The 231,029-nt window shown below is 43.5% G+C and overlaps 4 protein-coding genes across 12 annotated transcripts; 1 reads left to right on the forward strand and 3 right to left on the reverse strand.

Moving 5' to 3' along the window:
• Positions 1-10,998: 10,998 nt before the first annotated feature.
• Positions 10,999-25,399, reverse strand: URM1 (ubiquitin related modifier 1). The gene is made up of 5 exons (XM_033961325.1): positions 25,345-25,399; positions 20,644-20,714; positions 13,037-13,118; positions 12,736-12,784; positions 10,999-12,461 (listed from the first exon to the last, which is right to left on the reverse strand). The coding sequence occupies exons 1-5, from the start codon at positions 25,377-25,379 to the stop codon at positions 12,393-12,395; spliced, it is 306 nt and encodes a 101-aa protein (XP_033817216.1). The 5' UTR covers positions 25,380-25,399; the 3' UTR covers positions 10,999-12,392.
• Positions 25,400-38,095: 12,696 nt separating this feature from the next.
• SLC27A4 (solute carrier family 27 member 4) lies at positions 38,096-74,470 on the reverse strand. 4 transcript variants are annotated; one of them, XM_033961541.1, is made up of 13 exons: positions 74,345-74,470; positions 59,170-59,335; positions 58,150-58,544; positions 54,196-54,354; positions 53,228-53,297; positions 53,013-53,104; positions 52,787-52,896; positions 46,538-46,747; positions 46,310-46,436; positions 45,624-45,761; positions 44,358-44,522; positions 42,578-42,724; positions 38,096-40,785 (listed from the first exon to the last, which is right to left on the reverse strand). In XM_033961541.1, the coding sequence occupies exons 2-13, from the start codon at positions 59,325-59,327 to the stop codon at positions 40,628-40,630; spliced, it is 1,929 nt and encodes a 642-aa protein (XP_033817432.1). In that variant the 5' UTR covers positions 59,328-59,335; positions 74,345-74,470; the 3' UTR covers positions 38,096-40,627. The 4 variants fall into 4 exon arrangements, with proteins under 4 accessions (XP_033817432.1, XP_033817431.1, XP_033817433.1 ...); XM_033961540.1 differs by lacking the exon at positions 74,345-74,470 and adding an exon at positions 74,021-74,142; XM_033961542.1 differs by lacking the exon at positions 74,345-74,470 and adding an exon at positions 73,983-73,996.
• A 16,624-nt stretch (positions 74,471-91,094) lies between these two features.
• Positions 91,095-97,074, reverse strand: SWI5 (SWI5 homologous recombination repair protein). Its single transcript, XM_033960582.1, has 4 exons — positions 96,936-97,074; positions 95,041-95,162; positions 94,334-94,428; positions 91,095-91,467 (listed from the first exon to the last, which is right to left on the reverse strand). The coding sequence occupies exons 1-4, from the start codon at positions 96,969-96,971 to the stop codon at positions 91,403-91,405; spliced, it is 318 nt and encodes a 105-aa protein (XP_033816473.1). The 5' UTR covers positions 96,972-97,074; the 3' UTR covers positions 91,095-91,402.
• A 145-nt stretch (positions 97,075-97,219) lies between these two features.
• GOLGA2 (golgin A2) lies at positions 97,220-224,078 on the forward strand. 6 transcript variants are annotated; one of them, XM_033960576.1, is made up of 28 exons: positions 97,220-97,410; positions 107,589-107,699; positions 108,030-108,110; positions 122,198-122,284; positions 124,414-124,457; positions 128,347-128,410; positions 139,738-139,797; positions 144,654-144,734; positions 152,092-152,130; positions 158,523-158,585; positions 158,778-158,871; positions 161,211-161,317; positions 161,514-161,572; positions 165,366-165,507; positions 165,931-166,020; positions 176,365-176,472; positions 176,864-176,951; positions 177,164-177,510; positions 181,751-181,864; positions 182,394-182,618; positions 195,389-195,488; positions 204,699-204,790; positions 204,890-205,046; positions 207,241-207,308; positions 207,939-208,041; positions 220,278-220,384; positions 221,988-222,144; positions 222,308-224,078. In XM_033960576.1, the coding sequence occupies exons 1-28, from the start codon at positions 97,363-97,365 to the stop codon at positions 222,553-222,555; spliced, it is 3,084 nt and encodes a 1,027-aa protein (XP_033816467.1). In that variant the 5' UTR covers positions 97,220-97,362; the 3' UTR covers positions 222,556-224,078. The 6 variants fall into 6 exon arrangements, with proteins under 6 accessions (XP_033816467.1, XP_033816469.1, XP_033816468.1 ...); XM_033960578.1 differs by having other exon boundaries at positions 177,167-177,510; XM_033960577.1 differs by having other exon boundaries at positions 124,417-124,457; positions 222,308-222,555.
• Positions 224,079-231,029: the final 6,951 nt, after the last annotated feature.

Consider the following 231,029-nt stretch of genomic DNA (forward strand, 5'->3'; position numbering starts at 1 on the left):
CGTGGTTGGTTGTTTCGCCACAAAAAAGAAGAGAGAAGCGTATCTAGTTTTTTGTAGAAGGAGGTTGGAAAAAGAAGTGGGATCATAAGGAGAATATAATTCACTTTGGGCATAAGCATCATTTTAATGGTTTCAAGACGACCCCACCAAGAAATATGCAAAGGATGCCAAGATTGTATTAGGTTTTGAACAAGCTGGAGAATGTGATGCATATTTATATCAATGGTATCTGAGAGAGAAGGAGTAAGTTCGACACCCAAATATCTTAATTTTTCTGGGGTCCATTGGAGATTGTGTGGTTTGACCAGGGAAGAGTGAGCATACTGATTTAAAGGGAGAGATTCTGTCTTGTCTTGATTTAGTTTATAGCCAGAAAGAGATGAATAGTCAGTAATAATTTGAAGAAGTTCTTGGAGAGAAATTTCAGGTTCAGAGATATAGAGAAAGACATCATCTGCATATGCAGAGAGTTTGATATCTAAATTTTTATATGTGATGCCGTGTATTTTTGGAGATTGACGAATACGAATAAGTAGAGGTTCAAGCGCCAAGTTAAATAGATAGGGTGACAAAGGGCAGCCCTGTCTTGTTCCTCTATGTAAGATAAAGGAATCTGAAAGTGTGTTATTTGCAATAATTCTAGCTGAAGGATCTGTATATAATACTTTGATCATTTGTATAAAAGAGGAGTTTGCACCAAACCATTCTAATATACTAAAGAGGTAATTCCATTCAATCCTATCAAAGGCCTTTTCTGCATCTAAAGACAAAGCAATAACAGGATGTTGAAAGGATTTTGCCAAGTGAGATAAGTGAAAAAATAATCTGGTGTTATCTGATATAAGTCGACCAGGCATGAAGCCTATTTGATTAGGATGTATTACTTTGTGGATACAGAGTTTGAGTCTATTGGCCAAGATTTTAGCATATATTTTATAATCCACATTCAGAAGTGAAATAGGTCTATAATTTTGTACAAATAGAGAGTCCTTGTTAGGTTTTGGAATAACTGTAATTATTGCTTCAGAAAAACGACTAGAGCGTATAGTAGTTGGTGTCAAATATTGAAACAGCTGATGAAGATGGAGCAGTAAGTCACTTTGAAACATTTTGTAGAATTGTGGAATTCCATCTGCTCCCGGAGATTTGCGAGATTGTAATTGTTTCAGCGCCATTCGTATTTCGTCAATATCGATTGGTTTGTCTAAGTTGGTAGAATCTGATGGGGCCCAAGTCGGGTGATCTATGTTATGGAGGAATGCAGATAATGAGGATGCTGAAGGAGTTGAATCTGACTTATATAGATTATGATAAAAGGCCTTAAATTCCTGCAGAATTCCTGTATAAGAAGTGACATTAATATGATTACTATTTTGGATAGCCGGAATCTGCAATTTGTTCTTTTTCCGTTTTAGGTAAGAGGCTAACATTTTACCGCTTTTATTACCTTCAACATAATATTTAGCTTCAGTCAGAAAAATTTGCATTCCAGCCTGTTTCGAAAGGATAGAATTATATTGGTATTTAAGTTGACATAGTGTATTGTATTGAATAGGGTCTTTGGATAAAGTAAATTTAGACTCCAGATCTGATATTTGAGTCTCTAGGTTGATTAAATCCGCATGTTCAGTTTTATGTTTATATGAAGCAATAGACACAAATTCTCCTCTTAGGGAAGCTTTAAAAGCCTCCCATGTTGTTAAAGGATTAGTATCTATAACAGGATTTTGTTGAAAATAATTCTCAATAAAAATTTTGACACGTTGTACAACCTGTTCGTCTTCTAAAAGAGAGAGTTGCATCCTCCATAAGGGCGACTTGGGATTAGGATTGACATTCCAAAAAAGGACATTGGACACCAGAGCATGATCAGATATAAGTATTGGGGATATTGAAGAACTAGCCAGAGAGTTCAAGAGTTGTTGAGAGACAAAAATGTAATCAAGACGAGAAAAGCTGTTATGAGGAATAGAATGATAAGTATATTCTCTAGCTGTAGGATGTTGCAGGTGCCAAGAATCCGTAAGATGTAATTGCGTGATAAGGGAGCGGAAAGAGATATGTGATTTTTGTTGAACCAATTTAGAGGAAGATTGTTTATCGATATGGAGGTCAAAAGGAAGGTTAAAATCTCCAGCCATTATAATCGGTAAAGGATCAAAAGATTGGACCTCGGTTAGCAAATTTAGAAAAAATTCTGGATTGTCACTATTAGGTGCGTAGACATTAACCAATAAAAGCTGAATACCACGTATCTCCGTTTGAGCTATTATCCATCTGCCATTAGAATCTATTTTTTGATTAATGATCTTGGGTTGAAGTGATGAGGAGAATAATATAGATACACCTCCTCTTCTTCCAGCGGAAGGAGAGTCAATAGCCATAGTTATCCATGGGCAGGGTTTAATTAAAATGGAGGTAGAAGAAAGGTGAGTTTCCTGCAACATAATTATATCTGGTTGTTTTCGCTTCAAATGCAATAAAACTTTTTTCCTTTTTATAGGATTATTTAAACCATTTATATTCCAGGAAACCACAGTAAGTGGTGAGTGATTACTCAGAGACATGCATTGTGTGCGTGGGCACTAGGCGGTCATCAGGAAAGAGAACACAGTTTCTTAAATACTGTAGGAGAGAGGATAAGAAGCAGTGTGCCTTGTAAGGAGAAAAATGAAAAATCTCTGTAACACAGAGCAAACCAGTGAACTTAGAACAGTAGGCAACGAGGACTATAAAAGTCCAGCCAAAGAGAACAAGAAAGAAGAACGGAGCCATCAATCAGGAGAAGCAGTGGTACACATAACCCCTCCTCTCACCATTAAAAAGACTGGTGTATTCATTAGGAGCTATACTTCATCTTTTTTTTTTTTTGTTAATTTTCTATAAACAATTTTTCTGTTATTATTATGTTTTTTTTTGTTTTTGTTTTTTTAATTTGCTATTTTTTGTTTTTTGTATTACATTTGATGTATTGTTGTTCCCCTCTAGTGATTCCAAATACAAATGTTCTTATAGATTGATTGAGCGATTCTTAAGTATGGTAAATTACATAATATATACAATTTTTTAGATAAAGAAGAAGAATCCAAAAGATAATAGAATCGTAGTTTCCAGGAATAATGTAAAGCAGCAGTATACAATAATCATTTCATGCTTCAAAATAAACAGTATGTGGACATTAGTCAAGAAAAATAAAAGCCTTAAAATAAATCAGTCAATTTGATCCCCCCCTTTTTTTTTTTTGTTAATTTTCTATAAACAATTTTTCTGTTATTATTATGTTTTTATTTTGTTTTTTTTTTAGTTTTTGTATTAAATTTGATGTATTGTTGTTCCCCTCTAGTGATTCCAAGTACAAATGTTTCTATAGATTGATCGAGCGATTCTTAAGTATGGTAAATTACATATTATATACAATTTGTAAGATAAAGAAGAAGAATCCAAAAGATAATAGAATCATAGTTTCCAGGAATAATGTAGACAGCAGTATATAATAATCATTTCATGCTTCAAACTAAACAATAGGTGGACATTAGTCAAGAAAAAAATAAAAAGCCATAAAATAAATCAGTCAATTGATCCCTTTTTTTCCCCCCTCAAATTAAATTATATTCCCATGTTCTCTCTCTTAATTATCTCTATTTCCTTTCCTATTAATTCTTAACACAAATAATGTCATAAATTGATTTTGCAACTTCTAGTGATTCCAAACACAAATGCTTCTATAAACTGGTTGAGCGATTCTTAAGAATGATAAATTACATGTTATATACAATTTTTATGATAAAGAAAAAGAAAAGAAAACCCCAAAAAATAATCATTTCATGCTGCAAAATAAACAGTAGATGGACAATAGTCAAGAAAAATAAAAAGCCATAAGATAAATCAAAATCAATCAATTTAAGCTCTCTTTTCCCCCCCCCCCTGCTAGATTAAATTATATTCCCTTTTTCTTTCTCTTAGTCATTTCTATTTTCCTTCCTATTAATTCTCAATACAAATAATGCTAAAAATTGATTTTTCAACTCAAAAAATATGGTAAAAAAAAAAAACATATCAGAAAAAATTATAAAGATAAGAAAAGAGAACCTGTAAGATAATAGAATCAAGCATTCCAGAACTAATATAGACAGCAGTATACAGTAATTAGAATATATTCCAAGATGAATAGTAGGTAGATATTAGTAATAAGCATTCCATACCAGTAAAGTAAAATAGAAAAACAATAAGCAATAAGCAGTTCAAAAGAATAGTAGATTAACAGAAATAAGGAAGAGAGAAATCATATAAGAATAAAAGAGAAAAAACATCATCTAGAAAGAGCAAGATTACTGTGCTGAGAGAAACAAGACCGGACAGAAAAAAAGAGAGTTGAGCAAAGTGATATAGAAGCAGTAATCGAGTGATAGAATGAAAGGATAAATAATAAACAGGGAGAAAATTATTGAAAACAATTATAAAGAAAAGTAAAAAAAAAGAGCAGTCAGCAGTGCGTAAGTAAAATCGTGGATTGTGAGTATGTCCAAAGAGATTCACGGAGAGTCAATCAGCCTGAGCAAGTTTGAAGGCAGTATTTATTATATGATGAATAGGACAGCATGAAGTCTTGAGTCGAAATAGGAATTAATGGGGTCCGATGATGAAAAGATTCAAAAGCACAGAGAACAGTCCATACTGAAAAGAGTAGTGAAGTTCTGTAGAGGCGAGGGCAGAGTCGGTGAATAAAGTATCGGAGGTCAAGAAGAAAGTTTTTGTTGATTCGTTAGCCGATAGAATAGCAGAGATATCAGGTACTAAAGTACTGATGCAGACAGGACTCTCAGGTGGATGACATTCCTTGCGATTGTAAATTATCCAAAAATGTTTGAAGGAGTTCAGGCGATTCAAAATGCCTTGTTGAATTATTGATAGTCACAATCATTCGGGCAGGATACTGCAGGCCATAGCGTGCCCCCATAGATTTCAGCCGTGCACGTAAGTCCAAGAAAGATTTTCGTTTTCGCGCCGTGGTTTTTGCAAGATCAGGGACAATTAAAAGTTTCTTGCCAGCATAGGTTAGATCCTTTTGTGTCTTTGCAGCGGTTAAGATTTGAAGAGCTTGAGGGTAACGTAGCAGCTTTGCTACAATCGGCCTTGGTCTTGTAAAGCCTGGTTTCATAGAAGATGGCGTTCTGTGAGCCCGCTCGAATTGAAGCGGGAGGTCCGTGGTGAGGTTTAAAAGCTTCGGCAAAGTTTCAGTGAGAAATTGAATAAGATCAGATCCCTCAGAATTCTCCTGTAGGCCAATAATTCTAACATTATTACGGCGGTTGCGGTTACAAAGATCTTCCATATCTTGATCAATTTTTTTAAAACGCTGCTGCACTTGTGTTTCAAATTGTGCAAAGGAGAGCGCCGCCATGTCAGCTCTGGTCTCTAAGGAATTAACACGTGCCACGCATGCAGCAAAGGAAGCAGTAAGCGAGTTTATTTCTGTTTTCATTTCGCAAGTAATATCATACTGCTTAGTGATAAGATCTTTCAGAGCCCGAAGCTCATCTAAAACAGCATCAGACGGAGCAGCCATGGATTTACTGGTAGACGGTTTCTCCGGTGAGGGAGGATCGTGTTTAGAACGTTTAGATCCTGTGGATTGAGTCGGAGAGTTCTCAGCTTTAGTAGATTTAGAAGCAGACATCTTATATGTCGTTAAAAGTAGTTTTATCAAAAAAATTATTTGAATAAACTTGCTCCAATTCGATGATTTAGCAAACTGTGGAGGAGAGAGGAAATCATGCGACCATCTTGCTTCCTGGCTCAACAGCGCCCCTGTTTTCAGTTTTAAAATTAGCTAGAAAAATGGATTACATGAATTACATCTTCCAGTTCTTATTTAGAAATATTAGTTTGTCAGCTTTGGCTGGTTTCAGACAATTACGCCAAGCAGCAATTTGATCTGCTGCAGAGAATATTCTTTCCAAAGGAACAGAAGTTGCTGGCGAACATAGAAACTTCTGTGCAAGCTGGTTTAGTAAAGGTAATGTCTCACATGCTAGTATATAAATACATCACCACCAGTTTTTCCAAGGGTTCTTCATGTTTATAGCATGCAAGCTCTGCACAGCATCTGAGGCTGATTTCACAATCATAGTTTGACATCAATGAAAGTCTGGCTCGTCGGAGTGTGTGGCATGGTGGTTAGAGCTATTATAGCCTCAGCTCCCTGAGGTTGTGGGTTCAAACCCCATGCTGCTCCTTGTGACTCTGGGTAAGTCACTTACTCCTCCACTGCCTCAGATACATTAGATAGATTGCGAGTCCACCGGGATAGACAGGGAAAATGCTTGAAGTACCTATATGTAAACCACTTTGAGTGGTTGTAAAACTACAAAAAGGCAATCCCTTTAATGGCAGCCACATTGGTATCTTCAACTGTTTCCCAAGAGCTGTGCTTGTGGCGCGGTGAGGTAAATCTGTACCCTGCATGCAAAATTAATTAGATGCCACAGGAGTGCTTTCTGGTGCAGTGTTGCCAGTTGGAGGCTTGATGTTTGCATCTTCATGATCTATTGTGTAGCAAATGTGGTTAATCTGATACCTCGCCATAGGTAGACTTGAATCTTGGGTCTCAGGTTTTCATTCTGGACAAAAAGTATTTTTATTCTGAAAAGTTTTTCTGTTGCAATGCACCCATCTCTTCCACTTCCTCCCTACCCCCGTCATTCACAGGTGCATTTCATTCCAAGGTGGAACAATCTGTACAGGAGGGAGCTGTAGTAATTGCAGAAAGTGGGGCTGCTGTAACTGTGAATCTTAAACTTATGTGTTTAAAAATTAGGAAAAGGAACAGGCAATAAATGAATCAAACATCTGTAGGAGTTTTAAACAAAATCTTCTCTGCCTCTGGAGGAAGACACCTGAAGAAAGCTCACAACTTATGCTTTGAAAGCCAGTTCCACTCTGCAGTACCTCAGTACTCAAAAATATTCTATATTATGTTTGGATTAATAAAGCTACAAAAGTTCTTTCAACAAAAAGCTTATTAGTTAAGTGGGTGACGAAGGCAACAGGAGACAAAGAAGAGGTCGATGGGAGAGATGGAATTGACCCAGCTGATTTCTCTAACGACTAATCATAAACCAAGAAGTAAATTTTTTACAACTCTAACAGAATTAAGCCTAGAAATGAAAACTGATGTCACCATTCACATTCTCCAGCTCTTAATACTGTTGGGAGAACGAAGAGTATTTAAGCAGAACACATTCCAAGCTTTCTCTTCAACTGCCACTTTGCAGTAACAGTGATAGGGAAAACTGGGTTTCTTAAACTGTGAATAGAGGCAGGCAGAGGAGTTGAAGCATCTCAAGTGTGAGGTAAAAGATAGAGTTGAAAGAGGGCATGTCCATAACTTTTACATTCACTCATGGAAGCCCCTCTTCCTCCATGCTACCTTTTGATATCACTCATAAACTGTTCCAGCAGATAAGTGACATGATGTAAGAGATTCTTACCCCCCCTCCCTCCAGTCTCTGCACAGGCAAAATACCGACCTGCAATCTGCTGACAAGACTCACCGTCCACCCAGTCTATACACAGGGAAAATGCCAACCCAGAACAACAGGTACAGGCTTGACTCTGCACAGAACCTGTGAATGCTTTTTCAAAAAGCCACAAGCAGCAGTTCCTACATGGTGCCCGTGGCTGACATGGAAGCCTTCCCTCTGACGCTGACATCAGAGGGAAGACTTCTGGGTTAACTGCAGACAGAATGTAGGAACAGCTGCCTGAGCTTTTTGAAGAAACAAGTGCAGCTGCCTGAATTATGAAGAAGAATCCAGTGGACCTCGTTCCCATACAGCTCTCTAGCCTGGAATTCAGTGAATTTTTTTAAAATAAAAATTTATTTAAATCGATTCAGCTGATCTGAATCAGTGAATCGGGCAGCTCTAATCTGTACTCTGTTATTAAAATCTGTAGTACCTGAATATTGGAGGGTGGCCAATGTAACACCTATTTTTAAAAAGGGTTCCAAGTGTGATCTGGGGAAACTACAGACCCATAAGCCTAACTTCAGTGCCAGGCAAAATAGTGGAAACAATTATAAAGAATAAAATTACTGAACACATAGACATAGTTTAATGGGTCAGAGCTAGCATGGATTCATCCGAGGGAGTCTTGCCTTACCAATTTGCTTCATTTCTTAGAAGGCATGAATAAAATGTTGATAAGGGTGAGCCAGTTGATGTAGATTAGAGTATCTAGATTTTCAGAAAGCTTTTGACAAAGTTCCTCATGAGAGACTCCTGAGAAAATTAGTCATGGGATAGGAGGCAATATTCTGTTGTGGATTAGGAATTGGTTACTGGACAGAAAACAAGGGGTAGTATTAAATGACCAATTTTCTTAATGGAGGAGGGTGGAGTGTTGCAGGGATCTGTACTATTAAATGATCAATTTTCTTAATGGAGGAGGGTGGAGTGTTGCAGGGATCTGTACCAGGAGTGATGCCATTTAACATGTTTATAAACGATCTGGAAATCAGAGCAAGTGAGGCAATTAAATTTGCAGAGGACACAAAACTATTCAAAGTTGTTAAAACATGCACGAACTGTGAAAAATTGCAGGAAGACTACAGGATTGGACTACTAGGCATCCAAATGACAGATGACATTTTAAGTGAACAAATGCAAAGCGATGCACATTGGGAAGAATAGTCCAAATCACAGTTTCTTGATGTGAGCAGGGCTATGGAGTCAGAGTTGAGGAATCAGGATAATTTTGGGTACCTGGAATCGGAGTCGTGGGTACCAGAAACTGAGGAGTCGGAGTTGAAGGATTTATCTACCGGCTCCACAGCCCTGGATCCGCCTTGAGAATCAGCACCCAAGAAAAAGCTGTAGGTGTCATTGTAGACAATATGCTGAAATCTTCTGCCCAGTGTGCACCGGCAGCCAAAAAAGCAAACAAGATTCTAGGAATTATTAATAAAAGGATGGTAAATAAGACCAAGAATACTATAATGTCTCTGTATCACTCCATGGTATGACCTCACCTTGAGATTGCATTTCAATTCTGGATGCTATATATCAAAAAAAGATATAACAGAATTAGAAAATGTTAAAGAAGAACAACCAAAATGATAAAAGGAATGGAACTCCTCTCATATGAGGAAAGGCTAAACAGGTTAGGGCTTTTCAGCTTGGCTGAGAAGAGATATGATTAAGGTATACAAAATCCTGAGTAGTGTACAACAGGTAAAAGTGAATTGATTTTTACTCTTTCAAAAAGTATAAAGACTAGGAGATACTCAATGAAGTTATATAGAAAAACTTTTAAACAAGTGGGAATGTGTTTTCATTCAGCAAATAGTTAAGCTCTGGAACTCGTTGTACTAGACTTGCATAGTACAAGTGGAGGCTGCTAGAAAGTACGGAAAAGACCACGGTAAGCCAAATCTGGAAACATTAATAGTTTATAGCCAAGAAATTCTGTTTATTTTTAAAGAAGAGCCTAAGCAACCAGTTTTTATCTGGTGCAAGGGCTACAGTAAGAGGTAATGTTGCCGCCGATGCGGTCTCCCTATCAGAAAGTTCCAACATTGCTGATATATTGAGTGGTTGCCTGTTATCCTCTTGGGATTGTAGTTGTTGTTCATTTCTTTTAATGGGCAAATAATAGACTTGAGTAAATGGTGGTAACATATCCTCAGAAATTTCCAGAGTCTCCATCATGTAACGTTTCAACATATCCCTAGGAGTTACAGCTGCAATCCTAGGAAAGTTGATCAACCTAAGATTATAATTATGGGGTATGGATTTAAGAACATAAGAATTGCCACTGCTGGGTCAGACCAGTGGTCCATCGTGCCCAGCAGTCCACTCACGAGGTGGCCCTTAGGTCAAAGACCAGTGCCCTAACTGAGACTAGCCTTACCTGCGTATGTTCTGGTTCAGCATGAACTTGTCCAACTTTGTCTTGAATTCCTGGAGGGTGTTTTCCCCTATAACAGCCTCCGGAAGTGCGTTCCAGTTTTTCATCACTGTTTGGGTGAAGAAGAACTTCCTTATGTTTGTACGGAATCTATCCCCTTTTAACTTTAGAGTGCCCTCTCGTTGTCTCTATCTTGAAGAGGGTGAACAACCAGTCTTTATCTACTAAGTCTATTCCCTTCATTATCTTGAATGTTTCGATCATGTCCCCTCTCAGTCTCCTCTTTTCAAGGGAGAAGAGGCCCAGTTTCTCTAATCTCTCACTGTATGCCAACTCCTCCAGCTCCTTAACCATTTTAGTCGCTCTTCTCTGGATCCTTTCGAGTAGTACGGTGTCCTTCTTCATGTACGGCGACCAGTGCTGGACGCAGTACTCCAGGTGAGGGCTTACCATGGCCCAGTACAGCGGCATGATAACCTTCTCCGATCTGTTCGTGACCCCCTTCTTATTCATTCCTCCAGGAATTTTTCCAAACCTTTCTTAAAACCAGCTACGCTATCCGCCATTACCACAATCTGGGTCAGACCAATGGTCCATCAAGCCCAGTATCCCGTCTTCACAGTGACCAATCCAGGCTACAAGTACCTGGTAAAAACCCCCAAATATTAGCAACATTCCATGCTACTGATCCAGGGCAAGCAGTGGCTTCCCCCATGTCTGTCTCAATAACAGACTATGAACTTTTCCTCCAGGAAATTGTCCAAACCTTTCTTAAAACCTAAATTTTTCCATCTAAAATGCCATAAGGTTTCTGTTTATTGGGGATTTATTAACTTCCTTTTCATGAAGAGATTCACCCAAAGTGGTTTACAATATATTGAATAGTAATCAGGTACTCGTAAGTATTTTTTTAATCTGTTCTGGCAGGCTCACAATCTAACTGTGGTACCTGGGGCAATGGAGGGTTAGGTGCCTTGCCCAGGGTCACAGAGAGCAGGCTGGGATTGAACTCACAACCTCAGGGAGTTCAGGCAACAGAAAGTAAGTAGATCCAGACGGTAACAAAGCCTTGATTGCTTTGCTGCTCAAGTTAGGATAACTACTGAATAAAAAATAAAACTAAAATTGCTTGCTGTTAGTTTTCAAGGACCAGTCACGTCAAAAAATGATGCTTTTCTGGGCAGTTGTATCCTTATACATTGTTTATTGGAAGTTTTTATACTATTACTAATGACTGGAGAATCAATTCTGAATGGTTTGCATGAGCTCCAGTAATGGTGACACAGAAACTAAATTGAAAAAGAGAGAATGATTGTAGGTGGATGATGAAATGAGTGTTTGCTTGACGACTATCAAGCCGCATTTTGAGTTAATTTGTACTTAAAAACAAGCACATCCATCGCGTTGATTAGCAATTCTATTCTATCTACTTTAGTTTCACTATTTTTACAATTACCCATACATAGCTTAAAGAACTTTAAATAAATAACTCTCAGGTTTAATTTTTTGTTGGTTTTCTTATTTTAATTATAATGTGCTGTGAAAAACATTTGCTCTCTTTAGTGAGCTGGAGATAAAAAAAAGTTTGAGATACTACAATAGGGTGTATACTTATTTTAAAAAGTAAATAGTGCTCCATCTGACTACAGCACAGATTTCAAATGCACTTTAAAAAGCTTTTATTAAAAATTTAGTTTCTGCCTTTTTGATGGCTTGCTTCCTAAAGGTTTTTCTTAATTGGAAGAATAAATCTCACTTGTTGCCCCAATCTAGCAATTTGCATCTATTTAAGGCAGACTGGTGGTGTCTTATGCCTACTTGCTTTTAGAAGGACAGTGGATTCACCCCAGGCTCTGATCTTCTATAGCTTCTTTTGGGAACAATTTGATCTCTTACAGCATTATCTCATTAGATAAGTCATTACTCCTTCTCCTAGGTTAAACCCCATCCATCCTATTTACAATTCCCTCCATCTTCTGACTGCAGTTCCCTTCCTCTTGTATGCCTAGCTTGAAGGTGCTTCTCAGGAATCCAACATAAAATAGCAAGAGATTCTGAAGTAGGGTTTAGGATTCTTTAAAAATTAGCATTTTAGTTAGATAAGTAGCCCATATATTTGAACCTCTTTGTTCACTTGCTTCCAACAACTTTCTTTTAAAATTTCAGAAAACTGTGTTAAGCTAGCTTTGAATGCTATCTAATCTAGATGTCCATGTAAGTACAAGTTATCTTACCTACCCATCCCACTGGATTTTCTTATATGAACAAATTTCATTCACCATAGCCTTACTCAATAAGTCACCCCTTCTGCAATTCTTCTCACCTATGTTGCAGCCAATTTAGCTTTTCCCATTCATGATCTTCGATGTTTTGTCCATTTGTCATTTATAAGTCTATGTACTGTATTGTGTACAGTTTGTATGTAAAATACAAATGGCTAATAATAATATATCAAGAGACAAATTGTCCTATATGGTTCCAGTTCATCCTCCATGTAATGTTGAGATGAAAGTGATGCTGTCTTCATCCTGGAGTTTATAGGTCAGCTCCCCCTGCAGCCAGACAGAAAAGACAAGGTTTACTTTTCTTTCTCTAGAAGCAGAAAATGCTGGACAAGCTTTCCAAAGGTGGGGGGAATGAGTATTGCTGAGTGAGGCATGTTATCTTTTTAGGGGAGGAACATGCTATACTAAGGAAGAGAGGAAGGCAATAGGCATGTGGTTAACACTGAGAAGGCAGAGAGCATTGGTACTAGCTAGGATAGAGAGGTCTTTGGAGGTGGATTCTAGGAGAAAAGGCAGTAAAAACCCAATGAAACATACAGACCATTAATTCCCAGTCAGCATCATTGATGAGCACCAAGATACCAGGCCTCCTATGAAAGAGAAAAAGTATAGCTTATAAGCTATCTGTGGTACAGAGAGAAGGGACCAAATCTTGTCTGCTCAAGCTGTTGACAGTGTTTCTATCAACTGGTGTGAAAAATAACCATGTCTGCAATTACAAAAACAATTTCCTGACATGAGGCATCCCTCTACCTCTAGATAGCAGGATTATGAGTGCAGGAGGAGCAGTCTGCAGTGGGGGAGACAGAGACACAGAAGAGTATCTTGGAGTGAACACTTACACTGAGTCCCCTTGAATAAAGAGCTCTGGTCTCTCTTGCAATAGGTTCTGTTTAATCCATACCAGCAAGTGTCTGATGTCACCTGAGGAGTAGGAAAAACACAGTTACCTACAGAAGCAGTACTTATATCAAATTCTCTGTCAATCATGAAGGAAATTCACATAACACACAGGATCTCGGACATACATACATTACATACACATATTGCATACATAACACATGGGGTGTGTAGAACACCCTCTAGTACCAGGCAAGCTTCTCTACACTAGGAGAATATGGAGCCTCATCCCCCGAGATCTGACATCGCAGAGATCCTCTGCTATTTGATTATGAGGTCACCAAAACTGAAAGATGCTGGCTGGGAGGATTCATTCTAACTCAGGGAAATCACACACCCAAAGAAAGCAACATAATTAGATCATGAAGGACACATAAGCCTGAGGCATTCTATGATCACCACCCCAGTACAAAATCAAGGATTTTTAAAAATACTTCCCATACCCTATGGATGGATTCTCAGAATACATTTCTTACAGCTGTAAAGCACCCAAGTGAAGTGGGAGGTAGGGGTGGTGACAGCAAAGGCAGACATGACCAAAAAGAAGGTCAGGGGGCAGAGGAATGAAGGAGAAAGAGGATAATGGCTGGGAAGAGCTGGAGGTGGTGTATCCTCTTTACAATGTCACATGAAGATAAATAAATGGAGCAGCAGGTGTGAACAAGGAAATCTGGGGACTGCGAAGGGGAGGAATGACACAGAGTAAATGAGGAAGAGGGCATACAGGTGGAAGCCACAGGGCTGTTGCTGTCTCTCCTATCACAAGCACATGCATATAAGACAGTGTATTTGGCATTTTTATGCTAAGGTTAGCTTACTCTCCCTGAAAATGATGGCTCATTTAAGTCTCTCTGGTCTGATCTGGATGAAATCTCAGCTCATCTGCAGTCAGAGTAAAGATTTCTGTGCTGATTTTGGAGGTACATAATATTCACCTTCTCCCTTCCCACTCTCCACCCACAGACATGATGATATACTACTGACTTCATCCAGCAGCTGAGTGGAGATCCTTTTCCTTCCTATACTGTCCAGGGGACACAGGGATGTGCTATATGCAGTTTAGATTACATATATTCAATTGATTCCTGTAGTCCCAAGCTAGGACTATGCACATAATCAGAGCAATTCACCTTCAGAATATGAAGCTAGAAGAATCTGGGAAATAAAAAATAAACATCCACAGTCTTTACCAGACGAAAGAGCTCTTCTACATTTGTGATTGTGAGAGCTGACTATGTAAAGTATGTGTAAATGTCTTTCTCCAATCCCCCTGCAAACAGATCTCACCCTGTCAGTGCATCACCTTTCTAGCTTCTTGTAGCACACGCATAACGCAGCCTTGCAAGCAATCAGCACAAACCGTGTTAGTGCATGAGACTTGCAGTTCAATCTCATGTCCTCCAGATGCGATCTGGGTGGAGCTGTAAGTTCCAACAATGCTAGGTTCCTGCATCTATGCCCAAAGAATGTGAGTGCCAACAGTCAAGTGTAGGGTAGGTGCTCCAGGCCGGCCTTTCCCACTGCTGTGACCCAGAATATAATTGTTTATCAGAGTGACCGTGCTGAGGTCATCAGCTATGGCCAAGCTCCACCCATTCACATTCTCGGTTAGTAGTAGCCATTGTAACAGAGTAACCATGGCGAGCCCCAGGCTCACTTTGCCTCCTCTATTGTTCCACAGCTGGGAAGGGTGACAGCTTTCATCTCTTCCCTATTTAATTATGAAACCAGCAAAGAATCACTGAGGAGGTAGGGTGGGGGTTAAGGCAGGGCAATCAACCATTTTACTTTTTCAGGATGTCTGAGAGCAGATACCAGCTCCCTCTGTCTTCACTGCCAAATCCATTTTTATGTCCTCAGTCAGATAAAGCAACTTAGATGTTCCACTACTTCAGAAACAATAAGTTAACTCAAGTAAGTCACTTAACCTCCACTGCCACAGATTGTAAGCCTTCTAGGTTCAGGAAAATACTTAGCTTAAGTAAATGCAACTCACGTTGTGCTAATTCCAGATAAATAAACTAAAAATTAAAGAACTGAAGAAGTGTTTATCATCTTGGGTCCATGTCAGGCCCTGCTCCCTGTATCATACCAACACATCTCCTCCAGTATCTGGGCCCTGACCTCCATACTTTTGTGTTACAGCTTCCTCCCTATCCTACATTTACTATCAACCATCACATTAAAGATCTTCAGTGAGATACAAGGACGAGGCAGTCAGAACAGTAATGTAATAAGATGACAGTGAATAAGATCATAATAGCTCATCTCTTCTACTTCGGGTGGATAAGCATATCAAAATTCACTGTATGTCTTACCTAACCTCTCAACGCTGTTCCCACCACTTCCCCTTCTTTCAAAAGCAAATCCAAATTATTTTCCAACTGCTGGCCTACTCAAGGACTTCTCATCCTCCTCTTTGTATCCCACTCCCTCCCCATGCATGTATATGTATTCATCTCCTGAGCTTCACATCATGCATCAGATGCAGTGGACTTTGATCCTCAAAAGCTCATGTGTCAATAAATTTAGTCTATAACAGGAGTAGGGAACTCCGGTCCTCGAGAGCCGTTTTCCAGTCGTGTTTTCAGGATTTCCCCAATGAATATGCATGAGATCTATTTGCATGCACTGCTTCAATGCATATTCATTGGGGAAATCCTGAAAACCCGACTGGAATACGGCTCTCGAGGACCGGAGTTCCCTACCCCTGGTCTATAATGTGTCACTTGCCTCTTTCAATTTTGTTACACCAGACCAGGGGTAGGCAATTCCGGTCCTCGAGAGCCACAGGCAGGTCAGGTTTTAGGATATCCATAATGAATATGTATGAGATGGATTTGCATGCACTGCCTCCTTGAGATGCAAATCTAGCTCTTGCATATTTATTGTGGATATCCTGAAAACCTGACCTGCCTGTGGTTCTCGAGGACCGGAATTGCCTACCCCTGCTCCAGACTAATTTGACTATCTCCTCATGAGGCTTCCATCTTCCTCACAGGTTCTTACAAGATCTATATTTAATATAAAACCCTGGTCCCCTGCTATGTCTTAGCCCTAAACTTTGCAACTATCCAAACAGCCACCAAAAGTAAGGCTGTTTCTGCCAGTGAAACAAACATTTTTATTGGAACTGCCATTGTACAGCATGTATATACTGTAAGAACTGTTTTCAGCCACAGAAAATCCACATAAAGATTTGCGGGTAAGTGATCCACATATATTTTAGCAGATTTTTTAAAGAGATATCCATATATCTTGTCAATGCTAAAAATACATATATAATTAAGTTATCTGTACTATATATCTTTACACATGCTATGTTAAGCACAGATAAATTTGTCCGCATGGGGGAGGGGGATATAATTTCATCAAAGGACATCTCTATGTGAAATAGCCAAAAAGGCATCATTTTATAAAATCAACGTAAGTAACCTATTTGTCCCTAGTAGCATAGAGATTTCCAAACAATTCTGCATGTGCTCAGAAGGTGCTAAAAATGTTTTGCAAGCAAGTAAGCACATTACTATTTAATAGGTCTTTAGAATTTACATGTATAAAATGTATAGAGAAATTATGTCCTTACCTTGATAATATCTTTTCCAGTAGATAGATGTGTCATTCTGGACAAGTGGGTTATCTCCCCATGGTCGCGAGCCATATGCAGAAGGAATCCACTCTGGATTTTTTCTGCAACCCTCCTACTTTACCGGGAGCTCTGCTGCCACCTGCAGTTAGTACGCAAGCCTCCAAAAGCTCCATCAAAATTATATGAAGTAAGGGAAAAATGGGACACTTCCCAAACAAATTAACTGTTCTGCTTAAACATAATAACACTTGAACACTCAATGAACAAGGAACAGCCAACAGAAGCCTCAAAGGAGCTCAGGTAGTACTCCTGAAGACTATAAACAGATTATATAGAATTCTTCAGGGCCCACTGGCATCCATGATACAAACTTGGAGAAGAATAAATAGAATGACCGAGTAGGCAGGAACAGGAAGGTGTATCATTCTGGACACTCACCCTGTCCTATCTACTGGAAAAAATATTATCAAGGTAAGGACATAATCTCTTTTTCTAGTGCAATAGGTGTGTCATTCTGGACAAGCAATACGTACAAAAGTAGTCCCAGACATCCAAGATAGGCCGACTGCACCGGCCTGAAACACTGAGGCCCAAAAGCAGAGTCCTCTCTTGCCACAACGTCCACCCTGTAAAATTTTACAAATGTGTATAGAGTGGAACAAGTCGCAGCTCTACAAATCTCCGCTGGAGAGACTGCCCTAGCCTCTGCCCATGATGAAGCTACACTTCTAGTCTAATGCGCCTTAACAGAAACAGGGGACTGTTTCCCCACAGATAATGTAGGCTGACAAAATGGTCTTACAGATCCTGGAAATTCTGGCCTTGGATACAGGCATGCCTCGCTTAATCTCATGAGTCAACACAAGTCAGAAATTGGTGAATTTAGGATTTTTTTTTTTAGGAGGGAGGAAGCATTCAGGAACCCTCAAAAACCTGATTTTTCAGACCCCCCTCCCCTGATTCACTTCAGAGGCTTTAACAGCCTTACTCACTGTGCCCTGTGCTGGCAATGTGCTGCAGCCTGCCTCAGCTCTTTACAGTAGCAGGAAAGGAGAAGAATCACTGCCTCATGCTGAATACTCCTCTTCAACACTGATCATTGGGATGCCTACCAGACACGGCATCTGACCACATCCCCACTCCCACAGACCGAAAGATGCGCAACCAGAAGGGTGGAGGCAAAAAATGCAGACGGCATCCTGCAAGATACTGCTGAGCCTCCTATGGACACCAAACAACCTGCTCTCGAACCCCTGCTAAGCAGCAGGTGAGAAGATAAGTGGGGATGGCCCCGAGCTACAAAATACTTGTGCAGGCTAGCTAACAGGTGCCATCAGGGATCAGCCTGTCAGTTGCAGACCTCAGTCTGCTTGTTCACTACGCAGGCAGAGCTGACCCTAATGGCGAGATGCTCTGAGCACTTAAAAATACCAAATAAAAATCAAAAACACTGAATAAAATAAGAAAAAGGAGAGAGCAGAACAGGAACACTCCTTCCAGCTTGTGTGCAGAAGGGAAAAACTGCAGGTGGTGGCAGCAGCACTCCCAGTGAAATAGGAGGGTTACAGAAAAAATCCAGAATGGATTCCTTCTGTATATGGCTAATGGCCATAGGGAGATAACCTGCTTGTACAGAATATGCTTCCAGAGGGCGTAATAGGGCAGAGTACGGTACTGGGGTTCAAGAAAGGATTGGACAATTTCCTGTTGAAAAAGGGGATAGAGGGGTATAGATAGAGGATTACTGTACAGGTCCTGGACCTGTTGGGCTGCCGCGTGAGCAGACTGCTGGGCACGATGGACCTCAGGTCTGACCCAGTGGAGGCAATGCTTATGTTATGTTATATTCTTAATGACACTTCTATTGCACTGAAAATCATATTGTATGGCAGTGTTCTTCAATGGAAGGCCTGGAGGCCAATGGCAGCCCCTGGAGACCTCTGGGGTAGCCTCATTTTCATTTTTTTTCCTGCTTCTCAAGCTCAGGACAAAGAGGGAGACGAGAATGATAAGAGAAGCTATGGTACAAGCTTGAAAGACAAGGTTTTTCAACAGAAAGAGAATGCATTTGGAAATGCAAAGCCTTGAGGATACCACTAGTAAAGAATTTGAAGACAGCCTAGAAACTAAGGATGGATTTCACAGTGTCATAGAGCCACAATGTCATGGCTCAATATATGAAGATATTTGGATGGATCCAAAGTGGCGATGACTTAAAAATTAAAGATGATCACTGTTGTATAGTTTTAACAATTATTTGTATGCCACAGAGCATAAAACTGAATGGTGGTTTATAAGTACGTTAAACTCCATCCCACCTCCACCTAAACTATTCTATACTCCTACAGGCAGATTACATAAAAGCAGGATTTCAAGTTTCAAGTTTATTAGGTTTTTATATACCGCCTATCAAGGGTATCTAAGCGGTTTTTACATTCAGGTACTCAGGGTCTACTTTCTACATGTATTTACTCATATGCAATTTTATAATGGCCATTTTCTGCATATAAAATTTCTTTACACATGGAAAATGTTTTATGGGTAGAGCTAGATTTGAAGGGGCTTATAAATTGTAAATTTGGGTGTTTAATATTCAAACTAATTAGGTGCTTTGGTAGAGCACTAAAAATCTGTGGTTTAAACCATAGGCACATATTCAGTTGCTTTCTATTTTTTACTTGCATTATTACAAATTTTAAATTTGTTTACATTTTCTCTTTATTCCTTTATTATCCCAAGAAGACAAACACTTCTGATGCTTATTTTGATTGACTCTCAAGATAAGCATTTATACATGTAGCAAACAATACAGTCTAACAAATATAACAATGCATGAAGCATGGCAATTTCAAAAGTATGAACAGGCAGTTAAAAAGCATTTTCTAAAGATATGGTAACTCTATAGAATCACTGGCATCTTGAGTGCAGACAGCAAAACCAAATAATGTTGAGGTGTAAATTGGGTTGGAATATTTGAGGGCGGAATGACATGAGGTGGGACCACAGAGGGAGTTGGGAGGGATGGATGTTAGGGACCTCGATAAACAGTTGTGCAGGTATGTGCTCAACACTTTTTGATGTCAATGAGATTCATACATTTGACGTTCAGAGTTTTCTACAATATTTGCTAAAAATTTAATTAAATGATTTAATCTAATCACAAGGGCAAAAATGTCGAGAGAAACACTGCTTTGTCCAAATGGGATCTCATTAATGAATATATCTTAATTCAAAAGCAAGATGAGGATTGAATATTCTACTAATTGTAGTGGTAGTCCACGTAAAACCATATCACAAGCAGGAACTGCAGGATAACCTCCACATCACTTGAGATTTTTATAGGGTTTGTCTTCAAGTGATTATACTCTAACCAATCAGCTACAACTGTTAATTGAGTTTTGTAATTTGCAACCTTTGGTACTGCTAGAAGAATTTGTTAACATATCATGATAATCTTTAGGTTTACAATTATTGCCTTTCTTATATTTCCCATCATTCACTTTCATAACTTCAGTATCAAATATTGCACTAATACTAGCATAAGAATATAAGCAGGGAAATAGTGGTTTAGATCAATGGTCCATCAAGCCCAGCACCTTGCTTCTACCACTGGTAGCCAAGTGAGGTTACTTGGACGTGCCTTGCACACCCTAATGAGGAATGATCTTTCCTGTTGTTCACACCCAGAAGCAGCATTGATCCCCTTTCATTTGCTCCAGTGTTCATATATATTTGCTCCAATTCTAAGAATGGTGATATCACCTGCACTGTGCTCTGATAAATCAAGATGGCTACCTTATCACCATTTAATCATGCTTCCATAATTCAATCTTTGTCAAAACAAACATTTGAAAATCATCAAAACACATCAAATATTTAAATCAGACTGAATGTACTGTGACTTATCTGCCATTTTATCCTATATCACACAGTAGCAGAAAAGGTGAGGTATATACTTACAAGCATCAGATTGGAAAGGCAAGGTCACATGATGTTTCTTAACACCACCAAAGAGGAGCTCTGCTCCACCACTGAAACAAAGTAAATCAGTTATTAAAGAACCACACATCAAATACTCAGCAGTACTGAATTTCTACCAGATTGCTTACCTGGCACTTTTTAAAGAATATTTTTGTTAACTGCAGTATATTTCTTATTTTCTCCCATTGCAGCCAGTGAAAGGTAATGGCTGCCACTGGCCTCAATGTGAAACCTTTTGATAATTATTTAAGAAAATACCCACTGGCAGTCATTATCTGATTAGGAAGACTATGTAGAAAATGACTGTAAAGGTTATCTTTATGCAAAGAAACACAAGAACAGGAGTAATACAATGTCAGGTCAGACCAAAGGTCCATCAAGCCCACCATCCCGTCTCTAACAGTAGCCAAGCTGGGTCACCAAGATTTATTTGCTTGGTGTTTTTTATATCATAAGTGGCCAGAACATAAAAGTAACTTGCAATTACTAAAATAATCTAAGTAATACAACCAATGACATCAGTAATTAGCAAAGGAGCAAAGAGAATAGAAACAAGAGACAGTAGGAAGAAGATAAATATCACAGCAAAATATTTCAGTAAACAGTTAAGGTAGTAGGACACAATATGGTAGATATCGTGTTGCCCCAAAAATAAGCCTTACCCCAAAATTAAGCCCTAGTTGAAGTGCTAGATTCACAGGCTTCTCTCCACCGTGCACCCTCCCCCTCTGCTGACCTTTCCATCTCTCCCTCCCCCCGCCGACTGCGAGACCGACATACCATTATCTTCTTCCAAACAGTAGCGTCACGGCAGCAATCTAAACATGTTGCTTCGTGTCTTCTCCCGCCTGGGCATTTTTCTGCCGCATCACTGATGATGTCATTAGCAACGCAGCACAGCAACTACCCGGTGGTAGAAGGCCCAAAGTAGCTTGTTTAGATTGCTGCTGCGATGCTGCCGTTTGGAAGAAGGTAATGGTATGTCAGGCTTGCAGTTGATGTGGGGAGGGAGAGTTGGAAGGGTCGGCAGGGGTTTGGCTGTGCGGCGGCGGGGGGGGAGGGGGGATAGAAAAATGCTATGGGTTTGTGATTGGGAATTGTTTCCCCGAAAATAAGACACTGTCTTATATTAATTTTGGGCTCAAAAAAACCCACTAGGTCTTATTTTTGGGGAAACATGGTAGGATATAAGTAGTAAAAAATAATAAAAGGAGTATATAATTACTAAATTGCCGATAGCTCTATACAACCAATACAAAAATTACCAGCCTCTTCATAAATACTGAAAATGGAAATTTAAATAAATATTAAATAAATTATATATAAAAGTGTATGTTAAATATATAATTTATATAAACAATGAAAAGTGCTCAGTGTCATATTTCTTACATGCGAGCAACATAGAGATCATCAAGGGACCATCATTCCACCTTTCAGTCCCTATTCACTAGTTTTGTTATACAAATACAACATGAAAAAGATGAAAAAAAATATATATATATTGCACTTATCTTGTGAAGTAATCTACTTCTGTGGCTCTGCAGATAATCTTGTCAGATGATATATTATGATAATCAATTTCTAAATTGGTGCAAAACAGTGCAGCAGTGCAAAATCGGGAGTATATCCCACTCCTATATTGGATAGCTTTCCAATATAGGAGTGGGATATACTCCCGATTTTGCACTGTTGCACTGTTATTTAATAATAATAAATAATAATAATAAATAATAATAATAAAGGACCCCCCATTATGCATCACTTTGCACTTAAATCAAAAGGAATATCTCCAGTTTTTAAATCTGCACTGGTGGCTAAACTGCTCAATGCCTTAACCCTTTGTCAACACTAGACTTTATTTTCAAATAAATATAGCTGAATAGGGGAAAATGCCTTATGGATTAAATGCATCTATTGACTGGGTCTACTTTTATTAAATTATCTCATTAACTTATCTGTTTTTAAGAAAAAAAAATTTTCAACACATTTAGAGGGGCATAATCGAAAGGAACTTCTAAGTCCGTTTTCATCTAAGTCGCAAGTCATTCAAAGTAAAAAACAGCTTAGGACACATTTTCGAAAAATACATCCAACTTTCTTTTTGTTTCAAAAATCGTCTAAGTAAACGTCATGCTGATCTGATCGTCCAAGTTGATAAATCATCCATCTTTATACCACATTTTCGTCCAAGTCAAAAACTCCTAGAACAAGCCCTGTTGGACGTGGGAGGGGTCTGCAAAGTGATGGACTGAACACCCAGACATGGCACCTAAATAGTGGGGTACCTTACAGGGCACTGCTGTGAACTTCACAAAAAGGGTGCCATGTCTTCTTCTCACTACAGCTCCCTTATAGGTCATGGTGAGCCCCCCAAACTACCTCCAGAATCCCCTAGACCCACTTATCTACCACCCCAATAGCCCTTATGGCTGCAGGAGCCATTTATATGCCAGTATAAAAGGGTTTTGGGGGTGTATAGGGGAGTGCATGTTTCAATATCAATGCAGTGATTACAAGGACTTATGGGCATGGGTCCTCCTCTCCATGTGTCCCTAACCCACCCCCAAGATGGCTTAAGACGCCTCTGTGCAGCACGACTAGGCTTTCCTATGCCAGGCTGCCAAGTGATGATGTTCTGGAGGCACAATTTTCAAGCTGTGATTAATATTTTTATTGGGGGGGGGGGGCGGTGATCACTGGGGTAGTGTGTAGGGGTCTGTATTATGTGTTTTCAGTGCTTATCTGGTCACTTTAAGTGAGTTTTTGTGACTCAGGCCATGCTTTAAATAGTCTAAGTCACAACTTCCAAGTTCCGTCAAACCTGGGCTGTATAACTTTCGATTATACATGCAGTACAACTAAGTCTAAGCCTGCCCACATCTCGCCCAAATCCCGCCCTCGACACTTCTCCTGAAATGCCCCATTTAACTATGGTCATTCAGCAGCACTATGAAGGCCTAGGTCATTTAGAAATACGTCCCAACCCATTTTTATTATTCGCACTTGGATGTATTTTGACAATGTTCATCCAAGTGCTGGACTTAGGCCGGTTTTTGGACGTTTTTCTCTTTCGATTATGAGACCCATACTGTTCTGAACTGTGACAATTTGTTTGTTCAGTTTTTTCAGTATTGCTTTGAGCACAGCGTTACCAGTTTTCTTACGCTGGTCCTTTAATGAAATTTGATCCGAGTGAGCAGGTCATGAGTTTGTGATGACGTGGCTGGTTCTCACTACATTATTTTAAAAGATGCTGGGACACCATTTGTTTCCTCACCCTGCAGATTCTAAGTGTTGCTAACACTTAAGGCAAGTTTATTAACTCTTACATATGATGACTAACAAGTTAAGACTTTTTGTTTCTCAAGATTATGTGCTTTCCTCAACAGAGCCCTGAAGAAATGATCGGAAGATCATGAAATATTGGCCTTCGTCGGCTTTTATTGATTCAGTGAGGAAGCAGCCGCCACGTTAAGGCAAAGATAAGTGTTGCCTGTTTTTGTATTATCATACATAGCATAATACAGGGGTTGTTTCGCCAATGACAGAATGCTGGAGGGGAGTTAAAAAGCAATTTAAGCTCCCCCCTTCATAGCTCCAGAGCAACATTTGCCCTGAACTTCTGAGGTGTTTTCCCCTATTCAGCTATATTTGTTTGAAAATAAAGTCTAGTGTTGACAAAAGGATAAGGCATTGAGCAGTTTAGCCACCAGTGCAGATTTAAACTGGAGATATTCCTTTTGATTTATTTAACTATTTTTCTCCAGTTCCTCCATTTTTGTCACTTTACACTTACCCACATCAAATTCATCTACCATTTTGACAATAACTTCTCCAATCTGGCAAAATCCTTTCAGTTTCTCAGTCTACTTGGTTTTGTTTTGATCAAATTTGCAAATGACACAATACTATACAATTCACTCCTTGTTCCCTTTCACAGATTTCTAATTAATACATGGAACACATATTTTCCAGCATATATCCCTGAAACAAGCCTCTGTTTACACCTTTTCTAGTGGAAAAATTGACCATTTAGTTCTACTCTTTTGTCAATTCAAACTACCTCCTATTCCAAAATATTGTAATGTCCTAAGGAATCTGTCACGAGGGAATATCGAATGCTTTTTGATAATCCAAATATATTATCAACCAGTTACCCGCTATGCCTTTTACAATTTCAAAGAATGGTAATGGATTAAGTAAATCCATGTTGTTTCTCCCTTGCTTATTTATACAACCAGTAATTTTGTTAACAATAGTTTCCCCCCCCCCCCCCCCCCCCCCGTTTTATCAGACACTGGTGTAAGACTCATCGGTCAGTAGTTAACACGAATCACATAAAGAGTCCTTCTTAAATATTAGCGTTAAACTAGTTACTAATTGGATACCGAGCTTGACATGCTTTCAATTCAGTGTCATAGTTTAAGTATAAGACGCTATACATCAATTCACAACCTTTTAAACACTGTATGAATATTCAGTAGGTCCAGAACTAGTGCGATACAGAGCAAACTCCTCAGGAGCAATGAGAAATCCCAGGAACTATCTATCAGGGATGTCAGGAACCTCCAGCACTCATACTTCCTGCGTACTTTCTACCATTAACCCTAGCACCAAATGGACCGCAACTTCCTAATAAAAAAAAACACCTCAGGGTCATCCTTAGCCTACAATATACACCTGAATTCCAGTTGCAGTGAGACAGAAGCCGCCATCCTGCAGCCGCCGTATAGGAAATGACTTGTGTTTATGCCGGAAGTGACGCTACTATTTCTAGAGGGCGGGGTGTCGTTTCCTAGGAACGGGTGCAGGCTGCTTCAGAGCTGAGTAATTTTGCGTTTTACTATGTGCGATATTTTAGAAACGGGGCGCAGTTTCGAGTGTTTGCTGATCAAATGTTGAGGTTACTACTTAAATCTCAACATCTACCCTCCTCACTTCCTGCTGACAAGGAAGTCGCTAGACACTTCCCAGTCCTACCCTGATTTGGGGTTACAGTCCATTAATAGAACTAGCATATCCATATCACCTAAGGTGACCATTTATTTTTTTCATCAAAAGGGGACATCTATTAATTCTCAGTCCCGCCCCCAATCCCACCCTAGCCCCGCCCCTATCCCGCCCCCAATTTCTTCCATTCATTTTTCATGTACACATAACATCTTGATATTAATTCATAATGGTAACCTTAAAATTAAAAAAAACTACAAAGCACACTATACACAGAGAAAATGTTAATTATCATTTATATTTGGGGGTTTCAAAGATGTCAAGGCAAATCAAGTTTCAAGTTCAAGTTTCAAGTTTATTAATTTTGATTTTACGCAATATCCAATATTTCAATGCGTATTACATAATTGTAATGTACAATAAAAGCCAGGGATGACAAATACAAATACAAATGAGACAAAATTATACAGACTAATCATTATACAAACTGGAACAAGTAGGTAAAAGGAAGAAATACAATTTATAAAATTAATTTTAAAAAAAAAAGGAACATTTAAGGTTTGTACATAAAGATAGGGTTAATTAAAAAAAATATGAAGAAAAATTAATTGATAGAAAAAGCTTCTATTATTTTAAAATGATTCAAGGAAAGAGGTAATGTTAGGAATAATTAATCAGTTTAAAAGTAGATGATTTTTAATATGAAGAATGTATAAAGATCCAGATTAATATTAATGATCTTTTGAAAGAAGAGAAAAATAAGAGGATTAAGATTATAAAAGCACTTATGGTTTCCATGTTGATGTCCTACTCATTTGATTCTTTAGGGAATAAGTACTGTGTTTATTACAATTATCTATCTATGTATTGAATGCATCTTTATAAAGAATGCTTTTCAGACCGCGTTTGAATTTGACTAATGACTTTAAAATATGCAATGTCACCTCAGTAACTATAGAAAAATAGATAAATATAGTGCAAAATATAGACAGCAGATATAAATTCTCAAAACTGACACATTTTGATCACTAAATTAAAAATAAAATCATTTTTCCTACCTTTGCTGTCTGGTGATTTCATGAGTCTCTGGTTGTGTTTCCTTCTGACTGTGTATCCTTTCTTTCTTTCTTTCTGCACTCAGGCCCAACAATTGTCCCTTTCTATTCCCTCCCTCCTTCATTCCTATGTCCATAGTGCCCCCCAGTGCCTGTCTAGTGTCCTTAGTGCCCCCAGTGCCTCCTTCCCATGTCCATAGTGCCCCAGTGCCTCCATCCCATGTCCTTAGTGCCCCCAGTGCCTCTGTCCTGTGTCCCTAGTGCCCCCAATGCCTCCTTCACATGTCCATAGTGCCCCCAGTGCCTGTCCAGTGTCCTTAGTGCCCCCAGTGCCTCCTTCTCATGTCCATAGTGCCCCAGTGCCTCCTTCCCATGTCCATAGTGCCCCCAGTGCCTGTCCTGTGTCCCTAGTGCTCCTAGTGCCTCCTTCCCATGTCCATAGTGCCCCCAGTGCCTGTCCTGTGTCCCTAGTGCCCCCAGTGCCTCCTTCCCATGTCCATAATGCTCCCAGTGCCTCCTTCCTATGTCTTCCCTTGCCTTTGTCCCTCCCCCGAAGCCAGCCTGCCTGCCTACCTCCTTCCCTCCCTCCAGTGCCTGATTCAACCCCCCCCCCCCCCGCGATTCAACCTCCCCACGGATTCAACCCCCCCCCCCCCCCGAGATTCAACACCCCCCCTCGGATTCAAACCGCTCGTCCGTCCGCCCATGTACCACCGCTGCCTGCCTGTCTGCCTCCCTGCCGTGCCGATTCAAACCCTGGGCTGCCGCCGCTGCTTCTTCCCTTCTTCCCGACGTCAATTTTGACGTCGGAGAGGAAGTTTGGGCCAGCCAGGCAGTGATTGGCTGGCTCGCAACATCCTCTACGACGTCAAAATTGATGTCGGGAAGAAAGGAAGAAGCAGCAGTGGCGGCCCAGGGTTAGAATGGGCGCGGCAGGGAGGGAAAGTGATCGCCCGTCCTGGTGTCCTCGCGCACAGCTTCAGGACGCTGTCCCTGAAAACGACATTTTGGTGTCCCGAAAACGGTGTTGAAAATGGGACGTATGGTCACCTTAATCTCACCCCAAGTCCACTTAACTGACATTCTAGACTAGTGCAGTATCTCAAACTTTTTTTTTTTTTTAGCTCTGGCTCACTATGGAGCAAATGTTTTTCGTGGCACTTTTATTATAAAATTGTAAAAACAACAAAAATTAAATTTGAGAGATATTTATTTAAATTCTTTAAGCTATGTATGGGTAATTGTAACAACAGTGAAACTAAAGTACAGTACATAGAATATAATTGCTAATCAATGCAATGGATACGCTTGTTTTGAGTGCAAATGAACTCAAAATAGGGCTCAATAGTTGACAAGCAAAAGCACACACTTCATCATCCACCATCTGCAGTCATTCTCTTTTTTTTTTTTTAATTTAATTTCTGTCAGCTGAAATCCAAGTTTGCAAAGATAAGATCCAAATGGTAACAAAGCTCTGATTGCATTGTTGCTCAATAGGATAACTACTGCATAAAAAATAAAACTAAAATGACTTGCCATTAGTTTTCAAGAACCAATCACATCAAAAAATGATGCTTGTCTGGACAGTTGTATCCTTAACTCACATAGATGCTCATAACATTGACAAACTCTTGAGTAAGTGACGTACATAAGAACATAAGAACATAAGAAGTTGCCTCCACCGGGATCAGACCAGAGGTCCATCGCACCCAGCGGTCTGCACCTGCGGCGGCCCATCAGGCCCATGACCTGTCAAGTGTTCCCTGCCCTAAAAAACCTATCCTTACTTCTATCTGTATCCCTCAATCCCCTTTTCCTTCAGGAATTTATCCAAACCTTCTTTGAATCCCTGTAGTGTCTTCTGCCCCACCACAACCTCCGGGAGTGCGTTCCATGTGTCCACCACTCTCTGGGTGAAGAAGAACTTCCTGGCATTGGTTCTAAACCTATCCCCATTCAGTTTCTCCGAGTGCCCCCTTGTACTTGTTGTTCCCCACAGTCTGAAGAATCTGTCCCTGTCTACCTTATCTATGCCTTTCAGGATCTTGAAAGTTTGTATCATGTCTCCTCTAAGTCTCCTCTTTTCCAGGGAGAACAGCCCCAGCTGTTCTAGCCTGTCGGCATACAAAAGGTTTTCCATACCTCTTACCATTTTCGTCGCTCTTCTCTGGACCCCCTCAAGCAATGCTATGTCCTTCTTGAGGTACGGCGACCAATACTGGACACAGTACTCCAGATGCGGGCGCACCATTGCACGGTACAGTGGCATGATGACTTCCTTTGTCCTGGTCGTGATACCCTTCTTGATGATACCCAGCATTCTGTTTGCTTTCTTTGAGGCTGTCGCGCATTGTGCTGATGCTTTCATTGTTGTATCCACCAGCACACCCAGGTCTCTTTCAAGGGTACTTACATCTAGCAATGTTCCCCCCATTGTATAGCTGAACATCGGGTTCTTTTTCCCAACATGCATGACCTTGCATTTCTCTATATTAAAACGCATCTGCCACTTTTTGGCCCACTCTTCCAGCTTCGTTAGGTCCCTTTGCAGGTTTTCACAGTCTTCCGTGATTCTTTTTTTTTTTTTTTTATGTTTAAATATATTTATTGATTTTTAAATCATATAATCAAGAATACTTGTACAGAAAGCAAATTAGCAATTCCACATAAAGCAAGAAACATTCCAATAACATTTAAATCATGTATAAACTAAAATGCTCAAGTCCTCAAATTTGGATCCAAGATTTCTTATCAAAAACAAAGATAGAAGAATTAAACAAATGTATACTCTTTCATAAAGTTAGCTGGAGGGCTGATTGCTGGGATTAATCAATAATCTTAGAGCTTATGATTTTTCTACCTCCAATCGGGAGAGCGCTAAAAAGGAAGTCAACTGATTAGGCTCAAAGAAAACATATTTAACTGATCGGTGATGCACTATACATTTACAAGGGTGTCGCAAATAAAAAGTAGCACCCAAAGATATAACACCTGGCTTCAACATAAGAAATTCACGACGACGCTTTTGAGTCTCTTGTGATAAATCAGGAAATACCTGCACTTTACAACCCATAAATTCTTTCTGTCTATTTTTAAAGAATAGTTTTAACAACCATACTTTATCAATAGAGAGAGCTACTGTTATAATCAAAGTACTCGGTTCTACTGCCTCTTTATCAGATTTTTCCAATAACTCCGATACATCCAATAGTCCTTGATCCGATGACTTTTTTGGTAATTTAATCTTATTAGGTAAGTAATAGACTCGTGATAAAGGAGGTAATGACAACTAAGCAGCTTACAATTATATACATACACAGTACTGTAAAACAGACATTCTTAATAATAAATAAATTATATACATACACATAATTATATACATAATAAATAATAATTTATTTATTATTAAGAATGTCTGTTTTACAGTACTGTGTATGTATATAATTGTAAGCTGCTTAGTTGTCATTACCTCCTTTATCACGAGTCTATTACTTACCTAATAAGATTAAATTACCAAAAAAGTCATCGGATCAAGGACTATTGGATGTATCGGAGTTTTACAGTACTGTGTATGTATATAATTGTAAGCTGCTTAGTTGTAGGTGGGGTTTAAATGAATAAAATAAATAAATATATGGATAGATGTTGAGCATTCCTAAAATTTGCATGCAGTATTATAGAATATCAGAAATGTGCACTCAAATTGTGGTCTAGAAATTACACCTGGTTTTAGGTGCAAACCAACCAGTGCATTCCAGTTAGCGCACACTAACTGGTTAACTCTGATCTAACACAGCAGCACTTAGGGGCTGATTCTATAAATGGCGCCTAAATTGGCTGGCATCTAAAAAAATGGCACCGCCGGCATGTCAGTCACACATTGGCACCATTTACAGAAACGTGGCTACTGGTGCTTATGTAAAAATGTAGGCGCCTGAATGGGGTAGAGAATGAGGTCTGGAGGAGAGGAAGCATACAGAAGGCTGAAAGAAGGGAAGAAATATTGGATGCACAGTCAGAAGAATAAAGTGCAACCAGAGACTGATGAAATTACCAAACAAAGGTAGGAAAAATGATTTTATTTTCAATTTAGTGATCAAAATGTGTCCATTTTGAGAATTTATATATGCTGTCTATATATAATTCTTTCTTTCTCTCTCCCCATGCCCCCTTTCTTTGTTTGTCTTTCTCTCTCTCTCCATGCCCCCTTTCTTTCTTTCACCCTGCCCCTTCTTTCTTTCTCTCTCCATGCCCCCTTTCTTTCTCTATGTCTGTCTTTCTCTTTCTCTCCACATGCCCCATTTTTTTTTCTTTATTTCTTTGTTTCATCCTGCCCCCTTTCTTTCTTTCTGGCTCCCTGTCCCCCCCCTTTCTTTCTTTCTGGCTCCCTGTCTCCCCCCCCCATTTCTTTCTTTCTTTCTCCCTGCCCTCCCCATGCCACCACCATTGGGAAACATGCTGCTGCCACCGCCGCGGAGGAAAGGCTGCCACTGGCCATCGGGAACAGGCCGGCACCAAGATCGCCTTGCTTCTCTTCCCTGCGGGGCCGCCCAACTCTTGCCACCCGACGTCAATTCTAACATCGGAGAGGATTGGCTGGCCCAGAATGTCCTCTCCGACGTCAGAATTGATGTCGGGTGGCGAGAGTTGGTTGGTCCCGCGGGGAAGAGAAGCAGGGAGGGAGAACTCGGCGCCGGCCTGTTCCCGATGGCGGCAGTGGCAGCCTTTCCCCGGTGGCATCCAGCTGTGCACCCCCTTGGGGCGTGCACCCAGGGCGGACTGCCCCCCCCCCACCCCCTTGGTACGTCACTGAAGGTAGGGAATGTTCATGAAACCCAATATTTTTTTTCTCAAGATTGAGGCTGGAAATTGAGTAAAGCTTATGCAAGGGAAAGCACAGCCTGCTTCTTTTCTGACCATTTCATTTTATGGTTATTACTAAAATTATATTTTTATATTAGGGGGGGGGGTTAAAAAAATGATCGGTCCCAGGTGTCACATACCCTAGGTATGCCACTGTTCACAGCCTTCTGCCTTCAGTAATCAGAGGTGACATATTGGTGATAACCCTGCTGCATACATTCTCTGTTTCTACAGTGCTCCCAAGAGGCAACCAACCAATGCAATTATGCTGACAGCCAGAGGGAAGCCATGCAGAAGTTCAAATGAATTATATATAGTTGATAATTGAAGGACATTGCACAAAAACCTGTCACAAAAATTTAAAAAACTGTTCTTGCATTTAGATTTTTTCATGTGAAAGCCATCATTCATTCACAGGTTTACTTTATTACACAATAACATAGTAAGTAGATGATGGCAGATAAAAATCTGTATAGTCAGTCCACCTAAACTTCTCAACCACATAACCTCATAAGGTATGATGCAAAACTATATATAGATACAGTACTTGATTTGTCCTTGCCATTTTCAGGGTACAAATCAAGATGTCTTCCTGGCATTGGCCCTGTTCTCCAGCTATTGAAGCTGTTATCGAAGCCCTACTCCAGCCCTCCAAATCCCACCACGATTAGGGCACAAACTGTAGAAGTCTGCCCGGCCCTGGCTTTGTTTCCCAATTACTGGAGTTGCCATCTAAGCACCACTAAGTTGAGCAGAAGCAGAAGTGAAAGCCTGCCATTAAGACATGCTTGAATAGATGTGCTAAGCCTGATTTGAGGAATCAGCAGAACAGACCACATTCAGAAGCACAGGTTGGTTCTATATATTCAAAAATTATTCACAACCGTTTGACTACTTGGACCCCTGAGGAAGGCGGTCTAGCTGAACCACGGACTGTGTTGGGTCCATATCATCTTATACATATGTGGATTCTGCTTTGCAAATATTTTATTGCTACAATTGATTGACTCAATAAAAGATTGCATCAGGAACATCTCATCCACAGTTCTTTGTTCTTCAGTTTCAGAAAGATCCATCTGGAACCAACTCAGTTTCTGGAGTATCTGGGAATCCTGTTCAATATGGCAGAGGGCCAAGTGTTTCTTCCAGAGCCATGAAAACTACAGCTCAGATACCAGATCCTAGGCATCCTGGCGAAAGCCAGTTTCTACAGCTTGACATTATCTGCTGGTTTTTGGCTCCTTGATGGTGACCATAGAGGTGATACCATGGGTAAGAGCGCACCTTCACCTCCTACAGAGCTCACTGCTGGGACGTTGGTTGCCTCAGTCGGACTCACTCCAGAAGGAGTTAGCCTGGACCCAAACGGAGGTGCGACAGAGCTTAAAATGGTGTCTTTGGACAGAGCTATTTTCCAGAGGCCTTCCTCCTCACATAGAGTTGTGGGTCATATTAATGATGGCTGGGTTGGTCATTGTGAGGGTTACCCAGTAAGGATGATGGCTGCCATCGCAGAGAACCCTCATGAGTTGGGGTACACAACCCATCTGTAAGGAATTGTTCTACAGTTCTACAGGAAAGAGGATTATCAAAAAAAGTATCTAATCTTTCCATATCTCTTATTAGTCCTCCTTACTCCCATACATCTCAAGCTGCCCTCTATTTTTTCTGGAGCCATATGGTTCCTCTTTTTTAAGTCTGAAAGAAAATCTTGCAAGCTCAGTTCACTTTTTTTATGCAGTAATTATTTATTTACTTACTGACCACTTATATCCTATGTGGTTTACATTCAGGTACTTTATCATATTTCCCTATCTGTCCCGGTGGGCTCAAATTCTTATCAAGTGTACCTGGGGCAATGAGGGGATTAAGTGACTTGCCCAGGGTCACAAGGAGCAGCGAGGGATTTGAACCCACAGTCTCAGGGTGCTGAGGCTGTAGCTCTAACCCCTGCACCACACACTCCTCTAAGTAATGAATGAGTAGTAGTAGTACATTTATGATCAACTCCTCAAGCGGTTCTGTTTCCTAGAGGAGATGGGTTACTAGTTCTAGTTCTCCGTGAAAAGTTTATTTTACACTTATGGGTTTTCTTTTGCTGACAATAGCTTGAAAACTGCTAGTAGCCACTCTTTTATCATCTCAAAACCAGAAGAGCTGGAGCTTTACAAAATGTACCACTCAAAAGCTTAGTGACTGTATTACACAATGCATCTCTTAAGATGAGCAGATTTGAAGAAAAAGAAAAGCTGCAGGGTTCTTCCTCTTACACGACCTTCCTTCAAATCTGGTAAAAGCAGACCCCTTTCCTTAAGTTAGGATTTCGTAGGAGTTGTTCAGCTTCATAATGAATGATTGTATATTAAAAGTGCACCCTATGGTGGGGGCTTCCTTATTATTTAATATGTCTGCATGCTTGTTGGCTTACTAATATACAGCATATATGATACTTTGTAATGGATAGAACAGAATGTAAGTAGTGTATATTTAATGAAGTTTTTTGAAGTTGTATAGAGCCTGTTAGGAATTGCTATTGTGCTGTGAATTCAACTAAGTCTATATTAACCAAGAGGCAAACTGAGCACAGCTGTTTGTAGCCTCAGCATATGAAATGCCGGGATGACAATGGATGGTAAATGTAGGTCTTCTGTGCTGAACCAACAATGGACTTCTGCCACAGCAGGCTTTGTCTGATCTCTTAGCCTCTCTTCTGAACTCTGTGCATCAGAGAAAGGGGTGGCCAGGGTCAGGGGGAGTTAAAGCTTTTTGCAGCCTCCTTTCCTATTCATGTGGTAATAAGGTGTCAAACAGAGATCAGTAAGGCTGAGGCCCAGCGCTGCCTGGGTTAAACTGCAGAAAAAGAAGAGTGCTGAAGCCATGGGGTGCTTGAATGTCATTCCAGCAGGCAGGAAGCTGCTGCTAGCTCCCCAATGCGATTCTTATGTTCTGGTTGGGGGCAGCACTGCTTTCTTATTCAAGAGATCATTGAAGACGGCTCAACAAAACCAATGGGAAGCTACAAACAACCATTTAACCTTCTGAATGGTTTAAAGTGAGACTGAAAGCTGTGGCTACCTTCCTGCCCTAATCTCAATTTACAGAGTTGGTGGCCACTTGGATGACAAGAGCAATCTTTGCTTCTCCACCCCCCTCAAAGGCTGCTTCAAGCCCCTGCCTAGTGACCTTGTAGTGCTAAATATTTCAAACTCTTTGCTGATCATGCAGTCTCCACCTAGTAACATGGTGTATCATCTAGGTCTGGATGAAAATTAAAAGCATGACAGCTGATATGGTATGGCTCCATCATCGTTTCCTTATGCAAAACTGTACTCGTCTTGACTTTTATAAATGCAAGAGCAATTACATCAGTCACTATGGAAATAAGGATCAACAAACAAATTGTAGATGATACATTGTTAATCCAAGAAAAAGCATTTGTGTTATCCTCTCCATCATGTCAGTGAAGAAATTAATGCAGTTATGCTAGGTTTAAATAGTAGAAACTCATGCTCAATGAAAGGAGGTGGAAGATGTAAAAAAAATGTGAAAAGAAATATTATATCAGAAAATCAAGGTAAGCAAAAAAAGAGCAGAGAAGACAGACCATCAAGCTGGAAAATATGCTTTAATAAAAACCATATATATTGTGTAACCAGCAACCAGACCCTACATGGACCGTATTTTGGCTGCAAAGCTTACATCAGATATCCAAGCCAATCAAAGCCTTAGGCCCTTCCCTGGTGCACCCCAGGATGCACCTGAAAGGGGAAGGCCCACCATTTAGAAGAGGCAGGTCTGCTGGCAAGAGGGAGTGGGCATCCTTCTTGTTGGCTTCTACAATGAGGTACAGGGGAGGAGGGGCTGGGGGGGGATTGCTTGTGCTGGGGGATTTTGAGCTGACCACCAGGGATGTCTTTTGGGGACTTGTTTGTGGAGTGGTATTAGGAGGAGATCTTCATGTAGGGTGGGGGCTGCGTTGCGGTTGAGGGGCAGATGGGTTAATCACTTCGTGGGCAAATTCTTTAGTGATCATTCTGCTTGATGCGTTCGGTAAATGACTCGATTATTATAATTTATAAGATAGAACAATCAACATATACTGTATTGATCAAAGCATTAAGATTCCTGAGGCAGGCCGTCAGGCCGAAACATGTACGTGTCGAGTCTTCATATAATAAAGATATTGAGTATCACCTGGTCGCCTTCTCTGTTTTCTTTAAGTAGAAGCCTGTTGCTTTGTATTACTTACGACACTCACAAACCCAAATTTCTAATCCTGGAGTTTATATTTGAGTAGACCTTTTTTTGGGGGGGAAAAAAAAGGTTGGCTCGGTCTATATTCACGTATATATGGTACATTTTAGAGCATAAGATAACATCAGTTTAGAGCACAGATACATAGATATGTAGCAATTGAGGAAAGCCTTTGTTTAGTATTTAATTTCACCCCCAGCTTAATTTTTGATTTATAAGCTTTTTAGCCAATTAGTAGGGATTTTTCTGTTGTCTTTTCTTTCATCAGATGCAAATATTTCTGCAACCACAGTATGGCCATGAAACATCGTGTCACCAGAGCTGTTGCCTCAGTTACAGCTTCTGCCTCAGTTACAGCTTCTGCCTTTGTGCAAATCACTTAACCTTCCACTGCCCCAGGTACAAAATAAGTAGCTGTACAATATATAAAATGTAAACCAATGAATGTAACCACAGATAGGTGGTATATCAAGTCCTATTCCCTTTCCCTTGAGATCTTTAATCTGTCCCCATAATGCTCTATGCCTTCAAAGAAAACTGTCATGGATGTTTTGAGATGAAGTGCTCAAAGCTTGATTTCCATCCTCTTGTCATGAGATACTCTCATTCTTTTGAATTGCATCACTGTTCCATCTCCAGGAGTGCATATATCAGGCATCAAACACTGTTGAAATGTAAACACATTTTTTTGCCCTGCATTGCCGAGTCTGCTTCCTTCCAGTTTCATATTGTATCCTGTAGCTCTACAACTTCCTGGTGGATTAATACCATTTATAAAATGTCTGGCTCTATTTACTTGTATTCATACTTTAGGACCACCAGTCGAATCATAGGTCTTTCAGTGCAGACTCCACTCAATTTTGATTACCATCCTCTGGCCAACCTTTAGCCTCTTTATACCCTTTAGTGAGACAGCCTCCAAAACAGAGAACAGTATTCCAGGCAAGGCTTTACCAACAACTAGTAAAGGGATTAACCAGTAGAAAAAAAGGTAGTGATAATGTCCACTGTTCCTTTAAAGCTGAGTGGGAGTCCTCCAGCTATGGTCTTGCCAGTGTGTGTGCTGTTTTGCTTTCACATTTTCAATAGAAGAGACATGCAAGTTCTGTAGGACTCTAGGGAACCTGCCTGTCCCTTGCACTTGAACACACCAAATTAAAGCATCACCTCCCTCTGGCAGCAATGCAGTTGAGAGTAAGGATACCAGATTTTCTGTTTGGAAAATCCGGACCCTCTAAACCTGCCCCCCCAGCCACGCCCAGTTCCACCCGAGCCACGCCCCCTGCTCTCATCAGGCAGGGCATCCGCACATCTGCAGATGCTACGTGACATCATTGCATGGCATCCATGCATGCGCGGATGCCCTCCTGCCTGATACAATGTGGGAGGAAAGCTTTTCAAAACCTGGACAAAGTGCCAGGTTTTGAAAAGTTGTCCAGACCCCCCGGCATGTCCTCAAAGGGACATCTGGTAACCCTAGGTCCTCTTTATATGTAGTCAGACATCCCTCTGACTTTCCCCATCACCTAGTCACATTGTTTTGCTATGGGAGATGCTCAGAAGCAGTAAAACAAGCACCTCTCAGTTCTCTAGAGATCATGCTTTGGGCAGTGCAATAATGCCGTGATGCAGGATCTTTGTGTGCTGCGCCCTCTTTTATTGCACATGAAAATTCCACGTTTCAAGCAACGATTACAAGTCATTTGGTTTGAGTACTTTGATTGCAGATATTTTACAGCAATAAAAAGAACAGATGAAAAGGATCAAGAATACTGCCACATGCACATATCGTTGAAGAGATCTGCCACATGCACATATCGTTGAAGAGCTCGGGTGGTACATATTAAAATAATAAATGATTAAAAATGAGTTCCAGACAGAAACATCAAATTATCCCATTTATACAACCCCCCAATTCAGGGAAGATTATGCAGCCTCTGTTCTCCCTACTGTATCCTGAACATCTATTGTTGTGTTACCTCTTCCTTGCAGAAATAAGATGTACATTATAAACTGCATGAGAAATCAATTTAAAGTATAGCTTTGGCATAGCATGACTAGGTGCTTGGTTTGGATAGTAATGGGATGTGTACACGATCAAGCCCCTGTGCATGCCTCACTGGGTACAGGTAGAGCTACCTCCCACATACTTTAAGGGAGCAACAAGCGACTAGAAACCTACTGTTTCACCTCATGTTCGGCCAAAATGTCAAATAGCTAGCGTGTGCCACACCTCATTTATTCCCTTACTCACAAACTTAGGGCTTCAGAGAGCCAGCAACTGATCATAAAAAAAAACCTCTCGTGGCCATAGAACAAATAATGTAATAGCTCTCAGCACAAACTTATAACACATTGTCTGCATGTTTTACACATAGAAAATAGCTCTTATAAAACTGAATGAGGGTCTACGCACATACAGAAAGATTATATGCTTCTGATAAAAGTGGGCATTGGAGGCATTCCCAGGGTTGGAGTTGCACATGCATATTTTATCAATTAGAAATGGAATGGGGCAATATATACTGCCTTTCTGTGTTTACAATCATAAACAGTTTACATATTATAGATGGATACTTATTTTGTACCTGGGGCAATGGAGTTAAATGACTTGCTCAGAGTCACAAGGAGCTGCTGTGGGATTCAAACCAAGTTTGCCAGGTTGCTGGACTTACCACTAAGCTACTCCTCCACTAGAAGTGAAGATGCACAGAATACACACAAAAGGCTTCTTTGGAGCAAGTGTAAATGTATGTGCAACAGCGCTGACTCTAGGTCCCTATTTTATAAAGGCATACAGGCTTAAAACAGACACCCCGTTTTGTTTTGTTTTTAACAAAAGGCCACCTAACCTGTGTAGCAAGGATGTGCAGTTAACAGGCAAAGTCAGTAAATACTTTGCATGAGCTGCTTTCAAAAGGGAAAAGTACAGGTACACTTATGCTTGCTTTTTAGTAAACACAAATTTCTTAATTTAAACATTCCAGAGGACGTAATAGGGCAGAGTACGGTATTGGGGTTCAAGAAAGGATTGGACATTTTCCTACTAGAAAAGGGGATAGAAGGGTATAGATAGAAGAGTACTGTGCAGGTCCTGGACCTGTTGGGCCGCCGCGTGAGCGGTCTGCTGGGTGCGATGGACCTCGGGTCTGACCCAGCGGAGGCAATGCTTATGTTCTTATGTTCTATCTAAAGCATGTATGTAACCGTATGCACAAACAGGCTGTATGTACGTATAGTCTCAGTAATTTTAACAGAAACCATTTCTCTGCAAAACCCTGTTTTTTGCATGTTATTAGATTTTAAAATAAGCACCTGTCATAGCTTCATAAGTGTGCTCAATCTTCTTCTGGATATTACATTTCCCTGAGGACTCCATGATGTACGAGGCCCCACGTGATGGACTGATACCACTCCAATTTTACCAAAAAATGTATCTCTAGAAAGACCAGGAAATTGCATTGTGTTCAGAGACTCCAGGTTTTAAAGAAAACTGCCAGCTATTCCAGATCTTCACCTTATCAGTGACAAAAAAAAAGGTGATATAGCCCAGGTAGACTGCTGTACTTTCTTCCACCTCCAGGGCACAGTCAGGAAGCAACATGGGGAATTTTCTTTTAAAATGCACCTGAACTGGACTCAGTAGCAACAGTGTGCAGCCCAAGACGAGAGAGGAGTGATAAATGAGTCAGTCAGCCAAGAGAAAAGGTGATACTAGAAGTGTGACGATGGGGGTCCTAGATCAAGGTCTTTGGAAGGAGCAAGGATAACAGCATATGGTACTAAGGGTAGGTAAGCTGGATCAAACTTTTTGGGAGTGGAGGGCATTGATAGCTGGGGGGCTTTAAAAAAAAAAAAAAAAAAAAAGGGAATGACTGAGAAGGTTTTGAGCAGGAGAAGACAAAGGACTGGACAAAGAGGGTTGTGGTGAGAGGGATAAGAGAAATTCTATGACGCAGTCATTTTCCCTTTACTTCCTTCCACCATTATCATACACTAATATTAATGTAAAGTAATGGTAAAATACCAATCTCTGTCTATAGCTTTATATTGCTAACAACTCTATAGGGACTACACCAAAACTGAATCAATTGCTCTGGGCCGACTTGGCTCGGGGACAAACCTAGATCCAGAACATAGAGGAAAAAAATAATAATAATCAATGAGCAAGGAAGGGCTGATGAAGATTTTTGGATAGGTGTTTACATAATAGCACCTGCATCCTTCACATCATTATATACAAACATGCATTAAGTCAACATCCTAATTTTTCCCTGAAAAATAATTTTCTCTTGTCACAGTCCTCTGAATGGTTCACAAGTCAGTAGTGTTCTTAGTCCTGAGAGAGAAGTCACCACAGGGAGGGGCAGACCAAAGTTACTATACCACAGGAGAAAGCAGCAGCAGATTTATTCACTTCCCTTAAAGTGAAATTATAAAAATATAATAAATTAATTACAAAATAATTCATCTTTGAAGAGTAACAAAAAAATTAACCTACCACCCCTTCCAAAAAAGATATAGAGCAAGATTTAAATCTGAGCAAGTATTTTTTTTAGCAGAAAACCATGCCAGCTTTTTCTGCATTTTCACTTGCACATTTTTTTCTTTTTGATTTTTCCTCTTTTCTGTGGCTCCACAAAATTCAAGTCTTGGGTGAAGAATGTGCTGTTTCAAACTGTGCAAGCAAACTGAGCAGGCTCTGTATATTTTTGTCCATTCAAAATTGGCCCACAGTATGGTACAAGTGATGCAGAATGGCAGAAGGGGTGCTGCATTCCACCTACAGTCCGGGCAATTTCCAGTTGCTGTGTCTGTACTTCCTAGGAGCTTGACAAGATTCACAGCCTCTGCTCCCCTGACTGGATCCTCTGGAAGATTTCTTTGTCTAGAAGGATGTATTTCCCACATCGGGAATCCAGCAGGTACAAGCTGTCTGTTATTATGCAAGGGTTAAAACCCTCTTTCCTCATCTCCATCTTCTGGAATTTGTAGGTACCTGCAAGAAGGTAGAAAGCAGTGAAGAATTATCCCTGAAGCCAAAGTGGGGGTGGTTCAGTGAGATCTTCAGAATTTGGGGGACTAACGAAAGGGATCACTAGAATAAAGGGCTAGGCTGCATTGGTGGATGGGGACTTAAAAAAAAAAAAAAAAAAAGGGAAGAGAAAGAGGGTTTTGAGCAGGAGAAAACAGAAGACTGGGGATCAAAATGAATAAAAGACCAAGATAAGTCTCCCTCACTATAAGCATTCTTCACAGTCTTAGGATTAGTGATATGTTAAAAGGAAGGTTAACTTTAAACACTTGTACTGCTATTATAAAAAAAAAAAAGAGATACCAATGATGCTAACTTTTTCTTTCTTTTAAAATAACCACTATAGAGAAATATTCCCTAATAGTCTGTAATGGAACACTACAACCACAGAAAATAGGAGTTGCTATTAATCATTCCTATAGCGCTACCAGACATACTGAATGCAGTGCTGTACAGAGTCACAAAGAAGAAGACAGATTCTGCTCGAAAGAGCTTACAATCTAAAATTGACAAGACATACAAACAGGACACCATGGATACAGTTAATCTGCTGGCTGGATTGGTGGGCAGTAGGGTTATGGATTGAAGGCTATATCAAAGAGGCGGGTTTTCAGTCTGCTTTTAAACAAGGTAAGGTAAGGGGCTTGGCAGACAAACTCAGGTAATTTATTCCAGGCATAGGGGGCAGCTAGATGAAAAGAATGAAGTCTGGAATTGGCAGTGGAGGAGAAGGGTACAGCTAAGAGCAGCTTATCTGAGGAATGGAGTTCTCTGGGAGGTGTATAATGAGAGAGGAGAGATGTTGAGAGGCAGCTGAATGAACACACTTGTAGGTCAGTAATAAGAGCTTGAACTGTATGTGAAGCAGATAGGGAGCCAGTGATTTAAGGAGAGGGGTGACATGAGTAGCGAGGTTGGTAGAAGATGAGTTATGCAGCAGAGTTTTGCCCAGATTGCAGGGGGGAGAGGCGGCACTGCGGGAGACCAGTTAGAAGTAGATTGCAGTAATCTAAGCATGAGGTTATAAGAGTGTGGACAAAGGTCCGGGTAGTGTGCTCAGAGAGAAAGGGGTGAATTATGCTGATGCTGTAGAGATAGAAGCGACAGGCCTTAGCAGTTTGTTGGATGTGCATAGAATCGACTCCAAGGTTGCGAGCAGAGGAGAATAGAACGATGACAGTAATATTTACCAAAAGGGAGAGCAAAGGAGGAGGAAAGAGGAGCAGCTCAGTCTGGAACATGTTTAGTTTCAGATGATGATAGGTCATTCAGGCAGCAATGTCAGCCAAAGAGGCAGAGACTTTCTTGGACTTTAGGTAAAATTTCAGGTGCAGAGACGTAGATCTGGGAGTCATCCGCATATAGGTGATACTAGAAGCCATGGGAGGCGATCAAGGCACCGAGAGAAGAGGTGTAGAGAGAGAAGAGAATACTACAACTATTGATCTGGCTAAACATGTATAAATATGAAGAGAACATGGGGCAAATGCAGTAAAGAGTCTAAAAACAATCGGGCTCAGTGATGGCTATTATCAGTGATGGATATAAGAGGCAGAGATAGGTCAGTAATAGGTATTAATTTGGGGGAGAGGGAGGGAGACGAGAGCTAGCAAATGAGGCAGCAGTGATGTTTTACTTTAACCATTAGACATATTACTTTTGCAATACATGTAAAATTGTCATGTCGATAAAGTCATCTGAATTGGACTATAAGAGGAGGTGGATTAGACTATCTTATTGGAGTATCATTGCTCACTTGTTTTGTTCACTTTAGGCAGAAGGCGTAGAAAGACTGGATGAGCATATGCAGGCAATTCTTTTCTCAGTTCCTTGATAAATTTGACCAAATCACAGGATTTGTCAGGGTCAGCAATGGCAGCCATTCCAGCCTTTCCCTCCATGCCTGGAGAACATAAAGGGGACAAAGTCAATGTGGTATGTCCTAAGCAACTCTGTCAAAGAGCTTATACTACCCTCTAGAGGAAGTTTCGATTAAGACACATATGTTGAAAATTTTGTTCTTGCTATTTTTCCTTCTAGAGTAGTCCAGAGAAGAGGGTTATATTCCCCTATCAACAGATAGAGGCAGAGAATAATATTAACTCAAGTGAAGTCATCACCAGTGTAAAGAACAACAAAGAAAGGCAAGGGGGATGTCTTAACAACAACAACAACAACAAAAATCTTTATTAGAAACAGTAAGTCCCAACAAGGATCCCAGTTTTGGCGTATACAACGACTTCTTCAGAGAACACTTCGATGAAACAATGCAGCTTGTTTTTTTTTGCTCAAGCAGTTATATTGTGAACCTGCACCGTTTCATCGAAGTGTCCCCTGAAGAAGGCATTGTATACGCCGAAACTGGGATCCTTGTTGGGACCTACTGTTTCTAATAAAGATTTGTTTTTTGTTGTTAAGACATTCCCCTTGTCTTTCCTTGCTGCTCTCTACTTGTATCCCAAGGCAAGGTACTTCTTTTTTATCACCAGTGTAAGGTATAGTACAGTCCTGGAACTTGCCAATCTAGTACTGACAAAGCAGATCTGCAAAACTTTAACACATTACAAACTAAGCATACAGCACAATAAGAGAGATCATAAGAACATAAGAATTGCCATACTGAGACAGACCAAAGGTCCATCAAGTCCAGTATCCTGTTTCCAGGGTTTAAAAAAGGTTTAGATAATTTCCTAAGAGAGAAGTCTATAGGCCATTATTGAAATGACTTGGGGAAATCCACTGCTTATTCCCAGGATAAGCAGCATAAAATCTGTTTTACTACTTGGAATCTGGCCAACCCAGGTCCCAAGTACCTAGCTAGATACCAAGTAGTAAAACAGATTTTATGCTGCTTATCCTGGGAATAAGCAGTGGATTTCCCCAAGTCATTTCAATAATGGCCTATAGACTTCTCTCTTAGGAAATTATCTAAACCTTTTTTAAACCCTGGTAAGCTAACCAGTTTCACCACATTCTCCGATAATGAATTCCAGGGTTTATTTACATGTTGTGTGAAGAAATATTTTCTTCGCTTTGCTCAACATTCTCTCACCTACATGAGGAGCCACTTTTCCTTCTTCTGGCCTCCTCCGTGTAGCCATACAATATCGCTGTTCCTTCATTGAACAACTTATGTTTGGGATGTGCAGAGCATGGTAGAATAACCAGAAAATTATTTGCCAGTTCCTTTAGAAGTAAGCCTTGTTTTCCCACTTCCAATCAGGTTTATGCTCATAATTGTTTGTCACTGTCCTTTCAATTTAACTACTACCAGACTGATAGGAAAGGGGAAACAGGATAGGTAGAGGCCACTGTGGGGGTGCAAATTCTTATGGAGATAGGGAAAGAAACTGCTGTGGAGGAGGGCTGGTATTAATGGGGCACAAACAGAGCAACTTACCTCAACCCACATGCCACAGGGGACCACAAACCTGCTTACAGCTGAAGGTAACTGAAGAAGGATGTAGGGGTGCAGGGAGGCATTCAAGTAGGGGATGGTATAGGCTGTTTTGAGATTTTTTTTCTCCTCCGATTACCTGGCACTTCAACCCCATATACGACGACATCAGCCATGTTTAAGATACGGCTCAGCGTTCCTTCCACCTCTGTAGTGGAAACATTCTCTCCTTTCCATCGAAATGTGTCCCCTGTCCTGTCCTGGAAATATATGTAACCACATTCATCCATGACCATCATGTCTCCTGTGGGGACAGAAAGTTTAGGTCAGAAACAAGTCCAGTACACAGGAAGCAAAGAATAAGGAGAGTGTCCATAGAGGGAGTGATATCATGAAAGAGGAGAGAGAAATTGATCCATGGCAAAGTTCTGTAATAACAAAGGAAGAAAGTATATAGAAGCAGCTTATAAATGACAAGGTCATGGATGAGAAAAGTAGAGAGATAACCAATGAAAGGAAATATCTACTACCCATGGAGGCCAGGATCAGATTTACAGTATGTATGTTGGTATTCAAAATCTATCAAATACTGAGAAGCCAATCCATAATAAATCTGCTTCAAACATATAAAAACATACTTCTTCACCTAACCCCTGCCCTTGACTGATGGACTACAAAGAAATGTACATTGGTACCAGAACCTGTTATGTGTCACCTAAGGAAAGCTTATAAGGTAAAATCTGGTATTATAACTATGGCAAATCCAACCTATAAACTGTCTGTCAAATAGGATAAAATGTATACTATAGAATAACTAGGGTAAATTATAACCAGTAAACTGTATATTAATATTAGACCCTAAATATGTGTCTAGTTAGAAAAAACTTGTATCAGAAACATGTACTGAAATTATGGCTAATCTAGTGTAAATTGTAATCTGTTAACTATATACTATGTATGTGAAACCTGGGCTCTTTGGGGACAATGGGATAGAAATTGAAATAAATAAAATAATTATGACTTTAGAAATTATTTAACATTACATTTTACACCCGTTAAGGAGATTAACTTTACTAAGATGTTTTCATCATCCTTTTTTTTCTTTTTTTTTTACTGAGCAGCTGTAGATGGAAATACCTCCTCATCTCTGTGAGACAAATATCAGATTATCTTTTTACAGATTTCATGTTATGAACACCAAGTTTATATGAAGATTGACTGTTTTATTACACATGCTCTTTTCCTGGATATTATCAGATTCTTGCATACTACCTTAAAAGCGTTGAGCTGTTATGGTAGTATGTGGGAAGCACTAATTAAATTGTATTGTACAAAAAGCACATACATAAGGGCAAAAAGATGTAGAGTGCACTCATGAAGAGATAAGACTCTCACTCTTATACACCTGTAAGATAGGCCATGTCCCCCTGCTCGAAGACATTCTGAGCAATCTTCTTAGTAGTGGCTGAATTATTCAGGTATCCATCAAAGCGCCGTAAGGGATCCTGCTGGATGATACGTCCTACCAACTGCCCTGGCTCTCCTATCAAGGAAAGGCAAACAGTGTTTCTCAGCTCAGCAACTGGAAAAGCTTGCATGGAACAGAAAAGTTTTAGGCATGTTCTGTGAGCACATCTTACTCGTAGGCATCTCTACATGCAACACAATCATGCAGACACTGCAATTTTCTAAAAGCTTTTACTGTGGGCAAAGCCCGATTCACATGCAGAAAAGGGCTTTTAGATGTGTCTGCAGTTGGTATTTTATAAAAGGTAGATGCATGATAAGTGTGCATAAACATTTTACGTGATCTATGTGTAGGCATTTCTGGGGCATAGTTTGGGCAGGGCTGAGAAGATACAGAGTTGCAACATATGCATATAGATAAGTGCTCCCATTTACACCTTCTTTGGACTGTCAGCATTTGTGCACGGTTTGGCTTGTTCTGGGAGCTTATTTTATAAAGGCACAGAGAAATCTTTTTGACGTCTCGCACAGAGGTCTTGCTATCAAATCAAGCCTAAATATTAATGCGTACATGTAATACACCTGTACAAACATACCACTCTGTTGCGCAGACAGTTGTATTACCTGGTCTGCAGGGAACACAGAGGCCATCGGGTCCACGAATCAGCTCCATTGTATCCCTATCTACCTTCACCAAGCGAATGGGGTATACAGAGGGTAAGATTCGGCTGTTAAACCCACAGGAACCTACCTAAAAAAGGAAGGGGCCAAGAGCAATTACATGCACTGCACTTCCCTGCCTGCCTCAGTAATGGCAATTTGTCAGCAGACTAATGGTAAACAAACTCTTACATTATTATCAAAGTTGCCAAGGCTGCAGTTACACTCTGTGGCACCATAAAACTCAGCCACCTGGGGAATACCAAAGCGAGATGTGAACTGTTTCCAGATGACTGGACGTAGGCCGTTTCCCAGTGCCATTCGTACTTGATGCTGCTGTTCTGCAACCTGCTCTGGCTGATTCAGGAGATATCGACAAATCTCGCCAATGTATTGTACAATCTGTGAACAGGAAGAGATGGACGTCAGCTGGAATTGATACGATATAAATCAAGTTTCAAGTTTAATAAGATTTGATATCTAAGCAGTATCATATATTTCAATGCGTATAACAATTTTCCAATGCATAAAAAATAAAAAAAGGGTGGACAAAATATGACATTACATACAAATCATACAAGTTCTAATACAAACTGATACAAACTAATACAAAAAGGGTAAATAGGATGGAGTACAGTCTATATTCATGTAGAATTTCAGTGTATGCCAGAAAATCTTCTTACTGAGAAAGACATGTGGGAAGCCACTGCTTGCCCTGGATCGGTAGCATGGAATATTGCTACTCCTTGGGTTTTGGACAGGTACTAGTGACCTGGATTGGCCACAGTGAGAATGGGCTACTGGACTTGATGGACCATTGGTCTGACCCAGTAAGGTTATTCTTATGTACAACCAAATAAGGGAAGAAAAGCTAGAACCCCCCCCCCCCCCCCAAACATTCTCTGATTGATCAAACAGGGACGGGAACAAGGACGAAAGAAGATGTTTGAGGATAGAGAATGACACGGGGACAAATTTTTTCCCATCCCGCAAGTTATTTTCCTGTCCCTGCCCCATTCCTGCAAGCTCCGTCCTCATCTGTACAAGCCTCAAACACTTTAAAATCACAAGTGCTTAAGGCTTGTGTGGTTAAGTCAGAGCTTATAGGAATGGGGCAGGGATATATGGGGATGGGACGGGGAAATAGAGTTCCTAGGAGGAAAAATTTGTCCCCGTGTCATTCTCTAGTTTGGAGATTACCTTTGAATACCAAGGACCCCTTTTCTGGAACAAACTGCCAACATACCTAAGACAACCCATCACTTACCTTGACTTCCAGAAGAAGCTAAAGACTCATCTCTTTCTCTCTCTCTCTCTATATATATATCTCCTATTCTATCCTCTCACCTCTTCCCTTTAACCACAAGACCTGACTTTCAAAAATGTAACTTAAAGAACTCAATCTAATTCTTATTGTAAACTGTAGAGAATCGAGGAACATAAGACACTATATTGTATTGTAGTATTACAAGACCTGCTTCTATCTTCTTAAATAAAACTAAGGGCCTGTTTAGGCTGCTGGACGGTAACGGCCCCGAAGCCCATAGAGATTTAAAGGGCTTTGGGGCTGTTGCCGCACAGCAGCCGCTAGCGCGGCTTTGTAAAACAGGCCCTAAATTAAAAAGGATGTGAGCTGAGGACATCCTGTAGTAACGTAATTTCTCAGGGCCAAAAAAAGATGGGGAGGGGCAGGAGAAGCAAGAAGTTTTGTCACACTCTATAAACTATGCTCTAATAAATTCAATCTTCCTTCTAAAAATTGGGCTAAAGAAGCTGAAGTCAGTGGTTCTGTTAAAATTATTTCACAGAATTGCCATCTTAGTGAATTAATCACATTAGAGGTTTTTAAATCTTTTCTTTTAACCTTGGCCATCTTACTGGGGAAGGGAGATAGAACCTGGAACTTTTGCTTATTTGGCTGTTTAAGGATTATTCTGACAACACCACTTCAGACTGGAGTTTTTCCTCAGACAATTGAGCAGTTCCAATCTCATCCAGACTGAAAAATAAAATGAGATTTTGGATCCTTACCTAATAGTTCCATGTCTTCCCCAAGCTCCTTTTGGGGGGAAATTGATTGAAAGGGCATGTTCAGTTGAATTGTCTATGAATGAATTAATTTCTTTAGACTTCCAGTCAGGTTACTATTAAGGGCAATATAGTTCTGAGATTGCTGTATTGGATGATCTTTTTTCAGAAAACTAGAATGGACACAGACTCTCCAGTGATTCAGCTGGATTTTATTTATTTATTCATTCAATTTTCTATACTGTTCTCCCCATAGAGCTCACAATGGTTTACATGAATTTATTTAGGTACTGAAGCATTTTTCCCTGTCTGTCCTGGTGGGCTCACAATCTATCTAATGTACCTGGGGCAATGGGGGGATTGAGTGACTTGCACAAGGTCGTAAGGAGCAGTGAGGGTTTGAACCCACTACCTCAGGGTGCTGAGGCTGTAGCTTTAACCACTGCACCACATTCTCCCCTTATCTTAATGACTGATGATAATCAAAGGCTACACAAGACTATTTTCAGATCTTGAGAGTCCTTTTTCAGAAGCTCCATATTGTATTGGTTCAGATATTATTGGTGGGGTGGGGGAATAAGATTCAGTGGGTGCAAATTATGGAAGTCGTATCTGTGCAATGGGTGGTTCTGATGTAGAGTGCCTCAGGACTCTGGGTTATTGATTCTTATAATTTAACATTTATACCCAACCTGGGCACCAACCTAGATGGAGATGGGTCGCGATCCATTTCAAGCTGGTGTTTGGCAGGATGTGCTCACCAAATCTGAATGATTACACAAAAGGATTGAGGCCAGGATTCTCAAAAACCCACGTTAAAAAGCAAAGGTTTGCTAACGCAGTCATTTTGATAGCGAATCGAAAAAAGTGAGACATAATTATAAAATCGCACATGGAAATGAGGTTGGCGGACAGCAGCAAAGATTCGCTAAATTTCCATGTGTTCATTGCTGGTGAGAGGGATGGGCACATGCACAGAAAAAAACACTGTCCGAGCCAATCAGAGCCTTAGGCCCCTTCCTGGTGCATCCCAAGATGCACCGGGGGAGGGGAAGGCCCATTTTCAATGACGCAGGACTTCTGTGAGGAGGGAGTCTGCATCCCTCCGTGCATCAAGTTGGAGGTAAGGGAGAGGGGGGCATCGGAGGTGTAGGGGGAGGTGTTTTATGGAGGGAGAAGTCATTTGCCAGCAGGGAAGAGTGGGCATCTCTCCCAATGGGGGGAGGGGTGGATGTGTGTAGCACATCCGCTGGGATTTCTTGGCGGTGGGAGAGTGTGGGCATCAGAGGGATTTTGCACAGCCAGGATTTCTTGGTAGCGGGAGTGGGCATCTCTCCCGCTGCAGGGAGGGGTGTCGCCGCCATTCTGGGAGGGGGGTGTTTGCCGCATCTGCAGGGGAGGAGTGTTGTGATGCACCGGGAGAGAATGGGCATCTCTCCCACTGCATCACAACACAGGCCTTCTAGCAGTCTCTGACCCCTGGACCAGTCACTTTTGTCGCCAAAAGCAGACGCCGCTTTTAAATAATGGCTCGGCATTTTTTTTAAGAATCCACTGGAGGACTCATTTCAATGTTAGACAGGCCATTTGCATGTCATTGTCGGAGACTGCTAGAAAGCTCGCTATTGACAGAGATAATCCGTTTTATAATCCGCCGCTAAAATGCTTACAGGCTAAACCATCGTTGTACAGTTTAGCAACAACATTAAAGTTTCGAGAATCTGGCCCTGAATGAGGACAAAAATTAATTTTCTAAATGAAATTTTATGGATCACAAAGTAATGCCTTAAAGACCGTACTACCTTTGACATTTGATAATCTTTCACACCATCTAACAGATCAAGTGAAGATACTGGATGTGATTTTAGATTCTGGTTTCACTGGGAGATGGTAAATTATCTCTGCTTTTAAGATGTATTCTTTTTTTATCTTAGGGACACAAATAACCTACCACTGCCTCTAGAGCAGGGGTAGGGAACTCAGGTCCTCGAGAGCCGTATTCCAGTCGGGTTTCCCCAATGAATATGCATGAGATCTATTTGCATGCACTGATTTCAATGCATTGTCATTAGGGAAATCCTGAAAACCCGACTGGAATACGGCTCTCAAGGACCGGAGTTCCCTACCCCTGCTCTAGAGAGCTGACTTGGCCTTGGCGATTCACAAACTGGCAAATTCTATATAGTCTGCCTAAAGTTAGGAGCCTATATTTAATTGTTTAATAGTGTCCCACAAACATTTTTACTGGGTGGCACAGTAAACTCCTGGATGAGGCTGGAAGGCACCCGGGCATCGATGCGATGACATCATCACGTTGACACCTGCACATATGCGAAGACCCTCCAGATAGGGCCCTGAGCTGCCAGCGAGGGCTGCTGGAACGAGAGAGGCACCTAGAAAAGGAGAGGCGCCAGCACGAGTGCTGGCTAACTGCTCACAGGATGTGCCTCTTGGCATGAAAGACACGTCCCGTAGGCAGTAAGCCGCGCCAGAATCTCGCCATAGCACACAATTTGCGATACACTGGTTGACAATTAGCACCCCGCTGACACAAATTGCGCTTAATTGGATGTTAGGTGCCTACCACTGAGGTAGGTGCTTAGTAGGCATGGTTAGGGAGGCAGTTCGTGGGCGCGTTTTGAATTTAGGTGCCTGTTTTGGACAAGTGCAAAAAAAACCCCTGGCATAAATAGGGTGCACCTAAAGTTTGGATGCCAGGCAACACCAACACCACTTAGGTGGAACTAACTGTAATTCTATACAGTGTGCTAAGTGTTACAGAATTGCCCTTAGTGCCGCACTAGTTGGCGCCAGAGGCACAGCGAGGGAGGTTTCAAGTTTATTATATATTTGATATCCCGCCTATTACATCTAGGCGGTTTACAATAAAAATACAAGGTTAAAACCCCCACTCTTCCCTGCCGCGTGAGCACCCCCCCCCTCTCTTGAATTTTCGCCAGCACAGGCTGCATCTTCCTCCTGCAGCTTGCGCCGGCCTGGGCTCCCTTCTGATGTCTGCCTTCAATGGCTACGATCAGGCTTGCTAAGACACGAAAGAGACCGTGCTGACGTGCAAACTCCCTACCAGGGCACGTTAGATCACTGGACGGTTATTTATCGTTTTTGCAAAGTTCGGCTTTTACCATCGATTGCTCTGAAATTTTACGAGGGATGTTCTGCTGGATTCGTTTTTATGATGACTGCAATCAATCTAAGACAATAGAAAATGTAAAATAATTTTCTTTTACCATTCTTGTAGTGCATTTTAGAAACTCTGTACTTTAATCTGAATGTCATCATGAACATCAATTTGAGCTTTTATTAGACAAGCAATTAACAAATCTAATATAAAAAAAAAAAAAGAACTACATACTGCAGCCCAGGGCAAGGAGCCTGGGGGCATCATTGTCTGCCTTGCACTCACCTGTTTCCTTTAGGTAACAGTGTATATATGTGTGTGGATTTATTTTATTTTTTTTTTTGGGGGGGGAAGAAGAATTCCTGTATATACACAATCACAGCCTAAAGATGTCTTTGGGGCAAAGGATGTGCCCCCTCACACGAACATGTACTTTCTTCTATTGTGATACACCTAACATTCATGTGACATACTAAACACTAAAATTTACAGCTGGACAAAAAACTAAATCATTAATTGTTGACTAAGTTTAGTGTGAATTTGCCTACCATTTAAACCTATATTAAAAAAAAACAAAACAAAAAACAACAAAACCTGTATGCACCAACCTAGATTTCTCAATTGTCATACAAATCAAATATATATTCAAATTCCGGTGTCACTTCAACAGTAACAAAATCCCTCCACCCTCTGATATTGTGAAGCAACAGAAAACCCTGCAACTACTCTACTCCTACTCCTCAAACTATATAAGAAACAAAACCTTTGGAAAGCAGACCTGCAAGGCTTCCAGTTGTAGCTGGTGTAAACAGTTATTGCTAGGGGGAGTCAGGAAGCTGTAATAAATTATCTGGCTCCATTTGCCTGCTCTACACTATGGGCTCTGCCCCATCTTCCAGTACAGGCATGAGTTTAAGCCTTCTCTGTCTATAAATTATGTGGCGTTTGTCCATCCCATCAGAGCATACACAGTGACAATTAGCAGCTACAGTAAGTCTATCTCAGGGATCTCAAAGTCCCTCCTTGAGGGCCGCAATCCAGTCGGGTTTTCAGGATTTCCCCAATGAATATGCATGAGATCTATGTGCATGCACTGCTTTCAATGCATATTCATTGGGGAAATCCTGAAAACCCGACTGGATCGCGGCCCTCAAGGAGGGACTTTGAGATCCCTGGTCTATCTGGTAGGCTGCCTGCACTCATTATAGCTCACACCCAGAACATAGCTCTGTTGTCCCATCTCACCCCCAACACATACAAAGGTCTCAACTCACAGTACAGTTAAACTTGACGCAGTCCTCCCAAAATCCCGAAGCTGAGAATTTCTTCCTGATCACTACAGTCAAGCCATGGAGAAGACATTGACCCACCCCAACAATGTTACCTGTAAAAGTTAGAGAAGTATAGAAAGTCACCATGATATGAGGGGGGTAAAGAATAGAGAGTAGGCAGCAGCTTGCCAACTCCATTCCACAAAACAAGCTGCTGCTTCTCACTCACCTGCAGAATGATATAGGGGAAGACAGTTATACACCACATCATCAGGTCTCATCCTAAAGCCATAATAAACCAGAGCAGCCATCCGATAGTACCTGGCAGAGCAAGATCAGAGCATCAGCAAGTATGCGGGATGGAAAAGACTGAGACTGTTCTAGTACTCTTAACTTCCTCCTCCTGCCTCAGCTTTACCAACAATCCCTGCCTCCATTCCTTACCTGCTGTGCACCACAATAGCAGCCTTGGGCATTCCTGTGGTACCTGAGGTGTATATGTAAAACAGTTTATCTAGAAGAAAAGAAAAAAAATAATATAAATATAGATATATCTATATCATCTCAGAGACAGGGCATCTCGATACTTCACACTGCAATGTTTGCTCTTAGCCTTCCAGCCACACCTTCAACCCCTCATCCCCATCTCCATGATACCAACCATTATACTCATTTGCTGAACTTAGCACTAGGACATCAGTCTCACTTATACATTCAGACATTTATATATAGTAATATATGAGTAATAAAATGATGGCATGGTCCATCTAGTCTGCCTAGCAAGGTGTCAAGAGAAGCACCTGCTACTCCATGCAGGTTGCATGCCATAATTAAAAATACTACAGATCCTGATCTGTCTGCCATTTTGGGGACAGACCATAGACATCTGCTTGGCACCAGCCTTTCTTCCCAACTACTAAGTTGCTATTTAAGCCCAAGCCAGGCCATCCTCGTCTGCCTTTACTATTTATGGGGCAAAGGATCTCTCCTCAACGCATCTTCAAATTCTTCTTTTTCCATCTGATTTTTCTATTCCCTCCCTCCTTTCCCCTTTCCCACACAGACTTATTCCTCAGTTTTGTTTGGCTCCCACAGTAGGGTTACCAGATGTCCGGATTTCTCTGGACATGTCCTCCTTTTCGAAGACATGTCCGGGGGACTGGATGGCTTTACAAAACCTGGCACTTTGTCCGGGTTTTGAAAAGCTTCCTTGAAATTGCGTCAGATAGGGTGGCATCCGCACATGCGAGGATGCCCTCCTGCCTGACAAAAGCGGGGATTGGGGGCGGGACTGGGGTATAACAGGGCGGGCCTGGGGAGCAGGTCTATGGGTCCGGATTTTACTAAAGTAAAATCTGGTAACCTTATCTCACAGCCCTAGAGCTGCCACCAACTTCAGCTGCTGCTCTTACCCGTGAAGTGTCTCTGTGGTGGGCTTGGAGGCCGCTGTGAGCTATTCTCCAGTAAAGGGTCAAGGAACTCTGTACCCAAGGGCACCTTTTCTGGATTCCAATCCCCAGAGCAGAAGTAGCGGACAGATTTCTCCAGCATGGTATGGACTTCATTCATGGCTGCAAAGCATGGAAAGCGACATGTCAGCAGAGTCATAACTGAACAGTACCCCTTTCCATCTGAAGCATAGGACTTTGTCCTCCAATGTACTACAGAGGTATACCAACAGACTAACCACTACCCTCCTGATCTCCTCCCCTCTCACTTTCCACTGAAAATGTTGCAAAGATTTCCACAACTCTGAGCCTTCTCCAAGTTTGCAGTTATGTCTCAAGAGTAAACAGCAATATCAAGATGCATATCTCCTACTAGGTCTGGGCCTGCTTGCTTAGTATATCTGCAGTGTCCTCAGACTTGCAACCCTCATCTGACTAAAAAGAGATACTGAAGAGAGCATCAATTGATGTATTTCAACTGAATGCACAAGAAATTACTTTTATAAATCAAATTTCCCACTAATAGTAAAAATAATGATGGGAAGATAATGATGGGCCGCATTACTTATCTTATTTAACATTCTTATATAGACTGCCTTGTCGATACACACATTACTGAGGTACACAAACTCACTGCAGCATAAGTCATATTCTAGTGAAATAGGTGCATTATTCTGGACAGTAGGGTATTCTTCCCATGCTTGCAAGCTGTGTAGAAGGAATCCATTCCAGATTTTCAACTCCTCCTCCAGAGGGCTCTGCTGCCCCCTTCAGTTTTTCAGTCTGCATGCGAGACAGAAGGTGTCCATCTTTATGATCTGCTCAGTATATTTCTTTATTATCCTTGATATTTTTCTTGTTTATTGTGACCATCGGTGCACCAGAGCTCCCCAGTGCAGGGGAAAGCTCTGCCTATGTGGAGAAGAGGCAGACTTGGGTCTATAGCCAGCAGGTTAATCTCTTGGAGACCTGTTTGACCAGCCTGCAGAAAACATTGTGGAGCTCGGGGTCCAAATCCCTAGTACCTTAGCTCACCTACTGAATCGCAGGGGCTTGAGCACAGGCCGTTAGGCATCTACAAGGAGCCCAGCAGGGATCTTCAAGGTGCAGGCTGAGATTTCGCCTCCCCCCTCCACTTCACGTGCACGGTTCTGCAGGGGTTGAGGATTAGTCTGACTTTGGTCTGACCGGCAGCTTGAAGATTTTGGTGTTTGGAGGACTAGTTGATTGAGGCAGGGATTCTTCTCTCAGATCCAGATACTTCTTAGAGCCGAGGCAGGCTGCAGCACCTTCAGAGCACATGTCACAGGAAGCAAGGCTATTACAACCTATAGGCAAAATCAGTGTGTGGGTGGGGCGCGGAATCTGAAAAAAATAGTTTTGAAGGTTTCTGCCACATCCTCTAGGGTCCCTAACCTCTAAAATCCTGTTTTCTGAGGGTTTGTTTTTTTTAAAAACAAAAAACAAAAAAACACCCCAACTTTTGGTTAAGGCGTTTCTGAGCCTTTTATGGCACCAAAATGTTGCCGCGATGGCCATCTTTGATTTTTTTCCCCCCAAAGTTCTCCAGCTCCTTCAAATCACCTTGCTTTGCCTCACAACTGGCAGGGATGGAGAATTTGGGCTCTTTTACCCCTAATTCATGCCAGTTTTTCACTGGATGGACACCAGAAGAGCACTCTTGTGCCAAGTTACTGCGTTACACGTGAAAGGGAGGTGGAGCGTTGGGCTGAGAAAGCTCTGGGAGGCCTATCTACTGAGAGAAAATCCCTCCCAGAGCCCTGGAACAGCAGCGTATTTAAACTTAAGAGCATGGAAGCCGCAGAACCCAAGAGAACTAAGGTGCAGTTACCTAAAGAGGATTTGGTGATCCCCAATAAAGTCTTTTCTCTGGAATTTGTTAACGTGATGTGGAGAGCTTATTTGGATATATAGCCAACAAAACACAAGTGGAATTAAACAAAATACAATAACACTCTCTCACCTTAAAATGTGCCGAATGTGCTCTTAACAGCAATATAAATACAAGTACAAAACAGGCACAGGCATGTTCATAAGTTTAAGAGCAGGAAAAAGCCTCAGAACCAGAATCTTTGCCAACCATAGGAAAGGCTAAAGGTAAGAAAGGTAGCAAACCTCATTGGCATTAAAAAACCTCCTTTACTTATTGAAAAAAGCTCTGTAAGATGCCGTGTAGAATCAACAAGATGAAAATATAAACTATTTATCTTATGCAGGGGATCAGCATACCAACGATGGCCAGTGTTTCACAATTCATGCTGCCTCAGGGTGTAGAAAATGTTATGAAGAGTGCACCCAGCACATTTTATGGTGGAAGAGTGTTATTGTAGAGTTTATTTGGATAGCCAGGATCCTCATATGAAGTTTGGCAGTGAGCCAGGGGTCGTGCAAGAGGGCCAGGGCACATCAAGGTCACTAGCAGCAGCTGACCAGAATCCTGTGGACCTTTCTAATAGGGACTCAGAGGGCAAGAACACAGTCTGTATGCATGGCCTCAGTTAGGCTTCTTATAATCCTATTCAAGAGGCATCCTTGTTGGATCTTACCTTCAAGACTGTTTTCCTCGTAGCCATTATGTTAGCAAGATGAGTCTCAGAGCTGCAGGCCCTGTTGTGCAGAGAACCCTTCCCCAAGTTCAAGGAGGTGCGAGTTTCATTGCGAGCACTCCAATCCTTTTTGCCAAATGTCATTTTGGTTTTTTATATCAACCAAGAGATAAGTTTGTCAGCACTCCAGACCACAGGGTCAAAGAAAAAGGACCGGATTCTGAGGAAGCTGGATATGTGGAGAGTTCTATGTTATCTAGAGGTCACCAATGAGGTCCAACTGTCGGACCATACATTTGTGTTCACCAGTTGAGCTAGACACAGTAGACTGGTGTCTAATGCTACCATCTCAAGATGGATACAGATGGCCATCTTGTCAGCATATTTTGCCTGAGGCAAGTAATTGCCAGTCTCCTTGAAAGCATATTCCTCAAGGAGCGTGGCTTCATGGGCACAAGCACAGGCAATTTGTAGGACAGCGACTAAGTTCTACAGAGTGGACGTGGCAGCACGAGAGGACACAGTCTTTGGGTCCACAGTGTTACGAGCACACACAGAAGTCCCATCCTAGATTTGGGGGCCTGCTTGTGAATGTTCCTGCTGTCCAGAATGACACACCTTCTGCAAGAGATTAGGTTCTTATCTTGTTAATATCTTTTCTAGTAATAGGTGTGTCATTCTGGAATCCCACCCTGTCAGTATCTCTCCACCTGCTTATTGTCTCAGTCAGGACATTTGAGTCAAAACTGAGATTTTGATGTCAGTCAAATCTATTGCTATAAAACATTGGGGGAATTTTTGAGCTCCATAAATGTTTCTGATTGGTATCATTTTTATGTTTCAATTGTTCAATTAAAATGTTTAACACGTTATACTTTCGGAGCAGAATAGGTTTGTAGTTCAGAGAGTCTCCCAGTACCCCTCCTTTTTATGTGTTCCTATATAGGGCTATCACCTGCTTTTGTACAAACTGAAGGGGCATCAGAGCCCTCTTGAGAAGGAGGAAGAGTTGAACACCTAGAATGGATACCTTCTGCATGGCAAGAATACCCTACTATCCAGAATGACACATCTATCTAGCAGAAAAGATCTTAGCAAGGTAAGAACCTAAACCTCTCTTTTTGCTATGGTAATTATCAGGCTATGGTACACATGCTCCATACAACTGTGCAGTCGTCCTCATTGTGCAGAAAGATGGTATCAGATTATAAAGAAAACAAATCTAAGTCAGACACAAGAAAAATTGAGGTCAGGTGACCATGTCTGGAAAGAAACCTCCATGCATGCACACCAATGCCCACAGGAAGCACAGCATGCACACCAATTCCCACAGGAAGAGAGAGTTTCTCACCTTGTACCACCTCACCCCCAAAGACTACAGCCTTGGCATTTGAAACAGTAATGCAATGTTGCAGCGCCTCCAGGCGCAGGTTAGAGTTAATCAGAGCAGCTTCCACACCAATCTTGGCCATTCCCAGCCAGAATCCTACAAACTCATTTCGGTTTTCCATGAAGAGAGCCACCACATCACCAGCACAGAAGCCCTGTTCCTGAAGGTAGTTTGCCACAGCATTGGAGAAGAGATCCAGTTGACGAAAGGTCCAGATGGTGCCAGTGGCTTGGAAGATAAGAGCAGGTTTGTCTGGGTGCCATCGCACACACTGACTGAAGAGCATTGGGATGGTGTTCCCTTCCCGCAGGTGCCGCCTCACATTCAGCTTCACCGTCAGTAACACTTTAGCAGCACTGTCAAGCAACCAATAATCACACGTTGCACACGATACAAGGTATGAAGCAGTTTTCTTAGCTCCCACTGAGCTCTGGCAGCAAGCATGCAAAAGCTGAATGCATTCACTGCACAGCCCACAATGTGCAGGGCTCAATTCCACCCTCCCAGAATTGTATACCTACAGTTTTGCCTTATAGCTGAGCCTTCTCTTGGACTTATAGTTAAGAGTCATGGGCCCAAATGTTAACTCAGGCAGAAAAGGGGATAGATACCTTGCATTACTATACCTGGATATAGTATGTGCGGGGACTGGGGCTATTTATACCTGATGCAAATGACATGTCTCTCCCCATTTGTAACCATGAACACAAGAGGGGCTTAGAGAGAGACAAAGGGCAGTAATAGGAAACAAAGCATGGGCTTCTCTCACTAAGTCTTTGGAGCCAAGGAACAAGTCCAAGGACAGAAATCTTCTTAAGATAAATATAGAATTACTGCTTGGAAATAATTTTTAAATAGTTCAAAAGTCAGAGTCAAACATTAATAATTTGCCAGACAGGGAAACGTGTCCTGCACTGTAAATCAGCAGAGTGAGCTCCAAGCACTCACAGTGAATGCAACCAGGACAGGGAAAATACTTACTTCAGGTCTCTGCCTACAGTTTTGAAAAAGATTCTGAGAAATCTCCACCCTCCAGATCCCAAATAGAAAATGAGGAGGGCTGGAATAAGCTGGATCCAGGGCAGATGTAGGACACCCCTGAAGAGTAGGAGAAGCATGGTACATGCAGCCAACCGCATCTTTCTTCCTACAGAGAAAAAAAACCCCACAGTTGTCATGTTTGTGATGGTACATTTATTCTAGGTAGTTCTAGTTTATTGAAAATATACAATAAACCAATACAATATTCTAAAAAGTGAAAAATATATGTGATATGTGAAGTACAACTGCAGCACCTGTCAGTGACCAGAAAATTCTGGAATTGCAGGCACATAGGGACAGTGCTTAAATGCAGAATTCAGATCTGGTTATGTGGAATGGGTTGAAATTTCAGGACTCCCTCTTTGGTCAAAGGAGAAATCACTTGTATGTTTGACCCTGCCTATATCTGTCAGCTGCAGGGGAATCTGGGCAACAGAAATGTAATCAACAGCCTTGTAAGAGATGTGTGACTGGCGGAATAGATTGAAGATGGAGCTTAAAGAGAAAGGCTCAGACTTTAATAAGGAATAATGCACGTTTTTCTTGTATAAAATTCAGACCAATATGATCAACAAGTTGCTCCAATAAAAAAAAAAAAAAAAATCAGATCAACTAGAATACAATAGTTTGGCTAGTTTTCCAGAGGTCAGGACCAATGCTATCCTTTAGCAATTGTTTTTCTGCACATGGCCCTGCTTTATGCAAATGAATAATAATAATAATCAGTTTATATACCGCAAGGCCATAAAGTTCTATGCGGCTTACAATAGTTAAAAAAATCCAAAATAAAAAGTTGAATAGAACTAAAAAAGTTAAAAGCCAATAATTAGAGACACTAAAATGATCAAAATAATGCATAATAAAATTTTTACGAATTAGCTGCCTAAATACTTCGTAAACAGATATGTTTTTAGATGTCTCTTAAATTCCCCATAACTGTCAGTAAGCAAAAGCAATTGTTCTATATCCTTACCCCATAACGCTGCTTGATATGAAAAAAGATTTTGATGATGTTTTTTAAGTTTACATCCTCTAACAGGCGGAAAAACAAAATTCAGATGAGAGTTTCTCTTATGCCTGTTGGTTGCAAAAGAGAAAAGCTCAATTATATAAGAACATAAGAATTGCTGCTGCTGGGTCAGACCAGTGGTCAATCGTGCCCAGCAGTCCATTCCCACGGTGGCCCCTAGGTTAGAGACCAGTGCCCTAACTGAGACCAGCCCTACCTGCGTACATTCCTGTTCAGCAGGAACTTGTCTAACTTTGTCTTGAATCCCTGGAAGGTGATTTCCTCTATAACAGCCTCCGGAAGAGCGTTCCAGTTTTCCACCACTCTCTGGGTGAAGAAGAACTTCCTTACGTTTGTACAGAATCTATCCCCTTTTAACTTCAGAGAGTGCCCTCTCATTCTCCCTACCTTGGAGAGGGTGAACAATCTGTCTTTATCTGCTAAGTCTATTCCCTTCAGTATTTTGAATGTTTCGATCATGTCAAGTTTCAAGTTTATTTAAAATTTATTATACCGCCCACTCGAACCTTCTAGGTGGTGTACAAAAACGCCATAACAATATGCCAATTAAAATGCAATATAACCAAAAACAAACCGAGAGAAGAGACAATTTTTAAGGACAAAGATAAACGGGAACAAAAGGGAAGAAGGGATTGGAACTACAATTGATAGAAAGAAAGAGAACACTTAAGGGGAAGAACAAAAGGATGGGGAACTGTAAGTAGAAATCTTTCTTAAATCTTAAGTCGTCCTTAAAAGGACAGTTTAAGTTACAAAGGCATCAAGGAAAACGAATGTCTTTAGCTTCACCTTAAAACTGATGTGTCTCCTCTCAGTCTCCTCTTTTCAAGGGAGAAGAGGCCCAGTTTCTCCAATCTCTCACTGTACGGTAACTCCTCCAGTCCCTTAACCATTTTAGTCACTCTTCTCTGGACCTTTTCAAGCATTACTGTCTCCTTCTTCATGTATGGCGACCAGTGCTGGACGCAGTACTCCAGGTGAAGGCGCACCATGGCCCGGTACAGCAGCATGATAACCTTCTCTGATTTGTTCGTGATTCCCTTCTTTATCATTCCTAGCATTCTGATCGCCTTTCTTGCCGCCGCCGCACATTGCGCAGATGGCTTCATCGACTTGTTGATCAGAACTCCCAAGTCTCTTTCCTGAGAGGTCTCTCCAAATACCGCCCCGGACATCCTGTATTCGTGCATGAGATTTTTGTTACCAACATGCATCACCTTACACTTATCCATGTTAAACCTCATTTCTCGAGCTTGATTATGTCACGTTGCAGATCTTCGCAATCCCCCCGTGTCTTCACTACTCTAAATAACTTTGTATCATCCGCAAATTTAATCACCTCACTCGTCGTACTAATGTCCAGATCGTTTATAAAGATGTTGAAGAGCACGGGTCCAAGCACCGAGCCCTGCGGCACCCCACTGATGACACTCTTCCAGTCCGAGTATTGTCCATTTACCCCCACTCTCTGTTTCCTATGCTCCAGACAGTTTTTGATCCATGGGCATATTTCAACCTTGATTCCATGGCTCGCAATTTTCAGAAGTAGTCGTTCATGTGGAACCTTGTTGAACGCCTTCTGAAAATCCAGATATACAATGTCGACCGGGTCGCCCTTGTTTATCTGCCTGTTTACTCCCTCGAAGAAGTGCAGCAAGTTCGTCAAACAAGATCTGCCTTTGCTGAAACCGTGCTGGCTGGTCCTCATCAGACCGTGTCCGTCAAGATGATCAATGATGCGGTCCTTTATCAGCGCCTCTACCATCTTTCCTGGTACCGAGGTCAGACTCACCGGTCTCTAGTTTCCCAGATCTCCCCTCTAACCTTTTTTGAAGATCGGCATAACATTCGCAATCTTCCAGTCTTCCGGAATCTTTCCCGATTTTATATATTTGGGAGCTAAACCAAACAAAGCCTTAAAACAGAAGCAACCAAACTTAAACTTCACCCGCGCCTCCATTGGCAGCCAATGAAGTAATGTAATGTAATGTAATTTATTTCTTATATACCGCTACATCCGTTAGGTTCTAAGCGGTTTACAGAAAATATACATTAAGATTAGAAATAAGAAAGGTACTTGAAAAATTCCCTTACTGTCCCGAAGGCTCACAATCTAACTAAAGTACCTGGAGGGTAATAGAGAAGTGAAAAGTAGAGATAGAGGAAAAATAAAAATAAACATTTTAACAAGACAGCATTGATCTAAATACTTTGGAAGGTAGAAGAAAGGAGAGAAAGGAATAGATGCAGAAGGGGGAACCGTTGAACAGTAGAATTCTGGAGAAAAAAGTACTCTATAAGAGGGTGTTACGTGATCATATTTCTTCAACCTAAAAATCAGCCTGCCTGCCGCATTTTGTACTATTCGCAATCGTTGCATATTCTTCTGGGAAATTGTCAAATAGGCCTGTAATGAATCTCTGTACATGTTCCCACATCCCTCCAGAGGCCAACCCGGCTGGAGATTATAACCCCCTACCTCAGGGACTCTTAGAATCAGAGTTCCACTAAAGCCCCTCCCCTGCTTCCTTATCTTTATGGCTGGACTAAAGGTAAAATGCAAGGCCAGATGGGATTGTGAAGTAAACACACTGTCATTTTCTGAGGCAGTGTTAATCAAAAGTACTGGCCCAATCAAAAAACAATATTATGGTACACCACAGGTACCAAAACTTAGATTGTGAGCCCATTAGGGATATAAAAAGTAGCTGCATATAATATGCAAACCACTTTGGTTGTACCATAGAAAAGTATAGCAAATCCATGACCCCTGCTTGCAGTTGATAGGAAAATTTACAATAAAATAGACATTAAATCAAGGGATCTTAATCAGTGGTCCCTGCACCACCAAGGGGTGGGGGGGACAAGTCACAGGATGCAGATCAAAGGCTTGACATCTGAGGCAACTTACTAAAACTTTCAAGACAGAATGAAGGCAGTTAAGAACAGGGAGATTTCTGATCAATTTCTTCTGGGTAGGTTAGGGTACAAGGCAGAGATATCCCTCGTCTCCTATGCACTTCACATTAGCTCTGGAGTCATTACCTTCTAAAATTGCCACTAATGACAGAGAGAGACACAATCTTTACTAAAGGAGTATGACAAGAGCAGAATTCATCTGCATTCATGGGCGGATTAAATAGACTCAGGGAAGAACACACACAAGCAGAGCTGCCAAGTCACCAAGGGCCTGATTCACTAACATGCCCGATTCCAATCCGGGGACGATTCGCGGCAGGCCAAATGATCTACAACAGGTCAGCATGCTAATGGGGGCGATCAGAGGGACACCCCCACTGACTACACGATCGCTAGTGAGCGATCCTGATGCATGCACAGACCATCTTCTGTGCCTGTAGATGGTCTGCGCATTCGGTTTTTTTTTTTTTTAAATCCATGAACTGATTTTTTATTTTTTGAATTTTTTTTTTTTTTTACTCGCAAGCCCGTGGTTATAACCCGCTGGTTAAAACCACGGGCTTGTGCTGTGGGGCAGCCAGCATTATGTTTCGGAGCAGAGAAGAGAGCGGAGCAGGGCGGCAAGCAGGAGAATCGAGCAGGCCAGCCAGCATTATTTTTCGGGGCAGAGAAGAGAGAAGGGCAGTAAGCAGGAGAAAAAATAAAAAATCTGATGGGTGGGGGAAGGTAGAAGAAACTCCTCATTACTTTGAAACTCATAACTTTTTGAATAGTAGCACATGATAGAGTCAAACCACCAATTTTAAGCAATCTATCCTCTGGTTTCCAATATTAATCGGGGCAGAGAGCAGGGCTTTTGCTCAAGCGACTGGTCCTCATCAGTCGCTTGTTTTTGGATCAGCCAGCCCAGTCAGTGTGCCTTCTTTAGTTTAGTGAATCACATACTTCCTACATTTGCATGCCATTTCCCTCATTTGCATACACGGATCAGGTGCGGACAGGATCAGCACAGAGGTCTAGTGAATCAGGTCGGAGTAAAATTGGGTCACAAAAGTGGTCGAGACACGATCGGTGGCCTTAGTGAATCTAGCCCCAAGTTCCAGTAGTGACACACTTTGGCCACTCCTAGTTTTCAGCTTACATCCAAAAGCAACCTGACACTTGTCCTGGATTTCCCCCACTGAAATAAGTGCTGCAGGTAGCAAGACTTGTTTATAATCTCCTAGAACAGAGTAGCTTCCCAGCTCTGCAATAGCAGAACATTTGGGCATGATCAGAAAGTCTTCTAGACATTTTTGGCTCTGGGAGAGCAAGTCTGGACTTAGTGCTGGAACTTAGGTTACCTATGTGTGCACACTTACCAAGTTTCTCCACAAAACAAAAGCTTGCTCCATTTGCAAATGCAAATGACATTCTGCTACATTATTTTTTCCAGACCACATTACAGGCAGTCAGAGCTTAGTGCAGAGCTTCCCAAGGGGCGGGAAATTTCATGGGGATACCAGAAAGTACTTCTTCACAGAAAGAGTGGTAGACCATTGGAATGAGCTTCCGGAGCAGGTGATCGTGGCCAGCAGCATACATGATTTTAAGACAAAATGGGATGCCCACGTCGGATCTCTACGGGGGTAGTATAGAGGTGATGCCACCTACGGTTGACCCTTGGAGGGCAGTTTGGGGAGGGTTTATATAGTGGGCAGACTTGATGGGCTATGGCCCTTTTCTGCCGTCATTTTTCTATGTTTCTATCTTAGTGATTGGGTGTTGGGTACCACTTTTTATACGGATCTTTCTCTGGAGCGGGATCATTTCTATCCTCTTCATCTCTTGTATCTCCTCCATGCCCCGTTGTCTAAACTGCCGCGACCCTGTAGGCGTAGTATTTTGTTTCGGTCCTTGTGGACAGTGTGGCATCAAATCCTTCGGTTGTGGAATCAGGACTCTCATTCTAGTGTATTTCTACCGTTGGCGGGGAATTTAGCTTTCCCTTCCGTGTTCGGTCGCTGGAGGGCGCGGGGGGTGGAACAGTTGCGGCATGTTCTGCGGGATGATGGGTCTCTCTTACCTTATGCTGAGTTGGCGGGGAGGGGGGTCCCTGAGATTGGCCTTCCATTTGCTTATTGTCAACTCAGTCACTATGTGGCTTCCCTCCAGGGGACTTCCTTGCAGGGGGATTTTGGGACCCAGCTCTGCACTCTTTTGGCTGCAGATCCTGATACCAGGGTCTCTATATCTGCTTTGCATGGCCGGATTCTGGCTCTTTGCCCGCCTAGGGTTTTCCCCAGTATTTTGGAGGCATGGCAGCGGGACTTGGGTAGGGACTTGGGGGACAATTTCTTGTTAAAAACCCTGAATCGAACTGCGGGCTTGGTACATAGTGCTGAGTTACGTGAATGTCACTTTCGAACTGTCCTGCGGGCCTATGCTTCCCAGAGTCAGGCTTACCATATGGGTTGTATTGATACTCAGTTATGCATCCGCTGTTCGGTGGAGGTAAATTCTTACTTTCATGGTATTTGGAGTTGTGAGGGGATTCAGACCTTCTGGACGGACATGGCCTCCTTTTTACAGAGCTTGTTGCGGACCCCTGTGCCAGTCTCCGTGCAGTCTATGCTGTTTGCCCATTTCTCATTCTTATACATGTACACTTCTTATGAAAAATTATTTCTTAGTAAATGTTTTATTTTGGGGAAGAAATGTATCTTGTGTTGCTGGCTGTCTTCTGAACCACCTTCATTCTGGTACTGGAGGAATCGCCTTCATGAACTTATGGGTTGGGAGGCCCGTTTGGCTCGTTCTTCTCGACGCCGGAGCAGAGACTTTGTTCACACTTGGACTCCATATTTGAACATTTTGACTCCTGAGAGTCGTAGCCGGGTCTTGAATAGACTCCACCTCTGAAACTGTGCTTCTAGGTGTTTCTGCTGTTCCCTGCTTACGAGTTTTTCTGTATCAGTGGGGGGATGGGGAGGGGTGGGTGGGGGGTAGGGGCTTCTTTGTCGTGGGGGGGGGGGGTATGGTGGGTCCGGAGGGGACATAAGAGTCCAGTCTTCTACGGGTGTTTGATGAAAGTGCATCCTATGGTTGTTATTGCTGTTGTGTTTACTGTTGCTTAATAAAATAGATTTGAACGTAAAATAGCTGGGGGGGGGGAGCAGGGGTTAGGGGCAGAACCGGCCTGAATATTATTTGCGTTTTTTTAATATTCGCGGGCCGGTGTGCCCCTAACCACCGTGGATACGGCGGGAGAAGTGTATTGTAATTCTTGTGCACTCAACAAATAATCAACGGTCTATAACATAAGAGCTTCCTTTGATGCAGAAAGAAACGTTGTTTGGTGGCTGGCCACTAGCCGAAGAACAAATTGCTTCTGTTCTTCATCTTTTGTCAAAGTATTGTTGTATTTTTCAATGTGGCTTATCCCTTGTTTTGTTACATCATTAACAATCAGTTTGGATACCCAATTCCAAAGTTCCTTGAAAACTGGATTGTCAGTCCACTCTGTAGAAGTTTCTTCAGGAATATTTTCACTTTTATTGATCCTCCTTCATTCAAGAGATCAAAAAATGACCATGTTCTCTGTGTTACAAGACTTTTAAAGTATTCTGTTTCATTTGTACGCATGAGACATTATGGAATGTCTGGCAATAATGGACATTGTAAGTTTTACACCATTCGTAGCTTTGTTTCTGGTACAATTCTGTCATCAAAAAAAGGCAAGTCCTACACGGATGACATATTCCTCCTCATCCCGCTACATACCAACACAAGAGACTCTACCAATAAAGCCTCCAAAAGCAATGAAAAAAATATACTCCTGGGCAATCTCCAACAAACTAAAATTAAACACTACCAAAACAAAGGTTCTCTAGTTCCACACAGCCACACAATCTGCACCCCCTGATCCCACCATGCCAGCTAAGATCTGGGGGATGGCATGTATCTCCATGTATCCTTTCCCAGGGTCGCCCAACCCAATGTCATCCGCTCGCAGAGCTTCCTACCAGCCTGCCGCTCATTGCTGGATGAGCCCAGCAACTGGTAGCTCGGGATCACCACCTCATGGCATCCTTAGCTCCCACTGGATCAACCATAACCCTCCCAGAAGGGATGGGTGGGAGGGAAAAGACTGCTGAGGGGCAGAAAAAGCTCCTGCTCCTCAGCAGTCCCGGCTCTTATTCCCCCTCCCCTCCCCCCTCACCAGCATCCCTCACACCTGTCCTCCAGCCAATCAATTCAAATTCCCTGCTGTGGGAAACTTTTCACCAATCTGTGTCCCCCCACCCCCTCACACGGCAATTGACCTATACCCAGGAAGGCCTCGATAGGTGACAACACGGGACTTCCGGACCCGTATTATTTTTGTCCATCAAGACCAGCTCTCGGGCTCTTATTTCCCCTATAATAGCATTACCGTCTTCATCTTTATATTGTAAATTTCCCCATGGATTTCTTATCCTGTAAATCGCCTTGAACCTAGACTGGAAGAGAGCGATTAAGAAATCCTGATTAGATTAGATTTACAGCTAGCTGTAAGTTAGTATACACAAATTGTTTTGAAAGTGTCCGTCTTCTCAGATTTATGCAGATTGAGTATGCAATTCAAGTTTAAACCTCAGAGCAACTCTGACCCTGAAAATAGCAGTACTTGCCACAGGTTTACACAACAGGGCATAGTGTGTGCACTTTGACCAGCCTAGGGTAACATAGTAAATGATAGCAGATAAAGATCAAAAGTGGTTCCCTCAGTCTACTGAGTAAGGTGGTTAGTATTGTAACTGCCAATCTGCTGTTTTCAGCTGGAGCATTCAATGCTTGGATTGAATTCTCTTGTGCTTATCCCACAGCTTTTAAAAATTCATTCACAGTTTTTTGTCTATGCTACCTCAGTCTGGGCAATTTTAACAAGCTGCACATAAATCACAGTTTCATGTGTGCAAAAGACTTTTAAAACGACTCCCTATATAGAGAAATGAGTTATGTAGAGTACCTCCTCTCTTCCTTCATGTTCTCCCCTGTTCTGTAACTTTGTCTTACCAACATACTTTACAGCAGTGGTCTCAAACTCAAACCCTTTGCAGGGCCACAGTTTGGATTTGTAGGTACTTGGAGGGCCTCAGAAAAAATAGTTAATGTCTTATTAAAGAAATGACAATTTTGCATGAGGTAAAACTCTTTATAGTTTATAAATCTTTCCTTTTGGCTAAGTCTTAATAATAATATTGTCATTTATAGCTAAAGAGACATATAATCAAGAGACTGCTTTATTTTACTTTTGTGATTATGATAAACATACTGAGGGCCTCATAATAGTAACTGGCGGGCCGCATGTGGCCCCTGGGCCGCAAGTTTGAGACCACTGCTTTACAGGCACAAAATTATTATTTTTTTTTTTTAAATGAGTGAAGCCAAATCTGTGTTACACTTGATAAATTAGCCGACATAAGTCTCTTTCCTCATGAGAGATCTTGGGATCACAGTGGATAAAATTTTTTTTTTCATAGCTGGTGGACTTCTATATTCTTATTTATTATAACATTTGTATTCTACATAATCTATACATTATAAGCATACACAAAAACTACAGTGCCACAACGTCTGACATAGCAGTACTACATTAATCTCTACACATCTTCAAGAACATGTCAAACTCCGCTGTTTAAAATGCCTCATTTTACTCCAAGTCCATATGTCTATTGAAACAAAGGTTTTCACAGTTCTTAAATTGTCCCACAGCATGAATATCTCTATTGTTCTAGGACCAATCACATTAAAAAAAGTTGATGATCTCTATGCCTCCAACCTGACGATTTGAAAGGAAAATACATCAAACAGGTGTTTATAAGCTGACCTTATCAATGATCTTGATAGTTTTTTTTAAAGGTTTGAGAAAACTCTCACTGAAATATAGTTAAAATTTAAAAAACAGCAATAACTAGTAAGCTAGTACTCAGCCAAATACTACATGTATTTGTGATACTGTTTGAGGCTAAATTGAATCACATACAAATATTTAGTACAGCCCTGAAACCCAAGGGCAGAATGTACATGGTACTTTGTGCCCAGCTTTCTTGATGCTGGTTGTCTGAAGAAAGATGTCTGCCAACCTGTGTCATAGCTGTCCAACAGAACATAGATGCGACTACTGACTTTGGGAATTCCCAGGTCTTTGTTTCAAGGATCTGGTGTGTCCACCAGCAATATATCCAGTAGGAATATCAGCACAAATCTGGGGTAGGTTAGGTCCTCTGGAGGAGAAGCTAGTTGTGATGGGGGCAATGAAGGTTAACAGGATGCCTGGTGAATTTTGATATCCCATTTCAATGGAATAGGAATTCTCAGAAACCCAAGGTGGGCTGAACCAGCTTTCTATCATTGTCAAATGATGGTGGTTTGGTGAAAAGATTGGTTGATATAAATGGGGGGGGGAGTGGGGTTTTGGTGACTTTCCCTCCAATGAAGACATTCAGATGGTGGTGGTGTTGTGGGGGGAGGGAGAGAAAGTGTGTGTTGGGGAGGGAGAGAAAGTGTGTCTTGGTGTGGAAGTGCAGAGGTCCCAGGGTTGGGTGGTTTATGTCTCCTGTGTTGGTTGTGGAAGGCACTGTTCTATGAATTACAAGAGCAAGTCCAGAAGCATAGTGCGTGTCATACTGCCAGATGATGTATAGGGCACCAGGATGGGTGAGTGATGGGTCCCAATCTCTGCCCCATTCTGAGACTGCTGCTCAGTTTTGAGTTGTCACCTAGTTCTTGGCATGGTAAATGCTCTCCCTCCATATTATTTACAGTAAACCATCATTTGCATTTGAGGTACCTTAGTTGTGTTTGTGGGGATACTAACTTTAGCCTAAGATAACATCTCTCTTTTTAACATTTACAATAAGGTCTTCTTGCAAAGGAACATCATTGATCCTAAACCCCATCAGTCCAGGACCAGGTCAATATTTTTCTGATTCAGAACCACAGACATACATACCCCTTAGAACAGGGGTGCCCAACGCGTCGATCGCGATCGACCAGTAGCTCAGGAAGGCAACTCGAGTCGATCGCACTCGTGTTGCCGTCCTGATCTACGGGCCGATCAGCCTTCCTCTCCAGTATTCTCCCTAGGGCCTTTTAGCTGGGTGGTCCACCCAGCTGTCATCTGCCGCTGCTGAACATTTTAAAAAAATACCCAAAAAACCGGCTTGGAGATTTCAGCCCGTAGCGAACTTATGCTCCGTGGCTCTAACGTGTGCGTTCCGGCTTACCTTCTCTTCCCTCCGAAACCGGAAGTTATGTCCGGGGGGAGGGGGGAGAGAAGGGAAGCCGGCACGCACATGTTGAGAGCCCTGAAGCAAGCGTTCGCTACGGGCTAAGGCGGGAGACAAGTAAATGAAGCATTTCCTCTTCTTGCTGCCGGGTCCTGCCTACTTTCTGTTTCCGCGAAGGCAGGACCCGGCAGCATTTCCCCCAACAGTTCCTCGCGATGCTGGTCGGCCGAAGCAGGGAGAGGTTGGGGCGGCGTCGGCTTTTGGGCGTGTTATTGGCGTCGGCTTTCGGGCCTGTTATTGGTGGCGGTTTGGGTCCTGGTCCCCGATGACAGTTTGGGTCCCCGATGGCAGTGGCAGTGTCTTGGGGGAGGGCAGGGAGAAAGAAAGAAAGAAAAAGGGCAGGCAGGGAGACAGAAGGAAAGAAGAGAAACAGAAAAAAAGGAAAGGGAGGCAGAGAGAAAGAAAGGGCAGGGAGAGAGGAAGGAAAAGTTGGGGGAGGGAATGAGGTGTGGAGGAGAGGAAGCATACAGACTAAAAGAAGGGAAGAAAGATTGTATGCACAGTCAGAAGAAGAAAGTGCAACCAGAGACTCATGAAATCACCAGACAAGGTGGGAAAAATGATTTTATTTTAAATTTAGTGATCGAAATGTGTCTCAATTTATATCTGCTGTCTATATTTTACACTAAGGTCCCCTTTTACTAAACCGCAATAGAGTTTTTTAGCGCAGGGAGCCTATGAGCGTCGAGAGCAGCGCTGGGCATTCAGCGCAGCTCCCTGCGCTCTAAAAACTGCTATCGTGGTTTAGTAAAAAGGGAGGGGGGTATATTTGTCTATTTTTGTATGGTTGTTACTGAGGTGATAGTGCATAGAGTCATCTGCTTTGACCTCTTTGAAAAACCCTGGAATAGGAATGATAATTAACATTTTCTATGCGTACAGTGTGCGTTGTGTTTTTTTTAAAATTTTATTGTTGGTAGATCATTTTGACTTGGTCATTTTAAAAGTAGCTCGCAAGCCCAAAAAGTGTGGGCACCCCTGCCTTAGAACATTTACCAAATGATAAGAGATTTAATTAATAACATTTTATTGAAGGAATCCAATAAATATAAAATAATATAATACAATAAAACAGTCATTATATTTATATTCACAATATTAATTTTCAAACAAATGTCTATCATTCCTTCAAAATAAATTTCCATATTACCCATTACATACCTCTATACACTCCCCCTGTTTCCTACCCCCTTCCCTTGCCCCTATTCACCCCTCTCTCCCTTCCCCCCATTGTTTTAATTTTAATTATAACATTGTAATGAATGAATAAAATATAAATACAATTAAAGCAATTCCACACACATTACTATCAACCCTCCTATTCCCACCCCTACCCCAGAATGAAAGGTGACCCCCAACACCAGGTATTAAAATGCAAAGAATGTTTCTAAAGCTTCAATGTAAAGCATTAAGATAAGAGACTTAAATGCAGTTCTGCACCAAACATAAAAGGAAACAATAATTGCTTGCCTTTCTAAATGTTACAAATCAGATAGTGAGGGAATCTACAGTTGTCATTTACTAACAATATTGCAAGTGATGTATATAAACAAGCCCCATAATTAGGGTTACCATTTAACTCCAGAAAAAGGAGGACGGATTGAGATATCCAGGTTTTACTTCCATTGCTTTCAATGGAAGCAAAACCCGGATGAGTCAATCCGTCCTCCTTTTTCTGGAGCCATATGGTAACCCTACCCATAATGGCACTTACATTAAATAACATGCTAAATCATATTAACTCACAATAATAAATCGGTGGCCCATCAAATGTGCGCCGGACAAATGGAATGTCGACATTTGTGCACAGGCCAAATGCGCACTGCGTTGTACCCTCTTCCAGGCCTGCCCATTTGCGCTCTGAGGGAGGGTTTGGGGGCACTCCCCCCAACACCACTCCTGTTGAGGGGGGTGGGGGGACTCCCCCCCACTGCAGTAAAACTCCCGCTCTCCTTGCAAAGCTTCTCTTTTCTGCTCTAAGGGTGTGTGTGTGTGGGAACCTCCCCACACTACAATCGCGCTCTCCTTCAGGCCCATGCCAATGCACTCAATTCCGCTAAACTCCCCCCCCATCACAGTTATAATGTCACCCCAAAAATCCCATTACCTTCATCTGCGCACTTGTCAGTGTGTGCTTTTGACAAAGCGGAATACACTTTTGACAGTGTACCAATAAATCTAGCCCCAAGTTTGCAGCTGAAGATTATAGGCTACTACCTCAGGTTCAGAAAACTTCTAAAACCATTTCTGTACCAAGATAGGGAGCAAGTCCTGAAGTAACTGAAACAGTAATTGTAAAAGCACACATCAAAATTGTCTAATGCAACTCCCGGGACAAAACAAAGACAAACAATGACCTACTTGTAATTGTAACTATCACTAGTTGAAATTCTGACCTACCTGATCTAATCGGAATCTCTGTATCGCACTTATCAATGTACAGGTTCTAGGCGATTTAGAAGTTGGGAGGTAAGGGGAAGAGGTTACATCACATCAATCTCTTCACCAAATCCCCTTACCAATGTCATACGGGCAATAAAAGAAATGCATACTAAATGTATGTTGAATTAAATCTACTGTACAGCTTAAGCTAGGATAAACACACTATCATAAGCATGCCAGATTGAAATCTGTATTAACTGCATCATAAGCATAGCAAACTGAAACCCATGTTGACTGTAAAGTATGTATGTTAACCTAAAACACATGTTGTGTATGCTAACCTGTAATGCATGTTGACTTTTTTTTATTATGTAGGTTAACCTGTAACCCATTCTGAGCTCATTGGGGAGAACGGGAGAGAAAATGAATTAAATAAATTTGTGTCAGACACTATGCTACAGGTAGATAGGATGAGGGGGGGGGGGGGAAGAGGTTACGTAATTCAGAAGGTAAGGATAAATGCATGGGGGGGGATGTAATTCTTAGCAACCCTACTGAATGTTCATGTCAATCTGTCCACTGTAACTTCCTGAGTAACTGACCCATCCTCTTCTAATATAATCTGATCCTGACCTGAATAGGTAAAAGCAAAATGGAAAACCTGATTAAAATACTACCATAATTCCCTATAAATTACAAGAACTGCTGACATTTAACCTCAGCAAGAGAAAAGTCAGGGACACACTGTCTAAAAGAGAAGTAGAGGCATGCAATCTAACCATAGGACAGGAAGGAAGTTGAAAGATCAGTATAGTTTACAGTCCTTCTAGCCACAAACCCTTTCAAGTTACCCCGGAGTCTACGCCTTTCACCCTCAGCATACTTCTAGTTCCACAGTCTCTTTTTCCCTAGAAAATGGCCCAACTCCTGCATATTTATAAGATATGTAGAGACCCTAAAGATTTATCATATCTCCCCCTTCCTACTGACAGCCAAAGACAGCCGTTCCTCATCCCCATTCCACCAGATAGATACCACACGCATGATATGACAGCCTTGACACGCGTTCAAAGCCTACTCTCCACCGTCCAGCATGTATCTCACCCCACCCTGTCTCTCGTTCTCAAACTGCCCACTTCGCACCTACCTTCAAGCCTTGTAATTAGGGTTGTCATCAACAGCAGCACTTCATACAGACTGATTAGAACCGGCCCCGGAACGTTCCTTCTCTAGCGCCCCACCCCCTATGACGCAACTTTTTCCCCTCCGCCGCCTCCCACCCTGACGGAAACGACGTTTCAGCGCAAGGGGCGGGACCAGAGAAGGAACGCTCCAAGCTGCTGCAAGCACAGTAGTCTGTTTGACTTACTCCCGCTGCTGGCAACCGCAACAAGTTTGAAAGCAGAACGGGAAAAGATGTCAGCTTGGTAATGAAGATCCCCCCCCCTATGCAGTGATCCCTCGAACCAACCATTCCTCAGTGCCTGTCCAGGGGGGCGGGACCCGGCCGACAATTACAATGCAGTGTTGCCAATGGGCGGGTTTCCAGTCAGACTGGGCTAGTTTTGAATGTTGAAGGCAGGACGTTTTTGGCGTTGGCGGGTTGCAGCTTTTGGGGTTACTTGTTTTTGGGGTGATATTCAGCACTACAACGAGTGCTGTTCCTCTTCCGTCTCCTTCTGGAGCTCCAATAGGTTCTTTAGCGTTTCAAGCCTCGTTCTGTGGCTCCAATGGGTTCTCTCATTTTGGAGCTCCCATCTGACACGGGGACTTACGCCCAAGGGAATAGGGAGGGACAAACTTTGTCCCCGTGTCATTCACTAAAAAAAATGAAACTAGTTTAGTATTAATATGTACAAAACTTAACACATCTTAGATAATTAGTAACTGACTTGAGTGATTAAAAAAAAACCCAACAAAAACCGCAAAAGCTGTTTTTTGATAAATGAACTACTGTTAAATAATTTGTGTCTTGTCTGTTGAAAAGACTCCTACCATCTACAATGTCCTTCCATTCTGTGGTCAGCTGCTTAAGCATCTTACTGCGACTACAACACACATTCACCCATCCTTGCTGGCAGTAAGGAACGTTGCCAACCTTTAATAGTCACCTATTTTCCTGTTGACCCACTACAAATTTAGGTTCTTTTCTACATGCATGTCTGAAAGAGGTGGTAGAAAGAGACTGTGTCTGAATTCAAGAGGGCCTGGGATAGGCACATGGGATCTCTCAGCGAGAGAAAGAGATAATTGTTAACTGCTGATGGGCAGACTAGATGGGCCATTTGGCCTTTATCTGCTTTCATGTTTCTCTTTTTCCATTGATATTAAAAAAAAAAAACCTACACACATAGGCAACTGAAACTTTGGGAAAGCTGTAACAAAACCAGATTGACATGGAAGACGATTTGTGATTTATAAACAATTGTACTGAATATTGTCCCTTTTTATAATTAATAAAAATATTTAAATATACAATCATAAGTATTTGAGGCTCATGCAAATAAGGACAGAGCTTGCAGGGATGGGGACAAACTTTGTCCCCGTGTCATTCTGTAGACTTTAGAGAGGGGGAAAATCCCAAAGGTGTAAGAACTAGCTGCTCTGCTTTCAACCCTCTGTCCCCACAGTATCTGTTCTTTTGATTAGCAACTAGCCACCCAGAAGCAGAGCATAGAAGCAAGAGAACAAGGTGTCAGTAAAAACAAACTAGCTGCTCTGCTCTCAACCCTTCATCCCCCAGTCTCGGTGCTCTTGTCTACCCTTCCATATGCAGGGTTGGAAAACAGCCTGATTTGTAAAGGTGTCTGGTGAGGTTACATAACAAAGTTGCTTACCTGTAACAGGTGTTCTCCATAGACAACAGGGGAATGCAGCCCAGGTATTTGTATGTGTTATAAACAACATTCCCCACAACTTTAATTTCAGCCAGCAGAGTTAGTGAACATCAAGCACTAGTCCTGTATTATCTTTATTTCAAATTTTTTCCTAATAGAGTACAACTATGAATTCATCCTAAATTCCTTCTTAAAGTTGTCACAATTTTTCATCTAACCAAACTAACTTTACCATCATTTTTTCTTCTTCATTCCTCTACAGCAGAGCAATCTCTCCACATACTAGACTGCAGAAGAGCATTACTTTTTTTTTTTAACCTCAAAGCAACTAATCAGTTATGTCATACAAACAAACTATTTCCTATAATCCAGCTACCCGAGGAAAACTGGCATCAAAAAGTTCTTTCCTCTTGGATAGCACAATGCATTAATTTTTACTACATAAGAGCAAACCTACTGGTTCAATTGGAGCTCATTAAGTACAAGCTATAGCTTTTTCAATTGTGAATTTGAAATCTATTCCCATTCAAGATATTTGCAAGGCTGCAACTTGCTTCTCAGTGCATACTTTTACAAAGCACCATTACCTGGATCAGAGCTTAGCACAAGGTTTGTTTTGGTAAATCAGTCTTACAAAACCTATTTGCACTGTGACTTATTGTGCAGCCATTTTCCAGAAGCTGGCTTGTGGAATTTGGTGTACGTGACAAAACAGTGAATCTCAGGCTACTTCATTAGGGGAGGTGGGGGCTAGTGTAGGCTGGAATCTTATCTTGGTTTAGAATAGGGGTCTCAAAGTCCCTCCTTGAGGGCCGCAATCCAGTCGGGTTTTCATGATTTCCTCAATGACTATGCATGAGATCTATGTGCATGCACTGCTTTCAATGCATATTTATTGGGGAAATCCTGAAAACCCGATGATTGCAGCCCTCAAGGAGGGACTTTGAGATCCCTGGTTTAGAGTGTAGGCTGGAATATTATCTTGGCTTAATGAAGGTCCAAGCCTGCTTTTTGCTGCAGAAGCACAGTGAGGCATGATAGTCACTTAGCAAAAGACTATAAAAGGAGCAAGCAAGGGACTTTACTTGGAATCCATCGGTGTGCCGTAAAGGGATAGTCCCGTGATTGACCCAGTCCATTGGCTGCCTGAAAAGGGGGATTTCCTGGCCATGAGGGGCATTGTTGCTACGATCATGGTGAAGTTGTTCTAATTCATTTGTGTTTTGTATATTACTGCTATGCAATTTATGTAACAATTAAATTAGTATAATAAGCATTACCTTGTGTATGTCTCTTTGTATGCTGTGAAGTGCTGACTACCTAACGAACTTGGCATTACACTTATTTTTCAACAACCCTTATCCTTTGTTAAACTTGGGACTCACCAACAAGTATGCCTGCATATCCCCTGCTTGCCTCTGGTGAAAGCAAAGTTGCTTACCTGTAACAGGTGTTCTCCATAGACAGCAGGGGAATGCAGCCACACTTGCCCGCCATCCATCCCCTCATTTCATTCCTTTCATTGCTAGAGACAAAACTGACACACTGAGGGGGAGGGGCTGTAGGTGTAGGGACTCCTGCACATGCCCAGTAAGCTCAAAAGCTTACCTAGCTAGGGGAGAGCACCGGCATGCAGGCTCAGTCAGAGGACTTCATCAAGTGTGGCTGCATATCCCCTGCTTGTCTCCAGAAAAACAGATTATTCACAGCAGGGCTTCACTGTGAGGAATGTTGTTTATAATACATACAAATATCTGGGCTTTACTGTGAGTGCAGATGCAAATGGGAAAAAAAAAGCGTGGTAGCTTTTGGTTTGGGCTGAAGTAATAAAATGGGCATCCAGAAATATAAATTCCCATTATGTCAGTTATAAAAATGTTTTGTGCTTCTGTCATAGAATACATTCAAATGCATTTTGTTTTAATGTAACAAGGTGATGAGTTTCTACTGGTGGGGGGAGTGCTGGGGAACCTCACTTTGCTTTTTAATTCCACTGCCTTTGGGGTCTTTTTACTAAGGCCCACAGATGAATTAGTGTGGGTTGTCATGTAGCCTATAGGTAATCAATGGGCTGTACAGTATTTAGTACATGCTAAATCTATTGATGTGCCTTACTGAAAGGATCCCTTTATGAAAGAGCACCATTTATTTTCTAAAATAAGCGTGTGTCCATTGCAGGGTACATGTATGTAACTGCATTTTCCTTGAATCAGGTGTAACTATATGAGAGCATTTATGCACTGCTGGGAATTATTGTAAGACCCTCTAGTATAAAGGCAGTTAAACACATAGGCCCCCTTTTACCAAGCTGCATTAGGTTTTTAAAAAAAAAAAATCCCTGACCACTGCGGTAAAAGCTCCAATTCTCATAGAATTTCTGAGCATTGGAGCTTTTACTGCAGTGGCTGGCGATAAAAAAACCCTAATGTGGCTTGATAAAAGGGGGCCATAATTTTCTTTATAAAATATAAATGTGGGTTGATTTTTTTTTTTTATTGCACTCTTAAAATTATTTTCCACGGGTGGTACTTTAGTATCATATTAGGCCAATAAAATTATTTGAAGCTGTAAGCAATGTTCTTCCTTTCATAATGGACATATTAAAAGCTGCTCCAGTTTAGGTGATTGCCATGGTGATTTAGGCAAAGTCCCTGAAATTAAACAGTTGTACATGTATTGTTTAATAAAACTAGACAAAATGTCCGAGACTTAAATTGAACACAGAGATGAACTGAAAGAAATCTGACATTTTTGCTTTATAAAAGTATTCCTTATCATTCCACTAAACCAGCCTGCACCAATAGATCCTGACCATTTGTGGCCAGCAGATGGCGGTAGAGAAAGGAGAAATTAGGTTCTTACCTGCTAATTTTCTTTCTTTTAGGCCTATATTCACTAAACTCGCCTTTCTGGATCGTTGTTGGGCGATTTTTGGCCGAGTTTTGCCGAGCAACCGATTTACTACAGATTCTTCATGCAAATGATCTGATCAGTTGTACGCCCTAACCATGGATTGCTGTAGAGCGATCGAGATGCATGCACAGATTATCCTTGTTGGTTGTAGATGCGATTTGCGCATATGCTTGTTTTTCGCACAAGCGAGGTCAAAATAAAGGGGGAGGGATGGCTGCAGTTTACTTGCTGGCCCTACGAGTGGACATTTTAAAAGGAATCATTTCAATTTGTGCAGCCAGATTATGGAACAGAACATGCTTTGTGCAGTCAGCTTATGGAACAGAACACACTTTGTGCAGCCAGACTTTTTGAATAGAACACACTTTAAACCTATGGGTTAAAACCACAGGCTCACAATGCGCTTTTTTATATAAAAAAGGGGGTTTGTATGCATATGTACAGTTTTATTTTGATGGTTGTTTTGTAACCTCGATACTGAGATTTCAGGGCAGTAGAGAGCAGGAGAGTCGGTCCTTAGCAGTCACTTCATTTCAGATTGGCAAAACCAATCGGTGTTTCTTCTGCTTAGTGAATCGATGCCTTCCTACTTATGCATGCCATTTCCCCTCATTTGCATGGGTGGATCGGATCGGGTAGGAGATTGATCAGGCAGAAGGTTAGTGAATCAGGTTGGGGTCGGGGAACAATCGCAAACTGGTCGGGACATGATCAATGAGTTTAGTGAATCTAGGCCTTAGTCTCTTCAAAGAAACTGGAGACTGAGAAACAAACTTTTGGCTGCAGTATAAGTGGGCTGTGCAATCCCAAGTACAATCAGTCTGACGAATAGCCAAGCAGAACTAAGACACTAATAACTGTGAACTATAAACAGCAACATCACTCCCAGGAGGAGAATAGCAACTAACATAAAGAAATACTGTTGGATATTGATTAGAACCAGAACCTTCAAAAACGTCCCCACAGCTTGCTAGCTATGCCAGACGAACCAAATGCCGTTGTTCTTATAATCTCCCCATAAAACCCAGACAAAAATACACCGCAGGAAAAACCCCACTCTTTGCGCAAAACTCCAAGTAAAAAACACGCCAGGGCGGGGTCTGTGCTGGTCTGGAGGGACTAAAAGAAAGAAAATTAGCAGGTAAGAATCGAATTATCTAATTTCTCCTTTATCATCCCTCCAGACCAGCACAGAAACTGATGGGACGTACCAAAGCTGTACCCATCATGGGTGTGACCCCTGAAGGGCCACCACAAGAACACGCTCACCGAACACCGCGTCCCAACACACCTGAATGTCCACACAGTAGTGTCGCACAAAGGAATGGAGAGAAGACCAAACCGCAGCCTTACAGATATCTACCGACGGTACAAGAGAAGACTTAGCCCAAGAAGCTGCCTGACCCCAAGTGCAATGAGCCTTGAGAAATTTTGGAACAGGCTTCATTTGAAGAAGGTACACCGAAGCAATAGCCTCTTTGATCCAGCGCGCAATGGTAGCCTTGGAAGCAATGTCCCCTTTACTAGGACAAAAAGATGATCCGACTTACGGAACTCCTGGGTCCCCTAAACATATGAGCAAAGGACCCTATGGAATCCAACTTACACAACTGCCTCCGCTCCAATGAACTCTCTCGACTACCCTAGACTAGGAGGACCAAAGACTGGTTGACATGAAATGGCGAGACCACCTTCGGAAGAAAGGAGAGCACCAGCCGCAGCACTATCCGCTCCTTAGAAAATTACAGGAAAGGAGGCTTACACGAAAAAGCCTGCAGTTCTGAAATGCGTCTCACAGAAATAATGGCCACCAGGAAGGCTGCCTTAAGAGTAAGGTCCTTCAACGTGCAGGAACCCAGAGGCTCAAAATGAGGATGCACAGGCACAAAAAGAACCAGATTGAGATCCAAGGCTGAAATCGAAGGCCGCACTGGAGGTCGGAGCAATTTTGCCACTCTTAAAAACTGAACCACATCAAGAGAAGGTTATTATTCCCAATGTACATCACTTTGCATTTTTTCCACATTAAATTTCATCTGCCACGTGGATGCCTGGTCTTCCAATTTCCTAAGGTCCGTCTGCAATTTTTCACAATCTACATGCGTTTAAACAACTTTGAACAGTTTAGTGTCATCTGCAAATTTAATCACCTCACTCGTCATTCCAATTTCCAGATCCTTTATAAATAAGTTAAAATAGCACCGGTTCCAGAGCAGATCCTTACTCTCTTCCATTGAGAAAAATGACCATTTAACACTACCCTCTGTTTTCTCTCTGATAACCAATTCCTAATCCATAACTGAACTTTGTCATTATCCCATGGCTCTATAATTCTCTCAGGAGCCTCATGTGGAACATTGTCAAAAGCTTTCTGAAAATCTAGATACACTATATCAACCGGCTCACTTTTATTCACACCTTCAAAGAAGTCAAGCAAATTGGTGAGGCAAGATCTCCCTCAGCTGAACCCATGCTCTGTCTCAATAAATCATGTTTGTCTAAGTATTCCAAAATTTTATTTTTTATAATTGTTTCCACCATTTTGTTCAGCACTGAAGTCAGACTTACCGGTCTGTAATTTCCCAGTTCTCCCCTGGAACCCTTTTTAAAAATCGGCATAAAATTAGCTACCCTTCAATCTTCAGGTACTACAGACGATTTTAATGACAGGTTACAGATCATTAACAGCAGATTAGCAATTTCGTGACTGAGTTCTTTTACTACCATGGAATGTATACCATCCGGTCTAGGTGATTTATCACTTTTTAACCTGTCTATTTGGCTTAGTACATCTTCCAGATTCACCGAGATTTCTTTCAGTTCCTCTGCATCATTACCCTTGAAAACCATTTCCAGTTCAGGTAGATCTTACATCTTCTTCCTTAAAGACCGATGTAAAGAATTAATTCAGTCTCTTCGCTATGGCCTTATCCTCTCCTGAACACCTCTTTTACTCCTTGATCATCCAATGGTCCCACAGATTCCCTCACAGGTTTTATGCTTCTGATATACCTAAAAAAATTTTTGAAAGTCTGCGGAGCCTTGACCAGAGCAAATGGAAGCACACAAAACTGATAGTGCTGTCCCAAAATCGCAAAGTGAAGGAAATGCTGATGGGATGCCTGAATTGGAACATGCAGATAGGCCTCCATTAGATCAAGAGAAGTCAGAAATTCCGCTAGCTGAATGGCAAGAATTACAGATCTCAAGGTCTCCATACGAAAAGACAGAACCCGGAACACCCTTTTGACCACTTTCAGATCCAAAATGGGCCAAAAAGACCCCTCTTTCTTGGGCACCACAAAATAAATGGAATACCTGCCGGTGCAAAACTCTTGAGGAAGCACTGGAACCATCACTTTAAGGTCAAGCAACCTTTGCAGCGTCTGACACACATAGGAGGTCCTTTGTGTTCTCCTCAAAGCGCAAAACTGACGAAACCTGAAGGATAAGAGCTCCTGTAGCTCTTCCCAGTGAAAAATGTACACCACCGACGCATCCTCGCCAGCTGGCGTCTCCGCAAAACACATTTCCACGTCATCAGTACCACTAGAGGATCTTGGGGATCTAACAAGGGGTCCAAGTCCTCATCAGGCAAAAACATATCTGCACACAAAAAATCCTCATCCCATGAGACCCGCGGCTGCTTGGACGAAGACGAGGGGGACTGGTCTGAAGCCGACGCTGAGGGGGGCCAAATGGGGGTAGACATGGAAGGCAAAAGTCCCCTCAAAAAGCCAGAGACCCACGGGGATGAAACAGGACCCCCGGCCACCTGCAAGTAAGCCTTGTACATGGCTAAAACAAAATCAGGGGCAAACTTCCCTGGCAGCAAAGTAGGTCTCACTGTCAAGGCAGGAGACACAGCAGAAATCTGTTCCTGTCTCTCTAAGACAGGGGGAAGGTCACCCAAGGCTGCAGGCAAGATGGCGCAGCTTTTTACGAAAAACCTACAGAAAAAACTCCCCCGAGATCTACAGCGGCAAAGAGGTCTGAACAGACCCAGCCGCTAAAGTAGGCAAGCCAGCAGCAGTGAAAAGGAAGTCCCCAGCACTACTGGCAGTAAGGGAAACTTTATTTCCCTGACCATCAGCGGCTGGGGAAATTTCTGTGTGGGTGATAAGTGAATCCCGGGCTTCCCCACTGCCCGCTGCTGACAAGCGCAGCATGTGCAAAGGGGAACCCTGCTTGCTGGCACCTGAAGCTGACGAGGATTCCCGTTCACAGCAGCCGGTGCACTTCATGCACACGCTAGCCACATTGAACACAATGAGCACTTTTTCAGTTTAAAAATACTCATTGCAAAAACAGCCAGTTAGTAATAAATCTAATCTAATACTTGGCTTTATATACCGAGTCTTCATTCTAAGAAAGCTCGACCCGATTTACAATAGTTAACTTATAAAAATATAAACCAAAAAAGAAAAATTTTGAAAACAATTAATTTCCAAAATGTTTAGTGAATAAAGTAGTTTTCAAAAGTTTACGAAAAATAGAAGAGAACCAGAGCTTCTTATAAGGAACAGTAGATCGTTCCAAAGTTGAGAAAACTTAAAAATCAAAGATTGGCCAAAACTCTTAATTCCTCTAATCCCTTAATTGAAGGCTTCCCTTCAGTCTGGCACTGCCTCGGGCTTGTTCTTTTTCAATACAACTTTAATAATAATAATTGGGGGCGTGGCTTGGACGCGCATTCCGATGGTCGGGTAAACGAATAGCTCCATGATCAAAAGCTATAATTTTTGAAATTACTACAAAAAAAAATCAAAATTCAAAAGAAAAATATCTAAATATTGAAAGACAATGACGTCTAGCAAACAGAACAAAAGTGATTTAGGAGCAGGAGGATCCGGTACAGGAAGTAATAAACGATCAAAACCGGAGCCAAGCATCACTCCTTCAAAAGCTCCACTGCCATCAGATGACAACCTCGATGTAATGGAAGAATTAAGACAAATTAAAGAAATTGTTCTGGACAGCAACAAAAAACTACAAAAAGCTATTGAAGATGCAGCAGCATTAACTAAAAGAGTGGAAGTGACGGAAAACAGAATAAACCTAATAGAGGATAACTTTGAACAACTTAATCTGAACGCAAGACAAAACAAAATCATATGGAAAGAGGTAGAAGAAATTAAAAAAGACCTTGAAGACAGCCGGAACCGTGAAAGAAGAAATAATTTAAGAATAATAGGAATACCGGAAGGGGTAGAAAAAAATAATCCTATTACTTTTTTGGAACACTTTCTACCTAAAGTGCTACCATTAAAATTTAAAACACCACTGGAAATCGAAAGGGCACACCGGATACCAACACAAAGGAAAACTTCACTCCAGGTGGTGATGGATATACAGTGGAATTTTATAAAACATTTCAAAATTTATTATTACCCTATTTATTAAATCTTTTTCAATATCAACTTAATAAAGGATGTATAAATGGCACTATAGCAGAATCTTTAATTATTGTTTTACCAAAGCCAAATAAAGATTCCACATTGGTTTCAAACTATAGGCCAATATCTTTAATAAATGTAGATGGAAAAATATTAGCAAAAATACTTGCATTAAGATTGGCTAATGCTCTTCCCCATATTATAGGTATGCCTCAAACAGGATTCGTTGCTCAAAGACATTCATCTCATAATACCAGATTAGCATTCCATATGTTATACTTAACAAAGAAAATGAATGAGCCTACTTTTGCTGTTTCTTTAGATGCAGAAAAGGCTTTTGATAGAATAGAATGGACATTTATGTATCAGGCTATGGAATGGTTTGGTATAAGTCCTGGATTCATACAAATGATACAAACATTATATAGCTCCCCCTCTGCTAGATTATATATAAATAATACATTTTCAGAAAAATTTAATCTACAGAGAGGAGTTAGACAAGGATGTCCCTTGTCTCCTTTACTGTTTGATATAGTTTTAGAACCCTTAATATTAGCAATCCAACAAGTAAAGGAAATACAAGGTATACCTCATTCAGATAGAGAATACAAAATATCAGCTTATGCTGATGATTTATTATTATATTTGAGGAATCCAGAATCCACCATTCCACAATTGCTTGAACTAATTGATAAATTCGGAAAGTTTTCAGGGTATAAGATAAATTGGAATAAATCAGAAATACTTCCATTAAATGTACACTGTACAAAAGGTTTATTTAATACATTCTCTTTTGTTTGGAAGGAGGATACTATTAAATATCTTGGAATTTGGATTTCAAAAGATTTAGAAGACACAATGAAAATTAATGAAAAATGTTTATTACAAAAAGTGACAGAGATGTGTGAACAATGGAATCCTTCTACAAACTAATGTGCATACGCTGTCAAACAAGCATGTTCACACCTTCAATGGTAGTGCAGAGAAGACTAGGGGTCTCAAGTGCTCACAGTCAAGGGTTTGAGATTCATCTCATTACCAGTGACTTATGTCGTAAGCTATCATCGGTCCCGTCTAAGTTCTCTTTACCAATGAATGGTGACTTTGTATAAATATATTATTTTATTCTTTTGTCCTTTTTTTTCCTTTTATGTTAATAAATATTTTATCTTAAAATGCATATAGAATTAAATGCTGGATTTAATAAATCAGTCTTATATCTTTAGATTGAACTTCAAAATTACTTAGCTTTTTTTCTCTCCCTTTTAAAGCCTACGGAAGATCTCCGTTTCGCTCCCACTTATTTACACGGGGCTTCGTCAGGAACTTGCCAAAAAGGCCACTTTGTGTCCCTTCGGTTACGTTGAATAATTTCTATGCTGCAGGGAGACTCATACTAAGGGAATTGCGAGCATGCAGGGAAGTATGAGTCTCCCTGCAGCATAGAAATTATTCAACGTAACCAAAGGGACACAAAGTGGCCTTTTTGGCAAGTTCCTGACGAAGCCCCATGTAAATAAGTGGGAGCGAAACGGAGATCTTCCGTAGGCTTTAAAAGGGAGAGAAAAAAAGCTAAGTAATTTTGAAGTTCAATCTAAAGATATAAGACTGATTTATTAAATCCAGCATTTAATTCTATATGCATTTTAAGATAAAATATTTATTAACATAAAAGGAAAAAAAAGGACAAAAGAATAAAATAATATATTTATACAAAGTCACCATTCATTGGTAAAGAGAACTTAGACGGGACCGATGATAGCTTACGACATAAGTCACTGGTAATGAGATGAATCTCAAACCCTTGACTGTGAGCACTTGAGACCCCTAGTCTTCTCTGCACTACCATTGAAGGTGTGAACATGCTTGTTTGACAGCGTATGCACATTAGTTTGTAGTGAGATACATTAATTATTAGAAGAAGGGATAAACAATGGAATCCTTTACATTTATCTTGGTGGGGAAGAGTACAAACAGTTAAAATGATGATCTTACCTGTAGTTTGTTACCAAATGGGAATGATACCAGTTTTCTTTCAAGAATCTTTTTATACAAAGTTAAATAAGGTATTGACAAAATTTATTTGGCTTGGGAAAAATCCCAGAATTGCTTTAGTGACATTACAAAGACCAATTGCGGAGGGAGGGGTAAATTTTCCCAACTTCTATAGGTATCATCAAGCCTATATTTTACGTCAAGGTATGTATTGGATCCTCCCAGAGCCCACTGATAATATTCCAGATTGGTTCTGGCTTGAATGGAGACTCATGTTTCCTTTACGTCTCAGTCATGTAGTTAGTATCAAAATGCCAAGGCTATACAAAGAACATAAAATATTCATGGATACATGGAAAACTTTAAGATATATAAGTAATCTAACTCCTATTCCAATTAGTAAATCAACAACTCAAACGATTTGGTTAAACCCCAAGATCAAAATAGGCGGTTTCAAAATAATCTGGAAAAACTGGATGACAGCAGGTATTCGTATTTTAGATGATATAATAAAAAATGGAAAGTTGCTGGAGTTTTCACAATTGCAACATAAATTTGATCTTAAAAAAACACAATATTTTAAATGGTTGCAATTGAAGCAATCCATTCAGGTAGGGTTCCCTGAATGGAAAAATCTTACTAATTATCACAGTTTGGAATTCCTGTGTTTCCAGATTAATTCAACAGGTCATGAAGCTGCACAGTGGTATAAATTAATATCCGGTTATATAAATAAAAAACCAAAAAATGGTCTTAGAGACATTTGGAGCATTGAGATAAAGCACCAAATTAGTGCATCTCAATGGCCACGACTTTGGTCTTGGAGGCTAAAATGTACGGTATCAGCATCTATGAGACAAACTTGGTTTTTTCTTTTACATAGAGCTTTCTGGACCCCTGTTCGATTACAAAAAATAGATAGCTCTAGGTCAAATAGATGCTGGCACTGTCATGTTGAAATTGGGACATTAGATCATCTTTTATTCTATTGTCCATTCATCTTAACATTCTGGAAATCAATCTGGCCCCAAATAAATAGGATGTTAGAAAATCCGGTAGCCTTGACATATGATACCATATTATTTGGAACAACTATGAGAGCAAGAAGTCAAATATCATCAAGTAATAACAAACTTCTTTTTATTTTAACTGGAATAGCAATACAACAAATCACATTCAATTGGAAAAAACATGACAGATTAAATTATACATTCTGGTGGAATTCTGTATGTCATATATACAAAATGGAGCTCACTATAGCAACACAAAAAGGACATATAGATAAATTTCAAAAAATATGGAGACCATTAACTGAATATTGTAAAGAATGATTAATTTTCCCATGTATAGAATTTGATTAGAAGAAAAAGGGATCATATCTCTAAATATTATATAATATATTAATACTTGATTTATAATATGAAATATGGAAAGAATAGCATTTAAAAATTTTATTCATGTATTACTGAATAGAAGGGAGGGGGGAGGGGATGGGATATTATTATATTAACTAAGAATTATATAAATTTAGTTTTCTGAAATATTAGTATGAATTTATATTGTTGATGTAACATATGAAAATGAATAAAGATTTCTCATTCAGTATTGATAGGGAGGGTGGGAGGGGAAATTATTATATTCAATAATAATTATATTAATTTAAATTTCTTACATAATATTATAACTTTATAAAATATTGATTTTCTAAAGAAATTTTAAATTTGATATTAATCTGTAAGTTAATCAAGTGTGATTATTCAAGTTTATAATGAATTTATTTAAAACACTTGTTGTAACATAAGAAAATGAATAAAGATTTATAAAACAAAATACAACTTTAATTTATAATTGAACAGACCCCACTGGCTCTCAAAGCTATATGCCTGTATTTGGTGGCAAGGCTTATAATTGAGGCATCTCTAAAATAAAAATTTGGGAGATGGGGGAAAGGGACTCGACCAGTCAAGTGTGGCACTCCTGAGGTCAGATGGACCCCTGAAAGGATAAGCTCAATCTGGCACCACAAATGGGGACAAGAAGGCCAATTTAAACAAAATTCAACAGCCCTACACTAAATCAGGTAAAGGCTGCACGGGCTTACCACCTCCACCTGCTGGAGACTGAGAACAGATTGATTGTACTTGGGACTGCACAGCCCATTTATACAGTATACTACAGCCAAAAGTTTGTGTCTCAGTCTCCACCTGCTGGTCAAGGTGCATTATAACCATCAGTTTCTGTGCAGGCCTGGAGGGACGATAAAGAACTGAACTTTTCCAGCATCACCATAAGGGCTATTGTCTGTTGGAATCCTTCAGTATTTCTTTACCTTCACAAAACACTAAGGTTGGGCTGGTTCTGTAGGTAGACCTGATCTGAAAGGCAGGCCACAGCCTGCATCCCTGGGGATGGTCCTTACTCTAGTGAATAGCTAAGGATCACAAGGAGCTGCAATGGCAATCAAACTCAGTTCCCCAGGTTCTTAGCACCCTGCACTAACCATTAGGCTACTTCACTCCAATAGGACAGTTGGATGCACCTGTGCTTGAGCACTAACCTTCAGTAGTTGGATCAAACTACAAGCCTTATGGATTGTACCTCCATTTTGAAAAACAGTTGAAAACTGTGAATACTAGGCTCAGCCTGCTTAAAATAGATATGCATAATACAGTGCATTGGATTCTTTTTGCCTGCACCCTTTGTTCTATACTAATCACCAAAACCAGCAGCCTTAGGAACAAAGAAGGAAGTCAGCCTAGAAATGTGCAATAGTAAACCAGTCTGTTTAGTAATCAATGTGTCAGGGATAGATATCAATACTAGATCCCAGCCCTACTGCAATTCAGTGGGCTGAACCCGAGACACAATAGGCTGAAAATACCTCTTTACTGAAGGAAGTCACCCAAGGAAACCTACACATATAATCTGGGAATAGGCAATGCAAAATGATAGTAATGACCATAATAAAACTCTTTTAAGATCAGCATAGTATACAGTTAGAATAGTAAAAACTTAGAAATAATGAATCAAATGATAATTTTTGTTAATATTTAGCATGCTGTCAGCTGCTGGGCTGAGCCTGAAGTATGCTGCCCTCCCTCTTTCCCTTCTACATTTCTTTCTCTTGTTTCAATTCTCCTTCCTTCTCCCCCTGCCTCTCTCTCCTCCATCTATTCTTATCTCCCCAAACTGAAGACTCTTCTCTCTTTCTCATAATTTTTTAAAAACATTGTCCATCACCTAACTGTATAATTAGTGCTATTTGTAGTACAGTATATCAATCCTTTGTAAAAATGAAAGCTGCGGGCTGTAAACATCAGGAACTTGCTGGGTTAAGTCTGAGGGGCTGCAAGCTGCAATAGTGAATCTTTATCTCCTGAAAGGTTTTGCTTAGAGCACTGAATAAATTTGTTTCAAGCAAAGGCAGAAGAGGTGATCTGGAGCTGAGGACTGCAGATTACAGCGCTGTGCTGGATCAGTGATGCAGAGGAGGCTGTAAAGTCTGCAGCAAAGTTACCCTTTAGAACAGGGGTGCCCACACTTTTTGGGCTTGCAAGCTACTTTAAAAATGACCAAGTCAAAATGATCTACCAACAATAATATTTAAAAAAAACACAACGCACACTGTACGCATAGAAAATGTTAATTATCATTCCTATTCCAGGGTTTTTCAAAGAGGTCAAAGCAGATGACTCTATGCACTATCACCTCAGTAACAACCATACAAAAATAGACAAATATACCCCCCTCCCTTTTTACTAAACCACGATAGCAGTTTTTAGAGTGCAGGGAGCTGCGCTGAATGCCCAGCGCTGCTCTCGACGCTCATAGGCTCCCTGCGCTAAAAAAACTCTATTGCAGTTTAGTAAAAGGGGACCTTAGTGTAAAATATAGACAGCAGATATAAATTCAGACACATTTTGATCACTAAATTTAAAATAAAATAATTTTTCCTACCTTGTCTGGTGATTTCATGAGTCTCTGGTTGCACTTTCTTCTTCTGACTGTGCATCCAATCTTTCTTCCTTTCTTTTAGCCTGTATGCTTCCTCTCCTCCAGACCTCGTTCCCTCCCACAACTTTTCCTTCCTCTCTCCCTGCCCTTTCTTTCTCTCTGCCTCCCTTTCTTTTTTTTCTGTTTCTCTTCTTTCCTTCTGTCTCCCTGCCTGCCCTTTTTCTTTCTTTCTCCCTGCCCTCCCCCAAGCCACTGCCATTGCCATCGGGGACCAGGACCCAAACCGCCACCAATAACAGGCCCGAAAGCCGACCCGCCCCAAGCTCTCTCTGCTTCGGCCGACCAGCATTCCTCTCCCCGACGTCAATTCTGCCGTCGGGGAGAGGAAGGCTGATTGGCCCAAGATCGCGATCGACCTATTGGGGGAAATGCTGCCGGGTCCTGCCTTTGCGGAAACAGAAAGTAGGCAGGACCCGGCAGCAAGAAGAGCAAATGCTTCACTAACCTGTCTCCCGCCTTAACCCATAGCGAACGCTTGCTTCAGGGCTCTCAACATGTGCGTGCCGGCTTCCCTTCTCCTCCCCCCCCCCGGACATAACTTCCGGTTTCGGAGGGAAGAGAAGGGAAGCCGGCATGCACACGTTAGAGCCACGTAGCATAAGTTCGCTACGGGCTGAAATCTCCAAGCCGTTTTTTTTTGGTTTTTTTTTAAATGTTTAGCAGCGGCGGCAGCAGCTAAAAGGCCCTAGAGAGAACACTGGAGAGGAAGGCTGATCGGCCCGGTAGATCAGGACGGCAACACGAGTGTATCACGGAGCCCGGGATGGGCTCCGCGATCGACTCGCTTTGCCTTCCTGAGCTACTGGTCAATCGCGATCGACGTGTTGGGCACCCCTGCTTTAGAACATGGAGACCCCGGAGCCAAGGAAATAACTCTTAATGATCTTAGGCAAGGCTGGTTTGGGCCAACCATAAAGAAACAGCCAAAAGAGAATGATTAAATATGGGAAAAGTCAAAGTATAATGCCTTACAAATGAAAAGAAACAAAGATGGCGAAACCATTCACTCACATCTGCAACAGTGCACAAAGACCCCACTTGCCACAATAGATTTCCTCAGGCTGTCTTCAGTATAAATATATTGTTTATTCTAATTTTCTTTCAATTTCCAGTTCTACATAAAGCTCAATAAACCCCAAAAGATTTGTAATTAGTCTGGCCCCTCATATAAAATATGCAATTTTAAAATCTAAGATCAATTTATGATGCACCTAACTGTGCAACCTGCAGCATCATAGCCCTTCTCTGGCATATTTCTTGAGTAGCATCAGAGGGACACCATCTTAGAATTCAACAACCTAACACTTAACGTCTTCAAACTGAAGTCCTCTGCATCCACTTATCTGCTCCCAGTGATGACATTCAGCACCATAATTAATCTTCAAGCTCCATATCAAATTCTAGGTATAGATCCTTTGTAGTAACACCTCGGAAAACCGCTGTAAATAAAACAAGAAGCAATCCCAACAGGGGTGTCATAATTCTATCAGCTGTTGGCCCAAATGAGAAAAAAAAAGTTAGTCCAGCACTGTGATGAATACTGTGAATCTATTTCACCTGCATACAATAATAGTATACTTTGCATTGGAAAAAGACTGTGCTCCATGTATTTATTTGATTTGATCACTGTAGAATGGATGTTCTTGAAGAAAAAACTATTGCACAAAGTCCAACAGTTAAACTCAGCAGATGAAAGATTCTTCAGGTAATGCCAATGAAATCTATAAATAATACACATGTATCCAATATGGTCAGTGTTTTGGCTATGATAGCCTTCTTCAGGGATCCTAATAAAAGTATATTTCTGTTAATGTAAGATACTAAATTATGTAAATGGGTGTGTGAAAAGTGAGTGAATAATTGGCTATGTGAAAGAATAAACATAGAAACATGATGGCAGATAAAGTCCAAATGGCCCATCCAATCTGCCCATCTGCAGTAACCATTATCTCTTCTTCTCTCTAAGGAGATCCTGCATGAATATCCCATGCTTTCTTGAATTCAGACAAAATCTCTGTCTACACCACCTCTTCTGGGAGACTTCCACGCATCTATCACCTTTCTGTAAAAAAGCATTTCCTTAGATTACTCCAGAGCCTATCACCTGTTAACTTCATCCTATGCTCTCTCATTCTAGAGCTTCCTTTCAAATGAAAAAGACTCAACTCATACACATTTACCACCATGTAGGTATTTAAACATCTCTATCATATCTCCCCTCTCCCGCCTTTCGTCCAAAGTATACATATTGAGATCTTTGAATTTATGACGAAGACCACACATCATTTTAGTGCCTTCTTCTGGACTGACCCATCTTTTTTATATCCTTTTGAAGGTGCGGTCTCCAGAATTGTACACAATATTCTAAATGAGGCATCAATACCTCGTTTTTCTTACTGGCCATACCTCTCCCTATGCACCCTAGCATCCTTCTAGCTTTCGCCGTCATCTTTTCTACCTGTTTGGCCACCTTAAAATCATCACAAACAAACAGTGTTATCTTCGGGCTGGCTCCCTCTTCCTCACTGACCCCATGCCTTATCTGAAAGCATTTCCTCTGGTGTTGTGACATCAGAAAGAAGGCTTCCGGTTCAAGCGCAGGACGCAGGCAGGCACTGCTGCCCACAGTTTTGTGCACTGTGGCAGTGAGGAAGAGCAAGCCAGCCCAAAGATAACACCGCATCGATCACACCGCGGACCAGCGGTTGAAGAACACTGTCTCGGGCCCTGTGGAGCGGCGGTTGAAGAACAGATCTATACCACTGCGATAAACAATAACTGTGTTAAAAAAATCCAGATAGATCGCTAAAGAATCATTGAGAATTATAATGAATCATAGCCCATAAGAACTTTTATAAAGTAGGGACAATTCTTAGAACTGGTTGGGACACCAGCTCTCATAGCAGGCCTGGCAGAGGCCTGCAACAGGTTCAAGTGGGGCACAGGTTAATGCTGACCTGAACATAAACTGAGACCCCCCCTACTTTTGGGCCTTTTGTTTGGCCTAAAAATCTCTGTTTATATTCGAGTATATACAGTATATCATTTAGTATTTTACATTAACAGAAATATACTTTTATAGGACCCTTGAAGAAGGCTATCATAGCTGAAACACAGACCATGTTGGGTCCATATTATTTATAGATTTTATCTACTTTACCTGAAGAGTCTTTCACCTGTTGAGTTATTTTAACTGTTGGACTTTGTGCAATACATTTTTACATCAAGAACATCCATTCCACAGTGTTGCTTTTGTTTTAGTTTCTCCTTTGTTTCTGTGGTATTGTTGGGTGTTTATTTCATTGTTTATTTTGTTTGATTACATGCTTCTTTAGGATGTAGTTTAAAAAAAAAAACACCTTCCATTACAACTGGCACACACAAAGCTAATATGATGAGCATCTCAGACCTGAGAACAGTTGTCATAGCTGACTCAAGCCCAAGAGAAGCTGATGTAGACAGATTGCTCAATGGTGGGGAAAGGCTCCTGGAAGGGGATGTGAAAGGGGGGGGGGGGTTGAGACTTGAAGGAAGAAGAGAAGTGATTAAAGGAATAAAGTTGAAGGAAGAGAAGAGGATGGAATGGGAAGGAGGGAATATAGGAAGAAGAAGCAGCTAGAGAAGAAAGCAATTGAAATACTAACCGCAGCCCTAAAAGAAGCAGGCTCGGATTAAAGAAGAGACATGTTGCATGTGGTTGACCTCTACATTGGGTCACAGAAAAGGCATGGAGGAGAGAGAGAAAGGCTAGAGGCAAAAATGGAAGAAAGCTAATGAGAAGAGAAGCTAAGGAGAGTAAAAAAAGAAATGCAAAAATAAAAGAAACACAAGATGGCAACAAAAAAAAAAAAATGCCAATAAACCTATCCAACTCTTCTCAATTATTTCTGCAATGTAAAGAAAAAGCTTCCCCCAAAGAAGCAATTAACAAGAGAACATTTTGTACCTTGAGGTTCCTACCAAACTTAGGGCCCCTTTTATAAAGCTGCAAAAGCGAGTCCCAGTGCGGCAAATGCAATGCAGCCCAAAGGAATCTAATGGACTGCAGGAATTGTTACTATGGTTTTGCAAAAGGGTCCTTAGGTTGGTGTCCAAGTGTTCTAAATAGTTTTCAAACCCCAATACTATTTCCTGATTCTCATTCTATCTCACACAGCAGCAGAAGATGAATACTATCTGATCCCACCTATGCACAGAGACAGTAGGCAAACATTGCTTTGTTCTCACCCCACCTGGGCATTTTGATAATAGTTGAATGCTGTTTGACACTATACAGTGAAAGTAGCTTACAGCAGTCTGACATACCCAGCCTACCCAGCAGCAGTTGCCCAGCATCTCTGAGATCATTATATTGATGCAGCAATGAAATATGTTTGTCCAGTTCTTCCAGGCTGTACCCCCTGGAAAGGAAAGGGGAAGGAAAGATACTTGAAAACAGAGAACCAACATCTATAGCCATTATTGCAGTGCTAATACATTTCTAGGGCCACAGGGACCATAGTACATTTAGCTCTTATATGCAAACATTTCTATGCAAAAAGCACAACACAACACAAAAAAAAAATCACTGTTTCCCCTTTTACTATGGATAAACTTATAGTACATGCACTGTTTTATCTGCAGTAAAAAGTGAGCAGGTAGGTCAGGGGAAGGAAATTAAGTACAGGGATTTCATCTAAAATAATGGATTTTGAATCTTCTATATATATTTTGCACCTACTTAAAAGCCAAGTGTGTGAGACATAAGTACCTGAAGTCTCCTAGGCACACTCTTAAGGACTTTTTCCCTTTAAAAATCAGCTTGTACAAAGCAGGCATGAACCTTCATGTGCTGCAGGCAGTATGTAAAATTATCCTTTAAATTTTTTTATTTTATTTAGAAGGGCTGCTTCAGGTGCTCTTGCAATGAAACAATATCTTTTCTAAAAAACCATTAATATTAAAAAGTTTCATCACTGAAAACAGTAAAATGAATCACATAGTGACAGGTTTTTTCTGTTGTTCGGACTCACTCAGCCACCAGCTGTGCTGCTTCCTTAGAAAGACCAGTATCTCTTTCCCTCAAGTCTGTGATCTCTTGGCGAATAGTATCCTTGCTGACTGTTCCTACTTTGGAAGATCTTAGGGACTGTATCTGTGTGGCAGAAGAGATGGTTAGTAACTTCTCAAGCAAAATCCACCTGCAGGATTCACATTTTTTAATGTTTTATTCAAACCTTCTAGTGCAATGTATCTAGTGGTCCTGAACTCTAGGGCAGTGTCTCTCAAACAGTACTGTGCCCCGAAGAGATTCTGGGTGTGCCATGCGAGAAGCCAGAATTTTACTTTATTTTTAAAAATTCCCTTCATAAGTATACATTAGAATAGATGGCATGTACGTCGCGTACGCTAGAGTCTGTCAATGTTATGAATGTCTGTGTGTGTAAGGATACAACCATCCAGACAAGCTTCATTCTTTGACGTGATTGGTCCTTGAAAACTAACAGCAAGTAATTTTAGTTTTATTTTTAATGCAGTAGTTATCCTAACTTGAGCAATCAAGGCTGTTACCATTTGGATCTTCTTATCTTTGCAAACTTGGATTTTCAGCTCTGACAAATTAAATCGCAAAAAAAAAGCGAATAATTGCAGATAGTGGATGATGAAATGCGTGTTTGTTTGTTGACTATCGAGCTGCATTTTGAGTTAATTTGCCCTCAAAAACAAGCTCATCCATCACATTGATTAGTAATTATATTCTATCTACTTTAGTTTCACTGCGGTTGCAATTACCCATATATAATTTTAAAAATAATATAGACCACCACCACCACAACAACAAATAAAGTTTACCACTAGTAAGTCCAGTACAAGAGATCTCAATAACCCATGCTACAAACTCTAAAGTTCTTGTCAATTAGCTATCAGGGTTCTATTGTCACTCACTGGTCTCAGAAAACCCTCTAAATATTTTATATTAACTACATGCCAAAAATCAATTATTGTGAAAACAATTTATAAAAATTAAAAAATTATTGCACTTATCTTTTAACATCTAGGGTCTATTGAGTACAAAAAATTCAACTGCCCAACGGGGTCTGTTTTACCCATGACAGGGCTTCATCAGGGAATTATAGCGAGTACAAAATATCAACATGTTCAAGGATTTACTCTCACTTTATCTATATCAAATACATGCTATTATAGTACTTATAAATGCTACTATCAACTTCTATTTAGGTAAACTTAATTAAAGATGCTCACAGGAAATGTTTCCACTCCACGAACAGGTCTTCAAAATACGGTTATCCTTTTATGTTAGATGTCAGCGCATGCGTGTGGAATAAATGATGTCACCAACTGAATGAACTACAATGTACTATGCTATTTAAATTAAAAGAAAGAATTTCACTCAATCACCCTGAGGCTCCAAAAATTTCAAAATAAAAATCCATCTTGAATCCCTTTATCTGAATAATTTCAACCGGTCTCCCCCTCTCTTGGGGACTGGTTTGACATCAATCACAAAACATTTTAAACTTGTGAAAGTATGTAAAGAGGTTTCACAATGTGAAACTAATGCTTCACTGACTTTCTTCTTTAAATTTAACGTAAGCTCACTCATCCTTACTCTCAAACTTGCCCATGTAGATTTTAGGACAATGACAATATAAACTACAAGACGAACTAGAAAAGGGTTGAACACCTTACACAGGCTTTATCAAATTAATGGAAATATGGGGCTGAGCAATTTCCCTATTGGGGCATAAAAGTCCATGCATTTCCTGATTCTAACACTCTAGTAGGCAGGCTGTTAATTGCACTAGAGTCCGGTATGCTGTAATAAACCTCTTGTACTTTCTTCACGCCTCTGACTTTGTGTGTCCAAGTGACCTTTCAATAGTAGTAGCAGTATAAAATGACATACCGGTAACCCGAGACGCGACTTGTTACTTTTCTGCATTGCAAATGGTGTTCCAGAATAAGAGAGACGAAAAGTCGATACTGCTGTCTCAGAACTGGGTTGAACAGCAGGAACTTATCTTTCCGAGTACAAGCAGAGAAAGCAAGCGCTCTCGCGTTCGGGAGTAAGACCAGCAGGCGCGTTAGGCGACAGGAATCCACCACTTCACGGGAAATTTCGGTGTCTGAAGTGAGAGTCTAATTACGGGAGCATGGCGCAACAAGAATTGTCTGCTAGTGTCTCTCAGATAGGAAGTTCCCGCGCGCTTACATGTTACGATTTGTAGCTCCGCCCAAGCCATCAGAACTCGGGCTCGGGCCTGGTCGCGCGCAATGATGCCGTGCAGCGGTGCCTGCTGGGAGCGTGGTGACGTGTTCCGCTTGCAATCGGGATGGCTGACGAGAGCAGACAGAACAAGCTGGCAGCAGCTAAGAAGAAGGTAAGTGCGAGACGGGATACGAAGGTTTCCCAGTGTGACACTGGTCTGCACGTAGCGGTAGGCTTATGAAGCGTAGGTTTTAGAGCCTCGACCAGACTAGAAATGGGGACCTGGGTTCTTGTAACTGCGAGTGAGGTGGAAACCGCCCCCTAGTATTTTATATGGCGTGGAAGGCATCCCTTTCTCTCCGTGTCAAACGGAGAGGGGACAATCCTCTCCCCCCCCTGTCAGACAGAGGAGAGGGGTTCCTTTATACCCAGTGTCAGACAAGAGGGATCCAATCCCCTGCCCTCCGTGTTGCAGAGAGAAGAGTTCTGCTGTCCCTCCTCCTTAGCATCATACAAAGAGAAGAGGGGATCCCCTCTTTTATCCCCAGTATTATACATCCTTCTGTCTTCCCCTCAGTATCATATAGAGAGGATCCTTTGTTGGCGTCCAATCTCTTACATAGAGAGGAGGGATCCCATTGCTGTCTCCCCAGTGTCATACAACAGACTAGGGGACCCCCTGCTACCCTCCCTCCTCGTGTCATACCAGAGGAATCTCCTGTTCCTGCCCCTCCCGTGCCACATAAATAAAGGAGAGGCTCCATAATTTTCCTAGTGCCTTGATATTTATTCACTCCTCATTTTCAAGGTCTGCTGACTCAATGTCTACTACCTTTGCAAGCAAACTTCTACTACCTTTGTAAGCAAACAGTCAAGCCTTGGCAGCCTTCAAGAGCTGGTAGTAAATACCACTGCTTTATTGTAATACAGAGAACTGTAGTTTGGCACTAAGCAAAAAATATATCCTACCAGAACGTCTGGTCAAGATATATGTTAAATAAAGGTTGTTGTTATTATATAGCTGGAGAAGAGACTACCACCATTGCTCACAGGGAAGAAGGATAGAGTTCTCTTGGTGTGACAAAAAACAAAAACAGGAAGACAGTACCTGGCAAGTGAATATTAAAGTGCACAAAGGAAGGCATTCCCCTTCCCTGGGTTCCTAGAAAGAAGGTAGAGAATCTCCAGTCCTCTCCTTGTGACAGCTATCTCTTATTGTCACTTTCTGGTTTCAGATATAATTAAAAACCAAAAAACCCTATTTCTTAAGGACAAGGTGGTTTTCTTGTCCATAAACATGACCTGACTGGGAATAAGTCCGTCACACTTCGGACTCCAGCAAATGTGTGCGTGCATTACTTTAATATTAATATTTATAATTTTTCCAGTGCTGTACATTTATGATAAGAATTCAGGTACCATACATCCCTTCCTGAAAGAGCTTACAATCTAAATGGCTCTCTGAAGCAGTGAAGATAGAGACTTGTCTAATGTTACAGTTGTAGAAGTGGGATTTTAACTCACTTCTCTGGTTCTCAACCCCTTGCTTTTAAGTTTTAATTTTATTTTTGTGTGCAATTTAAGGCCCTGTTTTATTAAGCTATGGTAGATGTTTCAGTGCAGCTAAATGCTCTGATGCTCATAGGAATTTTATGAGCATCATAGCAATGTTGGAGCATTTAGCGCTCTGGGCTGTGGTAGAAACCTTTACCATGGCTTAGTAAAAGGTAGGGGGGTGAGATAAATTAGAATACCAAATAAGATACTTGATCCAGAAACTAATAAATTACAAAGGAAATTCAGAGCATAAACTGAACAATAAAAATAATAATCCCAAAACATATAATTGGAGAGAGCTAAGAATAGAAACTAACTAGGGATATAGATCAAAAAGCAAGAAATAAAAAAGAGGAGGGCTGTCTTTGATATCAGTCACCTAGGATCATCATAAACCTGCCTCTGAAGTTAAGAGTTGCTATCCAAAACTAAAACAATCTAACTAATCTGCAGTAAACAAAACAAGCAATGAATAACAAAAGGAAAAGCTGTAGAAGTGATGTACAAAGTGCCAGGCAGCTTTATTAAAGTAAATAAAATATGGTTATCTCAATGGTGGTTCTCATGTGTGAAAAATGCAGGACCCGACACGGGCTGTGTTTCAGAGAAACACTCCTTCCTTAGGGGTCCTAGAAGGAAATGCAATGTATTGAGATGTTGAAAATGGTGGAGTGCTAAAAAGTGCTAGCAGAAAATGTGACCAATGAAGTGTGATGTACCACTGAGTGCAAATAAATTATAAATGTGGTGGTTGCATGATTTCCGTGATATAGTGGTCATAAGTAAGTGATGAGCTAATTAAGCCAGCATATGCCAGTCTCAAGCATTCAAATGACAATAAGTCCTTCATTCGCACAGGCTTATCCTTTGTTGGCCTGTGTGACTGCACTTTAAGGACCCTTGAGGAAGGGTAGATAAAGCCGAAACATTGCCCGTGTAGGTTTTGTCATCATTAATGCAGTGCAATCATTGTTCTTACTGTTGGAATGAGTTTGACTTTTTAGCACATTGTGATACATTTTATTTGTTTTATACACCAATAAACTTTACCATTTTAAACTCTTGGAAGTCCAGGATCTGGTTCCACATTTGTTCTTCTGTTACTCAAGCAAAGCACATGAAATATATATAGCATACTAAACCTCATTCCCAAAAGAATAAGAATAAGAAGAGAATCCCTACTCACAATGAGGAGAGCGGATGTGGTCCCTATTCATAAAAGTGGTCACAGGGATGAAGCAGGAAACTACAGGCCAGTGAGCCTCACTTCAGTTGTTGGAAAAATAATGGAAGTGTTGCTGAAAGAAAGGATAGTGTATTTCCTTGAATCTAATGGGTTACAGGATCCGAGGCAACATGGCTTTACAAAAGGTAAATCGTGCCAAACGAACCTGATTGAATTTTTTGATTGGGTGACCAGAGAGCTGGATCGAGGACATATGCTAGATGTAATTTACTTGGATTTCAGCAAAGCCTTTGATACAGTTCCTCATAGGAGGCTGTTGAACAAACTTGAAGGGCTGAAGTTAGGACCCAAAGTGGTGAACTGGGTCAGAAACTGGCTGTCGGACAGACGCCAGAGGGTGGTGGTTAATGGAAGTCGCTCGAAGGAAGGAAAGGTGACTAGTGGAGTCCCTCAGGGTTCGGTGCTGGGGCCAATCCTGTTCAATATGTATGTAAGTGACATTGCTGAAGGGTTAGAAGGAAAAGTGTGCCTTTTTGCAGATGATACCAAGATTTGTAACAGAGTAGACACCGAAGAGGGAGTGGAGAATATGAAAAAGGATCTGCAAAAGTTAGAGGAATGGTCTAATGCCTGGCAACTAAAATTCAATGCAAAGAAATGCAGAGTAATGCATTTGGGGATTAATAATAGGAAGGAACCGTATATGCTGGGAGGAGAGAAGCTGATATGCACGGACGGGGAGAGGGACCTTGGGGTGATAGTGTCCGAAGATCTAAAGGCGAAAAAACAGTGTGACAAGGCAGTGGCTGCTGCCAGAAGGATTCTGGGCTGTATAAAGAGAGGCGTAGTCAGTAGAAGGAAGAAGGTGTTGATGCCCCTGTACAGGTCATTGGTGAGGCCCCACTTGGAGTATTGTGTTCAGTTTTGAAGACCGTATCTGGCGAAAGACGTAAGAAGACTTGAGGCGGTCCAGAGGAGGGCGACGAAAATGATAGGAGGCTTGCGCCAGAAGACGTATGAGGAGAGACTGGAAGCCCTGAATATGTATACCCTAGAGCAGGGGTGTCAAAGTCCCTCCTCGAGGGCCGGAATCCAGTCGGGTTTTCTGGATTCCCCCAATGAATATGCATTGAAAGCAGTGCATGCAAATAGATCTCATGCAGATTCATTGGGGAAATCCTGAAAACCCGACTGGATTCTGGCCCTCGAGGACCGACTTTGACACCTGTGCCCTAGAGGAAAGGAGAGACAGGGGAGATATGATTCAGACGTTCAAATACTTAAAGGGTATTAATGTAGAACAAAATCTTTTCCAGAGAAAGGAAAATGGTAAAACCAGAGGACATAATTTGAGGTTGAGGGGTGGTAGATTCAGGGGCAATGTTAGGAAATTCTACTTTACGGAGAGGGTGGTGGATGCCTGGAATGCGCTCCCGAGAGAGGTGGTGGAGAGTAAAACTGTGACTGAGTTCAAAGAAGCGTGGGATGAACACAGAAGATTTAGAATCAGAAAATAATATTAAATATTGAACTAGGCCAGTTACTGGGCAGACTTGTACGGTCTGTGTCTGTGTATGGCCGTTTGGAGGAGGATGGGCAGGGGAGGGCTTCAATGGCTGGGAGGGTGTAGATGGGCTGGAGTAAGTCTTAACAGAGATTTCGGCAGTTGGAACCCAAGCATAGTACCGGGTAAAGCTTTGGATTCTCGCCCAGAAATAGCTAAGAAGAAAAAATAAAATAAAATAAAAAAAAAAAAATTTAAATTGAATCAGGTTGGGCAGACTGGATGGACCATTCGGGTCTTTATCTACCGTCATCTACTATGTTACTATGTAATGGCTGTGGTTCAGAGCAAGTAGATGTGTCTGATGCACAATCTTGACATCATTGTGACATCATCAATATGCACCTAGATGGTAGAATGTCACTAAAAAATAATAGGAACCTCTGCCTAAAAGGAAGCACCTGTGGCTCAGAGGTTAAAGGCATTTCTTCCATCTTCCACAAGTTTGACATCGGTTCCAGGCAAGATGGTAGAAGCACTGATAAAGGACAGCATCTGTGAGCACATCGAAAAAAATGGGCTGATGAAAGCGAGCCAACATGGCTTCTGCAAGGGAAGATTGTGCCAAACAAACTTACTGCACTTCTTTGAGGGGGTAAACAGCCAGTTGAACAAAGGGGAACCCGTGGACATCATTTACCTCGACTTCCAAAAGGCCTTTGACAAGGTACTCCATGAACAGCTACTTAGGAAGCTGTGGAACCACGGGGTGGAAGGGGACGTACACAGATGGGTCAAACACTGGTTGGCAGGCAGAAGGCAGAGGGTTGGAGTGAAGGGTCACTACTCGGGCTGGAGGAGGGTCACGAGCGGAGTTCCGCAGGGGTCGGTACTCGGACCGCTGCTGTTCAATGTATTTATTAATGACCTGGAAACGGGGACGAAGTGTGAAGTTATAAAATTTGTGGATGACACTAAACTCTGTAGAAGGGTTAGAACTGCGGAACAGTGTGAGGACCTACAAAGGGACCTGAACAAACTAGAGGAGTGGGCGAATAAATGGTAGATGAACATCAATGTAGGGAAATGCAAGGTCATGCATATAGGGAGAAAGAACCCGATGTTCAGCTACCAAATGGGGGGATTAGTATTAGAGGGAAGTAACCTTGAAAGAGATTTGGGTGTACTGGTGGACACAACAATGCGCAGCAGCTGCGAAGAAGGCAAACAGAATGTTGGGTATTATTAAGGAGGGTATTACGACCAGAACGAAAGAAGTCATCCTGCCGTTGTATCGGGCAATGGTGCGCCTGCACCTGGAGTACTGTGTTCAGTATTGGTCACCTTACCTTAAGAAGGATATGGCAATACTTGAGAGGGTCCAGAGGAGAGCGACATGAATGATTAAGGGCATGGAAAATCTTTCATACACTGAAAGATTGGAGAGACTGGGGCTCTTCTCCCTGGAAAAGCGGAGACTCAGAGGAGACATGATAGAGACCTACAAGATCATGAAGGGCATAGAGAAAGTAGAGAGGGATAGATTCTTCAAACTTTCAAAACATAAAAGAACAAGAGGGCAGATTCAAAACAAATGCTAGGAAGTTTTTCTTTACCCAGCGTGGTGGATACCTGGAATGCGCTTCCAGAGGGCGTAATAGGACAGAGTACGGTATTGGAGTTCAAGAAAGGATTGGACAATTTCCTGCTGGAAAAAGGAATAGAGGGGTATAGATAGATGGCTACTGCACAGGTCCTGGACCTGTTGGGCCGCCGTGTGAGCGGACTGCTGGGCACGATGGACCTCGGGTCTGACCCAGTGGAGGCATTGCTTATGTTCTTATGTTCATGGGTTCAAATCACCCCCCCCCCAGTACCTTAATAGTTTCTTTTTGGTCTCATAAGAGTATAGGGTTGTGGTCTTTGCCATTTACATTTGCACTCTGTAGTTTTCAGGATGCAGAAGGAAACTTATTTTTTTCCTGAGATGGCTATGATCTCCTAAGGTATCATCTCACAATGCAGGAACCCTTGCCTAAAAGAAATCTCCTGTGGCTCAGTAGTTAAAGGCACTTCTTCCATCTTCCCAAGGTGGGTTCAAATCCCTAGTATGGTCAGGAACCCCAGCACATATTCTTATTATTTCTTAGTGACATTCTGCCATCTAGGTGCATATTTTACATGCTTTGAACCACAGCCATTGTGAATAGGGATTCTCTTCTTATTTTCTTAGCCTTTTGGAATGAGGTTTAGTATGCTATATATATATATTTCATGTGCTTTGCTTGAATAATGTATTAATAAACATCTTTTTTATTTTATTATCAAAGAGGAGTCTTCTTTACCCCCCAAAATAGGTTTACTATGCAATATATATTTTTTTTGCATGTGCTTTGCTTAAGTTACACATTATTAAACATCTTTTGATCTTAATGTGAAATTGTAATCCTCTGTAGCCCAAAAAATAGAAGCCCGCTCACCTATATGCGGACGCCTCAAGCACACCTAAGTGACGTTTAAGTCGCGTCCATCTAACTCAAGCCTATCTAGCGCCCAAGTCATGCTCAAAAGTAGACCTGCTTTTGCAAGGTGTCCTCTTTCCACCAAAAAATAGAGGATATAGTATGCAAGATATAGCAATAATAATAAAACCCTAAGCGCGCATGCGCACTTCTACTGCCGCGATCTGTAGCTCCTTGCCAGTAGAACGAGCCTGTGGCGGTTTTCTGGCTCCTACTGCGCATGCAGAGTTTGAAATGGCGACCACGGACGCAAGGAGGCGGCGAACATGCCGGTGAATCCCCCCTTCCGCCCTCACTCACTCTAAGAGGACCGCGCAACGGAAGCAGCCGCGGTTTGGGAGCAGGTATTGATGGACAGGGGGAGCAGGGAAGAGGTGCTGCTGAACATGGGGGAGGTAAAACGAAGGGAGAATGGCTGCTGCTGGACAGGGGGAGCAGTGAAGGGGTGCTGCTGGACAGATATTGATGGGCAGGTGGAGCAGGGAAGATGTTCTGCTGGACAGAGGGGAGGTAAAATGAAGGGAGAAGGGCTGCTGCTGGACAGGGGGATCAGTGAAGGGGTGCTACTGGACAGTGGGGAGGTAATAGGAAGGGAGAAGGGCTGCTGCTGGACAGGGGGAGCAGGGAAGGGGTGCTGCTGGACAGTGGGGAGGTAAAAGGAAGAGAGAAGGACTACTGCTGGACAGGGGGAGCAGGCAAGGGGTGGTGGTGGACAGCCGAGGAGAGAGAGACAGAAAGAAAGAAAGACAGACAGACAGTGGCCGAGGAGAGAGAGAGACAGAAAGAAAGACACACACACATCTATTCTATCACCTGTTAATGTAATGGGCTTAGACTAGTATCTATATCTATCTATCTATCTATTTTTTTTCCCCATGTACTTTGAAGAACATAGCTAGGCCAAAAGAGGAATTGAACAAGTGTTGAAGGTACATGTTTGATATTTATCCTATAGAAATGACTGCTTGTAAATCAAGAGGATATAAACTTGGATTTGGATTTGACCTGCGGTTTACTAAGAGTGTGTGTGGTGCAGTGGTTAGAGCTACAGCCTTAGCACCCTGACGTTGTTGGTTAAAATCCCCCACTGCTCCTTGTGGCCCTGGGCAACCGGAACAGAAAAGAAATATTATAAACGAGACAAATTTAAATACCACATAGGATATAAGTGGTATATAAATAATTACTACTACTAATATTAATTATTTCTATAGCGCTACCAGATGCACGCAGCTCTGTACAGAGTCACAAAGAGTAAGAAAACAGTCCCTGCTTGAAAGAGCTTACAATCTAAACAGGCAAGACAGACAAACAAGATGTCATGGATACAGTTAATGGGAACGTTAATCAGCTATCTGGGTTGGAAGGCAGAGGAGTTGGGTTAAGGATTGAAAGCTATATCAAAAAGGTGGGTTTTCAGTCTGCTTTTAAACAAGGGAAGGGGCTTGACGGACAAACCTGGGTAATTTATTCCAGGCATAGGGGGCAGCTAGATGAAAGGAACAAAGTCTGGAATTGGCAGTGGAGGAGAAGAGTAGCATTAAGAGTGACTTATCTGAGGAACAGAGTTCTCTGGGAAGTGCATGAGGAGAGATATTGAGGGGCAGAAGAATGAACACACTTGTAGGTCAGCAATAAGATCTTGAACTGTATACGATGGCAGATAGGAAGCCAGTGAAGTGACTTAAGGAGAGGAGTGACATGAGCATAGTGAGGTTGGTAGAAGATGAGTCGCACAGCAGAGATTTGCCCAGATTGCAAGGGGAGAGGCGACACTGAGGGATACCAGTTAGGAGTAGATTGTAGTAATCTAAGTGTGAGGTTACGAGAGCTTGGACAAGGATCCGGGTAGTGTACTCAGAGAGGAAGGGGCGAATTTTAGTGATATTGAAGAGATAGGTCTTAGCAGCATGTTGAATATACGTAGAAAATGAGAGGTCAGAATCGAAGATGACTCCAAGGCTGCGAGAGGAGACTGGAACAATGACAGTGTTATTTACAGAGAAGGAGGAGGAGGAGGAGCAGAGGTTTTAGGAGGAAAGAGGGGCAGCTTAGTCTTGGACATATTTAGTTTCAGATTACGGCAGGACATCCAGGCAGCAATGTCAGCCAAACAAGCAGAGACTTTTTCTTGGACTTTAGGTGAAATTTCAGGTGTACAGAGGTAGAGCTGGGAGTCATCAGCATAAAGATGATACTGAAAGCCATGGGAGGAGATCAGGGCACCGAGGGAAGAGGTGTAGAGAGAGAAGAGGTCCTAAGACAGAACCCTGGGTTACACCAGCCGCTAGCGGGGTAGCAACAGAAGAGGACCTACCAATGCATATACTAAAGGTGTGTTGGGAAAGGTAGGAGGCAAACCAGGAGAGGACAGAATCTCGAAATCCAAATGAGGACAGCATATCAAGGAGTAAGTTGTGATTTACATTATCAAAGGCAGCAGACAGGTCAAGAAGGATAAGGATATAGTAAAGGCCCTTAGATCTGGCCATGAACAAGTCACTGCAGACTTTAGTGAGGGCAGTCTCTGTGGAGTGTTGGGGGCGAAATCCAGATTTTAGAGGATTGAGAATCTGTCGAGTAGAAAGGAACTCAAGGCAGCGACGGAGAATGGCACGCTCGAGTATCTTGGATAGGAATGGAAGAAGGGAGACAGGGCAATTAGTTGGACAGGCAGGAGGGGTCCAGTGATAAATAGAGAAATAAAATATAATAGTGGTGCCAGCATTTTACTGCATACAATTTTAATGTAAAAAAAAACCCAGCATAAAAGCGCCATTCTAATGACATCATAATGCTAACACACAATAACGTTATAGACATTAATAGGATGTCTATGTAATGCCTAAAAGGCAATTCTGCAAAAGATGTCTAACAATATAAATGCGCTTAGATTCGCTCAGCACTGCTGAATGTGATTCTCTATAGTTTGTCTATGCATTATAGAGTCACACTCAGCATTCTGCTTCTGGACATCTAAACGATACCTAATTTTTAGATGTCCTTTACAGAATCTGCCCCTAAATAGAAAACGCTGAATGTCTTGTTGAATCAAGACATGCCTATAGAAAGAATAGTTGATAAGGTAGCTCCTTGTGATCTAAGAACACAGGATGGTGTATGAGTAAAAAGTAGGCATGTGATGGATGAAAATTCTTTTCCCCTATAAAAACTGAACAAGAGAGAGCAATTTGTTATTAAGTGCCAGTGCCTGCTTAGGACCAAAGATGATTCATATTTGGGGAACTGGTACATCCCTGGGCTCTACATACCCAGTTAACGTGCATTTCACTAACAGCTGCCACATGTCATAGATATTTTGAATTAAAATGTGTCACTGGACATCACATTTCCTCTCTCTCTCAGACAGGATTAGTTTAATCATGGTAAAGCTGAGCCTCCTAAATTAAGTTTTGGCTCTGGCTTAGGTATGGTAACTTTTCTTGTATGCTAAGTAAGATACATTCATTACATGTTTTGCTGAGAACTGGATTTGGCTTTTGAAAGGTTTGGATTATATATCTTGCATCTTCTACTGTTGTGACACATTAAAAACCAAATTTCCCCCTTTTTTTTTGCAGCTAAAGGAATTTCAACAAAAGAGTGTTTCTCCAGCACCTGTGGGAGCAAAGAAAAAGAGAAGAACAAAAGATGAGAGTTCTGCTGGCGACAAACACCTGCCAGTGGATCCTGTAAGTGAGCGGCTGCTTTTCTATTTGTTATTCAACTGACTTGTACAGACTGAACAGTAGAAGGAAGAATTTTGCAGTTTGGTGTTTAGGCTAACAGCACTACTTCTCCTTTGTTGTCTGCCTCTTTGTCTAGGGCAGATACTTCGGAAAGCTGCTTTGCTTCTCACCCTTTTCCTCCCCTAATTCTGTTTCTCTGGGAACTGGGATCACCTGGCCTATATGTAACTGGAGTTCATCCTTGTTGTCATTTTCTGGGTGGCTCTTATAGTCTGGTTTCTGTCTGTTCTTTCTCAGTAGTTTCTTTTCTCCTTTTTCTTTTCTTTTCTTTAGATTCAGACCATTCTGCAGGGGCTGGTCTCGGATCTTCATAACTCCAATGGGGTAGCAATTCCTTCATTGGACAGGATGAAGGTGAGGTGTGGCATGGGGAAGTCTTGGTACTTGCTTTCTAGCTTCATCTGGACATGCTGTCTTTCAGATGTACAGTATGTCATTGGTTTGAAGTTATTAACATTTAACTGTCTGCGCTTTGTAACTTACTACGTGTTTATACAGAAGGAGTTGTGATGTTGGTTTAACTTATTTATGTTTTACCTCTCAATATGCTTCTGTGATCTGATATGTGCACAATTATGATTTTATAAATGTAAGGTGGGACCATTTTATTTTTGTCTGACAAAATGTTGAGGGTGTTCACCATAAGAATTTTGGCACTTGCCTTGCTTTTCTGGGTGGGTGCTAGTTTTGTGTAATAATATTCATACTTGTTAATGAGGACATGTTCCTAAGGCTTGGCTTGGCTTGTCTTGTTTTTAATTGTTCTATAAAGTAATTGCAGCCAAGCCATTAAAAACTGCAGCAGAGATGCAGCTATGGCAAATGCCCATAAAATTGCTGAACAGGAAGGAAATCGGCTCATTATTGTGTAAACACCTACCTACAAGGTATATCCATGGAAAGCAGGGATCTCAAAGTCCCTCCTTGAGGGCCGCAATCCAGTCGGGTTTTCAGGATTTCCCCAATGAATATGTATTGAAAGCAGTGCATGCACATAGATCTCATGCATATTCATTGGGGAAATCCTGAAAACCCGACTGGATTGCGGCCCTCAAGGAGGGACTTTGAGACCCCTGATGGAAAGTAAATGAAATAGGATGAGTGTAAGTTCGAAGTAAAAAGTGTATATCTAGAGCAGAGAAAGGCCTAGCTATTAAATAAGTGGGGAATAGTTGCTGGAAGTGGGAAGAGGCTATGTGGGTTTGCTTTATTTATTTATTTTTCATTTTTTAATGTTTATTAACTTTATATACAGAGCAACATTGAATCACGCCAAAGCTACCTATAAAAATGGGGAACAAAAGGGCAACATCTGAAAAGCTGTTTATACTATTGCTCATAGTATGGGAAATAAGGTCCTGGATTTGGAGGCTGTGATAGAAGAGTTTGACTTGGATTTAGTGGAGGCGTAGTTCACAGAGAATCATGATTGGGCTATAAGCTATTCATAGTAGGAAGAAAAAGGCAGAAGGAGTTGCATTATATATTAAAGGAAATATTGTGTGTTAGGTGCCATCGACTAATGTTCGATGAATTACAGATTTAAAAAGAGATTGGTTTTGTGCTAGTCCAGTAAGGTCCTCCAGTGACATTCCCATGGTTGTTTTCAACATGTCCAGCCATCTGATTGCAAGTCACACTCTTTTCCTGGTTCCTTTGATCTTAATGTCCTTCTCCAATAATCTTTCTCTTCTGACAGTATGACCAAAATAAGACAGTCATAATGTCATCATTTGGGCTTCGAGTGACATAGCCAGTTTGATCTCTTCCAGAATCGATTTGTTAGTTCTTCTAGCGGTCCATGGCACACATAAAATCCTTCTCCAGCACCAAAGCTCAAATGAGTCAATTTTATTTTTGTCTTGTTTTCGTAGTAACAAAATTGCAAGACTTAGGATAAGGATAAAGTACCATGGACTCATCTAGAGGACATGGGAATTCTATTGTAATTGGTGTGATTATATAGGCCTCCTTCACAGGCCTGCACTATGATAGAATATTTGTTGTGTATTAGTATTACCGTATTTTCACGTAGATAACGGATATACACGGGTATAGCGCGCGGAAAGCACAAATTTATGTACAGAAATTTTTATATACCGCGCACACCCGTATACCGCGCATGCTGGCCGACTCTCCTTTCGCCCGCCCCGACTCTCTTCTGGCCACCCCGACTCTCCTTTTGCCCGCCCCAACTCTCCTCTCCCCCTTGAAGTCCTGTCCCCACCCTGAAAGCCTGATGCCCCCCTCCCCCCAGACGTCCGATTCACCTCCCGCTGGACCGCTCGCACCCACACCCCGAAGGACCGCTCGCACCCCCACAGCCTCCTGACCCCCCCCCATCATGTAGAAGCTCCTACCGGTGTCCTGCTGCTTTCTCTTGGCGGTCCCGGCCCTTCCGTGAGCCCTGCGCCTGCGCTGCTTCCTCTTCCAGCGGTTCGCCCTTTCTCTAAGTCAATCCCTCTTGCCCCCCCGACTCCCCGACACAATCGGGGCAAGAGGGAGCTCAAGCCCTCTTGCCCCAGCCAACCGCGGCACCCCCGACATGATCGGGGCAAGAGGGAACTCAAGCCCTCTTGCCCCCGACACGATCGGGGCAAAAGGGAGTCCAAGCCCTCTTGCCCCGCCGACTCCCCAACTCCCCGACACGATCGGGGCAAGAGGGAGCTCAAGCCCTCTTGCCCCAGCCAACCGCGGCACCCCCGACACGATCGGGGCAAGAGGGAGCTCAAGACCTCTTGCCCCAGCCAACCGCGGCACCTCCGACACGATCGGGGCAAGAGGGAGCTCAAGCCCTCTTGCCCCCCCGACACGATCGGGGCAAAAGGGAGCCCAAGCCCTCTTGCCCCGCCGACTCCCCAACTCCCCGACAATATCGGGCCAGGAGGGAGCCCAAACCCTCCTGGCCACGGCGACCCCTACACCCACCCCGCACTACATTAAGGCAGGAGGGATCCCAGGCCCTCCTGCCCTCGACGCAAACCCCCCTCCCCCCAACGACCGCCCCCCCAAATAACCTCCGACCGCCCCCCCAGCCGACCCGCGACCCCCCTGGCTGACCCCCACGACACCCCCACCCCCTTCCCCGTACCTTTGTGTAGTTGGCCGGACAGACGGGAGCCAAACCCGCCTGTCCGGCAGGCAGCCAACGACGGAATGAGGCCGGATTGGCCCATCCGTCCCAAAGCTCCGCCTATTGGTGGGGCCTAAGGCGCTTGGGCCAATCAGAATAGGCCCGGGAGCCTTAGGTCCCTCCTGGGGGCGGGGCCTGAGGCACATGGGCCCAACCTGACCATGTGCCCAAGGCCCCGCCCCCAGGAGGGACCTAAGGCTCCAGGGCCTATTCTGATTGGCCCAGGCGCCTTAGGCTCCACCAGTAGGCGGAGCTTTGGGACGGATGGGCCAATCCGGCCTCATTCCGTCGTTGGCTGCCTGCCGGACAGGCGGGTTTGGCTCCCGTCTGTCCGGCCAACTACACAAAGGTACGGGGAAGGGGGGTGGGAGTGTCGTGGGGGTCTGCCAGGGGGGGTCGCGGGTCGGCTGGGGGTGCGGTCGGAGGTTCTTTGGGGGGGCGGTCGTTGGGGGAGGGGGGGTTTGCGTCGAGGGCAGGAGGGCCTGGGATCCCTCCTGCCCGTAATGTAGTGTGGGGTGGGGGTAGGGGGTCGCCGTGGCCAAGAGGGTTTGGGCTCCCTCCTGGCCCGATATTGTCGGGGAGTTGGGGAGTCGGCGGGGCAAGAGGGCTTGGGCTCCCTTTTGCCCCGATCGTGTCGGGGGGCGCCGCCGTTGGCAGGGGCAAGAGGGCTTGAGCTCCCTCTTGCCCCGATCGTGTCGGGGTGCCGCGGTTGACTGGGGCAAGAGAGCTTGAGCTCCCTCTTGCCTCGATCGTGTCGGGGAGTCGGCAGGGCAAGAGGACTTGACGTTAGAGAAAGGGCGAACCGCCGGAAGAGGAAGCAGCAGGACACCGGTAGGAGCTTCTACATGATGGGGGGGTCGGGAGGCTGTGGGGGTGCGAGCGGTCCTTCAGGGTGGGGGTGCGGGTGGGAGTGCGTGCAAGCGGTCCTTCAGGGTGGGGGTGCGTCGGGGGGGGGGAACTATGTAAAAAAAATTTTATATAGCGCGCTCACGCGTATACCGCGCAAGGCTATGCACGGTTTGTAAAAACACGTATAACGCGCGCGTTATATGCGTGAAAATACGGTAGTTTTCTTTTGAACAAGTTTCCATTAATACAGACTAAGGGATCTCTCATTATTTTTTGAATTTTTAGAGGTCTTTTAATTGGAAGCAAAATAACAGCAATATAAGAGATTGCCAGTGTACACAATGCAACCACCTCAAAATAAGAATACAAATAAAACAGAATGCCTCCCAATTAATAAAGTTCAAACAAAATCCTAAATTTCTTATTCTAGTGCAATAGATGAAACATTCTAGACCAGGGGTGGGCAAATCTGGTCCTCGAGGGCCAGAATCAAGTCAGGTTTTCCCCAATGAATATGCATGAGATCTATTTGCATGCACTTTTCATTGGGGGAAATCCTGAAAACCCAACTGGATTCCGGCCCTTGAGGACCGGAGTTGCCCACCTCTGTTCTAGACAATAGGGTTATTTCCCCATATTCACATGCTGCAGAAGGAATCCACTCCAGATTTTTCACTCTGCCTCCAGTGTACTTCACAGACCAGTTTAACGCCCTCTACAGTCTTTTCCTTCATCATGCATGACTGCAGCTGTCTCCTCATTTTATTGTTTTAAATTTGACATAGTTTTGTCTCCTTTGCGGGTATTTTCGCATTTGAAGCAAATTTGGAGCTCTGCCTGCTTGAGAATTCGGTCTGTAGTTGACAGGCTGATCCCTTTTGAGTACCTATTAGCCAGTCCACATTGCTTCCTTTTTAACATTTTTATAAATGATATTGCTGAAGGGCTGTTAGGTAAGATTTGCCTCATTGCAGATGATACCAAAATCTGCAAAAGAATAGACACCCCAGATGGTGTGAATAACATGAAGAAAGACCTGGCGAAGCTTGAAGAATGGTCTGAAATTTGGCAGTTAAAATTTAATGCTAAGAAATGCAAGGATCAAGGCATTTGGGCTGCAAAATCCCGAGGGAACGATACAGTTTAGGGAGTGAAAAACTTGTGCACAACAGAACAGCGGGACTTGGGTGTGATTGTATGTGATGATCTTAAGGTGGCCAAACAGTTTGAAAAGGTGGCGGTGAAAGCTAGAAGATTGCTAGAGTGCAGATGGAGAGGTATGGCCAGTAGGAAAAAGGAGGTATTGATGCCTCTGTATAAGACTTTGGTGAGACCTCATTTAGAATATTGTGTACAATTCTGGAGGCCGCACCTTCAAAAAGATATAAAAAGGACGGAGTCGGTCCAGAGGAAGGCTACTAAAATGGTGCATGGTCTTCGTGATAAGGCATATGGGGACAGACTTAAAGATCTCAATCTGTATACTTTGGAGGAAAAGCAGGAGAGGGGAGATATGATAGAGATGTTTAAATACCTAGGTGATATAAATGCACATGAGTCAAGTCTTTCATTTGAAATGAAGCTCTGGAATGAGAGGGCATAGGATGAAGTTAAGAGGTGATAGGCTCCAGAGTAATCTAAGGAAATACTTTTTTACAGATAGGGTGGTAGATGGCTTGGAACAGGAGAGGTGGTGGAGACAGAGACTGTGTCTGGAGACCTGGAATTGATGGTGAACACAGAGACTGTGTCTGATTTCAAGAAAGCCTAGGATGTGGGATCTCTTAGAGAGAGGGATAACGGATACTGTGGATGGGCAGACTGGATGGGCCATTTGGACTTTATCTGCCATCATGTTTTTATGAATGTTAGGTCTGCATCTAAGTAAATTCCCGAATCCTTAACACATCGCAGCTGTCAGGTTGGTTTCGTTTGTGAAATGGAGTTATCCAGCAGCTTAGACACTATGTTGGCATTTCTGTTAGTGGGCATCTCTTGTTAGTACCCTGATGCTGCATGGGAAGCTGGGCATCCAGATTCCATTATAGAATACTTGCATAACCCAACATTGGCACATCTTACAATATTGTTTGAATTGTGTACCTAAGTGAATTCGATAGTATGCAAAGGTTTCCACATTTTATGGAAACTATGCACTCTCAGAGCATATTTCGATTTCTCGGCATTTAAACTAATAGTCCAATCATTCTATTGAGTCATCTTGACTATTGTAACATTGTCTGTTTGGCAGGTGTTAAAAAAAACTATTTCTAGGATGCGAATTATACAGAACACTGCAGGTAGACTTATTTTTGGACTGAAAAAGTTTGACCGTCTCCCCCTTGTTTCGGGAATTACATTGGTTACCGATTGAGGCACATATTATTTTCAAGCTAGGCTGCATTTATTATAGAGTCCTGATGGGTCAAGTTGTACTTGATCAATTTATTTACAGCTTCCACTCAAAAATATTCTCGTAAAACCCATGCTTTATTTATTTATCCATCGGTGAAGGGTTGCAAGTTTAAAAGGTACCATGAACATATGCTTTCATATCAAGCAGCTATTTGGGACAAGGATTTTAAGCAGTTGTTTATTGTTTCATCTACTTATTTAGAATTTAGGAGACACTTGAATACTTATTTGTTTTCCAGGTTTTTAGGCAATTAAGGTTCATCTTAAACTCATAACTGTTGTATTTTTGGTATTTTTGTTTTTTGTAAACCTCTTAGAACTGCAAGGTTCTATGCAATTTTATGTTATGTTTATGCTATATGCATTAGCCTGCACACCTTTATAGAATAGCATTTAGGGCATTGATGTGTGTAAGAGCTACTTTTAGTGTATGTTTGCATGCAAAGGGGTGCCTAACCACAGGCGCCTAGTTAGAGAATTTCCCTTTTTGGAGTTGTTTGTCAGGCATTTTCTGTATGTAAAGCATGTTTTTATTGTGTAAAATAGCTCTTATAAAATTGTTCAGCTGAAAGATTGTATGTAGTGATATGCATACCATATGCAGATATTTTCAGTGTTATCCCAGGACAAGCAGGCATGATATTCTCACATGTGGGTGACGTCATCTACGGAGCCCCGATGCGGAAGCATTTTCAAGCAAACTTGATTGAAGATTTAAGTTTGCTCTGCTGCTCCACGCATGCGTGCCTTCCTGCTCCACTAGGGGGTGCATCCCCTCGTGGTCTCCAGTTCAAAATTTTCCGCGAGCCTAGAAGACGTGTTTTTCAGGCTCTGCCCCAACTGCCTTCTAGCACCGCGATTTTTTCTTGTTTTTTCACGATTAAGTCGCTGTGCGCGAATTCCTTACCTTTTTACTTGATTCCTGCTTCGTTTTCAACGACCCGGAGGCTTCCGGGTCCCCGTGGCCGCGTGGCTAATCAAGCCGCGGCTACTTTCGATTTAATGTCCCGGCCTTTGACCGGCTTTAAAAAGTGCACCCGGTGCGAGCGGCTTCTTTCTCTCACAGACCCGCATCGCCGGTGCATCCTTTGTCTGGGGGCGACTCATCCAACCGACTCCTGCCCCCAGTGCGCTATTTTCCAAAACCGGGCCTTCCGCCGAAGAAAAGCCCGCATGGCGGATCTTTTCACCCCGGACCAACCCCCCACTTCGGCCTCGAGGTCGGCCCTGGCCTCGGCCCCGGCCTTGACCTCGGCCCCGGAAACCTCGGCATCGCCTCGAGACTCGACCCCGAAGTCCTCGGGACAACAGAAAGCCTCGGCTCCGGGTAAGTCCCCTCTTCCCTCTTCAGGTTCTGTAACAGCGAAGAAGCCAGCCTCGGGGACAACGGCGACGCATGGCGGAAGCCCCATGCTTACAGCCCCGCCTAAGCCCTCCAAGCCTTCGGGCCGTGCCTCCACCACACGGGAATACTCTGATACGAGGTCGCCCCCGGTGGAGCGCACAGAGGCAGGGGACATGCCTTCGATGCTGTCCGTGCCCGTCTTCCAGGACCTACTCCGAGCGATGATCACGTCGGAGCTGTCCGCTGCAATAGCCCAGTTTCAATCGGCCTCGACCTCGAATGCGCCAGACCAACCTGAGCCTCGCACCGAACAACCTCGAGGAAAGGTGCGCAATCCTCGCCGCATCCCATCCTCCTCGGACTCCTCGCCGAGACGCCCGAGACATTCCCCCTCTGCGGACCGCCGAGGGGCAAAACGTCGGGCTAGAACGACAGAAACCTCGAACCGCCGTACCTCCAAGAAGGCCCGAGGTTCACCAACCCTACGAGGCCGTTCCCCCACACCTCGTACAGGACCACTAAGGGTGGCTGAGTTATCACTCTCCAACCCGCGTATCCTCCGAACTCCCCCTCGGACGCATTCTCCGAGGGAGTCCGGATCGAGGTCACCAACCCGACATCGATCGGTACCCTTAACCCCGGCATCGTCTCCGAGGGGCCCCTCGAGACGCCGAAGATCGACAACCCCGGAACACTCTCACAGTGCTTCCCCAACCTCGGAGCATGGATCAGAGCATGAACCTCGATACTCGAGGGAAGCCTCCTTATCCTTCTCCACCCGGCGAAGGTCTCGTTCCCTGACCCCGCACGGGGCTCCGGGGACATCTCGCCCATCCTTCACTCGCTTTGTCCAAGACATGGGCCAAGCATTGGACTTAGATCTCCAGTCCGACTCCAGATACTCTAAGGAGTACCTGGCGGAGCTGGATATGCCATCACTGCCCAGAGAGTCCCTCCGCTTACCACCTAACCCGGTACTCCAACAGGCCTTCTTCAGGAACCTGGAGACCCCCTACATGGTCACGGCCGTACCCTCCAAAATGGAGGCCAAGTACCGCACAGTACCTTATCCGGGATTCGAGCAACCACAGCTCTCCCACCAATCGCTGCTGGTGGAATCCTCCTTGAAAAAGGCTCACCCGTCCCGTGTCTCAGCAGCGGTACCCCCAGGCCGGGAAGGCCGAACCCTGGACAAGTTCGGCAGGAGACTATACCAAAACGCAATGATGGCCTCTAGGGTGCAAAGCTACACTTTCACCTTCACATCATACCTCAAACACCTCATTGGACTATTGAGAGCCTTTGAGACTGACCTACCGGCCTCCCGACAGGAAACGTTCGGCCTGCTTTTAGAGTCCCTCTCCAACCTGCGCCTTCATCTATTCCACGCAGCCTACGATGGCTTCGAACTCTCCTCCAGAGAAGCCGCCTTCGCTATCGCCATGCGCCGACTAGCTTGGCTGCGCCTGGTCGACATGGACCCCAACTTACAGGACCGGTTAGCAAACCTCCCCTGCGTGGGAAAGGAATTGTTCGATGACACTATCGAGGCGGCGACAAAACGCCTCTCCGAACATGAACGCTCATTTGCCTCCCTTGTCCGGCAAAAGCCCAAACCGCCAGCGCCCAGGCCATACAGGGCCCCTCCGCGCCGCTACCCACAAAAGTCCACCCCTGCTTTCTCGCGGCCCCCACCCAGACGTCCGCAAGCCCATCACAGGGCCATGCCCAAGTCCCAACCGCCCGCGACCACCAAACCATCCCCGTCCTTTTGACGGGACACGCGGAAGGGGGCGGGCCCCCTCCGCCATAGTCCCAGACCACCTTCCCATCGGAGGTCGACTCAAAGCCTTTTACCCTCGCTGGGAACAACTCACGACGGACGCATGGGTCCTTGGCGTGATCTCATCAGGGTACTCTCTCAACTTTCGGGCCATTCCCCCGGACAACCCCCCAAGGAATTGCCCTCCCAACAGGACTCAGCTACCTCTACTCCTCTCCGAAGCTCGAGACCTGCTTCGCCTGAGAGCAGTGGAGAAGGTCCCCCCCGACCAACGGGGGAAGGGCTTCTACTCCCGTTACTTTCTGGTACCGAAAAAAACGGGAGACCTACGCCCAATACTAGACTTGAGACGCCTCAACAAATTCCTGGTACGGGAAAAGTTTCGGATGCTCTCACTACCAACACTCTACCCCCTGATCGACGAGGGCGACTGGCTCTGCTCCCTCGATCTCAAGGAGGCGTACACACATGTCCCAGTGCACCCCGCTCACCGCAAGTTTTTGCGTTTCCAAGTAGGGGACTGGCACCTACAATATCGAGTCCTCCCCTTCGGACTAGCATCATCACCTCGGGTCTTCACCAAGTGCCTCGTGGTGGTAGCAGCAACCTTACGCTCCCAGGGCCTCCAGGTATTCCCCTACCTGGACGACTGGCTAATCAAAGCCCCGTCCAAAGAAGGGGCTATCTCAGCGACCCAACAGACTATTACCTATCTACAAAGTCTGGGGTTCGAAATAAACTTCCCAAAATCTCAACTACGCCCCTCACAATCCCTACAGTTCATCGGGGCCACGCTGGACACGGTTCGCCTCCGTTCCTTCCTCCCCCCTCCGCGCCTGGAGGCGTTAGTAAGTCTGAGCCGAAGGATCTCTCGGCTGACCTCAGTATCAGCCCGACAGATGATGATCCTCCTGGGCCACATGGCCTCCACCGTCCATGTCACACCCTTCGCCCGCCTCCATCTGAGAATCCCTCAATGGACCCTGGCGTCTCAATGGCGTCAAGACCGGGACCCGATCGACCACTCAGTGACAGTGACTCCTTCATTGCAACGATCGCTCCGCTGGTGGGCCGACTCTTCAAATCTTTCCAAAGGTTTGCTCTTCCTCACCCCACCCCACAGCAAGGTACTCACCACGGACTCGTCGGAGTACGCTTGGGGAGCCCATCTGGACGGCCTGCGCACCCAGGGAATGTGGTCAGCACAAGACCGACGCTGCCACATCAACGTGCTAGAACTTCGGGCCATCTACCTCGCAGCAGTAGCCTTCCAACATCTGCTCCGCGACCGAGTGGTTCTCATCCGAACCGACAATCAAGTAGCGATGTACTACGTAAACAAACAAGGGGGCACAGGATCTTGGCCCCTTTGCCGGGAAGCTCTGCGCCTCTGGAAATGGGCAATCTCCAACAACACCTTCCTTCGGGCGGTGTACATACAAGGAGAACAAAACTGCCTGGCGGACAGACTCAGCCGCCTCCTCCAGCCACACGAGTGGTCACTACACTCTCAGGCCCTACGAGGAGTGTTCGAACGGTGGGGGACGCCTCAAATAGACCTGTTCGCGTCCCCTCACAACCACAAGCTGCCTCTCTTCTGCTCCCGGATATACTCCCCGGACCGGCTCGAGGCCGACGCCTTCCTCCTCGATTGGGAGGGAAGGTTCCTGTACGCGTTCCCGCCGTTCCCTCTGATACTGCGGACGCTTATCCACCTGAAAACGGTACAAGCCACCCTGATCCTGATTGCCCCTCGCTGGCCACGCCAGCCGTGGTTTTCCCTTCTACTTCGACTCAGTGTCAGAGATCCACTGCCTCTGCCTCTGTTTCCCTCTCTACTGTCACAGGGTCAGGGTTCACTGTTACATCCCAATCTTCAATCTCTTCATCTGAATGCTTGGTTTCTCTCCCCCTGACTGCTCTCCCCGTGTCTCAATCAGTCAAGGAGATATTGGAGGCCTCTAGAAAAACCTCGACGAGAACCTGCTACTCCCAAAAGTGGACCAGATTCTCAACCTGGTGCTCCTCCCACAGCCAGGACCCGGTGTCGGTCCCCGTCCCCCTGGTCCTTGACTATCTACTTCAACTATCTCATTCCGGCCTAAAGACCAACTCCATTCGAGTACACCTCAGTGCGATTGCGGCCTTTCATCAGCCCCTGGAAGGGAAAGCCCTCTCGCTCCATCCCTTAGTCACTCGCTTCATGAAGGGCCTGCTGAACGTCCACCCCCCTCTCAAACCTCCCCCGGTGGTTTGGGACCTTAACGTGGTTCTGGCTCAACTAATGAAACCTCCATTTGAGCCCCTAGACAAATGCCATCCAAAATTCCTCACTTGGAAGGTAATTTTCCTACTTGCACTCACGTCCGCACGGCGGGTTAGTGAGCTACAAGCCCTGGTAGCGGACCCACCCTTCACGGTATTCCATCACGACAAGGTGGTACTCCGCACCCATCCAAAGTTCCTACCTAAAGTAGTGTCTGATTTCCATCTAAATCAGTCCATTGTCTTACCTGTGTTTTTCCCCAAGCCCCACTCTCACCCCGGAGAAGTGGCGCTCCACACTCTTGACTGCAAAAGAGCGTTGGCCTTTTACCTCCAACGCACTCAGCCACACCGGAAAGTCCCACAACTGTTTTTGTCCTTCGACCCAAACCGGTTAGGTCACCCAGTTTCCAAACGCACCTTGTCCAACTGGTTGGCCGATTGCATCTCCTTTTGCTACGCTCAGGCTGGTCTCGCGCTGAATGGTCGAGTAACGGGACACAAAGTCCGAGCGATGGCAGCCTCCGTAGCCTTCCTCAGGTCAACACCTATTGAGGAAATCTGCAAGGCTGCCACATGGTCTTCGGTTCATACCTTCACCTCCCACTATTGTCTGGACTCCCTGTCCAGAAGCGATGGCCGATTCGGCCAATCGGTGTTGCGAAATCTATTTGCTTAAATTGCCAACTTCCCTCCATCCCTCTGCAGTAAGCTTGGAGGTCACCCACATGTGAGAATATCATGCCTGCTTGTCCTGGGATAAAGCACAGTTACTTACCGTAACAGGTGTTATCCAGGGACAGCAGGCATATATTCTCACAACCCACCCACCTCCCCGAGGTTGGCTTCTTGGCTAGTTAAGTGAACTGGAGACCACGAGGGGATGCACCCCCTAGTGGAGCAGGAAGGCACGCATGCGTGGAGCAGCAGAGCAAACTTAAATCTTCAATCAAGTTTGCTTGAAAATGCTTCCGCATCGGGGCTCCGTAGATGACGTCACCCACATGTGAGAATATATGCCTGCTGTCCCTGGATAACACCTGTTACGGTAAGTAACTGTGCTGTATAGTTGGGGCAGAGTTAGTGTATACACATTTTTATCAAATATGGCTGTATGTGCATACAGAAAATCTTCTCCAAAATTTATGAGTTGCGAGGTTTAGGTCTGCATGCCTGTTTGATCAAGGCATATAGATGTCTGTTTTGGGCACCTTTTTCACATATGCAATCTATTATATAATTGCCCTTGACCTGTCATTGTAGTACAATCCTTTTTGCTGTCTTGATTACATTACTGTTACTTATTACTTTTTGGTTTACTGCAGAGAGCACTTAGATGGTTGCAAAGTCTTTAAGGTATGGCAGCAAGTATTTTAGATCCAGGCCACCTGGTGAAAGCATGAGCTGAATTTTTGTTTTTTTTTAAATTGTTTATTTATAACAAATAACCTCACAGCAACACAGTAGCACAATACAAAAACAGCACAGTCAGTCAATCTGAATAACAGCAAGACCCACTGATGTCATCCCCACCCCCATCCCTCCGGTAACAGCATATAACAACCGCCACCCCCCTTAAACCAGATATCTTCCCTAATGGGCGTCAAAGCACCCTAGGAAAAGGAAGGAGAAGAAAGAACAGAATCGAACAAATAGAAGCACAGAACCAGAATAAGACAAACCCCCAATGCCCCAGTCCATTCCAGTGCCAGCAATTCAACTGACAGCCGAACTCCCCACATCCAATCCCTCTATTTCCAGGTATCTCCCCCAAATAGCATAATATTGCTGCCATTGTCTAGTCAACAGGGCCGAAAGCCTGTATCTTTCACATACCCATCCCAATTTTTCTCTCATTAGAGTCAGCGTAGGTATAACCGTGCTTCAAGATTACCTTTAAAGTCTCAAATTGATTATGTCCTAACTATCAGAAAGATATATACTTGAGATCTGTGTGCCAAGAGGCAGCTCCAGTCAATGATAAAGAATTATTGTTGGCTTTGGAAAGGGCAGAGGTTTGGTAAGAGAGGGAAAAGCTTTCTTGATTTATAGCACCAGTATGGTAAAGCTCTCTTCCAAAGGAATTGAGGACATGCAAAGATTTGTTTCAGAAATGCATGAAAACTCATTTGTTAAGGCATTCTTAACTGGGCTGTAATTAGATACATGAAGGAGTGGGCAGGGTGGGAATAATTGAATTGGAGATAGCGGCATAGCTGAGTAGGGGAATTATGTCTTTATGTATTGAGTGGGATAGATAAGTGTGTTTTTTAAATTCAGGCCACTTGGATAGATAATTTTGGATATATAAACAATTATCTTCTCTAAAAGGGGGGGCATGGTTTGAGGTGTTCTGATGGCGGCACCACTTAGATATATAGTTTGTACACATTAGTGGCAATATTCAGCAGGTAAACATCTAAATTAAAGTCTAGGTGGGCTGCACAAATAACAGGTATCAATTTGAAATGTCTAATTTGTTTGACCCAAGTTGTTATATGTGCATATTCAGCAGTACTGCCACTGAATATACATATAGTGTAAAACTATTTAAGTTAATGTCTCACGTTGTAGGTTGCCCATGTAGCTAAATATTGCCCTTCTTTTCTGTGTAAAGATTCTGACCCCTATGGTTTGGTGTTTTGGAACAGGCATTGCTGGATGGTGATCCTGAGGATCCAAGTGTTGAAGATGCGACTATGTTGTCTAACAGCACCAGCCTGACTTATCATGATTGTGTAAGTTGCATACCTTTTTCAAAGGTTCAGTAACCAATCTGAGCATTCCCTCTGCCCTAACACACTGTTCTTGTGCTTTGAGTGTGATATCGTTAAACTGGTTACTATCTCCTGAATGATGAAATAAGTTGTAAATTTATGCCCATCATAAGTACTCCACTGTTCATGACTTCATCTCAAGTAGGGCAGCACATTGACCTAAAGAGATGTCTGGTTTCTATAGCCCTTCAATTTAGAGAAATAATCAAAATTAGTTTAGCTTACATGATACTGTACAAAGTCAAAGTACCTTTTATAGAGTTATGGTGGTCATGCTTCAGAGAATGCACAGCCCATATTGAGCAAAGGAGGATTGAGTGACTTGCCCAAGGTTCAGACATTGGGTGGTAGACAGGATCTCAGCTCTGTTCTTTTTCATTGTTGGAGCCCAGTTTCTGTCCTGTTGTACTGTATAAAGAGTGTGATGAACAGGGTTTTTGCCCTCTTAAGCTTGGTCCAATGTGTTACCAGAGAGTTTGTTCAAAGCTGGTACATGGGTCTAAAGAAAAAGGTTGGATAAGTTTGCCGAAGGAGAGGTCCATTAATAATTAGCCAGGTAAGCTTGAGGAACACTACTCATTAGTGCTCAGAGAGAATAAAAGGAAATGGATGCAATAGGTATTTCCTTCAAGTGACCAGGATTACTTTCTTCTGGAAACAGAATGACAAACTCAATGACCATTAGTCTGACGCATGCTGCATTCTTTGCTATCTCAGTCTTTGAAGTTTAGTGTCTGCACTGTTCAGAATTCCCTTTTTCATCGTTCTGCAGCAGGCACAGTTTGATTTTTAAGTTAGGCATTAAGGCCCTGATTCTGTATAGGTCGCCCGGGAGAGGTGTCCTATTCAGAATCGGGCCTACACTAAACCCCGATTCTGTAACCGGCGTCCATGTTACAGACGCTGGTTAGAGAATCGGGTTAGATTAGACACGGCCCGCTACACTTATTGTTGCAAGGGATCTCTCTGCCGCTATAAGTATAGCGGGCCGCGGCCCCCTGTCCGATTGCAGGCAGGAGGGTGCCCAAACCTCAAGCCGAAAGATGCTCCCCCCCCCCGACACTACCGACCGCCCCCCCCCCCCCCGACATTACTGATCTCCCTCCCACCCCGACACTATCGTTCTGGCAGGAGGGTGCCCAAACCCTCCTGCCAGAAGGTGCCCCCCCCCGACACTACCGATCGCTGGCAGGAGGGTGCCCAAACCCTCCTGCCAGAAGATGCCTCCCCCCCGACAATATCGATCGCTGGCAGGAGGGTGCCCAATCCCTCCTGCCTGAAGACGTACCCTTCCCCCCCCCACGCTAACAGCCCCCAAACCTCCCCCCCACCAAACTAACCTTTTCTTTTGGCCAGACGGGTCTTGCCCGTCCAGCCGGCAGGCCCGCCTCGTCGAAATGAGGCGGGCCCGCCCCTTCCCGCCGAAGCCTAAGGCCTGATTGGCCCAGGCTCTAGAAGCCTGGACCAATCAGGCCTTAGGCATAGCGGGTCCGCCCATCCCCACTTAATCTAAGGCCTGATTGGCCCAGGCTCTAGGCCCAGGCTCTAGGGAGGGGCATCTTCTGGCAGGAGGGTTTGGGCACCCTCCTGCCAGATCAGTAATGTCGGGGTGGGAGGGAGATCCGTAATTTCGGGGGGGGGGCGGTCGGTAGTGTTGGAGGGGGTAGTGTCGGGGGGGGAGCATCTTTCGGCATGAGGTTTTGGGCACCCTCCTGCCTGCAATCGGACAGGGGGCCGCGGCCCGCTATACTTATAGTGGCAGAGAGATCCCTTGCTGCAATAAGTATAGCGGCCGCGTCTACTTACAATGTAGACCAGCATTTTGTTGGCCTACATTGTAAGCGTCTCTTCCTCTACTACGGAGACGCGTAGGGCCGCCTAGGTTCGCCTAAGGCGAGCTTAGGCGTCTTGCGGGTCTCCCTAGGCTCTTGGAGGCGCCTTCAATATAGGCAGCCTGCCTGGGGAGCATTTTTTAAAAAAACGTGCATCTCGATTGGCTGATTAGACAGCTGTAGGACGCCTACAGCTGCCTAAAATCGGGACGCACTTTGGAGAATCAGGGCCTAACTGTCTTGTGCTTTATTATACAGAAGCCTGACAATGATGACCACAAAAACACCTCAGATGTGAACAGGTGAGTAAAAACCAATTGAATAGTTAAGCTCTGAAACGCGTTGCCAGGGGATGTGCTAAGAATGATTAATGTAGCTGGTTTAAAAAAAGATTTGGACAAGTTCTTGGAGGAAAAGTCCATAGTCTGCTGTTGAGACAGACATGGGGGAAGCCGTTGCTTGCTCTAGATCAATAACATGGAATGTTGCTACTATGTGGTGTTTTGCCAGGTACCTGTGACCTGGATTGGCTACTATGAAGACAGGGCTAGATGGACCATTGGTCTGACCCAGTAAGGCTATTCTTATGTTCTAACCTCGATCTTGGTTTGTTTAGGAAATCTGTGAAATCTTATTTGTATGACAATTTTGGCTAAAGAAACCCAACCACGCTAGTTATATAATTCCATTTATATTTCATCTGCGTCTAGCAGATTCTCTTTGTTGTAAACCGTTCTGAACTGTTAAGGTATAGCGGGTTATAAATAAATAAATTATTATTATTATTATTTCAGTACAATTTTTGGTTATTTTTATTTATAAACGTGATATTTTAAAATTGTGTACACAGCTACCTCTAGGGTAAAATCTGACTGGGTACAGGAAAATCTCTGGAATGTGACTGATCTGAGTTATTGACTGGTACATAATAGCATTGCTTAATAGTTGGGAGAGGAGCTCCATTTCTCAATCCTGCTCGGAACCGAAATTTACTTGGTACTGCTAAACTTCTCTAGAGTTTACCGGTCAATTTGTGGTATAAAAGTACAGGTGAGCTGGAATTTTCAAAGATGGGGCATTTCGTACAAGTCTTCTTAAGATCTAGTAGAAATATCTCTTCATTTAAAGTAAAAGTTATCATATTAAACTGACCAAGAAACAGTGGTTTTGCCTTCTCCAAACAGCAAATACTTCTTAGTTTTCTTCCCCCTAATTGGTGGCTTGCAAACATACTCTAGATGCTAGTGAGTTTGTGGTAGATTCAGAATCTTCTTCTTAGGTGCCATCACTTGTGCTTGAGTCCTAGCGATTTGATGAATTACAGATCTAAAAAGAAAGCGGTTTTTGCTAGTCTGGTAAGGTCAATCACCATCATCACCATGGTTGTTGTCAACGTATCCAGCCATCTGATTGCAGGTCGCCCTCTTCGTCTGGTTCCTTCGATCTTTCCAAACATGATGTCCTTTTCCAATAATCTTTCTCTTCTGACAGTATGACCAAAATAAGACAGTCATAACTTCATCATTTGGGCTTCTAGTGAAATAGCCAATTTGATCTCTTCCAGAATCAATTTGTTTGTTCTTCTGGCGGTCCACGGCACACATAAAATCCTTCTCCAACACCAAAGCTCAAATGAGTCAATCTTCTTTCTGTCTTGTTTCCGTAGTGTCCAGCTTTCGCATCCATAATTGACCACTAAGAAAATGAGTGCATGAACAAGTCTGATCTTCGTTTGGAGTGTTGTTTCCTTGCCTTTGAATACTTTGTTGAGAGCTTTCATTGAAAAACAACCAAAGTGCTATTCTGTGGAGTATTTCTTCCCTGCTAGTTGTGTCTTTCTTTATAAAAGAGCCCAGGAGATTGAAATCCTTTACAACTTCTATTTTAACACCTTCAAGCTCAAAATCTTCATTATTTTCCATGTTCATGATCTTTGCCTTGTTTATGTTCAGTTCTAATCCCACATTATGACTTTCGGCTTTGACTTTTCTCAGTAGATACAGCATGTCTTCTTTGCTGCTGGTGATGAGCATTGTATCATTTGCATTGCGCAGATTGTTTATATTTTGCCCACCAATTTTGAAACCAAATTTCCAAATTTGCTTTTCTGAAGATGACTTCACCATAAAATTTGAACAAGTAAGGTGACAAGATGCATACTTGCTTGATTCCACATTTTATTGGAAACCAATCAGTGTTGCCATTTTCTGTTCTCACTGCAGCTTCTTGATTTTCACAGAGTCTTTTTATCAGTTGAGTTATGTGTTTGGGTATTCCCATTTGTGCTAGAGTTCTCCATAGTTTATGATGCTGTAGTTGATGAAGCAAAAGTAAAGGCGCTTTTGGTATTTTTTTGCTCTTCTACAATTTCCATCTAACATTGGCAATAATGTCTCTTGTTCCTCAACCTTTTCTGAAACCAGCCTAAACTTTGGGTAGTTCTTGCTCAACTTATGATTGTAGCCTTCGTTGTATTATTTTCAGCAATATTTTACTGACAAGGAATTAATGCAATCATTCTGTAGTTGTTTACAGTCTTTAGCGTCACCTTTCTTCGGTATAGGTATGAACAGTAATGAACAGTAATGAACAGTCGGTTGGCTATGCTTTCTCCTTTCAAATCTGTTGACACAGTCGAGTGAGGACCACAATAACACCTTCTGAACCTTTCATTAATTCAATTGGAATATCTTTCTATCTCTTTTTAATGTTTTCTGGATCATTCAATATCATTCCATTGGCATCTTTAAGCATCCCCAATCAAGGCTGGAATTTTTTCCATAAGCTTTTAACCTCCTGATATGCTAATCTGGTTTTTCCGTTTACATGTTCCGATTCAGTTTTCTGACAAATATCCTTTAAATATCTTGGTCTTTGTCTTGCCGAACATGATGTTGAAACACTTGGTTTAATTGTCATACGTTTTGCTTATCTTCTTTGTTCTGCTACTTTTCTGGTTTCTTCTGAGATCCAAGGCGATTTCTTGGCTTTCTTTCTCTTCTGGAGTGTTTTTATAGCTTCATCATTAATTACAGTTTTGATGTCATTCCATAACTTCGGGGTCTCTATCTCCTGTATCAAGACAGGCAAATTTGTTGTCTAGTTTTATCCAATATCATATTTTGGGAGGTCTCTAATGATTTTCTTCTTGCGAAGCTTTACTTTCAAAACATCTTGCATGCCAAAAACTCATGGTCACTTCCACAATCAGCTCCTGGTTTAGTCCTTGCAGTCAAAACTGCAGATTTCCACCTCTGTCCTATGCAGATGTAGTCAATTTGATTTTGAAACATGCCATTTGGAGAGGTCCATGTATGCTGGCATGTTTGTGGTGTTGGAAATGTGTATTCATGATTGACAGTTGGTTCATTTTGCAAAACTATACTAAGTTATCCCCAGCTTCATTTCTTTCTCCTATGCTGTGCTTTCCAACCTCTGCATCTTCAGGTGTACGTCTACTTTTGCATTGAAGTCCCCCATAATAATCAGTAGATCTTGTTTCAGTGTTTGATCTATTTCATTTTAAAGTTGTTAGTAGAATAACTCTACATTCTCATCTTCTGCATCTTGTCGTTGGAGCATATAGGGTTGTAATTTAATGCTTGTCCATAATGCAGCTTCAGTTTATGTGATGGGTGCTTTGGTCTTTTATGTAGCACCATGCCTTCTACATCCATTAGTAAATATTAAGATTTCTGGGGGAGGGGCAGCAGATTCACTCTTGACATTTTTTCTCTATGTTCTCCATGTAATTCTCCTCTCTTTTATACACACATTCGTGGCTTTCTTTTTTCCCCTTTCCCTCTACTGGCAGGAGAAAAACAATCATTCTAACTTGCATCTTCTGCCAGCTTCAATCTAAAATATGAGCATGCAGTTCTGGCAGGGCCTGCAGGAAGCTGTCTGAGAATGGTGCAGATGCAAGTGAAAAATTAGAGGTTAGAGGTGAGGACCATGCTTGATGGGGGAGGGGCCCTTATTTATTTATTGGAAGTTATTAACCATCGTTAAGAAAAGATGTATCCATTGTATGCTGACATGATATTGAAACTTGAGGGTGAGTGCGATCACCCTGATTTGCCCTCCTTTGTTTGAGGAGACTGGTGTTGGGATACTGTGTTTTGAATGAGGTCATTCTTAAAATGAGCAACTTTAAAACACTTGCTGTTTTGTCTTCTACTCTTTTTGTAGGTCTCTTTCTTCAACAGAAAGCCTGCGCCAGCTTTCCGAGCAGTTGAATGGCTTGGTGTCTCAGGTGATTATTGTGCTTCCTGGCTTACTTTCTAGCAGAGCTTATTAGGAAGCACATTTTTTAGTGCAAAGGGCATAGGGTTCTGGATGATAGGTTTTATACCCCTGGTCATGAATTGATTGCAGAAGGATGTCATCTACATCTTTCAACTCTGCTTCCTTCCCCAGAGGGCTGTACAGCCACCTTCAGTTTTTTCTTCCGCAAGCGAATTGAGAAGGTTTCTTTCTGATTTGCTCTGCTTACTTTTATTGTTTTGGGGTTTTTATTTGTCTTTTTTGAGGCTGCGATGCCCAGAGGTCCCTATTTTGTGGCAACTCTGCCTGGGAGTAGTCTGCTGCTAGCAAGGCAACCCTCAGGTGTACCTGTGTAGCCAGCCTGTACTCAGTTTTTAGAACTCGGGTCCATTTCCCTTGGATCTAGCTCACACCCTGATTTATCACGGGCTTGAGCGCAGGCTTTTTGGCCCCAGAGTAAAGTTCATTGGGCTTAAGGGGTTGGCTGCAATTTTTTTTTCTTCCCCTCGTTGTGGCATGGGGGTCTCAGGTCTCAGTCAGGCTTGGTCCAACAGGCAGCCCAAAGATCAAGTTATTTGGCCCTGTGGAAGACTGTCCTGAGGCAGAAAGTCTTCTCCATTCCATTCAACTAAAGCAGGGCTAACACAGGCAAGCGCCAGCAAGACGCAGTGAGTACAAGCTGGAATAGCCTATGGGGAAAATCGGGGGGGGGTGTTCAAAATTTGGCTGTTTTTAGAGCCAGAGACTGGGTCCCCCTATCTCTAAAAAGCCCTTTCCTGACTTTTTTGAGTTTCAGGGTAAATCCCCAGGCCTTTTTTTGGACAAGATCGCTGCTGTGGTGGCCATCTTGGATTTTCCTGATCTAATTTTAAATGTCTCCCTCAAAACCACTTGTTTTTAGCTAAAAATTACAGCAATTGACTCCTCTTGCTGTTCTATCCCTTTATAATGCCAGATTTGTGCTTGAGATAGAAGATGGAGAAAGAAGAAATGTCAAATTGTCAGGAGACCCTGGCAAGTGAGTTAAGAGATGACAAAAAAAAACAGAGACTAGTGCCTGAGACCAACATGATTTAAAGAATAAAATTATGAGACAACAAAAGGTAGAAAAAAATAGTTTTATTTTCTATTTTGTGATTACAATATATCAAATTTGAAATATGTATCCTGCTATAGCTGGTGTTAGACATAACTGGGAACCGCAAAGCCTAGGCCGTGTTTCTTTAGCTTCTAGCTGGCTTAGCACTCTCTCTGACCAGGAGACAGTTGCCCTAGTTGCACTCTCCTAAAACTATTCCTGTCGGGTGTGACTGCGGTATTCTGTGTAGCATTCTGTAATAATTTGGCTTATTCAGTTTTCTCGATAGTGGAGGGGATATTTGTGAAGGGAAGGAGAGACGGGGTTTTTGTAGATCCTTGCTTTGTATTTTTTGTGTTTATAAAATGACAATTGTACAGAATATTATTTCTTTTTACACATTAGTGCTATACTTTTTACACATTAGTGCCATACTTTAATAAAATAAGTTCAATATAAAATCATAACTATTCAAGGCTTGTGCGGATGGGATCAGACAGTTTGCGGGGATGGGGACAAATTTTTTTCTCTGTGTCATTCTCTAATTGGCAGCTTCTGTAAGGAAACTCACAGTTTCTTGGTGACTACTAATTAGTTCAGTATTTCTGCTCCTGTTTATAGGGAAGAAGATTATCTAGGTAAGAACCTAATATTTCTTTTGAAGTCCTTTACTGTTTTAGCTTCTAATTTTTTGTTGAATGTTTTTATTATAGAGAAATAGAGCATGTATTTTATTGTATACCATTAAAATGGATTATGGTTTGTTTTGGAATGTGGATATAGGCAGGGCCGCCATCAGAAATTTCTGAGCCCCTTACTGAGCAATCCTATTGGGCCCCCCACGCACCCCTTCCCCCCCCTGACCCCCCTTCTTCCATGGGCCGAATACACACATACTTTTCTCTGTCGCCGCACTCTTTGACCAAAAGATTTGTAAGCCTGCAACCACGTCAAGGTAGACTCTTTCAGCAGCTCCCCTCCCTCCCCCTTACCTTTGTGGCCAAGTCAAAATGATCTACCAACAATAAAATTTTAAAAACACAAAGCACGCTGTACGCAGAGAAAATGTTAATTATCATTTCCATAGCAAAGCAGCAGATGAATCCAGACTAGTGGGTATAGCTCACATCGACCAGCAGGTGGAGATAGAGAACTGATTAACAGTTGGCCTTAAAGCCTGGTGTTCCTCTTGTTACTTCAGTTTTGCTCTATCTCCCAGCAGGAATGGAGCTTACTCTACTAGCTCCTGGATTCTGGCTGGGGCCGGTTTGGTGGTGTTCCTGTGGCTTCCTCTGTTGAGACTCGGTCTCTTCAGTAGGACAGGGGTGCCTGGCTGAGCGGTGCCGGCTTTGGGAGCTACACCTGGGCCCTCCCAGGTCCCTTCTCCACCCTCCCCTCCATTGGTTTGAGTGGGTTCTTGGGCCACTGCAGGAAGTTCGTCTTGGAGTTCTTCATTCCAGTACAAAAAAAAAAAAAAAAAAAACACAAAACAGCGTCTTCCTGCTTGTGCTGAGCCATGCTGTGTGGCTTGCAGTGCGATTACCAGCTGTAACCCGACTGCAGTTAGAACGGGGACCGGTTGGTGAGTTACTGTGTTTGCTGTCTGCCTCCTCTTTAGTCAGTCGGTCGTTCGTGTTCGTTCCGGCGGTCGCGGGGGGGGGCGGAGTCAGCGGTCGGCGGCGTGGGGCCGCGCGTGTGAAAAAAAAAAAAAAAAAAAAAAGTTTTTTTGAAGCGCCGGTTTTAGCGATGGCAGCAGTGGCGGCTCAGCGGTGCTCGCGCTGTGGGAAGCGCAGAGCACTGTCAGGCTTCTGCTCTGCAGGGTGTGGGGACACACCGGCAGAAGATGCCTTCCTGCAAGAGGGTGAATTAGCCATCTCCCGTGTCAGTGAGGCACGGTCTACGTCCCCGGGCCTCGAGGGTGACTCGGGGGGACTGCAAGGCTCTTCCGCGGCTGAGGGGAGGTCAGCGGAGGTCGGGGAGCCGGGGTCGCTAGGGGACAGCGCGGCTGCGCGCCCTAGCATTGATCAGGCTGGTTCAACTTTACTGGGGGTGAGTTCCTTCTCCCCGGAATTTGTTATGTTATTGCACCAAGCATTTCTGCTACAGGGCTCGCAGTCGGCCCAGTAGGTGCAGGCGACCTGTCCGTCCCTCCCGGGGCCTTCCACCTCCACGGGTTTAACCGGGGCTAAGGCCGGCCCGTCTGCGGGTCCTGTACTGTCGCCTAGGCGGTCGCAGGGGGCGAAGAAACGCAGACTCGCGACCGTGGACGCTGAAGGTCATCTTCCCTTTTCACCTTTCTCCCTTCCTGAATCATTAGAGGAAGGGGAGGTCTTAGATTGGGAGGTAGAGGATCCCCCGGGCAGGGAAGTTGATGATCCTTCCGCGCTCCGGCTGTTTCATAGAGAGGAGCTGGCGTCCTTGATTTCCAAGGCTTTGCAGGGTTTAAATATCTCTCAGGAGGATGCTAAGGTGTCGGGTAACCCCCTGATGGCAGGTACGCGTAAGCCACCTAGGTCCTTTCCGGTGCATGAAGCCATGCAGGAGCTTATCTCGGCGCAATGGGATACGCCGGAGGCCAGTTTACGAGTGGCAAAGGCCATGCGGCTCCTGTATCCGGTTGACCCGACCGAACTTGAAAAGTTTAGGTTACCTAGGGTGGACGCTTTGGTGGCAGCGGTAACGAAAAAGACTACCTTGCCGGTGGAAGGGGGGGTGACACTAAAGGATGCGCAGGATAGGAAGATTGAATCTTCACTAAAAATGTCCTTTGAAGTAGCGGCGGTTACCTTACAGGCCGCTATTTGCAGCTCGTATGCGGCGAGGGCATGTTTGCAGTGGTCACAATGGATGACCGATAATTTAATGGAGTCCGGGGGTTCTGTCCCTTCGGAACTGGCTGATTTGGAGTCAGGCTTGGCCTATTTGGCAGACTCCTTATATGACATTATTCGAGCATCTGTGAAACAGATGTCTCTGTCAGTGGTATCGCGCAGATCCTTATGGCTCCGACATTGGGCAGCAGATGCTGCATCCAAGCTTAGGCTGGTGAGACTCCCTTTTAAAGGAGGTTTATTATTTGGAGAGGACTTAGAGAAATTGGTGAAAGATTTTGGGGATACCAAAACACAGCGTCTACCGGAGGATAGGGCTAGGCCCCCGGTGAGGTCCTCCTCGTCTAGACCGCGCTTCAGAGATGTGAGGCGGTCCAGGCCTGGTAAACCAGTCTTCAGATCAGCATGTGGTTCTTTCTCTGCGTCGAGGCCTAGGTTTCAGCAGAGGAGTTCCTTTCGTACGACGAAACCCTCTTCAGGTCAGCCAACACGTACCCCACCAAGTCGCACTCCGCAATGACGGTGGCTTGGCTCCCTCCGCCCTTCCCTTAGGGGGCCGGCTTTCGGCGTTCCGGGCGGAGTGGGCCACAATCACGTCGGATCAGTGGGTGTTGGACATTGTTCGAGAAGGGTACAAGTTGGAGTTCGCCTCTCCCGTCGAAGATTCTTTCTTGGTGTCCCCGTGCCATGGGGCGGCCAAGGGAGAGGCGGTCCGCATGACTCTTCAGGGGCTGCTCGATCTGGGGGCGGTGGTACCGGTACCCCCGGAAGAGGTAGGCCGCGGGATATATTCCCTTTACTTCATTGTTCCAAAGAAAGGGGGGTCGTTCAGACCGGTGCTGGACCTCAAAGTGGTCAACAGATTTCTCAGTGTTCGCCAGTTCCGGATGGAGACGGTACGCTCGGTCATTGCGGCAGTTCGACCGGGAGAGTTCCTCACGTCCCTAGATCTCAAGGAGGCGTACCTACATATCCCGATCTGGCCTCCGCATCAGCGGTATCTAAGGTTTGCGATTCTTGGCCAGCACTATCAGTTTCGGGCAATGCCCTTTGGCCTGGCGACGGCTCCCCGCACCTTTTCCAAGGTCATGGTCGTGGTAGCAGCCTCTCTTCGCAAGGAAGGGATTCGGGTACACCCCTACTTAGACGACTGGCTGATCCGCGCCTCGTCCAGACAGGAGAGTTTGTCGGTTACTCAGAGGGTAATATCTCTCCTTCAGTCGTTAGGGTGGATCGTCAACTTTCCCAAGAGTTTTCTGTCCCCGTCGCAGTCTTTGGTACATCTGGGGGTCAGATTCGACACTGCTCTGGGGAGAGTATTTCTACCCCGAGACCGGGGAGAGAAATTGCAGGCTCAGATTCGCCTACTTCTCGGGTCGCCCAGACCTCGGGTTTGGGATTATGTGCAGGTTTTGGGCTCCATGGTAGCGACTCTGGAGGTGGTCCCCTGGGCTCGGGGCCACATGAGACCCTTACAACAGTCGCTTCTCACTCGCTAGTCCCCAGCTTCTCTGGACTACAATGTGCGTCTCCGATGGAGTCCTCGGGCGGCTCGCAGCATGCAATGGTGGCTACACGAGTTGCACCTGTGGCGGGGCATGCCGTTAGCCACACCGGAGTGGGTGGTGGTGACGACGGATGCCAGTCTGAGGGGCTGGGGGGCCCAGTGCCTGCAAGCGTCGGTGCAGGGAGTGTGGTCCTTAGAGGAAGCACAGTGGCCCATCAATTTGTTGGAGTTAAAAGCGATCAGATTGGCGCTGAGGGCTTTTCAGTCCCTGATTCAGGACAGGCCGACCAGAATCTTTTCGGACAGTGTCACGGCGGTCGCATATGTCAATCGTCAGGGGGGCACTCGGAGTCCGCAGTTGGCCGAGGAGGCAAGGAAATTGTTTCAGTGGGCAGAAGGGCATGTTCCGCTTCTGTCGGCGGCATACATTGCAGGTCACGAAAACGTGCAAGCGGACTTCCTCAGCAGAAATCTTCTAGATCCGGGCGAGTGGGAATTGTCGGCTCGAGCGTTCGACCTGCTAGTCCGTCGGTGGGGGTTGCCAGAGTTGGATCTCATGGCTTCGTCCCGCAATGCGAAGTTGCCTCGCTTCTTCAGCAGGCGCACGGAGAAGGGCTCGGAGGGGGTGGACGCGTTGGCCCTCCCATGGCCTCCAAATTCCCTTCTGTATGTGTTCCCGCCTTGGCCCATGATAGGGCGGGTGTTACAACGCATCGCTCTCTTTCACGGCAGGGTGATCCTGGTGGCTCCGGATTGGCCGCGTCGACCGTGGTACGCAGATCTCGTTCAGCTTTCAGTAGGCGATCGGGTGACGTTCCAGGTAACTCCGGACTTACTAACTCAGGGCCCAATCTGGATGGAAGATCCGGCCCGCTTTGGTCTTACGGCCTGGCTCTTGAGCGGTCAAGGCTAAAGAAGAAGGGCTATTCGGAGCAGGTGATTACCACGCTTCTTAAGGCTAAGAAGATTTCGACTTCGACCTCCTATGCGAGAGTCTGGAAGATTTTTGAGGCTTGGTGCGGTCGACAGGGAATCGCGCCCTTCCATGCATCTCTGGCGGCTATTCTTGCCTTTCTGCAGGAAGGCGTAGAGAAAGGATTAGCCTATAACTCTTTAAGGGTTCAGGTGGCGGCCCTGGCCTGTTACAGGGGCCGGGTGGCTGGCGCGTCGCTGGCATCGCAGCCGGACGTGGTCCGTTTCCTCAAAGGGGTTCACCATATCCGCCCGCCGGTAAGGCGAATTTGTCCTTCCTGGAATCTTAAACTCGTCCTGGGGAGGTTGCAGGGGGCACCTTTTGAACCCCTGTCAGCGGCCACTTTGAAGGATGTCACGCTGAAAACAGTGTTCTTGGTGGCAATGGCTTCGGCGAGGCGAGTATCGGAGCTTCAGGCGCTTTCTTGCAGAGAACCCTTTTTACGTTTTTCTGAGACGGGGGTGTCAGTGCGGCCGGTGCCGTCCTTCCTGCCTAAGGTGATTTCTTCATTTCATGTGAACCAGAGTGTATTCCTCCCGTCCTTCCGGAAGGAGGATTGGGGTAAACGATTTTTGTCTTTGCGTCGACTGGATGTGCGGCGTATGCTTCTCCATTATTTGGGGGTGACGAATGATTTTCGTAGGTCGGACCATCTCTTTGTATTGTTCGCGGGTAAGAACAAGGGGATGGCGGCGTCTAAAGCGTCCATTGCGCGTTGGGTCAAGGAGACGATTGCTTCGGCTTATGTGTTGACAGGTAAGAAAGTACCGGAGCACCTTCATGCTCATTCCACTCGGGCATTGGCTACGTCTTGGGCGGAGTCCGGGGGGATGTCTTTGGAGGAAATTTGCCGAGCGGCCACTTGGTCGTCGGGTAATACCTTTTCGAAGCATTATCGCTTAGACGTAGCAGCCAGTGCGGAGGCAAGTTTTGGCACTGCGGTACTGGCGGAGGCGGCATTGGCGTCCCACCCGGTTTGAGTTTGCTTTGCTACATCCCACTAGTCTGGATTCATCTGCTGCTTTGCTATGGAAGGTAAAATTATGGTCTTACCTGTTAATTTTCTTTCCTTTAGAAGCAGCAGATGAATCCAGAGCCCCTCCCCAAGTGCACTGTATGTGTGTAGGGTGTTTGTTTATGGTTTCAGTTGGGATATGGTTGGTAATTGTGTTATTTAGGGGCACATTTTCTACTGGAATGAAGTTTTGTGGATGCTCATGCTCCTTTCGGGCTGCTTGGGCAAAAGGCATAACTGAAGTAACAAGAGGAACACCAGGCTTTAAGGCCAACTGTTAATCAGTTCTCTATCTCCACCTGCTGGTCGATGTGAGCTATACCCACTAGTCTGGATTCATCTGCTGCTTCTAAAGGAAAGAAAATTAACAGGTAAGACCATAATTTTACCTTATATTCCGCGGGTTTTCAAAGAGGTCAAGGCAGATGACTTTATGCAATGTCACCTCAGTAACAACTATACAAAAATAGACAAATATTCCCCCTCCCTTTTTACTAAACCGCGATAGTGGTTTTTAGCGCAGGGACCTGCGCTGAATGCCCCATGCTGCTCTTGAAGCTCATAGGCTCCCTGCGCTAAAAAACGCTATTGCGATTTAGTAAAATGGGGCCATAGTGCAAAATATAGACAGCATATATAAATTCTCAAAACGGACACATTTTGATCACTAAATTGAAAATAAAATCATTTTCCTACCTTTGGTAATTTCATCAGTCTCTGGTTGCACTTTATTCTTCTGACTGTATATCCAATATTTCTTCCCTTCTTTCAGCCTCCTGTATGCTTCCTCTCCTTCAGACCTTATTCCCTCCCCAAACTTTTTCTTTGTTTCACCCTGCCCCCTTCTTTTTTTTTCTCTCTCTCCATACCCCCTTTCATTCTGTATGTCTGTCTTTCTCTCTCTCTCCGTGCCCCATTTTTCTTTGTTTCACCCAGCCCCCTTTCTTTTTTTTATTTCTGGCTCCCTGTCCCCCCCTTTCTTTCTTTTTCCTTGCCCTCTATGCCACCACCATTGGGAAAATGCTGCCACCGCCACTGGGGAATAGGCTGCCACTGCCGCTATCGGGAACAGGCCAGCGCCGAGTTTGCCCTGCTTCTCTTCCCCGGGGGGTCGACCAACTCTCGCCACTCAACGTCAATTCTAATGTCGGAGAGGACATTCTGGGCCAGCCAGGCAGCGATTGGCTGGCCCAGAACGTCCTCTCCGACATCAGAATTGACGCGGGTGGCGAGAGTTGGTCGTCCCCACAGGGAAAAGCAGGGAGAACTTGGCACCAGCCTGTTCCCAATGGTGGCGGTGGCACTCAAGTGGCTAAAGAGACGCAGTTTGCCAGCCTAGGGAGAACACTGGAGGGTGGCCAGCTGTGCACCCTCTTGGGGCGTAAACCCGAGGCAGACCACCCCCATCCCCACCTTGGTATGCCACTGTCTGTACCTCACTCCCTCCCTATGACCAAAAATTCTCCTTTCTTCTATTCCCCGTGTACACAACCATCTCTTTCCCTCCCTTCCTCTCTCCCAAGTCCTTGCCTTCTGTGTCCAAAAACACATTCCCTCCCCCACCTCAGCATCTCTTTCCTTCCCTTCCTCTCTCCCAAATCCATGCCTTCTGTGTCCAAAAATGCATTCCCTCCCCCACCTCAGCATCTCTTTCCCTCCCTTCCTCTCTCCCAAGTCCATGCCTTCTGTGTCCAAAAATGCATTCCCTCCCCCACCTCAGCATCTCTTTCCCTCCCTTCCTCTCTCCCAAGTCCATGCCTTCTGTGTCCAAAAACCCATTCCATCCCCCACCTCAGCATCTCTTTCCCTCCCTTCCTCTCTCCCAAGTCCATGCCTTGTGTCCTAAACGCACTCCCTCCCCCTTTTATGTTCCCCGTTTGCCTCCCAGCCCATCTTAGCAACTTTCTCAGCAAAATGTAGCTCGAGCCGCGTAGGCTTGTCTTCTATTTCCTGCCTGTCCCGCCGCGCACACATAGCCGACCAGAAGTCTTCCCCGACTTCAGCGCTGACGTCGGAGGGCGGGGTTTGCTTAAGCCCTCCCTCCGACATCAGCGCTGACATCGGGGAAGACTTCCGATCGGCTGTGTGAGCGGCAGGGCAGTCGGAGTAGAAGACGAGCCTCGCGGCTCGAGTTATATTTAACTCCGCGGGTCCCCCATCGTCCCCGTTTAGCTCTTTCTCCTGTGCACCCCCTTGGGGCGTGCACCCGGGGCGCACCTCCCCCCCTAGGTACGCTACTGGCCCAGGCCCCCTGTCAGCTCCGGGCCCCTGAATGCAGGACTGGTAGTACTGCCCTGATGGCGGCCCTGGATATAGGTACTTTTTACATTTTACAGAACAAAAAAGGAAAAGAGAATTTGACCTGGTTCAGTGGATCTTCAGTATGCCCGAAACATTTGGTGATAGATGACAAGGCCTGTGTAGATGTGTATTTTTTGGGCTTTTTTTGTGTGTGTGGTGTTTTTTGTATTACCACGCTTTTGAACACTGTCTTGTGTTGGAGTACTGTGTTATTTATGCTCTACAACCGAATGCAGCACGGGTTTTTCTCATGGTTTGAGTTTTTTCCCTGTGTCTGCCACCAGCTGTAAGAGGAGGCGATGATTGATGCTCTTCAGCTTGTTAGCTGAGAACTGCTGGGCTTAGGCCTCTAGACCCTGATTCTGCAAAGTGCATCCTGATTGTAGACAGCGGTAGGCGTCCTACAGCTGTCTAATCAGCCAATTGGGAGGCACGTTTAAAAAAAAAAAAATGTTCCCCAGGCAGGCCCCTCCCGCTACAGGAGGGTCCTTAGGCGCTTGGGCCAATTAGGCCCTAGGATCCTGTGGGTTGGGCAAGGGAGGGGTGAGCCCGCCTCATATGGACAGAGGCGGGCCTGCTGGCCGGATGGTGCGAAGGCCTGTCTGGCCAACTTGGAGGTAAGCCCGAGGGGGGTTTTCTGGGGGTGGGGGTTTCGTTGGGGGGGGTCTGGCAGGAGGGGTTGGGCACCCTCCTGCTGGCGATCTTCGGGTAGGCCGTTGGGGGGGGGTCCGGGGAAGGTGATTGGGGCATTTTGTTTGGGGGGTCCGGCAGGAGGGGTTGGGTACCCTCCTGCCAGCGATCTTCAGGGAAGCGGATTCTTTCGGCAGGAGGGGTTGGGCACCCTCCTGCCGTGATCGTTGGGGGGTGGGGTGGGGAGGGGATACTGGCGGCCATAGCCGTGGCCGCTATATTAATCGCGTCAGGGAGATCCCTTGCCGCGATTAAGTATAGTGGCCACGTCTAAACAAACCCAATTCTGTAACTGGCGTCTTCAACATGGACGTAGGTTACAGAATCGGGTTTGCTTTGGGCGGGTTTTGTTCGTCCTATACAGAATCCAGGCCTTAGTGTCTTGCCTTTGTCTTTGAGGTTCGTTTTCAGTAAAATTTTGATTGTTGCCAGGAGCTCTGGACAATACAGTGTTCAAACTTTTGTCAGAGTTATAAAGTTACTAGTAGTATTATTGTTGACAAAAAATACCTTTAAAAATTTTTTTGCAAGGCCAGAAAGGGCCCACAGAGTTTGGATACACATGACGCATTAGTGTTATCTGTTGCTTGGAACGTTTTCTGAACTCTGCAATCAGAGGCCCTGTTTACAGTATAGTATTATAATACCCAAAACTTTAAACAATCTGCATCTTTGAGAACTTTTTCTGTATTGCAGTTTATATTAAATAGACCTTGATTATATTGAATTGGTTTGACAAAGTATGCAGAATTTATTAATACCTTTTCTGCAAATTTTTTTAATTTTGGCCTATAATTCTATCAGTAGTAATTGCAGATCTTGCTGCTGGTTGTACTCATTAGAACATTGCATTTACTTTTCACTCTGCAGATGAGTATTAATAGGGATTTGTTATAAGATTTATTTTTTTTTTTCTTTTAGTCCACATCATATGTGAATGGAGAAAATGCTGTTTCATGCACCAGCACGAAGGAACTGGAAGTGAGTTCATCGACTTAAAGATCTGTTTCTACTTGCCCGATCACTCCACCTTCGTTCCGTTCCTCTGTGCTTTATCTTTCTTGAGATCTGCCTCTCCCTTTTTACTCCACAAAATTCGTATTATTCCCTTGCAGGATCTCTCTTTCCATTCCTTTTTCTCCACTCGCATCTTTCTTTTACTGTTTTTCCTCTCTCTCTCCTTTTGCCAGATCTGTCTTGGATTTTTATAGTGTCTCTTTTTTCCAATCTTACAGCTTTTTCACTTGCTTTCCCTCCCATTCTTGTTGGACCAGTCTTTCATTTCCTTCTTTCTGCTTGATTTGTGTAATAGTACAGAGATGTAAAAATATTTTGAAAATGTAATCACCAATCAAAATTTTTAAGAGCCAAGAAAACCTTTGTATTCTTTTTAGAATTATTTTTTTACTATTTTGCTTCCTTTTAGTTTGTGGTTTTTTTGTTTGTACTTTATTTTGTGAATTTCTTTATTTTGTGAATTTCTTTTTCTTTTTTTCTTTCCTCCCTTCAGCCTCTTCTTCTTAGTATGTCCTGGCAGCAAGGGGCTGCCTCAGTATTGTGGCAGGGAGCTGCCTCAGGACATGACAGGCACCTAAGATATTTCTTGCACCAGTTTATCAAAGTCTTACATTGTCTCTCTTCTCTGCACTAGTGTAGTGCTGTGTTCTAGGCTAATCCTTGTTCCAGTGTGTCATTCTGGACAGATGGGTAATATCCCAATGCTCATGAACTGTGCAGAAGGAATCCACTCCAGCTTTTGAATCCCTCCTCCTTCATTAGAGGGGGCTTCTGCCCCCTTCAGTTTTTCTGCACATGAGCTGGAAGGAGTCTTTCTGATCTGCTCTCTATATATTTCTTTATTTTTTTCAGGTTTGTTTTTTTTTGCAAATTTTCGATGGCGTTTGGTGCTCTGAATTCTACTCATCGAGGGTTCAACTCTGCCTGTGTGAAGGAGAAGCAGACTGAGGTCCGCAGCTGACAGGCCAATTACTCTGTGCTACCTGTTGGCCAGCCTGCAGAATCTTTTTGAGCTCAGGGTCCGTTCCCCTGGTAGCATTGCTCACCTACTGCATCACAGGGGCTTGAGCACAGACTGTCGGGCATCCGTAGGGGGCTCAGCAGGGTGCTGGCTGCATTTTGCCTCCTCCCCTTTTGGGTCTGTAGGGGTTTGAGGCTCAGTCAGACACTGGTCCAACTGGCAGCCCGAAGATTCAGCGTTGGAGGAGTGGTCCATTTGGAGAGTGCCCTTGCGCCAAGTGCTGAGCATCACTTGAAGGGGGGTGGGAGTGGCCGGCTTAGCCTCCCTTTTATTTTGTAGGGCTGAAGAATGGTCAGGAGGCTTATTAGTTGGGAGTAAATCCCTTCCAGAGCCCCCACAATGGTGATCCTTCCTGGTGCAGGAGCTTGGAGGACACAAAGCCCAAGAGACATAAGCTGGAGTCATCTAAAGGATACTCCACACTGCCTATTATGGCATTTTCTCCAGAATTTGTTAATCTGATGTGGAGAGCTTATCTGGATGGATGAGATTCCCAGGGGACATCTGGCAGCACACCAGGAGGCATGCAAGAGGGCTTAGGCTCCCAGGGTACATCTATCTCGGTCTCAGAGCCTGATCAGGATCTAGTGGGCCTTTCCAAGGGAGACTTAGATGATGAGGATTCTATTTGTATGCCTTTACTGTCACAGAGCGAGCCCTCCCTGTCGGGAGATGCAGGATCACAGGCCGATGCGAGTGCTTAAGATACAGTGGTGGCCCTCAATCAAAGGGATGACCTAACAGTCTGCCAGCTGCTCAGACTCTCATCTGTGGTCGAGTTTATTGAGGGCTCTTTGTGGGAGTTAAACTTGGACTCCTCCCTGCTCTATAATGAGTGGAGTGAGATCCCAGTCTTCCTCGTTTCACTGGCATCCTGACATCAGTGTATTATGGAGCATTGAGATGCTCTTAAAGGGTCCCTTAAAGTAGCCAAGAAAATATCTCAGCTATATCCAGTGCCACAGGAATGTTAGCAGATGTTCACTCAGCCCAAGGTAAATTCCTTGGTAGCGCAGGTTACCAACACATGCCCCTACAAGCGAGGGAGGCATAGTAATAAAGGATATGCAGGATTGCAGAGTGGATGTGATTCTTAAAAGACAATTTGAAACGCTAATCTTAAGAGTCAAGGCAGCTGTAACAGCTTCCTTTGTGACATGCGCTTGTCATCCAAGGTTGCAGGGGCTTGAGCTGGCCAACAGTGAGCCTTTGCCCCAGCTCCTATTAACTTGAAAGGACTATATAGCCAATGCTCTCCTTGACATCAGATTCAGGAGCAAAATTTCAGCTTATTCCTTCTCTGCCCGCAGAATGCTCTGGATCAGGCAATGGGTTGCAAATTTCTCTTCCAAACCTACCCTCAGCAGATTTCTTTTCAAGGGACAAATGTTGTTTGGAAAGGGACTAGGCAATCTCATGACCAGCGTGGCAGATCGTCAGCCGAAATCTCTACCTTATAGCAAACCGTGAGCCTTTAGAGACCAGGATGGTCTAATTTTCATGGCTTCAGGTGCTTTCAATAATACTCAAGTGGAGCCTCTTCTCAGAGATCCTTCCTGGGAGCCAGATGGAGATACTCATGCCCCAGGCAGAGCCAAGCCTACAATTCTTGTTCCGCTCTAACCTCCAAGGAAACACAATGACGCCAGGTCCCGAGCACTTCCCCTGATGATAGTGGGATGGCTCTCGAAGTATGCAGAGGCCTGGGTGCAGATCTTATCAGACTGTTGGGTGCTAGAGATCATTCAGAACAGTTAAAAAGCTCAAATTTGCTCAGTGCTGCATAGTGAATTTCCAAATGAGCCAACTGGTTCCGTCCCAATCCATGGAATACCTGGGAGTCATCTTCAGCACATCAGAAGGTTGTGTCTACATTCCAGAGGCATCCAGATATCAAGCTTGTTGGTCTGACCAGCTCCATCCACATGACACTACCTCCAAGTGCTAGGCTCCATGGCAGCCATGATTGATGTGGTCCCTTGGGTGAAAACTCACTTGCATCCTCTCCAGAGCATGTTGCTGTTGATGTGGTCACCTTAGACTCCCTGTAGATGTCTCTGCCATGGACTTCAGAAGCCTGGGCCAGTATGAGCTGGTGGCTCCATCCACAGGCATTATCAAGGGGTATGCCCCTCAGAATAGCCTCATGGGTATTTGTGTCAACGTATGCCAGCCTGTTTGGCTGGTGGCTCCCTGCAACAGATACCTGATCGTGGGGCATTGGTCAGCCTCCCAGAGGAAGTGGTCGATCAACAGATTGGAACTTACCAACCGGGAAATTACAGACCAGTAAGCCTCACTTCAGTGCTGGGCAAACTGGTGGAAACAATTGTAAAAAATAAAATTGTGAAACACGTAGACAAAAGTGATTTAATGAGACAGGAGATATTGTCTCACCAATTTGCTTGACTTCTTTGAAGGTGTGGATAAAGGTGAGCCAGTTGATATAGTATATCTAGATTTTCAGAAAGCTTTTGATTAATTTTCTCAGGAGCCTCTCAAGAGGAACTTTAAGAGTCATGGGATAGGTGGCAAAGTTCAGTTGTAGAATAGGAATTGGTTATCAGATAGAAAACAGAGGGTAGGATTAAATGGTCATTTTTCTCAATAGAGGAGAGTAAACAGTAGAGTGCCATAGGGGTCTGTACTAGGACTGGTGCTGTTTAACTTATTTATAAACGATCTGGAAATTGGAACGATGAGTGAGGTGATTAAATTTGCAGATGACACTAAACTCTTCAAAGTTGTTAAAATGCATGCAAATTGTGAAAAATTGCAGGCAGACTTTTGGAAATTGGAAGACTGGGTGTCCCAAGTGGCAGATGAAATTTAATGTAGACAAATGCAAAGTAATGCACATTGGGAAGAATAACCCAATTACACTAGGGTCCACCTTGAGGGTTAGCGCCCAAGAAAAGCATCTGGGTGTCGTCGTAGACAATATGATGAAACTTTCTGCCCAATGTGTGGCAGCAGCCAAAAAAGCAAACAGGATGCTAGGAATTATATGAAAAGTGATGGTAAACAGGACTAAAAATGTTATAATGCCTCTGTATCGCTCCATGGTTCGACCTCACCTTGAGTATTACATTCAATTCTAGTTGTCTTATCTCAAAAAGAGATATAGCGGAACTAGAAAAGGTTCAAAGAAGAGCAGCCAAGATGATAAAGGGGATGGAACTCCTCTCGAATGCAAAAAGACCAAATAGGTTAGGGCTGTTCAGCTTGGAAAAGAGATGGCTGAGGGGGAGATATAATTGAAGTCTACAAAATCCTGAGCGGTGTAGAACTGGTACAAGTGGATTGATTTTTTTTTTTTTTTTTTTTACTCCATCAAAAATTACAAAGACTAGTGAACACTCAATGAAGTTACAAGGAAATACTTTTAAAACCAATAGGAGGAAATATTTTTTCACTCAGAGAATAGTTACCATAAACTCTGGAACGCATTGCCAGAGGATGTGGTAAGAGCGGTTAACATAGCTGGTTTTAAAAAAGGTTTGGACAAGTTCCATAGTCTACTTTTGAGACAGACATGAAGGGAAACCAGTGCTTGCCCTGGATCTGGTAGCACTGAATGTTGCTACCATTTGGGTTTTTGCTAGGTACTTGTGACCTGGATTGGCCAGCGTGAAGATAAGATACTGGACTAGATGTACAATTGATCTGACCCAGTAAGGCTATTCTTATGTTCTAATGCCCAAATGGTTAGCTGATACTACCAGATCACTGTTCTGGAGTGCTCTATAAAGTTTTCAGGCTTTCACTTGGTGATATAGATTTTCTCTTTGCTTCACAGACTCGTTACCAGGAGCTGGCAGGAGCACTTGATTCCAGCAATCTCACAAACACACAGTTTAGTGCACAGATAGAGGAACTGGTAAGCTTTCAATCTATTTGCCATGCAGAGGTCTTGTTGCTCCCCTCATCCTTGCTTGGCGGTTACTTGCTCTATTCCCTTGCTGGTCCCTCTCTTGTTTGTGTTCATTGCTTCACTCATCTCTCCATCCCCCTAGCTATTTAGTTTTACTGTTTGGCTTTTTGTAATTGCTCTGGTATTAGGCTGGGTGCTACAAAGGTGACACTTAGAAGTAGCATACCCGAAGAGGTGCTGAAAAGTCCTCAGCCCAACCAAGAAGGGAATAACATGGAGCCATGAAACTTACAAGTTATTTCACATTGTGGCTGAAGTTTCTGTAGCATTTCCAAAAAAATTCTCTTGATGTCTGGTCACTAAAATACTGCTCCGCTGCTGCAGTCACCTCTGAATCACTCGAAAATTGTTATCCTTTGAAATTCTTTTCAAGATTTAGAAACAAAATAGTCAGATGGTTGGAAGGGTGAATGATCTATGCACTGAAACCCCAACTGAATCAAAACATCCATCGTTTTGCCAGCTTTGTGAGCAGGTGCATTGTCTTGCAAAAGAGAACTCCTTTCCACAGCTTCCCTCTCCTTTTTTTTTTTTCTTTCAATGCCTCCTTTAATTGGCACAGCAAGTTTCAGTAGTAACTGCATTAACTGTTTGACTCCTTGGAAGATAGTCAGTTATTATAACACCTTCCTGATCCCAAAACACTGTGGCCATGAACTTTCCTGCTGACTTTTGGATGTTGAATTTCCTTGGCTTTGGAGAACCTGAGTGCCGCCATTGCATGGACTGCTATTTTGTCTCAGGATCATAGTGGGGTAACCATATTTCATCAACAGTAACTAGTCATTCCAAAAGGTGGGAACCAGCTCACTGAAAATGCTGCAAAATCAACTTGGATGTATCCACTCAATGTCGTTTCTCATCAGCATTCAAACATTTGGACACCTACCGTATTTTCACGCATATAACGCGCGCGTTATACGCGATTTTACCTACCGCGCATACCCCTCGCGCGTTATATGCGTGAGCGCGGTATACGAAAGTTTTCAAACATAGTTCCCACCCCGCCCGACGCCCGATTCACCCCCCCAGCAAGACCACTCGCACCCCCACCCCGAACGACCACTCGCACGCGCTCCCACCCGCACCCGCATCCACGATCGGAGCAAGAGGGAGCCCAAGCCCTCTTGCCCGGCCGACTCCCCGACGTCCGATACATCCCCCCCCCCCGGCAGGACCACTCGCACCCCCACCCCGAAGGACCGCCGACTTCCCGACAATATCGGGCCAGAAGGGAGCCCAAACCCTCCTGGCCACGGCGACCCCCTAACCCCACCCCGCACTACATTACGGGCAGGAGGGATCCCAGGCCCTCCTGCCCTCGACGCAAACCCCCCTCCCCCCCAACGACCGTCCCCCCCCCAAGAACCTCCGACCGCCCCCCCAGCCGACCCGCGACCCCCCTGGCCGACCCCCACGACCCCCCCACCCCCCTTCCCCGTACCTTTGGAAGTTGGCCGGACAGACGGGAGCCAAACCCGCCTGTCCGGCAGGCAGCCAACGAAGGAATGAGGCCGGATTGGCCCATCCGTCCTAAAGCTCCGCCTACTGGTGGGGCCTAAGGCGCGTGGGCCAATCAGAATAGGCCCTGGAGCCTTAGGTCCCACCTGGGGGCGCGGCCTGAGGCACATGGGCCCAACCCGACCATGTGCCTCAGGCCGCGCCCCCAGGTGGGACCTAAGGCTCCAGGGCCTATTCTGATTGGCCCACGCGCCTTAGGCCCCACCAGTAGGCGGAGCTTTAGGACGGATGGGCCAATCCGGCCTCATTCCTTCGTTGGCTGCCTGCCGGACAGGCGGGTTTGGCTCCCGTCTGTCCGGCCAACTTCCAAAGGTACGGGGAAGGGGGGTGGGGGGGTCGTGGGGGTCGGCCAGGGGGGTCGCGGGTCGGCTGGGGGGGCGGTCGGAGGTTCTTGGGGGGGGGGGACGGTTGTTGGGGGGGAGGGGGGTTTGCGTCGAGGGCAGGAGGGCCTGGGATCCCTCCTGCCCGTAATGTAGTGCAGGGTGGGGTTAGGGGGTCGCCGTGGCCAGGAGGGTTTGGGCTCCCTTCTGGCCCAAGTACCAAAGGTACGGGGAAGGGGGGTGTGGGGGTCGCCAGGGGGGGGCGCGGGTCGGCTGGGGGGGCGGTCGGAGGTTCTTGGGGGGGGGGCGGCCGGTGGGGGGAGGGGGGTTTGCGTCGAGGGCAGGAGGGCCTGGGATCCCTCCTGCCCGTAATGTAGTGCGGGGTGGGGTTAGGGGGTCGCCGTGGCCAGGAGGATTTGGGCTCCCTCCTGGCCCGATATTGTTGGGGAGTCGGCGGTCCTTCGGGGGGAGGGATGTATCGGACGTCGGGGGGGGGCATCAGGCTTTCAGGATGGGGACAGACCTTCAAGGGGGGACAGTGCACGGAAGTCAGGGGGGGGTGAACGGAGAGTCGGGACAGCGCACGGAGAGGCGGGGCAGTGCACGGAAGTCAGGGGGGGGTGAACGGAGAGTCGGGACAGCGCACGGAGAGGCGGGGCAGTGCACGGAAGTCAGGGGGGGTGAACGGAGAGTCGGGACAGCGCACGGAAATTCAGGGCAGTGCACGGAAGTCAGGGGGGGTGAACGGAGAGTCGGGACAGCGCACGGAAAGTCGGGGCAGTGCACGGAAGTCAGGGGGGGGGTGAACGGAGAGTCGGGACAGCGCACGGAGAGGCGGGGCAGTGCACGGAAGTCAGGGGGGTGAACGGAGAGTCGGGCAGCATGCGCGGTATAATCGTGAGCGCGTTATACCAAAGTTTTTGTGCTTATCATCGTGATTTCTGCGCGCTATACACGTGTGCGCGTTTTATACGGGTGCGTGTTATTTGCGTGAAAATACGGTACTTGACTGACCGCTTCTGCATACTCGTGGATTATACACCCAACACATTCCCTGGATATCTGTAGTGTCTCAGTAATTGTTTTACCCAATAGTCGCTGATCTGCCAAAATTAGGTAATGGACATGGTCAACAATTTCAGGAGTTGACGCTGTTTGAGACCTCCCAAACCTTGCTGCATCTTCGGTCTGGAAATCTCCATGCTGAAAGTTTGTACATCACTTCTTCACTGTGGAGTAGAAGAGCATTTGTCACTCAATGTTTGCATCATACATTCGTGGATTTTCTTTGGAGTTTTCTTCTGCAGGAATAGGAACTTCATGACACTTTTTGTTTACATGGTTCAATCAATGATCTGAAACAATGTTAAAACTTAGCATTATGAGTCTTCAAATTGGCACATTGCAAAATAAAATAACACTCTTTTCAGCTACAGTAACAAAATAACAGAATTTGGGAAGTTGGTTGGGCTGTTAACTTTTCAGCACCCCCTCATGTGGAGCACTAATTCTATAATAGCATGTAGATGCCAAAATTATGTTATAGAATACTAGTATAAGCTGCCAAATTGTTTATTTATTTATTTATACAACCTGTGTGGTGCATCCAATCTGCCCAACATTCGCATTCATTTTTGAGGCAAAGTTAAACCAACACTTCAGTAATTATTTATTTTACTTGCTAAGTTCCACTTTAAGATGTTTTTCACTTCTCCCCTGAGATAAGTAAGAGCCTCCAACTATATGAATGTGATAAAAATGTGCATTCTTGCTACTGTTCCATATACATACATAATATACACAAAATACTGTAAAATATACAATCAAAACAGACTATGTTCTTATATGTCAATAACATATATAAGTGGGCACGGGTAAATGCAGCACTTTAGCACAGGGGGTAGCCTCAATCATAGAGGGCCACAACCCAGTCAGGATTTCAGGATTCCATCAATGATTGTGCATGAAATCTATCTGCATACAATGGAGGCAGTGTGTGCAAATAGATCTCATGCATATTTATTATGGAAATCTTGAAATCCTCACTGGGTTGAGGCCCTTGAAGACTGAGGTTGCCCACCCCTGCTTTAGTGCATAACTTACAGTATTTTGTAAGTTATATGTGTAAATGGTGGACACGCCCATGCATCTTCTAAGTTGTGCACTAAAGTTAGAGAATATTGCTTAATGCCCAACTAGCACTTAAATGCACATAACTGTAAAGTCACATACACTCTTATATTCTAGTATTCTATAACTTATGCACACATTTAGTGCATAAATGTGGGTGGCAAGTTATACTGTCCTTCAATGGTAGAAGGAAGTAGGTCTATTCTGGTTGATATGTGGGAAAGTGGAAAATACTCAGTTTTCCTGCAATGAACTTAGGGCCAGATTCTATAAACGGTGGCTAGCTGCATTGTAGGCTTTGCTCAGAGCAGTTGTCAATCAACTGCTAGGTGTCTTTTATAGAATCCCACTTAGCAGTGCCTAGGCATACTTATGTGTTATTAGGCGTCCTGGAGGTAGGCACCAGCATATGTTTTACTGGACCTAATTTACCAGCATCTAACTTGGTCGCTTAGTGACGCCTAAGTCAACTACATCTATTCTCTGCCTGTAGCCATGCCTATTCTTCAGGTAGGCATCAGAAGGCACCTCAACCTTAGGTATCACTAGGTGCTGCATGGAGTTCTGATCCTAACTTTTATTTTTTAAATTAATTATTCAGTTAACATTAATGGTACGGTCAATTATCATGCCATTTGACGTAATCTGGGTTAGGCGTGGATTTTAGTAAGATGTTGCTAGGTTGCCTCGATTTGGGTGCCTGGCAGCGTCTATCTAGGGCGGGGGTCGGCAACCTGCGGCTCCAGAGCCGCATGCGGCTCTTTTCCACCTTTGCTGCGGCTCCGGTAGTGTGTCACGCAGGCATGCAGCTTAAGTCCGGCGTCGCGGCGGGAAATAGCCATGCTGAGCAGTGAGCTCAGCACATACACAGATGAAAGCCTTGCTTGCTGATTGGTCCGGCGGCCCCGCCCCGCCCCGCCGGACCAATCAGCAAGCAAGGCTTTCATCTGTGTAGTGCTGAGCTCACTGCTCAGCATGGCTATTTCCCGCCGCGACGCTGGACTTGTAAGGTACCTGAAAAAGAAATCATCCTGGCCGGGGTCGGTGTCATGCTCCGGAGATCTACAGCCTTCCTATCTCCCTCTCCCTTCTACCTGCTTCCGGCCACATCCCCTGCTCCGCGGCTCTCTTCGGCAACTCAGCAGCAGCTTCTGACGTCGGGGCCTACCCTCTGCGAGTCCCGCTTGTTTCAACTTCCTTTTTCCACAAAGGCGGGACTCGTAGAGGGAAGGCCTCGATGTCGGCAGCTTGTCTTGATCACTGCTGCTGACGAGTTGCTGAAGAGAGCCGCGGAGCAGGGGGGTGTTGCCAGGTGCAGGTAGAAGGGAGAGGGCTAGATGCAGGACTCGTGGGTGAGGGAGGAGAAGAGAGAGAGAAAGAGAGAGGGGAGGGAAACAAAAGGAAATCTTTCATACTGGGCTGGGCCGGAGTGGAGGGAGGGTGGAAAGATTCTAGCTACAGGGTGCAGTAACAAAGGAAAAGGGGGGAAAGCTGAAAATGGAGATAATGACACAAAGAAGAGAAAGGGTAAGCAGGACCTACTGAATAAGGATAGAGATACAGAAGGGACATGAAGAGGAGGTGAAATAGAGACATGCTGAAAAAGTGTGTGTGGGGGGGGAGATAAAGACATTGAAAGGGCAAATGGTGAACATGGGGTAAAGACAAGGACAGAGACAAATGAAGATTCTGAAAAAGTGGTGAGATAGGGATATAGGTGAGATGGACACAAAGAAGGGTGATGCTGGAAAATAGGTGGAATGGTAATTCTGACAGACACAGAAGGGAAATGCTGGATCAAGGAGAGATGGGGCTCAGGCTGGATGGAATGAGGAGAAATGCCTTGTTGGCCCGGAACTTCCTCTCCTACGTCAGAATTGACGTCAGGGAGCGGAATGCTGGTCAGCGCAACACTTCTGCAGGGAAAGCTTGGGACGGCGGTGGCTTGGGGGCTGTTCCCCGATTGCGGTGGCAGCAAACCGAGTGGCTTGGGGGACGGCACGGAGACAGAAAGAAGGGGGAACAGGGAGACAGAAAGAAAAAGTTGGGGGAGAGAATGAGGTCTGGAGGAGAGGAAACATACAGGAGGCTGAAAGAAAGGAAGAAAGATTGGATGCACAGTCAGAAGAAGAAAGTGCAACCAGAGACTCATGAAATCACCAAATAGCAAAGGTAGGAAAAATGATTTTATTTTCAATTTAGTGATCCTGTATATAGCATTAAGATAAGAAACAATATATGCAGTGTTAGATTTGTTTTATAATGGTTTTGCGGCTCCAAGTTTTTTTTTCTTTTCGAAAACGGGTCCAAGTGGCTCTTTATGTCTTAAAGGTTGCAGACCCCTGATCTAGGGCACCATTTATAGAATCTGTCCCTTATTTCTTTTTGTCTCTGAAATGCTGGAGATCTTGATGGAACTGTGCAGGTCCAATATACATTTATGAAAGGACATGCTTCATATATTACAGATTGGCATTTAATGTATTTTTGAGCATAAGTGGACTTATTTCCTTCTGCCATTTCAGGGCAACATAGATTGAGGGGGTAAGTATCTCAGGCAAGTTATGCTGGGCTCATGGATCCACGCTACCATTTATTTCAGTGATTTTAGTTTTACCTAAAAAGGTTTGAAATTGCAGATGCTTAGTCATGATTTTATTTTCTGTTGTAGATGGGGACTACATTTCATTTGTCCTGTGTATGGGCTCATCATGCTTTACTTAGGGAAGAGTGGAAGTTTTTCCATGAGTTATAATGTATGACTGTTTCTCCTGGGCCCTGCAGATTTGCTATAGTCTCACTTAGCTGTATCTGTCCTAGAAAGATGCTGTTAACATCTGTTGGAGGCTCTAGGTATATCACAGGAAGGAGACAAAAGCTGACAGTCTAAAATATTTGGAACTTGGAATTTCAGGGCTTAATGTGTTAAAAAAAAAGGTAAGTAGAACTGTGGTGGGCCAGGAGCAAGAGGAGGGACTGGATTTAGGAGGCTCTTCTTGTTCCAGGTCAACCCCTCCCCTTCACTTCCTTGCAGATTGCATGGAAGGAAGGAATTAGGGCACTGGGTTCTAAAAATTAGTGGTGGAGTTGTGTTCCAGGCTGTTCACCCAGAAATTATGCCCTGAGGAATCTTAACTTCTGTTTTACTGCTGCTTAATGATTAATGTTTGTTTCCTAGAACTTCCGACTTGTTTGCAAATGTTTCATAGGAATAAACATTTGTTACTGCCTCCTGTTCCTAAAGAAACATAGAATGAGTTAGAGTAAGCAAAGATCTTTACTGATTTCCTTAGTTTAACTTATGACTTTAATATCTTTGATTTATTCTACAGAAGCAGCAGAATCAAGAGATGGTGAATCAATTTGAGAAGGTAAAACCCTAGAATGTTTCCTCAGCTTCAAGCAGAGTATGAAGGCAATAGTTTAGGACGAGATGTTGCAACAGTGATTATGATTGTTACTATGATATTGTGTAGTTTTATAACATCAATATCTACATATCAAACATGCAATAGTGAAATTAAAACAGTAGCTAGACTTAGCAAGTAGATCCCTGAGCCTATATCATCAATAGTCTCCACTACATATTTTGTCTAACTGTGGATCTATTTGCTAGGTTTAGCTACAGTTTTGATTTCAGTATTGCACATTTGATATACAGATATTGGTATTATTGACACAAGAGTCTCTCTATATTTAATAGTTTTATAACATTTCAGAAGAATTAAAATTCAGCTATAGAGATGGATTGGAGTACATTACAGGGTATGAGACAGAAACAGAGAAATTGACAGCAAATAAAGAATATAAAGGCAATTCTATAACCAAGTACATGCAGTTTTGCACACAGAATTGTGTGTATGTACATTACATGCTATTTTGTAAGAGTGTGTTGACTGCAAAGAGGCTTCGTGGGCATGTCTAAAACTTATGCACATAACTTATTTTGGGATACTATAAGTTATGTGCTTTACAAAGTGCACCAATTTACACCTACTATTGACTTGATGTAAATGGTCGCACCCAAATTTAGGTGCACTGATATGGGTTTATACTAGTATTCTTTAACCCTTTAATTGGCAGGAGTAATGAATTCATGTTTGAATGCTCTCATTTCCCCATCCCTTACTTATTATCAATTTTGGAAAGCTCTTAAAACTTATTTATTTAAACAATACAAAACACATTATTGATTTTATTTTTAAATTTGTTATTGTAGTCAGTTTCTACTATCTTATGATCATTTGTTTAAACAATTCTACAGACTATTTTTATTTATTTTAGTATAATCAATTTGTATTGTGTAATTACTATCTTTTATAAGTTTTATAGGGCTGTTTTTTGCTATCTAGTATTTTATTCTGAACTGTGTAATTTTCATTTATAATAATTATTACAAGGCTTTGTATTTCTAATTGCTTAGTGTAATTATTATTGTGTAAACCGTCATGAACTGATGGTTTGACGGTATATAAAAATAAAATATTATTATTATTATTATTAAGTAACAGGCATTTGGAGATGCAGATCTCCCATAAGAGCTATAGAAGACACTTGTTGCTTCTGAGCAACAATGCCAAATAAAGGGCCAACAGCATCTAGGTGCACAAATGCCATTAGATATTTGGGCTGGCATCGGTGCACCTAACCAGAAGCACCAGGTTATAGAATTGCCCTCTATATGACTTCTCAGCTCTGCTCATGCACACCAACTACTAAACTCTGCCATCACTTTCTCTCCTTGGATAATCTTGTATGGTTTCCCACGCCTTCTTGAATCAAATGCCGCCCATCTCTACCACCTCTGCTGGGAGTGGAATGAGTGTGACACCTTCACTGCCACCTCATTTACTGTGTCTCCACCCATGTTTTGTTACCAAGCTGAAAGCCTGTGCTTCAGCCACATATAGGGAAGGGTGGAATGAAACTGTAAAATAACTATGTAAACAAAACAGGAGGGGTATAGGAAGAGAGATCTGCTATTGTAGTTTCAACCATCTATTTATTCTTTATAAGATTTATACCACTTTTATGATAAAATAACTTATTGATAATAAATTAAAAAAATAACAAGCACAGAAAAGAGATCAAACAAGTACAGCAATTATATATCAGAGAGCAAAATTTTTCACTTTTGTCATCTTCCCTTTTGTCCTTTTGAAAATCTCCATTCTACATGAAGGACTCACATAAGTAAATGCTTTTCACCTCCAAACTTCCTTATGTACAGTAGTGACCTCCAATAATTTGAATGAGAAGATCTTAAATATCTTGTTGGTACATAATTCCTAATTCTACTCTCCAAATATAATGGTTCTGCAAATAAAAATTTAAATCATGGGTGTCATACTGCAATCTTGGAGGGCTGTAGACCAACCAGGTTTCCAGAGTATCCCTAATAAATACACATGGGAGATATTTGTATGTGTTGCCTCCATTGTACTGTGTGAAGATGCTTAATAAGGTATAATTTCCATAGCATCCCTCCAAACCAGTCTAGACTGATGGCTTATGCATGCCTACCAACAGATGGAGACTAAGACCTATAGCTTTCCTGTACAGTCCCCAGCGAGTCAGTGTTTCTCAGTCTCCAGCAGATGGTGTACATGGAAAGCCAGTGGCAGTTAGAAAAGCAAAGAAAATATGATTTGGAAAGAAATGGACAACATTATAATGCTTTCCATAGAACTATAATGTAACCACATCTTGACTATAGTATGAATTCTTGTTGCCCTATCTGAAAAAGTGTAGAGTGGAACTAGAAAGGTATAGAGAGGGGCAAAAAAAACAACAACCAACAATTAATGATATGGAACAGTTTCCTTATGAAAAATACTAAAGAAACCACAAGAACAAGGGGTCACTCGATGAAATTGAAGGGGGACAGGTTTAAAACAAACGCAAGGAAGTTCTTTTTCACACAGAGGGTGGTGGACACATGGAACACCCTTCCGGAGGCCGTGATAAGAAATAGCACAGTACAGGGTTTCAAGGATGACCTGGATAGGTTCCTGGAAGACAAAGGGATTGAGGGGTACAGATAAGAGCAGTGGAAGGTTTAGAGATAAGTGTAGAGGTAGGCATAAAATTAGTCAGGGACCGCTGATCAGGCAATATGCCTGATGGGCCGCCGCGTGAGCGGACCGCTGGGCTGGATGGACCTCTGGTCTGCCCCGGCGGAGGCGACTACTTATGAACTTATGTACTTATTAGGACTGTTCAGCTTTAAGGAGAGAGGTTTATAAAAGCACTAGTGGGATGGAAAAAGTAATTAGGTATTCCTTATCAACCCTACCAGACCAGTCCAGAAGCAGTCTGATGGAGTCTGATGGAGAGAGCTGATGCTTTGCCTGTTAAGGGTACCGTGCAGTGATTGTTCTCAGTATTTTGAATAGCCAAACAATAAAACAGTGTTGACATGCTCTGCGGTCACCTCCATGTTGCCTGCCCACAGCTTCAGCTGCCACTTCTGATGGGTGTACCACTGAACTCAGAAGCCAAAACATTCCCTCTCCTCAGTTCAAGCTATAACAGTTATTTTCTCATGAACCCAAAAAAGCTCCCTCCATAGCCTGAACAGTCTCAGCCGCTAAAACAGGCAAGCCGGCATCAGCTGTCAAAAAATCAGCTGAGGGAATCCTCAAAAACCCGACCGTCGGCGGCTCGGGGAATCCCTCCGTGGGCGGATGGAGAAGACCGGGCTTCCCCACTGCTCCCTGCCGACTCGCGAGACACCATCGGCGGGGAGCTCTGGGCGCCTGCAGCCGCTGCCGACGGAGCTCCTCCACCGCACCGGCCTGAACACCGCTTGCACAGGCCGGCCGCGAGTGCCTCGCGTCTGGAGCACAATGAGCACTTTTTCCCTTTAGAAGTGCTCATTGCTCCATACGCGACCTAGCTACAAAAAAGTGCCGGTTAGTTGAAAATATACAGAAAAATACAGTTTTCTTAAAGGGAAACAACCCTCCAGACCAGCACTACCTCAGGATTTTTTTTTTTTTTTTACAGAACAGACTCCACAGGCTCTCGAAGCAATATGCCTTGCTTGATTTAGGGGGCAAGGCTTACTGCTGAGGCTCCTCTAAAAAAATGTGGGGAGGTGGAGGAAGTGGGGGGAGGGACCCCGCTCAAGACCCGCCGGGTTTGACACCCCCGAGGTCGGACGAACCCCCAATCAGGGTCCACCCAAGCTCCGTCCGGCCAAAAACAGGGACTATAAACCCCCTAAACAAATTCCAACAGCCCTACCAAGGGAGATGGGTACAGATCACATCAACACCTGCTGGAGACTGAAAGAAGACTGAGGGAAATAGAGAAGGGAGTATAGTATATACTGTCCCACAGTTTTGTTTTCAGTCTCCATCTGCTGGTCATGATTGGATATATACCCATTTGTAAAGATTAACCTCTACTGGTCTGGAGAAGCTAAAAGAAAATAAATTAGCAGGTAAGAACCTAATTTCTCCTTTTCTCATGAATGTTTACAAAGCTATATATCTCAGGGCTTATTTCTCTTCATCTACCTGACCAGTCCAGAATAGATGTCCCCCTTAACAGCAGATGGGGACAAGAGAATAAATGTTTGTGACCCACTCTATATAAGACATTTTGTCACCTTACATTCCTCAGTATTTCTCTGTCTCTGGTGGATGGTAGATGGCAAGAATCTAGTTCCTTTGCCCATCTTTCTCTTCAGTCTCTGAAACATTATCCTTTCCTGCACCAATGAGAATCTGGAAAGCAGCAGCAGATTCTAAAGTTTCAGGGCCGAATTCTCAAAACTTACCGCACCTTTAACGATCGCTAAACAGATTCCAGTTGGTTTAGCTTGCCAGTATTTTACCAGCCTATTATCGGAATGGCTCACCATGGTCTTTTCTGAGTTTCCTGGCAGACTCCAACTCTGCCATGCAAATGTAGTACAACGAGGTCATTAATATTAAAACGAGCACCCTGGGTGATTTTCTAAAGTTTCCGGGTGATTCTCTAACCTCCATTGTACTACATTTGTGGGCAGAATTTTCTGGCAGGTTCTGAGCTGTCGTAGTCTTACTTTCTAGTCAGCACCTAGGTGCTGATTGACTCAGGCACTAACAGGAAGGTAAGGCTTGACAACTTAGACCTCACCACAAAAAATCCCCTCCTGCCCACAAATTAAAAAAAGAAGACCCCTGATTCCTCTCTCCTTCCCACCTAATACCCCTGATCAGCAGGAGGGATGCCCACTCCCTCCTGCCACAGGAGTCTACCAACCCCTCCCCCCCGGTAACTTTAAATTGAAGGACGGCAGAAGGGATGCCCACTCCCTTTGGTGACAGGCCACCGACGTCCCCCCAACAATCCCCCACCACCCCTCTTGTACCTTTAAGTTGAAGGACAGCCAGAGGGATGCCCATTCTCTCCGGCCAGCAGGCCCTTCTCTTCAAAATGGCGGGCCTTCCCGGTGCATCCTGGGATGCACTAGAAGGAGCCTAAGGCCCTGATTGGTTCTAGCATCTAAGAACCCCTCTTCCTGGTGCAACATGGCCTTAGATTCCTCCTAGTGCATCCCAGGATGCACTGGGAAGGGGAAGGCCCACCATTTTGAAGAAGCAGGCTTACCGGCCAGAGGGAGTGAGCATCCCTCTGTCTATCCTTCAATTTAAAGTTGCAGGGGGCTGTCAGGAGGGGATGGTAACTCCAGTGGCAGGAAGGAGTGGACATCCCTCCTGCTAAGGCACAGGGGTGTGGAGGTGGTGGTGGGAGGTCCAGGCAGCAGCATCTGAAGCAGGAGGTAGTGGGCATCCCTTGTGCCGATCTTGTACAGGGTGTAGGGGGGGGGCTGGGGGGTGTCGACGGGAGGTGGGGGGACTTTTCCTTTTGCTGCTATCCCTGCCGGTCAGTCAGCTGAGCTGGCAGGACTCAGGAAGACCTGTGGCTCAGTTGATTGGGGCAGGGAGAGCAGCCTTGACCAGTGGAAGGAGCTGTACCTAACGATTAATCTTCTGAGCAAGCGCAAGGCACAGTTCTTCCCCCATTTATAGTCGATTTACTGCACAAATAGCAAGCATATAATTTGCATGCTATTATGCTGAGAATCGCCCATAAAAGAGAAATCGATCCCACCACAGCCACTGTATCAACTTGCTGGATTTTACTGTTGAGTTTTGAAACTCCAGCCCTCGGTGAAGAAGGAAGTTGGTCAGTCTTGAAAGGAGCAAGCACAGAGAAGAGACTCGGGCTGCTAGGAAAGTGAAAGGAGTTCCTGTGATAATTGCAGTGGAGATCCACTTTTGCCACTGTCAAGCACTTTGCACCCAGAAGCAAATCCTAGCTTTTCTCCTCTTCCATGTATATTATGATATATTTGTACTACATATCCTCTAGTAGTAGTCGGCACTATAAATCATGTTTGCATGACTGAGATGATGTTCAGTTCATTCAGAAAACTTAGATCTTCTAAGTTTATGTAATATAGCATGTGATAATAATTACTTTTCTTTGTTAGTAAAAACAAATGCAAAGATAATTTTAATATTTTATTGTGCTTTTATTCCCTCCCCCCCCCCCACACACACTTTGATAAGATATGTAATGTGGTAAGTAGGTAGCAATCAGGAAAGCAAAGAAAATGTTAAGAATATTTTGGAAAGGAACTGAGAACACTGGGAAGTAACCAGTTGAGACTTCTTTAAACAAAGAATATAATCTTTAGAAATATGTAATTTGCTTTGAACAAAATACCTGCAGTGATTACATTGACACATAATTTGTTTTTAAACAGGAAAAGAAGGAATTTGATCAGAGATTTGCCAGAGAGCAAGGGGCATTGAGGGAACAGCTGCAGGTGGGCAGACAGCTTTCTCTTTTGCATGTTGCTTGGCCATGGAGCCAAGTGCACTGTTATGTTTACCTCTTTTCATTCCTTTTAGTTTCTTTGAGCAGCTGACTTGTTACCTTTCTTAAATGTCTTCTCTTTATTCTTAACCATACCTGGTTTATTTTATCATATTAAGAGGTCCTTCTGTTTTGTTTTAAGGTTCATATCCAGACAATTGGTATCTTGGTTTCAGAGAAATCAGAGATACAAACGGCCTTATCTCATACTCAGCAGGCAGCTCGGCAGAAAGCAGGTAGTGTGCTTTGTATCTTACTTCTCTCAACTCCATTGCAGCTCTTCTGCTATCAGTAATGAGAGTAGATAAAATGAGGTTATTTACATGTAACAGGAGTTCTCCATGGATAGAAAGAGGGGGGAGGGCGCTAGTGTGGTGTGTGTGGGGGGGGGGCAGAGAGGAGGGTGTTGGGGGGGCACCACCACCTCAGGCGCCTCCTACCCTTGCTACGCCACTGACTAGGTGATAGTCTGGATGCTGTTAGTACCCTCAGGAATAAGTTCACAGATCCTTCTCTAATTGAATTGGAGGTGCTTCTTTATTGTTCTTGCTGCACTGAACCCTTGCCTATGGGTTTGTGCTCTGAGAGTGGGCTGGCACAGATCATATAGGATCCCTGCTGTTGGGGGCCATGGAACCTCCTTTAGACCCCTCCTTCGCCCCAGTGGAACCTCTGTGGAAATAAGAAATTAGAAAAAATATTAGGTGTGGGAGAAGCTCTCAGCTCCTGCTGAGCCCCACCTGAATCCCTTTGACCCCAAACCATCTGACATCCGTTTGAGAGTCTTTGTACAATATCTGACTTGCGATTACTGGAGCCATGAGTAAATTGACAAATTTGGCATATAAGGACCCTGATCAGCAATCAGTTTGTTCTACTTCTAAGAGTTTGCACCGCCATGCTTCCTTTGTGCCCTCCTCAAATTCCAATTCAGACTTGGCGCTTTCAGTAGCAGACCCCTCCCCACCCACCCACACATCTGAAATTGCCAGCAAAGGTATTTCCCAAGAACTTTGGCAATACCTGATCAAGATCATGAAGAAATTAAAGCCTCTTGGGATGACATATTGGATTACATTAATGCCATTATCATGGAACTTTGGGACTTGGGTAGCCGCTTGGAAGAGCTGGAAACTAGAGTGGAGGAGCATGTGGAACTCTTGAATGCCTCCCAGATGTGAACTGTGCATCTTGCTGAGCTATATGATGAACATGTGTATAAATTGGATGATCTTCAGAATAGGAATTATGGTTTCACAGTGTCCCTGAGGAAGATGCAACAGAAAATGTCTTCACTGTGGTGCACATTTTGTGTCATCAGCTCTTAGGCCTGGAAGGAGATACTTTGGATCTGGAGTTGGACACAAACTCTGCTGAACCTCTCATACCTTCATCAATACCTGGGCAACCTCGGCCAGAAATCTCAAAAAGCTCCTTCTAATTTTTCCCTCAAGAGGAGTCAAATAAAAGTGCATATTTAACTTCACTCTTATCAGTGCAAAGATCTGGAACGAACTCCCTGCCCTCAGGGCCAAGACCACCTACCTTAGATTTTGAATGATGCTAAAAATTCATCTGTTTGAGGAAATGTACTCCATAGACAATTAACATTAAGCATGATACTAAACAGACCTACTTTTCTGCCTTCACTTGTCTAAATGGAATTGTAAATGTAGGCCCTGTTCCATGTACTTATTCCTCTCTTTATCTTTCTTGTAATTCCCACTCCCCAGTTCTCCAATGCTTTCCACTCTGTATGTTATTTGCTCTATATTTACTGTGTACTCCTAAACTCATTGTCAATCCCACATTGTTAACCCTGTCACCTTGAATCTTGTTAAGGCATAGAGTGACCCAGAAATTGCAGATTAGGTTAGTTCACTTGATAGAACCCAGGAAAATAGGCCTCAAGATGTCATTGCAAGATTTTTACAGTTTTCTGATAGAGTGAAATATAGCTAAACACCACAACTGCTTCAGTCACTATCTATCAAGACTTGTCCACTTACACCTTACTTCAGCACCCCATAATAACAAACCTGCCCTGCCCTGGTTATTTCTATTTGCTCTGTACTTCACTGTTGAATTAAAAATGCATCGAACATGCATGTTGGCCGAGGCTTGGACCATCCTGTATGAAGCTAGGCTTACTTCTTTTGCACATCATCCTCTGCAACTCAGGTAGAGTCACAATGAACTGCAGTGGGCTTTGCACCTAGTTTCCTCAGGTTCTCAGGCCACTATACTAACCATTAGGCTAAGAGCAGGAAGATCATCCTGCCAGAACACACAGAATAGAACACAGAATAGAGGAAAGGGACAGGCACTGTGATGAGGGGCTTTCTGAGCTTTGGGAGAGATAGAACTATTAGATGATGTTGCTTATATGTGGCTGATTCATCCAATTTATTCATGGAAAAGCTAAGACAGCTCATGTAAGGTTTTGGAAATTATGTGCTCTTTTCCTTTAAGATCAATGTACTTTCTTCAGCAATGTACAGTATTCCCCAATTGGCTCTTCTCCTCCTCCCCTCAAACTCCTCTCTCTCTCTCTCTCTCTCTATCAAAATATCAGGAGAAGCTGAAGATCTTGCTAGTCGACTACAAACCTCACGACAAAGGGTGGCAGAGCTAGAAAGGACCCTGTCCTCCATCTCTACACAGCAGAAGCACTTTGAAAAGGTAAGTTGGTTCACTGTATGATCTCTTCTCCCAGAGACCCACCACCACCACTTCTGTTTGCTCATATACATATGATTTGGTTCCTATAAGTACAGCTGTGATCTATATAGCCATCTGGCATTCTGGGATGTCAGCATATCTCTGTATAGAGACAAAGGACTAGAATTAAAATGATTTGTGCTTTTTTTTTAAATAGCAAAACAAACAATTGGGAAAGGACCGCGATAGTCTGAAACTTGATCTGCACAAGCAAACGTAAGTTATCTTGCCTGCATATTAATGCTAAGAAAAATTTCTAGCACATAAACAGCCATACCTAAGAGCATTGTTCCCTTGAAGATGCATGGGAAGCTCTGACACTTTTTCATGCCACATATACTATTTCATGTTTGTCCATGCATGTCCAGCCTCTGGCATGGACTATCCAGGTTAGTTTGGCAGAATTAGGCACTAGCTGATATACTCAGCTGGTTAACTCAGCGGATAAATTCAGGACAGCATTTTTGCTTTCCTATCTTTATCCACATACTTAGCTGGTTAGCAGACTGAATATCGCTCCACCCTAACGCCATCCCCAGACCGCCTCTAACCTGGCCTATTAGAGGCTCTTCTGTCCAGTTAAACACCTTTAAATATTGACCCTTAATAAATTACTTTACTTTATATACAGCAGTTAATGGATGTTAATTTGAGTTCATCATGTAGTTAATAAGCCTCACTGAGAATAATGGAGCTTATATTATTTAACATGCATTAAATTGCATTAATGTGTGTTAGTAAATGAGGTCCTAAGTTTCTACATGAGGCAGTGAAGGGTGGTAACTTGCCCAAAATCACAAAGAGCATCAGGCAGTATCGCATCTACCAGCAAGCACTAAGCAACTCCCCATTCATCCTCTCATCTAGATTTTAACTCTTGCTTCCATTACCTGTAACTAGAGAATAACACGGGAACAAATTTTTCTCCGTCCCCGTAGGAACTCAGTTTCCCCATTCCGTCCTCACAAGTTTTGTCCTTGGCCCTGCCCCATTCCTGTAAGCTCTGCCTTAATCACACAAGCCTCGAACACTTAAGATTTTAAAATGTTTGAGGCTTGTACAGATGAGGACATAGCTTGCAGGAATGGGACAGGGACAGGACAAGGAAATGAGTTCCCATGGGGATGGGGAAAAATTAGTTCCCTTGTCATTCTCTACCTGTAACCACCCATAGATCTACCTTTACTTTGTTATTCCATTCTCCATGGAAATCCTCAGCATTTCCTCCTCCCTTCTACTGTAATCTTTGACACTCATCCCCAACATCTTCTCCACTTTTTCTCTTCCTGTTTCTCTTCCCATCCTTTATATTTTTCTCCCTCACCTCTTCTTGTCTGCCTTCTCTTGCCCCTGGCTGTGGCATTTGCTGATTCTCCTACCACTGATCACTCCTACCATCCTGATCACTCCTTTTGGAAGGGATAATCCAGCCTGGGCATAGCAGAAAGAGATATAAGCCGCCATCCAGTTGGAGATGGTACGCTTAGAAATAGGATGGCCCAACTTATTTGGAACGAAGGAAACAAAAAGTTGAGGAGCAGGTCTGTGTGGTTTGGTGCGTTCAAAGTAGAAGGCTAAAGCACGTTTACAGTCCAGAGTATGAAGAGCTGATTCTCCAGGATGAGAATGAGGCTTTGGAAAAAACACTGGCAGTACAATGGATTGGTTGAGATGAAATTCCGAGACCACTTTAGGTAGGAATTTAGGATGAGTACGAAGAACCATCTTGTCATGATGGAACACAGTGAATGGTGGGTCAGTAACTAAAGCTTGCAGTTCATTGACTCTTCGAGCGGAAGTGAGGGCTATGAGAAACACCACTTTCCAAGTGAGATATTTCAGATGAGCCTTATCAATTGGTTCAAATGGAGGCTTCATGAGTTGAGAAAGGACAACATTGAAGTCCCAAACCACAGGAGGCGGTTTGAGAGGAGGTTTAACATTGAAGAGTCCTTTCATGAATTTGGAAACCACTGGATGAGCAGAGAGGGGTTTCCCTTCAATAGGCTGATGGAAAGCCGCAATTGCACTGAGATGGACTCGGATAGATGTAGTCGAGACCAGAATTGGATAAGTGCAACAAGTAGCCCAAAACAGAAGATAAGGAGGAATGCTGAGACTCCTTATGATGAGAAAAACACCATGTAGAAAATCTAGTCCATTTTTGGTGATAGCATTGTCTAGTGGTAGGCTTCCTAGAAGCTTCTAAAACATCTCTTACAGATTGAGAAAACTGAAGAGGGGTTATGTTGAGAGTTACCAAGCTGTCAGGTGTAGAGACTGCAGGATGGGATGAAGCAGAGATCCTTGACTCTGTGTAAGCAGAGAAGGAAAAACTGGTAGAAGGTATGGCTCCCTAGTGCTGAGTTGAAGTAGAAGGGAGTACCAAGGTTGTCTCGGCCATCGAGGAGCGATTAGAATCATGGTGGCATGATCGTTCTTCAACTTGACCAAAGTCTTGAGAATGAGAGGGAATGGAGGGAAAGCGTAGAGGAAGAGATTCGTCCATTCCAGAAGAAAAGCATCTGCCTCGAAGCGGTGAGGAGAGTATATCTTGGAGCAGAACTGAGGCAGTTTGAAGTTGTGGGGAGCCGCAAAGAGGTCTATCTGAGGGGTTCCCCACTAGCATTGCCCGAACCATCGGGTGCCATCTTTGCCACAGGCTTTGTGACTGAACCAGGGGAGTACTTGAAAATATTTTAATGTCCGTTGCTTTTTTTTGGCTTGCTATCCCGCTGTAACCCCAAAGCTCAGTCTCAGCACTTTAATACACTAATTCCAATGAAAGAAATTCACAGTCAGGTAGGGAAGAAAACATTTGTTCCTAGGCATCTGCAGAGCTAATCCCCTAGGCTGCCATCAGCCACGGAGATGTCACTTCCAGTAGTCTCTCTTATTTCTTCAGAGTGGGATAATCCAGAGGTATTACTTAGAGTAGGAGGAGCTATGACTAAGTTCCGTTTTCTACTTCCTGAAGAAAAAGAGAAGTTAAGACAGCCTACAGTAGATGGTTTGATAATGACAGTTACCAAAAGACAACTGTCCCTTTAGAGGGAGGTATGACCCTAAAAGATTTGTAGAATCACAAATAGAAATACTTCTCAACTGTTGGTAGCATCTAAAGCAGCATCTAAATCTACCATATAATGTTGGCTTAGAGCTAATTTCTTCAGCTTGTACTCGCAAAGGCAAACGATCACCTCGGTGTTTAAGAGCTCATTCCATTTGAGCTTTAGCAATTTCTTGGACAGACTTATGTTCAGTGGCTCCTTTTAAGATATATATAAAGTAGCAACTTAGTCTTTACTTCACACATTAGCAAAGATTATAGATCAGATTTAGCAGAAGCTTCATTTGGTCCAAGATGCTCAGAGGGGCATTTTCAGAATCCCATCCAGCTTAAGGATTGCTTTGCTATATCCCGCAGGTTTTAATTTTCTTTTTTCTTTACGTTTGCCATACCAGTCCAGAAACACACCTGTTTTAGTTCTTTTCTGTGGTGTTAATTCTACAGTTTTGAAAGGATTCTTGAAGATAAGAATTGTTTTTTCATGTTTTTAAAAGTGGTTTTATTACATTTAAACTTCCTAGTATAAAATCTAGGAAAGTGAATCACATAATCTTCACCGCTTTTTCATTTGAAATACTGATCACTTGAAGCTGCATTATGCTCTTACAATATAGGGCAGAGCCCACAATTTGACTGGTCTGATATGACTAACAGGTAAGAATAGTTTATTCATTGCTGTTGGCTGACATATGAAATGCAGGCCCTTTTAATTTGTTTTGTTTATTTTGTTTTCAAAATAGTTTAGTATTTATTGTAGCAACGTTATATGGTAGCAATTGTATCTGTTGCTGAAAAATGATATCCTGTACTTGATGTTTATATCATATGCAACATTTTGGTGAAAGCCATGCACAAACCTAATTTAATAAAAAAAAATAATAATTTTCTTGCCACAGTTTCTCGACAGGTTTTTGTATCTGTTGCAACTTTCTCTTTTAGAAAAAGTAATGAGGAGCTCAAGCAGCAAAACTCGGAGCTGGCAGAGAAGCTTGGTGCACTTGTGTCCGAGAACAATAGCATGAAACGGCAAACTGAGGATTTGCACAAAAAGTTAGAAATGGCTGAACTGACAATCCAGCAGGTAGAACGAATCTTTGCCGCACTGAGCAGAGTATCGGGGGTGGGGGCTTTTTATGTTTTCTGGAAGCTTAGTAAGGGCAAGACTAGAGTTATTCACTTCTCTGAAGTATGAGATCTCTTTTCACTGAACAAAGGGTGGTGAGAATGGATATGTGATGTTTTGGAGACAGGTGAGGGCAGAGCTTTCTCCAGTAAGGAGGAGTATTATGCTGCTTTGAAGAGAGAAGAGGGTAGGGCCATGGCTAGCAAGAAATCTTGGGCTCCTGAGGAATGGTGTGGGAGATTGTATTGTTCTTTTCACTGTAGTCAGAAAGATAGCAATAATGAAGGTCCTTGTACTGTAGAGTGTCAAGAGCTGGGTCTTTGCTGAGGGACTCTTATGCTTGTAGAATTCATGACTGAATTTTTTTTGTTGGGCTGACAGATTTCAAATCATTCAGGAATTCTGGATACCAACCAGCAATTGCAGGTTATGCTGGAAGAGCGGGCACATTTGGAGAGACAAGTCGCTCAGGTACGATCCTAGGGCTTTGAAGTAGGCATAGAGGCAAGTAATCCTGAAAAAAGTTTTCCCTCCTCCTGAGTTCTCCTATTTTTGCCTATTTGTCACTCTGAATGGTTTCTGATCTTTAAACATATTAGACAAAGGAAGCCTCAGACAACACAACACAGTTTTAAAATGTACTTTAATTTAAAAACCATGTTATGTATTTACTCAGGTTCCCTTTGTCTAATATAGTATGTTGTTTTAAGATCAGAAACCAATCACTGTGGTATATGAAATTGTTTTCCCCCCTCCTGATTTCTCCTGTTATCACTGTAGGTCAGAATATTTAGCACCAAACTTCAGCTTGGGAAGTACTACTACTACTAATCATTTCTATAGTACTACTTTTTTTTTTTTTTTTTTTTTTAAAGCGTATATATGTAAATCTTTATTCATTTTCATATCTTACAACAAGTGTATAATAATCAATCAGAAAATTTTTTTAATGGGGTCACGTGATGGCTGGTTCCTGAGCGGACACCTGAGCATGGAGCTCCGCTCTGCCTTCCCCGATTTCCTCCCCTAAAGGAGCGTTCCTGACCGGCAAATGAAAATTTCTTCGGAGCGCAGCCATTGCTAGGCACCGGGAACCGGCGGTGAGTTGGAGGACTGTGGATTGCCTTCTTTAACAGCGGGGCATGCCGCCAAAAGTTTCGCGGCTGACGAAAGCCAGTGGGAGCCCGGCGCGCAAGATGGCGGAGACACAGACGGATGCTGCGGCGGCCCACTCCCCGGATGAGGTGCTGCAGGTCTCCATGAGGCACCTCTCGCAGCTGCTTGATGACAAGCTGGCCAAGCTGCATGCCTCTATGGACGACCTTAAAGATTCCCTGGTGGGGCAGGCTGCACAACTACAGCAGGTAGAGGAGAGACTATCAGCCCAGGAAGATTCAAGGTTTATTAAATATTTGATGAATCGCTATATCTTTATACAAAGCGATGTACATTAAAATACAATTAGTTAAGATAAAAACATACAATAAATATATAAACATTAGATATTAGACAAGACCAACAACAATTGGGAGGAAAGGGAGGTTAAAGTTACATATCTTATAATAAGAAACACATTTAAGGGTAAAACATTAAGGAGGTAGTAAAATTCTTGAAACGAAAAATTTATATTTAAAAGAAAAAAATTTTTTTATGTATTAAAAATCTTTTTAAAAAGATAAGTTTTTAGAGATTTCTTAAAAGAGGGAATGTCTTTTTCATTTTTTATATAATGGGGCAATGAATTCCACCATTGGGGGCCAACGACCGAAAACATATCTAATCTACGAGTGCCTATAATTTTTAAAGATGGAATAACTAATAAGTTTTGGGAAGATGATCTGAGTGTGCGTGCGGAACTATAGGGAATTAGCATCTTAGAAATGCACTGAGGTTCTTTGATAGAGCTGGAGTGGCCGACGGCAAGCTCGCTTCTCTGGAGGCCCGTGTCTGCCAGTTGGAGGAGATGGTGAAAGACCAGGAGAACAGGGCTCGTCGGAAGAACCTTAGAATCATTGGAATCCCAGAGAGTGTAAAAGATTCGGAGCTCCGGCACTTGGTTGAACAATGGCTACCCAAGGAGCTCGGCTTGCTGGACACTGAGGGCCCTGTGGTGGTGGAGCGTGTTCATCGTGTAGGGCAACGACGTGATTCTAATGGCAACGGCAGACCTTGAGCTGTGCTGGCCCGTTTTCATAACTATGCTGTTAAGGCTCGCTTGCTTGACCTCTTTAAGAAGTCGCGACATCTGCTTTATGGGGGCGCTAAACTACTGATTTTTCAGGACTTCTCTACTAAAGTGGCGGAGCAAAGAAGAACCTTCACGCCTTACTGCTCTCAACTGGTTTCTAGAGGGATTCGATTTGCCTTTCTCTACCCGGCTAAGGTGCGCTTAACTTATGATAACCGCACCTTTACGGTGGCCAAGGCAGAAGAGTTGAAGCGCTTCATTGAGAGCCTCCCTACTCAGTGATGTGACTGCTCAACTGGGGGGCATTTCCTGCCGGAGGAAGAGGAGAGTTCTGGTCTGGGGGTGAGCTTATGGGCCTCCCGTGCTTCCCAGGGGTTTCATTTTGGACAAGGACCAGTACTGCCTGTCTGGAATCCTCCGCTGCCCTTTGGTTGGAGCTTCTCTGCTTGGACATGCTTGACATGCCTCCCGATCCGGGGAGGGGGATCCTTGGCAGCTTGCAGGGAAGGTATCTGTGGAGGGGATGCTTCTCCGAACCGGCTTTAGAGCAGGCCTGGACATCTGATAGACATTTTTTTGGACTCTCTTTTTGACTTGATCAGGAGAGCTGGATGCCTTCTTTTGTTGAGAGGGTCTGGCTTCCTTTGTTTTTCTTATGCTGCTTTCTGACCTTTTGCTTTTAGTCCTTCTGCCTAGAGTTCTGGATGTCTTCTTGTCCTTAGTTCCTTAATGTTTTATTTTACCTCGGTCATGGACGAGACTGGTATCTGATGTTGGACTTATTTATGGGAGGGGGAGATTGGGGGAGGGCGAGGGGTGAGTGTGAGTATCTGTGTTTGCTTGAAGTGGGAGTTGGTGATATGGGGGTGTGGTTGCCAGTATGGATGGGGGATGGGGTGGTGGGGCTGCTGAGAGGGAGGAGGGCGGGTCACTTTGATTGTGAGGGGGGGGGATTGTTTGGAAGAGTTGGTAGTTGAGTTGGGGGGTAGTTGGGGGGATGGGTTGCATCCTGGGAATCTGGCTCAGTTTGAGATTCTGTTTGAATGGGCGGAGTGCCGGCTCGGCTGGGAAGCCGGTGCTGCCGTCTCGTATGATCTTTGATCTTTTTTGTGCTTTATGGACATATCCGGTAATTATGTCTGGGGTTAGGGTTGCTAGCTTTAACGTAGATGGATTACACTCTCCTGTTAAGCGTAGTAAGGTACTTCAGTACTGCAGGAAACTGCAGGTGGATGTTTTGCTTCTTCAAGAGACACACCTCAATGCTACTGAGCACACTAAGCTCCGCAGGGACTGGGTGGGTGAGCTTGTCTTTGCTTCCTTTAATAGTAGGCAGAGAGGTGTAGCTGTGCTTTTCCATAAGAAACATACTTGTACTGTACATAAAGTGATTTCGGACTCTGAGGGCCGGTATGTAATCTGGGCAGGGGTGTTTCTGGGACAGAAATATGTTTTTTGCTCTCTATACGCCCCTAATGTGTATTCTCATCGTTTCTTTTCTGTTTTGGTTGCTGCTCTTGCTCCCTTCTCTGAGTACCAATTGGTGCTTGGCGGAGATTTCAATATTACTGCTGATCCTCTTATTGACTGTAAGCCTCCTAAGCCTCGTTTGCATCAGGGGGAACACAAGGGGGTCAACTTTGTTAATTCGCAATTGGGCCTTGTGGACCTGTGGCGCACGCTCCATCCAGACGAATCTGATTTTACTTATTATTCCCCAGTGCATAAAGTACATAGTAGATTAGACTACTTGTTAGTGGCCCCACCCCTTTTGTCTGGTGTCCGGAGAGTGATGATTGAGGATGGGGTACTTTCCGATCATCATGTGGTCTGGATGGAGCTCCTTGATCAACAGGCGCCCCAGAGGACCTTGTCTGGCTGGAGAATGAATCCCACATTGTATGAAGATAAGGACTTCCGCACTTTCTTGGAAGACCAATGGGATTCTTATCTAGCCGATAACTCCTCTTCTGATATTTCTGAGGTGGTATTTTGGGAGGCCAGTAAAGCTGTGTTACGGGGTAAAATTATAGCTTACACCTCCCATAAGCGGAAGGTACAAGATCAGGCACTGGTTGATTTGGCCCGTCAACTAGGCCTGGTGCGGGGGGAGTTACATAGGAAGGGGTCCACAGCCCTCAAGAGCCAATACATGGAGCTGCGAGGGCAAATTAATGACTTACTGGCGCAGAGGGCCCTAAGGGATATTCAGCTGTATAAATATCGACTACATCGGTGGGGAAATAAGGCAGGGAAACTGTTGGCTTCCTTGGTTAATCACAAGGCCCGCAGGCGTCATATTCCTAAAATTTGGGCTCCTGATGGCTCTGAGGCGACTTCGCCCACGGCTATTCAACAGAGCTTTGTAACGTTCTATCGGGCCTTGTATGACCGGGGGAGCTGTGACACTGAGCAGAGGGCAGAGTTTTTTCGTGACCTTCCTCTTCCTGCTTTGACCCAGGCCCAGAGAGATGCGCTTAATGCTCCGGTGCAGGGAATTGAGATTCAGAGAGCTATACGGGCTTTAAAGCTTGCGAAAACACCTGGCCCAGACGGCCTGGGCCCTGAATACTACAAAATGCTTGGAGATCGGGTGATTGGTCCTTTTCAGGCTTTATGTCAGGCCTTATGTGTGGGGTGCTTGCCTCCGCATCGACTTACTCATGCTCATATTGTTGTGTTACCGAAGCCGGGGAGAGCGGAGGACCGACTGGGGTCTTATCGGCCTATATCTCTGTTGAATCAAGACATCAAGCTTTTTGCGGCCATTATGGCTGCGCGTCTTGGTCAGGTTTTGCCCCTTCTGGTTCATCCGGATCAGGCCGGTTTTGTCCCAGGTCGGTATTCTTCTGCTAATGTTTTGCGAGCACTTTCTGTGTTGCAGAACCCTGCACTGTTACGGGACCACCCGGGTCAGGAGAATGCCCTTATTGTTAGTCTGGATGCTGAAAAGGCATTCGATAAGATTCTCTGGGATTATTTGTTTTGGATTTTACCTCAGATGGGTATTATGGGGAGCTTTCTGGCCGGGATCCATTCGTTTTACGAGCAGCCGACTGCACAGATTTTGGTGAATGGGACGCTCACCTCTTCCTTTTCCTTGGCTCGGGGTCAGGGATGTCCGCTCTCTCCCATGCTGTTCGTGTTGGCCCTTGAATCTCTAGCGGCTAAGATCAGACATATGGGGGAACTTCGGGGTATACATTTAGGGACGCAAGAATTTAAAATCAATCTATTTGCAGATGATATGCTTATATTTTTGGGGGATGCAGCTACGGGAGTACCTGTGTTAATTAAGCTTATTCAACAATTTGGTGCGTTCTCAGGTCTGAGTATTAATTTTGATAAGTCGGAAGCTTTAGCGGTCCACTCACAGTGTGCGGCACATCATGATTCTTCCTTTCCACTAAAATGGTCTGGGGGCACGCTTAAATACCTGGGAGTTTTTCTACATGTGGACCCCCGGGTAGTCTATAGGAAAAATGTGCTGGAAAAACTGGATGCGGTTAAAGTGCTTTGTAAGAGGTGGATGGACTTTCCGATTTCTTTTCTCGGGCGTATTGCTCTTATTAAGATGGTCCTCTTGCCAAAGTTGATCTATCCTCTGCAAATGGTGCCTATGTGGGTCACATGTAGAGATATAAAGGTTTACAAAGGTATTGTTTCTTCTTTCATTTGGCGATCTAGAAGGGCGCGAATTGGTTACCTTAAGCTTATTAGAGAGCGGTCTCAGGGGGGGTAAATCTTCCAGATCTTCGTCTTTATAACGTGGCAGCTCTGCTTCGCTGGGTGCATGAAGCTTACACGGGTGCGACCAAGTTTGCTCCGCCGGGGTTTTGGTCCTTGTTGGCAGCTCCTGTGTCGGTGTTTAACACCTTGAGACCTGGAGCTGGCTCTTGTGCTTCCCTGTTACAACCTTTGCGCAGTGCTTGGGGATGGTGGCGCAGGGAAATGGGGGGCTCGTCGGGCCCCTCGCCGTTCCTGGAGTTCGTGGCTAACCCTGCCTTCCCTGCGGGTGAGCATGTTTTCTTTGCGCGGGCTAGTCAGTCCGGGTGTCGATTTGTTGGTCAGATTACCGAGTTGGGTTCGGGACGGCTGTCAGGTTTTCTTTCCTGTCAAGATCAATGGGCATGGAGTGCAGGGTCCGTACTGTTCTATCTACAACTACGCAGTTATTGTTCTTCGCTTCGGTTGCCGACCAGGCAGTTGCCCACTTTTTCCCCGTTGGACAGGGCTTTTCTTTCCCTTTCGCTTGAATTTAATTCGTTATCGGCTTGGTACAAGCTAGGGAGGGATTGGAAACCTGCTGAGGCTTTTTTGTCCCAGATGACAGAGGGTTGGAGCTCTGAGTTGGGAGAGGAGGTCACGGTCGATGAGTTGTCTAAGTGTTTTGTGGACGGTGCTGGGGCGACTCCTAACGTTGCTTTACATGAAATTCATCTTAAGATCTTACATAGGGCGTATATAACCCGCTGCGCCGGGCACGCTATGGGCCTGTGGCCTGATGCCTTTTGTACCCGATGCCCTGCTCTTAAGGGGACGATGGTGCATCATTTTCTGGAATGCTCTTTAGTGGGGCCGTTGTGGGGGCGGGTGCTTTGAGAGTTGGAGGAGGTTTTGGGGCGCTCCCTGGAGTGGTCGTACAGGACTCTGCTGCTCGGTGTCACGGGTCCCCTGGCTGAGGCGGGTATTGGTGAGCCTTTGCGGCGCTTTGTGTTATTGGCTCTAGGGCTTACTAAGAAGCTTATCTTGCAACACTGGGTAGGGAGTGTGTGTCCTACGTTCCAACAATGGAGAGCTACTATGTCCCAGATGGCGGTCTGGGAAAGGCAACGCATGAAGGGTGCCACTAGCTGGCAATCAGTGGCTTATCTGGAGTGCTGGAACTCTTTCTAAGCTGGGTCGGTTCTTTTAGGATGCAGGGGGGGTGGGTGGGGGTGAGTTTGGGTGGGAGGGTGGGAGATTTGTTTTCTTGCTGTTCTGTCTAAAAAATGAAAATTTTGGACTTTCATGAGAGCGCTTTGTTTGATTGTTTGATTTCTTGCCTAGCTGTATTGCTTATTTGTATTATTGTTTCTACAGTGTTGTTCCTTTTTGGCTTGGTTGCTGATTGTGTCTCTTGTGATTTGTTCCTACAATAAAAATATATTCAAAAAAAAAAAGAAAATTTTTTTAACAATTCACTTGACAATCTTATTTATAAACATTAAAGTATAAAATAATCCCTTCCCACCTACCCCATCTATTAATAATAATTCAATTAGCAATTATCATATTTCTCAATCCCACCCCACCTATATCTTATATAAAACAAGGTGTTTAAGGTGTCTGATCATTAGAATATGTAATCAATGGCCCCCAAATCTTTTTAAAATTGTGATAATTTCCTTGCTGTATAGCAAGTACCCTCTCCATTTTATAAATATGGCATACTGAATTCCACCAAAAGGTATAATTAAGTTTAGTATAATCTTTCCAGTTTCCAGTAATATGTTGAATGGCAACCCCGGTCAATATTAATAAAAGTTTATTATTATTTGCTGAAATTGGGCTCTTAAATCTCATAGATGTACCAAATAATATAGTATCATATGAAAGGGCAATATGATTTTCTAACAATGAATTAATTTGGCCCCAAATTAACTTCCAAAAGGCATTTATATAGGGACAGAAAAAAATTAAATGATCTGAAGTCCCAGCTTCTAAACTACAATGCCAGCATCTATTGGACCTAGAGCTATCCAACTTCTGTAAACGAACTGGGGTCCAAAAAGCTCTATGCAACAAAAAGAACCAGGTCTGCCTCATAGATGCTTGACCTTGTGGCCATTGAGAGGCAGAAATTTGGTACCCAAATATCCCTAAGACCAGTTTTTCGTTTTTTATTCAAATACCCATACAACAATTTGTACCACTGTGCGGCTTGCTGACCCAAGAAATCCGCCTGAAAGCACAGGAATTCCAAACTATACTGAGAGTTAAGAACTTTCCATTCAGGGAACCCCTCCTGAATAGCCTGCTTCAATTGCAACCACCTAAAATTTTGTGATTTATTTAAACCATATTTATGTTGCAATTGTGAAAAACTAAGCAGTGACCCATTTAGAATAACATCATTTAAAGTCCGTATACCTGCAATAATCCAATGCTTCCAAACGATTTTAAATCCGCCAATTTTAATCTTAGAGTTTACCCAAACGGATTGATTTAATGATTTAGAAATTGGATCTGGCAATAAATTACTAACATAACGTAAAGTCTTCCAGGTATCAATCAGTATTCTATTTTCTTTATATTTCCTGGGCAAATTTATACTAATAAGATGAGACAAATGTAAAGGAAACAGGAGCCGCCATTCTAAATATAACCAATCTGGAACATTTTCCATAAGATCTGGGAGGATCCACTACATACCCTGTCTTAAAATTTCTATAGTACTACTAGATGTATGCATTGTTATATGCAGGTACTTTCCCTGTACTTAGTGGGTTCACAATCTAAGGGCTACTTTTACGAAGGTGCGCTAGCGTTTTTATCATGCGCACAAGTTTAGCGTGCACTAGCCGAAAAATTAATGCCTGCTCAAGAGGAGGCGGTAGTGGCTAGTGCGCGCGGCATTTTAGCGCACGCTATTCTGCGCATTAAGGCCCTAGCGCACCTTCATAAAAGGAGCCCTTAGTGTTTTTGTACCTGGGGTAATGGAGGGTTAAGTGACTTGCCCAAGGTCACAAGAAACTGCAATGGAAATTGAACCCATTCACCAGGATCAAAGCCTGCTGCACGAACCATTAAGCTACTCTTTCACTCATATCTGTGCATATGTAAGCAAAAGGCAGAAGACTCACAGGAAGAAAAAATATTTATTTTTACATAGGCTTGAAATATTGCCAGTTACATTGATGGTGCAGCTAAGAAGTTTACAGTTACTATTTAGATTCTGTTGAGGAGAAATCCACATTGTGAACCGAAAAAACCACACCAAACTCTTTTTTTTTGTCGTATCTTCCACAGAATTCAGCTGATTCTTATGAAATTTAGTGCGTCGTGTCCTGAATGAAGTTGATGTAAAATGTTGTAAATATTTCCCACTACAACACTACCCTATGAATTGTGAACTGAATAAAAACATATCAAAAAGTTTTATGGCATATCTTGCAGAAAAATGTAAAGTCAAAAAGTAATGTTTCAATTAAGCAGATGTTCGAAGTGCATGCCCTTTGCACGAAGGCATGCCTTCAGCCTTGGCCACCACTGATCTATGGACTTTTCAACAAAGCAACCATTTCAAATTTGACTAGGATTATCAGCCATTTTTTTATAATCTCCTGAATCTCACACTCCAAAAGCTATCTGAATAAAGTGAATATTTATAACAGTTTTAAACTTAGGATAAGACAATTCTAATTGTAAATAAGATGCAAGGAATTCCAAAGGGCAGGAACTAAACAAAAAAATGCAGAATTTTCTCAACACACTTGAGACAGAGATGGAAAAATCAAACGATGATTAGTCAGGAAACAAAAAAGTGTCCAAGCAGGAGAGCATAAGGTATTGTTAAAGAGGCAAGATTTGATAGTAATCTAGTACAGAATGCCCTAAACAAGATTGTATAACATACCAGAATCCAATGCTTCCTGTCTGCCAGTTCCAGTCTCAAAATGGCTGCCATGACCTCCAACAGTAGTCTTGAAGGACTACTGCTGGAAATCCCAGAAGCCATTTTGAAGGAGGAGTTGGCCATGTGCAGGAACAAGTAGAGATAGCTCCTGTACTCACTACCTACCAATGACATGATAAGCAAAGGAGAGGTCTGCCGCCCAAGGAGGGTTGGGTTTGGGGGGAGGCTGGTGGGTGAGTCCTGGTGGAGGCAGTTTTTGCTTGGGTGGGGGACAGGGTCAGTTTCATTTTCATGTTTGGTTTCTGCCAAAACCAAATATGCAACCAAAAATTGGTCTCAGCAGTGCAATCATTTCAGATATCTAGGTGTCAGTGAGATACCAAAAGAAAGCATTATCGATAAGAATGAAACACTCAAGGACAAGAAGTTATCCTATGAACCTGAAGGGAGGAATCTTCAAAAAGAATGTTAGACAATACTTTTTCACTGAGAGGGTGGTAGTCTTCTCCTGGATCACAATTCTAGCAGAAGTTATTCAAGCTAGAACACTGGCAGAGTTCAAACATGCATGAAGGAGTGGCCTAGTGATTAGAGCCAGTCTCGTCACCCTGAGTGAGGTTGTGGGTTCAAGCCCCATGCTGCTCCTTGTGACCCTGGGCAAGTCGCTCAATCCTCCATTACCCCACGTACATTAGATAGATTGTGAGCCCATTGGGACAGAAAGGGACAAATGACTGAGTACCTGAATGTAAACTGATTAGACAATTAATAGGTGGTATATAAATAACTTAAATAGACATACTGAGATCTTAGGGAGGGAGAAGACTGCAAATGAATTAAGATCTGTGACAGCATGATACATAAATACAAATATGCAGACTGGATGGATCACTTTTTGCTATCTGATGCATCAAACCTTAGAAAGCTGGTTTGAAATAAGGTATCTCTGAACTTGTTTCTCTTGGATACTTTGTACAAAACAGTCACTTTATCTGATTTTTTTGAGCAGTTGTCAGAATCACTTGAACAGCTTCGTGCAGAAAGAGATCAATATGTGGAGAAACTAAAAGATGAGGGTAGTGTCTGGAAAACAAGAGTCCATCAGCTCTCTGAGCAGGTAAGGGGTAAATTGAGTAAATGACAGAAAAAAGGATGAAATTGCATTTGGGTTGTGTCCAAAGATTGGCTGGGTGTGTGCAAATATTTTCTCATGTGAGGCACAAGTTCTAAAAACCAACAATTTTCCAGATTTGCATGTATTTTTGTGAGTGACCATGTAAAATATGTGAGTGAATGTATGAACGATTGCTTATGTGCTCAGCTTAGAGGGAACATAGGTTGTGTCAGATGGAGATGCTGGCAGGTAGGAGCTTGTTTGGCTGAGGGAAGGCAGTATTCAACTGAATGCTTTTTTTTTAATGAATATTTCATTCCAGGTTGATTTTTTTCTGACTTAGCAGAAAACTTTTGTGGTCTGCTGAACATTTACCCTTCTCTGATTTGAACAGGTCCAAACACTCACCCAGGAGAAGGAGACAAATCGAGCACAGATTGAAAAGTTAGAAACGGACATTGCAGAGCAATTGAGCCAATCAGGTATTCATTATGTTAAGATGTAATATAGTAGAGCATGATGAGAAAGTATAGCTGTGCCTCATCTGCATTATTTTTTGCAGCTTTCTCCTGGTGTACTTTAGAATGAATTGTAGATTGCTAAGAGATTGTGTACGAGACATTACTGGATGGGGATAGGATATTAGTATTTCAGAATTCTTCAGTAAGAGTGAGTGCTCTGATCATTTTTCCAGCAGCCCTGCAAAAGGATTCAGATCTTCATATTGATAAATGCCCCAGTGAGGCAGAACTGACCCTGCAGAGGGATGTGCAGACTCTACATCAGGAGTTAAAGGAACTGCGTGCTCAGTATGAAGCACAAGTGCAAGATAACAAGCAACTGAGTTGTCTGAACCAGGAGCAGGAGGAGCAACTGCTGGAGCTGGAGAAGGCAGTTCAGCGTTACAGTGAAGCGGCTGTGGATCGAGAACAGATTCTAGAGAACATTCAAAGTGACAAAGCAACTATTAGTCGAGCACTGAGCCAAAACCGTGAGCTGAAAGAGCAGCTAGCTGAACTACAGAACGGATTTGTCAAGCTGGTGCGTGCCTTTTTGAATGCTTTGCATCCAGGTTTGAAAGCTTCTGCACTTGTATTAGTGTCTTTGCTGGAAGAAGTTATTGAGCACTGCAGAAAACCCAGCTAATGGGACAGAATGTAGTGTGGTGGTCTATCAATCCTTAACAAAAGCTTATCCCCTAATGTCTGTACCTTGGGAGGGGTTACCCTAAATCCCTCAATCTGAATCTGTCTGAGAACAGCCCTATAGCTAATCTTGTTTGACAATTTCTTGATCTCACCTGTAGTAGCTGTAATTTCCTTAGCATCTGCCTCAGACCAATCCAAAACATGTGTGTTGTGTCCATTGATGGCTGGATGTTTCTCTCAACCAGTGTATGGAGACAAAAACAATTCTGTGTGACTCACCCCTTAAGGCAGGGGTGTCCAATGTCGGTCCTCGAGGGCCGCAGTCCAGTCGGATTTTCAGGATTTCCCCAATGAATATACATGAGGTCTATTTGCATGCACTGCTTTCATTGTATGCTAATAGATCTCATGCATATTCATTGGGGAAATCCTGAAAACCCGACTGGATTGCGGCCCTCGAGGACCGACATTGGACACCCCTGCCTTAAGGGCATTATGCAGCCTCAGGTAATTAGTATTTTCCTGTCTTCAGTAAATGATAACGGAACACCATGTAGACCCTGAGCTGGACATGCCAATTAGGTCTCTAAACCAGTTGGTATTTGTTAACTTGAGCTTAGCTTCTTCTATGTTGAAAAGAAAAAGGCTGAAAAAGAAGGAAAGCTTTTAGGAAATACTTGAAATACAAATCCCTTCCTTCTTTATCATTCCTCCAGACTGGCACAGAAACAGATGGGTACACGCTGCTTTGCCAGCAGATGGAAACTGAAACACTGACTTTTGGCTTCAGTACAAGTGAGTTGTGCAGTCTCTATTACAAGTCTATTCTCAGTGTCCAGGAGTGGAGTGATAAGCTTGTGCAGTCTGTGCTGAGGTTGGTTAGGTCCTGTTGGATCTGGTTAGTGAATCTTTCTTGTTCATTTTGCTGTCCTGACAAAGCTTGGGGGACCCTCTTGGGGGTCCTATCAACCTCAGGGGTGTCACACTCAGAAAGGTCAAGTCCCTCCCACCATTTCCTCCACCTCCCCAGGTTTTCTAAATTTGGAGGAGCCTCAACTGTATGCCTGGCCACCTGTTAGGCACAGACTACAGTTTAAAGAGCCAGTTGGGTCTGCTGACTTGATACAGCTGTGAGAAGTTAAAAAAAAAAAAAGACAAGAAATAGGAGGAGCATAAAAAGGACCTGAGGCCACCATTTTTGTGCGACGTTGTGCGTGGGCTTTTGGCACGTTCATTATGAGCACTTAAAAAAAGCAGAAAAAGTGTGTTTTTTGTGGGTGCCAAGCGGTGGATGTGGCCAGCGTGTGCATAAAATGTCCTGGCTTTCTCGAGGGGGGACCTGACTTTGGGAGTTGGTTCTCCTTCACGTGCGCACTGCTCGTCAGTGGAGCTTCTTCTATGTTGAAAAGAAAAAGGCTGGAAGATAAGGAAAGCTTTAAGGGAATACTTGGAGTACAAATCCCTTCCTTCTTAATCCCCCTTTAAGGTGTATTTTCTTTGGGTCGAGATGCCTTTTAAAGATGAAAAAGCGGCTGACATATGCACCATGAGTGGTCTGCATCACAACATGGATTTTAATCAGGTTCCACGCTGTCACTCTTTCTTTAAAAACAAATGAAACAAAAAATGGCCAGAATAGCCTGGTTCACACCTGATTCCTATTCCAGACACTATCAAGACTTCTTTTCAGTGTTGGATATATTCCCCTTCACTTCAGGGCAGTTGTTTGTTCCAACCTCATCTTGCCACACATTCCAGGAAAATCAAATGTGATAGCAGACTCAACCCTCACGAGTGGACCTTGGCTCCCATGGTACTTCAGCTATGGCTATGGGGTCCCCAGTCATAGACCTCTTTGCTCCATAGGACAATGCACAGTACAAGAAGTTCTATTCCCTCCAACCAGCTCCACATTCCATGGAGGGAACATCTTCTGTATGCTTTTCCACCATTTCCACTCAACTCCAGGGTTGTTCAAAAGATGATCAAGGACAACACACATCTCATCCTAATTACACCTCATGGCCCAGACATATCTGGTATCCACTGCTCTTGGACCTATTTGATGCTCCACAAGTTTGTCTTGGAACCCATCCTTCCCTCCTCACACAACAGAACGGTCAGATTCTTCATCCTAATCACTCAGCCTCAGCCTAACTGTGTGGAGATTGAAAGGACCACCCTCACTGAAATCCCAGTCTCACATTCAGTAAAAGTGTGGCCAGATATCCCTCTACCAAAAAATCTTAGCAGTCTAAGTGGACATAGTTATCATTCTGGTCAACTGTCCAGAAACAAGACCCTCTAAACTGCCAGATTTCTTACATTCTTACTTATCTCCTTTATTTATTGGATTCTGACCTCAAGCCAAACTCCACTTGTGACTCCACTTATTAGTGATTTCTGCCTATCATAACTCAGTGCGTGAAAAACCAGTTTCACAACAGCCCCTGAGAGGTCTCACCAATCTTCGGCCTCCTTTAAGAGACGCCTCCCTTTCCGTGATGGAATCTCAACATTGTCTTAGATCAACTTATGGAGCCCCCTTTTGAGCCACTGGGAGTCACCACATTACAGTACCTTATGTGGAAGACAGTTTTTCTTACAGCGCTCACATTAGTGAGCATAGTTAGTGAGCTTCAAGCATTAGTCACTTACACTCAATTCTTTTCTAACCAGATTCAGTTACACAACCACCTGAAATTCCACCTCAACCAAAATATAGTTTTGCCATCTTTTTTCCCTCCTCCATATTCCTCACTAGTGGAATATTAGGCTGCAGTCGACTATTGAACCACAAAGAGACTACAAACCTACTTCTAACAAATCAGCTTTTCATCTCCTACAGTCTAGCTAACTAAGGTCAACCAACCTCTAAAAGAGCCATATCCATGTGGATTGCTTGTTGAATCGATTTCTGTTACATCAAGGCACATCTACCGCCACCTGGACGCATTGGAGAACACAAAGTACATGCAACAGCTTCCTTGGCAAACCTGTGATCAATCCCAATACAGGACATCTGCAAGGCCACAACCTGGTCCTCAGTTCGCACTTTCACTAAGCACTATTACTTGGACCAGAGCACAGCACAGGACACTCGCTTTGGATATTCCATCCCCAAAACTTGTTTGTGCCTTGGTCTAACACCATGATCCTAATGCTCATCATAGCTAGGGACTCACCAACAAGGGTGCCTGCATCTCCCCTGCTTGTCTCCAGAGAAAGCAGAGTTGCTTACCTGTAACAGGGGTTCTCCATAGATGGCAGCAGAATGCAGCCACATTTGCACTCCTGCCATCCCCTCTGAGAGTATCTCCTTGTTCAGCTAGAGACAAAACTGATATGGTGAGGGGATGAACCACTGAAGGAAGGATCCCCTGCACATGCCCAGTAAGCCCAAAGGCTTACTATTGCTAGGAGAGAGCACCGACACACATGCTCAGTCAGAGGACTTCACCAACAAGTGTGGCTGCATTCCGCTGCTGTCTATTGAGAACCTCTGTTACAGGTAAGCAATTTTGCTTTCTCTATGGACATTTTCTTATCCAGAGAGTGGAAATTGTTTTCCAAGGCCTTCACTCAAATAACAAGCTGTTGGGATGTACTGGTCCTGGACTTCATAGGACAAAGAACAGGTTGCCTCTTTTCTGCAGTAGTTGGAAGGAAGCAAAATCCAAGGAGATAGAAGATGCCTTACTATAACCTTGACGTAGTCTGATATAGGTGTTTCCATCGATGCTAGATTGAGTGCTTCAAGTATCTTAATTCATCCTGGTCTAGTGATCTTTGTAGCTCCAACTTTGTCCAGGAGGCTCCAGTTTGGAGCCTGTATTCATATCTACAGAAATCATTCCTTGAAGCTTCACACACACTTTTTAAGCAGAAAGATTAACTCATAACCCATTGCTTTATCAGTCAAAATACTGAGCATCTCAGGCTGCATAGTGCCTTTAAAGGGTGAGTCACACACAGCTATTTTATTTCTTTGTCTCCATCCATTGGTTGATGTACAAAGCCTATAGGTTTTGGATTGGTCTGATGAGACTAAAGGAAATAAATTTAGCAGGTAAGATCTAATTTCTTCTCCTTGGACAGCAAGATTTTTTGGAATTTGTCTTTGTGTTGAGCAGACGAATGAAAATATGGAGTTGCTGAATGCCCTGCAGTCTGAGCAACATGTGAAGAAGGAACTGGCCAAGAAACTGGGGCAACTGCAGGAGACACTAGTAGAATTGACAGAGAAGGTGAGTGAGCAAGTGGAATATGGGTAGAGAAATTGTAGAGCCTCTAGAGGCAGACAAATGAAAAGTATGGGAAAATGACTAAAACGAGCTGCACATACCATAGCTGTCTTGCTTAAACTTAAATCACTTTCCTGTATCTTTTATGATTACATGTGCAATTTTTCTTTTAGTCAATGCTTATTTCTGTCTAATTTCTGTGCTGTATCTTATCTGTCTATATATTCCACTTACCCTATACTGTTGATTGAGATGATTTGATGTGTATTGTGTTGACATTGTAACTGGCATATTGTGCCATAATGTGTATTGTAATTGTCTTTTGCCAGTGTTCAGCTATACACCACTTTGGGTAACTTTTCTTCATTAAGATGGTAAATTAATCATAATAATTAAAATACATTATAGCTAGAGACAGCTATAGAGAGGGTTACATGGGAGAGTGAGTAATGAAATATGGTCACTCTTGTTAGATGTATGCAGGGTTACTAGAGGAAAGGAGTGATTGAGTGGTGTATTTTATTCTCTTCAGTTGGATATGAAAACCCAAGAGTCACAGGGGTTGCAAGGACAGCGAGATGAATACTATGGACATTTACAGCAATATACATCTGCATACCAACACCTAGCCAGTGAAAAGGAAGAGCTGCAAAAGAAATACCTGCTGCAGTTGCAACTCATGGATCGGCTACAACATGAAGAGGTGCAGGGCAAAGTTAGTGCTGAGATGCACCTGAAAGAGCTCCTACAAACCAAGGTAACTGCATTGCTTTTGTGACCTTAGCTTCAGAATTCATCATCAATATTTATAGATGGTGTGAATGGAATTCCTTAGTTCTTTCAGGTATCCTCACGATACGTGTTATTACAAATCTGTCAAATTCATCTTAACATTAAAAGAATAATCCTTGCATGCTTTGCATCAGTTTCCAAAGCAAATATTGAAAGGGTTTGGGCTCTGAGAAGCACTGGGCAAAGGTGTATGTGGTCAGGACAAATGCTTCCGTTCATAAGAACATAAGAATTGCCACTGCTGAGTCAGACCAGTGGTCCATCATGCCCAGCAGTCCGCTCACGCGGCAGCCCTCTGGTCTAAGACCAGCACCCTAACTGAGACTAGCCCTATCAGCGCACGTTCTTGTTCAGCAGAAACTTGTCTAACTTTGCCTTGAATCCTTGGAGGGTGTTTTCCCCTATAACAGCCTCTGGAAGAGCGTTCCAGCTTTCTACCACTCTCTGGGTGAAGAAGAACTTCCTTACGTTTGTACGGAATCTATCCCCTTTCAACTTTAGAGAGTGCCCTCTTGTTCTCCCTACCTTGGAGAGGGTGAACAACCTGTCCTTATCTACTAAGTCTATCCCCTTCAGTACCTTGAATGTTTCGATCATGTCCCCTCTCAATCTCCTCTGTTCGAGGGAGAAGAGGCCCAGTTTCTCTAATCTTTCGCTGTACGGCAGCTCCTCCAGCCCCTTAACCATCTTAGTCGCTCTTCTCTGGACCCTTAAGAGTAGTACTGTGTCCTTCTTCATGTATGGCGGCCAGTGCTGGATGCAGTACTCCAGGTGAGGGCATAACATGACCCGGTACAGCGGCATGATAACCTTCTCTGATCTGTTCATGATCCCCTTCTTTATCATTCCTAGCATTCTGTTTGCGCTTTTTGCTGCCACCACACATTGTGTGGACGGCTTCATCGACTTGTCGATCAGAGCTCCCAAGTCCCTTTCCTGGGAGGACTCTCCAAGTACCGCCCCGGACATCCTGTATTCGTGCATGAGATTTTTGTTACCGACATGCATCCCTTTACACTTATCCACGTTGAACCTCATCTGCCATGTCGATGCCCATTCCTCAAGCTTGATTATGTAACTTTGCAGATCTTTGCAATCCCCCTGCGTCTTTACTACTCTGAATAACTTCGTATCATCTGCAAATTTAATCACCTCGCTCTTCGTACCTATGTCCAGATCATTTATAAAGATGTTAAAGAGCACGGGTCCAAGCACTGAGCCCTGCGGCACCCCACTGGTGACGCTCTTCCAGTCCGAGTATTGTCCATTTACCCCCACTCTCTGTTTCCTATGCTCCTGCCAGTTTTTAATTCACGTGAGTATTTTTTCCCTCAATTCCATGGCTTGCAATTTTCCGAAGTAGTCGTTCATGCGGAACTTTGTCAAATGCCTTCTGAAAATCCAGATATACAATGTCGACCGGATCGCCCTTGTCTATCTGTCTGTTTACTCCCTCAAAGAAGTGCAGCAAGTTCGTCAAACAAGATCTGCCTTGCTAAAACCGTGCTGACTGGTCCTCATCAGCCCGTGTCCGTCAAGGTGATCAATGATGCTGTCCTTTATCAGTGACTCTACCATCTTTCCCGGTACCGAGGTCAGACTCGCTGGTCTGTAGTTCCCCGGATCTCCCCTCGAACCTTTCTTGAAGATCGGTGTAACATTCGCCACTTTCAAGTCTTCCGGAATCTTTCCCGATTTGATCAACAGATTGGCTATTAGTTGAAGCAGTTCAGCTATGGTCCCTTTCAGTTCCTTGATGACCCTCGGATGGATGCCATCCGGTCCCGGGGATTTATCGCTCTTAAGCCTATCAATCTGCCTACATACCTCCTCTAGACTGACCGTCAACCCTGTCAGCTTTCCGTCTTCATTTCCAGCATATAGCCTGATGGGTTCCGGTATGCTGTGTACATCTTCTTCGGTAAATACAGATGCAAAAAATGTGTTCAGTTTGTCAGCAATTGCTTTGTCCTCCTTTAGCACTCCCTTTATTCCATGGTCATCCAACGGTCCCACCACTTCCTTTGCGGGTTGTTTCCCCATTATATATCGAAAGAACAGCTTGAAGTTCTTCACCTCCGTGGCTATTTTTTCCTCGTAGTCTCTTTTGGCCCCTTTTACCGCCTTATGGCACCCGTGTTGATGTTGTTTGTGCTTGTTCCAGTTTTCATCCATTTTTGACCTTTTCCATTCCTTAAATGAAGTTTTCTTGTCTCTGATCGCTTCCTTCACCTCTACAGTGAGCCACGCCGGTTCTTTGTTCTTTTTCCTCTTGGATCCCTTGTTGATACGCAGTATATATAGATTTTGCGCCTCGGTGACTGTGTCCTTAAAAAGGGACCAAGCTTGCTCTAGCGTTTTTACATTGCTTATCCTCTTCTTAATCTTCTTCCCTACCATGAGTCTCATCCCTTCGTAATTCCCTTTTCGGAAGTTCAGTGCCGTGGCTGTCGTTTTGGACCGATGTTTCTCCCCTGCGTCCTGATCAAAGCGGATCATATTGTGTTTGCTGCTTCCCAGCGTCCCTTCATGGAGGAAGAGAATCCCCATTGTTGCTTGGACCTCTTTGATGTTACAATTGGCCCGATGTGAACTATTGGCAGAACGGGGGAAACGTCAGACTCCTGAGTGGCAACACTATGCATGGCTGTGGCAACAGTGTCTATCTTTGTGAGAACCTCTGGATGGAATCTGAGTTTTAGCAGCTCCTCTCTGTTTCTCTCCTAACCTCCACTGGGCAACATAGGGATTGGGGGGGGGGGAGTGAATTGTATGTGTCTGGTGGTGATTCTTGGGTTTTCCTTTTTTTTTTGTTTTGTAGATTAGGGAATGGATGATGGGGTGCTGGGTGTCTCTTAGCCTGGGTTGGGTTCTTGAAAATGAGCTGCCAGTTTGCCATGGCACGGCTGAGCACTGCAGGCTACTTACTGGTGCTTCTTCCTTTGATTGGACCTCTTGTGTTTACTTCTATTCTGGATTCTTGTCTCTTTCTTCGGAGGGCATGTGTTTGTTACACTTTGGCTATACTGTTTGCTCCAATAAAGATATTCTTTAAAAAAAAAAAAAACCCACTTTTATTGATAGATAGCAGAGGATATGTTTTAAGTAAAATGATCAAATATGTTGTCACTTTGACATATGCATTGAAGGAATAGTAATCTTTGGTCATTATAACGTGTGTCCAATACAAACTGAAGATGGAAATATACTACAGGAAAAAACAAAGTGCTATCTTTTTTTATGACTTGTACTTTAGTGTATGCAAATGGTCTTTTTGGGGTGTTTTGAAATCATCTGGTTTATATTGCTAGCCCATATCACCCACTGCACAATGCAAGAGTTCATGATATTTCATTTTTTGAATACGCTTTTGAAAGAGTACATTTCCAAGCAAATACAAGGGGAGCTCAGGAATACACAAGGCTAGTACCCCAAGGAAATGAGTGCCTAGAAACATATTGCTAGTAAAATGAGAATACCCAGGAAAAGCACAGAGAATCCCCATTGGGAAGTGAAGGATAAAGCTGGAAATCAAGTGGGTGTCTGCAGTAAGTGAGATTTTTTTTTTTTTTTTTTTTTCCCATTATTTTTTATTTTCAAATTTTACATAAAGTGTACAAAATATTAAAATACAATTGATAACTACATAGTATCACTTTTATATCTAATACATTATATATCTAAATTTGATTTTCTCCTTCACCCTCCCCCCACCCTTTTATTACTTTAATATAATATTTTTTAATTTTCAAATTTTACAGAAAGTGTACAACATGTTAGAATACAATTGATGAATATTCAATAACACCTTTATATCTAATACATTATGTTCTAAATAAATTTTATCCCCTCTCCCTCCCCCCACCCTTCTATTACTTTTCATTCCTACATTACATATTGTATAATATATTATAACATATTATGTAGAAATTATTTTCTTTACCCCCCCTCCATGTGTGTCACAAAAAAGATCCTTAAAAGAAGAAAAGAAGAAGAAAAATCCTACTATTTATTCATTAAAGTATTTTGTCAATGGCCCCCATATTTTTATAAATTTAGTATATGTCCCCCTTTGTATTGCTATTGTTCTTTCCATTTTAAATATATGACATATTGTATTCCACCAAAACGAATTAGGTTGTTATAATTTTTCCAGTTGTTAGTTATATGCTGAATGGCAACCCCTGTCATAATTAATAAAAGCTTGTTATTTTCTGGTGATATTTGACTTTATTTTCTCATCATCATTCCAAATAATATTGTATCATATGATATTGCAATATGATTTTCCATCAATTTATTAATTTGTGGCCAAATTGAATTCCAAAAACTTTTAATGTAGGGACAATGATACAGTAAGTGATCTAAAGTTCCTGGTTCCAGATTACAGTGCCAGCATTTATTTGACTTAGAACTGTCTAATTTTTGCAAACGTGTAGGGGTCCAAAAAGCTCTATGTAATAAAAAGAACCAAGTTTGTCTCATAGATGCTGACACTGTACATCCCATTCTCCAAGACCAAATTAGTGGCCATTGAGATGCATTAATCTGATGTCCAATCTCAATGCTCCAAATATCTCTTAGACCATTTTTTGGTTTTTTATTCAAATATCCAGATATTAATTTATACCACAATGCGGCTTGATGTCCTAGGAAGTCTGCTTGAAAACATAAGAACTTTAAACTATATTGATTATTTAATGTTTTCCATTCAGGGAACCCAACCTGAATGGCCTGCTTCAATTGCAACCATTTAAAACTTTGTGTTTTATTAAGACCAAATCTATGTTGCAATTGTGAAAAATCCAGCAGTTTATCTTCTGAAATAACATCGTCTAGAGATCTAATGCCTGCAATAATCCAGTTCTTCCAAAGGATTTGAGCTCCGCCAATTTTGATCTTGGAGTTTATCCATATAGATTGATTAGTTGATTTGTTTATTGGGATAGGTGTTAATTTATCAATAAATCTCAACGTTTTCCAAGTATCCATTAATATTTTATTTTCTCTGTATCTTCTAGGCATGTTGATACTTGGAAGATGAACTAAATTTAGGGGAAACATAAGGCGCCATTCTAAATATAACCAATCCGGTGCATTATCCATAAGTTCTGGGAGGATCCAATACATACCCTGACGTAGAATATAGGCTTGATGGTACCTATAGAAATTTGGAAAATTTACCCCTCCCTCCTTAATTGATTTTTGCAAAGTTACTAAAGCTATTCTAGGTGTTTTACCAAGCCAAAGAAATTTTGTTAAAATGCTATTAAGCTTTTTATAAAAGGACCCCTGAAAATAAATAGGTATCATACTCATTTGGTAGCAAACTACAGGCAACATCATCATTTTAATAGTTTGAACTCTTCCCCACCAAGAAATATGTAATGGGTTCCATTGCTCACATAACTCCGTAACTTTTTTTAATAAATATTTTTCATTCTCTTTTACAGTATCTTCAATTGTATTTTTAACTTGAATGCCAAGATATTTAAATCCTTCTTCTTTCCATATGAATGGAAAAGTATCAAATAATCCTTTTACACAATGAACATTCAAGGGTATAATTTCAGATTTATTCCAATTAATTTTATAACCTGAAAATTTACCAAACTTATCAATTAATTCCAATAAAGAAGATAAGGTTGACTCTGGATTTCTCAAATAAAGCAAAATATCGTCAGCATAAGCCGAAATTTTATATTCCATATCTGAATATGGAATACCTTGTATCTCCCTCGTTTGCTGTATTGCTAACAATAAGGGTTCTAATACAACATCAAATAACAAAGGAGATAAAGGACAACCTTGTCTAACTCCCCTCTGCAATTGAAAACCATCAGATATCTTATTATTAATATTTAGTCTTGCAATCGGGAAGCTATACAATGTTTTTACCATTTGTATAAATCCAGAACCTATACCAAACCATTCTAAAGCCTGATACATAAAATTCCATTCTACTCTATCAAATGCTTTTTCAGCATCTAATGAAACTGTAAAAGCCGGTTCATCCATTTTTTTTGATAAGTTTAACATGTGAAACAATAGTCTAGAGTTATTAGAGGAATGTCTTTTAGCAACGAAACCCGTTTGATGCATATCTATAATATGTGGGAGAGCTTTGGCTAATCTCAAAGCCAAAATTTTCGCTAAAAGTTTATTATCAACATTTATCAAAGATATTGGCCTGTAGTTTGAAACCAAAGTAGGATCTTTATTTGGCTTAGGCAAAACAATTATTATTGATTCAGCCATAGTACCTTTAATATTACCTTTTATAAGTTGTGTCTGATATAAATTTAGTAAATGTGGGGAAAGGATATTTTGAAATGTTTTATAAAATTCTACTGTATAACCATCACCACCTGGAGCGGATCCAACTCTAAGAGATCTCAATGCTGTTTCTAATTCTTTTAATGATATAGGTTCATCTAAACTCCGTTTTATATGATCAGGAACCTTGGGTCCATTAATTAAATCTAAAAAATTTTTTCCATCTTTTTGTCTCTCCAGATAAGGCTCGGAAGAATACAGGTCCTTATAAAATTTTAAAAATTGTTTTAATATTATATTTGTTTGATTTGTTATTATACCATTATCATCTTTTATTCCATTAATATTAGTTCTTCTTTTTTTTGCTTTAAGGTAATTTGCCAATAATCTCCCCGCCTTATTAGAATTTCCATAATACACTGTTTGCTTGGAAAACAAATCTCTTCTTATCATTTTTGAAGTTAATTCATTATATTTACCTTTTGCTTTCAAAAGAGCTTGCAAAACTTCATATTCCCATTTACTTATCAATTTAGCTTCTAATATTTTTATTTCTTTTTCTAATTCTATATATTGTATTTTAATCTGTTTTCTAATAAAAGCTGAATATGATATAATATTACCTCTCATAGTAGCTTTAAATGCATCCCATACATTCTCTATAGATGTATCCTCCACTAAATTTATTTGAAAGAAATCATTAATTTGTGTTTTAAAATTTTCTAAAAATTTGTCATCCACAAGCAATGCATTATCAAATCTCCAAAGAGGTCTACCATTCTCTAATTGATCTAAATGTAATTCTATCCATATTCCCGCATGATCCGAAATAATAATAGGATCTATGGAAGCTTTAATCACCTGTTGCACTTTATTTGTTGAAACAAAAATATAATCTATTCTTGAAAATGATTTATGAACCTGTGAACAAAATGAAAATTCCTGATCATTAAAATGAAGAATACGCCATATATCTTTCAAATCACATGACTGAACCAAATTATCTAAACCTAAAGATTTAATACTTTTACCTGGTTTTTTATCCAATAATGGATCCATTACAGCATTAAAATCTCCTGCCACCACTAAATTAGAAGCAGCCAGTGGTAATAACATATTCTGTAATTTTTTAAAAAATTCTGATTGATTCGAATTAGGGGCATATATATTAAACAACGTCAGGGCATCATTTCCCATACTTACATCAATATGTAACCATCTTCCATGTGGATCTGAATTTACTACTTTGAAATTGGCCATACATTTTTTATTTATAAGAATTGCTACCCCTGCTTTTTTACCCTCTGCTGGAGCAAAAAAACATTCCTTTACCCACCCACCCGATAATTTCTGTGATTCCTTTATACTAAGATGGGTCTCCTGCAGACAATAAATATCCGCATTTTGCTTTTTTAAAAATGTTAATACTTTTTTCCTTTTGATTACGTGATTCAGGCCATTGACATTAATAGAATATATCTTAAAAGACATTATACATTTTAATACTTCTCATTATAATCTTCTTCTCCTCTTCTTTCATATTTAGAATACAAAATATGTTTTTCACGACACACATATTTACCCCTAATATATCTAAACCCTTGTTTATTTTTCCCTTAATCATTTTAGTAAATACTCTCATTTTCCCTCCCTTTCCCATCCAATATAATGGCTGCTTAAGGATACACATTGGAACTGTAACCCGAACATTCTCCTCCCTCCTAGGCAATCAATATTCAATCAATTTCCCCTTCTATCTATCTATATTAATCTTTAATTTCTTTAGTCATTTTTTCATAACTTTTCATTAATGTATTTTTATCCATTTAACAGTTTTTAATTTATATTTCCTTAGTATTTTATTTACATCATAAAATTTTATCTTAAACATATATTTAGTATTTTATCAATGTTTTTTCTATATCTTGCTCTTTCTTTCTTATAAATTTATTATTGTCTTTTCTTTGTATCATTTTTCCTTTCTTCAGATATTTCAATATTTCATACTTTTATAATTTTTCATAAAGTCATCAAAACCCATCTTAATGTTTTATGTTAAAATATCATAGGTTCTGGTTTAGCAAGAAAAGCTTTTAATTTTTCTGGATCCTCGAAATATAGGGATTTATCCCCAGATGATACTCTCATTTTTGCTGGATAATATAGACCGTATTTAAAACCTTTTTCTTTTAGCTGAGGTCTCATGTCTAATAGTCTCTTTCTTTTATTTGCTGTGTTTTTAGCAAAGTCCGGCAAAAACCATATTCTGGATCCTTTATAATTTAGATTTTTGTCTTTTTTTGCAGCATTTAATATTTCTAATGCTTGTTGGTATCTAAGCATTTTGAAAATTAGCGGTCTTGGCCTGCCTTTGTTTTCTACATTTTTAACTGGGATTCTATGCGCCCTTTCTATTTCAAGTGGTTGTTTCAAGTCCAGTTGTAATATTTTTGGAATTAAATTTTCAAGAAAAAGGATAGCATTTTTTCCTTCTAAATTTTCTTGTATTCCAAAAAGTTTAATGTTTTTCCTTCTTCCTCTATTCTCATAGTCTTCCAGTTGATCTTTCAATTTATTTAATTCCAGGCTGTCATTTTTGCATCTATTTGATTCACTTTCTATAACCTCCATTTTTGATTCTAATTCAGTTGTTCTTTTGTTATTAACTTCCATTTGTCTGTGGATGTTTAATATTTCTTCCTTCATTTCAGACATATTGGTTACAGTTTCCTTAAGCATTTGTTTAATTTGTCTTAGTTCTTCCATAACTTCTGCTTTACTCAATATGTCAGGTTCTTCAGCAGGAAGTGGTATCTTGCTTGGTGTTATTTGATCTTGTTTCTGTCTTTTTGCAGACGTACCAGCCTCATTTTTGTTTTGTCTGGTACTTGCCATGTTGTTGTTTTCTTTTTCTTGGTTTTACTTTCTTTATATTTATTAGGAGACACAATAGTCACTTTCAGTCACAATTCCCAGTAATCTGTCTTGTTTCAGTTTTTTACACAGTTATATCTTTTACAGCAATAGTTTTAGAACAGCATTGAAACTTTCTTTTTTCCTCCTTTGGCCAATTCAATTTTTTTTTTTATCAGCCTGCCCTCACTGTCTCTCTGTATCAGTCCAGAGAAAAACCAATAAGAAAAAACATTATTTTCTTCTCAGACTTTTTTTTTTTTCCATCCGTTTCCTCTGGTTTGTTCACACACTTCAATATCTCGCCATTTGTCTCTTTTCTTTCAAGTCTTCAATTGATGTCAATATCGCTATCAAATTATCTCCGTTGATGAATAAATCCTTTTTTTTCTGTTATCTGCCTCAATGCCGATCCAACGCTGAGAGAAAGCAAACAAGAAGACTGGCTTCAGGCAAAAGATCAGTTAATCACTCAGTGCTCCGTTTCAGCTCTAATCTGGAAATGGCTGCTTCAAACCGCCACACTTAGGAATTCAACTGACAGCATCCACATATTGGGAGTCAGGTCTCTCTTTTACTTTTTTTTTTTAACATTAGTTAGTATTTTCCCCTTTAAACAACTCTCTTCACAGTTATAGCTTTGACAGCATTAATATTTAAAACTGCATTTAAACTTCTTTTTTATTCCGTTAGCCAATTCAATTCTTTATCAGCCCTCTCTCACTGTCTCTCCACATCAGCACAGAGACAAGCCGTTAGAATCAGTTATTTATCTTTCCTTAGCCCCTCTCTCTTCCGTGTCAGACCCCTCAGTTAAACTTCAATAATTTGCCGTTCTGAGAAAGCTGCAAGTCTTCTTCAAGTCAAATCTTCAAAAACCTTCTCTCATTTTCTCAGCATTCAAATCGGCAAACAATATAATCTTATAACTTTTATGACCTCCAGTACCATCAGATTGTATTTGCTGATATTTCTTTTCCCTTTTTATATATTATCTGTCTTGATGCTGCGCCGATTCAGCGCCGAGGGAAAACAATGAAAGTATCAATCAATTAGTCTCTCAGGGCTCCGACTCAGCGCTTCAAACCGCCACAGCCCAGGAATCTAGCTGACAACGGTCTCACACTGGGATCCGTCCCTTTTTCAATGTTAGTTAATAAAATTTTTTTTACAGCTCTTCTCACTCTCGTGCCGTATCACCACACAGAAAGACCAGTAAAAATTAATAGCCTTACTTTTCTCCTTCGCTTCAGATCTTTTCTGCGATTTTTCAAATTATCTTTTATATATATTTAAGTTGTTATCTTCAGCAATTGATTTCTTAAAAAAATCAAGTTGAAAGGGGAATTTTTTATTAATTTGTTGCCTATTTGAGAGGAGCTCCGTGATCACACGTCCATCTGTGTGTGCGGTAAGCCTGTAAGTGAGATTTTGAGAAGAACTCAACAGACTGAGGTCCTTTTTCTCAATTTCTGATGAGTTCATATTGGGGTTGAGTAATCCCAATATTATGAAGATGATTATAGGGTATACTGTATACTGGATCCATGAACACAAGGAGGCGTAAGGTAGTAGTGGTTGATGATTCCCTTCTGAGGGACATAAAGACGTTCAAAGAAGAGCGACCAAGATGATAAAGGGGATGGAACTCCTTTCGTATGAGGAAAGACTAAAAAGGTTAGGGCTCTTCAGCTTGGAAAAGAGACAGCTGAGGGGAGATATAATTAAAGTCTACAAAATCCTGAGTGGAGTAGAACAGGTACAAGTGAATTGATTTTTCACTTCATCAAAAACTACAAAGAATAGGGAACATTCGAAGTTACAGGGAAATACTTTTAAAACCAATAGGAGGAATTTTTTTTCACTCAGAGAATAGTTAAGCTCTGGAACGCATTGCCAGAGGTTGTGGTAAGAGCGGATAATATAGCTGGTTTTAAGAAAGCTTTGGACAATTTCCTGGAGGAAAATTCCTTAGTCTGTTATTGAGAAAGACATGGGGGAAGCTACTTCTTGCCCTGGATTAGTAGCATGGAATGTTCCTGCTCCTTGGGTTTTGGCCAGGTACTAGTGACTTGGATTGGCCACCATGAGAACGAGCTACTGGGCTTGATGGACCATTGATCTGACCCAGTAAGGCTATTCTTATGTTCTTATGTCCATCTGCAGACCAGACATGATGTTCCGGGAGCTAGGTACCAGAACCCAAGATGTTATGGAGAGCTTGACGAGACTCATCAAGCCTAATGACTGTTATCCGATGCTGCTCATCCATGTTGTCACTAATGATACTACTAGGTACCCTTCCAAATGTATTAAAAGTGACTGTGGCTTTGGGAGAAAAGGTGAAACAGTCAGTTGCACAGATAGTATTCTTGTCGATCTTCCCTGTTTAGGGAAAAGGCCCAGACAGAGATGAATGTGTAGCTGCATGGATGATATCGTCAAGAGTATTTCGGTTTCCTGGACCATGGGATGATTTTCCAAGGATTGCTGGGCAGGGATAATGTTCACCTATCAAAGAAGGGAAGAAGTGTCTTCAACAGCAGACTAGCTAACCTACTGAAGAGGGTTATAAATTAGAATCAGTGGGGCAGGGTGATCAAAGCCCACAGATGAGTATAAGCCCTCAGAAAGTGAATCGCTAAATACTTCTACACAGATGTAAACCATACTGCCTTAAAACAGATCTTCCTTCTGAGTTTGTGTAATGATTCCTAATCTGTTGCTATTGACACCAAGCTGCTACCAGTGAGTAATCGAGGCAATGTATTAACTCAATGTATACACCCTGGCCAAAGACTTTCTGAAGAGCCTTACCAAAGGAACATGCAAGAGAGAACTGTTGTCAATCCAAGTCATGACTTCCAACAAATTGCAATAAGGCTATGAAAACATACCATTCCCACCATGGCCTTGTTATTGCTCTGAAATCATGCAGTATCCATGGGACCAATATTTAGTTGAATGAGAACTGGTTTAGAGGAGTAGTTACTACCGTTTGATAAGGGATGCAAAGCACCTCTGTATTAGGCAAATTTAATACCACAGCTTGCGTTTAACTTTAAAACATAAGAGGTGCCATATTGGGACAGATTGAAGGTCCATCAAGCCCAGTATCCTGTTTCCAATAGTGACCAACCCACTATTGTCACTATAAGTCACAAGTACCTGGCAAGATCCCAAAGAGTAAAACAGATTTTACGTAGCTTATCCTGGGAAGAAGCAGTGGATTTTCTCAAGACCATCTTAATAATAGCTTATTGACTTTTTTCATTTAAGAAATTATCCAAACCTTTTTAAAACCCTGCTAAGTTAACTGCTTTCAGGGTTTAAAAAAAGGTTTGGATAATGAAGGTAAGGGGACCCCAGGAATACACAGGACTGGTATTCTAAGGCAATAATGGGGGTATCTACTAGCAGTATGTTTCTCAAGTGAGCATACACAGGAAAAGCACTGGGAAGTGAAGGATAAAGCTGGAAATTAAGTGGGGTCTGCAGAATGTGAGATTATCCTCTTGAGACTGCTGTAATTTTTTTCCCCCGTAGGAAAGTCTAGAGGTTGTGACAAAGGAAAACCAGGAGCTAAAGGCCCAGATCAGTCAGCTGTCAATTGAGCTTAGCTCAGAGGTGTTGAACAGAATGGAAGGTAAGAATATCTCCTGTCCTGCTTGCTGTGACACTGCTGTGTGTGTATAAGGAGAGGAAGAGCCACACATTTGTACAGAACCTCAGGCAGTTCTCCTGTGGATTGGGGCTAACATTTGGGTAAGGTGAAGCATCTAGTGGACATCTCAATAGGAGGTGTTAAAAATGGAGAATGCATAGTAGTATTATATCTATTTACAATGTGTGATTGTGCATTAACTTAAGAACATGTCGACAAAGGTGAGCTGGTTGATGTATATCTAAAGCAGAGGTGAGGAGTGGCCTAGTATTAGAGCTGCTGCCTCTGCCAGAGGTTGTGGTATTGAATCCCAGTGTTGCTCCTTGTGACCCTGGGCAAATCGCTTAATCCTCCATTGCCTCAGGTACAAAATAAGTACCTGTATATATGTAAACTTCTTTGAATGCATAACCACAAAAAGGCAATATACAAGTCTCATTCCCTTTCTCTTTTTGACAAAATTCCTCATGAGCAACTCCTGAGAAAATGAGAGCATCATGGGATAGGAGACAATATTCTGTTGTGGATCAGGAATTGGTTATTGGCCAGAAAACAAAGGGTAGGGTTAAATGGCCATTTTACTCAATGGAGGAGGGTGAATAATGGAATGTTGCAGGAATCTGTACTGGGACTGGTGTTGTTAACATATTAATAAATGATCTGGAAATCGGAACAAGTGAGGAAATTAAATTTGCAGATGACACAAAACTATTCAAAGTTGTTAAAACACATGCGGATATGAAAAATTGCAGAAAGGTCTTAGGAAATTGGAAGACTGGGCATCCAAATGGCACATGAAATTTAATGTGAACAAGTTTATTATTAAGTTTCAAGTTTATTATCACATTTGATTAATCGCCTATTCCAAATTCTAAGCGATGTACAAGTCAAATATAATGTGATGCACATTGGGAAGAATAATCCAAATCATTACCTAATGCTAGTGTTCTCCTTAGGCATTAGAATCCAAGAAAAAGATCTAGGTGTCACTGTAGATAATACGCTGAAATCTGCCCAGTTTATGGCAGCTGCCAAAAAAAACAAACAGAATGCTAGGAATTATTAGGAAAGGGATGGTAAATAAGACCAAGAATACTGCAGTGGCTATGTATTGCTGTATGGTGCAACCTCACTTTGAGTAGTGCGTTTAATTCTGGCCGCCGTATCTCAGAAATATATCATGGAATTACAGTAGAAAAGGTTCAAAGAAGAGTGACCAAAATGATGAAGGGGATGAAACTCTCCTCATATATGAAGAAAGGTTAAAGAGGTTAGGGCTCTTCAGCTTGGAAAAGAGATGGCTGAGTGGAGTTATATTGAAGTTTACAGAGTCCTGGGTAGTGTAGAACGGATAAAAATGAATTTAATTTTTTAACTTTTTTTTGTTTGAAAAGTAAAAAGACTAAGACCATTCAGCGAAGTAACATGAAGATAGTTTAAGTGAAAATTTTTTAAATATTTTCGTATCCACATAGTGAACAATTGTCCAACTCGGTACAATCCAGTAGCGAACAAGAACCCCCCCCCCCTTTTCCCTCTTCCCACCCTATTAACCAAATATCACCATCAGCCTGGTTGCTTATGGTCACAGCTGACTATATTAGTAAATCATGAAGGAAAGAAAGACGGCAACGAACTAGGTATCAGAGACCATAAAGATAGTAAATACCTATGCCAAACAAGCTTTGAAGAATTAAAAATAAGGCTTCTTCCTTTTGATGTCATAGCTTGAAAATAACTGCTCCAAATCATCAGAAAGTGTTTTCTGTGGAGAATCACGCGTGTCCCATGCTTCCCAAGTAAAGAGCTGATGTACTTGACTCATCTATTTCCAGTAATTAGAATATTTCCAGTAATTAGGAGGCTTAGTTACTGTCCATGATTACAAAATGCATTATCCCAGGACAAGCAGGCATGATATTCTCACATGTGGGTGACGTTATCTACGGAGCCCCAATGCAGACAGCTTTTTCAAGCAAACTTGATTGAAGATTTTAAGTTTGCTCTGCTGCTCCACGCATGCGTGCCTTCCTGCTCCACTAGAGGGCGCATCTCCTCGTGGTCTCCAGTTCAAATTTTTCCGCTGAGCCTAGAAGACGTGTTTTTTTAGGCTCTGCCCCAACTGCCTTCTAGCACCGCGATTTTTTCTTATTTTTATTGTTTTAGTCGCTGTGCGCGTTTTTTAATTCATTTTTTATCTGTTACTGCTTCATTTTGACCGACCCGGAGGCTTCCGGGTCACTGCGGCCGCGTGGCTACTTGGGCCTCGGCCAGTTTCGTTTTTCTATGTCCCGGCCTTTGACCGGCTTTAAAAAGTGCACCCGGTGCGAGCGGCTTCTTTCCATCACAGACCCGCATCGCCGGTGCATCCTCTGCCTGATCCAACCGACTCCTGCCCCCAGTGCGCTACTTTTCAAAACCGGGCCCTTCGTCGAAGAAAAGCCCGCATGGCGGACCTTTTCACCACCGACCAACCCACTACCTCGGCCTCGGCCTCGGCCCCGGCCTTTACCTCGGCCCCGAATACCTCGGCACCACCTCGAGACTCGACCCCAAAGACCTCGGGACAGCAAAAAGCCTCGGCCCTGGGTAAGTCTCCTCTTCCTTCTTCAGTTTCCGCACCAGCGAAGAAGCCAGCCTCGGGGACACCGGCGACGCATGGTGGAAGCCCCATGCTTTCAGCCCAGGCAAAGCCTTCGGGCCATGCCTCCACCACATGGGAATACTCTGATACGAGGTCGCCCCCGGTGGAGTGCACCGAGGCATCGGACATGCCCTCAATGCTGTCCGTGCCCGTTTTCCAAGACTTGCTCCGGGCGATGATCTCGTCGGAGCTGTCCGCTGCACTTGCCCATCTACAACCGGCCCCGACCTCGACCTCGCGTGCGCCAGACCAGCCTGAGCCTCGCGTCGAGCCCCCTTGGGGCAAAGTGCGCCAGCTTCGCCGCATTCCATCCTCCTCGAGGCGCCCGAGACGCTCTCCCTCCACGGACCGCCGCGGGGCAAAGCGTCGCGCTAAAACGACCGAAACCTCAAACCGCCGTACCTCTAAGAAGGCCCGGAGTTCTCCCACACTAAGAGGCCGTTCACCGACGCCCCGTACAGGACCGCTGAAGGTGACTGAGTTATCACTCTCCAACCCTCACATCCTCCTAACTCCCCCTTGGACCGGGGCTCCGAACCGAGGTCCCAGGCTCTCGCCGGGGGAGTCTGGGTCGAGATCACTGATTCGACATCGATCGGTACCCCGCACCCCGGCATCGTCTCAGAGGGGCTCCTCGAGACGACGTAGGTCCTCGACCCCGGAACACTGCCACAGTGTTTCCCTGGCCTCGGAGCGCGGGTCAGAGCATGAACCTCGATACTCGAGGGAAGCCTCCCCGTCCTTCTCCGCCCGACGGCGGTCTTGTTCACCGTCCCCACACGGGGCCCCGGGAACGTCTCGCCCCTCCTTCACTCGCTTTGTCCAGGACATGGGCCACTCTCTGGACTTAGACCTCCAGTCTGACTCAAGATACTCTAAAGAGTACCTGGCGGAACTAGATTTACTGTCACCGCCCAGAGAGTCCCTTCGCTTACCGCCCAATCAGGTACTCCAACAGGCTTTCTTCAGGAATCTGGAGACCCCCTATATGGTAACAGCTGTCCCCTCCAAAATGGAGTCCAAGTACCGTACAGTACCATACCCAGGTTTTGAGCAACCACAGCTCTCCCACCAGTCGCTGTTGGTAGAATCTTCCCTGAAAAAGGCTCACCCCTCCCGGGTCTCAGCAGCGGTCCCCCCAGGTCGAGAGGGTCGGACCCTGGACAAGTTCGGCAGAAGACTATGAACAAGTACCAGAACTCTATGATGGCCTCTAGGGTACAAAGCTACACTTTCACCTTCACGTCCTACTTGAAACATCTCATTGGGAGCCTTTGCGACCGACCTGCCGGCCTCACGCCAAGGAGCCTTTAACCTGCTCCTGGAGGTTTTCTCCAACCTACGCCTCCATTTATTTCACGCGGCCTATGATGGCTTCGAACTTTCCTCCAGAGTGGCAGCCTTCGCTATCGCCATGCGCCGCCTAGCCTGGTTACGCCTCGTCGACATGGACCCCAACTTACAGGACCGGTTGGCTAACCTCCCCTGCGTGGGCAAAGAACTTTTTGATGACACTATCGAGGCAGCTACGAAACGCCTTTCGGAGCACGAACGCTCATTTGCCTCCCTCGTTCGGCAAAAGCCTAAACCGCCAGCGTCCAGGCCGTTCAGGGCCCCTCCACGCCGCTACCCTCAAAAATCTACCCCTGCCTTCTCACGGCCTCCACCCCGACGCCCGCAAGCTCACCATCGGGCTCCGCCCAAGTCCCAGCCGCCTGCAACCAAACCATCCCCGTCCTTTTGACGGGATAAGCGGATGGGGGCTGGCCCCCTCCGCCACAGCCCCAGGCCTCCTTCCCATCGGGGGACGCCTCAGAGCCTTCTACCCACGCTGGGAACAAGTCACGTCGGACGCATGGGTCCTTGGCGTGATCTCATCAGGATACTCTCTCAACTTTCAGGAAAACCCTCCAGACAATCCTCCAAGGGTGTGCCCTCCCAACCGAACTCAGTTACCCCTCCTTCTCTCAGAAGCCCGAGAACTGCTTCGCCTACGGGCAGTGGAGGTGGTTCCCCCCGACCAACGGGGGAAAGGGTTCTACTCCCGTTACTTCCTGGTACCGAAGAAGACGGGAGACCTGCGCCCAATTCTGGACTTGAGGCGACTCAACAAATTTCTGGTGCGGGAAAAGTTCCAGATGCTTTCCCTACCGATTCTCTACCCTCTCATCGACGAGGGCTATTGGCTCTGCTCCCTCGATCTGAAGGAAGTCTACACACATGTTCCAGTACACCCCGCTCACCGCAAGTACCTGCGCTTTCAGGTGGGGGACCTGCACCTACAATACCGAGTCCTCCCCTTTGGCCTGGCGTCGTCACCCCGAGTCTTCACGAAGTGTCTCGTGGTGGTCGCAGCTGCCTTACGCTCGCAGGGCCTCCAGGTATTCCCCTACCTGGACGACTGGCTGATCAAAGCCCCATCCAGGGAGGGGGTTATCTCAGCGACCCGACAGACTATTATTTACCTTCAAGGTCTGGGGTTCGAGGTAAACTTCCAAAAATCCCAGCTGCGCCCCTCTCAGTCCTTACAGTTCATTGGGGCCGTGCTGGATACGGTTCGACTCCGCTCCTTCCTTCCCCCTCCACGTCAAGAGGCGTTAGTAGGTCTGAGTCGAAGGATTTCGCTGCTGACCTCGGTATCAGCTCGGCAGATGATGACTCTTCTGGGCCACATGGCCTCTACCGTCCACGTCATACCCTTCGCCCGCCTCCACCTGAGGATTCCTCAATGGACCCTGGCCTCCCAATGGCGTCAAGACCGGGACCCAATTGACCGTCCCGTGACAGTGTCTCCTTCCTTGCAACGATCGCTCCTCTGGTGGACCGACTCTTCAAATCTATCCAAAGGTTTACTTTTTCTCGCCCCTCCACACAGCAAGGTACTCACCACGGATTCGTCGGAGTACGCTTGGGGAGCTCACCTGGATGGCCTACGCACTCAGGGGATGTGGTCAACAGAGGACCGCCGCTGCCACATCAACGTGCTGGAGCTTCGGGCCATCTATCTCGCCGCTGTGGCCTTTCAACATCTGCTCCACGACCGGGTGGTTCTCGTCCGAACCGACAACCAGGTAGCAATGTTCTACGTAAACAAGCAAGAGGGGACGGGGTCTCGGGCCCTCTGTCAGGAAGCCCTGCGTCTCTGGAAGTGGGCAATCTCCAACAATATCTTCCTTCGAGCGGTGTACATACAAGGAGAGCGGAACTGTCTGGCAGACAGACTCAGCCGCCTCCTCCAGCCACACGAGTGGTCGCTGCACGCTCAAACCTTACGACAGATGTTCGAGAAGTGGGGAACTCCTCAGATAGATCTGTTCGCCTCCCCCCTCAACCACAAACTCCCTCAATTCTACTCCCGGATGTACTCCCCAGACCGTCTCGAGGCCGACGCCTTCCTCCTAGATTGGGAGGGAAGGTTTCTATACGCGTTTCCGCCTTTTCCTCTGATTCTGCGGACGCTGGTCCATCTCAAACCAGTGCGAGCCACTATGATCTTGATTGCTCCTCAGTGGCCACGCCAGCCTTGGTTTTCCCTTCTACTTTAACTCAGTACCAGAGATCCACTGCCTCTGCCTCTGTTTCCCTCTCTACTATCGCAGAGCCAGGATTCGCTGTTGCATCCAAATCTTCAGTCTCTTCATCTGAATGCTTGGTTTCTCTCCCCCTGACTTCACTCCCTGTGTCGCAATCAGTCAAGGAAATACTGGAAGCCTCGAGGAAGGCCTCGACTAGAACCTGCTATTCCCAAAAGTGGACCAGATTCTCGTCCTGGTGCTCCTCGCACGACCCAGGACCCGGTGTTGGTCCCGGTCCCCTTGGTCCTGGAGTATTTGCTCCATCTTTCTCACTCCGGCCTGAAGACCAACTCCATTCGGGTACATCTTAGTGCAATTGCTGCCTTCCATCAACCCCTGGAAGGAAAAGCCCTTTCACTCCATCCCTTAGTTTCTCGTTTCATGAAAGGTCTTTTGAATGTCCACCCTCCTCTCAAACCTCCCCCGGTGGTTTGGGACCTTAATGTGGTGCTGGCTCAACTCATGAAACCCCCTTTTGAGCCGTTAGACAAATGCCATCTGAAATTCCTCACTTGGAAGGTGATCTTCCTGCTCGCACTCACTTCCGCTCGGCGGGTTAGCAAGCTACAGGCTCTGGTGGCGGACCCACCTTTCACTGTATTCCATCATGACAAGGTGGTCCTCCGCACTAACCCTAAGTTCTTGCCTAAAGTGGTGTCTGATTTTCATCTCAACCAGACCATCGTCTTGCCAGTATTTTTCCCCAAGCCCCACTCTCACCCCGGAGAGACGGTGCTACACATGCTTGACTGTAAGAGAGCGTTGGCCTTTTACCTCCAACGCACTCAGTCTCACCGGACAGTCCCACAATTGTTTTTGTCCTTCGACCCTAATCGGCTGGGTCGCCCAGTTTCCAAGCACACCTTATCCAACTGGTTGGCTGCTTGTATTTCTTTTTGCTACGCTCAGGCTGGTCTCGCGCTGCATGGTCGAGTAACGGGACATAAAGTCCGAGCGATGGCAGCCTCCGTAGCTTTCCTCCGGTCCACACCCATTGAGGAAATCTGCAAGGCTGCCACGTGGTCTTCGGTTCATACTTTCACCTCCCACTACTGCCTGGATACACTGTCCAGGAGTGATGGCCGTTTTGGCCAATCGGTATTGCGTAATCTATTTGCTTAAATTGCCAACTTCCCTCCATCCCTTTTCAGTTAGCTTGGAGGCCACCCACATGTGAGAATATCATGCCTGCTTGTCCTGGGATAAACACAGTTACTTACCGTAACAGGTGTTATCCAGGGACAGCAGGCATATATTCTCACAACCCGCCCGCCTCCCCGAGGTTGGCTTCTTTGCTGGTTACGTGAACTGGAGACCACGAGGAGGAGATGCGCCCTCTAGTGAAGCAGGAAGGCACGCATGCGTGAAGCAGGAGAGCAAACTTAAAATCTTCAATCAAGTTTGCTTGAAAAAGCTGTCCGCATCGGGGCTCCGTAGATGACGTCAACCACATGTGAGAATATATGCCTGCTGTCCCTGAATAACACCTGTTACGGTAAGTAACTGTGCTTTTCCTGCCTACCAGACACATTTTACAACACAATAGTATGTCCCCTTTAGACTTCCCCTTACAGGCTCCTGTTACATTCAATATTAAATTTTCTGGTGTATTATCAATGACATACCACAAAATAGAAGAGATATATTGAACAATAGAAGCCCAAAGTTGACTAATCTAAGGGTATGCCCAAAAGGGATGATACATAGGGCTCCTTTTACTAAGGTGCGCTAGCGTTTTTAGTGCACGCAGAATTTTAGTGCGCGCTAAACCCGCGCTACACTTCTAGAACTAACGCCAACTCAATGCTGACATTAAGGTCTAGCGCGCACAGCAAAGCCCTAACACACCTTTGTAAAAGGAGCCCATGGTGTTTTCAGCATGCAAACATTTCACACACGTACGAGACTATATTTTACCCAATTTATATAAGTGTGATCGTGTGAAATATGCTCTATGTAATGCTTAGAACATAAGAGGTGCCATACTGGGACAGACAACAGGTCCATCAAGCCCAGTATCCTGTTTCCAACAATGGCCAACCAAGTCACAAATACCTGGTAAGATCCCAAAGAGGAAAACATCTTTATGCTGCTTAAAATAAGCAGTGGATTTCCCCACATTCATCTTAATAATGGTTTATGGACTTCTTAGGAAGATAGGTAAAAAAAGTTAGGATAACTGCTTTCACCACATTCTTCGGCAACAAATTCCAGAGTTTAATTACACATTTCTACATCGCTTTGCACTTGTCCACATTAAATTTCATCTGCCATTTGGGTTCCCAGTTTTACGAAGTTCTCCCTTAACTTGTCACAATCCACTTGTGATTTGAGAAGTTTGACTAATTTTGTTTTTTTTTATTAAATCTTTATTCATTTTATTTTCAAATAACAAGTGTACAATAAATCACATAGTAATATATCACATCACTTGAAATACATCAATAATGATACAATAAAACTTTATCCCCCCTCCCCTTTACTTTCTTATCTTTCGAACATATATCATATATACCAACATTAATCTTCTTAATATTTAAATTATCATATCCCACCCACTCACCCTCCCTTCCCTCAATAATATTCCATAAGGAAAAACACTAAATAATCAGTATTCAATATAAATGCTATATATGTCTTATTAATCATTACAGTATCTTATTGACTAATTTTGTATCATAGGTAAATGCGATCAGCTTATTCAATGTTCCCATTTCCAGATTAGTTATAAATATGTTAAACCAGTCCTAGTACAGATCTCTTGGGCATGCCTCTTGTTCATCTATCTCCACTGAGAAAATTGAGCAGTCATTTGCTGTCCTTTGGTGGCTCACTGATGTGTCTCACATGCGTTCAAGGAATCGATTTAAGTATGTATATGTCAATACTCTACTGTCTGTGCAGACTGATTGGTCCAGAACTGAGTGGGTCTTGTATTACTTTATCAGTGCATTTTTCTCATCCTCTTAATAGGTGATGGAGTTGAAAGTGAACAGATGGCAGCAGAAGAGACATCAAAGAGCTCTTTCTTGATCCCAGAAGATTTAGTAAACCGTGACGAGATGGTGAGCCTTTGTTCCACTTTATCAGAAGATATTTGACTGAACTTGTTTCCCTTGCATCCTGCACATTTGACAGTCACTGTCTGATTCTGTTTCATTCAGGTTAGTTTCATGACATCAACCATCTCTAAAGTGGAATGTGAACGAGAAGAAATCAAAAGGCAGCTGGCAGAACAGAAGCGGCAATGTCGAGGACTTCTGCAACAAATAGAAGCTCTCCAACAAGGGCAGAAGCAAGCATTCTACTCCACGGAGGCAGGTAAATAACTCGTATGTGGTTCAGAGAAGTAATCTGTGCCCCAACTTCACTCATGCTATCGCTGTGAAGTACGTGACTAAAGCTGACGATACAGGAGGGCAGACATAAGAGAAGTAGATAGACAATAGTCCAAGTTTAAAGGAGATATAAAAAAGGCAACAGATCTTTATGTAAAAAAAGAAAACTGATATGGTTCTCTAAACAAGTAGCTGAAAAATAAAGGCAAAAAGGTAGTGTTCATCTTTTTTTCGGTTTACAGTTTAATCATTTGTATTAAATTTTAGCATATATAATAATACAGTATAGAAACATCATTTAATAAGAACATGAACGTTCATAGGTACATCTATGACATGATATATGATATGATAATATAAGGCAATAACTTAATATGCAATTGATATTGATATTAAAATTATCTAATACAGACACAGCTCTGGCCACTTTGTTGGGCAGACTGAACAAACTGTGCAAGTCTTTATCTGCTGTCATTTACTATGTTACTATGGGCTAGATTCATTAAGCAAACCGATCGTGTACCGATCGGTTTGCGAGCCCTTTGCGACCAAATTTCCCTCCTGCACTATTCACTAAGGCCTATAGCGATCCGATCCCAATCCTCCCGTGCAAATTAGTAAAACCCTATGCAGAATAGCCAAGTGATTGATTCACTAACAATTGCTTGGCTATTTTGAGTTGGGTTTTACTACTGACAAACCCGACTGCTGCAGACCTGTTGGTAACTGAGTTACCGACAGGTCTGCAGGTTTTTTGACAGGCCTGCATGCCTTTTTTATTCATTTTTTTCCATGGTACAGATATTTTGCGTGTGTCACACACACAAAATATCTGCCCCATAAAAAAATTAATAACAGGCAGGCCTGTCAAAAAAATGTGCCCCCCCCAAACAAACATGCCTCCCCCTCCCCCCCGGAGAAAAAAGCAGGAGGGATACCAACTCCCTCCTGCCATCAGTGTAAAAAAAACAAAATGCTGTATGCATGCAGCACGGCACTCCCCCCTCCCCCCCAACCGGTACGGCCTTCGCCTTCCCCCCCCTCCCGACAGGCACGGCCCACCCGCTGCACCAAAAAGTAGGGAGTAGGAGGGGTGCTCAGTCCCTCCTGCTCCTAGGCTTCCCACCCCTAGTTGGCCCCGGCCCACCCCAGTACCTTTAAAATAGTTGAGAGCAGGAGGGGTGCCCGGTCCCTCCTGCTCCTTGGAGGCTCTCAACATCTTTGGGAGCAGGAGGGGTGCCCGGACTTTCTTCCTGCACCTACGCCGCTCCAAAATCTTCAGGAGCAGGAGGAAAGTCCTCCTGCTCCTACTTTCCAGCCAGCCGCCGCCCAATAGCAGCCTTAGGCCCCGCCCCGGCGCATCATCTGATACACGGGGAGTGGGCTGAGGCACCTCGGGCTCCTCAACCAATCAAGGACTTCCTTAAGGAGGAGTCTAAGGAAGTCCCTGATTGGCCAGATGGGGGGGCCATGCTGCATGCACACAGCATTTTTTTTTTGACACTGATGGCAGGAGGGAGTTGGTATCCCTCCTTCTTTTATCTCCAGGGGGGGGGGGGGTGTCAGCAGGGCCAATGTGTCGAGCCAGTGCCCAATCTCTCTTCCCTGCTCGTTGGACTATCCTGCTCTCTGCCGCCGTTCCCCGCAGTGCAGGCCCACTTTTAAACCACGGGCTTGCACTGCAGGGAACGGAGGCAGAGAGCAGGAGAGTTTGAGAGCAGGAAAGAGAGATCTGGGCTGGGCTGAGCCCTGACAGCAGTGACAGGAGGCTGCTTCTGTCACTACTGTCAGGGTGTGCACATGAGTGGGGATCGATCTGGCCCTGGGTAGGGGGCGTGCTAACGATCATCCCCATTTGAATGCAGTCCTTTACTGAATTCGTTGGCCGGCATGCAAACGGAAATGGATCATGTACAGTTTGGAGGTTTATTGAATCCTGGCCTATGTAACTAAACGAAATATCAATTTGTAAGAATGAAGGGTGCAGATAGTGTATTTGTGGGTCTATGAAATGTGCAGTTTCAGGGTACTTTGTTGCATATTTTTTGTTATAGAAGGTGCAAGGCATTATATATGGTAGTTCCTGAGTGTGTATGTGTATATGTATGTGGGCTGTATGGGTGCATGGGTAGAAATATTTGTATCCAGACTTTGTCCTAAAACAAAGTTTTTTGCAGGTGCTAGTGCACACACTGTCCCTGTAGAAGTTCATGAGGCTTTGACGTCTTCAATGGAAAAATTGCAGGTAGGCATTCAGAGAGCAGGGTGGTTATCCTGTTTTGTTTTGTTTTTACTTGAGGGTAATGTAAGGTCATAAGGTTCTCAAAAACTGAATAGTGAGGATTTGGAGCAGTAGGCAAGTAGTGTTCTTCTATTTTTTCCCATGTTTAGATTGCAGTACTGTTAGGGCCAGTCTAATCATTTGGCAAGCCAAGGCAGTTGCCTAGGGCAGCAGCTTCTGAGGTCACCAGAGAACTATTTTAGTTAAAGCAAAATCGATTCTGACAGCCACACAAACTCCAAAAATCAGGAGGTACTTTTATCAACAGAGAATGTTGGCAGTTTTCAATCAGTCCAATTACCCATATTATTTTAGGAGGAGTTTGCGTATAATGAAGTGCCATGAAGGACCTAAAAGTTAATTATGGGGGAGGGAAGGGCAGGCACGAGACTGAAAATTTGTCTTGGACACCTAATACTCCACAGCCTACAGTGAGAGTACCCTGCTGTGTGTTTGTAAAGACCGAATATTCGTGATCATTGGTAGCATTAGCGCTGTTTCTCACAGGTTGCCCTGGAAGAGGCCACTTTCCTTTACTGAAAAGGATTCTGCAGAGGGTAAGAAGTTGCTGCTAATGGATCTTTGTTTTTTTAGTCCCGATTCACTGTGCTGATGCAGGAAAAAGCAGATTTGAAAGAGCGTGTAGAAGAACTGGAACATCGATGCATACAGCTGTCAGGAGAAACCGATACAATTGGTAAGAAATTACTAGCAAAGGAGGCTTTTTGTATCCTGCCAATGAGTAACAACAAAGGGGGCTTTTCCTATCCTGCCAAAGAGTAACTGTGACTGTCTGTTGGAAGGAGGAAATTCAGACACATTTGATGATCCAGATTCAAATGTTCATTCTCTTAGAGCCCAGAAAATCCTGGAAGGTCTCCATGGGCATGTGGGGGGAATTCCCCAGCTGAGCAGCTCCCAATTTCTCCTCAGTGTACATTTGCCAGGCTTGGCATGCAAATTCTACATTCTTTAGCACTCTCCAGACCAGTAGAGGTTAACTTTACGAATGGGTATATATCTAATCATGACCAGCAGGTGGAGACTGAAAACAAAACTTTGGGACAGTATATACTATCCTCCCTTCTCTATTTCCCTCAGTCTTCTTTCAGTCTCCAGCAGGTGTTGAGTGATCTGTACCCATCTCTCTTGGTAGGGCTGTTGGAATTTGTTTAGGGGTTTATTGTCCCTGTTTTTGGCCGGACGGAGCTTGGTCGGGCCCTGTTTGGGGGTTCGTCCGACCTCGGGGGTGTCAAACCCGGCGGGTCACGAGCGGGGTCCCTCCCCCCACTTCCTCCACCTCCCCACATTTTTTTAGAGGAGCCTCAGCAGTAAGCCTTGCCCCCTAAGTCAAGCAAGGCATATTGCTTTGAGAGCCTGTGGAGTCTGTTCTGTAAAAAAAAAAAAAAAAAAATCCTGAGGTAGTGCTGGTCTGAAGGGTTGTTTCCCTTTAAGAAAACTGTATTTTACTGTATTTTTTCATGTAACCGGCACTTTTTTATAGCTAGGTCGCGTATGGAGCAATTGTGCCCTTCTCCGGGGGAGTAGGACACAATTGAGTCCAGCCGCGAGGCACTCGCGGCCGGCCTGAACTCGGCGGTTTGGGTCGGTGAGGTGGTGGAGCTCCGTCGGCAGCGGCTGCAGGCGCCCAGAGCTCCCCGCCGATGGTGCCTCGCGAGTCGGCTTGGAGCAGTGGGGAAGCCCGGTCTTCCACAACCGCCCACGGAGGGATTCCCCGAAGGATTCCCTCTCAGCTGATTTTTTGACAGCTGATGCCGACTTGCCTGTCTTAGCGGCTGAGACTGTTCAGTCTTCTCAGCCGCTACAGGCCATGGAGGGAGCATTTTTGGCGGGAACTTCGCCATTTTCTTTGTCTGGCCCCTCCATTTTGTCTGCAACCTCAGGTGACCTTCCCCCTGTATGGCGAACACAGGGGCAGGTTTCAGCATGGACCCCTGCTGGGGCAGGGAGTCCCTGGGGACCCCCAGGGGTTTTTTGCCCCCAGTTTATTTTCTTTCTTTGTGCGGACTTTTGGGGGTCCCACGTGCGCCTGGGGGGTTTCGGGGGGGGTTTCCCTCCACGCCCCCTATGGCTTTGCCTCCCTCTTTTCGTTTGGCGTCCCCTCTTCCTCCTCCCTCATCCAAGCGCCCGCGGGGGGGCTTGGATTGTGAATTGGTGGGCGGAGGAGCGTGTTGGCCTGGTTGAGGACCTGGCTGCTTTGGCGGGCTTCCAGGATCCTCTAGAGGGGACGCCTGTTGGCAGCGGGGCGGCGGGTTTCCCGTCTTCCAGAGCAGATGCGTCCGTGGTGCGCTTTTTATTCAGAGGGATGAGCTTTTAGACCTGTGTAGCAGGTCTCCTTGGTGCGGCATTTTTGCAGTGTCGCCGCCGGAGACCCCGTGTATGGGGGCCCCTCTGCTTCAGGGGGTCTGTCCTGTTTCCCGCTTTTTTCCTGTGCGTCAGGATTTGCGGGATTTTGTGTTGGCGCAGTGGCCTATGGGCGCAGTTTCGTTTGGTGTGCGCCTTGGCTCTTGGGTATCCCGTCCCGGAGGGAGGTAGGGCTACCTTAATTTCGCCAATGGGGAACGCGGTGGTCTCGGCACTTCCTAAGCGGCATACCGTGCCTGTTATGGACGGTTCTGCTCTTAGGGTCTCGGAGGAGCGTGCGTTAGAGACACTTCTTAAGTATGATTTTGATATCTCTGCCTTTGGGGTCCAGGCGGCTATTTGTGGGGAGCTAGTCGCTCGCGCCGTGTTTCGGTGGGCTGAGCGTGTCCTGGATCGGGAGTCTGATGACTGGTCTCTAGTGGATCAGGAGGTAGCGAAGATTGCGATGGCTGCCTCGTTCCTCTCAGCTGCTCTTTATGACTTGGTGCGGATTTTGGCTAAGTCTATGGCGTGGCCGCGCGGCGTATTTTGTGGCTGCGCGCTTGGGCGGCGGATTCTGCGTCCAAAGCTAAGTTTACTAAAGTTCCCTTTAGGGGGTCTTTTTGTTTGGAGAGGAATTAGATGAGTTGATTCAGACTCTGATGGACTCGAAGGTGCCCCGTCTGCCTGAGGACCGTGCCCGCCCTGCGTCTAGGTGTGGGGCTGCCCGGGGGCGTTTGCGGGAATTTCGCAAGAAACGCCCGGGGCGTGGGGCTGCTTCTTTCCCGGCTCAGGGTTTTTCCCGGGGTCGGTTCTTCCAGCGCATGCAGCCCTTTCGGGGGGCCCGTCGGGGGGCAGGGAATCCCTCCGCCGGTTCCCCCGCTTCCCGTCCTGCGCAATGACTCCTTGCCGGCGCCCCCTTTGGTTCCGGTAGGGGCCCGGCTGCGCAATTTTTTCCCCAAATGGGCCGAGATCGCGTCCGATCAGTGGGTTCTTGAGGTGGTGCGGGACGGTTACGCTCTGGAGTTTACCCGCTCTCTGCCGGACCTTTTCCTCGCTTCTCCATGTCAGACTCCATGGAAGACGCAGGTTTTTCGTCAGACCCTTCAGCGTTTGCTAGATCTCGAGGCAGTGGTGCCGGTGCCCCCTACGGAGTGGGGCACCGGCAGGTACTCCATTTACTTTGTGGTGGCCATAAAGGAGGGGACCTTTCGGCCCATCCTGGATTTGAAAGGGGTCAACAGAGCTCTCAAGATTCCGTCTTTCCGCATGGAAACGCTGCGGTCGGTCTTTCTGGCGGTTCAGCCGGGGGAGTTTCTTACGTCTCTCGATCTGACGGAGGCCTACTTGCAGGTTCCAATTCGGGCCTCTCATCAGCGCTTCCTTCGCTTTGCGATCTTGGGGCGGCACTTTCAGTTCTGTGCGCTTCCCTTTGGTCTGGCCACGGCTCCTCGGACGCTCACCACGGTAATGGTGGTCGTCGCGGCAGCCTTGCGGTCGGTGGGCATCCTGGTTCACCCCTACCTGGACGACTGGTTGATTCGGGCAAAGTCGTTGCAGGAGAGCTCCCGGGTTACGGCTCGGGTGGTGGTGTTTCTCCGGTCGCTGGGCTGGGTGGTCAACCTTTCCAAGAGTCGGTTGGTCCCGGCTCAGCGTCTGGAGTGCCTTGGGGTTATGTTCGACACCTCCTTGGGGAAGGTCTTCCTTCCAGAGGCCCGGGTGAGCAAATTGCAATCTCAGATTCGCCTGCTTTTGGCGTCCCGGGGTTCTCGGGCGCGAGATTTCCTCCAAGTCCTGGGGTCAATGGCGGCGTCCCTGGACGTGGTGAGGTGGGCGCGGGCCCACATGCGTCCTCTTCAGTATGCTCTGCTCCGGAGGTGGTCTCCCCGGAGGCAAGATTTGGATGTTCCGGTTCCCCTGCGAGGCTTGGCGCGCTGCAGTCTGCGCTGGTGGCTCCGGACCCCTCACCTGGTTCAGGGGGTGGGTCTGGATCTCCCGCAGTGGACGGTGCTCCTTACGGATGCGAGTCTCCTCGATTGGGGGGCTCAGTTTATGGGCCACTCAGTTCGGGGCACCTGGTCCGCGGAGGAGGCCTCCTGGTCGATCAACGTGTTGGAGACCAGAGCGGTCAGGCTGGCGCTGTTAGCTTTCCACTCCCTTTTGCTGGGCAAGTTGGTCAGAGTCCTGTCGGACATTGCCACGGCGGTGGCTTATGTCAATCGTCAGGGGGGCACCAAAAGCACTCTTGGGGCGCAGGAGGCGGCTCGGCTCATGGTTTGGGCGGAGTCCCATCTTCTGGACCTCTCGGCTTCTCATATAGCCGGGGTAGAAAATGTTCAGGCAGACTTCCTCAGTCGTCACTTCCTGGATCCAGGAGAGTGGTTTCTCGGCGCCGGAGCGTTTCGGTTGATAGTGCAAGCTTGGGGGCAGCCCCTGATGGACCTGATGGCCACGAGTGGCAACGCCAAAGTGCCCCGCTTCTTCAGTCGTCGCAGGGACGGGCTGGCCGAGGGTCTGGATGCTCTGGTCCAGCCGTGGCCAACGGAGGGGCTGTTGTATGTGTTCCCTCCTTGGCCGCTGGTGGGCAGAGTGCTTCTTCGCATTGTTCACCATCCGGGTTTGGTGGTGCTGGTGGCTCCGGATTGGCCTCGACGTCCGTGGTATGCGGATCTGGGGAGGCACCTGGTGGCGGTTCCTCTTCCTCTGCCTCTCTCGGACGACCTTCTGATGCAGGGTCCCATTCCCATGTTCGACCCGTCTCCCTTCTGTCTTACGGCGTGGCTCTTGAAAGGGGTCGCCTTAGCAAGAAGGGATATTCAGACAAGGTGATCTCTACACTTTTGGGGTCCCGGAGGCTTTCTACCTCTCGGGCTTATGTGCGGGTTTGGTGTCTCTTTGAGGAATGGTGTCGGGCGCGGGGAGTGACCTCTTTTCGCGCTTCTCTGCCTAACATTCTAGAGTTCTTGCAGGATGGCCTGGATAGAGGCCTGGCTTGGTCTTCTCTCCGGGTTCATCTTGCGGCCCTGTCGGCCTTTCGAGGGTTGGTGTCAGGTCAGCGTTTATCGGCTCTTCCTGATGTGATTCGGTTTCTGCGGGCGGCCAAGTTGCTTAGGCCTCCCCTACGGCCCTCGGTTCCCTCTTGGGATCTTAATCGGGTTCTCTCTGTTTTGGTGCGTCCGCCTTTCGAGCCCTTGGACGACTGTTCTTTGAAGGACCTTACTTTGAAGGCGGTCTTTTTGGTGGCCATTACTTCTGCTAGGCGTGTTTCTGAGCTGCAGGCTTTCTCTTGTAGGGCTTCCTTCTTGGAGTTTTCTAGGGAGCGGGTCGTCTTGCGGCCTGTTCCTTCCTTTCTGCCGAAGGTTGTTTCTCCTTTTCATGTCAATCAATCGGTGGTTCTCCCGGTCTTGGGTGGTCGGGAGGGCTCTTCTGCGCAACGGCAGCTGCGCAAGTTGGATGTCGGTCGGGTCCTTCGTTCTTATGTGCAGCGGACCCAGGAATTCCGGAAGTCCGATCATCTCTTTGTCCTCCTGGCTGGTCCTCGTCGGGGAGCTGGCGCTTCTAAGGCTACTATTGCGCGCTGGATCAAGGAGACGATTGCTTCCGCTTATCTTCTGAAACAGCAGCCTGTTCCAGAGTTTCTCAAGGCTCATTCCACTCGGGGTCAGGCGGCTTCTTGGGCTGAGTCGTCGCTCGTGCCTCCGGTGGATATTTGTAAGGCTGCGGTTTGGTCCTCCTTGCATTCATTTGTTAGACATTATCGGGTAGATGTTCAGGCGCGTCGGGACGCGGTGTTCGGTGAGCGTGTTCTGGTATCGGCCCTTCGGGGGTCCCGCCCGTGAGAGGGACTGCTTTGGTACGTCTCATTCGTAAAGTTAACCTCTACTGGTCTGGAGAGTGCTAAAGAAGGAGAAATTAGGTTCTTACCTGCTAATTTACTTTCTTTTAGCTTCTCCAGACCAGTAGAGGTCCCCACCCTGTCTGTTGTTGTTGTTGTTGGGGCTGTTTTCGCGGGCAGTTTTTGTTTTTTGCTGCGGGTTCTAGTATTTTTCTAGGGCCGGGGAGAATTAAAGAACAGCGGCTGTGGCTCGGCTGGCTTAGCTGGCGAGCTGTGGGGACATTTTCCTTCGGGTATTTCTCCTCTGCATTTTCCAACAGCATTTGGGTATGTTATTTGTTACTCCTGTTCGGAGTATTGTTTTCTTCCTGTTTTCCAGTTCTTGGTTCTGCTTGGCTATTCGGCAGACTGAGGGAAATAGAGAAGGGAGGATAGTATATACTGTCCCAAAGTTTTGTTTTCAGTCTCCACCTGCTGGTCATGATTAGATATATACCCATTCGTAAAGTTAACCTCTACTGGTCTGGAGAAGCTAAAAGAAAGTAAATTAGCAGGTAAGAACCTAATTTCTCCTTCCTTCACAAAGTTAAAGTTTAAAAAAAATAGAGAAATGAACAACAACAAATTGGGGTGAGAATAAAAGCACCACAGTTTGTCACTGCAGTGAGGCCCTCTTGGTACCCTCTGGACTTCCATTAGCAAAGGGCTAAATACTTTCTCAGTAATCCAGCAGGACCAAAGTATTTAGAGAGAGCTGCTGGCCCTTGGGCTTCTTTGAAGCCTTCTTAAGGGGACGTTTCAGTGAGGCAAATACAGTTCCAAAAACCATTAATGCTTGCAGGAGTGCTTACCAGTGAACCAGGAGGCAAGAGTGATCTCAAGCTCAGTAATGCTCCTCCCACCCTTAATTATTTGGGGTTAACTTACCCTGCAGTTTACAAACCATTTACAAAAGAGGCTGAATATCAACATCCTTGTGTAATAGTCTTAAAACGGCCCTGGAACAGGAGTACAACATGTATTTGAGGACTGGGGCTTCTAGTTGCAGAAAGAGGAGAAATGCTGGATTGAAGGATGGGGAGAGAAAGAATTGGTGAAAGACTGGGAAATAAGAAAGGGGAATAGGAGAGCCAGGGTGAGGGAAAGAGATGAAAAACTGTAGGAAGATACAGTATAAAAAAAAAAAAAAGTGAAATTGAAAACTGGAGAGTAAGAATGAATTAAATTTGGGCAGAGAGGCAGAAAAAAAAATAAACTGAAGAAAACTGAAAGGAACAAGAGAGAAAACATTGGAAAAAGAGTTAAGAGAAGATGGAGGAAGATGTAATAGGACAATTTGACAAATTGAAGGGAAGGATGGGAATGATGTGGATTGGACTTGCTGGAAATTATGTACTAATATGAGTATTTCTCTTCATTTGTTCAGTAAAATTGTTTAAAGGTAAAACACAGTTTGAGATGCATTTTTACAGCTGGACTTGTAGCTCTGCTTCTGTATCAAGAGTGATACTGTCTGGGCTATTTTAAGGCTATCATATTAGGATGTAATATGCCTCTATATATGATTTAATTCTCTTAACACTTTTTTTAAGTTTGGTTGTTTTACAAGTATGTACATGAGAGTTTGTAAGGGATTTTAATTGTATCCTTTAGGATTCTGTGTTTTAATTATATTTATTAGGGCTGCAGGAAAATAAAAAATTTTAATCACTTTAATTGTGATTAGTATATAATATTTTAAAAAGAAAACTTAAGGAATATGGAGATTTTGCAGGACTCCGCATTAATTTTTCTAAGTCAGAGGCTTTACCATCATCGGACAATCTTAAGCAACATGGGGGGGGGGGGTCTGGCTTTCCTCTTCCCTGAGCCACAGAGTCCTTTCACTACTTGGGAATTAGACTGTCCATGGAGTCTAGGCAGTTGCATCCATTGAATATGTTTTATTTGATGGATTTGATGAAAGTCCAGGTGGAAGATCTGCCATTGTCTCTCATAGGTAGAATTGCCTTGATTAAGATGATAATCTTTCTGAAGTGGCTATAAACGCTGCCGATTCATTTATTGCAGAAAGATCTTCTGAATCTGGAACGCGTCCTTTCCCAGTTCTGTTGGGCAGGTCAGAAACCGAAGTTGAAATACGCTTTTCTGATAGGTCATTGGAGATATGGGGGGTTGGGTCTTCCCCATTTCGGGCTGTTTAATCTTGCTTACTTGTTAAGGCACTTGAAAGATTGGATATTAAATAAGCAACAGTTTACTCCAGTTCAATTGGAGGATGGCCTTTTATGCCCCCTATAGTTTGTCAGCGTTGCTGCATATGCCCTCCAAGCACCTTCCTATAGAATTTAGGTCTAATATATTGCTTCAAGCTCTCAGAGATGGGTGGAGAATTATTATGAAGCATTTGGACAGTAACCCACAGCTTACAGATTTATTACCACTTAGGGGGACCCCCCTGTTTCAGCCTGGGCTTGATAATTGGGTGTTTGTAGCTTGGAAGAAACAAAGATATGGGTGTCTGGAACATTCTTTAACTGCAGAGGAGGCGTTTCATCCCTTATAGACCTTGTGAGTATCTTTAGGACACCATAGAGAGGATGTTTTTGCTTACTGCCAAACTTAAACATTATGTTTGTTCCTTGTCGAGGACTGAGCTGAACCATCATAATGGGCAGTAAAATTCGAGCTTTTTTTCTTAATGTGGCTGAATTTAGTACTTCCTTTTCGGCACATCATAGGGCTTTATGGCTTTTGGAGACACGTACTGATTTCCAACCCCTCAAATTGAATTGGGAGAGGGATCTTCTTTTCCCTCTAACTCATTGGGATTCAGGTTGCAACATTACCAGCATACCAGCGGGGGCTAGCCTGCGGGAGTGTTATTTTCAGGTACTTTTTTGATCTTATTTTATTCAGATAAAGTTATTTAAGGTAGGGAATATTCTTGCCCCATTATGTTTAAAGTGTAATAGAGAGCCTAATCCCTTTATCCATTCCTTTTGGACCTGCTAGAAGGTGCAAAGATTTTGGATGAAAATAATTAAGTATTCGAACTCTATTGGGTGGAAGGGTGACTGATTCAGTGCAACAATTAGTGCTAGATATGTCGGGGGCTTTTAGGAACCTGCCAAAAGGGGGTACTTTACTGTGCCGTAATCTTAGCCTTCTAGCTTGGAAGTGTATACTGTAAAGTTGGACTTCTGTGCAGCCCTCCTCTTACTAGCATTGGAGAAATCAAGTCCATGTTTTAGCCACTTGAGAAACCAGGGCAGTGGAAGGTTATCCAAAACGTAGAAAATGTTTTTTTAAGTACCTGGAACCCTTATATACATTCTCTATGTTCAAGAGGTCTTAATTTATTACTTAGCAACAAAAAAGGAAGGAGGGTTCCAACCTTGTCTGCAGAAAAAACACCAACCAGGAACAAACAAAACGAACTGCAGATGTGTACAAGATGCAGGCAAAATTTATTGTGACAAATATATATGAAAACCTTATTACCAAACAAGGGACCCGACACGGTCCGTGTTTCGGACAAACCGTCGGGGGTCCAAGGTAAAAAAGGGATTGAAAAATATGCCACAAAAATTGTAGAATAGACTATCATAAACCAAAATATCCGATGCGCCGAGAATCGCCAACTACGGTAAAGCATCTCAATCCCTTTTTTACCTTGGACCCCCGACGAAGGTTTGTCCGAAACACGGACCGTGTCAGGTCCCTTGTTTGGTAATAAGGTTTTCATATATATTTGTCACAATAAATTTTGCCTGCATCTTGTACACATCTGCAGTTCGTTTTGTTTGTTCTTAATTTATTACTTAGCACATTGTAGTCCAGTGTTGTATATTGGGTAGGAGGAACGGGAGATGCTATGTTTGTCTTTCTTGCTGAGGGTTGAGGTGGGGGTATGGGTATGGTTACCTCAAGGGAGAATGTAAGAGCCCAGTTCCCTTGAGGCTTCTAGATTGGGGTGGGAACCTTGATTTTTTCTTTTTTGCAGGGAGGATGGAGAAATGGGAATTTGGGATAGCTCGAGAGATGGGTGGGAGAGAGGTCGGTAGGGTGGAAGGGTTGGAGAATGTGGGTAGTTTGTAAACTCTTGTTGATGCAGATAATTGCTATCTGTAGTTGACTGTTCTGTCTATGGTTGATATACAAATGTTTTTGGTTAATATTTGTATTCTTATGTACTAATCTTTAATAAATATGATTTAAACTAAAAGAAAATACGACAAACACATAATTCCTGTAAATAAGCATAAACCAGCACTAACTTCCAAAACAAGGATCCTACTTATGAAAATACAGTGCCCTAAATATTACATAAAAAATTCATGCTAATACAATACCCCAGTCTCACACATAGAACACAAATGCTAAATACAGAATAACTCACCACAAACTATAAACCTCTTGCATGTAGTACAGTACTAGAGAAACAAGACAAACATTTCTTCCTATGCAAAATATAAATAATATGGCATATGTCAGGGATGGTGTTAAGAGGGTGCCACTAGGGCAGTTGTTCTTAGCTCACTAGCCAGAGAGATCCCCAAGCCTGCCAGAAGCTGAAGGTGATTCAGCCAGCCTTTTAATTGACTTTGGGGTAATGTAATGTAATGTAATTTATTTCTTATATACCGCTACATCCGTTAGGTTCTAAGCGGTTTACAGAAAATATACATTAAGATTAGAAATAAGAATATGACGGCAGAAAAGGGCTGTAGCCCATCAAGTCTGCCCAAGCTAATGACCCACCCCCAGACTTCACCCGGCTAGAGATCCCACATACATATCCCATTTCTTTTTGAAATTGAGCACGCTGCTGGCGTTAATCACCTGCAATGGAAGTTCATTCCAATGTTCGACTACCCTTTCGGTGAAGAAATACTTCCTGGCATCGCCATGAAATTGCCCGCCTTTGATTTTCAGCGGATGACCTCTTGTGGTTGAAGGTCCTTTAAGAAAGAAGATATCGTCTTCCACCTCGATGCGGCCCGTGATATATTTAAAAGTCTCAATCATGTTCCCCCTCTCTACGTTCCTCGAGCGAGTATAGTTGCAGTTTATTCAGTCTTTCCTCATATGGGAGGTTCTTGAGTCCCGAGACCATCCTGGTGGTCATTCGCTGAACCGACTCAATTCTCCGCACATCTTTTTGATAATGTGGTCTCCAGAATTGAACACAATATTCAAGATGAGGTCTCACCATGGATCTGTACAGGGGCATTATGACTTTGGGCCTCCGGCTGATGAAACCTCTACGGATGCATCCCACCATTTGTCTAGCCTTGGATGCAGCTTTCTCCACCTGCTTGGCAGTTTTCATGTCTTCACTAATGATTACTCCCAAATCACGTTCTGCCCTAGTCCTAGCTAAGGTCTCACCATTCAGAGTGTAAGTTCTGCACGGGTTTTTTGGCATTGAAGCCTAGCTGCCAAGTCGAGGACCAATGTTCCAATAAGAGCAGGTCCTGTTCCATACTGTCGGGCAAGGTGCTGTTATCTACTATGTTGCATAGTTTGGCGTCGTCGGCAAATAGTGTTATTTTACCTTGAAGCCCTTGAGTCAGGTCTCTTATGTATATGTTGAAAAGGATTGGTCCCAAGACCGATCCCTGTGGCACTCCACTGGTCACCTCCGATGTATTGGAGGGGGTACCGTTAACCACTACCCTCTGGATTCTACTGCTTAACCAGTCATTGACCCATGTCGTCAATATCACTCCCAATTTTCTGTCCTGGGCCCCAGCCATGTCTAATACCAGCTCTGGCAAGATGTACAGTTCAAATCTAACACATTCACAAAATAGAAAATAATTTTTTCTACCTTTGTGTTGTCTGATAATTTTATTTTCCAAATCATATTGGTCCCAGTCTTTGGATTCTGCATCCCTCTGTTTTCTCTTAACTCACTTGGCATTATATTCTGTATTTTGTCAGAGAAAGCAAAGTTACTTAACTATAGCAGGTGTTCTCCAAAGATGATAGGATAAATAGCCTTTTATACTCTCTCCTATTGGAATTGAATTCTATTAGCTTAAAAATTTGATTGGCTAGGTTCCACATGATAGTATCAGACAGCAAGGTGCAATGTTCTAAAAAGTGGTAAACAAGGTGCCAAACTGGAGAGCATTCCCATGCGGGCTCCATTGGATGACATCATCCACATATTTATCTTGCTGTCCTCAGAGAACACCTGCTGGAGATAAGTAACTGCTTTCTTTGAAGATAGCCTGGAAATGTAGCCACACTTTTCATTCTTCCTTCCTCTCTCAGTTGAAGGCCTGGTAGTTTTTAGCATTGATTGAGGAGAGGAACCTTTGCCCTTGAAAATCTTAAAAAGTTCTCTGGGCTCTAAAGGAGTGAACATCTGATCCATCAGGATGACATAACTAGTTGCGCTCCCCTACTGTCTACAGTGAACCTCTATTGCAAGTAACCAATTTCACTCTCACCATGTTAGATTAGTGTAACTCTGCTCTCCCTTGCAAGGTGAATGTGTCATACCGGTGACTTTTCATTGTTCTGCTTCACCAATTAGGTGCCTGTGTTTTGTAACTGGTTTTGAGTGTTATATGAACATACTCTTTGTATTCTTGGTAGATTCTTTTCCCTGTAGTAAATTGCAGGCATGCTGTCGGCTCTTTAATTGCTGTTTTTTTTTAAATCTTTTTTTTTAAACTGAAGCTTGTTGCATCTAAAAGATCTTGTATATCGTTTCCTAGGAGAATACATTGCACTATACCAAAGCCAGAGAGCAATTCTAAAGCAGCGTCACCGGGATAAGGAAGAGTATATTAGCAGACTAGCCCAAGACAAGGAGGAGATGAAGGTAAAGCATGTTTTACTTGCTTTGTGCTCTTCCACAGCTCAGAGGTAAGTGGCATCTTCATTGGATTACTTCTTCCCGAACATGCATTGTTGGAAGCCTGCAACTGGTTTCTGCTTATGGCACAAACAAGTTCATGTAGGTATAAAAGTTTAATGTTAAAAGAAATGGGGAATGAAGGAAGAGAAATTGTATAGGAACTGGCTTTTTGCAGGCCATGTGTTTCTTTACCTGTGATGTCACGGTGGAGCTGGAGGGTTTTCCAAGGATTTGTGCCTCTTAATTTGTAACATAGTAAATGACAGCAGATAAAGATCTGTATGGTCCATCCAGTCTGGCCAGCAGTCACATTCATTGTCAATTCCTGATTAAACTCACAATCCAACAATATTGCTAACATTTCACTTGCTAAATTCATCTTTAAGATGCATTTCTCTCCCTCGCTGAGATGCACAGTACCCACACTCTTAACATATGATGTGAATGCGGTATAAATACATATAATTGATCTTGCTTTGACTGTAGAAATCTGCCCAGTACTGACTGGCCTTACTTCTGATCTATTGGAGTTTCCATTGAAGCCTACTCTAGCCCGTCCTAATTTGTATTGCCATATACAGGCAGAAACTGTAGAAGTCTGCCCAGCACTGGCTTTAATTCCCCACTGCTGGCATTGCCATCCCATTTCTTCCCATCATAACACATCAGCAGCCTTGGAGCAGGGGAGTAGCATAGTGGTTAGTGCAGTGGGCTGAGGAACTAGGTTGAATTCCAACTGCAGCTGCTTGTGACTCTGGGCAGGTCACTTAACCCTCCATTACCCCAGGCACAGTACTTAGATTGTGAGCCCATAAGGGACAGAGAAAATTCCATGCATATAATAAGTGTAAGTCAAAGGTTTTGGCATTCAATTTTCTAATTGCATTACAATCTAATACTAAACTCTCAATTCATGCAATTATACCAGTCAATCTTTTTTTTATTTTTTAAGGATCTTTGAAAATAGTGCAGTAAAGCTTCATTAATATGCTTTATGAAGTGCTGCAGAGATCGTCATACATCCTTAAATTTTATTCTTATCTTTGCTCTATTTTGTGCTTTATTATGCTTTTCGTGTTATTCTTTATATAAATAACCCTAGAGATAGGACGGGACAAATGCGGTTGTGCATTAATATATGGGAACAGCCTTGATACAGCCAGAATGGTGAAGCATGTCGACAGAAGTCCCCGGGTCTACTAAGTTGAATATAAAAGATAAGTGATTTTTAAATCTATTTATATAAAGAATAGCACAAAAAGCACAATAAAGCAAAGATAAGAATAAAATTTAAGGATGTATGACGATCTCTGCAGCACTTCATAAAGCATATTAATGAAGCTTTACTGCGCTATTTCTGAAGATCCTTAAAAAGTAAAAAAAAAGATTTAATGGTATAATTGCATGAATTGAGGGTTTAGTATAATAAATGTAAACCACTTTGATTATACCACAGAAAGGTGGCATATCAAATTCCATTACCTTTATCCTTTAGCTTTGTTTTGATACCATCCTCTTTCCATTTAGGGATTCTCTGTATTTATCCCATATATTTGTCTAACTACAGGTGAAGTTGACAGAGCTACAAGAACTTGTGATGCGTTTGGTCATGGAGAGGAACGAATGGTATAACAAGTTTATGACAGCTACAATGAATCCAAGTGTGTTATCTATTGAAGGTGATGCAGAGAAACCCATGGAATTGAATGCCACTGACGGAGAAGGTGAGCACACAAGGGCAATTGAATTCTTTCACTCTAAGCAAGGCACTGTACCACAGAACTGGGTTTGTATAGGGGTGGAAAGAAAACCAGAAATAACTCCTATGATGTTGTATTGAAATATTGAGTCACCTTCATTGTGAACAATGAACTCTGTTCTCTACAGAAATGCCACAGGTCAGTTTATTGGAAGAGACAGAGCAAGAGGAAGCCATCCTGAGATCCCACACCACACCTGCCAGAAGCAGAAACCCCCAGCCAGGTCCAGAAGATCCTACTGCTAAACAAATCATGCAGCTGCTTCGAGAAATGCAGAGTCCCCAGGAGAGGCAGAGCACTCTGCTAGAGAACCCCTGTATTCCTTTCTTTTACCGTGCAGATGACAACGATGAGGTCAGGATTATGGTTATTTAACCAAGTTTCAAACAAAGCTGGAAATCGGTTATCAGCCTGGAAAGAGAATGAATCACCCCAGATCATCTCTGTCTTCCATTCTGTCCATTGCTCCTCTGTTTCTGAAAAGTGATTTCACTTCTGAGACAAGCCCCAGGATCTGGAACTGAGCCCTTTCCTCAGATCTTTCACTTTCCTTTATATCATATGTTACTAAGTAGGGAGATATTATCTGCAGTGATGCCAAAGCAGAGCGAAGAAGGTATTTATTTAAAATGCAAGTAAGATTTCCTCAGGATTCTAGAATGTCTGTCTTTCATTCATACAGTAAGTACAGGAATCATAAATCTTCCTCCAGACTCCCATTTCTTCTTCACATGTAGTTTGCAGACTTTTGGTAGCTGTGTCCTTCATGGTTTGTGACACAAATTACCTTTTTTTCCCTCATATGTAGCATAAAAACAACAATTCACAGGTTTTATGTGCTGCTGATCTCACCTTTTTGGTGGGTGCTGCATCTCTACCTAAAATCAACCAAGTAAGTGCTATTAATGTGTTGTAACGGGGCTTTTACTACATATGGTTCTGACACGGTGTTACAGATTGTGGCAAGAAAGATTGATTTTAAAGACCAGGGTTAGAGAAAAGGGTTGTTCCCCCTGATGAAACTGAATTGAATACTGGTACAGTTTCAGGAATTAATCAAGCCCTTCTATATACATACATTGCACAGACATGTATAAATAGATTAAAGAATTAAAGCAGCAGCATTCATTTGGGAACAGTGGAATTCTAGTTCTGAGTTTTCTCTTTTCCTTTGTTGGTACCTACTATTAAAGATTTTCATGTTAGCATGTACTGAGGATATCTCACTTTTCAACACCTGCCATGTTGTGAGGCTTCCAGTGTCTTGAATTAGTACAAAGGAAGGAGAATCTGAGTTGCTTGTAGATAGGAGGAACATAAGAAACGGTGCTGGTGAATGATGGTTGCAATATGAAGATGGTAGCATAAGTTGTACATAAAAGATGCATTTACAGTTACAGAAGGTAAAGAATGTATGTTTTTAAATTATAGAATGTCTGTCAGACAGAAATCTTTAAACATACTAGCATCAAGCTGCAAAGGAGGTAATTAGGAAGATGGCTCTTTCTAATGTGTGTTGGAGAGGAATCAGAATGGTCAAGGATGTTTGCACATGTGGGTAATAATTAGAAGACGAAGTATCTGAAATCCAAGCCCAAGAATCTTGTGTATATACTGTACCTGTGTAACAATTTGTATATTCCTGCCAGAAAAAAAGTTGAACCTATGCATCATTTTTGGTTGCAGGGTTATTGATAATCTCAATTATAAAAATGCTCTAAATGCAGAAGAGAGGATTGTGATTTAATACTAAAATTTATTAAATAAAGTAAATATTTATTGGGTGTTATATCAAGAAATTGGAGAAAAAAAACACTAGGGTATAATTTGACATTTGGTTGTAAACTGATTAATCTTGTAAAAATAATCTTTCTTTCTGAATAAATAAGCTCTGCATATAGTGTGCTTCTTCTAGGGGGGGGAGGGATACTTTTTGTGTTTTGATATTTTATTCCCTTCCTCTTTTGGACTTCTATTGGGTAAGAGGAACAAAACTGTCCATAAAATTTCCTCTCTGTGTACAAATACACTGAAGGAAAAGGGGATAGAGGGGTACTATGCAATACTATGCAATACGGAATGCTTTAGAGTAATAGATGACTTACAGGTCATTTGACCTGGGGGGCCGCAGCGGGAGCGGACTGCTGGGCTTGATGGACCTGTGGTCTGACTCGGTAGAGGCAATGCTTATGTTCTTATGTTATGTTCTTAAATATCTTCCAGCCTAAATGTGTGAAATATAGAAATATAAGATGAGTGTCAATTATTAAAATAGAAAACACTTTTTTGGATGTTTATTGTAAATAGAGAAGAACTGATACTTCTCCCTTGGTGGAGTGCAGTTGCTCTATATACATACATTCCACAGTATATTTTAACACAGGCTTTGACCATTTTTACTTTGTATCTAGGAACTAGCATCTGAGAGCTCCTTCACCTTACACTCCTCAACACCATCATTGTAAAAATGGAAAGGGGGTCATCTCTAGGGTTTGTCACAGTTCCCTTATGCATCAGGACTCATTTTACTGTGGCTGCTATCCTATGTGCTATTTGTAAAAAATGAAATCTTAGTGAATCGGGCCTTAATGTTCTGTTGAACAGCAACCATTACTTAAGTCTCAAAGCTATTCCACACACCTTTTCCACTCACCTTGTAGTCAATCATTGCTTCCAGCACTGATACCCCTAAAACAGTTGTTTTATGATCCAGCATCACAGAGTTCTCACCATTCCCTTTGCACTGCTCTAGCACTCTTGTAAAACTGAGATTAGTATGGAGATTAAAGAAAAAGATAAATGCAGAGAATGGTAGTGAAGCTTTGGACAAAGCTACACCTAGGAGAGTTAAAATTCAAAACAGTGGGAGCAACCTGTATGGCGTGGTAATTACAATGCTAAAATGGAAATTTGTAGGGACATCTACCCAAAATAAACATTGCTGCTAGGCAGACTGGATGAATCATTTTCATTTTAGCTGCTGTCCATTATGTCATGCTGGGGTCAATATTCAGCTGCCAGTGTTGCTTTACTATTCCTGGATATTCATTGCCAAGCAACATCCAGGCTTCAGCATTGATGATCCAGTTTATGCAGAGCACACTAACATATAGCTGGTTAAGTCAATTTCTGTTACATAAACATAGGAATCTATACTGTAGGTGAATATCATCTGGTCTCGAACTGTTGCAGAAGGTTGTCAGTCACATATTTCAGCTCCTTCTCTTTCACCAGTGGAGTATAGTGCCTTCTTCAGTTTTTCCTTCTGCAAGATCTGCTTTGTTCAGTTTTTATTAATTTAGGGTATTTTTTGTGTCCATTTCGGGAGGCTTCAGTGCCTAGAAGTCCCCAATTTGAGGCAGCTGTGCCTGGAAGAGGATGCAGATTCCACATGGGCAGTCTGGTACTCAACAGAGCAACCCCTAGGTGTACCTTTTGAGCCAGCCTGCTTGATGCAGTTTGGGGACCGTTCCCACGGGAGTTAGCTCATCTTCTGATTTATCAGAGTCTTGAGCGCAGGCTGTTGGGGACCCCCTGTGTGAGTCCTTTGGGCTTCAGCGAGCTGACTGCATTATTCACTCCTTCGTCATGGTACGAAGATCTGTGGAGGGTTGAGTTGGATCCAATCCAACTGGCAGCCAAAAGATCTCCAGTTTGGGATCTGTTCTGGTAAGGATTTGAGGCAGAAAATCTTCTCCAAGCAGTCAGGCTACAGGAAAGCTGATGAGGCAGGTACCAGCATAGCAAGTACAGCCCTTTATTCCCTATAGGGAAAATCAGGGGGGGGGGGGTTTGGGGTTCAAAAATTTTGAGGGTTTATAGGGCCAGAGTGTTAGGGTCTCCTACTTCCAAAACCCCTTTCCCTGAGTTTTATAAACTTCAGGAAAGCCTCCAAGGGCTGTTTTTGGCTGGTAGGGACCATCTTGGATTTTAAACAGTCTTTTTTTCTAAAACCTCCATCTAACTCAAAACCCCTCAATTTGGCTCAAAATCAATTGGGATGGACTCCTCAGGTTGTCCTTCCCCCCTATTAGGCCATTTTTGTGCTGGATGGTAGGCTGAGGAGCGTCCGTGCACTGTGGGGCACATGGGAGAGGAGCGGGAACCTCAGGCTTAGCCTTCTCTGAGTCCTCTAGGTCTGGGGAACCTCAGGGGAGTCCAGGTGGCAGTGAAAAAATCCCTCCCAAAGCCCCCATAAAGTGAATCTGCAAAGCACAAGTGTGCAGAAGCAGCGGAGCCCAAGAGAAGCCCAAGAGGTCTTGAAGGGATGCATGGGGCCTACTGTTCAGGGGTTTACCCTGGATTTCATTAATCTTCTATGGAAAACCTATTTGATGGAGCTGGGACACCCTGCACTGCATGTAAGTGCGCTGGCCTTGGACTGGGAACAGATTCCACTCAAGGAGACCTCCCCCGCTACTAAGGAACCCAATGCCCAGCCTGAGTGACTAGGTGGACCGGGAATATGAGATGGGACTCCATGCCTTTACTGTCTCAGAGTGCAGTTTCTTGCCTGGAGGACTCAGGTTCCTTTTCAGGAGCCAGAGATCAGGAGATTATCCCTCAGTGCGGCGGCTTTTTAAGTCAGCCACCATGCCTCACGTTATTACGCTCAGGAAATTGAAGCTGGAACTGCAATAACCTTCAGCCTCCCAGTGCACGGTTATGAGCGATACAAATGCTCAAACTACATTTTTTCCCTGCATATCCGAATACCACCTTACTAGGCACTGAGCAATGGGAGACTCCAGCAGGCTGTCTAAGGGTAGCCAAGAATATGACTAAGCTTTACCCTATGGCTCCAAAATTTCAGCAGCTGTTTAGTTAGCTGAAGGTGAATTCCATGGTGGCTCAAGTGACAATAACATTAAAGACTGAAGCCACAATTATCATAAACTTTTAATAATCAGTTATCAAACCTATAACAAATATTAAACATATTCCTCCTTCTATCAATTTTCAATAATATTTACCAACACAGACTCCTCCAAGTGTATACAAATCATGAATGTTCTTGAACAATATTAAATGGATAAAATATCCACCATAAATAATTCAAAGATAATCTCAATCTCACTCTTAGTCCAAAGATGTAACTTTGAATTGTCTTTATAAGTGCTTCTTGAGACAGAATGTAGACAACAGAATCATTTGACAGCCTTCATTGGCGCCTTGCTCAACACTCGACAGTGTTTCACTACAAGCGTCTTCAGGAGACAAGACTTCTATTCAGTAATAAGAACATAAGAAATGCCTCTGCTGGGTCAGACCCGAGGTCCATCGTGCCCAGCAGTCCGCTCACGCGGCGGCCCAACAGGTCCAGGACCTGTGCAGTAATCTTCTATCTATACCCCTCTATCCCCATTTCCAGTAGGAATTAACGTCCTCTGGAAGCGCATTCCAGGTGTCCACTGTGAGGCTACTTTCCTAAAGACATAAAATCGCTCATAAATTTTTGAATAACCCAAAAGCTTCTACCTCCCTACAAATATATTGTAATGATAACATACCTGTTAACATCACTAAGTGACAACAAATGGGAAGAGGAAATCACCACCCGGCTGAACCCGAATCTAAACAATTTTGAATGGTTCACTTATTACTGGCTCTTTATCTTAAATAGGAGCTCAAAATGTAAAATCTACTGATTATATCTATCTGAAAGCGTATTCCACCAATCAGAGAACATGCTCAATTAATCATCTGGTGCCATTCAATCTCCTGGTTTAAGCCGTATTACTTCCACTGGTGGGCTGCGGACCAGGCGTTGGGGACCCGTGCTGTACAGCATGCATAAACCATTCACTGCCTTAATCTTTGGAATCAATCAGGAGCAGGATTCCCTTCACTAGGACTGGGGGTGGAGCCACCAGTTCCTGCTGCTTCAGGCTGCCACTGTCAAAGGGAGTGGAACTTGGAAGGAGTCTCTCTTGAGGCAACCAGCAAGACAACGCATCCTGGAGGGGACACATATGTGCCTTTGAGGATCTGAAGGTAATGTCACAAAGTAGGCACTGGCTTGGTCAACAGGTCTGTAATTTGATCATAGAGCTTCTGTTTGCATGCTTCTGGGAAAAAAAAAAAACCCTCAGCCTTCTGCCATGTTGAATAAGACCCCCAGATATTCCAGGGACTGTGACAGAACTAGGTGGCTCTTTCAAAAGTTCACAATCCAACCCAGACTCTGCAACATCTCCACAATTGCTTTTTCTCTTTCCATTTGGAACAGTGCTCTAATGAGCCAATTGTCTAAGTACAGATGCACTGGCCAACCTGCTGGTGAGAGTGCTGTGACCCACGAAAGGCCTCCCGGCTCTGACCTCTGGTTGCTCAGAGTCTGCTGTCTGCTAAAGATCTTAGATGGCAATCTTGAACACTGGCCATTACATCATCTAGGCCAGTGTTCTTCAACCTTTTTACACCTATGGACCGGCAGAAATAAAAGAATTATTTTGTGGACCGGCATCAGTCTGCGGACTGGCGGTTGAAGAACACCGGGCTAAGTTGTGGGCGAGACCCCGCCCATCTCTACCCAATCTCCACCCCAGACCTCGCCCCCATAATAGTACTAATTGTAACACTATTTTTTCCATTCATTTTTCATAGATACACACAATATAACCTTATTAAGAACACATAATGGTTAACCACAAAATTAAACTACACACAGCACATGGACAGCAGATGTAAATTCTCAAAATTGACATAATTCAATCACAAAATTCAAAAATAAAATCATTCTCCCTACCTTTGTTTTCTCCCTCCCTCCATGCTATACCTTACCTTCTGGCCTGTTCCTGCCTGGCCATTTTATGCCACCCCCGGTATTATCTTCAGGCCGGCTCCCTCTTCCTCACTGATGCAGTGCACAAAGCTGCGAGCAGCAGCTCCTTGCGCGTCCTGCATCTCATCTGGAAGCCTTCCCTCTGATATTATGATGTTAGAAGGCTTCCGGTTCAGGCACAGGACGCGCGTAGGAGCCACTGCCCCATGGCTTTGTGCACTGAATCAGTGAGGAAGAGGGATGCTGGCTCAAAGATAACGCCGCATCGATCGCACTGTTGACCGACGGTTGAAGAACACTGTTTTGGGCCTGATGCACATGCTTGCCCTGTGGACCGGCACCACTGGTTGAAGAGAACACTGATCTAGGCCCTTTCCAAACAGCATCTGTCTCCTGAACGAGAGCTTGTTCAGCATTGCTTTAGAGGTTGAATCACCCTCCCATTTTCAGATTCAAAGCATACAACTGGTGGAGATTGAATATGCAGAGACTTTCCCCATGACTCCGAGTATATCATAGAGTGCATCTGCTACATAGTCTATTCCGGCTAACACAAGCTGTGGAAGGAGGTCAGCCTCTGCCAGGTTCTGTAATGACAGGCTTGCACCTCGAGAGAGACCACGGCTGCAGCCTTAATTCCTAAGGCTAGTACCTCAAACTGCCTTCTGAGGACCATATCCATTCTGTAGTCCTGTGGCTCCTTTAAAATTATGCATCCCTCACTTGGCATGGAAATATGTTTGGTTACCTGAACTTCCAGAGAATCCACCTTTGGCATAGCAAACATTTCTAGACTCATCAGTGTTTCTTTTGTGGAGATAAGAAAGGTACTAATCGAGGTTTAGGTCTCTAGGTTTCTCTAGATCCTCATGATGTAATGCAGTTGGTCATTCCTCAGGCATACAGATAGGTCTGGGGTTGTCAGAGTGTAACAGAATCAGGTCTAATTAATGGGTTTTAGATGGGATCACAGTTACAAATAGTTTTCTTGCCCCCTTGCAGATTTTTTTTTTATTCTGTCATGCTCCTGCAACAATTGCTGCTATATGGTTCACTCTTTAGACCCTTTAAATTTGTGAATTTATTTTCCCAGTCCCTGTCCAAGAGAGTGATAGCAGAAGATATTCTACTATGGCTCCTTGTCACTTAACCCTCCATTGCTCCAGGTACAAAAATTTGGTTTGAAAGCCTACTAGGGACAGAGAAAATACCTGCAATTAATAAATGTAAACCACTTTGTACTACAAACAATTGGTATTTCCAAATCCATGACCCTCTTTCCCTACCTCAGTGTGGTAGTAAATCTTAACTTCACTCCCAAATTTAAGCTCTCTTGGATCTTTCTATCTCCTGCGGCTTAGGCTTTGTGCATGTTCTAGATTCTACAGCGGTGGACCGTAAAGTTAGTCTCAATGCAAGAGCTCAGATACACCTACTTCAGCAGTCTCCTCCCTGTCAAGCTACCCTGTACAAAATAAGCAAAATTTAAACCATCACTTCATGCTCATATACCCAATTTTCTATGAGGATCAGCTTGAAAGTTTCCATTTAGATTGTATTGGCAACAGATGACAATATAAAGTCTATTGTCAAAGTGCCTCATTCTTAAAGAAAAGAGCAAGAGTCAGAAGGTCTGGGTGCTTTGATTCAGCCATGGCCTCAGAAAGAGTTCTGCATATATTTCTGCTTCTTCCAGTGTTGGGACACATTGTACAAAGAATCGTGTCCTGCCTTGGCAAAGTTGTTCTAGTAGCTCTTGATTGACCAGAAGACCTTGGTTTGCAGGCCTTATTCATCTTAAGACTGACCAACCACAGACTTCACAAAAGAAGTGACTTATCGCTCATGGAAGAGCTGTCTCCCTTCTGTCATTATAACCTGGCTGCTCAGCAGTCATGCCTCTGATGGAAAGGTTGCTTAGAAGAGATTAATAGTTATGCTCTTGCATACTGGAACGATCCACTTCAATTGCATATACCAGTGTCTATGACAGATTTGAGTTTTGGTGTGTAATGCTCACTTTTTTTTTTTAACTACTGTCAGTCACTTTCAGCCTTTCTTCAGA

Source organism: Geotrypetes seraphini, chromosome 10 (genome assembly GCF_902459505.1).
Source record: "Geotrypetes seraphini chromosome 10, aGeoSer1.1, whole genome shotgun sequence".
NCBI lineage: Eukaryota > Metazoa > Chordata > Amphibia > Gymnophiona > Dermophiidae > Geotrypetes > Geotrypetes seraphini.

Coding starts and splice junctions, on each gene's coding strand:
- SWI5 (XM_033960582.1), bottom strand. CDS start 96,971: ATGCAGAAAAGTAACAAGTCGCGTCTCGGGTTACCG. Junction 95,163..96,935: donor AGTCGCGTCTCGGGTTACCG/GTATGTCATTTT, acceptor TCTGCCACACAG/ATACAGTCCCTAAGATCTTC. Junction 94,429..95,040: donor GCAGCACAGCTGGTGGCTGA/GTGAGTCCGAAC, acceptor TTTCCTTTCCAG/GGGGTACAGCCTGGAAGAAC.
- GOLGA2 (XM_033960576.1), top strand. CDS start 97,363: ATGGCTGACGAGAGCAGACAGAACAAGCTGGCAGCAGCTAAGAAGAAG. Junction 161,318..161,513: donor AGCAGAAGCACTTTGAAAAG/GTAAGTTGGTTC, acceptor TTTTTTAAATAG/CAAAACAAACAATTGGGAAA. Junction 220,385..221,987: donor AAGACAAGGAGGAGATGAAG/GTAAAGCATGTT, acceptor GTCTAACTACAG/GTGAAGTTGACAGAGCTACA.
- URM1 (XM_033961325.1), bottom strand. CDS start 25,379: ATGGCGGCTTCTGTCTCACTGCAACTGGAATTCAG. Junction 13,119..20,643: donor GCCTTTCCAATCTGATGCTT/GTAAGTATATAC, acceptor CCTACTCCTCAG/GTGACATCAGACACTTGCTG. Junction 12,785..13,036: donor TTTATTCAAGGGGACTCAGT/GTAAGTGTTCAC, acceptor TCTCTTTCATAG/GAGGCCTGGTATCTTGGTGC.
- SLC27A4 (XM_033961540.1), bottom strand. CDS start 74,048: ATGACAACCCTAATTACAAGGCTTGAAG. Junction 54,355..58,149: donor TGGGGGTGAGGTGGTACAAG/GTGAGAAACTCT, acceptor CATGCTTTGCAG/CCATGAATGAAGTCCATACC. Junction 53,298..54,195: donor ACCACAGAGACACTTCACGG/GTAAGAGCAGCA, acceptor CTTTTCTTCTAG/ATAAACTGTTTTACATATAC.